Source organism: Passer montanus, unplaced genomic scaffold (assembly GCF_014805655.1).
Source record: "Passer montanus isolate IOZ18808 unplaced genomic scaffold, ASM1480565v1 scaffold3, whole genome shotgun sequence".
In the NCBI taxonomy this organism is placed as follows: Eukaryota; Metazoa; Chordata; class Aves; order Passeriformes; family Passeridae; genus Passer; species Passer montanus.
Genome location: NW_024367707.1, coordinates 15,891,711 through 16,135,503, shown reverse-complemented (window position 1 = coordinate 16,135,503; position 243,793 = coordinate 15,891,711). Strand labels below are relative to the sequence as shown.

At 38.2% G+C, this 243,793-nt stretch overlaps 2 protein-coding genes across 9 annotated transcripts; one reads left to right on the top strand and one right to left on the bottom strand.

Moving 5' to 3' along the window:
- Positions 1-2,286: 2,286 nt before the first annotated feature.
- ATP11A (ATPase phospholipid transporting 11A) lies at positions 2,287-122,066 on the bottom strand. 7 transcript variants are annotated; one of them, XM_039714204.1, is made up of 31 exons: positions 121,717-122,066; positions 63,514-63,636; positions 52,566-52,655; positions 51,367-51,447; positions 49,688-49,795; positions 46,728-46,856; positions 46,118-46,221; positions 43,463-43,513; positions 41,961-42,025; positions 41,495-41,576; positions 40,079-40,229; positions 38,701-38,898; positions 36,123-36,296; positions 34,565-34,728; positions 34,196-34,267; positions 32,569-32,642; positions 32,218-32,321; positions 30,356-30,537; positions 29,625-29,876; positions 27,568-27,742; positions 26,230-26,332; positions 25,824-25,969; positions 24,790-24,849; positions 23,081-23,208; positions 21,194-21,329; positions 20,604-20,627; positions 15,408-15,473; positions 15,020-15,123; positions 13,034-13,199; positions 8,808-8,923; positions 6,361-6,499 (listed from the first exon to the last, which is right to left on the bottom strand). In XM_039714204.1, exons 1-30 carry the CDS (start codon positions 121,753-121,755, stop codon positions 8,834-8,836), a joined length of 3,441 nt encoding a protein of 1,146 aa, XP_039570138.1. In that variant the 5' UTR covers positions 121,756-122,066; the 3' UTR covers positions 6,361-6,499; positions 8,808-8,833. The 7 variants fall into 7 exon arrangements, with proteins under 7 accessions (XP_039570135.1, XP_039570136.1, XP_039570137.1 ...); XM_039714206.1 differs by lacking the exon at positions 8,808-8,923 and adding an exon at positions 11,506-11,594 and having other exon boundaries at positions 6,368-6,499; XM_039714205.1 differs by having other exon boundaries at positions 6,370-6,499; positions 8,819-8,923.
- Positions 122,067-160,796: 38,730 nt separating this feature from the next.
- Positions 160,797-209,345, top strand: TUBGCP3 (tubulin gamma complex associated protein 3). 2 transcript variants are annotated; one of them, XM_039714369.1, is made up of 22 exons: positions 160,797-161,070; positions 171,555-171,662; positions 173,420-173,487; positions 176,013-176,090; positions 176,708-176,925; positions 180,395-180,567; positions 183,278-183,396; positions 186,590-186,715; positions 190,193-190,261; positions 193,841-193,973; positions 195,266-195,432; positions 196,819-196,929; positions 197,331-197,439; positions 201,065-201,254; positions 202,516-202,651; positions 203,422-203,490; positions 204,237-204,372; positions 205,272-205,360; positions 205,496-205,627; positions 206,027-206,167; positions 206,710-206,826; positions 208,264-209,345. In XM_039714369.1, exons 1-22 carry the CDS (start codon positions 160,995-160,997, stop codon positions 208,420-208,422), a joined length of 2,724 nt encoding a protein of 907 aa, XP_039570303.1. In that variant the 5' UTR covers positions 160,797-160,994; the 3' UTR covers positions 208,423-209,345. The 2 variants fall into 2 exon arrangements, with proteins under 2 accessions (XP_039570303.1, XP_039570304.1); XM_039714370.1 differs by having other exon boundaries at positions 160,798-161,070; positions 197,331-197,436.
- Positions 209,346-243,793: the final 34,448 nt, after the last annotated feature.

The following is a 243,793-nucleotide window of genomic DNA, read 5'->3' as shown; positions in this document are numbered from 1 at the left end:
GGAAGAAAAATAGACCAGTCTTTCCTGCAATAAATAAGGAGAGACTCAGCAGTTCTCCCTGAAATAGGAGGCCTCTGAACCTAGCAGGACACTGCATCCTATGTATTTTTAAAAGCATAATGCACCATGCGATTTCTTAACCAGAATGAATAATGGAAAACAACAAGACTTTTGGTGGCTTAAAATTGAATATGGTTTGTCACCTTTAAATGGAAAACCAACACTTAAATGATTAACACTCAACATTATTAATTTACTGCAGACTTGCCAGTTAACAAAGAAAGATCACACAGTGCAATTTTCTTTTAAAAAACCTTTTAGACCTAAATGGGAACACCAGGCACCTGATAAACTGATCAGTCTAATGGAAGAAGTTAATGGATGTATTTGGTTTTATCCCTATCTTATCACTTCCTAGTGTAAATGAAGCCTTTAAATGAGTATGGGTTTTGCTTTAGCATTTGAATAAAATGAAAATTAATACACCTCTATGTGCAGTGGAAACACACAACAACAAAGCTTTAATAGAATAGTCAAATACCGTTTCTAAATTCCTGTAGAGTATCACTTGAGGAAATCGGAATATTTGAAAAAAAACAACCAAGGAACTTCAGTCTGTCTCCAACCTACCTCACTTCACATCAAGATAACCTCCAGGAAAGATTTTATACAGCAGTGTTGCATATATTGCAGAAAATATTGAGTAGCATTACTGTAGAATATAAAAACCAGTTTTCAATCAATTCTATAATGTAGTTTACTAAAAGAGCATAAGTTAAAAGTAATGGAAAACACACGGTACTTGATTAAGAATACTGTTTGTTACTTAAATTATTTTCTATAATTTTTTCCTGTAAATAAGTAAATGTAATTTTATGTGCAAAATGAAGTTGTGTGGTAACATGTCTGTATGGGTACTGTGTTCTTCCTGAAATCCAGATACATCACCACATTTTTTTTTCAAAAACAGTTTCAATGCAATATCCTATCTAATTGCAGTCCATGCATTTTTTTTCTTCTTTGCATGAATAAAGGGAAAATCATCTTCCATATTTACACAGCTCCTTCAAACTACCTTCTCTAGGAGTTCATTCAGTAGAAACACAAAATTTCTTGATGTACAAAAAGGAGATGGTAAGTACAACATTCTTGTATTGTTTAGATAAAAGTCTCATATAAATACAAACCCATTCCTCTGAAACCTTTATTATGGGAAGTGCAAAATCAGTACAGAAACAAAGGCCTAAGCATTCTACATATCCTCAGAGCAGCAGAAGGAGGGACCAAACCTAACACCCTGAACTGCTTTGTGGAGGCTATCAGGGATACCTTCACCCTGATGGAGCCAATGTACTTTGGAGCCTGTAAAGGTTTTGAAACAGAAGGAAGTTCTGTAAAATTGTATCACCAAATGAAGTAAAATCATAGTATTTCCATGCATTCAGCCTCTTCTGTAAGAATCTAGGAACACTGCTACCAACTCAGATGTCAGATCACATTGTTTTTTAATTTACCTTCTTTAAATTCACAACATTGCAAAAGAAAAGAGAAATGGCTCTGGGTACCTCACACAGCAGAACTACAAGGAAATGTAGCAGACCTTCTCATGTATAGCTTATGAGCTTACTTTGGAAAGAACTTCAGCACTTAATCTGTGCAGGAGAAACAAAGCTTTCCTGGACTGGTACCAATTTCTATTAGTTTTGGAACAAGCTCCCACCCCCCAGCCCATGTTCCAGCCTTCTTTGAATTTCTTTTTGTTAACTTGCTTTTTTAGCTGGCTACACACACTCTGAAAATCATAGAATTACAGAATTGGTAGGGTTGGAAGGGATCACCCAGTCCAACCCTTCTACCAAGGCAGTGTCACCTACAGCAGGTGACACAGGAATGTGTCCAGGTGGGTTTTGAATGTCTCCAGGGAGGGAAATTCCACAAGCCCCCTGGGCAGCCTGTCCCAGTGCTCTGCCACTGTCAACATAAAGAAGTTCTTTCCCATGTTGAGGTGTATTTTAGTTTAAGGCCCACTGCTCCTCATCCTGTCGCTGGACACTGCTGAAAAGAGCCTGGCATCATCCTCTTGACACCCACCTTCGATATATGTGTATTGATGAGATCCCCTCTCAGTCTTCTCTTCTCCAGACTAACAGGCCCAGCTCCTGCAGTCTCTCATATGAGAGATGCTCCAAGCCCCCTTAGTCATTTTTGTGGTGCTCCACTGGACTCGCTCCAGTATGAGAAATGAGCGTGACTACAAACGTATTCAATAACCGAATCAAACACTCATTCTGTTTTCTTTATATACTTACATTTTATTACAGACTAATATGAAACCATCTCATATTCATACTAGAATTACTGTAATTACTTGTGAGCAAACTTAAACCAGTCTTGAATGTTTATATTTATTGCAAGCAGATTTGTATCTCCTGCTTATGTATTCTACATAAGGATCCAAAATGTGGCTGAATATAAACAAGTTATATTTGGTTGTCTACAGAAATAAAAGTTAAAAATAGCACTGAAAAGAAACTTTACAGTAATGTGTTCACACACTGACTCTTCAAATCAAATAAATTAAGTAGTATAGGATAATCTGAACATTAGATTTGAAGGCTGATTTACTTTTAAATAAATGCACCTAAAATTGTTCAATTAAAAACAAGTGTCAGTATTTGGTGCTGATGACTACAGACATCTTTAATGTTTAAAGCACAGATAACTACCCCCAGCCCCATACAGCAACTTTCGCAGATTCTACTTTACACTGGATCATGAAAGAACCTCTAAAATGCGAAGTGTACATAGCACAAAATTTATGTCCAAGACAATGCAGATTGAAATCCTGTAAATTTTCATAAGGTAAAAAATTAAAGCTATATAAACTGATTTTTTGATTATTCTGCAAAGTAGAATCATGTACGTTTTCACTTTTGTAATATTTTCACAAATTTCCATTAAAGCTTTTTTAACAGAGACAGTAGCATGAGCACAAGGATCCCACTGGCTTCCAAAACAAAAGTAGTGCAGTTCCTCAATTACGCTATTTTTTTCCCTCTTATTTTTGCAAGCCAGTTGGTTCAAGACACACAAGCTAATGCAAGCAAGAAAGTAAACTGTAAGCTTGTACATTAAGTGGCTGAACAATTATTGTACATGGTAAAACAAAAAAGATCTTTTGCCACAAGCCACTGCAGGAATATATGAGCTTCTGTGGCCAGAAAGCTTGAAATACTTTCTAAGTCTTCACATACATTTGGTTAGCGCTTACCAGTTTCAAGACATTTATAGAAGCAGTTATGGAGACATTATGCTGTTAAAGCTGCAACAATTTAAATGAGGCAAGTTAGAAGGTTACATAGATTTTTAGAATTTTCCTTTCTTTTTGTTCTTCATACATAAAAATCAGTCTCCTTTCAGTGTCCCACCCATAATAAAACACTCTAGTGCATTTTGATCTAATTTCTACTTTTTCATCTTTTTTATCTTTTGCAGTAAAACTCCCAAGTTAACACCTGCTGCAGTGGACTGGGTTTACATGGCAATAGTAACAGGGACTGAAGCAAAAACACATCAAGTGAAGCCAAGTTGATGTTTTATGTTCATTTCATTAAACAGTCTCTTTTAACAAACCAACAGCACCAACTTTTAAAGGTAAAAGTATTGCTAAATCAAAGCAGAAACTTCCACTTAAATTCAAGTATTCTTTCTCCTCCAAAAAATGTCATGTTTAACTAAAATTTCTCAAACATATACAGGTGTTTCAGCCTGAAAAATGTTGTCAACAATATCTCAGTGCAGGGCTACATGAAGTTTGCAATGAACTGCTTTGTTAGTAGGCAGAACAGGAATGCAGCATTTTCAAAAATATCAAGCAAAAATTTCCTTATTTAAGGCTAAAAGATAGAACTCACAAAGTAAAAAAGCAGGAGGCTTTATAGAGTAAAAAAGCTAGCAGTTATAATACAGCACTGCAAGTACAGTGCTCTAATCGCCGCTACCACAAATCCCAACAAAATATCAATAACTTGGGTGAGACTCATAGAGCAACAGACCTGTATTCTAATTTGACATTCATTAGAATTTCAACATTCAGCCACAACTCCACTCTAAGCTAAATTTAAGTGGCCAAAACTTATAGTTATAAAAAAAGCCTTCAAAACATATACTTAAAAAAAATAGAAATGGTGTGTTAACAAATGTATGCGTAAAACAGATTTATAAATAGCTACAGTATGAAAAATATTTCAGTGCAAAGGCAATTTTAAGATTTCTAAAAAATACATTACAAATAATTTGTTAACTACACACAAGAAATTTGTCACTGCTACTGGTATAAAATGTATACCCATATTAACTTCTTAAAAATATATACACCAGTGTTTTATGTAGGGGACAGTTCTAACTGACCAACATTCAAGTCTGCAATGGCAAATATATGTACACACACCCACACATGTGTATGTATTTCAAAATGCTACTGCTATAAGGATGTTCTTTGAAACTTAAAAGTGCTATACATTAAATGATAAAAAACCTTTGTCTGTGGTGCTCACTGTTAGACTTTGTAAAATTCTGTTATCTTTGGTATACTGAAGATTTCATATCTCATTTTACAATCTCTGCTTACCCAGGGCATTTTAATAATAAATCACTGTTTGTTTAATATGAAAACTACTCAGACTACTGTGAGGGACATTTTCTAGTAAGTTGAGTCTTTTTTTAACTTAAAAAGTAAAGTAGTAAATAAACTTATTTTGCCTCTGTTTTTTCTTGTTAAAACACAAAAAGGGAAATATTTTTCTCTGCCACCCTTGTCCACATGAAAGACAACTAACAATGTCTTGGCCAGGTCTTCCAATAAATGCTGCAGGTCTGATTCCTGTGATTTTGTTTTCACACTGAAATACATTTTTAGGTAATGTCCTCAGAGAGGTATTGAATGAGGATGGCCATTAACCAGCTGTAACCATCAAGCTGAAATTGACTGAAATCGGATTACTGCTTCAGATATTTTTGCACCCCAAAATAAAACACTGGACTAAAGAAACAACACAAGGATGCAGCTAATAGTTGAATTACTGCAAGGTAACATAAATGTAGCAGAGAAAACAGAAGTGCAAGTTGGCTGTCATTCTTAAAGGAATCCAAACAGAATCCTTGCAGTCAAACTAGTTTCTCTATCCCAAATGTGGTTCAACTGTTAGTCAACAGTTGTGTGCCACCTCGTGGTTTGCCTGCAAAAGCTAACAGTTGTGTGCTCTGTCATACATCTACCAAGCCCACTAGCCAGTATCTAATCATACACGCACACAAAAAAAATCAAAATTAAGAGTATGAATCAGGATAGCAAAAGATAATCACCCAGAGAAACAGCTTTTCTTGTTTTAAGAAAAAACCCCAGCAAACTGTGTCAAAAAAAGCTTAATACTTTCTGCTATATATATATTTTACAATCATAGGAACAAGGAAGTGAGAACACCAGGTAATGTGCATCTTTGACAAATTCAAAGATGTTTTAGGCAAAATGCTTACATTCAGTTTACAAGTAAATACTGGTGATATTTACCTGTTTAACAGCCAACTTGACTTCATATTTTGTGTGCATACTCTACACAAGGATTGTTTTGCCTATCTTTCTACAGGGGAAAACTAACTGAAACCATACATAGCCCTGATTTGGCCACTTACAAGGAAGTGAACATTAGAGAGTGTTTCTTGAAAGCAGATTTGCACAGAGGAAACACCAGTTTGTTCTATAGAAAGAGCAAAGAAAGAAAAAAGTACAGGGGAAAATCAGAAACAGCATTTGTTAAATATGCTTTAGGAGAATTTCATTTGAGATAACTGAGACAATTGCTCCTGGCTGAAAATTAAAACTGTTGATCTCAAAATGTAGGTCACTGACTGAAGCTGCACTTCAAGTAACAAAGAAAATCACTAAAGATGACAGAAGTAGTAAATACACAGAAGTCTTGACACAGGATGAAGAGAATTTTTAGTGCTACCAGTCTCACAGTACCAGACTGTGCAGATTGTTCATTGCTCCAGTAGTTCAAAACATAAAAAGAGGCCTATTGGCCTGGAAGGGTTCATACTTCTAGCTCTTGATCCTGTTTTCTCAACACTACCTCAGACAGCAAAAGCCACATATAGTTTAATATGTCTCTGTGTCATGTCTGTTTCCTGAAAAAATAAATAAACAAAACCACAGTTTTTAAAGGCTTGACTTGGTGTTCTGTCATATGGACGTTTCCAAACCTGACCCACTGCAGTGGTAGCCTGCACTGGAACGCCAATGCTTATTTGAATAGCCAAAGACAGATGGAAGTACTGAATAATCAATGCCTCTCCACTGCGTAAACATCACTTTTTTAGAATGAGAATTAGACCTTCTTGCTGGGGAATTGCTGCAGTCACTGCTCCTGTATCTTGGGCTTTTCAGACAGGCAAGAGGTGTGAATTCAGAGATGTGCTCCCGACAGTGCCTCGATGCCTTCTGTTAAAGGGAAAAAAAGAAACAAATACACAGTAAATATACAATCATGGAACCAGAAGTATGTAACTGTTTTCTTTCATAGGACCACTGTCCCCTTGGTATAATAATACCTTTCCCTAGATCACAACTCTAGATATTTGTTTCATGTGGAAGTATAATCCCTTGTGTTGCTTTGCAATCAACCAGTTTCAACACGATTAGTTTTATACTACGACCTACAGAACCAGGCGTGATTTTACACTTAACTTCTAAACCTGATAATGGGCTCTTCAGAGAAGAGATGAAGACACAGAGGCCTGCCTTCAAATGAAAGTGTTTTAAATCAAGGTTAAGTTTAATTCTGGAATTTTTCCCAGTACAACTTCTTATGTGGAATTTTAAGACAGGACAGATTCAAGTACTTTGCCCAGTAGCTCCAAAGAGAGGAAGTTTTTTACAGTCAGTTTGTGCTAACAAATGAAGAGAGTTCCAGAGTTTAATGCACTTGCTCTGTACTTCTAAGCAGTACTGAATTTTAGACTTGCTTAGGTTACATCGATACAGGCAATTTATACTGTACATCTCAGTATTATCTTGGTCTAATTGCCCATTAAAATTTATCTTTTTCACATAATCACTCCACGCTCCGGCAGAATCGGCACTTCTACTCAGGAAATGCTCAGGACCACAGAATACCACAGTTGCATGACAGGAGCCTGGACGTGTGCACAAACTGAAATAAAATTAGCACAGCCCTTTCCCCAATGAGTTAATGAAATTCTTTTCACTAAACGCACATATAATTTCCAGGTATAGAGGTATGGAGGTTTTGTGATGGTATCTAACATATAAATGCATTATAAACATGGTTCAAAGCAATGTTATTCATCAATCTCTCCATGAATGCTATATATAGATCAGTTAATCCTATATTCTTAATCATCCCTTTCTTCCCTGTTAATCAGAACACAGTATCAAAAGGACAAAATCACCAAGTAAATATTAATGATGTATCTTATAGAACTTTGGCTGCAATGTAACATGACACTTTAATGCCAATCACAAGCTTGAAACACTACTCTTGCATAACCTAGAGCAATCTGAAAGTTCTCTTAAAAAGATAGTCTTGGAAAGGTCACAAAACTATCCTAAACTGCTCACCACAGTGAGGCCTGGGTTCTTTTAAACACATATAGACCAAATAGCAACATTATTACATAAAAATCAGGTAACACATTTGCAGATTTGCTTTGGAAATGTAAGAGAGATAAGTCATACAGTTTAGTAACTAATTTTCCTATTCTTTCAACTAGAAAGTGAAACATTTTAGTTACCATAGATGGTTCTAAAAATAAAATGCTTTTTTCTACACATGGCTCTGAGACAACAGCCTTTACCAAGCCTGAAGCTAGTCAAGGAAGTTGGTGTTTTCTACTACTACTTGTGCAACAGCCATTAAAAGCAAATCAGCTGCTTTAGCTACCTTCAGCTACTTTAAAGTCGTACAGCACACAGAGCACATGACATTTAACCTTTTCAAACACTGCTAACTTTTCACCTTTACTTAGTTCCTCGTGTGCTGCTTTTGGGGTCAGGAGAGCATGAAGCGACTGGAACAGTCATGGCATCCAGATGGGAATCATTTAAAGAGTGTACCTTCTTACTTGTTTGTGTCATCAGTGGCATACAAGGATACCATAAAGCAGAGAACTTCATTCTGCTGGCTTTATGTTTGGGAAATTTAGTTTACCAATGCTGCTGCTGTCTCAGATATTCAGTTAAACTATCACACTTCTCTCTTCATCTGAGGCAGTAACACAGCAATGCCCTGGTCTGTACAGAACACAGCCACAGTCTTCTGACCCAAGGTCCTATTCACAAGTAACTCACTATGGTTATCTCCACATGTTACCATCTGCATTTGGTCTATATAAGTATTCCAGAAGATGAAAGATGATGGAGAAACTGCTCCTGGGTAAGAATTACCTCTGACTTTATGTATTCTACACTGTGGTGTAATGTGAGTGCACATTGCAATAATGACTGCAGCTCTTATAAAAGAAATGTCACACAACACCTATACATAATACAATGTACTTATAGGACATGAATACGGGTGTATCCATTTATTGGTTTTCTTTACATGATTAACTTTCTAAGACAAAAAGATCTTACCTGTGGCATGGAACATCTCTTTCAAAAACTAGGCTCTCCAAGTAACACATAATGATTTTGTACAAACACTGATAAAGCACATCAAAAACTCTGGAGGAAACAGTTGATTTGTAAATAGCACCAATATAAATTAATCCAAATTGGCAACACGTACAGTACTGTTACCTAGCTTTGATCTAATTATGGCTCGGAAGGTGAAAGATTTCCTTCAAGAAGTGGCCCATCGCAGTTCGCCAGTGCATTTTGGCCTGTTTTATGTCTCATACTCTTCTGCAAGGATGAGGAAAAACAGTGAGACTCTTGATGAATACAAGAAATGTGAATGAATTGTACCATTTGGTAACTGTTATAGCAAAGTCTTGTAAAAGTGATGGATTTTCTGACAGACTTAAAAAGGAAAGGTTATCCAGTGTAAAACAAGGTTTCTATTTCTGGATCCTGAGATTAATCATTTCAGGGTGTTTTTAATTCCATTTCAAACTCTGTTTAAAAATTACTCTCAAAAGCACTAAACTGACTAAGTACTGTGTGTCCTGCCCCTCTAACAATAACCTGCACTGAATGGGAGAGGTGCCTGTGGTACGAGGAGGCCAAACTGATCCTACATTAAGGAGTGGGCATCACATTTCCGTACTCCCCGGAACAGCTGGCACACCAAACAGAGTGCCCCACACAGAGGTGATGGGGAGGTGCTCGTGAAGGCTGACTTACAGCTTCACCATTACACTATGGGCAGAGGGGGCCGGGGAAACTTCTTCCACTGCATTTAAATATTGCAACAGCAAGATCCATTGCCTTGTCCCCTCAGAGGAGGAGCCTGATACGTGACAAGGCAGCAGTTTGCTGGTGAACTGAGCATCCAGGGCAGTTCAACAGCAGTTAAGCCCATTGAGGAACAGAAGAATGATGAATCCCCAGAGAAGCTTCCCCAGGCAGAAGGACCACTTTGGGTTTCTCCAGGTGCAGCAAAGGGTAAAGATCTCATAACATGGCTGATGACCCAAGCTTGTGACTGAGCGAAAGAAAAGTAAAAAATCATCAGTCAAAAACAAAGAGAAAAAGAAAAATATTTCTTTAAAAGGGATGAAAGTACAGAAGTCATTTACAGCTCAGAAACTAAACACCTGGTATTTCAGCTACCAAATACTTTGAATTGCTGAAACACTGTCAAAGTGAAAATTATAAAAAAGGAAATAGGATAATTTAAATTGAATTTATATTTTCCCTAACAGAGTGGCTAAAATTCTGCTATTAATGAAAGAAGAATAAAGAAAAAATAATCAAAGTAGATTGGCTATATTAAAAAAACACCCTATTGCTTTTTAAAAGTAAAAGCTGAAAGAAACCTTGCAGCTGCACAGTCACCAGTTAAAACACAAAATTCAGTTTGTGTCATTGAGCCAGAGTTACAGAGACTACATATATAAGAAATAAGCAGATTTTGACCAAAATTACCAAAGGCAACAGATTCCTCCAAAGCTTTTGCAGATGTTTTAGCCCAAGAAAGACAACAGTTCCTATGTATATATATTACTATCAATACCAATATACATGCACATATATATACATATACTTGTATGCACATATATGTATCTGTATACACATATATGTCTGCGTATATATATATATATATATATATATCTCTCACAGAAAAGCTCTCTGAAAAAAAACCCCAGAGCTATATGTGGAATGTTAAAACATCCAAATGTTAATGATGGTAAACAATCGCTCACCACACACTGGAGTGACCCTCAAATAACTGAAACATTTGGAAGTATAAGAACTGCTTCAAAGGCTTTATGCATTCTTATTGCCTGAGTAGAACTAATTTAGTAACCTGGGAAATGCTCACTAGTCCTATGTTTATCTTTTCATTTTTTCCCAAAGCTCTTTTGTTATATAGAAAGCAATATCACTTTTAGGAATGCAGAACATTTAAAAGTACTTATTTATAAGCTCAGTTCAAACCAATCCTAAAACACTTGAGACAATTTTGGTCAGAATTGTCAATAATGAAAAAAACTGTATTTTCCCTCTGATTTACATAATTACAGTAAATTTTACTGACTATATATTTTTGAGGGAGAACGAAGGAGGAAATACATTTTTTTATCTCAACAACTTAAGAAAGAAAGATATAAAATCTCCAATGAAAACCAACAGTCTCTGAACATTAAGTAAAAAAACGTTTTCTTGCAGACTGTAGGGAAAACAAGATTTACTAGCATTTCTTCTACTTTTATACTAAATGTCATAAACTTTAAGACCTTGAATTGTTTCTAGAAAGAGCACAGAATTTCATAAAAAGGAACATAAGGAAAGCTCAGTTTCAAAATGCATGCTTGAAAAAGAAAAAAGCTGCAGAAGAGAAGCAGATTGAGAGAAGATACATTAATATATTCCAAAGACTGCTTAAGTGGTTGCCAGTACCACATTTTCAGTATTTCAGATCAGATGCTAGCAACATCAGCCTAATCAGAATTATCATTGTTTGTGTGGCCACTATCCTACTTATGCAGGTACAATGGAAACACAACATGCATTCATCTACAGACAGACCAATGATCAAATGGGGATATGAGAACCATAGATTCCTGAGGCAGAAACATTCTGTAAAATGTAGCAAGAACAGTGACAAAAATTGATAGTGACAGTGATGGACTGTGACAACAATTCATACAATCTCTGAGATACACAGAAGGAAAAAACTGTACTAAATTATATTCCTCAAAATATAGTTGACATAAATCACAAATGGAGATAATGAGTATAGTAAATAACTTCTGATGATAATCTTTATGAAGTCCTTTGAATGAAATGGCCAAGCATGCAGAAAGGCAGAAAAAAGTCACCTTTTGCTCCATTAGAAACTTAGACTGCTTGAAGTCTGAGAAAGCATAAAGATGGTGGACTGCTCAACAGAAAGGCACTGATGTTTAGTCTGATTTCCCCAGAAGATTGTAGGAAGCAACCGAGCACATCATTTATGTTTAAAGCAAGGTAGCAGTTATTTAGACAAAGTGGATTGGAAGACAGGAAGAAACAAAGAGAGGGAAGAAGAAACACAAGCGATATAACTGGTTAAAAGTCACAGATCTTTGACTAAATATTAAAAAATGAATATTGTCAGGGTTGAGGCCAAAACAACACTGCTTTACTACTGATTCATTTTCCAGTACTAATATACAATGTCTGTAAGAAATGCTACAAAACATTTGGTAGGGGTTTTTTATTTACTAGCTTGTTTCTTTATCTTAAATCTTGCTCATTCTGTCTCTTTAGACTTTCAAATTAACTATTCAGAATCTATACTGAGGTCAACTCTTTCCACAAGTGGTACACAAGGCAAAGAGACATCTAAGATCTCCAAATGAAAAAAACACATTAAATACTGTTCTGCCTGGGAATGCTTTCCTGCTATTCTTTATTCTTTCCTGAAGTAAGGGAATATTATACCTGTACGTTCTAGGAATACAAAACAGTGGCAGAGGGTTTTACATTTGCCACAGGGATATTTTATTTTCATTGGTAGAAAAGTTCCTTTATTCCTTTTCTCTTTAATGCAAAGAACCTTCTCAATTTAAGATCAAAATGCTATCTAATCCCTTTTGTTGCTGGTAACTCATTCTTTTAACCTATTGGTGGCAGCTCATGGGCTGAAAAGGGCAAGGGCAGCAACATTAAGTTTAAAGTTCAGCACACCTCTACCGTCCTTCACATTCTAACATATACAATATATAAAAGTTTACTGGGGTTAAAATATGGGAAACATTTTTTATTCATGTCCCCAGCATAGCACCACGGTTCCCACAGAACCTGGCTTCCTCTCCAGCCTTAGAAGAGCTGGACTGTATTTACAGTCATTTCTCCTTTTGGACTGATCAGATGAAAGGAGAGAATGGATTTTAAAATCCTCTTCCCATGGGCACAGCAAGGCACATTTATATACAAATAATGGACCAGAACAGGCAAAATGCAAGTCAAAATATAAAAGAGGAAAAAATTATTAATAGGCTATGAGTAAGATTTAATACATGTGTTTTTGAAACAGGCATCAGCATGTTATCAGATGTAAGTGCCTCTTATCTACCCCACTGCCCTTCTTATCTCCTCAAATCAGAAATCATGGTGAGTCACGTAGCTGTCTCCCACCATCCTCATCAGCTGATTTCCCTGTGGTGGCTGGTATGGAGGCACAAGTGTTGCCCCAGGATTCAGGTTAACTCCACCATGTGAATAACAGGCAGCATCTTTCACCATATTGCCCAGACACCACAGATGGGGAACTTCTGCTTTAATCTCATCTCTGACCTTGGCCTAGGTGATTAGACACTTGTAATATAAAAAATACCTAACTTCACAATGAAAAAGATTATCTACCTGGATTCTTTCTGTTGCTGTAGGCCACAACTCCCTGCATAAGACCTTCTTCAGAACATCTGGAAGAAGGCTTACAGTTATGAGCAGAATTATACCCAGCCACGCGGGACCACTGGACAGCATTTGCATGAACACGTAATACATCCTCTGATAATTGAGAAAAGGCCTGAGAAGAAAAAAGATAAAATAATTATTATACTTCAATACACAAAAGGCTGACAGTATTAAATAAAAAAAATATGCCAGTGGTGAAATACTTCCGGTTCAGTTTCCCAGTTTGTGGGAGTTCATCCATCCCAGTCTTCTCAAAGGGAGCTGGTGCTAACCATGCACCATCTGGAGATAACTACCTTCCTTTTGTCTTCCAGACTGCAGGAAATATCATGCTGTCCCCTCCCTGCCACAGTGTCTCTCCCTTGCAAAGATAAATTAAGTTCATTCTTAACATGTTTATGCTCTTCCATGTACCCTTATCTTGCTCCAGGTATTTTCCATCTTTCTTCTTAGTGTCCCACCCACCATTCCCCTGGTCTTGCTAAGGCACACTCCTTTGTGTGTGTCCTCAGACTAATGTTTGTTGTTAACCACACTTATTTTCATACTTCTCAGGCTCCCATAAGTATATCTAATACTTTCATGTTATGCTCCCCATCCTGTTCACCACATGCTTATCTAACCACACTATTAATATGCTCTCTCCCTGTATCCCATGCAGTTGAATGATCATTAAAATGTCACTACTGTATGGTCATTAAAATGCCACTACTGTGTGGTACTGGGAACCAGAGACCATAATCACTGAGAGCCAAGATCAAGGGACAGTTTGCAGCAACACTGCAGTGTAAAACCAGTAGGGCAGTTTCCTGACAGTTTTCAAAATTTGATAGTATTTGCATACTAAAAAGGTAACTAAGCTGAAATACATTTTTATATACACACAGTCACATCTTTAATACACAGCAAGGCTGGTTGGAAAACTATTGGGAAAATGTCACTTCTGCAAACTGATACTGAAGAAACTGAGATCTGATATTACTAGAAAAAAGAAGAGGCAGCTAAATACCCACGGAGTTAGGAAGTAGCTACTCATTTGCAAAAGCCACGCTAAATACAAATCCTTTCTCTAAATTAAATGGCATCTTAATCACTGAGCAATAGTTAGCCCCCTCCTTCTCCAGTCCATCAAAATATTGTGAATACAAATTAGAATAGTAGTTAACTATTAGCAGTAGTTAAAAAGATGGCCTCATAACTGAGAGCTCTACAAGTGTGAAACAAAATTCCAGCTTCTGATGGCAATCGAGCACAGTAACGAACTTAACTTGTTCCAACTTGATTTCCTTTCCAAAAATTTCAGTTTCAAGTACACAGAACTTTTAATAGCAAACCCCCCACCCCCCAACACTTTAAATTGGCTATTCACAAGAGTTATACTAATTCCTACAAAGCTTCTTACTAACATGAATAAATAGGTGATCAGACACCTACAGTAATTCCACTTTGCTAAGTAAGGAGGCGAAACAATGAGCTCAAACGCAGCACTCTTGGACATCCACATGACTTCAATATTGAGCTCTGCTCCCTGTGCCTAGTTTTGACTGCTACAGCTGGCTTCCAAGACAAGCCCAGCAGGTAGGTGGATCATCACCTACTGCACAGACTTTTTCTATTCTGTGACATTTTGACTCAGAAAGGCAATGTCAGCTCCTTGAACCAGCCCTTGGGCTGCTTTTGACTGACACAACCGAGATAAAACCCAGTGGCAGTCTGTGGTCTGATATTCTCCTTGCATTCTTCTTTAAGAAGATTTTAGCAGACATTCATTGATAGAAGAGCTGAGCACTCTAGTTAGCAATTATGATGTGTTTAAAATAGAGTTCTGCATTATGTAAAGGCTAAATTTAATTCTGTAACAAAAAGGTAAAATATAACAACTTGATGATTCTGAAACAACTTTTGCAATGCAATTAATATTAGGGTTCATACCAAATAATTCCTCCCCAGAGCAGAGAAAAGACAATGTAGAATACCAGTGATCCCCAAATCACGAAGTGATTTATCCATGTCCAATAGTGTGTATCTATTGCAAGCTGGAAAAGAAGATATTATATGATGTTATTACTATCTAGATACAACAGGAATTCACAGTAGGAGATAAAACAGAATTATACTCTTTGAAAACAGGGAAGAATTCTACATAGAAGTAGTTAAAAACATCTTTCAATTTTAGCACAGTTAAGAAGGCACAGATAGCAAATCTCTATTTAAAATATTAAACAATGCATGGTGATACAAAGAAACAAATATAAATAAGCAACAATTAAAAAACCAAGTTTTAAGAAAGTTTCAGTGGATAAAATACAGCGTATCTTACCTTAAATGTAACCGTGAATACAAGCACAGTAAACACCACTGTTCCAAAGGTCCAAGTTCCAAACATCTATAAAAAATGGTCCAAAGCAGTTATAGGCAATATTGTCCACTATGTTGTGGTTTGTTCAGAGTAAACATCTTAAAGCTCAGTATTGCTTTGTATTTGACCTGACACTTAAGCAAAAAGTGAATTCCTACATGATCCATCCAGTGCAAATGCTCTGGTTTCTTGCTTTGTGTGTACACACCTCAGATTTCAGACAGACAGAAAAAGACCACAACCAACATTCTGCCCTGAACTTGAAGTTCACACATACTACATTTCCTAATAAAAATCAAAGGTAGAGCAATATACAAATCACCAAGACTGAAAAACAAACAGCAATAATTTCATCAGTCTTCGTGGATGTCATCTATTCCCTGATTTCCCTTCTCTGTTGGATGTTCTTGGTATCCAACAATTTCTTGGAGATTCAACAGCATGTTATACAGATAAGCATAGGAACATTAGAACCATACAAGTACAAAAATGTCCACATATGTTTTAAGATCAACCACTTTTAACTTGTGTTTGATTTTCTCCCCACTTGCATAATGACATAAAAACACCCCTGCTTTTCAAGTGGGCAGAAATGACCGTTAATGTTGACACAGGGAAGAACTAGCAGTGAATATTGTCACAGAGGATTGCATGGACTTCAGCAGCTAGCAGATGACCAGGTTTAGGATCCAGAGAAATACTGGAAAAGTAAGCAACAGTTAGGATGCTCTATTTTAGAAGAGAATGTTTGATTCAGGGTATTGCACTCATGAAAGACAAGTGTCCAAGAGAACCAAATTACTTTGAAAGATAACTCTTGCTATCTCATGAACTCCCTTCTGCAGTTACAACTTTAGGATGAGACAACTTCCATGCAGGCATGGAATTTCAGCAGAAGATCCAGTTGGCAAAGTAGGATGTTACTGCATGGACAAAAAGGAAAAATCGAAATGGGGGCATTCAAGAGATGACAATATGGGCAGGCAACAAACAGCATAAAAGCAGAAGAACAGATCACAGACAAAACTCAGCTCTAACTAGGATTACTGAGGGGTGTAGAGGGGGACAAAAAAGATATTTACAGAAATCCTTGCTTCAAAGGAAGAATACAAGTCTGCTGATGGAGTGGTAAGACAACATAGTGGAAGGTTTCAAAGAAAATGCTGAATTACTCAATACTCGGGATAATAGTCTTCACAAACAAAACCTGCTCCTTGCATTTAGCAGCAAAGCTTGGGAAGGAAAGGAGGAGGCAACAGTGTGAGACCAACAGGTTGAGTTGTTTTTAAGAAGGAAAACCAGTGGATGCAATATATTTTGAATTTAGCAAGGCATTTGACACTTGGACAATAACAAAGAAGGGGCTGGCTAAATGGACTACTACTATAGTTTAAAACTGCTTGAACCACTGGACTCAAAAGTCATTGATGGGTAGCTGGCTTCTGATAATCAGCCAACCACACTAGGAACGGCGACTGGGCTGGAAATCGTGGAATATCCCTGTCAGTAGCTGGACGGTGACAGAATATCATGAGCGAACTACCAGGTGGTATAAAAATAGAGAACAGCTGAAATAATGACAGAGTTTCAATCCAGAGGGACCTGTGCCGATTTGAGAAGCAGGCTAATAGATAGCTTATGGAATTAAATAAGGAGAAGTGCAAAGATTTACACCTACCAATGGCAGTGGCCCTGCTGAAAAGGAAGTTGCAGTGGGGTACTGTGAACTACAGGCTGAATACAAGCCCATACTGTGCTCTCTCTATACATAAGGTAAACTGCATAGCAGCTGGAAGGAACATGGCACTGAAGAAAGGTTATTATTCCCATCTATTCAGCTACACTGAGGTCTAACCTGGAACACTGTGCTTGGTTTTGGGCCCCTCAGTTCATGAGTAATGTGAAAAAATAGGAAATGATCCGTGGCAGGCAACCAAGGTGTCTAGCAGCCTATGGCTCTTCTGCAAAGAGGGGTGGAGGAGCTTAGTCTGGTGAAAGGAAGGTTGAGAAACAATCCAGCAGCTGCCCACAAATGTCTGAAGAGCTACAAATATGAAGAACTGGAACAAATCCCTCTTTAACAACAAGAAATATTCTGCTTAGGTATTGTGAGAAATTTTTGCACCATGAAGACAGACGAACATTGGAATAGCTTGCCCTGGAAGCTTACGGAATCTGCATCTTCTGAGATACTGAAAACCTGAAAAAGACTTGACAAAGCCTTCAGCAAACTGATTTTAATTAGCCCTGCATAGAGCAGTGAGTTGAACTGTATTATGTCCAATTTACACTTTTCTGTATGATCTCACCCAATATTACATGACAGGGTATCCATGTGGGAAGATGATCACACAAATATGCTCTGTGTGAAAAATTTTGAATGAAGACCACAGCCAGCCACAGGACATAAATCAGTAGTAATTTAGGCTACAATAATGAAATCAACTGGGAATGGAAACAAAAAATTAAAATAAAAAAATGACTGGCCAAAAGATTAATTATTTTCAGTAATCATTTCACTATTTTAAAACTACTTACTGTGTGACTGAGTCTACTGAACACTAGATAAAATTAACAAAACCTCCATCATTTTTATCTATTACTTTGATATGTAATAGGCTCATGCCATCATTATGTTTTCTGTGCCCTAAAAAAAACTGTGCAGTTAACACCAGACAGGAATCTGGATAGGCAACTTCCAATCAAGCCATTTACCAACTTTCTTCTTGCAGATAAATTTTACAATATTCTCATGTCATATGCAGCATCTCTCAGAGAACCCAGTGTCAGTCTAAGTTTCTGCATACTGAATATTTGTCCATATTTGCAATAAAAGCCACTAGATGAAATAAAGAATTTGAAACAACCTTCCTGTGTCTGTTTGTTAGGCTAGATAGAAAGCATTGGTCTGCAACCAAACCCCTAATCTACCCATCTTACTGACTCAGAAAGTAGAGTCCCAGCACAGGGACAAGATCCAAAAAGCTGCTACTTTGGCACAGAGAAAGGCAAGCAAAGCAATATGGGAAGGTGTGAGTTACAAAAATGCACAATGTCTTTTAAGCATTGAATATCTTAAGATACCACTCATGCCTTCAACCAATGAATCATTTTTTTGTAAGTCTGTTTGTTAACATCTAGTTTCTTAACAAGTATTTTTCTATGTTCTGCTCCCAGCCTATCCAAGACTTTCCTTCCTCTTACTGTGACAGTATTTGTTGATCTTCCATGTTCTATTTCAGCATTCTGCTCACCTATCTTCCTTCCTGTTGTTTTGTAGTTCTCATTCAGTTATTCCTTTTAACTTAGTCTCTCTCAACTATATTAAATTAATTGCATTTAATATACTCTGTATCAAATGTGAAAATAAAGAAAATCACCCAGGAAATACATTTTATTATATAGGTAAACTAAGATTACATTTGCGATCTGCAATGACTTCTACAGAGCCTCCCTTTCTTCTTACCTTTCTTCAGTAGATTGTTTCTAACTGTATGTTTTTGCAACACCAACCCTGATGTCCTATCCACAGTGGAACACCATACACACAAACCACTATCATAAATTTGTAACAATTTATAGGAGATAAATCTTTGGCATCTCAGTTTTGTTTGCCAGAAAATGACCAAGGGAGGCATTTATGAAATAGATCTCAGTGACAAGACGTACACTTTTCCATTATTCTAGTAATATCACACTACAGGAAGCAAATAGTTTCGAACTAATTTCTGAATACTGAGAAACATTTTGGGGGAAATTGTGTTCAGAAGCAGCTTAATGGTACATTCATGTTAGTCTGACAGGCATCATTGTATGGGAAAGATCTTAACTTTGGTAATTTTTTACTAGTTTTGCAATAATAGTGATTAGTTTGTTTGTGGGGGGAAAAAAAAAATCAAAAAATTTGCTTCAGTACCCATTTTAACAATCTGGAACCTGACTTGTATCACTACATATCACTCATGGCATCAGTGTTACTGTCAGTTTTTTTTGTTCTTTATTACTTTCTACCTTTCCCCTGTTCAATAATAACATCTTGTTGCAGTAGCAAACCTTTCAAACCTTCAAATTCTTCACTGACTTTTTCCAGATGTAAGCATAATTTAAAAATTGGGAAATAACTATCAACATCCATTAGCATTCATGTGTGTATGAACTCAGGTAAGTGTCTCCGACTATTCCTGAACACTTGAAATTTTCAAGCATTTAAATTTAAAACTGCAGCTCAAGGTCTCTCAAGTTTTATACATAAACACAGGCATGCATCCTCAAAATAATGACAAATTTTCTATCACAGACATTCAAGACTCAGAATGTCCCCTCAAGAAATACATTATCTTCAAGTGTTAACATGGGTATCTAGTTGTAGACTTCAACATCTGAAATTTGAGAATTAGGCATAAATCTGGCTTTAGAGGCTTAGAATTAGATTGAATGTGTGCAATGGAAGACAACTAGAATTTCAGAAAGGAACTGAGTCAGAAAATTTGCAATATAAACTGTTTACAAAATTGGTACAGGTATGGTAACTCTAATTTTCAGCACCATATGTATATGGTGATGAAGAATTTTGGACATCTAACAGCATAATGGTACCCAAAAAAGCTATAGTGCAGGGTACAATTCTGCCTAGTGGAAGTTCATTGTGTCCTTAAGAAAAATGCTTTTTAACACGTGCTCTCTCTCACACTAGAAGGTCATTTCTCTGACAGATGTCACAAAGGTGGTTTTTAATGATATTTGAATACTGCATTTCTAGCAAATGTGCATGTTGCACACAGGCAACAAAACTGTGTAGAGTTTATTTTCTCTCTCACTTTGAGGATATTTTCTAAAGCCATTAAAGCACATTATAGCATAAACTATAAAAAAATTCTATAGCAGAGAGTCAGTAACAAAATGTAGGTTACAGAAAAACATACAACAGAATAACAAAATGCAAGGAAGCAAAAAAGCTTTTTTAAAGTTCGTGGCTCTTTACCGCACCTCATATACCTCAATATACTACGTATAAAGTTCCTTTTAAGTACTTATAGAGTACCTATAAAGAACATTCCTAACTGTAGGCTTAAATGATATTTTACTGCTCTTTAACAGTTTAATTCAAGAACAGTGAAAGATGAAATGGATATCATGACAAATCCACAATAGTCTTACCATGTGAGTGCTGGTTGTCATTAGCTGAGGATAGGAAGAGAAGCAAGTAGCAAAAAGAAAAAAAGCACACAAATAAAATAGACCAAAATATCAATGGATAAAATAAATAAAATGCAAAAGTTCATAAAATTTGCATTCATGTGACTGCAAAGCAAGTAGAGATAGATTATTTTAAGCTGCTATATGTCAAAAATAATTAAACTATTAAAAAGCTTGTTATATTTAAGATCTTTTATGATCACTCATAACTATTCTACTGAGAGTCTTTTGATATGTTAAACAGATATTCATCAGATGCATGTTAAGTATGAAACGGAAAAGTTACTGTATAAATTCAGAAGTAATACATGGAATTTATGTTATATATTTCTCCTAATTAGTATCCAATCCTATGTCTCTGCTTAGTAATGCACAGTAGGTTTTATTGCATAGTTCAGATTATATTAAACAGATAACTCATCTATCTCACAGTAACTCATAAAAAAAGTTATCATCTTGCATGAACTACTGAAGAAAACAATTAAAACTATGTTCATTTTGCAATTGGCATTTAAAAAAATGACCATTGACTGATGAAATCCAACACTAACCTGTCCATTGCTGGTCACAACTGTGTCATCTAACAATAAATAGGCACCAAAGAAAAATACCACAGCATCAAACACTCCTAGGAATGTCCAGTAAATAAATGCACGCCAGCGCAGCAAAGCATTCTTGGCAACATCTCTGTGTGAAACAAGAAACGTACTCTTTATCAGCAGGTCTGAACACCCCAAATAAATGAGATCATTAATATTGTTTCTTGAAAACCACCACATTTCCACATTACAACTGTCTACCACTTCAAATCTAACTCCTTCCTCAAAATGACCTCTTTATTTATTTTTATTTAATTCTTACTAAACCCTTTTTACTGCTCCCCATAATTCTGCTTAATTCAACAATGGCAAACTCCCTGTGCTGTACCCATTTACTTTTCAATCTTTGTAGAGAAGGTATCTCTTTTCCAGTGCTTGCTGTGTATGTCATGATCCACTGCAGATATTAAGTGGAAACACTAGAGGTCTCTGGAGACTTTACTTTATTTCCCCTAGGATATATATATATCATGTAAGTATGATATATACGGACTATTGCAACAAAATAAAACATTAATTTTATGTGGAATGTGAAACAAGTGGTTTGCAGTTGACTTGAAGCTTCAGGTCAAATAGGGTTTCTTAAATGTTTTTCCACAAAAACATACAGGATTTGTCAACAACAGAACTCTTCAGTACTATGCATTTTCTTACTATAAAAAATTCTAAATGTCACAACTTCAGTTCTTGTCCACAGAATGGCTATGTATCGACTTGGCATAGAGTATAGAATGCATCACAGTAAATCAGGACACAGTCACATGAAAACCCTGAATTACAGAAACATTTACTACCTACCAGTGCTTCCACCATATGAACTTTATAAAGACTGTCTGATGACCATATAAAGTAATTTCTCCCCAGAGATTAACAGTACAGACTGCAAACCCATATGTGGCCAACAACAGCCTCACCTGGCCCAGAACAACTACTATTCCCCAAAACAGCTTAGCAAGAGACTCTGTTAGGTATCAAAACCCAGAGATTTCTGACAAATAAGCTCTGCTAGCTTTCATAAACAAAAAAAAGGCTTCTGAATTACCATTTCTAAATTTAAAACATTCAAAACATCAAAGTGAAAATAAAAACATTACTGTTGAAACTAAACATTGCATTCCTCTTCAACTTCATTGGTAAAAACATATCACTACATTGATTAAAGTTTGGACAGCTAATATTACTTCTTTCAAATAATGTTTTTCCTTTGATTATCTACTGTTACCCCTCCATGAAATGTACTGGCTTTGCAGCTAGAAGGATCTAAACTGGACACTGTTCCTAATTTAGATGGCCAAATGCAGTTAATTGGCAAGAACTGTATTTCAAGTGGATAAAAACCTAAACAAGTCAATTCCAATGCCCAGAAGTGAGTCAACAATATGCAGAGGTCAATGCTGGACAGCACACAGAATACATCCTATGATACACACTAACACTCAGTCATCTTTTCTTTCTGAATAAAACATGTATCTTGAGAAAACAAGCATGTTTTCTTTTTTTAAAATACTTCTGTCCCCCATGTTTCCTCCCCATGGTTGGAGGAAATAAAGAGTACTAAAATAAATCTCCTAATCTGAATTTTGTTAAACAGTGATTTCTATTTTGCTCTCACTCCCTTTGCAGCAAATGCATAGTGTGGTTTGTAAATGTGCATATAAAACTACATGTTTATCTACTGTACTATGTAGGCCATGCATGTGGCCTTCAACCCCCCTCTGCTGCAGTGTATCAGATGTTGATGTATCTTTGTGGTACTGAAATCCTGAGGACTTCCACTGTAACAGACACAGATCCCACAACTGAACAGTCAAACTTTGGGGTACAGTGTTTTAATTTTACCTGTACAGGGCAGGCTCTCTCTTGAGTGTGTCTGCACTGACATGTTGTTCCATTAGACTGTACAAGAGGATAGGAAGGGAGGTGAAGCTGATATTGTACAGTGTTAGATACGCAGTATCATACAAAGTCTGTAGATGGAAAAGAATTAAATCAACTACTTTTAATTTAAAATGAAATCTTACTTTAAAATTAAATCCTCTGCATGAGACTTGATTTAAAATGAATACGTGAACTTCTGCAGGCAACCAAAGTTATATTCCTTCAGAATGGAGACAAGTATCCCTGAACAGCTGATAACTGATACAGGACACAACTCTCCACTTGTATTCCATTTACCTGGAGGAAAAAGATCAGCAGAAAAATCTATTTCATGGACCAGTCTGGTCCACATCCTGGCCCCTCCTACTGTTTCAGCTGTAATACCAGCTCCTAAGTACCCAAACTGAACAGCACATTACTTTGGAAGCAGAAATTCTTCTCTGACACAACATCCATGTATCTCACTTCCCTTTTATCTCCTCAACATCCATAAAACATGGAGGTATTCAAAGAAGAAGCAGGAGCACTTCGGAGGTTTTCCAGCTGTTTATGACTGCAATGAGCTTCCCAAACATCCCGAAGATGAAATATCCCAATGTGTCTCTGATCCTTCTTCTCACTGAGATTCTTTTTCATGTATATATCATAAGTGTACCTGCAAACTTACCATGTCACCCCATAAAAAGAGCTGGTCATTTCCCAAAACCTATTTGGTAATCATTTATTCTGGAAAAATTGCTATCAAAACCCCCTTCATGATTCAAAATTATCACTTAAAAGGATAAAAAATTAAGCTAAATTTTCATAACACATGCTTTTATATCTAAATCGTAATAATGCTTTATAAAACCTACAAAGTTTTCAGTGGCTGTTTGAAATGGAAACCAAAACAGAAGAAACGCTTTTGTCATTTTAACTCCTCCTGGGGCTTTCTTCCAACAAATTCAAAGCAATAGTACTATTTTCTCCCAATTAAATCCAACACTCGCTCAATTTAATACAGAAAACATAAACACTTTTTGTCTAAATTCAGTCATTCATTCCTTTGTTTTTTGCTTCCTCATTCAGAAGAAAGAAGAGGTAGATCTTTTCTACACAAGTTAGATGAGAGCAAGTGAGAAAAGAAACAAAAATTTAGGAAGGCAAATACCGGATCATCTCCTGAATGATGGCACGTTTTTGGTGAGCAACAGTTCACTTTTCCTCTATTTTTTCAGTTTTTACATTTTTTTTCAACTAATTGAATGCTGCCATTCATCTGAAATTTGTAATGCATAGCTGTTCATGCTAGAGAAGACTAGTTTATTGTCTCATTTTCATTCTGGATTCTAAAAATGAACAACTGATTCAATTACTCATCTTTCAGGATTTCCTCTATTCACATCCTGTAGGCTTAAATCTAACTGACTGTACATTTCCCACACACATTTCACTTTGCACTGACATTTCCAAATGTTGTATTTCTGTATTCCTTGACTTTAACATTGCTTTTATGATAATTCATAAAACTGACTTCTGTAACTTAAATGCAATTGCCACTGAACTCCGTAAGAACCACAAGTGATGTTGTTCTTTGTAAATTAACACTAAATTTTCAGGAAGATCCTTTTTTTTTGTTACAAAAAAAGCAAAAGAGATAATATTACATTGATGGAAAAAGATCAACTAACCTGTTGTGAAAACCCACAGAAGAACTGATATAAAAACTGAGGAAAAATGAAGCAGACATTCTGAAAAACAAAGTGGCTGTTGTCAAGCAAAATGCAAGCACCAATTTATATACAATGCTATAGATTTGTATATCATAGTTTTATAACACTAAACAATTGTGGGCATTGCAGGAACAGTAGACAAAACTACATATATTAAAAATCCCAACAGTCATATCTTGCAGTAGTACTGTTAGAAAAAAAAACACTAAAAATATTGTCAAGACGATCTTACAAAGCTAAAGTTTGAAAATTCAAGGGCAGTGAAATCTGGGATCCAGGAATACAGTTCAGTTAAAGCAAAGCAAAAAAGGGACAATCCGCAGGAGGAGATAAACCATGATAAGCAAGCATGGATACTTATGGATTAGCATGGTTACCAGCAAAGCAACTGTAAGATGTTTCTAGCTGTAACCCCAAATGCCATCCTCTCCCAATTATACCTATAGTCAAACACTAGAACCCTGAATTACCTTGTGACAGTTCTTTCCATAATCTTTCATTGCTCACTGAAAGAACTTGGATTGGATGCCAACATTCAGAAATAACACAACTGTCTAAATAGGGGGATGCTCACTATGAACTTTCTCCACCTACACTATCCTAATGAATTTAGCATAACTTAATTTGCAGTGATGTCTAAGCTCTCAAATACTATTTCCAATGTGCTTTAAAAGTTCAATATAGAGACAACCTGGAAGGTACTAGAAATAAGCAGACCAGTCTGAAATGGAATTTGCAGAATATGAAAATGTAAGTTAACAATTTTGGTTTTAAATGTAACAACAATTACAGAACCTAACTATATAACAGTTATTTCACCTCATGCTCAGAATAAAATGAATTATCCTATTTCAGGACTGCATCTGGTATTCAAGAAAATCTCTTTATGGAATTGTTGCTGGTTTGTACCATTAGCTGGAAAAACTGTATACAGTCAGACATTACCATTTAAGTTTTTGAGGTTTATGTAATTGGAATAAGCATTCTCCTACCTTATAAAAGAAGTATTGCACAAGTTCAGATATCCTAATGTAATAAAAATGCCCATGAACAAGCAACATTTTTTTCAAATGTTTAAATTTAGGTATTGCATAGTCACTGTTTCTTGCTGCTTGACGACCTTCTTTGCCAATGATTCCTTTAAAAAACAAAACAGAGGTGAAGCTATTTAATAACTAAAGAGCTATTAAAAAGATACAATAAATTGCAAAATTATATAATAATGCAATGGTACTGATGTAATGGGAGATCATGACTGTATCTTATACAGTTCCTAGGATATAGGCACTAAACGTGGTCTATAACACATATAAGCTGATTCTTTGAGCTTGCCTATTTTTAAGAAAGACAGGGGTTTTGTCATTTCACTTGAAATAATATACTAAGCAGCAGCCTTACCTATACCAACATGTGCTTCTAGAATCATACTGACATCATTTGCTCCATCACCAATTGCTAATGTGATAGGATGTTCTTTTGATAACTTAATCAACTTTACAATCTGGAAAAAAAAATAGTGTTAGAAACTCTCCTCTGTAATGGTTTGCTTATTTTGTGTAACATTAAAAAAATATTAACAAGACAGTTTTATAAGAAATTCACTGAAGGAACACAAAAGCAATTATTACTCAATGCACCAGCTATGCATAAAGATCACAGTTTCTTCATGTTACAAAGTATTTGTTCCAAATATTTTTAAATACTTCTGAACTACTTTGAGAGAGATGGGACAGAAGGAAGGAAGAACTGAATAATGGAAGATGTTGTTGAGGTTGCTTAATGCTGTGTCAGTGCATCAATAAATTAAGAGGGTTCCAGAGACAGAATGCACTATTTCAAAGAAATCTTGAAATGAAAGACTAAAAACTTCTGCTTTCTCATCTGTGTTGAACTTTTTTCCTACATTGAAGAAAATATATTGGACTCTGTATACATATAAAAACTACTGTATAAATTGTCTAAAAACTTGACTCCAAATCTCTCCATTACAAATTATCACTTCTGTAAATTTGGTACCAACTCAGCTGCAACTAAAAACTTCTACAAACTTCCAGACAGTTATAGTGCTGGCTAAATACATCTGTTAGTGTGAATAAAGGTTACATATGCTGTACCTGCACACTGAGAAAAAGACATGACAATCTGAAAGAAAAGACAAATGCATATTCCAGTACTTTTTTCCTTTAAAAGTTCTTCAGCTATCTTGAGAGGTTTCAGTAATGGAAGGATATGTTTTTACTTGATACAAATGACAAATGAACAGTCAGGTATTCTTAAATATGATAACATACACTTTTTTTTTTTTGGTCTGGATTCTTCTTGGCTTTCCACTTACGTTGAAAACTGAGAAAAAAAATCACTCTGCAGTAATAAGTAACACAGGTTCTTGTCATGTCAAAAGAGTGGACTATACAAACCTTGTTATGTTAAATAGAGAGCAGTTAGTTCATTTATTAAATATGTTCATATTGGCATATACCAACCATAAAATTTGAATAGTATGTATTTAAATCAAATTCAGATGCACAGGCGGGTGCTGTTTTAGCAATACCATTATCTAAATTGCTTGCCAGCAGAAATTCTCCTTGCTCCTTTTTTTTTTCACTTTTTCCATTTTAGAAGATACAAAAACGAATGGCAGCATCTTAAGTTATCATAGCAATTCATACAGAGTATTAACCTTCAATATTTACATATGTTCAAAGCTAACAAGTAATTATGAAACTAAACACAAACCTGTGCTTTTTGCAGAGGTGCCATTCGACAGCATAACACTGCAGTGCAGTTCCTGCAAATATTAAGAAAAATCTCTCTGTAGTTACCAGAGCTCCCATCGTGTCTTGGTTTCATTATTAATGATAATGCTGCTCCATCAATAATTAAACCATAATCTTGCGTATCAGCTGAAAGTCTGTTTGGGGATAAAACATAAACTAAGTGTCACTATAAAATTCACAGACACATTTAAAATCTGGCAATAAGAATTATGTGAAAATCAATTAATGAAAAAATAATGAGTATAGAATACCGCAAAGTTAATAAATTTCTAAATCTGAAATTCCTTGTATAAGACTGGTATTTACAACATCTTAAAATTCTGAATTATGTTGAAAATGTTCACAGTGCTCCACCAGTTTGAATGCATAAACCTGATACCTCAGTGACTTGACCAGTGAGTATAAGTGTATAATTAACGACTTTTCAGTTTGGTTTGAAAAGGTTCCAAGAACTGCAGTGAGGTAAACCAAGCTGCAGGAATAAAGTTAATTTTGTGGCACATTCCATAACACAGAAGAAAAATAAGTTAAATGGAAAGGCCTTTGGTACTCTGATGAGGAAATAATTTTTTTTACAGAAGTAAATTGTGCCTTGAAGGAGATGCCTAAAAGAAACCTGTTGGCCCAGATGGACAAAGCCACTGTCTACATCTAGAGTATGGATATTTTGCTTTTAGAGTAGTGGCTAAGTCAAATACAGGTTTACTTTTATTCCTAATACTAAAATAAAATAATTATTTATGTTTCCTATTATATTACAATATATTCTTACCCATAAAAATCTATTAGCAGTATGTAGTAATTTGACCATTGCTAGAAGTGTAACCACAGTCAGAGGAAGTAGTTTATTCACTACTTTATCATATGCTAAACAATGGGGAAAATAAGATGGTCTGGACTGCAACCATTTTCTGAAATAACTTGTCTGTGGCATCCAGACAAGTTATTTCAGAGCACCCTTGCATCTGCCTGCATTACACAGCAGCCTCAGGCTCCAGGTCAACAGTGAATGTTGTATAAATGTACACTGAGGTTTATTTTTACTCCCTTTTCAGTGTTCCAAGGTTATACACTTGGAAGGTTATACATTTCAAAAACCATGGTTTCTCCAACACCAGTGTTTGTGAGAAAAAGACATATTTATTATAATGTATTTTAGACATCTCCATCTTTTTTTTTTTTTACTAGAACAGAAGCTGGTTTTGACAAGTAAATTACGGTTAAAAACAGTTCCCAGATATTTTCACCACTTTGCTACCCTGGCACAAATAGGGCAATGCCACTGGTGTACAATGATATCAGATGAAAAGGTATCATTATGAAGTTCAAGCAATGTACTGCATGTTGGTTGCATTAGAGTGAAATATTTTTAGCCTGAATTTGAATAGATGGGTAGAATCCTGTTTTTTTTTTTTCTTAGTAATATTCTCTAGCTCCGGAGATAAAGTTAAAAAAAATAAAAATCCGAAGAGCTTTAACACGTAGAATTTGGCATTGCACAAAAAGTTAAACAAACATGTTTGATCACACCTTGTAAGACCTGTGGTACTTAAAGAAAATGGTACACATGACATGGAGAAAAATTACTTATTTAACTGAATATACAAATGTTCTTGATTAGACCAACGGGGTATAAATTGTAAGGAGAACAAAGAAAAATTATCTGGTCCAGAGATTTAAGTTGTAAGGCTATGAGTTATAGAAAACCTCTGCTAAAATAGTATCACAAATGCTTATTAACTCATTGCTAATAGTTTTATGGTGGAATAATTACTACAGTATCAGTTGTGATTTTTCTTCTAATAGTCAAGGTAGTACCAGAAATGAGATTAAAAACCATGACTGAAACTCTAAATTTATCTAAACAAGCTTATACTTAATTGCCATAAAATAATTCACACATTAGCAACAGAAACTGGAACATACTGCTGTTCTTAAGGTAATTAGTCATAATTTCATTGTTTGCAAGATGCCCAGAAGCCCATTTCTGGCCTGAAAATCCAACTTTTTCCTTACCCTGAGAAGGTATCCCTGGTTAAGCTGCCATTTTGTCTTATGACAGTTTTGTTTAGGTCAAAAAGCACATCGTGTAAACTCTGTTCCTCAATTTTCTTTGTGGTTAGCTCAAGTATTTGTGTATTTCTTCGGAAGAGTTTGCAAGCATAGCAAGTAGCTGCAGCAGTCTCCATTTTGTCTCCTGTCAGAACCCAAACTTTAATTCCTGCTTTCTGGAGTGCTTCAATAGTGTCAGCAGCTTTTTCTTGTAGTCTGTAAAGTCAATTGACAACATATATTGATGGATTGCTTGGAAATGAGAAAGGTCTTTATGGAAAGATTTTCATAAACAAATAAAAAGTTTCAATAGAAGTTATCAGATCTAAGAATTTTCCCCAAAGTAGGACTCCAAAATGTTTAGGGGACTAGTATATGTTTTTGAATATTTTTAAGACCTAAAGATTCTTTCTTCATTTCCTCAATACCCATTTTTTAGACCTTCCCTCTGAAACTTTTGACTATAACTCGATTCACAAATTATTACATGGTTCAAATACACTGATTTTTGTACACTTAGCTATTATCAGTTGCTTATTAGGTTATAAAGTTACCACATGTAATTTTAGTGAGCTAAGGGTGTGGAATTAATTAAAACACGGGGTTTCCCAAAAATTCTCTAATGCAGAAAAAGAGTCATCAATTACTCTGTCATCATCACTGAAGGTAAGAAACTAAGAAATGTACTAACTAACCGATCTTCCACAGCTGTAGCACCAAGTAATATAAAATCTCTTTCTATCTTCTCATACACTTCTGCCAATTTCTTATCCCGCTCCTGAAGGGCCAGCTTTGCACTCTGCAGCAGCTTCTGTACATTCTGATATTCTTCTGCTGTGAGCTTCTTATATGCAACACACAACGTTCGCAGTCCCTCCTAAAGACCACAATCAAAAGAAACAAAATGCATTTCACAAAACTCTTCTTAGACTTCTTGCTGGTGTTTATGCTGGAGGATTTGAAAAAGGAACATCATGAAGTGACTATGTTTAGACTAGTACAGTATAGTATGGATTGGATATGGTTCAACTTAATTCTGTTCTGCCCCAGAAGCAGCTACAACCTGATGGACCAACCTCAATCTCCAGAAGGTAAACAGCCCAGTGATACAGTTGGATATATGAGATTACAAGAGAAGGCAAAGTCAAGGTAAAGGTTTATTTTCCTATGTGTATAATTAGGCAGGATGAGTCAGAATAAATAATAGTAAAATAAATAGTAGCTCTGCAGAATCTGATTTCAATGCTGTGTTGCAACAGATCCACAGACAGGGACCAAACATCACAAAGAGAACTGAAAGTGAAAATCCAACTATACCATTTCAATCAAGTGAAAACTAGAATTTACCTGTGGGTGATTCAGACTGCATCAAACTTCTGAACTGAGTGATGAATATGAAAGGGAGTATATAGATTGTGTAAGGTGGGGAGAAACACAGTAAAGTTTTGCCATCTGAGTTATATATTGCTTCTCACAAACCATTTAACTGGCACTTCAGCTTCCTTAACTTTAATTCATCCAGTAGGCCTTCGTATAGTTACTTATTACCAAACCAATAAGGACAATTATTAAAATATCTCCCTGACTCTTGGAATTTATAAAAACAGGTGCCAGGTATGTTCTTGGAGAGGCTACTGTGTGCAGGAGGTAGTCCTATTTCCAATTATGCAGGATGAATAAATAGGTGCTGGTCTGGATGTCTTTCTTGACAGACACTGAATGGATATGATACGTAAATACTTTTCAATTTCATTAGCCTCTTTTATTTGTAATTATCAGCCAGCTGTCCCATAAAATGAAGCTTAGTAAAACACTTTGTGATCTTTTTGTTTCAAAACAAAAGCAAGTGACACTGTAGCAGGTTTTCTTCCACATATCTGTAATAATACTTTGTCTCCAGTCTGAGTACTGGATGCCAGCAAATTATACTCTATTGTAAGACTGGCAGTTGTCCTGCATTGCAATCAGTTCTCCATATTTTCAGATACAGCAAAATTCAATACTTGACCACTCCAAATACTACTTTCAGATAAAACCAAGTTCTAAATTTCTTTTGAAGATGATCAGCCAGTTCATAGCTGATTTTTAGCAAGCAAAAATATAAGATATTGATGATCACTGGACTGTCTCCTCAGAGCTTATAAAGCAATCAAAGGCAGAAAATCACAGTTGCTAAGGCTGGGGGCTGAAACTAGCAATAGTTTTTACAGAGACTTACTGTTTTTCACTTTTCTTCTATTCAAAAATTAATTCAAACCACTATTGTGAAACTGCCATACTAACGAGCTAACTGATGACCTCTGGTTTAACACAGAGCTGGGCATATCTAATGTATTCATATCACACCACAACTGACATTTGGAAGACGAGATGGAGAACAGATGCAAATAAAGGAGTTACAAAGACTGCTAGCCACAAAGCCTGAGTGAACCTTGGCATAGAATAACCTTGGTGCCTGTAAAAACAAATCTTGTAGCAGAAAAAGCAGCAGGTCAGAACACTGAATTTATTTTGGATACTGATATCACGTGAACAGACCAATAAAATGGAATCTTACCACTGCATTGCGTTGTACTCGGGCTCGTACTTGTTCAATTTTACCTTCTTTAACCCTAGGAAATATGGAGGAATCTGCTCCCTTACAAAACAGAAATATATCACCTAAAAGAGACAGCATATGGAATTCAAAATGACCAAATATACTTTCTTCAAAAAACATCCAAATTAGTAAGTTTTCAAAATATTTTCTTCCAACTTTTTGGTAACATTTGTACTCATACTGGTCCCTTATTTTATAAAGAAAGCCATACAGACTGTGTATGTTTATAGACTGTGTATGTTTAACTCCGATAAATCAGAAACAAATTCAAGTGAGACAAAAAAATCAAACAGAATGTGACAGCCCTACCTGTTGAAGATTTAACGATTACACTCATTCGCCGTCTCACAGAATCAAAACTGAAAACCTCCAATAATTCAAACCTGAAACAGAACACAGAATCAAAACTGCAAACCTCCAATAATTCAAACCTGAAACAGACACAGAACTATTTTTTACAAAACTCTATTTTCTTGATTCCTAAACTGGTTATTATGACTTCAAGCACATAAATTAAACATTACTTCTAACGTGGAAGATTATGTTGAGTACTATGGAATATGGAACTAGTACAGAATGAAACAGCAGGTTGCACATAGTAAGTAAGGAAAGCCCTTAGCTCTTAGTTACTTGAAACATAACTTGTGATGTCCCTAAGTATCCTCAGATATACAGTCACTCTAATTTAAGTAGAAGACTAGAAACCTTGCAGCAGAGCACAGTACCAATTATAAAGTAAGTTTCTATGTATAATACTTAGACATAGCTTTAGAACTTGAAATGCATGCTTACACCCAAGTCTTTATTTTATATTTTTCTAATTTTTATTATTCCTAATCTCCTAGAAGTGCTGACCTAATTCCATAATCTTGCTCAAATGTTGATAGATAATTTATTCAAGTGAATAGAAAAATATTTCTTTTTACTGGTTTTATACTTGCCATTATTTCTATTATTTGATTTTATCACATGTTCCTTTCCCTTGTTAAGTGGAAAATGAACACAAGCTCCTGTTGCACTGTTTTAGTTTAATCAGTTTGTATACTTCTATCATTTACTATGTTATCCATTCCCCTTAACTTAAGAGAGCCCCCCTTTTTCCAGAGCAAACATAAGCAATCCAATCATTAATCCCAACTTTTTCAGGATTCGTCTCTATCCAAATCTGCTTGTTTAACTAGATCCTTCAGTCCTAAGTCCTTTTAACACCCTAGAAAACTCAGACCTCTACAAAGCTACATCAGGCCTATGTCTACAAACTGTGATGCATTTGGGAGAAAATTCTCAATGATTACAGTGATTTCTTCTGAGTCACCAAATGATACTGACTCCAGTTCTTATGAGCTGAGCCTAGAAAGTCTCCACATTATCCTAAAAGGGGGTAAAGTAACAGCAGGGTTCCTATACTTGTGTCCAAGAGTCCCTGCACAGTTAGCAGGGTACCCAAGCAGGAAGATGCAGATATACCACAGACTTAACCACCAAACATCTAGAGAAGTGTAAGGTAAATTTTCAAGGGTATGTACATACCATGAAACAGCTGTACTATTTCAATGTTATTGAAAATTTGACTCATACTATGTTCCACAAAATTTATTCTACAGATATTACCCTCCTGTAAATTCCATGGATTATCTGTGAACAGCAAATTTGGTACACAGCATTTTCTATTAAGAATATATAAAACCATCAGGAACTATTAGATTAGGTCATGAATCCCACACCACACCTTCACTGTCATATCAATATTTTATACTGCATATAATGTAAAAAAAAAGTGAAAGTAATTAAAATTACTAAATTTTCTTTATTTTTCTACTAAAATGCAAGGTTCCTGGCTTTCATGACTTAAAAATTCATCTGTAAGGAAACAATGGTTTATTAAACACATCAACAAAAACTCATCAGTCTATTTTGTTATATTTTAACCACTCACTTTTCTATGTTATTTTCCCGATTTAAGATCTCCATATAATTGTCTTTCAGTCTTAGATAGGTGTAACCAAGTCTGTAAAAAGAAACACAGAACAAAAGAATGAATGCAACAAATATACAATTAACCAGTTTAAGCATTTAAGGATTAAGTTAAGGATTTAAGACTGAGCCCACAACAAACCCAACACCAAAATCCCAATAAGTTTTTAGTTTATTTTAGGCTATGAACATTCATGAATTCATGTTAAGAAAGCAATCAGCTGAAGATTACTTGGTGTTCGTTATTACGATTTTTGTTCTGAAAACAAATTTGAGCTTCAGTGATTAGATCTGTAGTTTAGAAAAATATAATACCTAAGTACACACGTACCTCTGTATTCCTTCAACTAAAGCAACTTCATCAGGTGATGATGATATATATATACAAGGTCTTCTTGGTACCTGGTTTTTCTTCAAACCATCTACACTATCATCATCCTTTACCTGAACAGTGTGGCAGAGACAAAGAGCTCGGAAAAATAGCTCCTCTCTCTCCTGAAAAATAAAATGAATGGTTGTCATTACATGTTATCACTTGAAAACTCTTCTTCTGGGAGGTGACCGATATCACTGATTACTGCTGATTATTAATCAGACAAAGGCAGGCTCCTTGACAGGGAGCCAGATCTTTCCCTGTGGTAACCTCACAATGTGCCACAGCTGTTTGTACCCTTAGGATTGCCATCCCAGTCAAGCTAATGATGCTAAAAACCCCCAGCGTGCGTCTTCTACCTCCTCTGAATCCCTAGATTAGCTGAAGGTGTTTTTTCTTCAATTTTGCTTAAACTTTAACAACTTGCATTAATTAAGTACTAGTCAAGGTATCATTTAAATGTCCTGAGCTCACACAGAAGGATGTAGTACCTGGAGCACAGGTCTTAGAAGGGCTTACAGATTTCAATCTCTTGAGCAGCTTGAACACCCCTCAGAACTAAATAAATCACTGAAGTGCACATACTTTGGCAGCTCCAGCCAACCACTTCCTATAAAATTTCAGATGGTTTGGTAATGACAGCTCCTGGCACCAGAAAGAGATTTCTATTTCATGGATATCTGTGTGTGTTATATATTTGTCTTTGTGCCTGAAATCTATTCCTGTGTGCTGTTAAATACAAACTGTGCCATTGTGATTCCAAGATAAAAACTCAGCACACCTTGGGACCACATTCTGAGGGCCATGGGTGAGAGACATAAGGCTGCTGAATTACACAAACATATTTCAAGAGACCTCATTTTGTCACAGTGAAGGGCATGACATGAAGTGAGTGTGACTATGATATTGTACTGATGTTATAAAAAATTCATTGTACTTTGGCTGTAATTATTGTGCCCATATACACCTTGTTCACACGTGAAGACTCCCAAACTTTCAACTAATTTTCAACTTTCAACATAGCAAATAGCCACAATACATATATGCCAATAGCCACAATACATATGTAGGTAGCACACTTCAGAGGTGGCTAAATTAAGTCACATTTTAAAGTAATTGAATTTGATCATAAACCATTCTCTGGTCACATTTTCACTCAGTGATGACTAAATAAGTGATTGCACTAAGCCCCCATTTTCCCCTTTGAGGATTTTCCTGTCTTGCTTCCTCTGTTGTAGCTAAGGTTAAATGGAAACCAGTTATCTGTGTCTGTAGCTATTAACCAGAGAAAGTTCTATATTTGGGTTTTAACTTAGCTTTATAACTGCATTAAAATGAGAAACTTTCCATTAAGCCTTTAAATCTTACTCTTAACTAGGAAATGAAAATGTCTATGCATTTATCTACTTTGATTATTAAAATTCAAGAATGTTGGATTTCTAACATTCCCTTCATCAGTACAGTTGAATTTTCATGTTTCATTGTAAAAAACCAAGAACAGAAAAAGTTATCATACCTTGCCACTACCTCCTGGAGATGAATCAATCATATCAATGCCTGTACAGTCATGGAGAATTTGGCCATTGCAGATGACATGTGGTACATAAACATGCCCTTCAATGCAACATTCTACAAATTCCATATTGTTCTCAGTTAATGTTCCTGTTTTATCTGTGAAGACATACTCAATCTGCAAACAAGCACAAAATAAAAACCGCAGGAATGTGAACAGAATTTTCCAATGTCTCTGAACAAAACTGAGTTTATTACTGGGCTACACCTTCCTTTGAAAATCCTTATGCTCTTTCAGAAAAGGAAGACTACAATTTCTTCTGGCAGTTATCTTTATAGAAATATAGGCCCTGAAAGATTTTATCCTGCAAGAGTATCAAGTAATGCTACCTTTTGCTTCATAATGGATGTAAATGATGTGTTTAACCTACTTCCACTCTTCTCTCTAGGTCCTTTTTAGTTTTTAATTCTTTCTTGCTGCAAGACAGGTATTTATAGAAACAAAATGCATACAAATTTCATTTCCCAGGGATTACTATTTAATGCATATGCTTGATGCGTAGTACTGTTCTATACTGCCAGAACAGTCTTTAGGGTAGTATCAGAATTCCCCACTACAATTATGTTAGTTTAAATCAGGACTGTGGACACATACAGTTATACGCCTGGGCACTGTAATTGCCCTGGAAACACTCATTCTGTCTCAATATTGAATTTTTCATTAACTTCATCTTTTACAATGAGCCCCAGTGCTTAAGTCTAACAACATTAAAACTAAAACCAAAATCTGAACTATCAACTAGAAGAACTAGATTGGCTCCATTTTGGATCCTGGATGTAGGTATCGTATACATACTGCATGTCATATTTGATAAAGTAAGAAAATGATGTAAGGTAAGGAACTAAACACTGAAAATAAGGCTATTATTTAGAATTCATCAGATTGTTTATCAAACTTCTCTATTTATGCAGTGCACTGAGCAAACTAAAAACCAAATAAATTTTTGCTCAGTCTTCAAAAACATCATTAATTATGCACGCTTTCCACTGAGACTGACTTTTATAATATGCACTAATCTGAAAAGGCAAATGCCAAATTTTATGGTGGCTTTTATCTGTGGACAAAATACCCGCAATTAAACTTTTTTCCGAGTGGATAGGATTTATATGGATTTTTTCATCTCAAACCCTACATTCAGTTTCATCACAAAATTTACAAAATGCTCTCAATCAAGTCATTCAGTGTGTTGCTTTGTCACAGTGTTTCCTCATGTTCAGACAGACCCTCCAGTTTCAGGTTGTGCTCACTGCCTCTAGTCACCACTGAGAAAATCCTGGCTCTATCCTCTTAGTACCCTCCTGTTGAGATATTTGTATAGATTGGTAAAATCTTCCCTGAATCTTCTTTCCTCCAGGCTGGACAGTCCCAGCTCTCCCTACCTGTCTGCATGAGCCATGCAAAGTCCAGTCCCCTGGCTGTCTTTGTGGCCCTTCACTAGGCTCCCTGCAGTATGCCCATGTGTCAGTCCTGGGCAGCCCAGAGCCGGACACAGCACTCCAGGTGAGGCCTGGAGAGGGGCAGGATCACCTCCCCTGACCTGTTGGCAACACTTTGCCTAACACAGCCCATGGTACCCCTGGCCCTCTTTGCCATAAGGACACACTGCTGGCTCACGTTGAACTTGATCTCCATCAAGACACCAGGTCCTTTCCTGCAAAGCTGCTTTCCAGCTGGATGGCCCCCAGTCATCCAAACCATTCATGATCAGGATGGGAGCCAGTACTGACCTCCAGTGTACACTGCTAGATACTGGCCTCCCACTGTGCACTGCTCACCACCACCCTCTGCTCACCCCATGTCCAATCCACTTCACTGCCTGCTCATCCAGGCTGTAATTCAGCAGATCCTCTTTCAGGATCTTATTGGAGGCAATGTCAATTGTCTGCCATAATAATGAAATACCTGGTACCACCTTTAATCCAAATAGATAGATCCTTAAAACCTTTATTACCTGTTTGACTAGAAAGAAATACAACATCTTATTTATTTATTTGAAAAACCTATGCAAACATATTTAACTGAGATCTTAAATATTTTATCAAACAAAATTTATCTGTATCTCTTTCACGGTGATGATTTTCTTAACACAGAACGGAACTTCTTTTCAAAAATTAGACTGACAATTATCATTTTAATGGGTGAAACTTGTGTCTGGAGATGCAGTATCAGTCTAGTCAGATAAAAAGGGTTTTGGGGAGGTTTTTTTGTATCTAATTTTTAATCTAAGGAAGCTAGATGCTTATATAATTTCCCTCTATAATCAATGGAGAGGAAGTGTTTATTTCTTAATACTACAGTAATACTAATTTAATTTCACTGACTGGGTGAGAAATTAGAATTTTTGATTCTGAAAACAAAAATATCTCAGATTTTATTTTTAAAACTAATCACTAAAGAAAATGCACATGTAGCTGCAAAAAACCCCAAAATAAAACAAAACTAAAAAACCTTGAAGTAACAATTTTAAAATAATAACTTACAGTAGAAACAGTTGAAAAAAGTAAAATTCAATTAAATTTACCTGTCCCAACTCTTCATTGAGGTCAGAAGTGTTCACCAGTGGTCCTTCACCTGTACCCTCATCAAACATTTCCTCATCCCACGCAATGAAATAAGAACCAAGAAATTTCTGCATTTCCACAGTGACATACATGGAGACAGGAATAATGTAGTTGAAAAGAACCATGAATGCAAGGAAGTCTGTAAAAGCTTGAAGAAACTGACAAAGAAACAAGATGGAAATATTGATTTTTCATGTACCATTAAACACTGCAAGATTACTACATGTATTTACAAATCAGTTTTTTCAAATAACTTTTGAACAATAAGCAACATCTTTCATAGCTCACAGTTCAGCACAGGATGTAAACCTTCATGATTTATAACATCACAACTGGCATGCAATAGAGCCTCTTCTTTGAAATTTGCATTTTTCTTTAGAGATATACAGGTGTAGAATGCCATTACATAGCATTATTGTAAAGTTCTAGAGCAACTAATAAGCACGGTGAAGACTTTTTGGGGAACAACATGCACATTCAAAAATTACCAAAAAAATAGCATAGTTCCAGAGCAACTCCTTCAAGGATTACCAAATTACATAACTTTCAGGCAGCAACATTTCATAAATAAATAAAGGGCTTCCTTTCCCTCTCTCAACACAAGCAGAATGTATGCACATAGCCTGGCTCAATTTTTCAGTGGTTGAGACTTGGTGAAGCTACAGGTTGAGACAGTGCTGCTGGTGGTAATGTGAGCTCTAGAATGCCTGCCTAGCATGTGCTCCTCATGCATTTAGGGTAAGGAAGCAAATTTTCCCCTAGTCTGACTGGGAGGATTTAGTGAAATAAATATTGTGCTTCCTGTAGGGCAGGGTTCAGTTCACTGCTTTGGATCCTGTGGGTATCCATTCAGGACAATGTTCTTGTTCCTGTAAGAACATCTGGCACTGGTGACTGATGCTCTCTGATGCACTCATAACAGAGCAATATGAAAGTAAGCTGTGGAGGGGCATTTTTATGGAGATTCCCACAGTGGATTATTTTGAACATGTCTCTTACAGGACTGCCAATAGCTGTGGGAGTCCTTCCAGCCCTTGTATTTCTTGGCGAGAGGTCAATTCTTTAGTAATTTATATAAATAATAAGCAGCTCCAAAACACTTTCATGAAGCTTTTTATATTAAACTAGAGTTTTTCTCATCAGTTAAATTCACACATACAACTTAGGGGCAAAAATTTAACATACAAGCTTTCTGCAAGTACATTACCACCACTGTCAGCAAAAAAGCATGACTGGTAAGTAAGCAGGCTGTATATACTTTTCAGTAGAAAACTCTATAAATCTCTATAAATTAAGGGTTTTGGGTAACTTTCTTGGTATTATAATTTATTTCCATACCAAATTTCTTTTCTTTTCAGGCTCTGTTTTCTGATTGTACCATGGCTCATCACGAAATGGTTCACTCTGCCAGGCATACTTCAGAACAGTATTTATTAGTGCTTTACTGACGAGAATACAGAGGTATACAACAAGAAATACATTCATTGATCTAAAAAAAAAAAAAGGGCAAAATAAGAATTCCATTAGCATATAAACTACAGAGTTTATCAGAAAATGTTATACTCAGTCTGTTATACATCAGTCTAATATTTGCTGCAAGTCTAACAATGCTAAGATGTTCAATAACTCTTCCAAAGTGCTTTTCCAATGAGGAAAAATATTACTGCATTAAAATTTACAACTGCACTATTTCCTATTTTTAATTCCTATTTTTCCATTTTTATAGTTGTTTCCAAAATATGTATGACAAATCACCAAAATTAGTATCTTAGTGAAAACAACAGTATAGATAGAATCGTAACAGAATAACTGAGCTTGAATCTGCAGTCCTTTTCATGCCACTTCGCTGAATCATTATAAGATCACCCACATAAGTACTTTTATAGAAATAAAAATACCAAAAAAGAACATGTAGCTTTAAGGTTTTAACTCTAGGCAGATCTAAAAAAGAGCAAGAATGCTTTGCATTTAAGATTATATTTTCATTAATGATGGGCATGAACTAAAAGCCATGGGTTATGCACCAATAACAACAGAAAGAGACACATCATCATTTCTCAGTCGCTGCGTAAGAGAAAGGCTGTCAGCTGGTCAGTACATCTTGCCTTAATCAATGACATCTTGTTTTTCACAAGGCTGGACACCTTACTCAGAGCTGATGATTTCACATAGAGTAGGAATAGAAAATATAAGCAATCAATGTCAGCTCACTCCTTAAGGATAGCATTGTCATACTTTCCCATCATATATGTCTGTGTGGAACTTGTTAATTTCAGCTAAACCATGGAAAACATGCCACAGACAAGCATTGTTACTGCAGCTGATCCAACGTGAAGTGCATTAAAAAAGTTATTTTTACTGAATTCAAGACTTAATTGCAATGAAAAGCATTGAATGCTAGGATAATAAAAAACACAACCTCAGAAAACTGTCAGTAAATGTACTTTAAATAGTGAAAGAAATGTCTTATAGAATAACAAAACATCATACATTAAAGAGCTAAGCATTAAATCAAAATGACTTTTTTTTTAACACCTAACAAGAATAATTTGTATTGAGAACCTCATTTATATGGTGTTATATAACTTGCATTATAAGTAAAAAATTATTTAAAAATAAGCAAATTTTAAGTCTCTCTACCTCTTTTCTTTCATTTAAATCAGTGAAACATACATTTTCAGTGAAAAAAAAATCTGATTTGCACCATTTAAACATGCAGCTTTCAAACCCCAAAATAAGTATTAGAAATTTTACTTCTCTACAGCAGATCGCTTCTGTGATTTTGATTGGTAATTTAATGCCATCTTAGTTTCCATGCCAGTGTAGATAGCAACACCTGAAATTAGACAACTTGTTTTACTAAAGATTGCACAGTGTAGTAACTTCAAAAGAGCACAATTCATTAGATTATTATACTCCGTCATTTCTTTAATTCTTTAGTCTGAAGAAAGAAACCACAGATTTGGATGACAACCCAAAATTAGAAATGGCTTAATTATCTTGGTACTTAGAAATTTTAAGCAGCATTTACATCCTATTCCAGTCACAGTTTCCAATTGCTAGAGTGTTTCTATGTAACAGTATTAAACCTCATTAAAAAGCTGTAAAACAAGTGATGCAATAGAAATCATAAGCCCAGTAGTAACTGTAAGCTTGTAACCTTGTTTGGTGTTCGCTCATTACTTCAGGGTCTGTTAAAGTAGTCAACAGAAATATTTACCAAAGATTTTTTCTGTGTTCTTTAAAGTGGCTCCTCTAAGAAGCAGATTTTCAGATCCTAATGGCCTGCAAAAGGTAAGTATTACAAAATTTAAACATTTAGAGAAAACCATCAGACCTTAACGGAAGTCACATAAAACAGGAAATTTGTTTTGCTAAAAACTTTTTATTTTAAAAAAATTACAAGGCATATTTAAAATTTTAAAGTGAAAATTAAAAATAGATAAACAGATGCTGAAAATTAAGCTCAGAATTTCACAATTCAAGTCTTAAACCAATGCACCTAAATCCCACATATATAGACACCCAAATAAAGACTCAACATCATAATTGCACAGTACTTATTTTTAAAAATATTAATTCTGTTATTTTTTAGGCTTATATAGTGTTCTGTATGTTACAGCTTTTTAAGGACAATGCACTCCTCCATTTTATTTTAAATGGCATACAAGATATTTTAGATACTTGCTGTAAACATTTTTTAAATGCCGATAAATATAGGTAAATTAATTTATTGAGGAGTACAGGAATTAATGTAAGGACCTCAATGAAGTTTAAATATTTTAGAACATCATACGTCCACTAATCAGCATATGAGTTCAAAGCCAAGGACTACTTTACAGACAGACCGCATGCAGAATTGTCAGATTCTTTCTATACAGCAATAAAAATCAAAACAATGAGTACATTCTGTGTTTTCCAATGTTATTCAAAGTGTACTTGTGGTATGAAACTCCCAAAAAAATCTAGGAACTCCAAACAAACAGGACTACAATGCTGATGTAAAACCTGAAACTACTTTCAAGAGACTAGTGGAACAATGTTACACGAATGACCCAGATCAATTGACAGTTTCCATAGCAGACTGTGACAGAAAATAACGTATCTGTAGACACACTGAGGTTAGAAAGGCACTTAGCCAGCACAGCCTAACTCCCCACATGATGGGATCTAGGATATCACCCCAGCAAGCAGCTTTTCTCTCCTACTGCTTTGCCTCTTGTGACAAGAATCAGAACAAAATTAGGTACAGCAAGTTGGATGTTGCCTCTCTTGAACAAACAGCACTATGAACATTTTACACAGAAGTACAAACACACTTGGTAAAATTACACAAAAAAATTATTTGACATGTTCAAACCCTTCAAAATTTAAGGAAAATTAAACACACAAGTGATACTATTTATATTGTTTAGTGCACTAACAAGATCTCACACTAATGGGGCAGTATTTTATAAGTGCTATCAAAATAATTTACAAACTAAATACATATCAGATAAAATTGAAGTTGAATAAAGACATTAAAATACTAAAGAAGAGAAATATGATTAGAAGATAAAATATCAATTATTTATGAAATAGTAGTCTGGGATTTTCTAAGAGAAAAATATTTTATCACTCAAACATAGCAGCACAATGTTGGTGAACCAAAGGTAATTCTTATTATTGATACATATTGAACCGTGAACTATTTAAATGTGTAGAAACTCTGGATTTCCCCACCTTGCAATAGGCTCATTCCTATCATGGTAAACATTTATTCGACCAACAAATCTGAAAGGGAAATATACAAGTAGTTTAACAGTACTGCTAACAGATTATTTAAGAAATATTTACTAGTAAGTATGTATCACAGAGAACACTTTCCAACTGAACAGGCTCCAACTATCCAGAACATGAACAAGAACATAAGAGATACATATAGATATACACCTAAAACATAAAAATACAAAAATACATAGAATGGTAACTTGACATAAATTTTGCAAATAAAGAGGTGTAAAAAATAGAGATAAATCTAAGTAGACTCATGAAAAATAAATAAAAAATCTTATTCCCTAAACTACCCGAGATAAGTCAGTGCAATTACCATATTTTACAACCTCTAAAGCCTACAGCTAAATTAAAACCAAAGCATAGAGCCAGTAAGTAATTCTTCCTCTTAATATTAGTCAGTTCATTTTATCTGTATGTAGTGGCTTGACCCTGGATAGCAGCTAAGCACCCATCAGCCTCTGGCTCCTTCCCTCCCCAGTAGGACAGGGAACAGAACTACAAGAGCAAAAGCAAGATTTTGACAGTTTAATAAGTGAAGGGAAAAAAACAAGTGACACAAAGGCATCCACTCACCAACTCCCATGAGCCAGCCGATGTCCAGCCAGTCTCCAAGCAACAGCTGCTTTGGAAGACTGCCCTCTGCCCCTGGTTCTATGGCTGAGCATGACACTATGGCACAGACCCTCTGGTCAACTGAGGCCAGCCATCCTGGCTGTGTCCATCCCCAGCCCCTTGCTCACCCCCAGCCTATTTGCTGGAGGGGCAAAACGAGGAACAAAAAGTTTGACACTGAAAAATTCAGCAACAATAGCTAAAACCATGGTGTGCAATTAATGCTGTTTTAGTCTCAGAGCAACAACACTACACTACACTGGCTGCTATGAAGGGAACTGACTTCATTCCAGCCAGACTCAGTACACTGTATTTGCAATAACCTAGGTATTAGGTTATCCACTGTCCAAGTGGATAACTTAATGCAAAGGGGATTAAGCTGGACATTAGGGCTCTCAATGGTAGAGGAAGCTGTGGGGAGCTGGTGGGCCTGCTACCCTGAAATGGAAGCTCTGATGCTCACAGGAGTGGTAACCTGTCTGCTTAGAGAACATACAACACAGCAGGGCCACATCTGAAGACAATAATGTACAGTTGGTTATGATGCATCATGATAAAAAATAACCATATGCCTTTGGAAAAAAATATTTTGTTGAGAGGTAAAGTTTTAAGTTAGAATCAGCAGAGATACAAGCTGACTACCAATTAACATTTTCATTATTGTGTTGAATACAGCCCTCTGAAAGAATTTCACCATCTATAATAGCGTGAGTTTCAACCTGCAGTCATTCACTTTGAGAGCCAAGTATTTAAAAAAGGGATCAAGCAAGTGACGGACTTGATACTCTGAAGAACCTGTTCTTAAGCAGATTTCTTAAACCAGCTTCTTAATCACCAAGATCACAGAAAAGAGATGACTTCACACCTCAGAAATAAGCGATGTTTTTTCTGCCTCTTCCAACAGTATTTGCTGTCAAAAGAGTGCATTATTGTTTTCTGTGTATTATTTCAGCTATTTTTTACTGTGGCAGAAAAAACAAGTGTTCTCTCAATGGTACAGGACTTCTTGTATTACCATTAAGAAAAAAACCTCAAAAGGGGCTTCTCAAGATTTCTCATCAGGTTTAGTGGAATTGTGTACAGTTCTTTTGTAAAATACTGAGCATTGTATGACTTTATACAACTGTAGACATTTTTGTTCATGTTCTGCATTGAAGTGTTTTCCTAATCATGATGGCGTCATGCCGTCATTAGCCAATATTTCAAAGCCTATGGTATGAGGCTCATGGCTAACAACAGCAGATGAAAATCTGTGTTTCAAATAGTCTTGACAATTTAAATTTTTTGTGGCTGACGTCCTGTCAGATCTGATTAGATTGAGAGTGGCTTTATTTTGCAATGTGACTGATGAAGTTCTGTACCAGGACTAGAAGTGTTTGTCATTTACTTACTATGCATTTGTGCTAGACTGTTACTATTATCTTCAATCTGCAATATCTTTGCAAACCCTTTTAAGGCCACTTCAGCATTTTGTGTTATTTTACTTAAAACTAGATCATATAATCTGTAAATTTAACTGAGTACACATAAATGACAATACTTCGCAATATGCTGAAAGCAAAGGAGTGAGTGCCACAGGCAACCTCTCCATATTGTGGCACACCCTGTCCTCTGGAGAACCTCACAAATTCTATGTGACATACAGAGAGGGTATGGGTACCAATATCAAAAAGTATACTAAGTATTAGTAAATCTTAACTTCTTCTTCATTTCTGTATTTAAAAAAACCCCAAAAACTGAAGTTCTAAAATTTTCACCACATTCCTCAGTGGACTGCTTTGTGCCATCCCCCTTTGGAAATTACCACCCCAGAGCACACCTAGGGAGCTACCTGCACAAAAGGAGTATGGATGGAAGACCTACCTGACTTCAGGCTCACTCTGGGGCTCACTCTAATCAGAGAGATGCAGCCTGCATCCTTTCATTATGATTTTTAATGATTTATTGCTCAGGTACCTTAAATGAAACAGGTAAGAATTATTGTCTTACTTATAAAGGTCAGGCTGAGGTTGTTCACATTCAATGGTAGCATGTAGTGCATCGATTTCCTGTTCATTGTGAAATGCCTTTGTGTCTTGAACAGCATAGTAAGTCTGGAATCAATAAAAACATGTAAATAAAATAAAAAAGAACAGATACACAAGACATTGCTCTGTACATACACTGCAGATCATGAAATTTACTAACTTATGTAAGAGTGCATAATTCAGATAAGAAGCATCTCTAAATGCTCCTATTTGGGCATCTTCTTACATGGTGTTTTCCACCCTTTTTTTTAATGATTATACACTTATGTGAGACTACCCTGCAGTGTATTCATAAATCAGGTCACTATGAAAGCATATAAGTACAAAACATTAGTGCATTACCACTGTAATCTGCATGCCTATACTGGACACAAACAAAATCATAAATTAATGTCTTAAAACTTTTTATAAAATAATATTACTTTAATAGAAATGAAGTCATATGGTAGAAACATAAATTGCACAAATTATTGTACCTGCTTACACATATAAGCATGAAGTCATATTGTGGTCTGTGTCAAAAATTAAAAGCAAACTTTGCCTTAGAAAGAAAATGTAGAACATTTAATTACTTTGTGACTGGATTCACCATCCAAACTAGTTGTTGTAACAAAACATGTTCCATCTCCTCTACTACTCGATAGGAATATTAAATCACATGGGAATGTTTCATCTTCTTTTACCATTACAATATCTCCAACCTAAGGAAAAAACACAAGAAAATAAAATGCACATATATAGGAGCCCTAATTTCAGATTTCCTAGATTAACATAAGTAATTGAAAATTCAGCAGTTTTTATTTACACCACCATTTTACCAGAAGAGTAAAGAATTACAGAGATATTGCTGGAAAACTGAATTATACCTTGTAGAATGACTGAGATCTACTGTTTCTGACACCCTGCAACTACTCTCTTATTAAGTTTTGCAACATTATTTCAAAGATGGAAGATATGATCTTTGTTTTAAGACTAAATACAACAAAACTGTTTCAAAACCAGAAGGATATAAGCTGCTCTTAGACACAACTGAAAGAGTGTCAGAAAAAGCCAGTAATTTAATCTGCTGATGAAAACAGGATACATTTTTAGCAGAATTTTTAAGAAGTCCACTTTAAGAAGTCCATCCTATTTCTATCCATGTTTAAAGGTGAGCAAAATAATTTTTATTCATAGAAACATAGGCAATATTTTATAGCATGTTAGAATGTTGCAACAGAACAGCCAACCAATTACAAATTCAAAATATTCATGCAAATCATTCAAGAAAAATTAGTTTTTCTACATTTTTGGAGATTAAACAAGTGGCAAAGACATATTCCATATTCTAAGAATATCAGGGTTTTAATAAAAATTACATTAGAAATTCATAATTTTTGCAATTTTTCATGTAGGTCAACATCTGTTCAATATACTTTTATGCCAAAATTTATTATAATAAAACTCAGCTTAATCATTGCTTGTTATATCCTTATACAGCTAAATTCCACTATCCTTAGCAGTTTGCAGGAGTCACTTAATTCCAGTTAAGCAAAACAGTCTGATAAAAATCAGCAATAGTAACACCTAAAAATAAAATTTTAGAATTATTTAAAAAATTAGATTTATCTAATTGTAGATACGAAAAAGGCTTTTTTTTTCTTAAGCAATAACAATGAATAATTGCAGATTATACACATGGCACTAGAGAACACAAACTCTAAGCATATCTGCAACAATCAGGTATAAAATTCTAATTTTCCTCATTCCAAACCAAATAAAAGTACTAGTACATAGCATCTTAATACAATTTAAAAGCCATTCCAGTATTTGCCACTATGTCAGCTAAGGATGCAAAGGGGACAGGGACAGGTTCTTTCTGGTGGAAAATTACAGGACCTGAGGCAGTGGGCACAACCTGGAACGTGGGAGGGTCCACCTCGTTTTCATCATGCCGGTGACTGAGCACTCACAGCTGCCCAAGGGAGGCAGTGGAGTCCCCGTCCTCAGGGAGACTTGAAACCTGCCTAAATAGGGTCCTGAGCAAACAGCTCTTGGTGGCCCTGCTGGAGCTGGGGGTGGACCAGAGAACCTCCACTAAAATAAAGTAAAGCCACTGTCAATGCCAACCTCAACCACTCTCTGACTGTATGAAAAAGAACTCAATTTTTTAGCACTTCCTTTTTTCCTTCTTTAATGAAGTGTCCTCAGGCTTTAGGTGAAGAGGGGTCTACTTTTTATAACCTAGTTTGTTTTCTCATGTAATGTAGATCTGAGAATGTCACACATTTACAAACAGACACAAATATCCCTTTCTATCCAAGTGTTTTTAAGGTCTGTCTCTCCTATCATTTAGTCACTCAATATACACCCTCTGAAAGGCAATAAAAAGGGGAGAAATTAAGAAAATATGAGTGACAAATTAACCACTAAAATTCAAAATCTAGTTGCATGGTACTTGACTACTTTTGTTTGGAATATTTAACTGGTTAACACACTTGGAATTCTCAAGCATGTGATGTCCTAATTTTTTTTTATTACCAGGAACGCCCAGGCAGAAGCTATCACACTCAAATGGAAGGTCACAGCAGAAAGGCTGTAAACACTGTTGATACACTTATGCCCAAAAACAGCAGAGCAGAAAAAGCCATCCAAACATATTTAAGAAAAAAAAAGAAGAAAATTCCAAACAAATATCCACCAAATTTTCTGAGTTCTAAAGAAAATAATGTTAAGAAGTTAATCTGCTCACAAAAAACCCCCCAAAAAACCACAAAAAAACCCACCAAACAAGCAGCAAAAATGAATTTCTGAAAACATACCAAAAGGGGCATGGAGCACTATTCACAAGGTCCATGGAGAGATTGTGATTTGATGGGTTTTGAGAAAATATTTAGAATGTGTTTTGCCTGTTTGTATGCATGTATCTCTATACATAGCACTGACTGTCACAATCTGGCTTAAATAAATTATGAATGTGCATAATAGTAATTATACCCCATCCCAGAGAGTGTTTAAGGCCAGGCTGAACAAGGCTCTGAACAACGTGGTCTAGTACAAGGTGTCCCTGCCCACAGCACAGGGACTGGAACTAGGTGATCTTTAAGGCCCCCACCAACCCAAAGCATCCCATGATTCTGTGATAATCACAGTGGACAGAAAATAGAGAAAAGATAAATCATGACAAAAATTCCAAGTTAAAAATGGAAAATGAGAGTAACATTTACGGAAAGAGTTCGTTAATTCCAGTTAAGCAAAACAGCCTGATAAAACACAGCAATAGTAACTTCTAAAAATAAAATCTTAGAATTATAATAATAAATGAGATTTATCTAATCTCATTAGACAGTTTAACTCAATAGGAGTTAAATTTAATAAAAAATTATTCAGAGGCATACAACTAAAAATTACTATACTGTAGATCTAATCATTAAATGCAATAAATGCTGCATCATCATAGTACATTTCTGTGTAATTTGTTTTATGTGTGAAGTGTACAAGAAGAGTGAAGTAAAGTCTGACTCACAAAACCGCTTAAGTCATAGGTACTTACTCTTAATTTTCGGCTTTGCTTTCTAACCAGTTTTCCGTGTTGAATGAAATGAACAGGGCATTGATTTATTGCATTGTCAGCTTTATGCCTCAGCCAATCTTCATAACCCTAGAAAAGAGTGAAATGGAATGATGCAGCGATGCACACTTGGCTATAAAGAATAGCTCTAGGTTATACGAAAATTTTAAGAATTATCCTTGATCATGATGCACATTTGGCTATAAAGACACAGAATAGCTCTAGGTTATACGAAAATTTTAAGAATTATCCTTGATCAGTGTAAGGGAAAAAATATTCTCATTAGAACAAATGAAATTGTGATCCATGTCAGTACCAGAGTTGTGGTGGATATCTATGAAAAAGAGCATTCATGGTTGCAATTAGTCAAACAAAACCATGTATTTCAATTAAGACATTTGGATGAATAAGAGTTTCAAAAGTGTAGAACAGTTTCTGGTATTTTAGTGATCATCTCTTCCTCATGCTCTATTGACTTGAGTATGTGCACAGTACTCATAAAAGTAGTTGTCAAGAAGGTGGTAGTGTAGGCAATATATTTTGGAAGAATGGGACTTTATCCTGTAAGACGATAGACATGACATGACAAAAGGTTGTCATATTTGATGACTGTCTTACATTTCACCCAAATCTTTTAACCCTATATACAATATACAGTTGTGAAGAATTTTGTTTTGAGAAACTTTGCAGAGTACCCTATTTTTAGTGCTCAATTACCCTATGACTTTGTGTTTTATACACGCAAACAAACTAAAGGATAGAGAATCTGCAATTTTCTTATTGAAAAGGTCCTGCCATATGACAAAGATTGGGATTGCCAAAGTCATTAGTGGTTAAGAGATGGAAAATACCACTAGTAGTCTATAGCATTTTTAGATCTAACTCTCTTGAGCAGATTTGAAAATTCAATGCAGAACAAAAGTATCACTACCTTGGATGCTCTCAAAAATAATCTGTGAATTTACAGAGACTTTATAACTTTAGTGTAATATACTTTCAGGGTACAGCTCCTCAGAAGGTGTCAAAATGTACACAAGTTGTTGGGAAGAAAAATCAAGGAAATACACAGAACTGCAGTACCAGGCACAGACTGTCAGGCTTTGGTAGGTCACTACTAACAATAACACTTTATAAAGTGTAACATTTAAAATCATAAGAGTGGGTAAATCATACTAAAATACTAGCTCTTGCATGTATCACAACTTTTGCTCAACAAGAAGTGCTGAATTTAACTGTAGAATATACTCAATTATGAACAGGTACCACTGTAAAGAAAGACAAACACAACTCTCCATAGCTTCTTTGAAGACTCATGAAGTCTGCATGTAGCATAAAGACTGTGAAGGTAGTAAGTTATCTATTAAGGGACAACCGAAATTATCCTCTGTTTTGGGACCATCTAGGGTGGAGTTTTAACTTTCTTCACCACAGTCCTGTGCTACTGTGCTTTGTACTTGGGGCTAATCCAGTCTTGGTTACACCCCAGTGCTTTGGCTACTACTGAAGAGTGTCAGCATCAAGGCTTTCTCTTCAACCTTCTCCCACAGCAGACCAGCAGGCAGCGGTGGGTAAGAGACTGGGAATGGGGAATTGCTTGGAAAGCAAACCTAAACTGACCCAACTCTCTCTTTAGTTTTACTTTTGCTCCCTACATTACCCACCTGTTTGATAGCTGTGACAGTGATGACAAACAGAAGTGGAAGTCCACTTGTAACTGGACTAGTAGGTGTATCAATGATTAACTGCAACAAAGAGAACAAGTATTGTCTGGTTATATTTTTGTGAATGCAACCAGTCAATCTTTTAAGTAAGATCTTTCAAGCAATTTCATCAATATGTTACAGGACATCAAGAAATTTTAATTGAAAAAAACAGTACTTCAACAAAACTTTAAGAATGTGTACTATACTGGGAAACATTGAAAATTGGATTCTATAAGAAGATACAATACTGTAGTTAGATCACATTAATATCAGATGTTAATGCCTTGTAAAAATACTTGCTAGCAAGACTTTAGGGAAGCATTAGACTGGAACACCAGTTTTGGAAGCAAACTTATGGAGCACCATTAGAAATTAGCATGGCACTGGCTTTACATGTTATACAATAGAGGTGTTCTAATCCACACAAAGAGTAAATTCTGAAATATTTAGCTGGAGCTTCTGCAAATGTAAACTAAGAGGCAGATTCAGAGAGAGGGTGCAAATGGCAATATCTAAGTTGTGCTGAGAATCTGCATACACTGCTTTTTTTATGAAGAATCTGGTCTGCAAAGTAATACAGCTCTTCACTCAGATTTTTATTATTTAACACAATAAGTGACTGCGACAGGTTCAGAATTAAGACACCTATAAAGCAGCACACTAGATATTCATGGAACTCATTTAAAAAACAAGTACTTATGTACCTCTCTAAGGTATCAGTACCTATTATTTCAGTTCTGACAGGCTTTGATCACAGTACAGTTGGAAAACTGTGATTGAGACATTATTTTGTTACAAAATATAGTATTTTTGCAAAACAAAGAAAACTTTGTCATCAACAGAATTTATAGTAACAGTTTTACTGATCTGGATGTTTATTACAAAATAAAAATTACAGACTTTATTTTCAATTTTTTCAAGACATACATCTTGCCATCCAACTAATGCGGCTGTCAAATTCTCGTCAGACTGATTTCACATTGACAACCTGGAAATTAAATAAAACCCCTTTTGTCATACCATCAGTGCATAAAAGACTTTCTAAGTGCAACCATTTACCTCCATGGTCATCAAAACCAGGTACTTCTAAAACCTTTTTCAACCTCTCCCTATTTTAGAAAGAGCACTGAACTTACTGGGAAATGGGGATATCTTACCTGAACAAGGAAAATGATGAGAAAATAGAAGTTAGCTATTCTTCTGAATTGCTCAAACAAATTTTTTGGTATAAAGTTCCAAAACGTGTACTGCAAAAAAAAAAGTACAGATATGAGCATTTGTGAAGAAAATATTATTCACATTCAATTTTGTAATTCACACTTCAAGATTAAACTAAACAAGAAGCAGGAGTGGTTTTGTTACTTGGTTTAATAATTTACTGAATTTGAATCTTAATTGACAAGCATGTATTCTCAGAATAGTATTGTTTTCCTGAACTGTGATAATCTTTGTACTAGGGATTGTAATATTTTTTTAACTAGCAACAATACTTGTCCAGAGTTAGCTAGTTATGGAATGGTTTATTTAAAGCTGTTAATGGATTTTAAAAGCACCTTAGTAATTTCAAAGAGCACTTTTAATTCACTTTTATGTTGTGTTCATGACTCAGAGAGGTGGCACTCAGTTAACTACACAGTAACAGCAACACAACCAAATAAATGCCGTCAGCTCTTTTGTTCCTTGGCAGGGACACAAAAATACTCCTCAAGATAAACTACAGTGGTGAATAAGAGTAAGTGGCTACATTTTTCTGTACTGAACTTACAAATTATTGTAAGTGTTGTAAAATGACATAAGAAACAGTACATAAAGCTGCAAACAGAAAATGTGAAAACTTCACATCTAAAAAGTCATGTAAAAGTGATAAAGAACCTCAACATCATCTAGTCCCCATCCCCTGCCCTGCAGCAGGTTCAACTACAGTGTTTTTACACAGCTCACTTTGTAGCTCCAGCAAAACATTGCAAGGCTTGCTTATTGGAACACATGTGAAAAAATGTCAGCTAAAATTGTGTGAAAAGGTTGGAAAAATGGCTTGAGAAAACTAGCACTGCATCATCTTATTATCCAAATTATCCTTTGACACATAATAAAATGACAACTCCAATAAAACTTTCATTTCAAACGAGATGGGCTAAGAAGCTTATCCTAATTTATTTGCTCTGTTACAAATGTGCCTTGTCTCCTCTTGGTAGATTGCACTTATACTTGATAACCAAATTATTCCATGAACTAGCAATCTTCTGAATTTGGCCCTGAAGGCAAAGACAGAGCTCCATAAGGAAAGTACTCCTGTTACATCTAGAGACAAAAAGTATCCAGGAGAAATATGTTTAAATGTACATGAAACCCTATTATATACAGCAATCTTTGTATTTCTTGGGTGTTAAAGCCTGAACATGCAAGACATAGGAACTAAATGTTCTTCTTCTGTCATGTGCCAAAAATCAGTATCTACCTTAAATATTAAATATGTTACCACTTAATCCTGCATAATAGCTAGTTCAGTATTAAATCACCTGTGAACAAGCCAAAACTCAGGCATGCAGACATGCAACAGCTAGAAAATCAAGTGTTCTAGTCTTGCAATCAGAACACTTTTCATCAGACAGGAATGTAGTTTGCACTCCTCATTATCCAGCTACATGGAATTTTCAGAGGGAATGAGTTAGACTTGATTATTTTTCCTTGCACAACAATGCTGATCATTCAAAACTGCTGTTATAGATAGATGACCGTATGGATTCTATTCAGCGACAATAATTGCATATTTTCATCATTATCAGGTAAGTGATCTTTGTTTTTTAATTTTATCTTTTTTTTTTAAAGAATCTCTGTCTGCTGGGAAAGAAAAAGTGAAAAACATTTGTTTCCATTTTTCTGTTTAGCTCTTTTGATAGAAATACTATTTTTTCCATGGTAAAGGGTCTTCTGACCATTAAAAGTTCAATGATTTACACAAGCCCTCCAAATCACCATTCTTTAAATAAAAATGTAACCTCTTACACAACTTCCACTTAAAACCTCCTAGAGGGTTTTTTGACTAAATGTCTGGTAATAGCATTTTAATGTTGGACTAGATATTTAAAATATCTGATTGAGGAATCAAGTAAATCAATTAAAACAACAATCCATAAAAAGGTCATTCATCTTTACCCTTAGTATCCAATTCTCCTCATATTCCAACTTTAGTTCACTCCTTTCCCCGCCAAGCTGTGGCCTACCACAGCTCCACCTTTCATCAACAACTCTCTTAGGTAAATAAAAGTAAAAAACATGGGAACAAATCACTTTTATGGTTGAGAAGTGCTTCCTAAAATGGATGCTTCTTTAACACAGACTACTTCTTAAAACTTTATTTTCAATCTGACAAATTTTTAGCACTTTATGACTCTGAGTTTCAGGCATACTACGTATGTCTTTATTCTGCCCACTCATCTTCAACAGAGAAGTAATGATTTTTGCAGTTTAGGCAAGAAAGAACATAAGATGTCTAGACAGATCTTCCCTTACCCAAGCCATCAGTAGCTCAGAGCAGTATCTACAAATGGGCAAGTAATGTTTAACCAACATAATCACTCCTGAGAGAAGAAACTGAGGGGCGGCTACTCAGAACAAGATTTATCTCATGAGTGCTGCATTCAAGGCAGTTTCTCTACCCTAGCTAGGCAGGAACAAAACAAAAATTTTTAAATGAAAGTCATTAAAACTGACCATATTAAATCCATCAGATTACCGTGCTGAGAGTTAGTACTATCATCTCCTTCTTCAGATATTTCTAGTCATGTTCTTTGCAAACTCTTAAAACATGGTTTATGTATATTTAACTACTTTTTTTTCACTATAATTCAACTGAAGGATATAAGTTTATCCAAACAGTTACACACTATAAAGACAAGTTGGAGATGGCTTAAATGATCTTTTATCAAATCTACAGAAGACCCACAGCCAGAGCACATGGGTGCTTTTTGCATACAGGAGGTAACACATCAGACACAAAGTAGTAGTAGTTATGCATCCAGCCAAAAGAAGAACACATGGTGCCAACAGATGCATCTGAAGCACTGTGCAAGAGTCTGTAAGACAAATTTGGTATCAAAACAGCATCATTCAAGTAGATTTTCTTCCCATTAATAATTGCAGTAGCACCTGCAGTGCTGGTGTATTTCTGCAGTCATGAGCATGTCCATAGTATTCCCACCCATACCCCTGGCTCTATCTTGCTCTTTACTAATACCACCTGCTTTCAGCAAAAGCCCCAAAGCCAGTCACACAAATTCAAAAATGTAAAATACAGTGTTCTTGACACTGTACTTTGACCTTTCCATCTGGTATCCACATGCGAGAATTTTGGCTCATATTTCAAGCTTCTCTTTCCACCCTAAGAGGCAGATATTTTCATAAGCAAAAGGAGAGTTTCTTAAGTAATCACTTTACATCAAAAGCTGAAGCTGAAGAAAAAGCACTTTGTACTCAGTTTTGTCAACATCTCAGTTTCTTACAGATTATTTGTTTTAAATAGTCACCACCTCTCTTCTAACACACCCTGATTTCACTCTTTTCACTCAACCTTTTTGACTGCTTCTTGTAAATGTTTAGAGCTGCTACAATAAAAACATCTAATATATTGGTTTAGCCCTGTTTTTTAGATGATTCTCATCCTTTTCACAAAACAAAATCCATTCTGAGGACAATAAAATCAGAGTAATATAGAGAAAAGCTGATCTTGCATTCATTTGTGTCCATGGTGACTTCAGTATTTTCAATGAACACATTTTTTTATCAATTACCAAGAAACAATACATTCTTAAAGCTGCAGTTTAAAAACTAGATTACAGGCATTTGTGCATACCGTAGAATGGTTTGGGTGGAAGAGGACATTCAAGATCTTCTCAAGGATCTAGCCCCAACCTCCCTGCCATGGGCAGGGACACCTTCCACTTGACCAGGTTGCTCCAAGCCCCATCCAAACCAATCCTGAACACTTCTAGAGATGCAGCATCTACAACTTCTCTAGATAACCTGTTCCAGTGCCTCACCATCCTCAAGGTAAATCTAAACCAACCCTCTATTAAGCTTCAAGCCCTTCTCCCTTGTCCTTTCACTTAATGCCCTTGTAAAACTCCCTCTCCAGCTTTTCTGTAGTCTCCTTTTAGGTACTGAACATAACACTTTATATACAACACCACCTTAAAAGTATTATGCAACTAAAATGACATCAATATTACATATATATGCATAGGTAACACTGTTCCATAGAATAGCTGAAAAATGTCTGATCAAAAGTTTCACAGTTTCTTTAAAGTTAATTTTATTTATAGAAATATTACTTTTTTGACACATGATTTGTCTATCTATATAGAGAATTGGTACAGAAAGCTATACAAAGGGTATGAAAAACAGGAAATCAGTAATTATCTGAAATTATAAGAAGTGAGTTGAGGGTATGTCTTGTCAAACTCAAGTGACTTGCTTGTAAACATACAAAAAGTTTACAGGAGAACTCATCTATGTTCTTTAATGTATTAAACTAAAATGAAGACTTTGACTCAAAGCAAAAAAATAAAAATCAGACTTCTGTGTTTATATGATACTCAATAGAACTGGAATATTTTGAAAAGTGTTGTGCAATATTTATGACAATTTGGAATGAATGCAGAAAGACACAACAATATATTAACAAAAGTATTAACATATGCACCATCTGCACAGTGTTTGCCACTCCACTGTAGGAGGGACTCCAGTTTCTCCACATCACAAGGTCATTCACAACACAAGAATCAGTGAAAGCTCTGCTACATGTAGGGCTTTTACAAGTGAATAACAACGACCAGTACGTTCAGAGAAAGTGCAAAAATTAAACTGATTTGGGGAAATTAACATCAAATGGCACACTTGATGAACCAAGATACATATTTTGGCATAGGATTGCTTAAAACCAGTTGCTGATAAAAGAGGATTTCTATTACAAACAAGTCTATCTTTAGTAGTCCCTGCTCAGCAACTCTCAGTCTCATCAAATAGAGGCTATTAACTCCAGGAACTACTCTGACGAAGAAATCCTCCAGCATCTGTAATTATGTAATTAAAATTTTAAAATTAAAAAAAAAACCAAAACCTTACAGCAAGAATGACTGAATGCAGAAGTCATAGAGAATACTAGAAAACAGAAGAAAGAGCATGTGAGAGCAAGCAAGCTTCACTTTCTCACTTGTAAAGAGAGAAGAATTACAACTGTCTTCCCCAGGCATAGGTTTGGATCTGCCGTTTTCCTTCTTCTGCTTCTGTTTCACTACATGAACCCTCCTCCACACTGATACAAAGACTTTAAAAGCTCTGTTAGGGGCAGTACCAGACCAGAAGATAAAATATTCCTAATAACTCTGGACTGAGCCATGGGAAGGATAAATGGCTTCTCCTGGGAACACAGAGGAGGTTCCAAAGAGCCTCTGACCTGGAAATCCCATGCTGTGCAGGATCATCAAGAGCAAAGAAGAGTTTTTCCTTGCTCTCTCTAGGCACTGACAGCTACCCCCAGAAGGAAATTGTATTATTGTGCCTGGAAGAAGTGCACACTCATGCACTCCCATCTCAGCTCAGGTACTGAAATCCCTCAGCTGGCCCCTTTCAGAGTCCAACTGATTCAGAGGCATTTAAGCTTTACTGCCAGCCAAGTCCATTCACTCTTCTCATCTCTAAGCTCCTCTCCCTCTCAGTGTTTGGCAGGGCTGGGCACACCTGACCCTTCAGCCCTTGCAGCATGGAATCTGACTTCCTGCTCCCCCAGTGTGGCTGGGAGTCAGGGAATTACCTGGGCAGAAAATCAGAGTTCTGTGTTACAGCTGCATTCAGAGCAGATCAGTAAAAGGCACACACGACACTCCCTGCATTAGTCCCCGTCCCATACACATTTCTGTCTACCCACCCTCTCTGCCCCCCCAGGGTATGCTACACAATCATTTATCAGCTTCACTAACACATGACCACGCCTCTTTCCACTGCGAGCTTTGGATATTTTTCTGGCTTTCAAATACCATTGCTCAGGGCTGTGCTTGAACTCCTCATCTTGAAACTGCCAAGTCACAGCCCTAGGGAGGCCACACAAAGGCTCCAGTTGTGAAGCAGCACCTTGGAAAGTATGGGACAGCCTAGGTTTCTGCTGGGTTCCAAGTGGCTCATCTTGATAGAGGTGGTTTAGTATTTCCTTAAGCTTCACTAAGTATTAATATTTCTTCTAAATGTGGCAAGAAAATGAGAAATCGGAGCAGACCTAGTCTTTGTGTGTTTATATGAGCAAGTGCTGCAGAGAAGAGGTACAGCACAAGGGCATGAATTTCTGCTCAAAGAAAGGAATATTTAAACAACATCTGCTGAAATGTGTCAGAATTATTTAACTTTACTAAACTATTAGTCACTGCGATTAATTGTGAGTCATCTCAATCAGATTAGCACTGAAGGTAGCCAAGTTTTGCCTTGCCATGTATAGGATTCCCAACACACAGCATTATTGTCTCAGGCCACTATCACAGAAACCAATGTTTGGATCAGCATTTAATGAAAGTCCTCAAGAAACAGACAGACAACTGAAGACTGCACTATTTGTGCAGCAAAACCAGTACCGCTTCTGATCCATGAATACAGCATGGATCAGATTACAAAGCAGGAAATAACAGTGGTCCAGTTCTCCCACCTGAGTTCAACTGATTGCTTTTCTATAGGGAAGAACAGGAAATAAAGCTACAGCACAAATGAACACAAATGAACACTTCGTTATTTCATGTATAATTTAATTAGTGACATCTCTTTAGGACAAATTCAAGTAATAGCTCTGCATCCACTGTAGAGTCAATCTTGCATTTAATGCAAGAGTCATATCCCACTACTCTTCAGTATAATCTTTCAGGAGCACATGCCCTCCTGTCTCAGTTATGCTGGTGACCCAGGCATCATAAGTGGGTTCTGTAGCTGTAAAATTTCTCTTTATTAAATTATGACAGTAAAAGTTTGCAGGTGGACAGGACGACCAAGGCAAAATACTTTGTGTTGCTTATCCACAGACTGAAATGAAGAGTAAAAGCCTTTGTAAGTCTCCTTTACCCAACTTCTCTGTGGATGATATGAGGGGGAATCTCTTCTCCTGCCTAAAGTTCCTAAAGTCCATGGATTTTCTAATTTTGCCAGGTGTCTCTGACACACAGGAAATTCTCTTGGCTCTCATTAAACAAGCAACTCTTACCGAGGAATTTTTGGCTCTTTCTTGTGGTTCTTTTTTTACAGGCTTTTGGGAGGGTTGTTGGGTTTTTTTAAATTAATTTTAATTAAACATGTTCCTATGAACTCCATGTTGTTGCCTCAAAAAAGATGTTCTTTTCAGTACAATTCTTCCCTTTGTTCAAGAGAAATGTACACATCCAATCAGTCTTCAATTCACTGATTCCAGTAGAACAGGAAGTGCAAATCCCTATTTTGTCAACAAATGAGCTCCTTGAAGCATAGCAATTCTATCAAAGTATTAGATTAACTTCAGGAAAAGGGAATTTGGATATTGAAAAATATTAAATTAATAGCAAGCTAAAAACATCATCATGCCACTACATAAATCCATAGTTTGCTCGGTACTGAATGATCTGTGCAAGATTCCCCTGGTTTGGGAAAAGGGACAGACCAAACCTGAGCAAAATAGGCATGGAGTAGCTTTTACATAAACAATTATTGAACAGGCTCAGGCTACTCCTCCTGAAAAGGAAATATGGCAGAAGACCACCAACAGGAACAAGATTATAAACAGGGGACAACTGTATTCCAGATCATTGAATCAGACAATGACTAACTCAAATTAGCAGGAAGTTTTAAAATGAAGGCTCATAGTTTCTTTTGGCAAACATTTCTACAGTTGAACTGTTCTTTATTCTGAGAATTTACATGGGCTTAAAAGGTATTGAAGGAATTCACATAGGAGAAATTCATTAAAGACTACTAAATACACAATCATATTCCCAGCACAATAACATGAAGCCTGAACCTTAAGGAAGTTTTGTACTAAAAGGTTTTTATAATTTATCAGATTTTTCAAAAAGTAAAATCCTGTTTCAGAAGGAAGAGAGTTGTTTCTGACCAAGTTTTGGCAGCTGCTATGGCTGCCTAGTTTAACTTGGTTTCCTTTTAATTTGTAAGTTCCACCAAAAAGCAAACAGTATTAAAATGTGTATTTTTTTCAGAAAAAAGGCAAGCCACCTCCCTACCAATTGAATTACTTACTTTCTTCTATATTTGAAACATTGGAATTTTTCTACTAGCTGATATTTTTCCGTGCTGCAGCACTGTCATGTGACAAATTGAATCAAGGGCACATAACAACCACTTCAAAGGCCAACACCCAAGGCAGCTGAAGTAGCTAAAAGTTAAATCAACAAAAGGATACATATTATAAAGGTCACTGTCTCTAGAAGGTAAAAGGAACTGCATGCACAATCCAAAAGACATGAGTTTTTTGTCTTTTACTACTTTAGCATACACCTTCTGCAATATATTGTTAATATCATAATTGAATTAACACATCAAACCAATAGAACACTTTTGTCTAGCCAAGGTCTGTCCCTGTATCATTTTTCACCATCAGGAATGTATCATTAAGCAGACAGAGAATTAATCACATTCCACAGTGACACTGCACTGTACATGAACCATCCCTCTGCACTTGAATCAAAGCATGACCTTGCTGACACCAGGAAGCCTCTGGTGAAGCATAGCAAAGTGTACCTTTGGAAGGACCACTAAAGTCTAAGGCTCACATTACTGCAAGGTGATGTCTTTTTCAGGGCATTATGACCTGACATTTTTAGTAAAGCAGCATACAGACAGACAAATTGATGCCATTTCCTCATGATTTTCAACTACCCTTTTTAGAAACTCAGTTTGTCTTAAATTGGTAAAGTCTATACTTGCAAGTTTAGAATTCCTCATCCTTGAAGAGCAATCATACACCTTCTTACATAAGCACTAAACACCTATAAAGGCCCAGCTGAAAGTTACTGTCTGTCTTGCTGATGAAAGATGAAGGAAACATCCTTCATGGTTGAGGTAACATTATACAGTGTGCTTGTGAGCATGTACCTTTAACAACTATGGATTTGCCATCTTAATTTTGCACATTTGAGCATTTAGCAGGAATGTAATGTCTGTGTTCCCTGCACTGTAAGAGGTGCCCCCTCAGAGAGTTTATAAGGGAGCAAGGGACAAGGATGGGTGAAAAGGTACAAGGAAGCAGCTTACAGAACCAGAATAAATTCTAGTCAAGCCACAATGGTGCTTTATTCAGCTTGTCTGGGATGGAGCATGGGAATAATAGAGTTCACTTGAAAGGCACAGCACAGGAAGTTCGCACACACAGGCAACAGCTTTCATCAAACAGCTTTCAGCAGTCTGAGGAACTCTTCAATATTATAAAGCATTTACACAAATTCTATTCCCTCCTAAAATATCACCACTTTCACAAAGACAACCTACATTTTATTTTTTAAATGAGGTAAGTTTAATCAATAAACAGAAAAATTGAGAAACATCTTGTATATATAAAATGTATTTCCACTATTACTTTTTGTTTATGAAAGGCTATTTACAGATACAGTTCACAGCTAAATATTTTCACATTTAAAATATTTAACTGAATATTCTTTGTATCTAAATAAAAATATAGCAAAGTCTCTGTCCTGAAGTGGTTGGTTACTAATTGCTGGCAGAGATTCCTTAGTTCAATGAATGTTTAAGTCATACTTTAAAAATCTCACTCTGCAAAGCAAAGCAACTTGTAACTTCCACTAACCTAGTATGTCAAAACATAGTTGAACAGGGTGTTTTAATTTCAATAAAACTATCAGCAGTAACTTCAATGGCTTTATTTACATGCATCTCAAATGAGATTAAAAAATTAAGAAAAATGTCAGAGGAGTACAAAAATGTGCATGAAGTGTGTTTACTCTTCCATAATTCAAAAGGCAATACAAACCAATGCGTAGAGCACAGGATTCCCCACTGTACCAGTCTGACTGTACTTCATCTGCCTTACCTTTCAAGCATTCTATCAAATAAAAGATGCCTAAATACTACACTGCTGCTTAGTACACTTTCTATGAATGAACTACGGTAACAAGGTAGCAAATAGAAAATCTCACATGAGAACTGACACACCATTTGTGAAAAGTCTGGCTTTCATTATGTTAATGGCTGGCATGTGTTCAGGTCCACAAGGGTAATCATTCAGCTCCTAGAGATCACAATGCTACCAAGGTTCTTAAAATGGCTGAGGATTTGAGACACTATTCAAAAAGAAATTCTCAGTAAAGGAGACATTATTTTGGATTTATTATTTTGTATTAGCTGAAGGTGTGAGCTTATGAAGATTTAAATCTAAATACATTGCAAACTTGGGAATTCTTGAGTTGTTAGCCACACATCGCCTGCAAGCATTCAAATTTCTACACTACTGCAGTAAAAACTTTGGCTAAAGGAAGCCAGCTGGAAAGTACCAACATCCCAACTGCTCACAAAAAGCTGCTGGAGCTTATGAAGTTAAAACTTACTAATTGAGCTAAGGGACAACTAGAAGATTTCTGAACAGCACCAAATGTATTACACTACCAAGACTTTAAGTATGATGTACTTTCATGTGAATAACAAGGACTGTTGACAAAATCCCACAGGAAGAAAGTTTGATGAATCTAAGTGCTCAACAAATTAAATTATTTCTAGTACTTGGAAGTATTGCTTTTGAGTACAAAGGATGCAGTCTTTCTTTAGGAAGATTTTATTTACTCCAGGATTGCCTCAAATCAAAATTGGATTTTTCTTTGTTGAAAAGCTCATTATTACTCAAAGACTCTACTATATACTATGTACTACAGAAAACATGGGCGAAATTATTCTATTTCTATTAGTTTTAGAGACAAATTAGCAATTAGTTTCTCTAGAAGAAATCTGAGATATCTTCATTTTACCTTTGCTGGTTATGGAAAGGAAAAATATACAGGAAGCCTATGAAAAATCTTGAAAAAAATAAAGAATAGCTTCAGCTGATTTATCTAAATGAATGAAAGAAAATATTGGTACCTTTGATGAGACTATTCTATTATCTGGAAATCTCTGTGGAATGTATGCTTCAGCGCCTGGAGGTGGCTCACGATGCCCAACATAAATAGTCCGACTGTCCACCCAATTCTCTTCTCCAGCACACTAGGGGAGAAAAAAAGAGTTACTGTGTCAGTTCACTCAGTATTTCTGCAGTAACATGAGTCACACACTGAATTAACTAATCACATGCCTGACCATCAACACACACACAGCCAGCAGCACATGGCCCTCACACTTTTCTGTATCAGCTCAAGATGACCAAAACACCTAAAGCTAAGTAAATGTCAAACCTCTGTCTTAACTGCACTTCACTTTCCCAAAATGCAATGAAAGAGCATCCATAAAAATCACTGTTCTGACTTTTTTGTTTATAACTGAAAAAAGGGTGAATGGTTTAAGACCCTCCTTCAAATTAGGTATATTTAATCAGTATTTATATGTTTGTTACTCTTTTCACCAGTAATAAAAATCTGTGCTAATTAAGGTATTTTAATATATGACAAATTCTTCACATTTTTGAGACTAGCCAGCCGTAACTAAGAATTTCATTTGCAGCAAAGTGAAACTCTCTTCTCCTGAACTACTAGTAGTAATCGTTTCTCGACACATGAACAAGCTTAGAGGCTCCTTAGGTTGCCAGGAAAAGACCTCAGCTTGTCAACTCAGAGCATTTCCTCTTCTGTGAAAGCTGTAGAAAAAAAAAAGTAGGTGTGCCAAATTTTCACCTTCACATCAAACTCCACCACACCTATAGCTTTCCTAAAATTACTATTTCTGTGTTCTATTAACTGTAAAAAAGTACAAACCACTGTAAAGAAAGTACTTACACAAAACCAAAATAACCAATTTTTTAAATTTAGAAGTTTTTTTGGGGGGGGACATAAATTATAAAATGACCATCCCTTAGTCAACAGTCTAATTCACACCTACCTTATGAAAAACATTTTTGAAGCACAGAACACTTTCCTAACACTTGGAGAAGCCCAGGCATCAGCAACTTTAACATTATCATATGGTCAAATCTGGAGTAATTTAAATAGATCGTAAGTTAAACTCAAAACCTCTGCTTTAGGTTGCACTGATGCATTTACACATTTTTTCATTAAGCATATTAGACAGAAGCTTCTTTTCTGCATCCTCAACAGCTACATGGTATTTAGTACATTAAATATGTCCTGAAAGTGCTCCTGGGCACCGGTGCTTGTCTGCCTCTGGAGCTGAACTGTCAGACTGACACCGAGCAAACTAACCCAAACAAACAGTGGGACTTTGGTGCTTTACACAGCCAAGGCATCATTCCCCACAGCAGCTGCATGTTCCTGTGCAGTTCTAGGCAGAGTTTAGTCATACAGACATGGCTTCTTTTCTAGCTAGCCTTAATGTCAATAGTTATAGGTCTATTTACTTTACTAGTACACACTTGGCTATTAAGTCTAAAACAAAATTTAGTTCTGAAACTTAAAAAAAATTCACCATAACATTTTCTTCATCAGTTCACACCTGTGATTTTCCCACTGCCCTTAAGTGCAACACAGCTGAAGATCACTTTCCACATAATTTATTGGGAATAGATGTATAAAAACTTGCAATACTCTGCAGATTTGGAGCAGTTAAGCTAATAAAACAATTATCTCTGTGATGTGCATGACTTTCTCGAGGTTGGCGAGAACATCAAAAATATAAAAAGAAAACCTATTGGACACAGACTATTAACCACAAAATAGATGAGTAGAAGCCACCAAGCAAAATGTAAAGTGAAGTAGAAGGACTAAAGAAAATAAGTAGATACTAGAAGCAGAAGTAGATACTAGAAGCAGATACAAAGGACCCAAGTCATTAATTGATTCTTACACATGACAGAAAAATGAAGGCATTATGTTCAGAAGATACCAAAGGACAAAATTTCAATGCTAGGCATAAAACTAAAGCAAAAAGTAAACCCTACGTCTTTCTTATGTGTTATTCAACTTCCAGTAACTTGAAAGAGTCACTTAATGCACTATATGAAGCTGTTTACAAAGAACAAAAATTGACAGCCCCTCCTAAGACATACCAATAGCCCAGCCAGGGCTAATGCTAAGCCCTGTAACTGCTCAGTGGGAGTGCACACACATTTCTCCCATGCCACAGCTAGCACAGACTCGAAACTAGGACGTGGGTCAGTATAAAAATTGCATTGATTTTCCAGTCAGACAACTTCTCCCTTACCACCAAGTGGACTTGTCAAAAAGTCAAGTGTCATTCAGCCCACTCCTGAAGGCCAGATAACATTCTTTGAGCAAGACAAAACATTTTGGAAGGAAGTAAAGCATGACAATGTTTCTATATTCCACCTTACTTCTATGGCAATAACAAAACATGGTATCTTTACCATTTTATCAGTATACAGTACTTTTTTTAATCTTGTCAGTGCACTAAATGTACAATGCACACAAATTATCTGCTGGCACTTGCGTCACTTAATGCTCCTAGAAATACAAGGGAATGGGAGATATTCCTGTAAAATACATCAAATTGTACAACATTTTTTAGTTTTTCATTAGGAAGGACATTCCAGACATAAACGCAGCACAAAGATTACTCCTGGTGAGTGAAGTGCCTAATTTCAGAGATGATTACCTGAACAGCTAATGGGAATGCCACAAACTTTGAAAGCCAAGAAGACACCCCTCAGCTTCTACTTTCCTCTACAGAGGGCCAGCTTGACAATTTGTCTCACAATTATCATGAACCAGTCCAAACAGTATGACAACACTCTTAGCTCAAAAAAGCACTTTTTAAAGTTTCACTGCATACATTGAGACTTCATCATGACTCAGTCAAAACAGGCCTCCAAAATTTCCTATGAACCTGGGAAGATAGAGCACTAAACAGCACTCTCCTGACATTACCGCCAGTATTTACAGGTCTGATAGCCCTGGAATACTGTGTCAACACTAAGTAAGCCAACCACTCTGGAATTTGTGTCCCTAAAGCAAGGCATTATTTTAAGCATCAATATAAAATAAAGACAATCTCTTCTATTAGCTTAATTTCATCTCATTTTATGACAGATTGATAAATTTACCACAAATGTATAAAACCTTATCTAACTTAAACTATCTACTAGCACAGAACACTTTTTTCTTTTTCACCTATGTTAATAGGTTATGGAAAAAAATGCACTTTACAAACCTAATTCAACACTTCAAACCTCCCAAACCACTCAGAGTACAAGTATAAAAAAACCAAGCATGGAAGAGTAAGGCTCTCTTTGCCAGTGAGGAAGAACTGCAATGCACTAAGTCACATTCACTGCTCAATAAGGCAAGTCACTTGTGTGAAGCAGAAGATACTTTTAGAAAAACAGCACTCTAAGTCAGGACATGATCCACATAGAGAAATCAAACTACAGCAACTGAATGTCCTGTAATGCCAACCTCCAAACCAAACGCCCTGATCTGACAATTCTTTTAGTGTTCTGGTATTACAGAATGTCACCAGAGTCACTGAAAAAAAGCAGTCTGATGCTGCTGCCAGAACAACAAACTACATTAAGTTCTTTTAAGTTCCATTGCTTAAGCCCATTAAGAATATGTCCAAGAAAGCATAGATATACCTTAGCATTATGTGCTTCTATTTATAGTGTAAAGCTCAATGTACTGAGACCTAGTTTTATTGGCACATCAATGAAATGTTACATAGCCCTTTTACTCTTTCAAGCAATGTCAGCAACCATGAAAGCAAAGACCAGCAAAAGACTAAGGCACAGAGACAGAAACAGTTAACAGAATTTTATCTTAGTAGTTTAAGTACTTCTGCAGCTTATCTTTTTCTGATTTAAAAAAGCAAACAAACTAGCTTGAAATTCACCTTCATGCTACTTGTATTTTTTATCTAGATTTAATTTAAACAAATGCATTGCCTGAAAAGACAAGGGGCTTGGTATTCAATGGGTGACAGCAAAAGGATGATAGGAAGATGCTAGTGGTAGTTGCTGGAAAAGTAACTGACTTTGAAAGATTCCAAGTCTTTTCCCCTATTTTTAGTAAAGGGATTTAATGTATGATTTTGAAATCCGTGGAAACACTGAATGACATTTCCTGACTCTCCACTTGAACTATTAACTCATGCATAATTACCAGCAACAATCTTCAATATTTTTGTTTTTTCTCTCCAAATAATATAAATACTACTCAAATAAGTTATATGCCCTAAGTACCGCTGCAAACTCAATCAATCTGCCCTGACCAAGGTCAAAGCACATTTCATGGACCAGTATTCTCTTCTACTTTTTTCTAAATGCTTTTTGATTAAAAGGGATAGTGCACTCTAACCACAGATTTGACAGCAACAAATTCTCAGCATCAGCTCTAGCCTTGCTCACCCAGGCTGTGACTCCTTTCCTCCACACAAAAGTACTTTACACCAACAGAGGCAGGCTTTCCTAACAGCCTGGTGTTTTACCGAATCACAAATATTTGATGTCAATTAGCACCACTGTTCAAACCGCACACTGAACACACAGCTGCTCAACCACTTTGGAGTTTTAGGATAACAGATACTGGCAAGCCATTATCACTCTGAATCTACAGAAGGGACTAATAGTGCACAGTGTGTGAAAAAACATTCACGCACAACAACAGCTCTGCTGTTGCAATTTTCAACAGTTTCCAATTTTTCATTCAGTGAAGAGAAACAACTTCAATATCTCAAAGCTGTAATTCACTAAAGTGAAGAAAAAAAAAGTTGTTTTTCTTTCTAATACTGTAAGGAAACCATCCTTATCATGCAGTATTTACCAAACCATGAGATCATATGATCTTATATTTGTCTCTGTCAAATGTTCTCAGTACCTGCTCGTTTACACTGGACACCGTTCTGCAGGAATAGGTGCAGCCATCTCCCTTCTCAAACAATGGCACAGAGTACAGATTTTTGTCATCTTTCCAAAGCCAGTCCTTTTAAAGGTAGATTTGATCTACAGGTAACAAAAATCCATCTAAAGAAATAAAAATTTTAAATCATCTGCATGCCCTGAAGTTGCTAACCAATAAAATAGATTAAGATTTTATAGTCCACTTCTATTAAAAAAAAAGTAACTTGTATGTATGTATTTGTGGAGATAAAGGGTGAAATTTTCATCAGTGTTAAACGATATTAGATTTCAAATGATAGGCCAGCTCACAAATATGTACAGAGAGAGCACTTAAACTTTACATTTTGTGCACAACATTATACCAGCCCTTCATATGAATTTGCCAAGCTCTGAATGACAAGTACAACACTGAAAACTGTTCAGGTTGTTATGTTTCATATGAATATAGACTAGCACAGATAAGAGTTAATATAATTATCAGAAAAATACCCTATCAGGTTTAGTATTCTGAAAAAGGACTACCTCAATATGAGACACTGTAAACAGAAAGGAAATTACTTCATTCACCTACAAGTCATGCACATACACCATTAAATAACTAATTTAATGGACTACTAAAATGCAGCTCTTCAGACGCAACCACAAATAAAATAAAAAAAACAAACCAAACAAACAAAAAAAACCCAGAACAACTCTCCCAGAAACTTCTATGACTAATTAACTCATTTCCTATGGGTCACCCATAATGGGATCTGTTGCCACAGAATATTATTTCATTTCAGCAAATGAATTTTAAATCCTCGGATGAGGATTTTTGCCAGAAATAGCATTTGAAATCAAAACTCTCTCCAATCAGTTGACTGCAAGTCACAGAATAATGGACATAAGTGTATGCAGAGGGAAAATAAAGAAGATACTAACATTCTTTAACTGCAAATAGATTATTTTATTTATGTTCTCAGAGAAATGATGTGATTACAAGCAATGGCAGGTACACCTTAACTACAAAAAATGGTGCCATGCCCACAAGTTGACCAACCAAGCCATATTCTCTACTACTTGGTGCATCCTGGTTTTCTGATCTTTTTTTCCACCTCCTGTAAGGGTCTTGTGCATGCAGACAGAAGGGGGAATGGATTTATAGCAATAGGCTGAATTAAGTTTTTTGAAGAGAAAATAGAAAAGCATGATGACAAAATGATGCAAAGTCCTGTAATTCACAGATGTTAGAGCAGACATTGTCACAACAAGAAACGTTCCAGGTTCTGTAAAATACCTAACATTTCTACGTGTGTCCTCAATATAAATTTTATTTCACCTTTCCAGTTAATGCCTCCTTGAGCATCATACTTAGAGTAAAACATTTCTGAAGCTATCCTAATAAAACTATATTCCAGGTGTGTCACATGAGCTGGCACTGGGACACTGCAATATAGCACTCTGAAGACAGTCTAATTCTCCTTTCTGATTTCCAGTTTGGAACGTATTTTTATTTGAATTCCCCATACTCTGTACTTTGAATGGTTGAATAATTTGACCTCCTGGATGACAAAGCCAGTGATCTGTGTTCCACCTAAAAAGGGTTACAATAATTCTTTGTTTCACATACATAAAAACTCACCTCAAGTTATTCAAAAAAGACTGAGATCTTTTCTAAGCAGTCAATTTAAATACTGCTGACATACTGGCCAGTTAGGTATAGCTATTTCTGATGTTTGTGCTTTCTCTTTGGGTGAATCGTTAGTTTCCCTGTTTATTTCCAAGAAAAGTAACAATAAAAGTGATAGAGATAGAAGTTTTCTATTCCATCCTAATATACAATCTTCATCTAGTTTCATGGAATCACTGCATTGATCGTAAGAAAGTAGATCTGTGATGTACATGAGTTACTGGGCATCAGGAAAAATGCTTTTGCTACACTTCTCCCTCCTGTCAGTGTACTAGTTTTGGCACATTTTGACCCTTGTAGCCAGTGGGACAGGGACACAGTGTGCCTCCTGATCCTCTGCCCATGTCCAGTCAAGGACCGCCTCTACATGGAAATCCTTTCAAGGGTCTCACTTGCAATTAGAAAGGCAAATGAGAAAAAAACTACACTGCAAAGTGCAGTGGTAAGAGAAACTAGAAAGGAAAGTGTCACATAAGACACAGGACATTCAACAGCCTTAGTACTTAAACTAATTGAAAATCAAGTTTATTTCTAAGTAGCTCCAGACCAACATCTGAAATTCAGCTTTGCAGAGGAAATTTACAGCTTCTTTAGGTGCCAAGAAAAGCAGTAAAAGAAGAGTAATTTTATTTTTTAAGGCAACTGAAGGGCACTAAGATCTACATGCAGTGCCAGTCACTCAGACTAGCTACAAAGATACTTTCAAGAGAGTTGTATAGATACTTCAGAATGCAATATTCTTTTTTCACTCTTTGTTGCCAGTAGCTCATTCTGTTTGCAGTATTCCAACAAGAAAAGGAATATAAAGCTATCAAATTTTCAGGGCAAAACACGGAATTTTTTTTTTAAAATGTATTTAGAGATTCTAAAGAAACAGGAGGATGAAGGGAAGCAAGCAGCAGATTGCTATCATTCATTCAAAAATAAGTAACAAACCTACAGATATGCCACACTAGTTCTTTTCTTTTAAATTAACATTGTTAATTATTAAATTAAGTAACTAAATTATTAAGAAAAATCAAGCAAGAACACCTGTTGTGCATTTTCTCCAAGGAACAACATTAGGTATATGGAGACAGTATGCATCAGCAAGATTTACAAGATTAGATACAATGAAATCTATTCCTAAACGGTATTCTTACAGGAGCTTCAGATTATTCAAAAGGGACTGTACCCTAAAAGTATGCTTTTTATTTACAACAGTAAATTACCATCAGAACTGAGAGTGACACCAGCTTCCACTAGGATTTTAGCAAACAAGAGGGGAAGAGTCAAGTTTCCCATCTGAATTCCAGGACAAAGACAATTAAAATATAGGGACTTCTGCATTCTTCTTTATACAAGGGCTGTGAAAATGCCTCATCTACATGTCTGCTGGTCTCTAAACTGTTCATGTAAACTATGGATGAAAAAATAAAACGCATAGTTAACTATTGCACTCTGCGATCTACTGACACACAGCTGAGCAGCAGACCTCTATTCCTACTTTTACTACAAAAATATAATGTAGTTTTGATGTCAAGGAAATACCTCCCCCCATTGTTAACCCTTGTCATCACGTTTAAATCTGCAAAACATGGTCACTGCAAAGTAGCAACTACTCACTATCTTAATGGTCAGTGCCTGTTAGGAATGAAAATAATTTTGAAGTCTAAGTGAATATAGAGCTAGTGAAGCTATGATTCTAGTAGACAGAAGATGGGGCAACCTTCTTGCATTATATTATGATACCTGTCCTGGGTTGTAAGATACGTGTGTATTCTATTTGCTATCTGTTAGAGGTGAGGCAGCTATCCTCTGTTAATTGGGCAGTTTTCCTTATCTCTTCCACAAAGCAATCCTCCCTCCAGGAGATATCTTCTGTTAATGGGCCACTGAGTGTCACTGTATGACTGATAAAATTACATCCCATTGTGTGATGCCCTGGGGAGGAGCCAAGCATTCCTTCCTGGATATAATCTCAGATTTGGAACACCAGAGCAGCCTTTTCCCAGTGGATTGCCAGAGGGGCAGCTGTCTTCTCCACTGGATTCCCAGAGGAAGACCAGGCCCATCTACACCATCACTGGGCCTTCAGAGGAAAACTGCACCCTTCTACAGAGTCACTGCTTCAACAGAAGCACATCTGTCAGTGCAGGAGGGCTGCAGCCACCATTGAATCAGACTGCTACCAACACCCAGATCCACAGGGTGTCAGGTCATATTCTGACTATCAGTGGTTTGTTCTTTTTTGGTACTATTAAGTTTGTATTTTTCATTTTCCTAGTAAAGAACTGTTATTCCTATTCCCATATCTTTGCCCGAAAGCCCCTTAATTTCAAAATTACAATAATTTGGAGGAAAGGAACTCACATTTTCCATTTCAAGGAAGGCACCTGCCTTCCTTAGAAGACACCTGTCTTTTCAAACTAAGACAGTACCACAAAACCAACAGCTTGTAAGATGCTGGTCTTGCAGGCCACCAAGTCAGTGACCTAAGAACGTCTAAATGTTATTACACAAACTGTTCCATCCATAGCAACCTAAAGCTTGTTACATATTTTGGTGATTCTCCAGTACAAATATTTACTGTAAAAGAAAAATTACCATGTGGGTGCTACTGAACTACTAAATCAATTGCTACCTGTTAGTTTTCCACATATATAAGAAAAACCTAAATTCTCAGAAAAACTGGCAGGTGTCACTTTTGACAATTTTTCAAATTAAGATCTTGCTCATGTAGGCTAGTCTTGAATTTACTCCCCCTAAGGCCAGACTATATTAGTCTACAGAACTACCCATAACAGTAAACAGGTGTTGTACAAATGGCTGCATTACTGATAAATTTATCAACAGCCTGGAAGGTCTGGAATAAGTAAAAATTACAACACTAATAGCCAAACTTCCTATTATGCGTAATTATATTTTGCCCCATACTCACTGTGCAGTGTAACATGCAAATTCTCTCTTACGTGCAATTGGTTTTGAGCGCTATTTGAAGAATCACAAAATAACCCCAGCACCCCTATACTACATCTTGAAGAAATCTTGAACTTGTAGTTCAAAACTAACTTGGCTGTTCAGAATAATGGGATTAACTATGTAGCATTAGAAGCTACCTAGCATTTTCCTCCATCTCCATGCTTTTTGTTGCACATCAGCACCAAATTTGATGTTACGCAAATTCAGCTTGGTGAACACACAGACGCTTTGATAGAAGGAAGGACACTAATTACAGATGGCTATAAGGTTAATGAAACATTTACTTGGAGCTATTTCAAACACTTTCAATGTACTTCTAACTCTTACATGTTCAACAGTATTCAAGTACAGTTCTGAAACATTCAAGGAATATAAAATTTTAAGCTATTACTTCAAGTGTATTGCAAAGCAAAGCCACATCTTGAAATACTTCAGGGGGAAAAGCCATATCTTGATTCAGGTAAGAGGTCACAAACTGCATTGTACAGTTTTACCTACTAACACATAGGTGTTACTGATTAAATGCCACATTCAACCCTCATGCATAATAGTGAAGATCTTTTAAATTTTCCAAAATTAGCAGGCATCAGGATCATAAATCTGACTTCAGATAAAGTCTACATTGATGAAAGACAAGAATTCATAAAATGACATAAAGGACATTCAGTAGCTTTAAGTGTTCACATCAGGAGTATGGGTAAAGCTACTTATTGATGCCTAAGAAGTTTGTGACAGCAATAACCACAAGGTTTTAGAACCCCTTTTGTTTTCACTGCACTTAAGGAATGTGAATTCCATTAAGATTAAACATTACTTTACAACTCTTTTTTTTTGCAGTGAGCTTTTCAATATTTACTTTTATTCTCAAAGAACGGATTTAAAGACCTGCAACTGAACAATCTGAAGTACAATAAATATTTCACAACTCTCCTTTTACAAACATCAAAAGACTTCAAGAACTTCTACAGTAATCAGTCAAATATTTACAAAAAATAAACTTTATTAGCATTTGCTATTAGCTGTGTTTTAGAAGTTAGATATTCATACAAAACAATTGTTTTATATTAGAGCTATTTCCTTTGTCATATATATTCACATAGAATAAGATACATATATAACGTTTTAAAAAATTCATTACAATACTGACTGCTTAGTTAGAAGCTAGTTGCCAAGTGCTAGTAAAAAAAAAATCTAGAAAGTCCAGAATATCTGTTACTCAAGTAATTAAATCACAAACTCAACAAATCAAAATAGTGCATATTTAGCATTTAAAAGAGTGAAAATGAAGGTTTATAACTAAACCATTTGGGAACTTGAAGTCAGACAAACTCCAGTATCTAACTAATTCCTGAATAAGCAGGACACCAGAACTCAAGGACAGATTTTCAGTTTTTATCATCTTAAACAGTTCAGTGGAAGTAGGGTGAATTTTAAACCAGGATGTCATTAATAATTCAGAGGAAAATTGTGATACAGCAAAGGTGAGGAACATTTAAATAAAACACTTTCTCAACATAGTCAGTCACCTGACTACAAGTTAATCTACAATCAACAGCCACCCTGAGTAAGCATTTCATACTACTAATAAAAACATTAATAATAACCAGGGAGCTCAAAGTAATGCCAACACAGTACACCCAACACATCTAAGTCAAGCTCCAGTATTCTAAGCACAGTATGAAAGACCATCTCGTGGTCAGAAGCAAAGATGATTCAAATTGTTTTATTTTAGCAGAACTGTAGCAACTTCCCACTTGGAAATGTTACTATGAGACTTGTAGCAGTGTAATTATACAATATGGGGGATGTTATTTTAAACTTTCTGTGATCCATACACCTCCTTTTATTTATATGTGGAAGACAAAATGTCCACACTGCACTTCAATATATCAAAACTGTTCTGTGTCCTTCATGCAGAAAAGGAAAGGTATTTTTAAAGAAAGATTTTTCTATCAAGTCTAGAACTGTAGGTTGAGATTAATATATTCTGACTTGCAATGATTGTGATAATAATGGCAAAGGAGGTTATACAGGTTTGTCTGGGATGAGATGATAAGTGTAATCTCAGCCTCCACATGTCTGTCATTTAGTGATACAGAGAAGAGGCTTAGCAACCTTTTGATGCTGCTGGTTTCTATGCAGCAACAAAAGCATTCATAAAAACATAGGAGAAGTCACTGACTTTTAGACTTTGATTACTGCTGTGACTTCTTTGATGTGGGTAGGGATGAAGGCAAGTAGTTACTATACATCATCCCCCAAAAACAACTTGTGATGGGATAGTTGCTTTCTGCCATAAAAACTCTCTCAGGACTCTAGAATCTAAGAAAAATCTCCATTTTTTTTCCCCCTAGATAAACATGCTCCACAACACCAATGCATATATTTAATAATCTTCAGAAGAAATGTCTCTCAGCCTTCAAAGGCTGACCTGCCATTCCTTCCCTTTTCAATGATAAGCAAAGGAAAAACAAGAAATAAAACCTAACCACATTTTCTCCTCAATAAAAGGAGTCTCTGTACCCCAAATTTTGGGAATAATAAGCTCCCAGTACATGCTGGCAGGAAATACCTCTATTTAGTAAATTTTAAAAAGCATACATATACCAAAGGGTTTCACAGGCTCTACAGCTCCTTCAGAAACCAAGCTGAATATACCCAGCTTTTGGATAGCCTGTATGACAGATTATCTTAGGGAAAAAAACCCAAGAAATTAACAATTCACCTTTACAATAGAAGAATAATACCTGAGAGATATTACTTCAACTAAACAAGTATCAAAAAAGTACTGAACCAGAATCATCAGTATTATCTATTTTAATCTGCTGTGTATGACAGGCAGAACCTGGAAAGTGAAATAGCTAAATAATCATAAAAAGCACATTTGCTAACAATTATTTTTGTTTCAAATGAATACACATAATTAAGAAATGGAGATACTACAAAAGCAAAGAAAATATTTTTAATAGATTTTCCCTAGTGCTCTTTTTGAAAACAAATGTTCTTCTAAAGTTTCAGTTTTCATGCTTAATAAAACTAAAAGAAAACAGCATGCCCCCTCATGTGTCTTTTCCTGTTGAACTAGAAATTCCTGTAATCAGTCCAAGTGAAAAAAATCCCAAATTGAAAATTCACAGTTGCTGCAAAATTGGACTAGGAGAAGGAATGGGGACTATTGAACTAGCTTGTCGTGCTGTGTTGGCTTTTTTTACATTTGTAATGGAGGAAGTCAGAATACATTATAAAGTGAATATCCAATACTATTATCATACTAGAACATATATTCCAAATAGTGCTTCTTTCAAAAGTACACAGCAGTTCTGTACTTTGTAATCATTTGATACTATCTACAAATAAGGAAGTGTGAATCAGATTTGACTGACTTCAAAGTTCAATGAACCATAAAATTGCCCATATTCTGAGCAGATGTTTAGATCAAATAACTTCCAGGTATCAACTGGCTGCATAAACTGAAAGACAAATGCCTAAAATTCAGTGATTTTAGGGGAGGAAATTCCATGCTGTCTCTAAACCAGCTAACATGAGGTCATTGATTACCTGGCCAATTTCAATCTGTGTTTGTAAACAAAAGCCTGTTTCAGTCTGTTTTTTTGTAAACAAAAGTCTAACCATTCAACATATTTATTCTATTAGGTAATTCTTTATCTTAAACCTTTGAAAGTGCAGAAAGCCAAAGGCAATCCCTAAATCAAATCACAAATCCTTGTTCTAGACTAACTTCCTTGTTACCCTCAAAATGCAGTAAAATAAGATTCTAGAAATCTTGCTTCACCCATGGACAGAAATACACATTGTAAATGAATAAGGCATGTTTGATTTCTGCAGAAGAGCACATGACCAGTTTTGTAAAATCCACATTTCCAAATGTGTTTTGACGATGTGGGGCACTTTTCATGATGTGTATCCTACAGGCAGGATCAGCTGTCCCATAGGCAACAAAAATGGGGCAGGATACCAAAAGGATAGGGCCAAAAATAAAACTTCAGGTGATAGCCCAAGGAGTATTGCTACAAATGAGATAAGTAATCCTTGGCAGTGCCCTGGTCAGTAGTACAATGTCTTACAAGATTTATTTCTGCCCACTTCCTAATACTTTCCTTTTTTCCCCTCCTCTAAATAAAAGAGGAAACAATCCATAAGCAAGAGAGAATTTCAGGAGGGGAAAGTAATTTACTTTTGCCATCTAGAAACAATTAACCTTTCTTGGTTTTAGGAGGCATGCTATTAAACAATTCCTTACAAATAAAATAGAACTACATTTAATAAAGACAGAGGGAATACCAGGCATAGACCGCAACTTGAATCATTGCAGGAAACAGTACAAACAGAAAAGGAAAGTCAACATTTTTTCTTATAAATAAGCAGCTATGACTAAAACCAAGGAAAGCAGAAAATATTTTCACATTTATTTTACTTCTAGAATATGACTGCATCTGAGGCCTTGCCACAGCAGCTGTATCAGTTATCACACCAAAAAGAACAATGGAAGCAAATAGCTACTGTAGGTCTAGTGCAGAGCAAGATTATGAGTCTACCAGTTAATCTGCTAGATTTTTTTCTAGTACACATGGCTCCTAAGAGGTCAATTATGCACTGTACATTGAATTCAAATGGAGCAAGTGTTCTGATAAGAGGAGATAATGACTTACTTTGTTTCTTAATGTAAGTTGATTATGTGCTTATGCAAGAGGCTATCCGGTGGCAGCTGGAATGTTTTACTTCAGCTGAGCCACGATCTCTCCTCAGTGGGGCACTGTGAGGTGGAAATGGCACTGGACCCACCATTAGAAGGAAAGCAATGTTCACACCATTTTGACAAGATCTGGCACAGGCAAGGAGTAAGGATATTATGCATGAAATCCATCACAAGTGAGTTAAATCTGCTATTGTTAAGAAAGCTTATAACTTTTAAGGAGATGTATTATGGACAATATTCAAATAGTCAAGAACACTGGGGTTTAAATGTGGGGGTTTTGTTGTTTGTTTTGTTGTTTTTGTTTGGGGTTTCTTTTTTTAGTGAAGATATAACATTACAAAAGGAAGAAAACTGAATTCAACTGCAAACTTCTAGAAATAAAACCTGCAGCTCTGCAGATGCTTTTGTGAGGACACTAGCAGGAAGCTATTAATCAGATAATGGTTTCATTTGCAATTTGGGTAAATTTTTACATTTACAGAAAAAGGATAGTATAGAAGCTGTGCTGAAACATATTTGCACTTAACATAAATATTTTCAAATGAAAAGAGTTGAAGTCCTACAAAAAAGTCCTATCAGAAAACCACACCTCCAAGTAATCTTAATATGCTATAAAAATACTTACTGGAGACAAATTCAGATTTCATTTGCACACACACTATACACATTCATAGCATCCTCTCTTGACTCATAGTACTAAGCTCTATTTCAAAGGTACAAACGGCCAAAAACACCACGATTTTTTGTATATATTAGTTGAAATCTTGAGTGAAAACAAAGCAAGTGCTATAAAACCTGAGTACATATGTTAAATCATTTGTATTAGAACCTATATCATCTCTCCCATATACTCTATAATAAAAAAACCCATAAAATGATGCCTCAGCTCTACATAAAACCAAAAGTGTGTCCTTGTAGCAAGCAATGCTAACATTGCACTGTTAATGGGGAGGAAAAACAAAACAATAAATTGTATGTTTTTACTTATTCCAATGGAGCTACTGTGAAAAGAAAGACTTGCCAACTCACAAACATAAAAGTTACAAGGATCTAGTGTCCCTGTAAGAACAGTAGTAATGTTCTTTGTAAGCTGCTTAGATTTCCTTAGTAGTAATTATTTTACAAGGCACTTTGCTACACGTCTGTAAATTCAGTATCAAACTTAGCTGGTTTAGAAAACCTTGACTTTGGTACTTGGGGAATAACTATTGCTTCATTCACGACCAACAAAAAAAATACAATGTCTCTACAACAGTGTTGTCTCCAACTGATGAAGCTGCTTGCTTCAGCTCTACTGAGAGCACAGAGGTTACAATCTACTGTTTTCTACTTTGCCTTACTGCAGAAAAAAACCCATAAAGTATCACACTTTCAAAGAGCTCTTCTGCATTTGCTCAGGGAACTAAAACACGAACTTTAGAAAGTGCTTTCTCTTTGTGTGTGTGCAAAGGGAAGTGAGCTAGACCATGGAGATGGGAGGGACGAGGTGTCACAAAGCAACTTTTTCTGGAAATCCCCATCATCTAACAAATACCTATCCCTTCCAAAAAATGCTTAAGCAAGTAATTCTCCCTCTCCTTATTGCTATATGCAGCTGACAATTTTGAAGATCGGCATACTTTAACAGTAGCAGAATCGCAGAATCATTGAATGTGCCGAGTTGGAAAGGACCCATCAGGATGGAATCCAACTCCTGGCCCTGGTCAGGTCACCCCAAGAGTCACACCCTGTGCCTGAGAGCATTATCCAAACACTCCTTGAACTGTCAGGCTTGATGCTGTGAACACGTCCCTGGGGAGCCTGCTACAGTGCCCAACCATGTTCTGGCTAAAAACCCTTTCCTGATATCCAACCTAAACTTCCCTTCACTCAGCTTCCGATTGTTTGCTCGAGTCCTGTCACCAGTCATGAGAGTGAAAAGCAGATTTAATAATCAGTAACAGTTATATTCAAATTCACTCTTTGGAGTGAAGAGAACAAATACTTTGCAGGCTGGTTTTTAACTCTTAAAGTATTTAAATCTCGTAATACAGTAACAGAGAACATGTCTAAAAATTACTCAGATCCAGATTTAGAGACAGCATATGAACTTTACTAGTGTGAACACTGTGAAGCATCTTGCTTTTTGTTATCTATTATACGGAATGTGCATTGCTTCAGCAGTCTATGGTTCTATGGCATGAAATACTCATTTCTATGCTTCTCTCAATTTAATCAGTACAAGGTAATTCTTCTAACTCTTAGACACTGTCTTTGTTTCAGTGTTGGAGAGAGAGCAATAAAAAGCCAGATTTCTTACAATGTAGATACCAGAACAAGGAAGAAATAGCATACTGGTTTTGTTCTTAGGGGTGTATAGTGATCTGCCTACTCCTAATGTTTCCATTTTAATTTTACATACCTGCAGTAAGTGAAATATTTATACATCTTTTTGTGCTTTGTTGATACATCTGCACAGATATGAAAATGGACACATGGAAAAGGATTTTCCTTAAATGTGATGCTAGCTGGAAACTTTATAGGTAAAATACAACCGAATTCTACCTCTTAATGTTTTGGTTTCAACTTTGTTTCCCTTTTAATCCCTCACCTTGGTATCAACATCCTCATTGATGTGAAATGTGGATGTCTAGGCATTTCTAAATATGATAAAGTTTAATTCAACATTAGATTTAGCAAATATTCAATAGTTAGGAATACTCATAAAAAACCATGGTTTTGTCTTGATGTTTTATGAGGTACAAGCTTGGTGTACCTCAGGTAGATCCTAGAGAGGAAGGGACATAAAAGGCCACACCATGACCCTTGCAAGCCCTCCAAGAAATACAAAGCGTAGCCATTTCCTTCTTACTTATTCACAATGGGATTTGTTTAGCAAATTCAACTGAAGACTGTCTGGTAAAAGAGGTGAATAGCCAGCAAGCAGAGGGGTACATACTGAAGGGGTTAGACTTACTTAATAGGGGGCAAAACCTTTGTGATCTGTAAAAATACTGGACTCCATAATGCTCTTTTGTACTTACAATATAAAATTTAAGTAATTCTAGATGACAGGAGATGTTAAAAAAAGAAAAATTTAAAACGAGAAAGAGCACGGAGGAAGTGTGTACAGGCCAAAGGAGTGGAAAACAAGTAGCACACTATGGCACTGGCCGAAGGAGGCCGGGCAAAGGATGAACCCACCTGGGGATGAAGCTCCAGGCACGGGGCACGAAGGGGGCCGCTCGCCACCATGGCAGAGCCAGACCGGCCCCTCAGGGCCCTCCACCAGGCCCTGGCCCTGAGGGCCATGGTGGGAGCACCAGAGGGAAGGCAGAGCTGGGCTGCAAACGCAGGGCAGGGCCCCGGTCACTGCCAGGCCCGCACAGGAGGGTCCCCAGAGGCGGCAGCACCCGCGAGAGGCCAGGCTCTCCCGGAACACCAGAGGCGCACGCAGGTAAAGCTGGTACGGCTGCAGAGCCCCCGCTGCAAGGCCGAGCACACCAACCTCACAAGGGACCATCCACACTCTAAGCATTCACATTCCACTGACACAAGAGTTTTAGAAGTGTACATATGTGGTTGAAGGAATTTGATTGCTATGATATTCAGTTTCCTTATGTTAAACATTTTTCCAAACAATTTATTTTGAAAGTCTGCAAAACCAAACCCTGCCGTAGCCACACAGCTGCCACCACGTTTAGCAGAGCTCCTAAAATCTGGCCTGACAGACAAAGTGGAACATCACTGAAGTTTCCAGCCCCTGGGGCCACCACAGTGGCCACTGCTTTACAGTGTCAGAATGCCATGACTTGGCAGAGTCTGCCGAAACCCTGGCCTTGACCCCACTTAAGGAGGATCTAATCCTTGTTTGGCAGCCCCAAGCACACAAGTAACTTAGTCACCATTGCTTCAAACATGTGACAGATGCCAGCGTACAGGCACAATCATTTCATAAAGTCTTTCTCAGGGGGAAAAAAAAAGACATGGAAAAATTGCATCTTCAGTACAAAACTGCTGACACACAAAATTCCCCCTGTGACAGTAGAGCCACCTTAGTGGCCTTTCTGTAGCTTATGGCCATATGGTAATGCCATCACCACCAGAAGGGTCGAGCAACACAAATCAAGCAGCTTATTCCATACCTCATAAGATTAAGACTAGTATCAGCTAAAAAAGCTTCTTCACCAAATATCCATAAGATGCTGTGAAAGCAAACAAAGAATTTCTAAAAAAAATATAGCACTGAAGAAAATTAATGTCAAATTTTATTTATAGGCATGGGGATAGGGAAGTCATCCACCTGAGAACATCTCATCTAGTGAAGCACAAAGAAGTTCCAGAGAGACAACCTGTACAAAAAATACTGATTTGCACTGAGGATGCAGTATTGTAGAATGATTGTCACAACAACCTCTTGCTGCTGAAAGAAACAGAAGTATCTTCTCCTGCTATTCTGATCTTCTGAACACAGGTATTTTCCCATATCTAACTCTTGGTATGACTTCATCTCTGGAAGCATATTTGCTCTGAAATATGTATTATGTTAAAACTGAGTTTATACGGAGTTACACAAGATAGACAAAACACAGTCGCTTACTGCTGCCTTGTTAACCTCCCAATCTATCAGTGTTTTCAGCTCCAAGTTTTTTTAATACTGTGGATCAGTTCACACCACTGAATCAGTTAAACTATCAGTACAGTAAAAGAGAACAGGAAACAATGCAGCCCCTTCTCAGCACCTGAAAAAGACAAATTCAATACTAGTTGTTGCACTGATTTAACCATTTTTTATTTTCTATCGTAAAACTGGGGAAAGATTAGCAACTACTATACTTGGAAAGTCCTTTCCTTTAAAGAGAATCACAGTTAATTTAATTGACAACTGTTCAATTTGGTTTCCATTCTTAAAGCAATACATTTAACCTGTACTCACAGCCATTTAAAACTTCTTTACACTACCCTTCAACTACCTTTGGTTTTTGTACTGGTACACAAATTTCCACAAGCTAATGAACTCCCTCAATTAAGGCTTGAAGGTGGTCTGGAATTGTGTGTTACTTTAAAGTACTATGCATCTTTGATCATATTGCAAGAATCTTGTATCTCTCCCATTTTATACAGAGCCAACATATGACCAGCTTTCTGATTTCTTCTCTTCAACATTAGCTAAGTAGTTCCAGTGTCTCTGAAATGATCACACATCAGAAGATCTAAGAACACACTTTTTCTTTTGAAATGCCTCCAAAAAGGCTATTCCTCTATTATTGCTAGCTTGTCATTATTGGTTCGTGCCATTTCCTTTAAAAATGAGTGGCTCTAATGCTATTGATTTAAGTGGTTCCACTCCAGGGAGCTCACATTAAATTCAGTCAAATGATGTAATGTATTGGATTGTCCTATCATCTTAGTTCAAAAATTCTCTAGGTTACAGAACAAGGCTAGGCTAAGAAAAGAAATCACCTTGGCAATTCCTTGGAATTAATAAATAAATGAGATGGCCCATACTTTTCCTTCAAGTTACAGCAAGTAATAAGTCAATACACATCAAATCTATTACTTTATTTTTTTCCCCATTCTCCTGTAGGTCAATAAGAGAGCAGATCACAGCTCTAATTACAGCAATTACTTCCAGTGATGCCAATACGATCCAATCAAAGTTATGTGAGGCTGTTTTAAGGAGATTATTACTACTTTCCTAAGACTCAAAATTGAAAAATCAATTATGAGATGTCTATTTTGCAACATTTTAAAACTTGCATCCTCTCCAGACACTTGCTTTCTTCCAGCTCTCTAAAAATGTTCAGCTTTTTCTTTAAACATCCCTAGAGTGACATTCAATACCAATACACCAGGATTACAGGTCAGCATTGTCTTGTGGGCCAAGTACAATAACAAAGGTGCTTTCACACACAAGCTGTTAATGCTTTTTCGTTTCAGAAAAATGGAACAGGAAAAAAAAAAAGCACTGTAAGGTATTTCAATTTGCTCAAAATTACATCAATACACAAAGTAATTCCTTAAAGGTGTTTTCTACGATCATTTAAGCATCAATTCCAAGCTTCAGTAATTACTGTGAGAGTGGCAAACACATCGTACCTTGTTTTAATCCTGGGGGAAAAAAATCACCAATTTCATCATCACTTAGATCTGCTGAAGTCATCTTTCCTGTGTTTCTCCCCCTCCCAGACAGAGCCAAGAACCAACACTGCATGTCAGTTTCTGGCATTTAAAACAAAAAAAAAAACTTGTTCAGCTCGGCCTATTACAAATGCTTCCTTCAATATAAAACCAAACAATCAACTGAAGAGAAATGAAAAGTCAAACCAGGAAAATACCATACATGCTGAGCAAGTAAACCTCAGGATCTAAAGGTTCCCGAGCTCAGGCTCTAGAGAATTCAAGTAGATCAATTTCCAAGGTCACAAGACCTTCAATATCCAACTTTCAAACATAAACAGAAATCCATCAGAAAAACGCAAAGGGGGAAAGGTCATCTGGTCACAGATTTCTACAAAAACACTGCTAACCTTGTAAATTCAGAAGAGTGATGGATTTCGTTAAACTGTTTTATGCTGCCTGGTAAATCGGGTCTGCTCAATGTGTCTACTCCTACATAAAGCTTTGAAGGTTCTGAACACATTAGGCATAACAAACATATTTGAAGTTGACAAAACATGGGTAATCTTCTTCATAATCCATTGAGAATAAAGACCTACCTTACACAGGGGAAGGGCATGTTAGGTCATGCTTCACTAAGTCCTTGCATTTGGCTTGTTCCTATAAGCTGGAAATGAGCAACAACAAAGAAAAGCCCAAGGCACAAAAAGCCTCAAGCACAGAAGAAATGTTTGCCTTCCACTTATCAGTGTCACTCCTGACTTCTACTAGGAATCTATATACTACTAGACAAAATTAAATCTGATACTGTTCTTCAGTGAAAATTACTGTAAAGCCAGTCAATGACACAATATTCATCCTTTTGCCTTCCTGGACCAGAAGTCATCAGAATGACTTACCTACGTAGCACCATTTCCAGAAATCAAATCTGCATAGGCCACTTTCCACTGCACATCATCAAAGGCATAAAACAAGCCATGTAATTGATGTTTTCTGTACCACATCTAAGTTAATAAGCTAAACAGACAAAAATCAACTAATTTTAGGATAAACAATGACTTGACAACCACTTGATCATCACCAAAACCTTCTTTTTATGTAGAACACATACCAATCAACAAAACTACTTCACTCTTGAAGTCAGGTATTTAAGGCCTTCAGAAATCTTATACATCTCAATTTGCTTACATAAAATAAACAATCACCACATCAACTTCCCTCCACCATTACTTTTCTCTACATAACACATGGTTATTCCTAACTGTAACAATCTTCATCTAAACATGGAATAAACAAGCAAAAAATAAAAAACCCTGTAAGATTCTCTCAATGTGCCTAACCGTACCCATACTGATAAAAAGCAATCTGCATCTCAAATTTTTCCTGCTATAGACATGAATAAATTCCTCCCTCCCTCAACAGTTAAACTACTAACTCTGAAGCAGCAAAGAAGACACAGCCCATAACCAAAAATTTTTACACTGTTAGTAACTGACTTTCATATATTTGCGATGATACTGCAGAAAAATCAATGTTCTTTCTGAGAAGCTTTGCCACCATCCCATGCCCGTCCATCCTTCACTCACAACACTGTAGCTTGCCTTATTCATCCAAAAGGCACAAGACTCTCTCGTATTTCAAAATGCAGTGTTATTTTATTGTGTATACAGTATTTCCTAAATATTGCTCCATTTCGAAAACTAAAAAAAAGTTTCTACCCCTTCACTCTATGTTAACAGAAACAAAATAAAAATGCTTTGTTATGGGGACTATGCTGGCTTTTCTTCTTGAAAAAGCAAAGTACTTGGAATTACAAACTTCAGTTTCTGTGTTCTGCTAATAAGAGATTAGAAGTTAACAATGCACCAAATGTTACAGAAAGTAAGATTTACTTGCTGGAACAAACAAGACATCACTAATATCCACTAATATTAAAGCCTTAAAAAATCTGCAAAAAATTTGCAATCTACTGATCTGCAAATTGCAAATACCGCAGGTTTTACTCTAGCATCACAAAAGAAAACTTGAATCAGATTATCATATTAAATATAGTGCTACACACTGTCAAGTTAAAAAAAAACCCCAAAACAACAGGGTTTGAGTTTCCTATACAGCTTTATTCTTAACTGTATTCAAAACAACATGATCTAAACAACTATGGTGGGAATGAAACAGAATTATTCTAGAAGAAAATACTTTTGTTAATTAAAACAGTTCCTCTTCCATGAAGGAAAAGTAAGTCATAGCATAAGCTGTTAAGTCACCCAGACATAATATAACAAGCAGCATCCTCTTACGCAATCTGTCTCTTGATCCAGTTTTCATATAGTTTATGTTGCCACAACCTGGATATATGGAAGGGGAAATAAAACAAATACCATAATCTAACAGAAAAATAGTTTTTGTTAAACATATGACAAGATCTTTAATCACTTATTGTAGTTCCATCTCTAAGTTTTGGTCTCTCAAGGCTGCCATACATGAGAACTCTCTTTTCCCTAAAATATATCAACATTTTAATAAGATCCTTCTCTGTGGTTCCACTGTTTAGATTACCCATTTCAGCTATGAAAAGTTGCTTTGTATTGTCTTCCTTCTGGGAAAGCTTTTTTTTGCATACATACTGACAAAAAACTTCCATTGAAAAATCAAGTCTCACACTGCGCTCTCGAAACTAAGCCAGCTCATCCTGTTCTTTGCTGACATGCAATTCCAACAAAAGAACAAAAAAATCTGATCATAAACACACCTTACCTTGAGAACCTTCCCAACTGAGTTCAGCGTGAGTCAACACGAAAGTAGCTTTCAGGCTATTCTTTATTAAAGAGTAACAGAACCATCAGCTAGGTCCAAGATCAATCCAGCAGCAGGACCACACACTGCACTGCTGCTTGATGTGTTATTTGTGTAAGTCTCCCAAAAACGGTTAAAAATGTTACATGGGCCGGTGTGTAGGGGAATGTCTGTGTGTAGGCAGGGTGGAGTTGATATTCCACAGAGATTCTCAAGTCTATTATCTTTTCCTTTGAACCAGAACAAAAGAAATACATACATACAATATTATGCAGTGCTGGGTTAGTGTTGGACTTTACAATCTCAGATCTCATTTTCAACCTAAACCATGTTAAGATTCCACTGCCCTGCACTGCACTACAGGGAGCCAAAAAAAAAAAAAAAACCAGAGTAGAATTTTTCTGGGGAAGTGTCAGATAATGAAAGCATGGAAGCTGCAATGTGTCTGGATGACATTTAAGTGTGAAAAACGTGTTTTCCTATAAAATACAAATTAATAAAAAGGAATCAGTCATGGATTCCTAGGTTTTTCAGAACAGCAAGCATGCAGCCTGGCCAGTAAAGCAAAGTACACCTACAGCTGGGGACTAAGCAGGACCAAGGCCTGGGCAAAGCAAGGATCACCCACACCATTGCACAGAAACAACCACAAGAATGTTTTACAGAGTAGTGGTAAATTTTGATGACAACACAAAGCTAGACATCAAAAGAGGACTGGGATATTTTACTACAATACTTTGAGAACTGTAGTAAAAAAAGCTGTAAAATTTAATCATACAGAGCATAAACTGAAGAACCTCTAAGGACGAAAAGTAAAAGCTGTGGCTATAAACCGGTGTTTCATCAGCTGGGAAAGGGCCAGAGGATGGGCCTGTAGGGAAAGAAGTGGACTGCTAACATTTTACAGTGCATGGGTGGCATCTAAAAAAAAAGTACTATTCCAGCCTTCCTTATTTTATAAAAGATCAATCTAAATCAAACCAGGCACACAGCAGCTCTATATCAATAATCACAGAGCCTTTGTGATGAGAAGAAATTAACCTTTCTTTGGCTAGAAAAACCTAGGAATCCATGACATTTGAGTGCGAAAAATGTGTTTTCCTATAAAATACAAATTAATAAAAAGGAATCAGTACTAAAATGTTTGGTTTATGAACAGATATGCAAAAATTGAAAATGAAGATTCCAAACAAAGCAATGAAATTTTGGTTGTTTGTAGAGGTGGTTTTTGGAAGAGGGGTAAGAAAAAGTTTCCAATGGGAAAAAAGTTCTAACAACTCTTCAACTTGGCAAACTGATGACACAAATGCTGGCTGGCTGCCTGGAATATGGAATTTTACATGAAAGAATAAAAGCCAAAAGGCATCTGGGAGAGAGAAGGTACTGCTCATCATTTGCTCACAAAAACATGATCTCTCACTGAGAATTTTTTAAGTCACCACCAATCTGTGTATTTCTTCCACTGTTAAATGTGTTAACATTGCACTGAAAAATGTTAAATCCTAAAGTATTTTTCATTACAGGAACATACTCACTTGAAATAATATGAGACTTTATTTTACTTAATCTATACAGAATATTTCAGAACAGGGTTTAGAAAGATATCACCTGCCATCTGTTCCAGTAGAAAGTTTCTAACAACCATAACATTTCTAATTGCTTATTTAGTCTATACTTAAAATGTCCTTCCACCCCAGAAAACTTTCTGCTGACAAACACGACAAGACAGACTACTACACCTATATATGTGTATTTATTGGATACATATATTGTGCAGTCAACAGAACTGGCAACAGTCAGAATTGAAAACTAATGCAGCTGTCAAACCAATGGAATAAGCTCAGACTTTGTTTCATTCAATTATCTAAGGCTAGCAGTCTGTAGTCTCAAAGCTGAAGATCACTACACCTACATTAACAAAACCTCAACACTAAGAAATAGGATAGCCTGTTCTAATTGCTATAGATGAACTTCAGAAACAAAACCAGCAAAATACATTAAGAGAATAGTACAATCCTAAAATGTTCAAGCCTTCAACCTGCAGTACAATAACTACAGTCATTAAAATATCACTGCCTACCATTGAGGATACTCCACTGGGTTAAGAGCCAGCACAGCTAAATTTAACCTTTTTATACAGATTATTTTTAAGTTCATGGGTAAGTGTCAGTTTTTAAGTGAAAAACAGAGCCCTTAGTTAAAAAAATCAAGTCCAAGTGGCATGGCTGTTCTTTGCTTAAACAAAAACCTGTCCATAAGGTACCAGCAGACTCCTGCCCCAGAAAACAGTGCCTGAAACTGGGAGTATCCCCATAGTATTATATGGGGATGACTTATGATGTCAGAAGTCTCATAAACATCCTCTTTAATTAGACTAACACTGTAATTACCTTAGTTTTGCAATAAGATTTCTACAAAACATATTTAGGGCTAAAAAGGTGACGAACTAGAAGCAACACGCAATCAATTATCACTGTCTAAGGCAACCTGTTCTTCCCTCCTAATTCCCTGTTAAGAGCATTCATAGCCTGCAACACAGGTAAGTGAAGCAACTTCTGATCTCACTCCAGTATGATCAAGTCAACATTAAGTCATAGTGTCAGCACAGACAAAGTGATCTTGTGTCTGACTTGCTGCCCAAAGATACAGATAAGGAATAAGAAGCTGAGAGCAACTCCACAGAAGTATCTTCTGCCTCAGAAGGTGATGATGCTTCTTGGAAGCACTTTGTGTGTGCAGTACTCACTGAATTTTTTAAGTATAACAGGTCATTCTGGTGAAGGACACCTCAGCAAAAACTGGCACAGCTGTTTAAACTTCCTAAGCTATGGCTAATGGAAAGCCTTCTACTTCAGCCTTTGAAAGGCCCATAAATAGTATCTGGTGGGCTGTCATACAATATTAACATTATGCAACTTCCCACAAAAGTCTCCACTATAATAATGGCCTAACTGTAAGCAACAGATATAACCAGTGTGCTAGAAATATTTATAGCTGGCTTCAAATAACAGAATCCCTACAGTTGGAAAGGACCTCCAAGATCAGAGTCCAACACCTTGGATCACCATCTTGTCAACCAGATCACAGCACTAAGTGCCACATCAAGTTGTTTCATGGTTTCTAACAGTATTTAACTCACAGACCAAACACCAGCTATCTAGTGGTTGCAGGCAGCAAGAACTGAAGTTTTAATGATCCCTAAACTTCAGAACCATACCTGGTAACTGCTAACAAAATCACAGCTAGGCATCCTTGATGGTTCCCTGGGTACAATGAGCCCCATACTGCCAAAGCTGAACTGTGTTCAACACTGAAAGGCAGACAACTATTGGGTCATAGGAAATGAGGGGACCAAAGGGACAGGAGATTAAGAAATGTGAGTTTACACCAAGGGATTACCTAATATGAGGTTGACTGCACACTGTCTCTGTAAAGCAGCTGTGTCAGAATTTGCCTTGAAGTATAAATGAGTCTTTAAACTCTATCTTAACTACAAACACATGTATGTAAGACACCCAGACTGCTGGCATAGTACTAACACATATGACAAAGGCAGCTGGGAAGACAGCAAAACTACTCACAATTTACTGTGAGGACATGGCAATAAATAAAAAAAAATTATCTCTACACATGTCTACAGAAGCTTATTTATTATTCAACTGAGACAAAGTTCACAAAATCCTGCCTGATGATATTAGAACTGTAAAGCACTCTTCGGACATGACTGTTCACCAGAGACAGAGGAAAGAATTTCATTCTTTTGAAACAAGAAGAAATAGATGTGACATTCAAATCTAGCGTCAACAAAATACACTCTTGAGCAAAGAAAATAGCATGTGCACAGGAACAAAAATACATCATGTGTAGAAAGACAAAAGAATTACTATTGAGGAAGAGAATAATCTCAAGAGATGAAGTGTGCCCTGAGCATAAGAAAATCAGTACACTCTCATTTTCCATGCAACTCCTGAGCCCTTCCAGGTAACACTAGTATCTGCAAGACAGCACCATATAAGTGAGTCCAAGAAGCAAGAGAGGCTGGAATGAAGAGGGGAAAAAAATTACTAAAGGAAAAGAGGAGTAATGAAAATGAAAACAGCAAATAGGCAGAAGTCCTCTGAAAAAAACCCCATTTTTCGATGTGTCAGAATGTGACACATTTCAACTTCACTAAGATGAAGTTCCTGGTAAATATGATTCCACATTTAAAAGGGAGCTACACACAACATAAATAGAGAAGCTATTCTATTTCTGACAGAAATCCATTTAAGAAAGACGTGCTCTACTAGCAAACTGCTGAGCAGCATTGACACTTAAACAATACACAGATCAGGCATTTATTTCATACTTCATCAGCATCTCTAAGATTCTGTCATTTTCCATGGGCATTTTCTGTTTTGTGGAAATAAGCATAAAACATGATTTTTGCCACAAAAATGCTTTTTCTTTCGTAAGCACTGATACGAATACTGCAATCCACTTGCACAGATGTTTCTGTACCTTAATTTTAAAAATTGATCCTGTAAGTTCGCCAAATAATCTGAAACCATGTTCTTTCCACACATTAGAAAATAATGATTTTAGCTTTGAAATTACAGTCTCTATCTGGGAAACACCAATCCTTCTATGAACTACACAATTCTCTAAACAATTTCTGCTGCACTGGAATGAGCAAAGCATCATGCAAATCTCCTTCCTCCAATAATAGAGCCACCTAAACTTGACAGACTCACCAAGACTTAGTCATAAAAAGAAAAAAAAGGGAAGTCTGAAGCTTGTCCTTACAGGAAAATATTTTAGGTTTAAATCTCAACTGGTCAATGTATGCAATGTCTTCAGGAAAAAAATCCCAAACATTGAGAAATCAAAAACTGGCAAACCCCAACTTTTCAGGAAGTCGATCAATCTTCCCCTCCTCATATCATTCCTTCTGTTCAGATAAATGAGTAGTATACATCATTTTAGCCAGTGACCCACATTACACAGCATTAGCTGGTTTAACAATACTTAAGTAGAAAAAGGGCTTAAGTAGCTTAGTGCGTAAATGGTAAACTATAAAAAAAAATAGACAAAATGAACAGAAGCAATTTAGTGGTCGTGTTTCAGTAGACTGTCAGACTAAGCAAATAAAACAATATGAATTTAAAGTATTTAAACAGATTTGGGCATTTCCAAAAAATGAGGAATTATCAGGGGTTGATTAAATGAAGCATTTTGCCTAGAGACAAGACTGGCATGTGCATACAAATTGCAAATGACGTCAAATATTTTTTACCTTTAGAGAAATTATTTTCAACAGTTGTAGTCCCTAAAGGAGAACCTGTTCCTTCCCTCTGCAGACCTAATCCTGTCATAGCTCATTTCCACCTGAAGTCTTGCACAAACTAATAAAATCTTCCTATAAGAATAATTTTTTGAAGTTGCAACTGCAGAATAACAATGAGCTCTTGAACTCACACCCGGAAATACCCGTAAATCTTTTCAGCAATAAAAACAACCAGGGCTAAGACTGCAAAACTTCATCCAAAAAAATCTGGATCTTGTACGGATTAGACTGTTTTAAACATGCTTAAAGATTCCTTTCTACAGAAAGCAGTGAAGAAATTCCTTAATTTCAAAGGCTTCAGAGCAGTGCTGTGGCAGTACTGTTCTTCAAAATGCTCCAAAAGTCCAATCATGACTACTAACAGGAAACATTTGATAGGCCTTTATAAAAGCTTTCTTTATATAGAATAATCTTTACAAGAATCCAAAAAATTTTACTTGAGATAGCTGCAGTTTTAGTTTGCTTAATATTCAGGTGACTTTCACTATTAAAATATAGACCCCAGTGCATCAGTCATTAAGAGGAGAGGGTAGTCAATTCTCATCTCCATATACAAAATTTGACTCCTCTCTGTTCAACAAAAAATTAAGTGGAAAAAACAGGTTTACAACATTAAACAGATATCCAATTTAACAACATTATGCCAGAAAAGTATACTAACATATTTTAAAAATGCAAAATCAAAAATCCAGGTTTTATTGCTAAATTATTTATTCTACATGGAGAAAAATTAGTATTTCACAGAATTTCAGATGATCCTCAGTTCTAGCAGATTCAAGTCTCACCTACATTTTTTTTTCTACAGGTTTTAATTTGAGGACAAAACCCACAATCTTTCAAAAGCAGTTCTCTCGTGATACAATTTGTAACTCAGTAATTTTTTTTTTTTAATCTCAATTTGTTCTATTTCCCTTTGTAATTCTGTAGTATGTGTCTCAGCATAAATTTTTACAACAACCAAAAAACCCACCACCAACAACCTCTGTGCAAAACCAGTGTAATGTTATAGCCAGACTGTCTGACAAGATAAAATTTACTTTGGGGCTTTTTCCCCCCCCCTCACTTAAAAGTGACCCTCATTTTATCTCCCTTTCTACACTTCACTAAAAACTGTTCAGAAATTTCTATTAGCAATTTGGCAAAATGATAGGAAGGGTTAATAACCTCAATCCTTTACATCAAATTTAAAACAAAAATTTGTCCTGGCAGCTTACATTCTATGATATTTTTTTTTTCTTCTACTACCCATAATACCTGATAGCAATTTAAGTAGGTGGTCATCAACCACCACAGCTCACAGGGAGGCAACTATTCTGCTAGTCCATTAGGTGAGTCACTCAGGGTAACACACAGGAATATTTTCATGACTGAATTTGTAACACCTGCATTCTTCACAAAAGCAGCACTGCTTCAGCCATCAACGTGACCCAGAAACACTCACCAAGGTCTCTGAAGAGGAGACCAGAGCTGTTAACTTTGGGCCTGGAGAAAGGTGACTAAATTAAAGCTGCTCTTGTTTTAAAGAATTTTCACTACTGTTTCCCCTGCAGTAGATAATCAGGGCTGTAGGTGATTAAAACCTGAAAAACAACATTGTTAATAGAGGTATTCAAGTTCACACGCCCAAGTTAGTCCAGATTTGTACTCCCATATATAGTTCACAGAAATCTAAATTTCCTGTTTTACACAGGACACAATCACACAGCAGAATTATAGACACTCTACATGACAGCCTTGAAAAGTCAGCTATATTTGTAGTGCTTTAAAGGTATTAAAGTTCACACGCCCAAGTTAGTCCACATTTGTATTCCCATATATAGTTCATAGAAACCCAAATTTCCTAAGTTTTACACAGGACACAATCACTCAGCAGAATTACAGACACTTTACATGACAGCCTTGAAAAGTCAGCTATATTTGTAGTGCTTTATTTTTTTATATTTTGCATTAATTCTTAACGTGATCAGGACTCTTCTCTAAGGTCTTCTGTGACCTCCTCTACAAAATCTCCTTTGCAAAGCATCTTTTAGTATCATACAGTAACCCATATAAAGGAAATTATCTTGCAATAAAGTGGTGGGACTTACTAGAGAACAGGGGAAAAAAAATGCAGAGAGACACATCCTTTGGGTCCCTTTTCCGGAAGAACCTCATGTTTAATTTTAACCCACAAATTTTCCTCTTACCACTCAATCCTGTTTAGCCTTCTCTCAAACATAAGCCAGGCCACAGTAATTATCCCAGTCACCATTACTAGTTTTACCCATGGACAGGAACCAAAGACAGATACAGCACACCAAGGAAGAATAATCATCTTTTCCGTTCTACTTCCTATCCCTTTCCTAAACACTTCTGCCTTCAAAGTTTATACCTTGAAAGAAAGAAAGAACCAAAAAACCAGTAACATTTCTGCCAAAGGTTCGCAGCTAACTAGGACTCTGTTAAAGCAGACATAAACAGAACTGTGTTCATGCTCTTCCTGCAGTAGGTATCATATTACAATTAGCAGATATAAAATACCAACAGCTATTTATTGTCCAGTATCTGTCTATTTTGAAATTCTTCTGGAACATCTCAATTAACTTTGGATTTTGCATTCCTAGCTGAATGTCAGTACACTTTGTTCCTTTGTCTAGAATATGTATGAATTTGCTGAGGGCACATATCCTTGAAGATCCCATTGGAAGGACCTCTGTGGAAATTGATCATTTAGTCTTACATTTTTCTCATCTTCTGGCCAGTTATTAATACAACAGGAGGTGGCTCCTCTTAATCCAAAGCAGCTGATTTCCTTTAAAAGCCTTTGGCAGGAGGTCTTGTCAAAAGCTTTTTATAAATCGAAGTGCATTACACCAGCCATATACTTACTCCTCTCCCTCCCTGCACCCTCTAAGGATTCTAACTGCTTCATGATGCATGACTTCTAGCTAAAAAAGGCCATTTTTTTAACTTAATGTGTTTAAAAATTTTTTATGGTACTCTACTTTCTTGAAGCACTCAGTTCCTAGGTCACTGTGGTATCACATTTGCAGCTTCCATTCCTCTGGTACACACAGCCTGTTGTGATGGATTACATACTTCTGACAAAAAAAAAAACAAACTAGACACTTACATGTCCAAGGTATTTTACACCTTCAGTAAATTTTAACTGGTTTGCATGATTATCCTATTAATTTATACTGATTGCTTCTCAACACATTAATTAAAAAGATCTTGTTGATCATGCCTGCATGAAATTCTTCAGTCTGAGAATTCATGTACAGTCTTCTAACAGTGGACACTTCTGCAAAAACCTCCTGTGACTTGACTTGACTGTAACAGCACCCTCTGTAAGAATTCCCTGATGTGCTGGCCACTGAACAGACCACAGCCTTCTTCACATTCTCTGCACTGTCAGTGATGTCAATAATTATCTTGGGCTTTTAATTTTAAGCCTGTCATTCTTCAAAGAGTTCTGCTCTTGGAAGGATTACTGCCATCAGCTTTTTTAATTCTATTTAACCTGTTTTGTTTTTTTTTTAATTTCTTGACACATGTTACTTCCAAATCTCCAATCCGTTGTCTTGACATGCAAGACTCTCCTTCAAAGCTCTACCTCCATTTCTTCTTTCTTGGCTTCACTGAATCTGAGGCTTGACTTGGTTTTTGGGAAGGGGAAGAACAAGCAATCCTAAAAAATTTGGGAGTATTTTTGTTAATACAGGAATGCCAAATACCAATACAACACAGGCAATTTCTCCAAGATAACTGCCAAGTAACAGCTCAAATCGGACTTCCTGCATTGCCCAAGATAAGAATTTCCTCTTTGTGCATCAAAGCAGATGATCAAAAACTACCCTTGACAGCTAAAATAAGTATTGTCTCCATCACATTCAGTAGTAAGATTTGTTCCTCCTCCTCAGATCTGAGTAAATGAACCACACTACTTTTACCAAAACTACTTCCTTTTGGTTTTTTCCCACGCCTTCTAGCATTTTTGTAATTGTCAGTATTCTGATTATGGGCCTAAACAGCACAGCTATACTATCAGTGAACAAAATAGCAACCATACTAACCCCCTTCTCTTTTTTAAGATGGATTTCAATCCATTTAAATGAATACATCATACTTTATCCCATTCTCCTTTCTTTCCCACTAAAGCAACTCATCTGTAATGCAATTCCTACATATGCACACTCAGATACTGCAGTCTCTTTGTTTATCTCTTCCATCAAATTCCTCAAAACACTTCCAGCATGAGTAAGCTCATTTTAAAATAGTTGTTTCAGTCTACTAACTTTTTCAAAAGGCACACAGCCTTCTAGTAAAGCCACACAAGATTCCATGCTTTACCAACTTGTCTGTTTTTATACATGATTTTATATACCATTTAAGGGGATTTAAGTTGGTAACACATTCAAGTTCAGAAAAGAGGCAACAAGAAAAAAGGGACAGAAGTATTTTCCTTGGCCCTTCATCACTCAGTGAAATACTATCCAAAAAAACACTTTTCTTCCACAGCTTTCATTTTAAGGAGTGATAAAGAATTTATTACAATAAAGCTAGTATACTTTTTCAATTTCATTTCAGATTTTGACAACAGGCAGAGTGCATCTCCAATCCCAGGGACTAAAAGGGAATCCTTGCATTTTTAATTCACCTGCCCATTCACTGCTCATTCCTACACTTTCCAGTAGTTCCCCACTGAAAAACCTTTTAGCCTCTTCACCAGTTCATAGGAAGTCTAACAGCTCACCACCATCATAGAGCAATCCTGCTTCTCAAATACTGCCCTATGACAGCCCCTTCTTGGCCATATCCTCCATGAACCACTGCAGTGTCACCACCAGCTGAACATACCCAAGCACTCTGCATTCATCTTCTCTGACTCTACTAGACTGAGAATGAGAATGCCTAAAAAGGTTGTTGCCCACCTGAAGCATGTCTTTTGCTCAGTATTGGCTTCTTTCAGCTCCCCTTTCCTATCATCATTACTTAACCCTTCTCACTGGCAAGCTGAGACACCTGTTTGTACACTGGTCTATATGAACTTCTTGGGCTCCGGAAATTACTAACAGCATGGCAATAATGCAACCCAACTCTACTACAGTTCAGCAGTGTAAAGTTAATCACTGGACTCTGATTTTTTCACAAGCCTAAATGATTCTATCATCTTGCATCTTATCATAATAGTCCTGAGAAAACCAGACTTGGCTGAAACAAAACAGCAGACAAAGGTAATTACACTGACAGTAGGTGTTAACAAATGCCCAAAGTTCTGCAGGAATATGGCAGCTGGCAATCCTCACTTATGGTCTCAAGCTGATTTTGGCTCAGATGCTCTCTGGGTGGGATATGCTTTGGACATATTTAGATATATGCTTCCATTAAAAATATTAGCACACAGCAAATTACTGGCATTCCATTTATTAACACATCAAATTGAACTACAGTGAAACCTTTACATTCTTTACATTCTGTTAGACATCTCTGATGCAGCTCACTAGCTGTCAAAGTCTGATGCCTTTTGTTGCCTCCTCTTGAAATGTCAAAGTTTCATAACCTGCAGCTATTCTGTCACTTCATCTGACTTTGTATATGAAATAAATGTAGTGGGCATCAGATCACTGAATTTGGCCTGCTTGAAGGGTGAAAAATTTAAGTCACAGCTTAGGAACAAAGTAATATAATGTGGCAGCCTCTTATTAATAGCATGAAAGGAAGTAGAGCATGGAATAGCTTTCTTATTACACCAAAAAATGACATATTAGATTACAGCATGCTCATTTTTTGTCAGATTATATGGTCATTGCTCCTAGAAGGACAGAGAATTAGAGTCTTTGTCTAGTTTTTTAAGCATGAATATTTTTCCAAGAGTTTGAGGCTTCTTGGTGTTATTGTTTTCAAAACTGTCATGATTAGCTAACTACCTTTAATAAATATACTGTTAAACAGAACTAAATTTTTACCCCCAGTTTTTTATTTTTGTTCTATTTCAACTCTCTTGTGATGAGAAGAAATACTAGAGGATCTAAAGGTACAGAAAGCAATCAAACAGAACTCTCAACCTCAAAATCAGAGGAGTTTCATTGCTATTCTGGCACTGTTCAACCCTGCCAGTTTCTCCTTTGCTCAAAGCAATGTCTTCGCTCCTCTCTTCTATGGAAAAAACACCTTTGTAAGCATAGCTGGCGATACACACACTTCAGCATGCCCCAACATGCAAAACCTGCATTTGAGCTAGTGAAATCATGAACAGTCACAAGAAAAAAGTGAAATTTGAATAGCACTACCTAAAAGGTGAGTAAAGCCAGAGACTGCTCACCAGCCCTGCACAGTACCCACTCAGAAGCAGCAGAGGACTGCTCCCCCATCCAGTGCAGACTCCTTTACTCTAGGCACTACAATTAAAACAACAAATTGGATGACTCTCAGGTGCTCACCTAGCAGGGAGGTGTCTAAAGGAGATCCAGAAGCCCAAAGATATGCTGCTCCCCCAAAGAAAAACAGCTAAGAAGTGGTAGCTTGAATTTGCTTTCATTTGTTAGTTAAAATCAACTACTGGATTTTGAAGAAGGGAAAATTTTGTTATTTTCCACACAAGCATTCTCTGCTTTTTACCTTTTTTTTTCCACATGACATTACAACTGAGCTGTGCATTACCTCCTCACCAACAACAAGAGGTATCACATGCAGGTCTCTGAATACACTTGAAGAATACAGACAAATAATGTGTGAGATTAGAATGGTGTAGTAACTTTGACACACTGATGCAAGTGCAATAAGCAATTAGAGCCTTTTAAAGAAAGTGACAGTAGTAAACATGAGAAATGAGGATATTTGCAGCTGATCTGAGATCTCAGCCCAAACACACAAAGTGATTTTACAACATTAGGCAAAGATATATCTTTTCTTAACTTGTCTTCTGAGTACAGACTTCTCAAAGCCGACATCGGGATAACTGCTGAATGGAAATCAGGTAGGGAGAAAGGGGCAGCAGGCAAATAACTGCACAGAGCCTTCAGGGCCACCAGAGCTCCACCCACCCTGCAGCACTCCCAGCCTCTCCTGGCAGTCCCCTCCATAGGCATACCACCTGCTGCTGCCCTGCACAACAGATGGTGCTGAAAGATTAAAACCTCCATTTTAGGTTATCAGTTCTATCAGAAAGGCTAGTCTTACTGAGAGCATTCACTAGACAAATTCTAGTTTTCACTGTCACCACTCTGTTTGAGGGGCCCTGGCTAGGTTGTTTATCCTATCTAGGACTCCCTGTGCAATGAAAAAAATTCTTCCAGCTCAACCAGATCTGGAAACAGAGACCGCAATTCACTAGCATTTACTTCCTTTCTAAGTCGTCAAGCATGCCCAGTACTGACCTAGCTAATCTCCCAAGGTCAAAATTACAAGAATTCTTGAATGCATTAAATGATTTACATATTGAACTGGGGTGGGGCACCACACAGGTTCTGTTTCGACAAAGCTTTAATTCATCTGATACCAACTGTATGCATAATGGCTGGTCCTCCTACAAGCCCAGCATGAATAGCTATTTAGCCTTCTTACAAATTAAGACTACGAACTTTGACACAGTCATAATGCCAAAATAAAGATTTAAAATCTAGTTTTGTAACAAAATTACAATTGCTACCTAAATATATAACAGTTTTATTCTCTTAGTTACTCTATTCTTCAAGGTCTCTTGGGAAAGTAAAGCTATTAGTTGCATGCGATTTTCAGCTCTAAGATGCCCAGATGACCTGATGTAATAACTCAATCTTTGCCTTTGCCATTTACTCTCAGGATTTAAACCAGTATAAACTTGTTCTTGAGAAGTATAACCTGCATGCTACACCCCACTGAATGTCCTTCTTTCATTTTTGGTGCCTTAGATTTGTCTTAGACAAAAAAAGAAAATTTAAGAACAACTCTGGTACAGACTCAAAAATTTCAATGAACAAATGTTTACTTGCCACTGGGAGACACTTGTCAAGCTCCACTTTCTCAGTAACAGGCCTGATGACTGGAGAAATGAAAGCAACACTTTTCCCTTGAAGCATGCTTCACAGATAGCATCCCTGCTGGAGAACACAAAGGCAAGGCCATTCCACAGGACATTAGAAAGCTGTCTCAGTAATGGAGAGAGTGAAGCTGCTTTCCACAATGCATAACAGCAGCATACAGGATGCTTTAAAATATGAAATCTTCAAACATGCACACACAAGCAGCAGACATTACATCGAGGGACATCCTGAAATCTCGAGAGTAAAAAGAGAATTTTTTTAAATACACAGAAGTAGGGTAACATCTATACATACCATCACAATACATTTTGAGGGATTTATCCTCTAAGATTAAAACATGGGTGCTTTTTTCATAAGTGCAATAAATGGCAGTAACTGCCAAGAAAGTTACCAAAGCTCCATTCTAAGCTCAAATAATTTATTTAACCATACTTGAGCAACTTTATACCTCCTACTAAATGACATGGTAGTTCACAATGCTACCTGATTAGGAAAATATAAAGGAGTGGAAACCTTGTATCGATTTTAGAAAATATTTTCTTTATGCAGGCAACGCTTTCTTCCTTCCTTCCTCATTTATATCCATCTCTACTGCAGCAATATCAGTCCAAGAATCACATTACTCCAGGTCATCAGTATTATAAATATGGCACTGTAGGAAGGAGTCATTACTATCTGAGCAGTTGCTTCTACTGATTGGGCTTTTATCATATATCGCTGTAGTAGTGGAGGAGTCTAATGTTAGCACTGCGCTAAATGGCAATATTGCTAATCAAGAGAACAAAACACACTTGACATCAGGGAGGCCTCCTTCAAACTAACTGTGCTGCAACAGGAGCCTTCAGAGACTTCTGCAGAAACAACCAGGAAAACAATCCTTAGTTTCTCACACTTCCTGACGCCCCAGTACTCTCCAGACTCAGTTCCAGAAAGAATTATCTTCATGCAGGGAACAGCACCTCTCAGTAATGGGCCTAACAACCCATAGAATTGGGGCTAAGCATTCTCTCAGGTTTAATTCTTAAATGTCCACTTAAGCCGATTAACACTGCCAAGTATTTAATTCTTCCAACATTTTAAATAGGTGAAATATGAAATTGAAGTCCAAGTCCATGACATTATATGCTCTGATAAATTACACTTCTGCACCATTTTTAATGTTTTGCTCCCTCCCTGCTTCCCTTCCATACTCAAGTCTAAATCTTCACTTACCTACTACTTTTCCATGACAACTATTTTTATTATATCAGAACTGGTAAATGCATGACCCACATTAGAACACAGAAAGCATGCAGAGCTCTCAAGGACAACACAAATCTGCATGCACCTGCAACTAGTCAGACAAAAATATTCAAGAGTACTAAGAGGTACAGGAAAAGCATTTGCTAAATGGACAATACTGTTTATAGCTTGAAAGCATGCCTTGCTGATTATTAACCATTTCAGAACAATCTACTTTGTTATGCTTTCTCTAGGATATTTTTTTAACCAGAAAGCTATTTAAGCTGGTAACTTTAACTCCACAAAATAAGAAGAGAGAGAAACATAGCAAGAACAGTACTTTATTTCTTACCATCCCCTTACACAAAAAAAAAACAAACATAAAAACCCACACTAACAAAAACCACAAATAAACAATCAAACAAAAAACCAACAAATACCCAACAAACCCCTCCCCCAAAGATACCACTAAAAGATGAGCATATTCTGAAGTTATTCTGCATATAAGTAGAAAAACTAGTGATATTTATGTTTGGCTCAATATCATGAGTGTCACAACACTTCATTCTCTACAAGCAAACCCATTTTGGCACTTTGAAGAATCACAAGCATACACAAAGTTATGTTTTAACAAAAACAACCCACTTAAGGTCCTAAATCAGATAATTTCTGCTGTTAGTTTACCAGATGATAAATAGGCTTTGAGGCAGTCCTGAACAGAAAGGCTTCTACAGAAGAGACAAGGCTTTTCCTCTCAACTGGAGGAAATAACAAGCCTTCCTACAAAAGCACCAAATTAACAGAGTATGGTAAAAGCCAGGAAGAGGTCCCAAAATTCAGACAAGAAAGGACAGCAGAGAACTGCAAACATTTGCCTATAAAAGACTCTTGAGCATAAAACCCAGGAAAGAAACATGTTTCTCAGAAGTACAGACACAGAAGCAGAAAAACCTAAATGTGGATTCAACCAGACATGAGTGAGAAATTGGCTGTTCCTTTTGTTAAAGCCAGTTGCTTTTTCTGCAGTAGACATGGGAAGCAACATTAAAAAAATGCATGCAAAACAAAACCAAACATTTTATCGTTTGGGAAAGGGAGAAATAATTTCAGAAGTAAAACTGGTGAATTCAAGCAAGGGAAAGAGAAAAGGCCACTTAGAAGAGGAATATGGAGACTTTAAACAGTCACAGCTCTCACATTTTATTTTTTCCTCTCAACACCTACATCCTTGGTATCTGCAACATGCAACTCGTTTCCACAAAAAGTTGTGTTTGTATACACATACATGGATTCACAGTATACAATAACATCTTTATTGCCCCAAACAGAAACAGCTTAAAATAAATTGTCAAGTCTAATTCATAGAATATATTAGAACACAAAAAGCCCATTAACTCTCTCCAGGTCCACTAGTATTAACATGCACACATCTACTAGCATTTCTTTCATTAAAGATACAGCATGTACAACAACTGCAGAAAGTTAACTCACAGGTTCTACAATCCCCCCAAAGACATCAAGACATTTTAAAGCAAACCACAGTACATATAAGCCAAACACTAGTGCTTTTACAAACTCTCATCATTAAAGCCTTTTTAATGTTGCAATAGCATATTTGATAACATTTATAAATGTCTATCAAGATTTATAAAGACCACCTTATACTTTAAAATTTAAAAAACAGATCTCTCAATAGCAAGGATTTACTTTATTTTGCCCAAACTAAAAAAAAAAAAACCACACTCATAAAACAGAGTAATTATCACCATTTTCAGAGGTGGCATCATTTGAACACAAATATAAGGTTTGTGCCTTGAACTACTATTTTGAAAGCTCACCTTCTGAGCTCACCTCTGTAGAAGTAGAATACTGCTAGCCAGATATAACCACATACCAAGGGCTTCAGAATTGGTTTATTTTGACAGAAAACAGAGGAAGAGAGAACTGCAAACCCAATGAGATGCAGGAACTTGGGTTTTTTTATGGAGCTTAACTTCCATGGGTTCTACTTTGAATCTCTTTCATCATTTTCAAAGAGGTGAGTTTGGATAATTTATATTAAAAGTTGCATAAAATACTCACGTGTTTTTAAATATAATAATGTGTTTTCACTCCATATATACTCAACCTTATAAAACACAACTTAATTTTATTTTTTGTTTATTATGCTCCAAACAAGAAACTAATACTAGGAAGTAAAATAAAGTCCCAACGTCAAAAGCAAACTGCAAAGTTGAGGTATGTTAAAAAGCACGTTTGAGCTCTTCACTTTAAAGAAGTATTATTCCTCTCATGTACAGCCCTTATTTGTTTGCCAGGCAATCTTGCTCCTTTTTTTTATGCTCTAAAAACTAGAGGAGATTCTCACCAGATCAGCATTACATTTAGAGGTCTGCAGTGAGTTGGGTAAAGGCCATCTCAGTATGTCTCCCACCATTAGACCCAGTTTTGAAATAAATATTTATTATCCCTTATGTGAAAATTATAATACTGAAAGAAAGCCCACTCTTTCCACAGAGGTAACTCCTCAAACAGTGGGCCTTTACTGTGAAAACCCAGTAAGTCCCTACATCAGAACCTTCAGAAATTTTCACATTTCTCCTCTATTTTAACACTCCTCATTCCACACATCAGAAATCAAACAGCGATAGTGAGGGGAGGGGAGGAGAGAAGGGACATACAGGGTGTCTCAACTGACGAAAACACCCAAGGAGTTGCATTTGAAGCTGTCTCGACAGAGAGGGATACCCACACTATTTTTTTTTTTTTCTTGTGTAACAATTTCAGACTCCTTTACCTTCAACACCTCACTACTTCTGTTCACTTCTTCCCTAGTCACTTTTGCATTTGAACAATGAGGGAAGAATACGTCTTGCATATTTCCTCAGATGCTCAAAGCACACCTGCTTCACTTTCTTTCACCTGCTTCACTTTCTTTCCTCTTACACTGAAGTTACAGATACACCAATAACCACTTCTCTTGTAATACTAGTAAAACACAAGGGAGATTCATGTTCCCATGAGAGCTGACAGACATGTCTGCCATCTTAAAAAAATAATTTTTTAGCACAAGTGACAGTTCCATTATTAAGACTTTCAAGCAAACAGTTCATGCTTTTCAGATAAAGGTCTCCAAAAACTGAGATAGCTGAAGTATGGAGTAACAGGATAATTTCCATCATCCAACCTGTAGTACAGCTACCATCTTGGATGAGGATATATCCCTCACAGCCAGAAAAGTAGGATTACTTAGGTTTTTATCATGCTTAAACCCCACCCCCATCATTTATGTCCTAACTAAACTGAGACCTTTACTACTGCCATCTACGTATAATAAAGCAAACAAACCATATCTCCTTATGTGCAGCATTTCATAAATAATTTAAAATGGCAATTTCACTTCCTTTAGATTCGAACTTAGCCTGCTGAGAACAAGAAATCTTTACTATTCTTATTAAATATTTACTATATAGCTGTTCTGGCATCCTCACAAAAACCACCGCATACAAATGTTCTGCATTAGAAAAATACAAAGGCTACATTTAAAACATTTAAAAGATGCTGGCAAGTGCACAATAGCTGGGAAATGCAAACAAAGCTGACAGCCTAACTTTCACTGCTGATTCTTTCCAGGACAAAAAGCAGCCTCATGAGACAGCTTAACCCTTTGCTTTAAGGTCAACAATGCATGTTTTCCACAAAATGGTCATTTGTCACCATCTGAAAAAAAAAAAATTAAGAAAACATTTCTAGCAAAGCAAAAAGACAGCCATTGCTTTCCCAAGCTTTCCACTGGTGTATGTTACAAACCTAGAAAGGTCAAAAGTGTATACCAACTCCATGCATGCAATGAAAGTATTTATCCTCCTCTGCCAGCAACAGTTCTATCTTCAGAATAGCAAACCTAACAAACCAAACTAAGTGTGTTACATCTACAAAAAAAGCCATAAGATGAAGAATGCAGGAGCCTTAACATAAACACTTTCCTCAAAAGCCCATCCCCTGCCACCCAAGGAAACTTTCAGCTTACACTGAATCTGTTTTTTCACCAGGCTTTTTACACTGTTGCCTTGGTCATAGTCATAGAGCCATGTGTCAAGGCAGCAGACACACAGAACAATAATCACTCAGCAATCTCACTGCGACTTCCAGATTTATTGCAATCAAAGAGATGCATCTTGCACTGCAGCAATAACCACAGTTCCTGGGGTTTGGCAGGCCTCAGCATACACTGCAATGCAACCATTTTCCCTGAGTCTCTAGTAAGAGGCCAAAGGAACGCGCTTCCCTCAGGCTCTTGCTGTCTCTATAAAACTGCTACCAGACAGCTTTATGTATCACTGCTCCTGCGAACCATGTGCCTGTAAGAACAAGCTTCCAGATTTTATTTGAAGCAACCCAACAGCAACCAGTGCCCTCACTAAAGCTTCTCAGGCAAAGCATCAGATTATTTAGATAGCCCAAAATCTAAATCAGACCTGGACAGACCAAAATAATGCTGGTTGGGAATGTTTTCAGGTGGCTCTCCCAGCTACAGAACTTGCTTCACAGCTAGTAGGCAATCAAAGTTCCAATACCTCAAGGCAGCAAGGCAACTATTTCAAAATATGCCTTTATTTTCCAACTCCTTCTAGCAACAAGCAGCCAGGCTGCAACACTGTCCATCCTGCAATCCATTTCTCTGAGGGCACAAGGTGAACACCCTACCATTTCCGCTTTGTAGAGAATGAAGCAGCCCTGAGCTACCATAAGCTAAACCCTACTGTGCTCAGCAGCAGCTTTCAATCCTCTTTTGCTGCCAGGCTGAATTGCCACTTTCAAATGCATCAATCAGATACACACTAAATTAGGAACTGCACTTCTTCCTAGCACAGCCTGCCAAGACAGCTGCAGCACTGTTTTCTGTACTAATGACTTCGAAGGTACTAAAATAAAGTTCTGGCACTGGTGTCAGAAAGAAGGTAATCCTGTCATTACTGGAGATAGCTATCATTGTGTTTTTCTTTTTAGTGTAAGAGTATCATGCAAAAATATATTTAGTAACCTAGTGTGGCATAATCCTTTCAGGCATACACTTGAGCTCAGTTTGAGGGAGATAACAAAAGCAGGCTTTGTTGGCTGTAGTTTTCCAAACACCCAAAGCATTGGGATCTTCAAAGGAAGCAAGGGTCAATTTATCCTTCCTGTATAAGGCCCCACAGTGCAGCAGCTGATCTGGTCAGCTGGGGATCAGATGAGCCAGAGCAGACTGTGGGAAGCGCGGAGCCCATGTATCTGTTAGCCCATGAGAACTCAATTGGAGTTCATTGTGTTCCCTCCTGTAACTTCTCAATAGGGCTGCATACAAGGAGACAGACAAGGTGGGCAAAGAACTGCAGAGATCCCCCCGGCACAATCTGGGCTCAAGGAGGATAATAACTGTGGAACAATGAACCAGGAAATCTGAGCAGAAAAAGACCTTTAGGAAAGCCTTTATGGAAAAAACAGGAACCATGGTAAGATTACCTGAGGCAGCACCAAAGGGAAGTTGAAGTACTGGACTAAGATGCATCTGGACAAACATTAATTCATTATTCTGACACAGTCCATGGAGAAACAGAGCATCCTGAACCACCTGCAGAGGAAGAAAGAGCTGGACAAACAGAGCTTCAGCAAGCCAAGTGAGGCTGTTAGATGCTTTCCAGAGCAAGGGCTGTATACTTACTGGGATCTATTCTGAACTTAGGCTCAGAATTAACCCTTTTTAGGAATGCCTCCAGTATTTTAAACGCTAATGGAAACATCCATGAACAGTGCAAAATAAGACCAGATGTTTTAACACATTTGCTAATAGAAATCAACATTTCTAGCAAAAACAGTTTTATGTAAATAGATTATACTGGGGTCAGCCTTTCCGGAGGAGTATCATTAATTCTTCAAAAGTCTACTCCAAAGAGAGGAAGAAAAATCTTCCTGGAATAGCCTACCAAAATTTCCAGATCCTCTTTTAGAACATGCCTCTTAAGAGAGTGCATCCCAATTTAAAACACTTAGCAGGAGCAAGTAGATTCACTTTGCCCTTTTTTTTTTTTCAAGTAAATTCAAATCAGAAGCAGGAAAGCTGGCTTAATTTGCCAATTTAGTGGTCAAGTTCTAAATAAAAAGTTCGATCAAGCTTAAACTGACCACATAAGTGGAGAACAGAGAAGTATTTATAGCCTGCTCTCCGTCAGCCACCAGCTCAGAAACCACAGAAGGACACATTACAACACGTGACTTCAAGCACATGATATCAAGTCAGGATGCTCAAGTTTCTCTTTCAGTCAAGGACTCCCACTCTTCTATGGAATATTCTTTTACCACTCTTCTCTCTTTAATATTTTAAAGCAGGCATAGAAACCCATTGCATTAACCCAAATTATTTTAAGAGACTATGTCAACTGCACTGAGATCAAGGAGGTTTTATTTTTCTATTTTCCTTCCTAACAGTCAAATACTCTTCACCACCTTTTCCTCAGTTTAAGGCCTGAGATCCTTTCCAAAACTTGTAATCTCTTAACCCAGTAAGAAGTCTTTCAAGAACAGCTTACTGCTACATGCCCATTACCATGATCCAGTATTTTTTCTATATTAATGGCATTGCACAAGTAACTCTACAACAAGGTCTAGAGCTGATGCTATTTTCTATCTTTTTTACCATCCCCACATTCCCAAAACCAAATACATGTAGTTTCAGCACCTAAATGGAGCTCCTCAGAGCACATGCACCCATCAGTGCTCCATGGTGACAACGATCTTGTCATGAAAGCTGAGACAGGCCAGCTTAAGTCTCAAGGGCACAAGCATTTTCACACTATTTGTTACTAATTAAAGTCTAGTAGCTTTTCTTTTCCAGCCTCTCAGGTCACACTTACACAACAGCAGCTTCCAAATTAAGTTATGGGCATATAGCTCTCAAAGACTTTCCCATCCATAGCTCCCTCTCCACCTAGCTACTCACCACCATCCTTTTTCAGGCTAGGACTTCCTTAGATATTATGAACATCTGAATTAAGGTACATGAATCAGACAGCTTAACAGCTAGTCACTACTATGAGAAAACCCCATTTTTGAAGGAAAAAGCTTTTGTAATAGGCACATGAGTTAAAGAGAATAGGGAAGGATGATAATAACCATCTATAGGCTGATTGCAATAAATTTTCTTTAAATAGAAGAACAGGAACCAGGAGAAATACTTTAGCCTGGTCAAGTGCATAGCTATAAAAACTTCAGTTCCACCTACAGTAGTTTTCACTGAGCAGATAAAAACAGGGAAGTTGTTGTGAACCTCTGTTGTAGTCATCTTGAAGCAGGAATAAACAAATGCACCACACAGTCTAATTGCTGCTGTGGAGCCTCTGGGTTATCACTTAAGGGTGTTATGCACAAAACCTGTTTTAAACTTTAGGGTGTCTTACTCCTACCGTAGGCTCAGAGATTAAAACCAAGATGGTTGCAAAAGAGGCAAGAGTATTTTTTCATTTATATTAAGCAGAAGTCACTAGTTCTTATTTTAGAGCAATGCAGATTAGAAGGGATCTCTCCAGATCATCTTGTCACTTTTTATTGACAGAGTATTAAAAAGCATGAAGCCTTTTCAGACTAGCCTGATATTAACAAATTTTTTGTTGTTGCTTGTTTTAGCAATGCTGAGTTTAAGTAATTATTTTCAGAATTAATTCATTCCAAATATCATTAGTGAAATAGATTGTGTACACCTTGTCTTTATGCAAAGAAAACCTTGATTTTTAAGCTTTTAACACTGGTCCTCACATTAAAACAAAAATACCAGTCTGCCATGGTTGCCTGTGCTATAAACTCTCATAATCTTGAAGTACTCCTGCACTGGCATCCTTATTTCTATAGAACGTGTTCTCCTAAACACAGGAGGAAACATTAGGCATTTAAGTGCTGTTCCATTTCTCCCACACATCATTATGTTTTGGCTGCACTTACAACTTAAGGAAGGTCAAGCCACGTAACACAAGTGCTGCAAGAGTGTGCACATCAAGGAGTTCGTCTGGGGAGAAAAAGGTGGAGTTATTTCCCACTTGGTTTAATTTTAAGTAGCATTCCCTCCAGTATGTAGTCCCCCACATACTTCTCCTCATTGTATAAGTCCTCAAGCTTCCTGACATTTACACAAACTGTTAACTCCCACCCCTCTCCCAATTACTTCTTTTCTGATGCCAGCTGCTACTCACAAAACAGGGCAGCGTTCCATGGATGTCAGCATCTTGCCAAATCAGCCCCTGACTCATCAGTCAGCACTCAGGGATGTCACCCAGGCAGAAGCACTACTGGAACTCTGGCACTCAGCAGCACTCCTTCGCTCCCAGCCAAACTTGCTACTGCTTCACCCATTTCAGCTTCAAACCCAGAGGAACAGAGCTGCCTCTCCAGGAATGCACCCACACACAGTCACTGCCCAGTGGTTTGTCACTCAGCAAAGTGAAACAGATGTCTCTACGAACGAGCCAACAGCACATCCCAAGAGGAAAAAAAAAAAATCACAGACCTGTCTGTGCAGCCAGAATCCCTTCTGTCAGCTCTTGCAAGGCTCCAGGAGCTATACGCCACTGCCTCAGCTTGCTTAATGCTTCTGCTTTGGTGTTTTCCACATGCTGCAGGAAACTGAAGGGAAGTCCAGATCACACCTTTGATCAGTTTAAGGAAGAAGTGACAAGATGCAGCTGCCTGCAGCCAGTGAACTGTGCCAGGCGCTGACATACATACCCACTTCATAACTACATCAAGTTGTGGAGCCTATTTATTCCGCATATCGCTTCACCAGCAGCCCCACAAACAGGCTTTGTCACTCCTGTGCTGACCTAAGTGCCCAGTGCCCGGTGGGAAGCTCCCTGTGTGCCAGTGCACAGGGCTGGAAAGACCACATTCCTCCTCTTCCACTCCACGCCTCCAAAACCTAACTATGAATTTGACAGTGCAGTAGCACTTGTCCCCTTTATCACATGTTGTCAAAGATCAGCTACAAGCCACATAACCAAGCAGCTGCTATTCTGCAGCAAGAAATAGTCATTATAAGCAGAATTAAGTGGTCTGACTGCAGGCAGAGGGAGAAAGCAAGAAAAGCAAATGCCACTGTAGCCGCAGCTCTCTCCATAGAGAGCAGGCAGACACAACTTCCCAAGGATATTTCCTGGAATCACAGTGACGAACATCAGAGAAAAACAATTCTTATCTCTATTCTCTGCTCCTGCTGTTTTTGCACACATGGAATGTGTTAGGAACATTGTTTACCTGAAGTGATTTGTCAATTGGATTCTGCTGAGGATTGTTTTGTTTCCTTGGCCAATCACTAAAAGCTGTGTCCTGGCTGTCTCAAGACAGTCACAAATTTTCTTTCGTATGTAATTTAGTATATTATGGTATCTCTTTAATATAGTATAATGTAATATAGTTTAATACAGCAATTACTCAGCATTCTGAATCAATGGAGTCAGATGCCAATCATTCCATACATCGGGGGCATCCTGTTTTTATTATATGCCACTGCCTTACTAGCCTTAAAGGTCTGCAAGTATTTGCAGTTCTCTCCGTGACTCAACCATTACAACTCAAGCAAACTTTGGTTTTTGTCACCATTTTTAACATTTAAGAAAGCAAATGCCTGTGTAAAAACATTATTTTCATCTTAAAATACCTTAGAGTTTGCAAGAAAATAGCAAAGGAATACTGGTAATTTAATTCCACATGCCCAGCAGAAATCTAGCCTCAATTTTTTCAAAAACTTTTTATATATATGCTGCCATAAAAGTTAGTTAACTAAGTAACAGCAAATATCACTAACAGAGTAAAAAGACTCAAGGTAACCTCTTCACTTCTTAGGAAGTCAGTCAGAGGCTTAAGAACCTTCCTTTAAGACAAAAGGACAAGCCTTTTAAATTTGAGACCTCCTGGGCTCAAAGAGGCATGAGATGCAAAGCCACAATCCAGACTGCCCTTTATTAACATGTCTTTACACCTGCCCATGTTCTCTGTGCACTGCTGCACAAAAGCATGTGAAGCTTTCATTGCTTCTGTGCCATTACAGCCAGCGAGTATGGAAACATAACCTCCTTATGTCAGAGAAAAGCTTACAGCATCAGGAAGTCAACATATTCATATTCATGAATCAGCTTAAAGCAATCATGCCATTCTGGGCTAAGCAGAGAGCTTTTTCCCATTTTTCTCTTCATTTCTTCCCTCTTAGTGCCAATACACAGGCACCTCCTACCAAATTAGGCCATCTGGTCACTTGACAGCTGAAAATAGCAAGCAGTCAGTTAACATTGGTCAGGAGATTAACAATATCACAGCATTTACAGGTGAAGTTACAATAACCCTGAGGGTTAGTTTTCTGCTGTCTTTTTGGTTTTTTTAATCTTAGAAGGTGAAAGAATTGTGTAGTTGTGCTCAATAACTGTCATTAAACAAATTTCTTAGCATAGCTTCAAGCCCACCTGCTCCCATCCTACCCTCTATGATATTAACAACCAACCATATATTCAACTAGATATGTATCTGTCGTACCAACAACACAGAGATTAAAGTCAAAAATAAAGGGGATTTGTTTAGAACTTTGAAAATTGCTTCTTTAAAGTAGTCAGGAATTGAAAATCTGATAAAATTTCTGGTTAAAAAGGATAAAAACACTAAATATTCTTAAAAAACCAGTATAAGACATATTAAAGTCTATATATTGCATTTTAAACATTAAATTAACTTGATAAGATTTTCATACTTCAGGTTACTTTTTTTATTGTTTTTTACTTGGCCCACGTGAGCAAAAAGTTTGATTTATCAGCGTTAAACTTTCCAAAGTTCATACCGATGGTGAGGAGAGTAGAATATGAAAGATTAAGGTAACTTTAAACATCATGATTACTGTCAGTGTAATTCCACAGGAAAAAAAAAATAAAAAGGAACTACACAATTCAACAGAAAGTAGTTTACAGCTGTTCTGTAACACACACAACACACCAATAAATAACAACAGCATGTCAATGTATTCTATGTTTACAGAAAAAAGTACTGAGTATTAAACTAAAGGACTAACATTAATCTATCAAAATTTGCTTAGAGTGTAAGGAGTCTTTTCAACCAAAGCAAAACATCTAGCCTGAACTTACTTACATTACACTTCTGCAAATATCAGCATAAAAGTTTACTTTTTTAGCCATGACTCAGTCAATAAACTGTTTTAAGCCTACATGTACAGTAACCTCTTTCATATATATTGTATTTCGCATAATAAAATGGTGTATATCTACACAGACACATTTTATAGTAAGATTAAATGGAAGCCTGGTTTTTAAGAATTTTCATACAGTAAATTTTAAATAATGTGTTCCCCCTCTGACAAAGTATTCACATGTCAAATTCTCCAACAGTGTTTTTTCCACAGTCTCAAAATTCATCCAGCAACTGGCATGCCCTCTATTACTATAGCCTCAAGCCCAAGATAGGCAAAGTCACCAGATACATTTCAACAGAACCCAATTCGCCTTGAAGTGTGAATAAGTAGATGTCAAATTCTCCAACAGTGTTTCTTCCACAGTCTCAAAATTCATCCAGCAACTGGCATGCCCTCTATTACTATAGCCTCAAGCCCAAGATAGGCAAAGTCACCAGATACATTTCAACAGAACCCAATTCGCCTTGAAGTGAGCTTTGGGGTCCCAGAGCCAAACACTCCTCTCATTCCCGAACACCATGGAGAATGCCAGCCTGGGAAATTACAGTTTATTCCACTCAGTGACCTCAAGAATAAGACCAAGTAAATAGACTTCAGCTTTTTCTCAACAACCCTCCTTCACTTATATTACCATCCCAAAAATAGGATTAAATTTGATTCACTAGCATTCTGCAGGAAATAAACCCAAGGCAACTATGAGTTCCAGTAACTTACCTACAACTACTATTAAAGAAATTAAGATTGCAAGTGCAATTTCTCAGAGGCAAGTGTCACTCAACTACTTTCTTTGTAGCTTCAGAGGATACTATCCATGCTTCATGGAAGGCAACCAGTTCCATCATTTACAGTACAAAATTGCAAACCAAACTCCTCAAAAATACACACAGCCATTTTTCCTTCACATTAATCCTTATACTGTCTTAAGCACATCATATATGTTCCAGTAACAGTAGCATTTTTCAGTTTTATTTCCTAATGACCTTTTGACAAATATAGAAGTTTTATGTTAGCCATCAAATGCCACTGCTGATTCAGATTCATCTCAAGAGATGCTACTTACAATTAATATAACCAGCATAAATAATTTGTGTGAATAGTTCATTAATAGGACTTTGAAAAGAAGTGAAAAACTATGTAAAATGCTAAGCATGAACTGCAAGTTACTAATGCAATTCAGATAACAAAAAATCCATTTTGGTACATCTGCATGTCTACTCCACAGTGTAAATTCGAAGCACTAGAGACAAAAAAACTACTGGGCAAACAGTTCAGTATTCCCTCCCTCTCCCCATTCCATCCATACAATTATCTCCAGACAAGTACTTCATACACAAGGTTTGTTTTCTGCATACAACTGTTTTGATTATTAATATTAATTTTGCAAAACTTTAATGGCACATCAGCAGATGTTCTTTTCAGAGGATTTCACAACATCCCATCTTAATGGAGAAGCAGAGGAAGAGCCTAATTGTCCTTAATCCTCTATTCAAAATAGGTTAGATGAAATCCTCTTTGGACTGAAGCAAAGAGATTAGTGAGTGTCACCAGGAAAAAGAAACATTATTCCCCCCTCACCGTGGCCCATATCTAGATGAGCTTAATGATTAATGAAGGAAACAGATTCTCCTATTTCAAAAAGGGAAATTAGTTTACAGGGAAGGGAAAAAAAAAAAGGAAAAATGTTTCTATGAAATCTCCAAATTTTTAAGTTTCCATGCTAGTAGTAATGACAAGGATGATGTAAATAAGAAGCACACCAAAACACACTTTCCCAGTATGCCTCAGTAATCAGAAAACAGCTCATATGAAGACCCTTTTTTTTAAAAAAAAAACAATACACATCTGTATCCCTGGTAAATCTTGGCATAATTTTTGACATTGCTAAATGAATAGCACACGATTTAAGGAAGCACATGTACACCCATCTGCACATGAATGCAAATAAATGCAGATGGAGAAAAGAGGGAAATAGGTGGTATCAGGAGAAGCAATGTAGAACACTTAGGTAACAAGAAAAAAAAACAACCCCAAAACACAGTCATTATAAGCTTGTGTTCACACCCAGTTTTATTCCTGTGACACAGTAATTTTGTTACCTGGAAGCATTAAAGTATCCTTACAACTTCTTGCTATGGGAAAGGTGGACAATATTCTCATCACTGTCCCAAGTAAGGATGAATACACATATAAATTAACATCCAGAAGCAGAAAGATATCTAGGTGATACATCATTTATCTTCTGTGATCTTCCAAACAAAAAAACTACTGGGCCACCGGCCCATCTCCTTAGTCTCCTAGAACAATCCAAGCTAGACTGCCAGTTTCTTCCTAAACAGAGTGCATTTTTTAATATAGTATCACAAACATTCAATACTTGCAAAATTAAATTTAGGAAAAAATCCCACCCAAATAAAACACTTTTAATGACAACTTGAGAGTCTATGCCACAGGCTTTTCACAGTCATTACTGAGGGAAGAAAAACAGCTTGTGTACATATGATATAGAATAAGAATCCCTGGTTTGCCTTGTCTACCTGCAGCTGTTGCCATGGTAATTATAGCAGAGAAGATAATAGTATTCCAGTGTCATTTTGCTTCACAGCTCAGGATGAACTTCTGCTGAAATGTCCCTCAACAATTATAAGAATAATACATTATCCTGTGTAATGGTAAGCCACTAGAATAAGCAGAATTATTCTGGAAAAAATATCATCTGCCCAAAAGACTTCTAGGAGCAGAGGTATGCTATTTTGCTCAAACAACAACAACAAAAAAAGCCCACCAAAAAACCAAAGAAAAAAAACCAGTAAAGTTGAATCCAGCTGCATAACAGGTTCTAAAACATCTGCTCAGTCTTCTCTGTGACACAATTTTCTTTTGTTCCTGCTCCCTGACACACCTGCACATGCAGCAGGCATCCTGCAGTAAATCCTGCTGGAGCACCTCAGAAAATGGGTTTCTAGCCACACTTAAACCTAGTTAGATGGACTGAGTTTTATTATGGCCATCTCAACACCACAAACAGTAGCCAGCCATGGTATTTGTGGAATACTTTACGTGTCAGCCCAGTCATCGTTTTCTGAGTGCTGCATGACCACTACTGGATGACAGAAGAAAAAGAATCAATGAGAAATGATGATCAGAGATGTTAAGCTATAAACATGCTATGTGGTACTTTGTCCTCTTCCATTCCCAAAAATATTTTTCAAAAGGCTTCCTGCTTGCAGAACTGATACTCAGTGGTGCTTGAGAAAACGCATAAAAGCTGAACAATATGACTTTTTTAAGCCAAACAACATGTTATCAAGAGACAAAAGGAACTATACAGTTCTTATCTCAGGATTTTTGATGCTAAAAAAAGATCAAAACTTCTTGATCTATTTTAAGTCATTGAAATAGTTCTACAGTTTAGATGCTCCAAAAGCAATGTTTTCTACTATCATAGAACATCTGATGAGTGCAGATGAGTAATATTTTGTAGTCAATAGCAACCAGCATGGAATATGTACACTGACTTCCTGTAAGTTAACTGCTTTACATACGTAATATCCTATTTTCGTTTGTTTATTCTCAAAAGAAAAAGGAAATTATGTTTTTCTTGTGTAAATTAGTTAATTGATGGAGTGGGGGGGAGGGGAAAAAACAAAGCTCATGCAATTCTCCATGTTTATTGCCCTTCAGCAATAAATAACTGATGGGGGAAGGAAGGGAAGGGAAGGGAGAATATCTGGGTGCTTTTTGAACATCAGTTAATACTGAAATATCTTCAGAGTACATTACAAGCCAGAATGAATACAAGACTCACTACCAGTATAAAAAGCAAAATTTGCAGGAGCGCTAAATTTTGTCAGCCACATTCAACAGAATTAACTTAAGCTTTGAAATTTTGCCCTTTTAAAATAAATTGGTGAAAAGTCAACAAGAAGCACTCCATACAGATAACCACCCCCTAAAAAATAGGAGAAAAAGGTAGTTAGGCAAATAACGAAGCAATGGTGCTTAGGGGAACAGAATTCAAAAGTTACTCGTGCTGTTTGATGCCCTCTGTTGAACCTTCCACAGCAGGAAGAACTGGTACCTGCAGCGAAGCAGAGCTGAGAGATGGGAAGCATCTCAAGTTTCAAAAACAGTGACACAGTCTTGCACAAGAGGTAACAAAAATGGATTACATACTAGGAATCAACACAAACCCTTAAGAGCTGCAAGTTACTAATTGCTGACCCATAAATACATATAGAGATCCTACAGAAAGCATCTTTTGTACACTCAACACAGCCAGCAGACAAAGTCTGTCATATAAATGTGTTTATATAGAGCTTAAAACAACTTCAGATTTTGTCAAACTGTATCTCTGAACTTAGAAACAAAACATAACAATGCTTTTGACTTACTTGCCTAGGAAGAAAACTGTTGAACAGGAACATTGACTAAGAAACAGATAGCACCAGTTTAATACTCATCTGCAAGACTGCAAAGGAGGCTGAATAAATTCAGAAGCAAAAGCAAGAACAAAACACCCTCAAATGAATTAAATAAATTTAGATTAAAAACAGCAGGTGATCTGAAACACTTGACAAATGGATTGTCCTTTAAGACACAAATGACTATAAAGCACCAAGGCTTAGAATTTCACCAACTTTCAGGTCAAAGCAGTTATCAACCTCTACTGCAAAGTTAGATAAATAAATAAAGTCAAGTTCAATATTAATTTATATCTATTAAGACTACTCACACAAAATACTTAGGAAATATAATAAGAAAACAGTTTCAGAATTATAATGCAAATCAAAAGCAACAAAATCGTCAAAGTCAATGACAGGAAGTCAAAGGCTGTCATGAAACTTAGTTAACTTGCTAAAAATCCCTACCCTAACTTCCTGGTTAGGCTAGTCAAATGTATTTTCAAACTACGATTAAAGTTGACCCACTTCTACAAAAGCAAAAAATAGAGCATCCATTTGTAAGCTCAATTTATTCCAGCCTCCCAAAAAAAGAGATTTTTCAGAAATACCTGTACAACTAATAGGCCAGCAGCTCCCCAGAGACCAAAGCTGTAGTAAATCACTGCTCCTTCTGGAAACACGTCTTGCCTGCTACTACCTTCATTTAGGGATACTTACACAGGTAATAAATACTTAAGATCCAGATTTGTAATCCTAAAGTAACAGGAGATCATGAAAGAGGAGAAGCAGTAGCAAGATCTCTAAATATACTACGTAACACAGGCAAAACTGGTCAGTAATACAGACCTCTGACCCAGCAGCATTTACTGTACAACCTAAAGCCATCAACCTGGGCAGGAGCTTTTAGTGACCAGGGCCAGCTGTCTTACAAACACAGAACAGACTGTCACCATAGGCAGCAAGATGTTCAGCAAACATTTAGTGTCCAAACAGGCATATGCTGAAGAGCAACATCCTCCCAGATTGCCCAGAGATAGTCAAATCAACAATATCCAGGAATATCCAAATCCATGTACAGCCATGAACAGCTACAAAAGACATGCCCGTGCTTCATTAAGGAAAGTGGTCATTTGGTGAAAGATACCACCAAATCCTGTTTAAATATTATTAACCAACTTCTGACTGTGATGAGGACAGACTTCATAAGTCATATCACCAGCAAAAAATAAGTGATCAGAGAAAACTAAAGCAGCTGCATTAACACAGGCAGAACAGATCACCTAATGATATCCACAGTGTCCCAAATAATTTAACTACAAAACAGAAGCTAATCTTGTATGGAGGCAGTTTTAATTGCCATCGTATGCTTGTTTTTTTCCCCTAAATAGTGTACTGCTTAATATTAAGCTAACAAGTTTATCTTGTTACTAAGCAGGTTCTGCATGACACTTCCAGGATACCCCATGTTAATTCTGTATTCTCTGGCTGTGCAGCTGCCCTCCCTGGAGTAGGGCATATCCTCTGGGGAATCCAAGGAGGAGACAGCAAAGCATTTTGTCTGATGCAAAAGCAACATCTATAAAAAAGGTTCTATTTTTACAGGGTATGTGACAAAAAGTATAGTTCCACCTAGTCATGGTCATACTACCCAAAGACAGCCATTATTTCCATTATTTGGGAAAAATATTTTTTGTGTCAAAATTTATCTTATTTATCTTAATACAGAAGTAGCTAGTTCCTATGATTCCATGTAGGAGAAAAACTGTACATCAGGGTGTTTCTATTTTGTTACTTAAAGATGCCTCTAATATAGATCATACACATTTCTAAGGCAGTAAAATATACAGATTAACCTCAATACACACAAATAAGAAAATTACAATGCTGCTTATCAGCTTCCAAAGGATTTGGAAAACTCAACTTCATGTCAGCTGTACTGCAGAGAAACAAACTTTTTCCATAACAAAGTTATTTTTCACCATCAGTTCTGTAAATTGAGTATGGCTGCAATCATAGTTACAGGAAGCAAGAGGTGAAGTGAAAAGAACCCAAAATTTGCAGAATGATCTTAAGAGCAAAACAAAAGAAGGTCAATTTAAAAATTTAGTAAGATAAAGACAATTCCCTCTGTCCTTGTAAGAGACTAGAACATCCTCTGGTGAAGAGATATGAAGTATACAGTATGACTAGCATGCTGAACATATATTTTATTCAACCCACATCACTAAAACTCTTCAATGCCTCGAAGATATAAAAAGGACACGCAATGCAGGTAAAACAGCAAATATTTGAAAATGCTAACCAGAAAGCTGACAGCACCCAGTCATTGCTATTCTTTCACAGGGCCTTGGAAATATGTGCACTGCTTCTGCACTGCTTCAGGACAGAAACTGTCCAGTAAGGGAAGAGAAATGGGAGGGAACTTCCCAATCACAACAAACCCTCAGTATTTAGCTTATCCCTTTATGTCCTACAACAACCAGGACTGAGAAAGAAAAGTACTGACACAGAACTGTTAGAAATCATCCTATTAGCAGTCTCTAAGAGTACATCACATCCCCACTGTTTGTTTTCTCGACATCATACCATAAGAGCTCCCAGCTAACCCAGCATCTCCAGATGCAGCAACCAATGTTTTCAGCATAATCCAGAGACCAGTCTTTCTCTAGGAAGGACCTGCAGCTGAACAAGTCCAGGAGACTTACAGAACAAAAATTCATAGTTCTAAGACCTTGATCATGAAACAGTTTTTGTACTGACTTCAACTAAACCCAAGCTTGAGCTTACTTTGGAATAAACACAATTGTAACTATACACTCCAGCTCTCCCACAGAGTTGCTGCCTTGTCTCCCTTATTGAAAAGGATTTGGAAAGTGGCAAGCACATCTACAAAGCTCTGGAGCAATGCACCTGACATGTACATCTGCTACTCATGCAGAGCAGTCAGTTTCAGGCCCAGCAGTCAAACTAGTACTTTTCATTTTCACTGCTGTATATGTACAAATGCAGCTGAACCATGGAGATACAAAAGAGAAACAGATGAGAAAAACCACGCAACACAAACATAAGGTTGCGAGACCTCAACTGTCTTACTGAAATGAACACAAATTTACTTATAGCGCCTTTCCTTAACATTACCTTTCCACAGAAGAAAGGTTTCAAAGTTAAGAAACTGAGCAAAAGCAAAATAACAAGAAGCAACAGGTGAAAATATACAAGGTAGCATGGACCATCCTTGGCAATTACCTAGGCACAGCCTGTCGGCATACACACAGTACAGAAGGTGGTGTGACCTAGGCAATAGGAAGCCTTCTTCACATGGGATATAATAATATTTCATTTCTCTTTTAGACTGCTGCCTTATTCTCATCAGCAGTGCAAGAGGGTGGTGACAGTCCACAGCTCAAGAGCTCAAGCCCCTTACTTTCAACATACTGTCTTCTTATCTCTCTTTACTGCAGCTGCTCTCAAACCCACCTCCTTCATATTTGATGCTTAAGCCTACCTTGGAAGAGGTCAGCAACAACGTTATGCACAAGAGATTTAACAGTGTGCTTGCTCTGTGCAAAATAAACATGCCATTTGTACAGGCTCCAGATGTGAGCAAACACGAAGAAATCTTAAACTAAATCCAACAGTTAGATCAGCACTGACACATCTCTACACCCAAAGTGATCCTACCTCTTTCCAAAGAGCCCTCAGCACAACTCACCTGATCTTTACATCCACAGAGACCACTGCTTCTCTTATACCTCATTATTACTGTTGCTATACATTGTTTGGAGTATGCTCTTCCTTTTCTTAGGAACACTTTCTAAAGATCCATACATACACAGCTGCTTTTAATACTCACCTCTCTACTCTCTCCTCATCCAACATATATTCTATTGTAAACCAGAAGAAAAAAAGAGTAGTAATTTTCATCTCTGCTACTTTTCTTTATTTATACTTCAAAAAGAGACTTCAGCCTGTATCAGGCAGACACAGCTCTTGGCACACACAAAACTAAGTGTATTTACTGTGAGAAAACTTGAGTCCTCTGACCAAGGCAAAATTACTGCTGGCATAGGAAAAAAAGTTATTTGTATTTGAAAATTCCTATTATCTCTCCCTATCTTTTAAAAATGACTTCTACGGCCAAAAGCAGAAATTTGCCATGTCCTAGCACTGGTGGTCCCCATGCCTTGTACTGAACAACCCCACAGTTATGGGCATCCTGCTAATCTACTTAAGCCATTATGCTGGCCATTTATTAGGGGTTCCATGGAACTGGAGCTGCACTCACTGATGCACCTCAGCCTACACCTGGACCCCACTCTACTGCGCTGCCCAGTTGCTCTCTCGGGCGATGTGGATGGGTTTTCCCACGCTGACCAACACGCCACACCTGCTCTCTTACCTCGGAACACTCAAGTCGGGCGTGTTTGAATCTTACTACGCACACAAAAACTTGGGACAGTTCCGACCATTCGTCAGTATACTTAATTGGACAATTCCACCAAAAAAAAAAAAAAGTCGCTTGATTTAAACGATATAGGGAAGAGAAAGGGAATAAACAAATCAAAAGCAAACATTAAAAAAAAAATCTGGAGAGCTGGAGGTTTATCAGCCCTGCTAACTACGTGTGGCAGTGCACCGTGAATTACAGCGCTCCGAACTCGGGTCAAGCCGCTGAGGTTCAGCGAAGGACAGTCCCGTGGGGCGGGCGGGCTGCGGGGAGCGCACGGCACCCGGTGCCGCCGCCGCCGCCGCTGCATCCCCGCTGGAACCGGGCATCACGTGCGGCGGCCCCGAGGCTCCCCGGCCGCCGAGCCGGTCACGGGACCGCCCGGCTCCTGACCGAGCCCTTCCTGCGAGCCCGGGGCCACGGCGGGGGCTGCCCCCGCGCCCGGGGTCGAGGGCACCGGCGGTACTCACGTATCGGCTCACGAGGGTCCGCAGGAGGCTGCAATCCATGGCGGGCGGGCGGCTCAGGACCGCGCCGCCGGGTGCTCGCCGGTGCCGCCGGGCTCCCTGGCTCGCCTCCTCGCCTGCCACATGCAGAGAGCTGCGCTCGCCCCGCCGGACCCGCTGTGACGCCGGCCCGGCGCTCGCCGCCGTCCCCCGGCTATACCATGTGCTCGCCGCCGCCGCTGCGGCGCGTCTCCCCGCGGCCCCGCATGCCCCCCGTCGCCGCCGCTGCCAGTACGGTCCCGCCGAGCGCGGGCGGAAGGGACTGCGCTACCGGGAAAGCGCTCCCGTTCCCGCCCCCGCCCGCTCCGCTCTGCCCGCCGCGCGCGCGACGCGCGCGCCGGCGGCCGTGCCCGATCCCCGTCCCGTGCCCGATCCCCGTCCCATGCCCGTCCTGGCCCGTGCCCGGCTCCCAGTACCGGCTCCCGGAGCTGCCGGTACCGGCTCCCGGCGGGGGGAGGCGGGAAACCTGCCCGTGCCTGGGAATGGGCTGGGAACACTGGGGTGAGCCAGTGCATTATGCTGGGAGCACTGGAGGGAGTGAAACGGGGAGGAAAGGGAAAACACAGGGAGAAGCCAGAGAGTAGTATTGGGTGCGTTGGGAGAGAACTGGGAGCACTGGTGGAGAGCCACGGAGTGCCACTGGGGACACTGAGGGTGGCCACGAAGCGATACTGGAAGAACTGGGATGGCATGAGAGCTCGGAGTGGAAGCCAGGAATGATGCTGGGAGTGACCTGGGAACACTAAGGGGAGTTCGTGAATGACGCTGGGAGTACTCATAACTGCAGAATGGATTGGGTTGGATTGGAAGGGACCTTAAAGACGGATCTCATTCCAACCCCCCGCTATGGGCACGGGACCATGGGGGGACGGGGGTGGAGCCAGGGAATGTTGCTGGGGGCACTGGGGCGAGTCGGGAAGTGACACTGGGAGTACTGGGAGGAAACTGGGAGCAACGGAGGGAGACAAGGGATGACGCTGGGCGGACACGGGGAGCGCTGAGCAGCGACAGCAGCGGTAGTGGGTGATTCCTGCGCCCCGCCTTCACCTGCGCCGCTCCGCGCCCGGGGCAGGAGGGAGCGGCCGCCGCGCCCTTCCGGGGCGGAGGTGCCCGCGGCGGGACGGCGCCCAGCCCCGCCCGCGGAGCGCGGCAGGAGCACGCTAGGAAACCTCTGTGCGGTGACCAGCCCAAACATCACAGCCCTGCTAAGCCCGCAAACTGTACCAATAACTTGGTGGTAGGTGAAGGGATAAGCAGAACTCGGCAAAAAATGCGTTTAGAAGCGTATCGTTATTCCCTTCTTCAGGTATTTAGGCCTTTGTTTTCTGCAGCTGTTGTTTTTGCGTGCCATTCATACCGAGGAACTCGCTCAAGTTTGCAGGAATTTTGTACGCAGTCTCAGATTAAAACTTCAGGTAAAATGAGGGCTCTAAACCAAATACTCTCTCAAAAATTAATTGAAACGTATATTATTTTATAAAATTCAATCTTTTGCTAAAAAAATCGATTTTAACAAAATCAGAATTGTATGCTTATGAAAATCCATTCCCTTCTTTGGCAGCAATCACATAAGCTGTCCCTTATTGTCTATTCATGGCTAAAACAATGAAGTTTTGCTTATTTTGGCTTTTGTTTTGTCACAATTACGTAGCTCTCTGGACACCATCACATATTCTACCACGAAGAATACACAAATTTCTAGTACAACAAACACGTAGGAAAACTAGAAATTGAACTATTTGAGATCATTACATAAATACTAAGAGAAAGAACATATGACTATTTCTTTACAGGTCACCTTTAATGTAGGTGCATTTTATAAATTCAGCAGTTTTTATTGCTGGTTAGATTGCAAAATGTATAATTTAATGCACTCTAAGTGGCCTGTGGTCAAGCTAATGTTGCTGTTCAAACTCTAAAGGGACGTTGGTCTAAACCCCAATTTTCATCTTGGTTATGACTAATAATTTCATTTTGCAGCACCTCCCATTTTCATGCTCCTATTTACAGACCTAACATTTCTGTGACATAGGTTTCTGTACTTGCTTCAAGAAATCATCACTGAAATTGAAAGGTGAAAATAAAAAAAAGATCCATGAAATAACAGGAGTTTTTCTCAAAATTAGCAATTCTGCATGAGTTAACACAAAACTTGTTTATTTTCTGTTTATTTACAAGAACAGTTACATATGAAAATAATATTATGTGTGCATGTTATCAGTCTTCAGGAAACTAGTCAAGAAAAAACTACAGAAGAACTTCATGAACATTGTAATAGTTTCAAAACAAACACATTGCAAAGCTGTACCAGGAGATTGTTTCCATTGCCGTTTAGCATACCTCTCTGTCTAGCTATTCCAATTTCAAAGAACTGAAGGAATATGCATATTTTGTAACTTTTATTCAAACAATACCATTTAGTCAATCCAGTCTTTTTAATGACATTGCTTCTTACCTGGGTTTGGAGTGAAAACAAATTTTCAAATGATGCAGAAAGTTGCTTTCTAGTTTTTTGTAATAGTTTCAGTAGTTTCTTTCATCCATGTGCCACAATCTATTTTTTTCACTTCACTGAGTGTCCCTGTGTGCCATGTCCATGTTACTTGGTGCACCTCACAGAGCATCTCTGAAGGGCAGGAATTTCGCCTGCTGAGCTGGGAACAGTTAACAATGGTTCAGTTCTGAGCACGACCATCATGGAGATATTTCTGAGCTCCTCGCTGTCTCCTCAGCTTAGGTAACCAAGGTGGGGCTGCAAGAAGCATTTTCCTCAGATCTAGAGCCTGGAAGCGACTCATAGGTGTAGGTTGGCTGCATTGCCTGAGGTGAAAAGGGGACCAAAAAGCTCCTGTCCTCGCTGACTTTCGGTCCGTGGAGGACACACATGCTCAGATACAGCCATTTCCAGGCTGCTGCTCAAGCAAAGCTGAGCCATTTTTCTGCCCTTCCCTACACTGCCAGGAAAAAGACAGAAAATGAGCACAGCTGGGTTCTGGGCACATACTGAGGTGAAATCCCATCCTACATTGGTCCTTTGTGCCCATATTTCCACAAAAAGGGCACCTAATTGTGCAACGCAGAAGACAGCACTGGTGGGACACTGAAAGTTAGCACAGGAGCTTGCCAGCTGAGCTGTGTTTGTGCAGGGGGGACTGCACAGCACATACATTTGACTTCTGGAGTGACAAGCTTCTCCAGGGTCAGTGTGCAACCGAGGAGGGTGTTGAGGTCACAGTTTTAGACTTAGGTACATCAAATCTGCCTAAGTCAGGCTTAAGGTGCCTGAGTCCTTTATTGGATCTGTCCTAAAGTGACCTGCTGAAGGTCATGTTGTGACTTAGCAGTCAAGCCAAATGAGGAACCTTGATCTTATTGGACATGGATCTGTTCTGCCTATTATGCAATGTTTCACTTTTAAGCGATTTATTAAACTAATCATCTTTGTCTTTGAATATGCCATCACATTTATTTCACTCCTCATTTCTCATTTTAAAAATTCCTAAAATTACCTGTATGCTGTGTTTTCTAAAGTTCTTGTGTCTTTTCTGACTGCAGATATGACCTCCTGTTCCATTGCTCACTGTTTCTCCTTCCTATTCTTCTGATTGATTCCTTGTAATCCATTACTGGTCTTTCAAGGTACTCCTACCTGCCCAGCTGAATTACCACATTCTCTAGATCTCACCACTTACCACAGAATCTCAAACCCCTTCTGATTTACTTATTGTGTCAGTACAGCTCTGCTTGAAACATCACACTCATTCTATAATAGCATTATGAATCAAGGTGAATATGTTAGTGTGAAAAACATTTACTTTTCTTATGTACAGATGTATTTTCTGTTACTTTTCAACCCTTATTAAGTCACTCCATTTCATTATTGCAGTGAAAATGTTGAGACTCGTCCAAGGGCAGCAGCTCACTACATACAGGATTCTCTTCTTGAGGCAGTAATAGATATTTTGCAGTTTAGCCCACCTTGATTTTGGAAGGTGGGAAGGCAGGATTTCAAGCTGGGCTCCAATAACGTGCCACAGTTCTCACAAGCATGCTGGTGATACAATATAAAAGGATAACATGGTAGACATTGGGATTTTTGTTCTAGATTTTAGTTTAATATCTCTTTAGGTTCCTGCTTCTTATTATGGTAGTGACTATTTACCTCTAGTAGTTCTGGCCAAAGTTGCTAAATACTTCTTGGAAAAACTGTATGTAGGTGATAAGAGATGACTCAGGCATGTGTGAGAATAGTGTGAGGAGTGGGAAAGGGCAGAGATTGAAAAGCTCTTCTTGTATGCAGCTTACCTGCTTGAGAAACTGGTATGTGCTCTGAGTGAAATTGTTTATCCTGCCGTGTTCCTGGCTTTTTCCCCTATATCACTTCTTAATTGTATGTCTCCACCTATTATATTTCTGAAAAGTTAATGAAAAGAACAACTTCTTCTCATTCTTGAGTCACCATATATTTAAACTAGTAAATTGGTACTAAAAAGAGAAATTATTCCCTCAGTGAACAGATGTTTGTGTTTTGATCTATTGAAAGAGTATTTTTTCAGATCCTTCTGAATATTGTTTCTGAAAAGACATACCAGCAATAATTCTGAAATATGCTTTATGTTAAAAACATTTCACTGCCTGGAGTTTGTGACAGATGTACTTCATTTGAAGAAGAATATAGTTAACAGTTACGGTGGTACTCTGACAACTTACTTGCCCAGGACAGATAACAAATTGAAGGTAAAGACAAAGCAAGTAAAATGACTAGCATCAAACTGCTCTGATGGTGATTTTAGTAGGAGTAGCCCAAAGGACAGAGGGAGACTCAAAAAAGCAGTGGACATTGAAGATCACTCTTGCTTGACTTTCTTTGTCTAGATCTGTTGGTTTTGATTTTTTTTTTTTTTTCAGAAAACATGTATGTGAAAAAGAGACACATTTCTGGCTCTTTGACCTATCTGTTTCTAACCTCTGGCAATAATGCATAACTTCTCTTATAGTCAAAGGTTAAATGCACTGTCATTGTGACAACATATAATTCCCACATCCTTGCTAACAAAGGTGACCTTTGTTAAATAGTTTCTTAACAAAATCCTCTAAAAGAACAGAGGCTTTTAAACAGATGCAATCAAACAAATGCACATCAGTTGAAATAATTTGGCTGCCATCTTCTGCCAGCTCAGGCAGTCAACTGCAATTACAACCAAGATTTGTTCATCTGCTTTACCTGATGCGAGAATCCAGTCTGGCTGCTGCAAAGTTATCCTCTTCATCAGGAAAGACACAGGAACGGGGAAGGTCTTACTACTGAGACAGAACAGTCCCATGGACCATTTGGAAGACTTGCCCTATCACTATGAAACCGTGTATGAAACTCATTAAGAGGAAGCCCAGCCTCCACCAGAGGAAGCTTCTCCTGGGATGAAATGCTGTTGGCTGCTATGGTTACTAATGTGATTTTCCATTTACTTCCTTGTTCACTCACCTGCTTTCTCATTCACACACCACGCACAAGTACCTCCAGAGATATTTGTTGTTGGAATAGTGACAAACCTCATTAGTGGCAGCCATGCACAATCAAAGAGAAAAAAGACAAATGATCAGCAAATAAACAGAAGAAAGTGCTGGAATCTATGGATATTGTGAATAATATTCTGTCCTTGCTGCTTTGTGAACTTTGTGTTCTCTTCACTTTGGATTTGCATTAATGCTAGTCTTGCCTTATGTCTCTATTTTACACCTCAGTGCTTCGATCCAGCAGAGAACTCCCCACAGTCAGACTCCTGTGACTGTGGAGCTGAGTGCAGCATCAGGATTTAGAGGAGCAAAATATTATGGTTTATTTTTGGTATCTTAAAGGGACAAGCACATTACTTTGCTATTTTATTTTGGTAGCACTTCACAGGTCTCGTTCCCACCTTTACATACATTTTTTCACCTTTTACACATTTCTGATCAGACAGTCCAACTGTATAGTAGTCTTACACTATGAAACTGTCAAATTGCAAATAAATTGCATGTCTTGAGGCTACTTCCCCCCTGCCTCCCCCACCTCAAGTATCAAGAAAAAAAGAGATAACTTTTTTTTAAGTGTGAAAATTCCTGTCATTTTCCGTGGTAATTACCAGATAGACTACTTAGTAAAACTAATATTTATTGTAACACACTTCCAGGTTAGAAAATACTTTTTGAAAATACTTTAAAGCCATAAAAGCAAGCATCTGGTCCTCCAAAAGGGTAGTAAATAATAACGATATCACTTTCTGACTACTTTAATGTCATCTGTAAAATTACTTTTGTTTTGATGTAGCATTCAATCGAAGTTGGAAGAAATCGTTTAGTGGTTTGCTCTTTCCCACCAAATAAGGCACTAAATATAGCAATATCAGCATTCTGGGCTTCAAAAAAAGCTGTGGTTCAGGTTTCTCAAGAATATCTGCTTTTTCTCCTGACTGTGTTCAATTTGTTTTATAACTGTTTATTTCGGAAGCATGAGTAACTGCAAATCAATACATAAAGTACCAGAAATATTAAACACTACAAAAACGAGCCTTTCTCTTAGATAATAATGATGCAGTCATACAGTCATCAGATTTTCCAGTTTGAGAGTTACTGCTAGCTGGAGGACAAATTCTTAAGAAAGGGACACAGCACTGCAGCCTAAGGTGTTCTGACTTTTTCCATAGTACCTTTGTGTCGTTCTCTCTTCCCTTTTTGTTATTCTTGGAAGCTCAAGGGCTGGGAGTGGACACTGTAATGGAGTGGTGGTGGCAGGAGAATGTCCAAAATAGAGTCCTTTCTTCAGCCCTTCATGCCTCCTGATGACCTCCCCACAGGCAGTAGGGATGAAGTAGGATGGCTGTAGTCCATTATTTTTCCTGTAGGTAAATCCCAGGTGACAGTGACACAGACTGCACCTCTTTCATTTCCATTGTCCAAAAAGCATCAGCATTTCTTCTCAGATTAGCAAAAAATTAAGTATTCCAATACGTATTTTCAAAGTAATTTTTGGCCATGTGTTCGGTATTAGTGGTCTCTATATATTTTCATCTGCTTGTAGCAAGTATCAAAAGTGCTTTTATGGTGACAGCTTATTCAATTGAGAAATAGTTCTTTAAGATGCTGCAATGTTTTCCCTTACTGCAGCTCTGTCCGTGTCTCATCTCCTTGAGCTGTAGAGGCTGGGCATGATGAGCATTTTGTGGACTGGGAATCTTGCTGTGAGGGAACGTAGTGAGACTTAGCATTTTGTAGATGGATTCAATGAAGTGTGTGAGATCCCCGAAGCTTTCAACCATGACAACGTTCCATTCCATCATGTCACTTGCTGTGAAACGTGTAATGCCACAGCCACTGCTCTTTTTTTTCATGTAAGAGTTTGCCTGTAATTTTAATATAGTTGCTGTTACAAGTCTGTTCCAATTGACATTTATATATTAAGAAAAATTGCTTTAGTTAAGCAGGTAATAATTCCAAGAAGAATGTTTCCTCCTGACAGAGATGTATTATCACAAACCTTTACATCTTTACAAAAGGGCTCATAAAGATATAAATTAGTTGCATAAAAGGGCAAAAGTAAAAATTATATTAGCATTTTCATTGTCTTATCTTTCCTCTCCAGAGCACAGCCTATTATCTTGTAAAATATCTCTATATTACATATAATTACAGAAGTTTCAATTCCATATTCTCATTTAACATTCCACACATTTAAATGCTCTAGAGGGGAGCAGGAAGGGGAGTCAGATTTTATAGAGGCTGGTGTTCTCTGTGGACAGATGCAGAAATTGGTAAATCTAGCTCTGGTCTGCATAAATTTTGTAAGCATGACAAAATTTGTGTAGCTTGCTGAGAGTGTGGAGGCAGATTTTTGTGACTATGAAAGTAGCTTACCCACTGACACGGTGTGCTTTTGCTCCACTGCAAGTTTGTTTTCTTCTGTGTCTTCCATTATTTCATGTAATGGCCATAAGGATTGTGTGCTAAATAGAAAAGGAGTAACAAACAGTAGTGATGGCATCCGTGCCTTGTCATGATGCTTCCCAAAGCTGTCAGTTCTGAAAGGGAGCCCACCTGACTTACAGCAGAGTAGGAAGGAAAGGGAATCAACATCTACACAGGGTGAAAAGGCTGGCGAGGAAACGATTTTATCCAGAGGCTGTAGTTTGCAAAGCAGCATTCTTTCCTGAGATGTTCAGACTGTGCAGACTGAGGTGGCTTGTTCTGAGGAAGCTCATGTTTCCATGTAACTGGTCCAAAGTTCTGGTCAGGCAAACCAAAGATCTTCCTGACTTTGTGTTCTAAACTGAAAAACCTGTTTGCTGGAGTAGACTGTCTTGGCAAGGGGCATCAGTTACCACCTTGTCAACAGGTGAAAGCCTCTGCTGGACCCAGGCACAAGCTGCTAACAGGGGGTTTAACTTTCTAGCATCCAGAAATGTGGGACAGAAAAAAATATCCTTAGCTGGGAATTAATCCAGGGGAACTGACGTTTAGTAGCAGTGAATTTACAGATACTGGATAATACAACCAGGAACTATTTAAGAGGGATGTATCAGTAGTAAACTAAGTACTAGGAGTAAGTGCCACCAACACTATTTGGTTCTCTATAAATAGACATGTCTACTAGGGCAGTCCTGCAGCAGCCATTCAGTGTTGATTGATTTTAACACAGTTAAGGCTGCTGTTGCTTTGCCCCATTTTGATGCTACAGCTTCTGCAAAGCAGAAGGTTATGGAAAGGAAGGGCCAAGCTGTGCATGGTTGGTATCTTCTACAACTAGTGCTTTAACATCCCCAGGTGAAAGGAGAGAATAAAACCTGACTTTTTGAGTATGCCTCTCCCCTTTGCTTCCTAAAATAATTGTTTACTGGCAGTTTACTGCCTAAAATTAGGCCACCATTACAAATCAATTTCAGTGTTACTGCAGAAAGATCAATGTGCTGAATTTTCCTACACATGGAGATGGAGATGTAATTCAAAGCCACACAGAGTAGGAGTTCTGCCCTGAGTGGCACAGGCCTGCCCTGATGCATCTGAGCTGGGGAGTGCATGTGTGACATTTCTAGAATGAGTCCTATAATGGGAATTGATTTATAGCTGGGTATGTGAGGGTTTGTTCATGTTTTCATCATGCTGTTGAAATTGAGTTCTACAATTAGCAACTACTTTGCCTCCTCTATACTGAGAGGAACATGAGCAAAGAGGAATTTCAAATTTTTCCTTAGTTTTCCATATTGCTTAGAGAGGGGAGTAAGGGAAATGTCAGTTTTTCCACTCTACTCTGCTATGCCCTTCCTCCCCCTCTGGAAAGAGAAGGTGGCTCAGGTTAATCATCAAAGGCAAGATATTAAGAACCGAGTAAAGGGATAAGAGATTTATGAAGGCTTCCATGCTTTAAGGTCATGAGTCAGGGATTCCTTCCTTGAAATACTTAGCCCTTCCCATCTTTGCTTGCTACTGTGCAGTTCTATTGGCATTGGTGGGCTGGCACGTGGGTAACAGATGAATTTCCTCCTAATGACCATCACACTGAATCAATCTAAATGGCTTCTTGCATTTCTGTAGAGCTGCTTTCAGCTTGAGGGGTGGTGAAGACAGAAGAAGACAGAAACAAGGCCTTAGGAAAAAATTTTACCAAGTCTTGGGCAACTGCTAGCCAGAGAGAAGAGAGATGAGGGAAAGGGAGTAGAGAGAGCAAAAGTGGGTAGCTCTTATCAATTAATTTCTGACATAATTATTTATAAATGTGTACATGGCCACATGCATACAAACTCCTTTTTTCTGTTTAACAGCATGATTACAGTGAGGCCCTTTAGTAGCAGTCACTGGATACACACACACACACACACAGAGTAGTACAAAATCATGGCACCCTTCTGACCATGCATAGCATTTCTAATATGATGCATTATATATTTATTTGTATATATAGCACATATACAGGATGATGCAATGCAGATACGTATGAATTACACTATTTGGAGAGATGAAATTCCTGCTAAAAAAGAATTGGAATACACAAGCTGAAAGTGTATTACTACAGTGTATTACATATCCCTTAAGTGTTACAGTTATGGGACATAAAAGCTAATTTTAGTCAAGAAGCAGCATATGTTGTCTGAGTTCCATGAGTAGACTGCTGCCAGTATGCTTTATGCTAGTGAGCCTAAAGAGAATTTGGATGGCCCCATTACAGCTCTGTAGTTTTTAGAAAAGCTCTTAATGGCACTGAAACCCTGGATAATAAAAGCATTTGTTAAGTCATAGACTTTCTATTCAGTCTCATGCCCAGCGAGCAAAAGAAGGCTGTGGGAATACTATGTTACACTCAGAAAAATTTTAAAAGCAAACAAACAACATTTTATCTCACAATTGTGCATCTGCTGGTATCAGGATATATTTAGCTATGTTTATACAGAAAGTAAACAGGTAATTGGACTTCAATGAGAATCATTGATGGGATTTTTTAAAGAAACTTTCTTTTACAGTGAAAGCATAGTTGGGCATTTTTTACTGCATGAAATTGGAAGCTGTTTGAAATATTAATATTGACTTGGTTTATTCTTGTGTTCATCATGTAAACAAAATGCTATAAAATAACTTTATTAAATAATGCAAGAAAAGAATATTTAGTAATAAAACTCATCTTCAAAGACCTACAGAACTACTGAGGTGCTGCATATGCATATAATGTTTTAGAAATTCACTAGAAAGCCTTGTCTAGAAGCCTGGATGTTTATTTAATACTAATTGGTAGAAAAATATGAAAGAGCAGATAGTCTCACTATCCCCCCCCCCACTTCAATTACACATTCAAAGATGCTCTTATTCTAATACACAAACATTACTTGAAATAAATGCTACTTATTGCAGCTTTTACTCAAGTATTATTTTTTGCTAAGAATAACATAATTGTACTTCTTTTTTTGCCCAGCAATTTTCCTTTTGTGATATAATGATATGGTTCTGCATAATGTCCTGCACTGTACAGGGTTTCCAGGTGTTTCAGTCACTGCTGACAAAACCTGTCTCTTTTTTATGTAGCCTGTTGAGTCAGTCAGGAAAAGGTAAAGACAATGAACTTTCTCCCATGACTAAGGTTAAAAAAGTGCTTTCTGATGAAGCATCCTTTCCTTTTTCAATAACCTTAAATGTTACTCTTCCTATGCTGATAGGCTGCCAAGGCTTTTATTAAAAGCTGGAAAATTTGGCATGTTTTCCCCTCAGACCTGAGTGGATTGTTCATACATCTGATGCAGGCACATATGAGCCAATTGATTTATCGTGCTTGAGTTTTTTGTGCCCTTGACATTTATATCTTATAAATCAAACCAGCCTGGGACTGCACAGCACATTGCAATCAGGAGGTGTATCCCTGCAGACTTTAGCTACTTAGCATTGGTGTAGTGGTAAGGGGCAAGTAGCTGTAAAGCAGCATAATAATAGTGCTCTTTTCGCTTAGATGTCATATTTAGAACCCTGAAGGTGTGTTCTCTGTGATAGGTAGGTATCAACAATATCATAATTTGATGTCTGTCCCACTCGGGTTACTTTTGTTGTGATCTGCTCCAGGGCAGGATTCAGCACCAACCTGACAAGGGTGAGGTCAGGGGCTCCAGTTGTAGCAGCTGCAGAACATACCCAATACCATGCTAATTATTTTTAACTTCTGTTCAACAGGTAAAGAAACTTTTAGACTCTCCTGAACTACAATGGTAGACTGAAATTGGGCAATCAGATAGGTCAAAATGGCTTGTTTCCTCTAAATCTCTCCAGTAAAAGTCAGCAAAATAATCTGGAATGTTAAGTAACAAGAATGGAGACCCCAGAAATGCCCCAAAACATGATTTTTGTCCTATTTGTGGAAAAGGACTATAAAAAATCTGTCTCCACAGTGGACAGAGGAATGGAGTGACTTTCTAGGATGCTCTTAGTTTGAGATCACAGCCCTTAGAAGCATTACAGAGCCAGAATGCAAGCTCAATGAAACCTTTGGCCAGATTTGGAGAATCACTTACCAAATGTAAATCTCTGATGGAAGGAAACAATAAGAAGGGAAGAATAGTTTTCTGGCATCTAGCAGGCACTTCATTCCCTGGAAAAATCATTCTTTGTGTTAATGTGATTTATAGGATACCATCATGATTGATTATGCTGGAAAATCTGATACCAAAATTGTGAAGATTCTCATGTGAAAGGAAGAGGCCAAAATGAATCTCTATATTGGGGACAATAAAAAATGCAAGAGTCAGCTCTATGATAATATTCTAGGAATACTGATGGAATTTTATTAATCCTGCATGGTGTTGCCAGTACAGAAAGATCATGGCTGGAAAGCTGCCCAGTGGAAATGACCTGGGGGTGCTGTTTGACAGCAGCTGAACATGAGCCACAGTGTGCCCAGATGTCTAAAGGGGCCAATGGCATCCTGGCCTGTACCAGCAATGGTGTGGCCAGCAGGAGCAGGGCAGGGATTGTCCCCCTCTACTCAGCACCACAGAGGCCACACCTCAAATCCTGTGTTCAATTCTGGGCCCCCACTGCAAAAAAGACACTGAGAATGTCCAGAGTGTCCAGAGAAGGGTGTGGAGCTGGGGAAGGGTCTGGAGCACAAGGCTGATGAGGAACATCTGGGGAAACTGGGGTTGTTCAGCCTGGAGAAGAGGAGGCTCAGAGGGGACCTTCTCACTCTTCACAACAACCTGAAAGGGGCTGTAGCCAGGTGGGGGTCACCCTCTCCTCCAAGGCAGCCAGTGACAGGACAAGAGGAAATGGCCTCAAGTCACACCAGGGGAGCTTTAGATTGCATATTAGAAAAATTTCCTTCACTGAAAGGGTTGTCAAGCACTGGAACAGGCTGCCCAGGGTGTTCAACAGATGTATAGATGTGGCACCTGGGACATGGCTTAGTGGTGAAGTTGGCAATGTTTGGTTAATGGTTGGACTCAATCTTAAAGGTATTTTCCAACCTAAATGACTCTATGATTTTATCATTATTAAGGGACTGTTTTCTTCAAGGTAACATTTTGTAGTGTTTCATGTTGAGTCCGTAAGTCCAGATGTACCAAACTCACAAATTTTGGTTGTGCTCCATGTATATAATTTCAGCTATATTTGGCTAAAGTTAGATAATTGAATTCAGTTCAGAAATTTCTGCCTGTTCACCTAAACTACAGTTTCATGAAACCAATAAAAAAATATGCTTGTAGTACCATCAAAGGGAGGGTATTTTCATTGTTGTGCATACTACTGAGATTTTCTCTTTTTTTTTTCTGTAATTCAAACTTTTGTGACTTTTCTACATCATTCCTCTCTCAGTTGGGTATGATTTTATATGTTTACCAGTTTTTCATTGATGTCATACAGGACAGAAAGTCTTCAAGAAAGCCAGGGTAATGATCCCTGACTGGAATTTCATGAGATTTATATATCTCTTTGCAGTTTGGCCTAAGCAAGTAACAATTTAACAAGTATTCTTTACCATAGCTAAATATGCCTGGTTTTAATAAATAAACCAAAAAACCCCCCTACAAATGCAATTACTAGCCTCACTGTGGGTTAATGCTCTTCCAGTTTTGTTGCTCTTCTTTGCTGGTTTCCTTGATAGGGAGGTAATTGGTTTATATGCTAAGAAAGCTGATTATGTTTCCCAGACAGAGCAGGAGGAGGGTCTGAAAGAGGTAGAAAATGTGTAGACCAGAAGGATCCCCACATGGGAAAGTACCTATGACCTGTGCAAAATCTTCATTAGTTTAAATTCTGTCTCTCTTACATACTTCCTTGCCCTCCATTACTTATAAATGCTGAAGGTGGTGTGCCATGCTGTGTTATCATCCAAAGAAAAGGGAACTGGAGGAATGAGATATCTATAGAGAGGCTGAAGTCACTGAGATTGAGCATGGGAACAGCAGCCTGAAGCCTAGACAGAGAGATGGAGAATCATAGACTGTAGCCAGTGAAGGCTCCAGGTACTCAGCAGAGGTCAGAGTTGTATTTAACCTAGTACTTGTGAGAGCCAGAATCTCTCCTTTTCTTTATCTGCTCCCTTACAGACAATTCTGAAGGAGTAATTCTGTAAAAGATTGCCTGAACAAGCAGGACCAGGATCTGCTATTTCCTGTAAAGTTCCAACATAACACAGAAGGAAACCAGACACATCTCTGCACACTAATTCAATTCCCACTTGAAGAAATTTTTAAAGCAAATCAACCAGACACTCCACCAAGCAGAGGAGGTCTAAAGCATTTGTATCCTAGCCATTGCCCTTCTGTGGCTAAGTTAAATCTGTCAGTTCATATCTAGTTAAACTATGAAAGAAAATCAAACACTGTTGCTTCAAAGGCAGAGTGAGCTTGATACTACCTGGTATGTCAAGCCAGAATAGCTGACATGCAAATTAGGATCCAAAGCATTCACTCTTTTATGCTCAGCCAGGTGCTGGCAAGATCAAAGGGGGCCCTAAAACCTTTGAATTTATTGAAGAGAAATTGAGGGATTTGTCTGGAAGGGCAGAGAGGATCCTAAGTAGAAACATGGGCAAAACTGCAAAAGACAGTGATTTAAAAAATTCAGACATCTTTTTCCTCACCCAAATGATATCTCTTGGTCAACATTACATTAGTGAAATTCTGAAGAATCTTTGATTGACATCTTTGATATGGTGATGAGGTCTCCTACAATTCATCTTCAAAATTATTCAGAGTACAAAGGACTGGGATAAAAGATCCTTTGAATACTATAGGCCATAGCCTTTTTCCTTTGGTTGAGACTAGAAGTCCTAGAGAATCTGAAAACTAAGTCTGAAAGTTACTTTAAAGACTGTTTTCTAGAACTGATAGCCCATCAAGACAAATACACAGGGAAAGATATATCTTTCTGTATAATAGAATATTTTATTTTTTTAACCATCTCCTCAAGTGATATGGAGTTCAGCGCAGGTCTATTTTGCTTTCTGTTTCCTCTAAACTAACAAGATTTTCAGTCTTTTAATAAACATTGTCTTGAGCAAAAAAACTTGTATCATACTCTTGGATTTTGGATTTACAAGTAGAACAGTTTCAGGAGTGAAACAGCACTAAACTTCTAACAGGGTAAGACCTTATGCTAAAACCTTAGATGTTAAACCTTGGTGTCTTCCAGTGGGTGTTAAACAAGAAAGCAATGGACAAAAAGTGCTTTCTCTTGAGTATCTTGTTACATGGGCTAAAGGATATAGAGGTTTAACCAGCATTAACACATTATATCATACTAAAAATACCACCAAGAATGCACTGAAATTGGCTAGCGTGCTTACCTTTTTCTCTCTTGGCAGTGTCAACAAAAGTATCAGAACTGTTCAGCCTTGAGAAGAGACAGCTGGGAGGGGACTGTGTCAATGTCTGTCAGTATCTGCAGGGGGGTGTCAGAGGATGGAGCCAGGCTCTGCTCTGCTCAGGGGTGCCAAGCAATGGGACAAGAGGCAATGGGCAGAAACTGAGGCACAGGAAGCTCCACCTGAACATGAGGAAGAACTTCCTTACTGTGCAGTGACCATGCACTGGAACAGGCTGCCCAGAGAAGGTGTGGAGTCTCCCTCACTGGAAATATTTAATAACTGTCTGGATGCAATCCTGTGCAATGTGCTCTGGGATGATCCTGCTTGAGCAGGGAGGTTGGACCAGGTGACCACTGTGATCCCTTTTAACCAGACCTATTCTGTGACTCTGTGATTCTGTAATATCAGGCTCTACTGTAGCTGCCTAAGAAAAGGCTTTTACTGGAAAATCAATAAATGGTAACCAATAGTTTTCATCCAAATCTGCATTATATACATTTTTACATAACGTACAAGGACTAAGAAAATATACTAGGAATTCAACACCTTCCTAAAATATTTGTCCTTTCTGCCTATAAAGAGGAAGTGTAATAGTTCACCTTTTTTAGTACCATTGCCTGTAATATATTTTGTCTTTCTTGTCATAAAACAGCACTGTGAGGCAGAAATCATCTCTTCTCTGCCAATGGGATCTGAGAGCACACATCTGTGGTGCATTTTGTGTGTTGTTTTATGTCTTGATTTTACTTCAGATTTTCCAAATGCAAGTGTACACCATGGCATGAAATCCAGGAGTGTGATTTGACTTACCTTTCAGCGTCTGCACTGTAAGAGTTTCACCTGAACAAAGTGAGCCCCTGCTGTAATCAGTGAAGACCTAACCACTGCAGACAGGGAGCTCAGGGAGGCTGTCAGGTCACCAGGTGTGTTTCCCTGTCTACATGCAGACATTTCCACTGTAGACACCTGCTGGGGAACCCCAAGTGCTGCATCACCCCAAGTGCAGCTGGATATGCTGATACCTCTGCGTCCTGGCTGAGTCCACGACAATATTCAGCAACAGCCCTTCTCACAGGCTGATGGAGAATGGACACGTCAGCCAAGGAGTGTGTGACTGGTGTGGGAGTTGCAGTGGCCCTATATCACATGTGGCATGGACAGCTGGGGTCTGGAGCCCATGCAGCCTCATCCTTCAATCAAGGTGGTCATGGACCAGCGACTGAGTGAGGCAGATAGTAAGTCTGTCAGGAAATATTCTGGCTGTTATCCCACCCTCTGTCCTATGGGATAATACAGATAAAAACAGTGTGATTCAGACCAGATCCCATGGGAGTCAGGCACTGAACTCCTTTGGGATTTTGTCTCCACATGAATTATTACAAGTTATAGAGAAAGTCTTTGAGGCAGAATATAAACAAACTGGTATACCAAATCTTAGATTAATGTTTTACATCTAAATAATCCATCTTCATGTGTCTCATGATTATTTTTATTTTTCTGAAGTGCACTAATTTAAAACACTTCTATGAGATATAGAAATAAATTTGAACTGGCTGTTAACTCTTTACATCTGTTTTCATTGAACCAGAAATAATCTTGAATTCTACCATTTTATTAAGGACCACTGACATGTCACAAAAGAAGAGATAGAGTGGTGTTCCATAAGGAAAGGTGCTAAATTTGCTCAGTCTAGGAAAACCAGGCAACATATTGTATGCTGCTCTTAGCACAGGTAGACAGAAAGAGGGTATGCCTCTGACTTAGGCTGGGAGGGGTATGGAAGGATGACTGTGATGGGATGTGTGAATTCAGTGCAGTCAAGGATGACACAGGTGTTACATGAAGTATAGCTTATAAATGTTATATCATGCAAAATGGATGTAAAAAAAAAGCTTGAGAATGTGCAGCAATGTGTAGACAGACTTAGGTGTCCCATGAAGTTTAGCTTATATATGTTATATCATGCAAAGTGGATGTAAAAAAAAGCTTGAGAATGTGCAGCAATGTGTAGACAGACTGTTATTTTACATGACCTGCGTTCCTCAGTGTTGCACAGCGCCTTGGGTACCTTCCCCTCTCTGTCGCTAAGGGTCTCCTGTTGTCCCTTCTGGACGCTGCCCTTGCTCCCAGCTGGGTGCTCCTGGCCCCGGGCTGTCCCACGGCCTCAGTGCTGTTCCCTTGCTTGCTCTGGGTCTGTTATTCCCCCAGGGCTGTCCGTGGCGGTGCTCTCCTGAGGAGTGACCCTTCCCTGCGCTGTCTCCCCGCTCGGCTGCGGTGTGTGCTGAGCCGAGGAGAGCCGCGATGCCGTGCCCAGAGCCAGAGCCGCCTGCCCGCCCCGTCAGCGCTGCCAGTGTCCGCAGGGGCTTGTCCGCAGGGGCATCCCCAGGAAAGGCATTCCCAGGAAAGGGGCTGGCGGCACAGAGCCCGGGGGACGGTGCTCATCGGATGATCTGCCAGCCCTCCTCTTCTCAGATGGCTTTTTTTTTCTCTTTTTCCTCCTCTCTTCACTTCCTAAAAAGTAACACAACATGAGAAGTACCGTAAGCCAGCTGTGAGTAATTGCCCCTGACAACAACACTTTGTGCAGGTGACCCTGTCTCAGCATCCTCTGTGCGACAAATGTAACCTCGGTCAGAGCTTTCTAGGCCGACATTCTCTGATCACAATGCATTTAATGATATTGATGTTGATATTAATCTTATTGATGCCATAATAATTGAGAGTGAAAATGTTGCTTTTAAACCTCTCATAATATTCTTTTTTTTTTTTTCCTCCTGCACCTTTACATAAAAGCATCCCTGCTCTCTCAATCAAGTTTAACAGATTTTGGTACAGGAGAAAAAACTGTCTTCGCTTAATACTAGGAACATGGAGTTCCCTGTCTTCAGTTATGGAAGAGATGTATTTATGGAATATGTAATACCTGTTATTCCCTGGGTTGTTTGCCTGGCTGATATTATAAGTAGACCAAGTCTATCATATGTGCATTCCTGGCATTCCTTCAGAAGAAGCTGAATCCCAAACGGGTACAAACCTCCAGGGTAAGTATAGGTTAAAGCCATTTTCAAAGTAACTTCACGCTGTCGGCGCTGATTTTTCTACTTACTTAAGAAGCCAATAGATATTTAGATCACTGAAGATTGTATTTAAAATCAGTTTCATGTGGGAGAAGCTCTATAATATGCATAACAGGGAATTGCCAAAGAGCCTTAGATTAAGGCATCTTGATTTTATCTTCTATATTAACTGTGATTTTTTAAAATAGAGAATATTTATATTCTTGCTATAGGAATGTGTGTAATCTGGGCCATTATAAAGGCTAAAACCAACCATATTTCAGATGGATAAGGTTATTTTCCTAATATTTGAAAATTATTACATTTGAAAATATATCATGTTATATGTAATAGAGTAGAAATAATCACATCTATTGTTATATAATGTCAACTAGTTTTGTATCTAATATCAAATATAATTATTCAATAAAGTCAGATCAGTCCTGTACTATCAAATATATGCTGACATTTGAGAGAATGGTGGGGTTAAAAGGAAAAATAAACATGGTTATTTGGAATATTGTTTTAGTAAGATAAAAAGATTGAATTCTTCATCCACAAGAAATTTTTCTTTTCTAGGATATATTTTTTAGAACTTGTCATACTCATTGAAAAGATAACACAATGGCAAAGATGATAAGAATAATACTTTAATAGAAAAAGACCACCAAACCTTTAATGCAAAAATTTAATAAAATTATGGAAGTTTTTTATTCTGTCCACTACAGCTCATACACCTCTGCCTAGCATAAATAATATTCTACAGACATCTGTGTCAGTTAAAAATATCTAGGAATTATGAAAGCTATGCCAAAATGGTGAAATTTTTGGAGCCTGCTTATTCATTTTATATAATGATGCATTGACAATGGACAATTTGACTGTACATCTTAACTAAGTACTCATTTTTACTACTAATTCATATGAATATCCATTTAAGCCTTTAAAGGAGACTACTGTATAGAACAGAATTTCAAATATTTGCTCCGCTTTAACTGTCTTTTAAGGAGACTTTTTCATCTTGCACTTTAAATTATGCTAAATGTCAGTGTATTGCCCATTGTTTAGTTGGTATTTACCCCTTTAGGCTTTTTCCCTAATATAAATTTTGTTTACCTTTGTTGTGTATCGAGCTTCATACAATCATACAGGTTTATGATCTAGATATTTTTATGTCACATACATAAAGTTGGTTTGCACCACTTCAAGTTACTCGCTGCTTTAAGGCATTATACATATGCTGTGAGTTAGTGCACCTTCATGACATCCCAGGGCAACTTTTATTTCCTTGCACTGAGAAACTCCTCCAATCTTCATCATGTTAAACAGTAACACAATCCAAGAAAATTTCTGTAAATCCTTGCACCTCTGAAAGGTAAGATTGTGCTACTCTGGAATGTAATCAAGTCACAGAATCATAGAATATTTTAGGTTGGAAAAGACACTTTAAAAAGTTCATTGATTTCAACCATTAACTGAGCACTGCCAAGTTCATGACTAAACCATAAGCACCATATCTACATGTCCCTTAAGTGCAAGTGATTGCAAGCTTGATTTAAAGTTGAACACAAATCATGCTGGAGTTGTAATAGCATACCTGTTCTATACACCTCATGTCACAGAAGCATCTGCACTGACTTTTGCAATGTCTTTGAGTGAAGGGCAATAGGAAATCACAGATATAATGTAAAGGAGGAATTAAATTAAATGTTCAAGACATAGGTCTGCTTGAAACCATTTAACACCTGCTACTAATGACAGCCACCACTAATCTTGTTAATTATTTTATACTCACACGTTATGGTTCTCTTTTCCCCTCTTACACATTTTCTCTGTTTAGTACATGAATAAATCTGATTAACATAATTTGAGCACTCAAATAGCAGTTTTCAGGATCAGAAGCCATGTGGAAGAAATGTTGGCTTTCTATAGCAACAGGCCCAGAAGGGGTTTTCTCCTCTTTGTTAGAACTTTTAGTTCCAAGAGTTACCATAAATAACACTTATGGTCACCTTCATTTCAGTTCGATAAATTCAGTGATGTGCATTCAGTTTGCTGATATGGAATTGCAAGACTATGAAACAATCCTGTAAAATGAATATGTGGATTTCTTTTTGAAACATGGATGCTTTGCTACTCATATATTGACATTTAGATCCTAGATAAAGAACTGAATCTCAAGATATAATGATGGGTCAACTGGACACGATTCGCACAAGTGATTAAATGTAGTTTTTCAAAGTCCAAATTATCTCCTTGAACTAATCAGTATTTGGCTAAACTTTTATCATTAGAATATGGTTTTAGAGGAAAAACAGAATGTGTTTTACCTTGTTCCTGGTACAGAGTAGACAGTGGTCTGTAAAATTGCCACATGATGTATTTTTTTCCTTTGAAATATTTTCCACACTGAGAAGTTTTTAAAAGCATGTGGTTATGCAGATATCTATAGTGGACAGCTGGTACTTTCAACTAGGTAGTTTCTAGGTAGGAGTACGTGAGCAACAAGAAGACATTCAGCTCTTATGAAATCTTGCTGGGGTTCCACAGACTCGTGTGGAAGCTGCGAGCTAGAACCTGCAGTTCTGCTATTCCTTCAGAAAAAGGTATAAAGTATTTAACCTGGAGAAACTCCTGCAGGTAATGACTCCCATGAGAGAATTTTTCCTTTAATGGAAAAGAACAACCTGGTCCTTTGAGGAGCTTCCACCTTGTATTACAAGTAATCTGTGCTGAGTTGACAACTTCTTTCACCACATTTACAGTGACGTTAAATAAGGTCATTCAGAAAGTGGAATTGCACTGGTGTTAAGCTGAATTAACCTTGATGAATTACAATAGTGAAATATTGCAAATTTAACAATTATTATTAGCTTATGTTTTGAGACAGAAAACTAAAATCACTGGTAGATTAGAAGAACTGTGTAAGATGCATTATATTTTCCTCTAGGTTCTAATAATAAAATACAGTTATTGTCACTGACAGGCTTGTTGTGAGTATTTCTAGACTGAGGTAAGTATTTCTGAGTGATGTAACTGCCCTAGAGTAGTGTGGGTGTGTGTGTTCATGTGGGCAAGGCAGGAAAGAATACATAGTTCAGAAGAGGATTTAATATGTTGTCTTCCAAAATACATAGGATAGATATATGTTCTTTCAAAATCCTATCATAATAGTCATGTGAAGGTGTTCAAAATTAATTTAATGCAATATCTTTCTATCGGGTTCAGACTTGTAGAAGTTGGAGCAAGACATTTTCATTGTGTATGAGCAATTCTCATTCTAAATGAACGGAATGTGGATCAGTGTTTCCATATTAAGAGATGGCTCTGCCACAGCTCATCTTTTCCATCAATAATAGATACCTGTCACCCCTGGCAGTTAAGAAATCCTAACTGGTACTGACTGTTTTCAGATGTATTTCAAAATGAGACTTAAGCAAAGATTCTTCTGTTGGCAGCTTGAATCATTATTTGATTTTACTCAGTTTGCAGATGCAAGCAGGCATGTCATAAATACACATGCATTTTTACAGCACACTTTATTAATTATTTAAGTTAGAGATTGTCTGTTCATATCTGTCAGAGGCAGATTTATTAGGATGGGCTACAGAACTTTTAAATCTTTTCTTCTCATAGCCTACCCCATTAGTACAATCAGCCTTCATCAAGATGGTGGAAAAAAATACCTATACAACATTTCATGACAATTAAAGCCTATCCATTGCAAAACCTTTATTTACCCAAATATTTTTAATTTTCAGTTAAAACCTAATGGTACTACACCCAATCTTGTCTTAGCTCTGAAAAGAAAAGACCATGACTATAGTTTACCAGCTAAGTAGTTTGTAGGAATCCCAGAAATATATTTATATGTGCTTGACATTGTGTGTTGCTGTTTTCACTATGCTGGATGTCTTGCTCCAAGGTTATTTTCTAAAGAATTCCCAGCAAATGCAAGCATATAATTAGCAATCAGTTTTGCAAGCTCCTGTCCTTGGAGCAACTGTGGTATTGTTGTACCAGCCCCTAATCAGGGCTGTCAGTGAGCAGCAAGGGCCAAGCTGCAGAAGACAAACATCTGTAAGGACAGGAATGCAAGTGGGGACTCCAGGACACTTGTCTGTCTTAAGAGGTATTCCTTTCACAGGAGGACTAGGTCAGAGCAGAATTTTAATCAAACAAAAAGTCCCATATCCATCCTTTGCATAAGGGATAAAAACTATTCTGAAGCACATGGAGTTGGTTCAGGATTAAATATAGACTGTGAAACAGCATGAGGTAGAGTCCCAGTGCCATAAAATGTTAAAATCAGTTTGTGTGGTATGTAGCTAGAGTCTTTGTGGCAGAAGTTGTACATTCCCAGGAAAATGGCCAAGGACTTTGTATAAAGATGGCACTTGATTATGTGAATCAGATGAGAAGCTCTTCCTGGCAGTAAATAAACTTGCTCATCTTGTGTCTGAGTCATCAAAACTGGTCCATGATCTCTAATTAAAGGTCTTTTAATTATTTGTCCATATTCTTGTCTACTTTTCCTATTCTATTAGTGAAACATAGCAAGTATATACAAATAGTTAAAATAATAGAGTAATAGATATTCAGAAAAATGTATTCTTATTTTTACAGGGAGAATCTGAAGAAATAATTCCTCCCTGAACTTTTACCTGCAATGTATTTTTACTGGTAAGTTTTTTTTTTGGGGGTTTTTTTTGTGGTTTTTTTTTTTTTTTTTTTTTTTTTTTTTTTTTTTTTTTTTGCTTTTTCTCCTGCATGCATACAACGGCTGTTCAGAACATGAAAATTTCAGACCTTAAAATAATGTTTTACCTATGTTATTCAGCACAACAGTCTGAAAATTCACATGAGAAGAAGTACATTTCTAGTGATGTGGAATGCTAACACATTTATGCTATGGGTTAGCATGCATGTCAGAAGAAAGGGAAAGACAAAAGGTTGTTGTGCTTTTTGATTTCTGAAAAATTAAATTATTAATCAATCCACACTTTTATATACTGATGTATGTAAAAGATTAACATACCTCAATTGTAGAGATTAAGGAGAGAGACCATAAATCTTGTGATAGAGAAGCTGATGAATGTCTAAAAGGACATATTCCCCAAGTACCTTGCAGATCTCAAGACTAAGACAAGGACGCAGTATTTTACAAAAGGGAATTCAAATGTTCCTCTCTTTTCTGCCTGTTTCTCCAGTTGGAAGCCAGAGATGTTTTTCAGCCAGAAACTCTTTGCCTGCAGGGGAATAGAAGATTACAAATCTGTTTTGTTATGAACAGCCTATGCAAAAAACATGCATTTGCTAAAATTTCTGAAAATAAATGGTAATGGATTATTGTAACTATCAATTTAAATTTGTTTTGTCATGGCCACATCATGAACCACAGAACATTGCAGCAGAACCACACACACAGCAGATTGTCCAAATATGTAGAAGGCTTGTTGAATATAAAGGAAGTTTGCCCTCCAGAGTCCTCAGCTCTGTTGACAGTTTGGGATGTGAGCAGTGCTCAGCCTGAGGAAAGGGGGGCGGTTGCAGCGGAAGCTCCCTGGGATAACTCCTGTGCTGTCCAGAGACAGATCACCCACACCCCTCTGAGAACTGGTGTGCACACAGCTGTTTCTCAGTGCATGCAATGCCTTCTCTGCACAGTTCTCTCAGCACAGAGCTACACCTGACATCGTTGCTACAGAGGCTTCTTTGGACAGAATTCCTGTCAAGAATTTTAAGGAAGGGTTTGCTTGCAATCAGCTGATATAAGAATATAATAAATTATTACTTGCAGCAGGCAAGTAATCCATTGTGGAACTATGATGGGAAAATAAGATTGTGTTTGTGAAGAGAAACTATGTATTACATTGTGTATTATGTACTATGTATTATTGTCAAATGTTTAACAAATTAAAGTATGAATGCTTTGATTGGTGGTATTGCCTTTGACTGTGTTTTTGTGGTTTTTTCAGATATTGTAAAGCTATGTTTTTTAAGTATAGAAAATATCATTAAAATATTGTTTAAAATTATTATAGATTTAATTTTGTGCATCACTGTGATGAAAGTGTGGTTTTATCTATACTAACAGGCAGTCTTTTGGAAAAGACTCAGGGTATTAAAATAATTGCTTCTGGATATATACTTTTAAAAAAAGGGCTTGGCAAACCAGGCATCACAAAGAGTTAGATAACAAGTACATACTGGGGCCTCTGCATGGTGTGGTCTGGGCTATATGGGAAGATGTGCCCATACTGTGGAGCTCTGAGTTCAGACACCACTGGATGTGGGCAGATTATAGTAAGACAGCTAAATAGCTTCTCCCCCTATATGTCTGTTCCACTTTTTTCCCTGAGGGCTTATATTTCCATGATAAGGGGAAGTAAAGAGCCGAAAAGTGCCTTTAAAATTTCATGGGCTGCAGGTGGAGAAGGTGTCTGAGGTGACTGTATTCCTTTGTGAAATGTGTGTCACAAGACAAAAGGGAGGAAGAAACTGAAAACCAAATGAGGTCTGGAGTTGTGCACAACCTTTGTTCCCCCCTTCTGGTACAGGCCAGATAGATCCTGTTTCAAATATTATTAAACTCAAGCTGAACTTCCGGAAAATTATATTGGGGAAGAACATACTTTATGGGGAAAAGTGCTGTAGAATATAAGTGAGGAGAACGTGACTGTGAACAGCAGTGGGAGTATTTTTATTTCATCTAAGTTTGAAATAAGAGAACATGATAGACTGCTGAAAGCAACTCCAGCAATGCAATATCCAGTATCCAGAGAACAAAATCCTTTTGTTTCCTGACCTCGGCCTCATCAAACAAACCAAGAGAAGTGTTATTGAGCTGGAGGAATCTGTTTACTGGAACAAATACTGAGCTCTACACTGGCATCTTAGAGCACAAAAGATGTTGGAATAGAACAGTACTGTTCTGGAAAAGAGAAGCAGCAATCATGCACAGATGATAACAAAACAGAAAATGAACTTGAACTACAAAGTAAACTTTGTCAATAATTTGTTTCCTTTATTTAGCTGAGAGCTGTACCTAAAATAGATCTGTTACACTGACGTAAGATGTTTTAAGGACTCCTTAAGTGACATCTACATTTAATTCTGTTTGAAATGTTCAAGTTAAATCTGCTTGTGCCTTCAAAAATGCATGATCTGGTTGAGTGAATAATGAAAGTGAATAAGTGAAAAATATCTATCCAAAATTAATGTCAGTTTTCTGTATTGTTCAGTAAATGAAGCTAACTGTTGTTTAGTGCATACTTGTAATGAGCTCTGGAAGCTCCTGATCAGTTTGCTGTAATATCAAAGATTTGTTTTCTCTACCAAAGAGCATTTAGTATATTAATATTCTTTTACTCTCCATCTTGATGTGCATTCTCTGGTGTATGTAACTAATCATCTAAACTATGTACTTTGCTTCTTGACTGGATGATATGCTTTAAAAACAGGAAGAATTTAATGTATAGCAAATAATGCATTTTTATGTTAGACTACTTGTATTAATGTCTTTATTTTTATTAAGCTTTGTGATTTTTCTGCAATTCATGGCCACTTTTGAATACTTATGGATTACTGTAGTCATAGCAGACAACTCAATTCTCTATTTTTTTATTTAAAATCACTTCTATTGTTAGTAAATATATAAATATATTAATTTAATTATGATTTTACTAATTACATGCCACTATGTTATCAAGACTTTCCTACAAGTTTATTCATGTTTCTAAGTATGTACAAAAAGACATGAGACAGAAAGAAATTTTTGAATAATAGCCCAAAAGTTATAAAATGTACTTCTGTTTGTTATCTTTAGGGGAAAAAATGCTATAAATGACAAAATGAAACTTATAATCTGAAAGCAAAGAGTGAACTACACACACCAAAAAATCACCAACTTAACAAAACATATGCAATAACTCCCACGACCCTTCCTCACACCTGCAGAGAAGAGCTGGGTAAGCAGTTCAATCTTGCAGGGCGTCCCGAAGGTCACTGCCTCAACCTCAGGCTCTCGTGCACCACAGCAGTGAAAGCAGGTGTCCTGCTACCTCCTCTTGTTCTCCCAGGGGTGACATTGTGCATTTTTGATTTGACTTAGTTCCTCTGGCATGCTTGACAGTGTCATGTCCTCTCATGCACTTGTGGAATTTGCTCATCTAGGAGAAAAAAAACTAAAATTGATTATCTGTAGCTCTCCTGCAGCTCCCCAAAGGACTAGGACATGATGTGCTGATGGACTCAAGGGATCAACACAGTCTAAGCAGCAAGTCATTTTATCAGGAATCTAAGAAAAGAGATGTAGGTGTACAGTTCTGTGTTTTCTATAGTTAGATCTGACTTCTGCAATCCCATTTTCAGTGTCTGAAGCTGAACATCCTCCTGCTACTTAAATTCTAAATATTATTGTCTCTCCTGACCAGCATTGATATCCCGAGCTGAAATCTCATATACCTGCCAAAACACCCCTGATGATTTGTTGGATTCTGAACAAATTTTAATTCTACAATTATTTTTGTGTTTGTTCTCTTTTCACAACCTGTTCTACTCCCCCTCTGCTACAGAGTCCTGTTATTCTGGAGTATGCATGGCAAAAGAATGGAGCGGCAGATGGAGCTGCTCCATATTTAATGCCTTCAGGGAGAAGAACACAAGGGCATGCAGAGCACATGTGTGGTCCAACAGCAGTCTGTCAAGGCAAACCCTGAGAAATGTGGGAAGCTAGTGCCCCAAGAGTGAGAGTCACAGAGACAGAACAGCTCAAGCCACACTCCTCTGCTGCAAGAAACCTTACTATTCTCATGTGAATTTATGAAGCATTCAATCTGATAATTTGTAAGTTGGAGATTTTGCTCAGAAGGCTGGGGAAGTTTTGGATGAGAAAATGTGAAGAGGGGTACCATCACCTCCTGTTTCTCTGGGACATGATAGTGTGGAGGGCACTAACAGCACAAAAACTAGATATTAGCTGGTTTGAAACTTAGAAGCTGTACCTCATGTGATCTCTGTGCTCATTTACAGAGACACTGAGAGTAGCACACTTTGTAGAATGACCTGCTTTATTATGATCATATACCCCTTATCTCCAGTTGTATTGCTAAGTGATCACCACAAAATCTGTCTAATGACCTGCTTTATTATGATCGTATACCCCTTATCTCCAGGTGGAGTTGTATTGCTAAGTGATCACCACAAAATCTGTCATTTGTCTTAAAAGCAGTGATTTGGCTGATGGGACTGGGTGATGCAGAACCCTGAGCAAGCCATACAGGTGGAAGATCTTTCCCTCTTCCAATTTACTCCTTTCCAGCCTTTGGAGCAAGTCTCACTGAACTTTCCCTGGACCTCAGTCAGCTCTGTCTCTGGCTGCGAGAAAAGAACAGGACTTAGCCATGAGGAGGTGACATGTATTCCTCCCATAGATGAACAATATTAGAAAGGAAAGAAAGGCATCTGTGTGCTGCACCACACGGTTTTTTTAAACAGCTGAAATGATTAAGTGTGAACCTGCAGAACTGAACTGTTGCCGTGGCTTTTGCCCGAGCAGAAGTGGAAAAGCTTTGGGAAGAGCCCATGCCCTGGGGTGTGCATAGGGAAGTTAGTTTGGTTTCTGGGCAAGTCTGGACTGTCTCTAGAGCGTGCACAAACACCACCAGTCTCAGACAGCAGGCAGAAAGCAGGAATATGTGTTGAACAATGAATACATCCTGGGACAGCAAGGCAGAACTGAGCAGCCCTCTTCTCCCAAGCGAGAGCTGCAGTCTACATTCAAACAAGGCTGCCGTAGAGGCCCTTTGTTAGCTAGGGGGTAGGTGCTCTTCTCTTGGTTTCTGCCGACATGCAGCTATCCCTGCAGGTGCTGCTGCGGGCGGCCGCGGGGCCGGGCTGCGGCAGCGGGGCCGAGCAGCGCCCGCGGGTTCCGCGCCTCCTGCAGTGACACCTGCCGCGGGCTGCGGGCACCGCCGCGCTGCAAACCTCCTCCTCACCGAGCGCCCCGAGCTCCTGCCGGTAAGGCTTCTGAAGATCCGAAAGAATGGCCTCCGAACTGGTAACTTCAGTTGGATATTGCAAATAAAACTGCTTTCTTGCTTGTACGCCGTTCTCCTAATTACAAAAGTAATACCAACTTTACTGTTCCGTGCTGACTAGCAGCAGAAGCAGGTTTATAGCACAGCTTGCCTAAAAGATGCCGTGGCAAGCAGAGAAAAGGATTCTCTGAGATCAAACTTGAGCTCTGACTTGTTTTAGTGTTGTTATGCTTTTCATAGTAGCAGAATATTAGATTCAGACGCTGGTACTTGTTTTACTAAATGTCATGTCTCAGCATTTGTGTTTTACTTGTCTCATTTCTGCTGTGGTACTCTTGTGTTCTCAGGTTGCAGTTGTTCAGCAGCATCTTCTGAAGCTAACACGGATAGAAATATAACCTGGAGAGCTCACTGGGGGACATCTCTCCCAACAGTCTATAACTTGTTCTTATCATTCAGCCAAATGACCTCATTTTTAAAATTAAATTACATTGTAGAAGATCAACTTGGTTTTGTCAGAAATCCAGAGTTTGCTGATTATTTGCTCTTTCCATCATTTCCAGCTGAGAGTTGTAGTTTTAAACATGTCAAATTTCTCTAGACAACTTTGCCCATTTGCAAACAATAAGTAATTTATCCTTAAAATGGAATAGGGGATTAAAATGACAGAAAATTTATGATTACCAGATGCACACAATGTATTAGCTGAGCCGGTACTTATTAACATAGATAGTTCCCTTATTATATTAATTTTACATGAAGATATGTGGAGTCTGTCATCTGGAATTAGAACTACATTGACATACAACACCCAGAGTCACTTCTGACAAGCATAAGCCTCCAAGTTTCCCAACCCCAGACTTGAACAAGCCTTGGGCATCCAACAGCCTCCTCTTTATGCCCCTCTTTCTATGCAGAGGTAGGCAACGTGTGGGGCCCACCTGTGAGCAGCGCTGCACCCCCAAGGAAACAGTAAAAATTGTGAAGCCCTCTCACAATAAACATGACTACTTTTCCCTTAGGCAAATAAAAGTAGGCAAATTTAACTAGGCAATAATACTAACACGCCCATAACTGAATTTAGATGCCTCACATTATATTAGACCATTGAGGAAAACCTATTATTTTCACCTAACACTGATTTTTCAAGTATTAACTTGTATAAGGTTTGTTGTTGAAATTCTTTCTCTATTCAGTGAAGCAGACTGTATTGGAATGACTCAGTGTGATGTTTTCCATCTTAATGGTTTGATAAACAACTCTGTCTGGTTTATGTTGTGTTTCTGTCCAGCAGAGGAAGTGACTGGGAAATGAAATGAACCTGCACAGTTTCCTGGACGGGACTCTGCTTTGTTTGCTTATTTGATCACATATTTAGTTGTCTCATAGTGTTCCTATAAAGCAGGAAAATAATGCTCACCATGCAGTTCTCCAACAAATCAGAAACAACAGAAGGAAAATTTCATTTCTTCAGATTGCAAACAGCTCATTTTGGAAAAAAGACATTACTAAACAAGATTATTAGAAGACTTTAACACAAAGATTATGCCACTGTTATTATACTCTCTCCCTCATAAAGTAATAGTGATAACTGTAGTCATAACCCAGTGAATTCTAATTTTCATGAGAAAAAGTATTCTTTCTGAATTATCTGGAATATAGTGTTCACTATTTTTTCTTATATTGAGGATAAGAGGGTTTTCTGACTTCTAACTCCATATTGGCCCTAGAAAGAAAATAATGACTTCTTTCTGCAGGAGGTTGGAGAAACCTGAACAATCTGTTAATAAATATAGGCTGATGTTGTGCCTTCAAGAGAAGTGCTGAGTATATATCCCTGTCTTTAAATAGAAGCAGTCAAAGGATAATTGCAGCATTTAAAACACTGAGAGCATTCTAAGTAGGAAGGAAAAATAGTTCCGTAGTTAAAGTATAAGAAAAAGAGAATATCTGTGTTATATTCCTGAACCGGGCAGATTATTTCCTTATAACCTTGGGCAAAATGCTTCACCTCTGCATGTCTACATTTCCATATTTTATTCTGTGTAAAATGGGGACTATAACTCTTTTCTGCTTCAGAGAATACTAAAAATATGTGTGCAGGGACAGACATCCTGAGATGGAAGGTGTTATCTGACATTATAAATGGAAACACAGGATATGGCTACACAGGCTCTCAGTTTAGAGCTGATCTAATCACACAGAGGAAACCCAAGAAATAGAGTCAACAAACCCCATTCTCAAAGGCTCCAGTTACTACCTGATTGTATCGCTTGTGTGTATTTATTTCTGTCTCTGGGAGCCTGATTCTCCTAGAATATGCTTTTAACTGCTACAGACCTTCAAGAGGGAGGAAGTGTTGAGATTAGTTTCTAACCCACTAGATTTTATATTTAAGAAATCTTTGAACAGTGTGACACATAAGAAGTTACCTACAGAAAAAAAACTACCCTGCCTCAGGACAATGAAATGCTCCTGCACATAGGAAGCAAATGTGGTTCTCCTGCTAAAGCACAAACCTAAGTACTGGCAAATCTTTGCAGCTCCAGTGCTGCTCCTTTTCTCCCTCAACTGCTAGCAGCTCAACACTGGTAGTAATAAACTGCACTTGGAAATTCTACAGCTTCCTCTAATCTGAGCATCTGGGAGCACGTAATGTAGGCTTGGGTTCACAGACATTTGCAAGCCTAAAACTCACCAATGCTTTAACAGCAATAGGGGCATGTATTCCTAAATGCCTTTATAAATTCAAGCCTTAAAAGTCACTTGGTTAGCCTATTTATTGCACCTCTTAACCTAATCAATATGGTAGTTTTTTAACTAGGCATAGAAAAATTATTCAATAGTTTAATGCGAGAAACAAAGAAAAAATGCCATATCCACTAATGTAGATGTGTGGGGATAATAACCAGCAGGCTAAAATGTGGCAAGCAGGAACACTAGGAATTTTTCTTATTTTCTTAAGAAGGCCATTCTTTTCTATCGAACTTTGTTTTTCCTTAAAAATATATATATTCATATATAGACTCCTCTCAATAGTGTGAATGAAGTCAGTAATCTTCAAGAACTGTAATGGAAAAAGCTCCAGCAGGTATGAAGTAGATTTTAGGAGATGGATAATAAATACAAAGAGTTCACTAAAGTGCGTAGCAATTTTTCTTCCAATATTTGTAGGAAGATGACGCTCAAGATGTATTCTGCAGGGGATATTGTTACCTTGACAGTCATTTCTGCCTGGAAGAATGGTACACATTGTTACAAAGTGACTAATTGCTGTGCTGCAGGAAAGAAAATGAAAATGTTTCCTTCTATTTTTAAAACTGTTTATATTTATATATTTAATACAGCTCTGGACACAGCTAGTACATCATTTTCTCGACTAGCTCATTGGAAATGAAAAAATGAGCATCAGGATAGACTCTTCAAACACTGAAAAGAGAGCAGAAAAATCAATAAACACTCTAAAAAGCATTTCAGATTGAAATCTTCAGACTGACCCCTTAAAGAGTACACTGTCAGAAAACTGTCAAAATACAGCTAGCTCATGTACAATCACAAGATGACATTTGCTTATCAGTTCGTTAATATTTTTGACATTTAAAACAAAAGCATGTGGTTGGTTCCTCCAATTGGTTCCTCCTTTGCCAACTGGTCACTTTCTCTTCTTCCTTGTGATGTAAGGAAAAACCCAAACCTTGACCTTGAGGCTTTCACCTCACACAGGCTTGAAGAGCTGCTACTGGAATGAGAAAGATGTGCCAGGAGAAATCAGTAAATAAAGTAGGTTCTTAAAATAAAATAATACTGTAAAACCTCCAAATCTGACTTAATTGCTTTAAAGTGAAGTAAGAGAAAAACAAACAAAAAAAAGCCATCAAAAAAAATCAGAAAATGCCATTATGTTGTCATTTGTGCTTCCATAGTATCACAATGCTTTGTAGAGCTTATTATTGATTATGCTGTATTTAATGAGTTATGTTTGCCTAGTGATATTATCACATTTATAGAAATAATTTCCTTTAAAATACATTAGCACATCTTTTTTTACTGGTTTTCTACATGCCAATTTTTTCTTCTGTGTCTTATTTTGATAGTTTCCCCACGCACACCTTTTTCTAGAGCTAATAAAGATCAAAAGTCTTTGCTCTAAAATACTGAAGCCAGATATGGTCAAAACTCCTATTGAAAAGCTGATGATCTGTTCAAAATGAAACATAGAAATATTAACTCAGTTTTATGACAGGGCTTAATTCCAGGCTCCCTTCCAAAATTATTACTCTGATTTTTAAAATTAAATAATTGACATAAAGTTGCTTTAACTTTCAAAAATATTTTGACAGTATTTTAGGGAGTTTTGACAAGATACAAGTGTTCTTGCAAAATACTTTTATGGAATCACTTGCCTGCAGAAGATTATTTGATATGATTTTTTTACTGAAACTCCATATATGTCACATGACTGTGATAATGACAGCACAGGACTAAGAAAATGTCAGGTAGTTTTGCTGAGCTTGTTGGAATCTGTTTGCTGGCTGCAGCTACAAGGTTCTTTAGAAAGATGTATACCACAGGTGTCTACCTCTTTGGAATCAATAGCATTTAATATTGAGTGGGCTTCGATGTGCATCTGTTTGTATATCTTCCAGTTGGAAAGGAATTCTGTTTATGACTAAAAAAATGAAACTTCTGGAAAAAGTACTGGAAAAAAATGAAACTTCTCAGATAGCCAAGGCACCTGCAGAAGAAAGACGACTGTCCTAAGATGCAAAACATCAGTACTACTACCAGTTTATAGGAGAGGTAGTATTATTCATCTAGATAATGTTATTCATTTGGATCCTGCCCCTCTGCTCAGCCCTAGTGAGGCTCATCTGGAGTGCTGTATCCACTTCTGGGCTCCTCAGAACCAGAGAGACATGGAGCTCCTGGAGCAGGTCCAGTGGAGGGTGTCAGAGACGGTTAAGGACTGGAGTATCTCTCATATGAGGAAAGGCTGAGGGAGCTGGGGCTGTTCAGCCTTGAGAAGAGACAGCTGGGAGGGGACTTTGTCAATGTCTGTCAGTGTCTGCAGGGAGGGTGTCAGAGGATGGAGCCAGGCTCTGCTCTGCTCAGGGGTGCCAAGCAATGGGACAAGAGGCAATGGGCAGAAACTGAGGCACAGGAAGCTGCACCTGAACATGAGGAAGAACTTCCTTACTGTGCAGTGACCATGCACTGGAGCAGGTGGCTCAGAGACAGCATGGAGTCTCCCTCACTGGAGATATTCAAGAACTATCTGCACACAGTCCCATGCCAAGTGCTCTGGGATGACCCTGCTGGAGCAGGGGGATTGGAGCAGATGACCTGCTATGGTCACTTCCATCCTGACCCATTCTGTGATTCTGTGATCTAAAACTGTTACTTTATTGTAAGTATTGAATAAAAATCCCAAAGAAAAAAAATTAAATGTCATTTGTTTTGCTCTTATATAGCTTAAATAATAGTTTCTGGCCTCTCTTTAAGCATTGGGAAACACAAGTTTCTTTTTTGATAGACTAATACCAATTCAGTAGACTTTCTGTAAGTATATAGCATTATGGAATGTACTTCAGACTCCTCAGTTAACAGGGGAACAGCTGAAGAGTTTGAAAATGGAGAGGCGGTAGTAATATTGTGAAAGTCACAACAAATAGGCTGCAATGCAGAACTAACATGAGCAGGAGGGTTAAACTGGATTAAACGCTCTCTTCATCTGAGCCCCACTTAAGCACAGGGACATCCTTGAGTCACAGAACATCATCCTAAAACATATGGCCTTTCAAAAATTGTATCTGTTTAATACCCTTTTAATGCTGCAGCCTCAGCATAGCAGGGCTCTAGGCCATTATGAGATTGCCTATGTGGAAAATACATGCTTAGGGGCAGAAGCCACATGGTGCCGGAGCCAGAGGAGGCCCAGCTGCTGTACTTCCAGGGCTGCCATATGCTAACTAAGGCACAGACAGTATCCATCCCTATTTCCAGCCACTGTAATTCTTAACATTGGCTACATGACACATAAAAAAGTCTGTCCAGCACACCAAAATGCTAGAGGCATAAAGCATGATTCCCTACTGCTTCTGGTGTGACCCATGAACAGCAAGAGCTGTCTAAGGTATTGTGCCCTGTAGGCATAACCAAAGAAGAGTTCACAAAACCAGCACAATTAAACCTTAGGGTTTTTTTGTAAGGATAAGATTTTTTTTTTTTTTTGCTTAGTACTATTGATTAGATTGAGATGATTTAAGATTAAAAGGGACAATGATACTCTGCAGACTGATCTGTGCAGAATGGAAATGCAACTCAGTAGCTCCCATGTCAGTTCATATCTGGTCACTAGGCCTGTACCAGAAGGGTGATTTAAAATGTTTCAGATATGAATAAAGTGCCATGCTTTTAAACATTTATCTCCAGTGAGTGAATATCCTTATTGAATTAAAACTGTCATTTGTTTCTAGCCTTACTTTGGCAAGCTTCAACTTCCACCTCCTGCTGGATCTCATTGCATGTTCTTTCATTTTAAAGCTATTTACTATCAGAAATATGATCTTTAAGAAGCAGATCTGAAACACAAGTCCCTTTAACCTTCTAAGGATGAGCTGATTTTCTTGTAAGACGCTGTCATAATTTTAAAAGCACACATTTAACTCTGCTAACTGATGGATCTTCTGTACTGTGAAAAATCTGAGCAGCAATAACTTTTTTTTTATTGTCCAATGCTGAGAGACCAAGCAGCAAGGTGAACTAAGCTTATAGCTATACAGTAAGAAAATAGTTGATATTTTTTCTTTCTCATTGGTAATGAGATTTTTTTAAGCTGATTTAAGCAATCATACTTGTACTGGAGTTGGTAAAACCATGTGCTAGCAACCTGCTTTATCAGAATTAGCATTTCTAAACAGGATTTTAGGATTCATTCTTTCCATTACAAAAAAGCGAGGAGGTCTGTGAGGAGTGACACTAATGAAATGTAGTTTCCCTCTATTTTCCATCCCTCTTGTCTCTTTCTGACTACTTTCCCCATTATTTCCAGAGTTCTCTGTCCCTTCCACCTTCAGCTCTTCAATCATCCATCCATCAGGCTGGGCAAGCAGAGCTGGTACTGTAGGTAGGATGTGTGTCTACGTGTCCAGGGTGTGTACACACCAATCAGCTGCTTTGTTAAGGGCAAACACAGTAGGAGTTCCCCTTACCTTTATTTTCAAGGGGGGACTGACTTAGGCCTTAGTAGTCTCAGCTGCTGAATTCCATTACATTTTACTAATATCCTTAAGAACTTTTATCCCTATGCTGAATTTGTTTAAAATTGATGATGAGACCCAGGAGCTATGAGGAGGGACTGACATACAGAATAACTGCATTAAGCCTCATTTCCTTAGGAAAAAGAGACTAGCAATGAGAGAATACATTGTCAGTACTGTAACAGAATGGTTGGCTATCACACTACTTCAGAAGCATAACACAGCATGTGGTTGTGCTGAAGTTGAAAAGCTTAGGTTTATGTTTGCACTGCTGCTTGTAGGAGGCCCGAGTGCATTTCAATGGCATGTTCTCATCATGCTGCTCTCTAATGTGTTCTGATTTCAGACCAGTGACACAATTGCCTCAGTTAAAATGAACTAGTGTGACCAGAAAGTAATATCCACTTAAAAGCAGTAACAGGATATTTGTGAGTGACTGGATCCCCATGGAATGTTAAGGTTTTATAAAGGAACACCACTTCCAGATATAATTGCCAAAGTTATTTTTTTGCCTCATGTGAGAACCATATTTGCTGCTTGCTAGATTAACACCTTCCACGGTGGAATCTAAATCTGAAGTGACTAGCAGCAGTGGTGAGTCACCAGCCCTTTGTAGCACAACTGTGTGTGCTTTGGGCAGAAAAATGGAACAGAGATTCTTCTGCTGTTCAGTACAAAAAAAAAAAAAAATAAAGCTCACATCATCTTTGAAGTCTTTACTTCAGAATTATTGAAAATGAAGCTTACAGCCCATATTTACATGGGATAAAGTTGTGGTAACTTTATTAGTTTTGGGTCCTATTTTATTTCTCAAAAAAAATCTAAAGAATGTATCACCAAGAACTGAAGAGTTATAGTGTGAGTGATTAGACTATGAAGGTTTCTACTAGAATATTCCAAGCAACGAACTGCCATAAATCCTCAATGTGTTTCAGTCCTTGGCTTGCCACTGTGATTTGTTTCTAGCAGTAATGCTAGCAATGAACTGATGTTTACATCAGTAATGTTCCCATAATGAAAGGCCATGTGTACGTGCCTGTAGGAAGGTATCCTCAATGTGTTTCAGTCCTCGGCTTGCCACTGTGATTTGTTCCTACCAGTAATGTTTACATCAGTAATGTTCCCATAATGAAAGGCCATGTGTACGTGCCTGTAGGAAGCATACACACAAAACTTGGCTGTGGAGACAATGAAGCCAACAGGGGCTGTCAGAAAGCCACGTGTTGCACAGCAGGAATGGATTTGTTCACAGCCAGCAGTGCACCAAGCCCACCTGGCTGCTGCTGCTGCTGCAGCATTTCCAAACCGAAATTACGCAGGGCTCCAGCAGCACAAGGGTAAAAACTACTTCCTAAGTATGTATTTTGGGCTGGACACAGCATGAATTTACTGAAGAATGGAACTCAGCTGGTAACATCAGAGTCTGTGCTAGAGGTGACAAGCCTGAGGAGCAGGTCCCAGGGAGCAGCACAGACCAGCCATGAGCGTGCTGTCCCTGGTCCCCACACTGCCCAGCAGCCAGAGCCCCAGCCCTCCGCAGGGACTGAGCACAGCCAGCTGCATGGCACAGCAGGACATGGACACCTGCGTGCAGCATCCTCACACATTCTTCCAGACCTGCCCTGAATCGTAATTACTTTGTGTGGAAAAGTCCCTAATGAGCCTTGATCCCCAAGGCAGCAATCACAGAAGTGCAGCCACCCCCCAGCCTGTTCTTCTCTGGGGGGAGTAAGTGCACCTGACCTGCCCATAAGTAACTCACCGTGTTCCATTACTGCTGTGGAGTTTGGGGCCAAAAGCCTTAGATACCTGTGAGATCTTCAAATTTAGTCAGGAAATTTCTAGTAAAAATTTCCAACAAGAAGGTGAAAATCTTAAACCATTTGTGTAGTTATCATGCTTTGAATGTAAAATATAAGGTTGTGATGCAATTGGGCAAAATTTAATGGGTAAGTAACAAAAAAATGATTGAGTTTCAACAATCTAATGGTTGTTCCTGCCTGTATATTCCCTCATTTTGTACTTCAGAATTTTTCTTCTCCCTGGCTTTTCAGAACTTGTTCGTGAGGATGTCTGTATGTAGCACTTACGGCTATTGTGGGATTGTTGCAAAATGTGGAATATGTAAATATTTCTGAAGAAAGTGTTCTCTGATGTTTGATCTTTGTATACTTTCAAGCCTAAAGAACAACAAGAAAAGGAGATTTAATCTGTGAAACAGAGAGCAACTAAGAAGCTGTAAGTGATGTCCAGGTGGTAGAAAGACAAATTAGTTGTTGGAAGAATTGCTTTGCTAAGGTTAGGGCTCTGTACGTTTCAATGACCTCAGACCTGCGGGAGGTTAACAAAACTTGGGAAGAAGGATATACCACTGATGGTGGACACAAGGAATGCAGAATTTAGATGTCAAAAGGACATCTAGCAGAACTTTCAAGATCAAGAAGTAAATAATAAAGCAAACTCAGCAACCGTGCTGAAATCAGACTGGGTAAAACATAATTCCAGCAGGATGAAGATTGTGACCCGACTCACAGCCACTGACTCAAAAGAAGAGAAAGACTGAGAATGTGGACTAATAACGATGAGATGCAATGGAATCATTAACAGAAGATAGAATACTATTTAAGAAGAGAACTATGTAACTTGTAGCCAATAAACACTAATTCCTTTGTTTACTAAAATGCATAAACAGTAAAAAGTTTTGATAGTCGGGATGCTGTCTTTGTGAATCTGACACCCAGCACCCCTTTCAGTGCGGAACTCAATAAATCAAATACCTCAGCTCTGTGTGTGTATTGGCCTCTAGCACACTGGATGATAGAAGCAGTTTTGGCACGAGGATTACTCGGCATCCGTGCTCACATTCTGCTAGCCTCCGTCCGAAGCCCGCTGCTAGCACTCCATCAAGGCCTTTTCCGCCCCTGCCCGTGACGGCCCGAGAAGGCCTCCACCTCCTGCACTGGGTAAAGAGCTGTGCTGCAGTGAACGTGAGCGCCGGTGGAACGCCACTTCAGACACTCCGGGGCTGGCTGTGAGGCGCTTCCCAGCGCGGGGAGGCGCCGTGGCCGGGGCCGCTCCCGCTCGCCGCCCGGGGACGGCGGGACAGGTCCCGGGGATGGCAGGGCCGGTCCCGGGGATGGCGGGGCCGCTCCCGCTCGCCGCCCGAGGATGGCAGGGCAGGTCCCGGGCCAGTCTCGGTCCCGCTCGCCGCCCGAGGATGGCAGGGCAGGTCCCGGGCCAGTCTCGGTCCCGCTCGCCGCCCGGGGATGGCAGAGCAGGTCCCGGGCCAGTCTCGGTCCCGCTCGCCGCCCGGGCCCGCTCAGCGCTCCCGCCCCGGGCCCGCCCGCGCGGGGCGGCGCCTGCCCCGGAACCGCCGCGCGGGGCATTGTGGGTGCGCGGCCGCGGCTGCGGCTTTCGGCGGGTCCCGTGAAAATGGCGCCGTAGGCGGGAGCGGGAGGTGCCGCCGGCTCCCTGCGCTGCCGACCGGGCGGCGCGTCCTCGCCCCCCTCCTTCCCTCCGCCGTGCTCCGGCTCTGCCGCCCGCTCCCGGCCCCCCTCCTGCCTCCCGCGCGGCGATGGCGACTCCGGACCAAAAATCCCCCAACGTTCTGCTGCAGAGCCTGTGCTGCCGCATCCTGGGCAAGAGCGAAGGTAACGGCGTTCCCCCGCCATTCCCCCGGCGGCAGCGCTCGGAGCCCGCGGGGCTGCCCCGGCAGGGCTGCAGAGGTGCCGGGCCCCTCGGCAGGGAGCGCCGGCGGCCCCGCGGCCCGGGCTGACAGGGTGACAGGCGGGCAGAGCCGGGGGGCCGGCCGGGCACGGCGGCGGCCCTGCGAGCACAGCCCCGCGAGCACAGCCCCGCGAGCACAGCCCCGCGAGCACAGCCCCGCGAGCACAGCCCCGCGAGCACAGCCCCGCGGGGGAGGCGGCTCCGTGCCCTCCTCCTCAGGCTCCCCCGAGCGTTTGCCCGGCCCGTGAAGGCGCTCTCCTCTTCGGGGAGCGGGGCACCGGTGCCGGGGTGTTTGGGCGAAAGGGGGCTCCGTGTACGGGTTGAGGAACCTCCGTCTCCCGCCCGTGCCTGCTCGAGTGGGGCCATGGACGTGCGCCAGGTCCGCTACAGGTCCTCGGTGTCTTGATGCTGCTGTGAGCCTCCAGCAGAGGAATGAATCTCTTGTCTGTTTGCGTAAGTTTCTCCCTTGCAGTCAAGGCGAAGACTGTTTTTAGTAAGCACTCGGAGGGGTGGAAAGGAAGGCGTGCATCTGCTGAGTCTCCTTTTTAAGTTCTCTGTTTATCAGCGTGGCTCAATAGAGAAACTCATGCAGAAGCTTTTATTGCATCTTTTTTCTTGTATGAGAGACGATTTTCTCCCTTATTAGTAATGGCTGTCAAGTCCCTTATTCTCTTCTCTCTCCATGCCCCTTTATTCTGACAAGTCCCTTTAGATATTTCCAGGATAATAACTAAGACTTTTGAGCATTACCTGTTGTAAAACATTTCTAGAACATAGCAAGTGAATTATTGCTCTTTTAGGGATCTAGAAAGTGTGTAGCAAGGTGCAGATATATATGTTGTCTGTTTTTCAGACTTTGTTTCCATCTGTTGCAGACAGCATGTCATGGTCTCACACCCCATCTTTGTCTCTCAGTTGGAGAGCTAACAGTTTAATGGATGAACTGCTTGGTGAAAGAGAAACTGAAACTGGCAGCATGGCCACATCCAAAGAGTTGTAGTCGCTGTCTCAATGTCAAAATGAGGATCAGCAGCAAGTGGTGGCCCTCGGAGGTCTGCATTGGGATTGATGATGATCAATATCTTTATTAATAACGTAGACAGTGGGCTTGAGAGTGCCTTTGGAAGGTTTGCAGATGACACCAAGCTGAGCAGGTGATGTGCTGAGGGAAGGGAGTGCCATGCAGAGAGACCATGACAGGCTTGAGGAGCACATCCATGTGAACCTCTAGGTTCTGCACCTGGGTCAGGGCAATCCCCAGTATCTATAGAGAGTGGAGGATGAGTGGATTGAGGGCAGTCCTGCAGGGAAGGACATGGGGAATGGATGAAAAATGGGACATGAGGCAGTAGTGTGCATCCCAGAAAATCAGCATATTCTGAGCTCCTTAAAAAGAAGCATGGACAGTGGGTAGAGAGCAGTGATTCTCCCCTCACTGCTTTGCTTTTGTGAGACCCCATCTGCAGTACTGTATTCAGCTCTGGGGCCCCCAGTTCTGAAAGGATGTGGATGTATTAGAGCAGGTCCAGAGGAGGGCCATGGAAATGGTGAGAGGAATGGAGCACCTCTCCTCCAAAGCAGGTCTGAGAGAGTTGGGGTTGTTGAGCCTGGAGGAGGCTCTGCTCAGAGATCTCACTGTGGCCTTTCGGTCCTTAGGGCTTGTAAGAAAGACATGTTTTACCAAGGCCTAAAGTGACAAAACAAGGGGTAATGGCTTTAAACAATTATAGGGTATGTTTAGATTGGACACAGAGAAGAAAGTTTTTACATTTGGGGTTGTGAGGCACAGGAACAAGTTGCCCAGAGGAGCTGTGAATCCCATCTCTGGAATTGTTCAAGACCAGATTGAATGGGGCTTTGAGCAACCTGATCAAGTGCAAGACGTCCCTGCCCATGTCAGGAGAGCTGGACTAGATGGTCCTTGAAGGTCCCATCCAGCCCAAACCACTTTGTGATTCTGTGATTCATCTGAGAGCCTTGGTAAAGTTGGTAGGAAATGGGAATCTTTGTCTTCACTGAACTTTTGAGTTTTCCTTCACAGAAAACACTCCATGTAACTCTTTTTCAGCCTGTGTTATTCTATGATCAACAGCTGTTGATTGCTGTATTTTGTTTTTCAAAATATTTTCCTTTTCCATTGCCTGTTTAAGTCTTCTGCAAGGCAGTATTTTTTTTCCAGAATCCATAGTATTTCTGTATCTGGAATTCCTGTTGTAAGATCTTATCAGGATGTGGCAAATTTCTTCTCTTCTCCTATCTCCACCAAGTCTGCAGTAGTTTCTAAACTGTTTAATGCCTTTTGTGTTCTTCTGTAACCACATGTTTCTTTTAGCAAGTGTTTTAACTGTATTTTAAATCAGACCTCAATTCTAAGGTGCTCTTCTAGCTCTTTTTTTAAAGCTTTTACTTGTCTTTAACATTCTTTGGAAACTTTTTGCTGATACAATTGATATATGTTCTTGTTTAAGAGTATTTCAAAGATTTGTTACCAGAATTTTCAAATTATTGCGCTAGTTACTAGTTCTATTTCCAAAAACAAATTTTAAAAAATGGGAAAATAGTTTATATTGCTTTAGTGGATACCTTTTCAAGAACATTATTTCTATAATGTCTAGTCCTGTTTTCTTCATGACTCTTTTTTCGTAGATTTGCAGTCTAATCTAAACTCATCTAAGCTTGTTTCTTAGTGTTATCTAGGTGTGTGGTACTTAAAAAAGTTAAGCAGAGCATGAGATTGGAAATGGAAACCTCTGAGTATCAACTAAGTATAACTGTTGAGGTGAGATGGCTCACTTCTAGCAACTTAGGATCTAGCTTTTTTTGAAGTCATAGTGTCATTACCTCTCTGTATCTCCTGACAGGAATAATAACTTTATTTACAAGCAGTATGTGCAAAAGCATGCAAGAGAACTGGGTGGTTTTTTTTAAATGTTGAGCCTGTTTATGTTTGTTGGGATTCTGATAGTGTCACTATAAACCTTTCTATGTTTGACTAATGAAAGTGGAAATTTTGGCCAAAATCACAGTAAGTTTCTGTGCAACCTGTAGTCTGTCTATGCACTTGAGGATTATCTGAGGACTTTGAAGTGACAGCTGAAAAAAAAAAAGTGGGTTGTCTGCCACATTTATCACCCATGTTTTAATGCATGTGACAGATGGGAAGCCTGTTCTTACCCTGCTCTTTATTCCTGTGTTAGGGGGGTTGCTAGCACTGAAACCTCAGCCTTCTGAGACAGGATTCCTTTGAAGCAGTCAACTGTAGTGCTTATATTAGCTCAGCTGTGGACTTCAAATGCATAGAGACTGATAAATCAAAAATTCTGTGAAAGTATCAGTGATGAAACCTGTGTGTGGTGGTTTTTTCCCCCACCCCTTTGATATCTTTGTCCAAGGAATACATAAAACACAATGAGGTAATTTTGATCGATGAAGATGCACATATCTGAAGGCAGTAAGGAACCCACTGGACAAGCTGTTTAGCATCTCACTGTTTTTCAGGCTTGTAATTCTTGTTCCTTTCAGCAGAGAATAAGTTTGAAGTAAGGTATTAGCGTGTGGTTAGTGGTCTGTGTGCAGCTTCTTTGCTCCTTGTGTATGGTCATGTTAGGCTGCTTCGGAAAGTAATTTATGATGTTCAAGTACTCCTACAGAGTTCAGGGCCAAAAACCTCAGACACTTAAGAGATCTTTAAATTTAGTAGAGAAATCTCTAATAACAATTCAAGAAGCTGAAAACATCCGTCTTAAACCATTTGTGTAGTTAACCTGCTGTGAATGTCAAGAACAAGGTATTGATGAAATTGAATGAAATTTAATTGGTAAATAATAAAGGAATTTATGTTTGATTTAATGGTTGTTCCTGCCTGTGCATTCCCTGAGTTTCTACTTGAGAATTTTTGTTCTCCATTTTTTCCTTCTCAGCACTTGTGTGTTATGTTTGTGAGGAAGCTACATCTGGATGAGGAGATCTGTTTATATAATGGCTGTGTGATAATTTTTCACTTAAGGCTAAGGTGGGATTACTCTCCTTCTGAGTCTTCATTGTGCAATACCCTACCTGAAGTCTTCCATAAACCCATCAAGGAATTTTTTTGCTTCTGCCTGTGATGGCCTTAGAAGGCTTCCAGCTTCTCTGCTAGTTAAAGATTTATGTTGAAGTGAATTTGTGGTTTGATGGACTGTGACTTCAGGCTCTCAGTGGTGGAGCCATCTTCTCTCTCTTTCCCCTTTTGGGATCATCCCCTAAATAGAGGGCTTGCTTTGTTTCCAGAACCAGTCAGCTGCATAGGCCTAGTTCCTGGGATTTACTTTTTGCAAAAGACTGAGAAATTCATTACAAGGTCTACTGAGTGATGTGGAAGAACTGCTTAGTTGTTTGTTTGGTTTTTTTAAATTATCTATCTAAACTTTTCTTTCCCTAAAACTAGTGTTTGAAAGCTTTTTGTTGCTGTGCTCTAGCCTGTCCTCAGGAGGGGTGTAAAGCTTTGCGTGGTGCTGTGTGTCTGCAGTCAGCCACTGTGATTAGTTTGGGGTCTGTGCCCCTGCAGGTGGAGCTGCTGCTGACCTCTCTCTTCCACATGTTCTCATATTGTCTAAGAATTATTGCACTGACTTTGTATTATCTTCTGTGCTTTTCCAGGCTCTCCACTCACTTTTATACGTACACCTGGTCTTGCAGGGAGCTTGCTTACCTGTGCAGTAATTTCTATAATTTTCTTTTCCTCCCCTGTGTTTGTATGCTCCAGCTGTTTTACAGGGTTGCATGCCTCTCTCTGGACAGTGATTTTAGTCCTTCTGACAAAGAACTTCTTGTTCTTAGCTGTCTTTCACAAACTTCCTGGTAATCTTTAAAACTCTAAGAACTCTTAGTGCCTCCAATGGAAACAAATGGTATTGCTGTAAATATTCAAGCTAAATCTATTTGAATTTGAAAGCTAAGAAGACTTTTGTGTACCACAGTACTATTGGAGGTGTGCATGCTCTAGAAAGTAAAGCACTATTTCAGTGTTTGGGGAGCAGTTTGCTACCTGAAGTCCATACTGTGGCCTCAATTTAATCTCCAGAGTGTCAGTGGCAGTTTTGTTACTGCTGTTTGATTTTGGTTTTTTAAACTCTGAATTATTGGAATAGATGTTAAAATTTTATGTCTGGGGAAAAGCATAGAGTTAATTCAAAGGGTGATATGGAGGGAGTTTTACCTATGCTAGTAACAGAGCAGATGGGAGTTGACAAAAGAGGCAAAAATTCACAGTGAGGGAAAGTTCTGAAAGTGACAGAGGCAAATTATGACAGAGTTGTTGATAGTCCAGTGGGACAGTACTCAAATAAATCTGTTTACTAGCAATGCAACAAGAGCCATCCATATTAACAGAATTAAAGAATAGTTATGTTTCCTGTGCTGTGCATCAAAGTTTGTGGACAACTTCTAAGTAAGGAAAGATATGGGAGTGTGTATGGCTTGGGCTTTATTTTGTGCTTATGTTGATGTATTTTCATTTGTGGGAAAGGAGTCTGGAGACTAGAAAAACAGTTAATTAACAATAAATTTAAAGTGCTTCAACTAAAAACTTTCATCAGCAGAAGAGAAGTTTAAGATAGTTGTCTATATCAAAAGGCTGATGTAAAATCAATTTTTTTCACGAATACTTCATTCTGTTTTGTAGAGTTACAGAAAGACTTCACTTGAAGGTACCCTAAAGGTCGTCTAGTTTTAACCCTGCTGCCATGGGATGGGACACCTTCCACTATGCCAGGTTGCTCAAAACCAATCCAACATGGCCCTGAGCACTTCCAGGACAGGACAGCTTCTCTTGGCAATCTGCTGTAGTGTCTCACCATCCTCACTGTAAAGAATTTCTACCTAGCATGGTGTATAAATGTCTCCTTTTTTATTTTAAAATCGTTTCTCTTCCTTTTCTATTACTATCTGCCTATGTGAGAAGTTGCTCTCCCTCTTTTTAAGTACTGGAAGGCCACAATAAGGTCTCTGCACAGAGCTTTCTCTTCTCCAGGCTGAACAGTGCCAGCAATCTCAGTCTGGCTTCACAGGAGAGGTGCTCCAGCCCTTTGACCATCTTTGTGGCCTCCAGTGGACCTGCTCTTAACAGGTCCAAGGCTTTTTGTGCTGGGCACCCCAGAGCTGGATGCAGCACTGCAGGTGGGGTCTCATGAGGCCACAGTAAAGGAGAGAATCACCTCCCTTGAACTCCTGGCCACCTTTCTTTTGATGCAGTCCAAGGTGTGTATCAGGCCTTCTGGGCTGCAAGCACACATTGCTGCCTCATGTCCAGCTTTTCATCCATGACAACTCCCAAGTCCTTCTCTGCAGGGCTGCTCTCACTGGGTTCTGGCAGTCTGCAGTTGTCTGGGATTGCCTCAACCCAGTGCAGCACCTTGCATGTCATAACCAGGCTGGGCCTAGAATTGCACATTTCATACCCAGTGTTTTCTACAGAAACAACCAATTTTGCTCACAATGCATGTAGATTCTCCTCAAGAGCAAAATAATAGTGCTAATGGCGTTTGGCCTTCTGGTTTTTATCATTATATGCCATGTTAATGCAGTTGCCTTTTCCCCCAGGTAATACTTCATAGTAATGTAGAGCATCTGATATGAGTAAAACAGGAGATACAGCAGCACTGCTGTCTTGACAAACGTCATATGTACTCATGGTATATGTGAGAAGGTGAAAAGTTTTACAGCTTTTCTTCCCAGCTTAATTTTGCAACAAACACTTTGTTATAGGAAAGAAGTTTGTTGTTTGGGGTTTTTTTTCTTCAATATGTGTTTTTGGCAGCATCTGTATCTGAAGTAGTTTGCAGCAATAATTTTTCCCTGGTCAGCACCATTCCTACAGCACTGAGTGCAGTTTAGAGTGTAATTGTTTTGCAATAATTTTGTATTTGTGTTTAAGGAAAATGGTTGTCTGGGATGATGGACAGCTGACTGGAGAGTTTGCTAATCTTTGAAGTCTTTTAAGAAAGAAAGTTTAGCTAAACCAGTTTCTTTCTTTAGCATGGTCCTGTAGTTTAGAAATTGTTTATAGATGTATTTATATAACAAGTGTCTTCTTTTCAGGAAACAGTTTTCTCACAATGATTTGGAAAAACAGTTTCAATTACTACTTTGGTTTTTCAGGATTTCCCCCTGCCGGCTTTTGGAAACTTAATTGACCAATAACCAATCTTATTTAAATAAATATGTAAGAGTATAAAGTGAATTTCAATTCACTTCCCTAAAATTATAGGTAATGCTAGAAGCTTCTTTATAGAACTATTCTTGCTGAATTTCAGCACATCCTCTGAAGTACTGCCTTCTTGCAAGTAATAAGTGGCTAATTATCTCTTTGTCTTGTGAACTTTTCCTTTAAATTTTATCTTTAGTCCTATTTCTCCTTGCTTTCTTTACAACCAGAGTCTTTCTATGCATTGCTTCTATGTATTTTGTTCCATGGGCTACACTTTTATTTTCTTCCGTTTTAAAGTGCTGTTACCTGGCTTTTGAAGTAGTTCAGTTCTAATACTGCATTGTGTAGGAAAGTTTGAATGGCTGTGTGGAGTATAGATCTTTGAAGGATTGAAGGGTTGCTTTGTTCAAAGGAGACAGTTTTTAAATTTTCATTTTTTTTCTTGTGATTCACAAGTGACAGTTCTCTGCTCAGCTGTGTGGCTGCTTATCAGTGTCATTAATTGTGTGTGTATTACTTAGGGGATCTAGTCAGAGGAGAGGTGGCTGTCTGTCTGCATTCTCTGCTCTGATCAGACCTCTGGAAATCGAGTAATGATCAGTGTTGTTTTACCCCTTTAGCCTTCAGACAGCTGCATCAGATATATTGAGCTTGCTGTTATGTAACAGAGTCATGCTGTAATCATTTTCTGATGAAGGATGTTCAAATTGATAGATGGCTGTATATTTTAAGTATGTCTGCTGTCATAATGATGATTCTTCGAGGAGGGAAGCAATTAGATGTGCCTGTTAGTTATAAGCTGTGTGAATTTTTACTGTACTGACACATATCTCTATTTAGTTATGTTTAATCACTTTAGGTACTGAAGTTATTTTATGAATTCATGAGAAATAATCTGCTGAAGAAACACCCACAGCAGGGAATTTTGCTTGTAAAAAGGAAGCTGGACTTGATATGAGTAAAACATGAAAATATGAATTAAATAAAATAGAAAACCAGTCTTGCAACAGAGCTGTTGAATTGCTGGTGCAAATCAGCAATGTATAAAGAACAGATAATTTTCCATGTTTTCAGTAGTGCAACAGGTTTAAAAAGCAGCATTTGTTGGATGCAATTGTAGTCTTTCAACAAGAGATCTTTTTCAGATGCCTTGTTAGGGCAGTATGGAAAAGGCTATATTAAGTTTCAGTGCTTTAACTAGTCTTGCTATGGTTGGTGTTGAAATAGAAAGTTGTTACAGGAGGTAATAGATTTTTCTTAAAACTTGCCCATTGGAGGAAAAGCTTGCCCCTTTCCTATCTGCTGTTGAGGAATTATATTCCTGTTGAGGAATAAATGGAACATATGCTGTTTGGGATAACTTAGTGTCAGTATTTGACTTTAATTTGCCATGCAGAATACTTTTTTTAAATCTTGAGCTCTGTTATGACATGCATTCAACTTAAGAATTACACAGAAATGCTTCCGCCTACTTAACTCTTCACACCTAGTTCATCAGTAGCTGTACTATGTAACTTTTATATTTGTGTTTTCAAAACCTTATTGCAGTTGAAAGGTTGCTTAGTCTGACAGTAGAGGAGACATTTGTCATAGCGATTTGTGATCTTGAGTAATAGTGGCATTTTCTTCTCTGACAACAGAACAATACCCTTGCTCCTTCTGTAGGCCAGTATTGTCAAATGCTGTTAAATGTTAATGATTTTGTGTGAACACACTGTTTGCCTGATTGTGTGAGGCATTTCTTTGTGTGAATTGGTTAATGCTCGCTGTTCTACGATTATATTCTGGTGGAGTTGGACCAGTAGATGACATATAGTATCATGTACAAGGCAGTATAAAATGGACATTCAAGAAGAATGTAGAGCATTTAAACACAATCTAGCACATTGTGGTTTTCAAATTTCAAACTTCTTTCCATAAGTTTTTGAATATTTTAATGCATTTAATCAATATTTGACTCCTACTATCTCCAAGGTGATTTCTTTTCCAATTGCAAATATTAGTTAATTAGTTAAGAGATGATAAATGCTTAAAATATGTCTTCTTCTAGTGGTCCTTTACATAATTTCATTTTTCTGTTCCTTTTGTACGTATTTGTCCTGACCAGCATCCTTGGCTGAACCTTTACTGCATTACTTGGCAGTTTTCCCTGAGAGCTGACTGCTCAACTGGCTAAATAAAACACACAAGGATGTGATGCATTAGCACACATAATTGTTATGTACAGAACAGACAATATGCAGAATTGCTTAGATGGGTTTCTTTCTCAAAGTGAAAAGATCCAAGTGCGGCAAGCACACTTGGATATTTTCTTATGTGTTATTGTAATTTGTGTTATTACAGTTGTTTCTAGATAAGGAATAAAGATCTGTCTGACCTTTTATAAGGGTACCTGACATGTCTGTATGCTTACTGTTTGATTTTCAGGTTGGTAAATGGGAATATGACTATACTGTAGAAGCATTAATACTGACCTGGCCCTTTCTTGGTGTTACCAGACTGTTAGTTTTCTCAGAAAGCAAGATACTTGCACTAAAACAGTGCTGTTTAACAACAAGGTTAAAACCGGAATTGTTGCATTAGGAAGAAGCAGTAGGAGGAGGTCACTGATTTGTGACCTCTGTGTCACATTATGCATTGGGATGTGAGGCTGCTATCTCTGAGCTGGCCTTGGACCAATGGGTGAAACCATTCCAACTGTTCTAAGCAAAACCAAACCTAAAATCAAGATGCAGACTGGTAAAAGCACTGTTGTGGATATCTGAATGAAGATCCATGGGTAGGTGGTGAACATGAGTGTACTGCTGTGGTGTGTGAGCAGCTGAGTTGTGTGACTGTGCCACGTCCCACAGCATTTCTGTCCCTGGGGAGGGGCAGAGCCAGTTAAGTGTGCAAATGCACTCCAGTAACTGCATAGACCTAAGTGTCTCTTTCAGCTCAGAATAGGAAGGGCTTATTTACAAATTTTGATGCAGTTATTTGTGTAGTGTGTACAGGTGAGTATGTCTGAAATACCACATTAATACCATGATAAACTGGACTTTACTGCCCTCTGGTTAGAAGTGTGCCTAAGAATTGCAGCACAATGTTATCAGATCTAAGCCAGGTATATTTTTGCTGCTTTCAGACAGCAATATAATCTCATGTCTCACTTCTTAAAAAATTAGTTTTAATAGAACTGTAGCATTCTACTTAACTGACAGTGTTTTCTTTTTATTTCAGCTGATGCAGCCCAACAGTTTCAGTATGCAGTGAGAGTTATTGGAAGCAATTTTGCTCCCACTGTTGAGCGTGATGAGTTTCTTGTAGCAGAGAAAATCAAGAAAGAACGTAAGTGCATCTTGTTTCTGTCGTAGAAACATGAAATTCTTTTTGAAGTTAATCAGGTTATTTCTCTGAAAAGGGGACAACTCTGCCTCACAGATAGTTATCTAATATATTATTAATGCTTTATTCCTGAAAATCTCATGATGTAAATGCCATTAATTTCCTAGTAAATATTCCTGAGTGGCTATTTGTATTCACAGCTCAGAATTTTCTGGATACTCAGCTTAAACTTTCCTTGCTGCTTTGTATCTTAGCCACTGTGAAGACAAAGAGCAATTAATACTGCACTCCATTCACCTTAATAGTACTTGGAAATTATGAATTCATAGTTCCTCTTAGAAGACTAAAAGACTGATATTTTTGAGATGTGCACTTCAGGAATATTGCACATTGGCACAATTAACTTCATAATCACCTGTGTGAGACTTGCTGAATGGGTATCCTGGGAATTGATGGAATGGTTTGTGACTTACCTGACTTGCCTTCAGTTTCTGTACAAGTTTTCTGCAACCACCCTCTTAAACACAAAATCAGATGATGACTTTGTAAGGGATGTTGCATTTCCATTCCATTGTGGTCTCTGCTGCTCTGAGTCACGTGTTGCACTGTGTGTATCCAAAGGAGATGTGATGAATTCTTCTTTAAAAGCCAAACACTGCTTTCAGCAGATTCTGCTGCATGGTAGCATGTCCAGAAACAATTACTTGAATTGTGCTAATGAAATTAAAGCTTCATATTTGAGCTTTTAATGTTTAGAGATTGAATTAGGATAACTGACATCAGTGTTTGTAACTGTGTGTATTTTTTGCTAATGCAGAGCTTCCGTGACTTGCTGACAGACAAATAAGCTCATTAGAATTCCTCTAGCTACAACTCCAAAACACTGAAATCTACAATATATACTTTCTGCCATATTGGGCTACTTTGTAGACAACACAGCATGTTTTCATTGGGCCTGTTGCTAGTTTTCTGAAGAGGACTGTCTCCCTCATCCTCCTCCCCAACTTCACCTGGATATGTCCTTCCAACTTTACATTTATTTTGGAGATACCACACAAGTAATGACTTAGTTGGCAAAGTGTACTTACCGGTGACATTTTATGCTAATTAACATTTCTAACATTTAATAGCTATTTTATTTTTATTATCACTGAAGTTTGTTCAGATGTCTTTATTGCCTTGGTTTTCTTTTAACATGGCTCTTTCTGATGCAACATAGCTTTTTAAGAAATCTTAGTTGGAAGATGTGTCTCCTCTGAGAAGGTAGTTCTGTAACTGGCATTGATTTGACACTATTATTTTTGTAATACGTGAAAGTTGTGTGACCCTGGAGTTCTGCCTGACTTGCAGGAAATGGCATCCTTGATTTTGTTGCCTAAAATAGAAACAATTACACTTGAGTTTTGGAGCAATTAGATGTAGTTTTTATAACATTCTTTAATGATTATCTGCTTTCAGTTGTATCTTCAGTGCCTTCGGTCCCTAAATCTACTGAATGGCAGATTAGACTTTACCAGGACAAAAAAAGTATATTTTGATTGAGTTAAGAAAAGCAGGTACTTGTATTGTATTACTTGCATTGCAAGAATTCTCAGGGCTGGTATACAGATAAGATGAAAGCATTGTTTAAGTAAATACAGTGAAAAAGTCCAGCACTGTGAAGCTTTCTTGGTTGCATCTTACAATTTACCACAAGTATATGTTAAGTCATGACTGTTACACTTTTTCAAATTTTTAATCTACTTTTTTTTTTTTAATAGTTGTGCGGCAAAGAAGGGAAGCAGATGCTGCTTTGTTTTCAGAACTCTACAGAAAACTCGGTTCACAGGTAGTTTAATAAATGTGTAAAGAAACTGAAAGCACTCATAAGCATCTTTCTGATATTGGAGTTGTTTTAGAGAGTGTTCAGGTCATGAACAATATTTTTTCTGGGAGGATGGGTAAATATTCAAACAGCTTGCCTAGGAAAGTTGTGGAGTCTTCATCCTTAGAGGCAAGTCAAAACCTGACTGGACACAGTCATGGGCAACCTGCTGTAGGTGACCCAGCTTTAAACAGGGGCTTTGGACCAGACAACTTCTAGAGGTGCCTCTCAACCCTAGCTATATTTTTAGTATTTGATTCAAGTTATATGAAGAGGTACTTCATATGAAGAAAGGAACTCTATAAAAATAAAGGGATCATTTTATGTGTGAAAGTGATTAATTTTCTCATCACTTATTTTACAGAAGTGTGTTGCAGTGTATTGATTTTGCTAATCTAATATTCTCATTTTTAAGTGCTCCAAGTCTTTTAATTAGTTGAAGGTTAAGGGTTTGCTGACTTGGATGGCTCTAACACCAGTGTTAATCAAAGAGCACTGCATGCCAATATTCTGACTAAAGATGTTAGTGTGTGGAAAACCTGAGTGTAACATGATAATGCTAAGATTAAGATTATAAAAAAGGTATTCTGTGGGGAGTATGACTAGTCAGAACTTGGTTTTCCTCCTCCCATCTTCCATACTTGACTTACCCTTTACTTTGTTAGTGTTTGGAGCTCGTTACTGAGTAACGTTGTCCTGGTTTCGGTATCCTGTGGGTTTGTGTATTAATTGCAATGGTTTGTACAGCACAGCACTGGTTTGCAGACAACTCTTATTACAGACTTTGTGTAAGATGTTTCTGTAGCTTATGTACTGCATTGCCATTTGGCAAGCATAGTGATGCAAAACATGATGACTAATCTTTGGAACAAAATACCTTGCCTGTGTTATATGTTTGCTTATTCTTCTGAATGTAATGCAAGCTATCTCCTGGTATTTTACTGCCTCCTCAAACATTTAAGGTTCTTCTAACCTACCTTTTTTTTTTATCCTCTGCTAGCATCTTGTGTATGTGAAATAGTATAATGGCTTCTTTAAAATTCACACAACCAATTATTATTCCATCTGCTGTTAGGTTTATTACTAATGGTGTACAATAATTTCTTTTTCCTGTGAGCATAGGGAAGGGCCTGAAGAGATATATGTTTTCTGAATCAATGAAGCTCTCCTTCCAACAATTCTCTTGAAAGCAGTTGGAAGGGAAAAAAAGCATGTGTGAATCTGTTTTAACTTTGTTTCATCCATTACTCCAAACAAGAAAGGAGGTCAGTGCTTATTTTTATGACAGCCTGCCAGCTGAGCAAACCATGCTTCTTGGAGCACTTGGATTTATTCTAACCTGGCCAGCAGAAGATACAGTTGCTGCTCCTTCTTCACCACTTGTCTATCAGTTGCTGTATTAGTTACAGCAGATGCAGTATTTCTGCTTTTTGCTTGTTCTTGAGATAGAAGCAGAAGATAATAGAATTGTGTTCTTGAGATAGAAGCAGAAGATAATATAGAATGTCTCCTTTTATATAAAAATGTAGAGCTTTGGTAAATTATGTTGCTTCATAACAGAAGGAGTCTGTGTTGAATCTTGATATCACTTAAGTTTGCTTTATAGTCAACATTGCTCAGTATTGCAGATCATAGGCTGTTCAATATTGTGAGGAAATTTGTATAAGTTTTTTTGACTCAGCTTAATGTCTATCATAAGGTTCTGTGTCCCTGGTAAATTCAGGTGCAAGTGTTAGTGTCACAGAACTATGGAATAGCATATCTAGGAACATGCATATTTAAAATAAATAATTTTAGTGCTTGCTTTCATTTTAAAGTATTCTGTTTGTAGCTTGGGCTTTAGCTGAAGTTGGACAGCTTTCTTCTGAGATCTGAAGCTGCAGACTGTTATTCTAGAAGTCTGTGTGTCTGTTTGCTAAAGACTATATTGTGTATTCCTCAAGTTTCATATTTACAGTGTCTTTGTCTTAAGTTATTAAAATTTTGATAGCTTCCTTAAATGGCATTTAAAGTAACAGAAATCAAACTCCTCACTTTCGAGGCCTCCCTGTAAAGGAGGGTGGAGGGGAGAAAGGAGAAAAGATAGGAAAACTTTTGGTGAAGTTTTAAGCAAGGAACTTTTTCACATTTAGGTTAAATTAATGGCTGCATCTGAGATGTTTGAAGTGGTGAGAATGTGTGGGAATGCTGGTAACAGTTCAACTCTGTATAAACCACATTCTTAGTAGCTATGAATTTTAAATTGAGCCTGCTTGCTGATCTCAGAGCAGGTGAGAATTCATGCTTTGACCACAGTGGAAAAAATTCATAAAATTAGCAATACAGAGGCTGCACTGCACATTCCCAGTTTATTCAAAAACATGGCTCTGAGTTAGTCTTATTTATCTGGAAAGTTTATTTATATGTGTATGTATTAGGATGTTGGATAATTAAAAAGAATCGTATCAAGAATTGAACTTAGTTATGTTTGTCTTCATCTTTCTTTGAAGGGCATTTTGAAAAACAAATGGTCAATACTCTACCTCCTGCTCAGCCTTAGTGAAGATCCACGTAAACAGTCTAACAAGGTAGGTGAGGAGACTTTGTTGGTTCTGAGAAGTAGGAAATGTGTGTCACTTATTTTAGATTTCTTCAAGAATCATTATCCAGACTTGACCAGTACCTCAAGGTTGTTTTCATGATATGTGTGTGAGGCTGAAGGGAAGAAAACACTTGTTAAGTATCTGTAATATTTGGTGTCGTTTTCTTACACTACATAAATGTAAAAATACGAGCTGTCCAACATGTGCAACTGAAGTTGTGAGTGTATTAGATGGGTGGTTTTTATGTTTACTTTCTGCTTGGTGGTGTGTTGTCTGCTCATGTGATAGTGAGTTTTAAATGGAGTAGGGAAAGCAAAATGTAGTTGCAGCACTGCTGGCACCAAAGTGCTTTTTGCAGCTATTGCCAATGATGATTTGCAGGCAAAAAGAAGTTCTATTGCTAAAATTCTGTTGCTCACTGAAAGGCACTTTTTTGTCACAATAATTGCATCAGCAAATTTTTCTTTGGATAAACGTGGTCTTCAAATATTTCTTGTTGATATTACACTCCTATTAACTGAAGATGTGACTTAAAGCAATTCCTACATATCTTTTTTTTTTTTTTTTCTTACTCTTCCCTTTTCAAATCCTTTTCTTTTCAGGTGTCAAGTTATGCTACGCTTTTTGCTCAAGCATTGCCACGGGATGCTCACTCAACCCCTTATTACTATGCCAGGCCTCAGACCCTTCCATTGAATTACCAAGACCGCAGTGCTCAGTCTGCCCAGAGTTCCTGCAGCATGGGCAGCAGTGGGATCAGCAGCATCAGCCTGTATGCCCTAAATGGGCCAACTCCAACTCCACAGTCACTCATTCCAGGGTAAATTTCACCTTACTGATAGGTTTGGAGAAGACTTGCCTTTTTCTTTCCTTCACTCTCTGCTTTTATATGCCATTGGAAATTCCACTTCAGATGCAGAGAAACTGAGTTCCTAAGCTCAACAGTTCAGAATATCAGGTGCTGGCATATGACCATATGAAGTCATAAATGGTTGTCCAAATGTGTCCGTTTTTAATCACTATCTTCTTGTCTCCTAATTTTCCTTTCCGCCCCCAAGAACTGTGAAACAAACACAAGATCACAAGATGCATTTTCAGAAAGGATCAAAGCTTTTTTTTTTAGTTGAAGACATACTTTTTAGTAGAGTGTATTTGACATGAGTTATTAAATTCATATTATGGAATTAGTGCTGACAGAACTGGATTTTATTGTTATTAATAGGCTTTACAAATACTGCAGTAGTGATAAGGTGATGTAGTTCAGCATTCTGGAAGTGGAAGCATGGTAAAAAGCAGTATTTCATCCCTGAACTTCAGGGTAGGAGACTTGGGTCTCTTCTGGGATCTTCTTGGAAAGATCCCCTGAGAGGATATCCTGGAGGAAAGAAGGATTAAGGAGAGAACAGAATAGATTAAGAAGAAAACAGAGCAGAATAGGATATTGCTGTTTGAAGGGAGCTACAATGATTGTCTAGTTCAACTGCTGGACTAGAGAGCTGGTTGGTATTCAAGGATCACCTCCTGCAAGCTTAAGAAAGAAATGGGCAAGGAGGAATTAAAAGTGGCAGGAGGCCTGCATGGAGAAACAAGTTGTTTCTGACAAAACTCAGATATAAAAAAGTGTACAAAAGATGAAAGGAGGGCCAGGTGCAAAGGAGCATCGGGGGCAGAGTGACTGCAATGAAATCCTAAACTGACCTAGAGCTTAATCTGTCAAGGTGCATGAAGGGAAACAGAAGATATTTCTGCAACTGAGTAAGCAGTAAAGGAAGGCTAGAGAAAACATGGGCCCCTGTTCAAGGGGCATGGACTTAGGTGGCAGATGTAGAAAAAGTTGGGGTGCTTGGTGCTTGCTTTGCCTTTGTGCTGGTAAAGTCAGCACAGGACACTGACACCCTTGGGAAAGTCTTTGTTGTTGTTGGGAAAGCATGTCCAGATGGACAAGAAGGGGGGGACTAGGAGCAGTCAGCTCAGAGTTCAGAAAGGCATGCCTGACCAATCTTACAGCCTTCTATGATGAGATGACTGACTTGGTGAACAAGGGGAAAGCAGTATGGTTGCTTATTTCAACCGTACTAAGACTTTTAATGCTGTCTACCTGTGACAGCCTTATTGGCAGACTTAATAAAATATGGACAAGGTAAGATGACTGTGAGGTGAACTGAACCTGCTAGACTCAAAAGGATTATCATCAGTGGCACAAAATCCAGTTGGAACCTAGTCCTTAATGGTATGACCAGAATCTGCATCCTTCGTCCCACCTGATGGCACAGAGTGAATCTTTGGTGGTTTTGCAGATGATACAAAGCTGGGAGGAGTGGTTGTTAAAGGAGGTCATCAACCTGTCTCTCAGAGGGAGCTCAGTGGGGTCCAGGAACAGACTCACAGGAGTCTGCTGAAGTTCAAAGTCCTGTACCTGGGAGAGAATAACTCCATGTGCCAGTCCATACTGGGTGCTGACTGATTGCAAAGCAGCTTTGCAGAAAATGTCCTGGGATTCCTGGTAGGCACCAAGTTGAAAATGAATGTGAACTGTGTGGTGAAGAAGGCTAAGAGGCTCCTGGATTGTGTTATGAGAGACATCACCAGGAGGGTGAGGCAAATAAAACTTCTTACTGCTCAGTACTGATGAGGACACATCTGAAATGCCGGGTCCATTTATAGTACAAAGAAAAGATCCAGGCAGGCTGGAAGGAAGAGCCTGGAGATAAAGCCCAAAACCATTTAAGGGGTTGAAGCATCTGACATGTGAGGGGAAGCTGAGTGAGACCTGGAGTTGTTCAGCCTGGAGAAGAAAACTCTTGGGATCTTACCCATGTAATGGTATGACAAGGGGCATAGGAAGGCTGAGCTGGACTGTTTTGGGTCAGGGAAAGAGCAAGTGGTTACTGGCAAAATATGTGAGTTGTGAATCACAGTTAATCAAAAGGGAAAAAACCCAAACCTTTTTGCATTGAGATGGGGATGTATGTTTGAGGGTGGGGGCTTATTGTGAAACACTAAAATGGGTTGCCCAGAGAGGTTGTGTAGTCTCCATGCTTGAAAATGTTAAAAATATTACTTGAGCAATGTACCAGATAGCTTCTGTAGTTGATCTGCTTTGATCAGAAGGCTTGTAGGAGGTGGTCTCCAGAGGTCATTTCTAGCCTTAATCATTGTATAATACTGATACAATATAGAAAGATATCTCAGTGAGGTTATTTCTTATATCTGCTTGCTTAAAAATATCAGCAGAACCTACCCTCTTTCTGGCATATTCTTGTTCTGACCTGCTCATACTGTTCCATTTTATTGCAATTTCACTGTGCTCTTTAGTCCTGTAGTCTGAGCTGAACAACCCAAATTAAATCTTTCTGTGAGTTTCATTCCTCCTGAACTTCTCTTTGTACCTGTTTTTCTTTTTTCTAGAGTTACATTCTTCTGAACAGCCAAAATTCAGTGTTGTACTCTGAGGCCTTACTAATGCTGAACTCGGCAGAGCTCAGTCTTCAGCACTGAGACTGGCTGTTCTCAAGATAGGTGGCCTCCTGAGCTGGCAGATGTGGACAGGGAGCAGAGTGGACCCACTGTAATCTAGGAGGGAGAAATTACTGACCTGCTGACCCTCTTAGATGCTCACAAATGTGTGGGACTGGATGGCTCACCAAGGTGCTGTCCATCATTTAATCAGCCCTGGCTAACCAGGGAGGTCCTGGACAACTGGAGCTTGGCCAATGTGACATTTTTTCACAGTTAAGAAAGACTTTGTTTGTGGAAACAATTACAATTTTAAAAGGAAGTGAAATTGGAACTTGCCGGGATAGTCCCTCCTTGATTACATCTTCAGGCACTTGATACAAACTATCTGGGAGACTAGAGTAGCTGGAAAGTGAACTTTGTCCTCTTCTCTATTTTCCTGTAGTTCTTTGACATATAACTACACTTCAGCTAATAACAAAACTTAAATGTTAGGTTTTTCTACTATGACTATGTTTATTATTTTTATAGTACCTTCACTTTTAACCTATTTCAGTATAGTTGCACGTTTCATCAAAGTTCATCTTTGATATGAAATCATGTATGTCAAACTTACAATTCCCTTTTCTACAGGGGGCTTTTTTGAAAGTGTAGGCTTACACTACAAAGAAAAAATAAATTGCTTTTGTGTTCTCTACCCTTTTCTAAGATTCCTTTATTAAACCACCACTACTCCAAACTAGGGGCATCTTTCAAAATTTGCATCATCCCACACCATTTAATGCATATAGAATGAAAGTTTCTAAAGGTGTTTCTTCTTTTTATCCTTTTAGACAATCCTATCAAGCTCCAGGTGTTGGAGATTGCCTCCGTCAGCAGCTAGGTTCACGTCTTGCATGGACTTTAACTGCAAACCAGCCTTCCTTACAAAGCACTACCTCAAAAGGCTTTTCAAATGCTGTCTCTCGTGGTGTGCCGAGGTCGAGGCGAGAAGGGGATACGAGTGGTGAGCAAAGATGTATTCGTTAAAGAGAATGTTTTTATGGTTCTTATCTATATCCTCCATTATCTTTTAAATTATTTTGGGATCGTAGCATGTTGATTTTTTCAAGAGTTTTTTTCTAGAATGTGCTTAATAGAAGGATAGATGCAAATATGTAAGACTAGGGTATTTGACCACAGTTTCTTTGGCTGGTTGTTAATTTCTTTCTGCACTGGTTAGTTGGATTGTGATCTGGTCCTCTTAGAAGACTGAGTTCATTCCAGTGTTTGTCATAGTTAAGTGATAGTGACATGTGAGCAATGATCATTCTTTTGATGATCAGAAGATGCTGCTGTTTCTAGAGTCAGAAAGAGAGCTCAGTAAACAGAACTTGTTGGAATACTCATCTGCTTGTGGTTCTGTGTCTTTCAGAACTTGGAAATGTGAACTGGAATATAGAACTCTTAAACCTGTTTCTTCTTTAGATTAGCATACTGTTTACAGTGGTTATATTTAGAACAAGTAGCATAAAATATTGTCAATAAAATAAAAAAATATAGACTCATGAAATCACAGAATGGTTTGAGTTGGAAGGTACCTTAAAGATCATCCTCTTCCAACTCTCCTGCTGTGGACAGGGACACCTTCCACTAGACCAGGTTGCTCAGAGAGCCATCCAGCCTGTCCTTGAACACTTCAGGGATGAGACATCCACAACTTCTCTGGGCAGCCTGTTCCAGTGCTTCATCAGCCCTCACAGTAAGGAATTTCTTCCTAAATTCCTAATATGTCCATGGTTAAGTGCCTGTAAACTTGAAGCTGATGTCTAGACGACCTATTCTGAATTTACACAAGTGCAGCTAAGAAGGAATTGTTTAACAGGTGATCTCTGTGGCAACTCATACTGTAAAAGTAAGTAAGTTCTGAATAAGTGAGCTGATAGCAGGTGTTGTCATCCCATAGCACCATTATTCTCTGACAAAGGAAGATAAGAGATGCAGGCTTTTGTTTGTGGTGTTTTGGTTTGTTTTTAACTTCCATACAAATAAGTGTGGATATTAAGGCACTAAAATATAGCTTGTCTGCCAGGTTCTGCATCTTTGAATAGCAGTGTACAAGGCAGTGGCTTAAAGATCAGAGTGGTACTGGTGTATCTGAGGACATTATTTGGCATTTAGAACCTAATTAACAAGACTGTCGTATGCAAGAAGATGTGTGTGTGTGTGTATCTGTATAATGTAAATGTGTTTTATATATGTAGTAGATTTAATATATACAAGAATAGGAAAAAGAAAAAGTAGAAAAAGGAGTAGAAAGAAGCATACGAAAAAGAAATAGAAAAACATAAAATGTAGCACTGCCTCTTAATTTATTATACTGATTGCTATAAAAAGCAGTACTTCTTCTGTTGAGTCAGCCATCAGCTGTGACTTTGGTTCCTGTGTGGGATGGGTATAAGGACTGACAGTTGTCTTATAAATGTAGTCACTTGCTGGTGTAGAAATAGAAGTAGGACCGCATTCAGAATGAAGAAGTCCATTGTCAAGATGATACATTTCTATGAATATTAAATTCCTGTAATTAATTTTTTCTCCTAAAGTTGCTTGCTTTTATTTTGAAGTTTTCTTACTGTTACATCCCCACACAGAGTATAAAAAGGCACACTGTATGGCTGATGTTAATAGTTGTTGTATTATTTATCAATTAAAGAAATGTGCACTTGAATCTTTTACCATTTCACTATATGTTCCTAAGAGGGACAGCCTGTTCACATCTTGTTGTTATGGGGGGAGACTGAATTTTAAATGGTATCTAAAAAGTGAAGACTGCTTTTGCTAGAATAAGAGTAAAATTTAATTTTTCTTGGTTTATTTTTCTGGGAAAGTGTATTGTTGGGGAGGCAAACTGACAAGAGTAAGAGTCCTGTCTAAATTGGGAGAAGCATGTTGTAGCATCTCAGTTCCTGGATAGTTGTTGTTAAAATTAATTAATTTGTGAAATCGTAAGTGAATTGACAAAAGCAAGTGGTGACTGTTTGCCCAGAAAAGGTAGGGATAGTTTCAGTGGCCTACTCAGTGCCTTTTTTGATCTTATGTTTCCTTTAAATTCGTAAATATCTTGCATCTCTAATACAATCTAACTTCTGACAAGAGGTAAGAACCAGAAGCAAACTTTGCACTTAAATATTTTGTAGCTCCATGGCTGTTATGCAGTCTGATTTGATCAGTCTTCTCACTGAGCAGTGGTGTATGTAATTGAAAGCCATTATGAAACAAGCAGTTCTTCCTTCTGGATTAACTGTTCTTTTTCTAGGTGAATGTGGAAGAGGTTATTTTATAAGTCTGTTTCACAACTTGAACTGTTTGTTCAAAGAAAGATAAAGTTACTGTGGTGCTTGCCTCAGGACTTGCACTGGTGTTGTATCACAAGAGATAACCAAGCTGAAGAACAGGCCAATGTGTCAGTTAAAATAGGACATGCCCTGTGCCATACAAGCTGACTGTTCTGAGAGAACCACAGATAGCATTAGAGGCAGGTAAAGGCAATCTTGGGCTGTCCTGTCAGACTAAGAGGACCTAAAATATTTCTTAACCAGTTACAAGCACAGGCTTTATAGTTTTTATAGTTTTGGGGTTTTTTGGCTATGCATCTAAGTAGTTCTTCGAAGTTCTAATCAAAACTTATTGTCTCAACAAATCTAAATACTTGTTTTTGGTTTTTTTTTCTTTTCTAGGTTCTGTTGAAATAACAGAAGCAAATCTTGTAAGAGATGTTTTATATGTCTTCCAGGGAATAGATGGAAAAAACATCAAAATGTGCAATTCTGAAAATTGCTATAAAGTGGAGGGAAAGGTACTGTATGGTGACTTGTATTTCGTATGTGAACAGAAAAGTATATAGGGGAAAAATAGCTGTAAGAAACATGTAATAATATTTTAACTTTTCAATAAGTCTATATTCCCTCTACCAGCTGTTTTGTTTTGTGCTGGTTTTGTTTTTGGGGGTTCTTTTGTTAGTACAAGAGTGTAGTTTCAACATTAGTAGTTGAAAATTTGTTGGGTAGATTAGGTGCCAGAAAGAAAATGTAGTATTTCACAAGATGTGAATTCCAACTCTTAAGCCAGTAGAAGGACTCGTAAGTTATGACTTTGAGGACTTCTGCCAACATTTCTTCTCTTCAGTGTATAATAATTAACATAAAGCAGATGCAGGCATTTTACTGCATTCATATTAAATTAAATTTAACAGCTTGAGATATGGAATGGATGCTAGCCACTTGATGTTATGGGCCTGATTACAGTTATAAGTGACCAGATGCAGATGACCTAGGAAGGAAAGGACTGGTGGTAGAACTGAAGAAAGATCTGATGTGAATTTGAATGAAGACATTGAATAGGGGACAAAAGAATAGGAGAGATGCCTGAGAGACTTTGCTTTAAGGTGATGAGATGTTATGCCTATCTGCAATTCAGAAAAACCCTGAGTGTGATTGGGTCAGCTGACCAAAGAATAAAAAATGGTGCTGGTTGCTTTAGCATCTTCACATTCACACTCAGTATTTAGACAGTACAGCTTCAGATTTCAATTTCTTCTAATTGGTTTTCATATTCTTGTTCAGATGGAAAGACAACACTTCCCATTTTTACTTATATTAAAAACTTTCTACTATGACAATATCACATAGTCCTTAAATGATGGGGAAATTACTTTTGGGCTATTTCATGTGCCATGAGCACGGTAGACAGGTCTTAATGTTGATACTGAGCTAATTTCCTTCCTTCATAATAGTAGCAAAAACTGAAATGTTGTAGCTGCTCACCCTTAATTCCAATGACATTTATGTCTGCTTAATGGGGGGATAAATGGGAAAACTGAAGTCCTGTTAAATTATTATTAACAGAGTCTTATAAACATCTACCTGTAGATGATGCAAAGTTTGTAATTCCTCAGCACCTTCACTGAGGAAATTATATTTCATATATGAGATTATATATGGCAAAAGAAGGGGTAGCATAATATATTTTTCTAGAGGAATGTGAAGAAACTTAGTCAGTGATTACAAAATTGGCAATGGATTTCTTTGGTTTTCTGTGTAGCTTTCATATCCAGTCAGCTGGTTTGAGGTCAGAACTTGGAATTGGAACTTGTAATTCAGGGAATTTAATTGCTGACCACAAACCAGCTGAATAATCTTTGCCTGAGAGCTCTGTCTTCAGTTATTGTGGAGTCAGTCATCTTCCATTCTTCCTTACGTGTACTTGGTCTGAGCTACTGGACCCAGTGAAGATGACATTATCAGACCCACCAGAGCTATAGCTGGAATTTCTGACAAGCAAGGAGGACCAAGATCATACCTCCTCTAGCTATATTGACTGCACATTAGGCAAAATAGTCAAAGCATGTAGTTCTCCCTCAGATGACAGTCTCATCGTAACAGTCTGGGTTGTTGTTTGTTTTTTTTTTTCCAGAAAGAAACACACTTTCTAAGGTGCTATTCTTGGTGAAATGTTTCCTAATCTTAGTGATAATATTAGGTCTAGTGGTGACATTCAGCACTGTGTAAGATAGCAGCTTCTGAGTTGATCTAAGACATACAAATGCAATAACACCAAGCCAATTTTGCTTGTTCCTCATTTAATTCCAGCGGATGTGTGTTGTGCTCAGTGTTTGCCAAGTACTCTACTTGCAGAATTTTAAATAGTTCTATTGTCATCTCTTTGGTTTTAGCTGTGGGCAGGGTTTCTGTGTCCAATTATGCTTGTTTGGGCTGGAATTTACCCTACAGAAGTTGTTCAAGAAGTTAAAGCTGTACCTCTGTGGGTAAACAAGAGGGGTAGGGACTGAACTCTGGTCTTACAACCAAGTGCTGCAGCCTGTTTCAAGCCCACACTGGTGTGGATAACACACTCTGACACTAATTGTTGTCTTGGAGAATGCCTGTACTGTTAACTAAAAGGTTTAATGAAGGGGGTTGATGTCTGGTTCTTTGGCAGCTTAACTTCTTGGAACAATTCCTTGCTTTGGTTTTGACTGTTCCAGCTTGCTGTCAAAGTTAAAATTGTCTGTAGAGATGGGATAGGCCCAGTTGCAGAAGTGGGCAGAAGTCAGTCTCTATCTTGTGGTCTGCGTTATTGGTCAGATTGTTTGGGGTTTTTTATTCAATGAAATTTTGAATGCTTGATGATTGTGTTCTTGAGTAATATGGCGAAATGTGGAAGAAGAAAATCTCAAGTAGGAAGTGTCTTATCTGTTGATAATTTAGAGGAAGAAATGTGCTGATTCAGATGAAAATAGTAGTGGTAGCTAAATGGGGTGTTGGGTCTAAGGCAGGCTTGCAAGGTGGGTGAGATACTAGAAGAAAACCAGAAACAGACTAAAAGAGTTCAGAAGGACATATAATTAAATAACTTATAAAATCTGGACTTGATCTTGGAAGCTGGGTTCTACAAGTTTGTGTTCCTGATGCCTAGTCAGGCATTGGGTCATTTATTTTCTATTGAAGGTTTCTTTCACATGTAGCAATTACTAATTATTTTGTCAAAGCTTTTTCATTAGTTTCAGTCATTAACACCTCTGCTACAACCCTCATATTTTCAATCTTGCTGATTGTCAGGATAAGATAAGGAGTCCGATATTGCAACATAAAAATGCAGATTTCTTCCTTTTTTCTGAAGACCATTTTGTTATTGCCATAATTGCCTAATGTAAAAAGAGTGTATGAATACTGTTACATTAAGATTTCCAAAAGAAATCTTAAAAATTGTCCAAAAGAAATCCAAAAGAAAGGTCTCAAAGTTGCCAGTGGTTTGTTGCTGCTGCCTTTTCAATGCATGTGTGTTATATATTATAAATATATAATAATTTATTATATATAAATATCATTCTAATTATGTGGTTGCTTTTCTGCAGTATCTGTACTGTAGAATGTAAAGTGAATTGTTTCTGAAACTGGCTTTTTTATCAGAAAGGGTGACCTTTGTGAAGAAACCAGTATTGGCGTGGCAGATTTGACTTAATTTCAGACTTGTTTCTGTTAATTTTATAGGTGAGCTTGTCGAAATCTCTCCGAGATACTACAAGCAGACTTGCTGAGTTGGGGTGGCTACATAACAAAATAAGAAAATATACAGACCAGAGGAGTTTGGATCGTGCATTTGGATTGGTGGGACAGGTGGGTCAGCTAGATGAAACAGTCTAACTACTGTGTTTGATCTTGTTTGCTAAGAAACTACTGAGAAAATGCAGTGCTAGAATGATGCATAAACTTTGGAGCTTGGATCATTCATCATTTGATTTACTCCTTTTGTGGGTGCTGCATTGAAATGGGTCATAGTTAGAAGGCAAAGGCATTTGCCCTTTTTGGTTATAAGGATTTGCCCCTGTAATTTGTAGCTGGAAACTCTCATAAATTCCTTTTCTTAATATCCATTTTGAAAAAAAACCCCAATATTTTAAAATTATTCATGCATGTTCATAAACAAAAACATTTCCTAAATGGGATGATGTCATCCCTGAGGTAATTAATCACCAATTCAGTTATTAGTGACCTGTGCAGGAGACATTCTTGTCAGCTATTATTGATGTTCCTGTGTTAGTACTGCACTAGATTACATAAAATGCAAGTAGTCCATTATCTTCTGCCCTTTCTTTTGAATACAGCATCAAAAGAATATTAATTTTTGTTTTCATAGGTTTCATCATCATGATTTATAGTCTACAGTAACTTCACTGCTGCTGTAATACCCAAAACCACATTTACTGCTAAGACATTCCCGTTTCCTCTCACTTGCTCCCTCTGTAAAACTGGATATTATCCCTTCTGAGTCGACAGAAATGTTATCCTTGCCTCTAGCCATAACATCCTACCTAATCTGCCAAGAAATTGAAGTGCTTCTCCCTTCAATCTAATTTTTCTTAAGAGGTCAGTAGAGACACTGTAGTGCTTCCTACTTTCTAATGTTTTATTCTGTTCCATTCTGTCTCTTATTCTAAGTAACCCGTCTAGTTACATATAAATAATTATTTTTCTACTGATCCAATGCTGATTTCCATGTTTTATATGGCAGTGCTACTGTGTATGCATTTTCTTTGGACTCTCCCCATTATATCTGGGTGAAGTTTTATTCTTTATCTAGCAGCTTCCTACTTGTGATTATTTTTACTGTCTCTGGCTTTAATCTTCAAGTTTACAGAAAGGGGAGAACTTTAATTCTTCAGTGAATTTAAATGTACAGTATCTTGGCTTCTGTATGCAGGTTTCAGATCCTGTGCAGAAGGCTGTGCAGTTAAGTTACCTGAATCTGCATAGCTCTAATGCTGCTAATTTTACTTGAGGCAAGCACTTCTGTATATTTCTAGGACATAAATGTACAAATAAAAAGCTATATTCTGCTCTTGCTGTCAGTATCTGGGCACAGAGAGTATGTCTTCATGCTCATCATAGCTTTTATAGCTGAGAATTTCAGGTGCTGCATACTGTGCATTAAGGAATTTAGCACAACAGTGCACAGTGATATCAAACATCTTTCACTTAATGTCCTGAAAGGATGATTGTGTAAACCCCTGTTTAAACCAGATGTAGAATAAGCTGTCTGTCACCTCTTTTATTATTATTCTGGTGACTGGTTTTACCACACAAAATATCAGGTATTGACATTAGAAGTAGAGACATAACAATATATTACACTTCATATTTTCTTACCTGTGCTGATTAATATCTAAGTGTTACTTTGTCCTCATAAAACAAAAAGAATAATTGGCATTTAAGTATATTTTAGCTTGTACTTTGGCATTTTGCCCATTTAGATCCAGTTGAGTTAATGAGCATTTTAATTTTTTTCTCTTGAACAAGTATTCTGTTTCCTTCCTCAATTCTCTTTTGCAGCAGACCAAATCAGAATTCTAGGGTAATGTCCAGTTTTTCTGTAACAGTTTGGGAAGCAAAAGTCTGTGGTTTGTGATACAGGAATTGGTACTGGATGTAAATTTTAATTTGTAAAGCTTCTCTGGAAAATTGGTGACCAGTTAGAGTCTAAATCCTTTAGGCTACTAAATCATTAAAGTGAGTGATTACTGTTCTTCTTTTTGAGCAGAACAGTGCCTTTGATTGTTTTCTTAGAGGCTCTGCTCTGCCCTCTATCTTGGCAACTGCCACTTTAATAGCTTCAAAAATTTCTGGGAGAAGCAAGTGAGAAGAAATGAAAAGTGGAGTTACACATAAAGGGATTTCTTTTTGCCCTTCAGTATCCTCTGGAATAAAATGAATGTCAAATGTCTTTGTAATTTACAATGTTGAGTTGAAGAAAGGAACCTCCTTTACTTAAAAAAGATACAATTGCAAGAATAATGACTTTTTTTTTTTTCCCTAGGCTTCTTAACTGCTTAGCGGGAAAGATGATTTATTTTCTCTTTGTGCTTCTAGAAATTATTTCTGCCTTTTACATACTCTAGTGAATAAATATTTTAAGTTCTTGGATTCTTTCTATGAAGTTTTCCTTTTTCCAAATTCTTTTGACTGTAATTTTAAAAGCTCGTGAAGGGAATATACTGGGAAATTTCCCATTAAAAAAAATCCATCAAAATAGATATCAAATTCATTAGCTGAGAATTGGTTAGAAAGTTCTGAAGAATTTGTGTATGTGCATGAGAGGATTCTCAAAGAAATCAAACAAATAAAAACCTTGGGGCATTTTTTGGGGGGTTTTAAAGTCTTTATCAGTTGTTCCTAAATTAATGAGCCATATTTTTAGTTCTGTTTTGAAAAATGTGTTGTAGGCATTTCTTTTAGTCTGTATGTTAGGTTAAGACTATTACAAAAGTAAAGCAGAACCTCCCCCAATTCTAAACTGTGGAAAATATTTATCACTAAACAAGTATTATTTCAAGAATTGTTTTTAAAATTTGTCTTGATTTTTAAACAACCTAAATTCTATGCTTAGAATTGTTTTACAAGGAAGAGTTTTTGCTTTAGTTCCAGCCTGAATTAACTTCTGCACATTTTACAGATTTCTGAAGATACACTTTGTGTTGTTCATTTCTTCCATGTCAAGTGAAGAATCATATATAACTGTGAATTGATAAAAGGTCAAATTTTCATAGTTCTTGATCTGGCAGCACTTATTTGGAGCATTTTTTGAGCATTGTGTTTTCTTATTCATGTCATATAGTCTATACTGTAAATACAATGATAGTTGCCTAACTTTTGTGTTCTGTTGTTAGAGGACTTCCTGAAATTTAAACTCTGTTACTTCACTGCATACTGTATCTTACATGATTATTTTTAAAAATCTTCAACTGGGTCTTGTTATAATTTGTACATCCCTGTGCTAATGATTATTGCCATTACTGAGATGATATATCTTCTTGAAGTTACACTTTTCATAGTTTAATATTTGATGGAGTTAAGGTAGAAAGAAACAAGGTCACTTGCTAATGTGTATAAATTCCTGGAAGAGGTACATGCAGCTCTTATGGAGGCACTTATACTTTGGCCATTTCTCTAAGAATTGGCTTTTGTGCTGAAACTTGTAGAAAGATTCCCTTCAATAAATTTCTGATTGTGTGAGAAGTGTGGTGATAGAATTAAATCAGAAAGATCCCCCCTGATTACTTTTTTTCCCCCCTTTTTTTTCTTCTCTTTCTCTTACAGAGTTTTTGTGCAGCCTTACATCAGGAACTTAAAGAATACTACCGACTTCTGTCTGTTTTACATTCTCAGGTAAGTTAAGTGGTACGTATTCAACTTCACTGTTTTGTTCTGTGTTATCTAAATAACTCCTAAAAAGGTAATACCTACCTGCTCTGGTAGAATGTAAAGGATGTACAGCAGTTTCTGTTGACAGTGAACATAATTCTCTGTACATTTCTTGTTCTTCAAATGTATGTGCCCTTGAATATTCTTCCCTTAAGAATTCACTGGTATTTGGTATGTTACATAAGCAAAGAATACAATTTGTTTCTAAGTCCCTGTTTTGCATCCTTTTTGTCAGTTTCACCTTACATAATATCTGAATCATTCAAATCCCAAACAATGTCATACATCCTTGAGTGGAAAAAAAAAATGCATATTTCCAGCAGTGCATGATTTAGCAGCTACTAATAACATTTCCAACTTCTGTCCCGTGTGGGGCAGTTTGTACATTTTTCTTGTCACTTTGTTTTCTGATAGTAAAGACATCTGTTCTGCAGATGTTTAAATGTTTTACTATTTTTCTGTAACATATAGACCAACTTAGTGCTGATAATCTTGCAGTTTTTCCACAAATGTTTGTAGATATGTGCATCTAGATGTTGTCTCTAAAACATAAGTGAAATAAACATTCTTCTGGTTGCCTTTTTTAAAAGGTGCTTTCAAGGGGTTCATTACTTGTAATGATGAAAAATTTATTCTGAGAATTGACCCAAAGCTAAATCGTACTGCCTTTGAAATTCTAACTTTAATAAAATCATTATAGTTTGTCATAGGCTATTGCTAATGTTTTCAAAGCATCTGTTCCTTTTAGTTCACAGTTCTTGAACATTCTTGACTTTTGGAATGCTTGTTATATATATTTTCTGCTTGTTTTTCCTGTTTATTATCCAGTTTTTCCTTTTGTAATTGCTTCTTGCTCTGTCCAAAATGTGTTTTCTCTCTTGGTTTGCTGACGCTTTGATTTTTTTTTTTCCTGACTTCTAAAACTTCTTGACCATGAAGATGGTCAACTACTTTGAGATACAGTTTTTTCTACCTTTCCTGCCCCACCAAACCTTTCAAAAGAAGAGATGAGTAGGGTGGGAGGGAAAGTCTGTAAGGAAAAGACAAAAGTTCTGGGGTTACTTATTTTCCAACTGCATTTGCCTTTGTGGGGGGTTGACCCTGGGCAGCAGCCAGGCACCCACCCAGCCTCTTGCTCCCCCCTGTGTCTTGAGGAACGGGGAGAAAATAGAAGGAAAACAAAAAGACAAGTCAATCAAGTTAGTGAGTTTAGAAGGGGAAGCAAAAGCTGTGCGTGCAAGCAAAGCCAAGTAGGGAATTCATTCACTTCCTTCCTTCAGCAGGCAGATGTCCAGCTGCTCCTGGCAAGCAGGGCCTCAAGACACTTAACACTTGCTTGGGAAGATGGACTCCATCACCACAAATGTTCCTATTTCCTTTCCATGAGCTTTTTTTTCCTGAGAAAGCTTTTTGTCCTGCATAAGCTTCATTTTTCAGTTAGTTGATATCCCAAGGAATGAAGTGAGTCTCACTGGTGTGTAGTTTTATGGTTTCTTCCTGAGGAGAGGCATGACATTTGCCTTCTCAGCGTCATCAGAAACGTCCTTTAATTGCCGTGTTACAAAAATAATGGAGAGTAGTCTTGCAGTGACATTGACCAGCTCCTTTCTTCAACACTTGGTGCATCCCATCAAGTCCCATAGACTTAAGCATATCCCATTTGTTTGGTGTACCCTAGCCTGATCCTTCTGAACTCAGTCTTCCTTGTTCCAGACTTCTCTCTTTGTATCTCAACATCTGTATCCCCAGCTGCAAATCTTACTGAACTACTAAGGCAAAAAAGGCATTAAGTACCTCAGCATTTTCCATTTTTGTGTCACCCCTGATGAACCATCATTCAGTAGTTGGACACATTTTTCCCAGTCTTACTGCTGTTCTTATTGTTACTCTTCATGCTCTTTGGCAGATTCCTCTTCACTGTTAGACTTCATGAGTGCATTGAGCATGTTAATTAAATGCATTTTCATAGGGAACAGTCAATGCAGTGTCAGCAATGCTTTGCTGCAGCAGCAGACCAGAGTTTCTGGGGAATCTAGGTCCCTCAGCACCTAACTGAAAAGGTTCTCAGAGTCATGTTATGTTTGGATTTTCAGAAACTTCTGGCAACATTCCTTTCCAAAGACATTAAAGAAAGGAAGGAGATCCAGCAGTGGAGGAGAGAGATTCTTTTGTGACTTGAAAAGTGGAAGGGCTTGAAGGTCACACTGCAGAATGGACAAATATCCTGTACTACTTACCTTCTTGAAAACATGTAGGAAATTGGCTTGAAATTGAGTGTATGTGACATTTTTTGATTCAGGAGATTGTACAGGCTGCCAGCTTAGGAGTTGTAAACTGCAGTTCCAGAGAGCAGTACAGGCATAGAGCAACAAGAATCTTGCAAAGGGTTCTATACTCTCTTTATAACATTTTATTATGTCTTCAGAGCTTCTCCTGAGCATGTTTCTTGCCCTTGAATAAGTAATCCTGAGCGTACTGTCTACTATTCCATAAGCGTCTCTGGTCTTTTTCTTGCAGGTTATTTTCCCATTGTCAGGCCATTTAAAAACGCAGTTCCATGATGAAGATGTACCATGTCTTCCCTAAAGTCAAAGGGTGGCTCATGTATCTCTCTTGTCATTGCTGATTTCCAAAAACACCAGAGAAAAATCCCAGGCATGGACCCAGAAGAATTCGGAAGCAAATGAATTTAACTGGCTCTAAGGCTGAACTTAATGTGGATGATACTAGTCTTAAATTTACCCGGGATGTTGCATTTGGCTAAGAAAAGGTGCTAGATGGCAAAGCAAAGAGTGGGTTCTTTGTCATGTATCAGAAACAGCATATTTTCTAAGAGATTGTCTCCTTGAACTGCTCCAGGAACTTGCTTCTGTATTCTTAGGTTGTGTTCTTGTCCTGCTTATTCCATCTGTACTTGTACAAGATTTGCATTTGTACCTTGGATGCAAATACTTGGCTTTTATTTTCCATGGTGTTGGTAGTCACATTATGATAGAGTTTTCTTGTTGTAGCTTTTAAAGTTTGGTGTTTTTCTTTCATCGTAGTAATTCCTTAATCTCACTATAGGGCTAACAAGTTCTGATGGCTTCTGGAGAAAGACATTGAATGGCATTTGTTACATGTGGAACTAAAAGAAGCTGCATGTGCAGTAACAAAAAGTTTACCTCCCACAGCCTGCCTGTCCTTTAGATGTTTTTCTTCTCTTTACTCTTTGTTGAGGCTGTCTTTCAGGATCTATTCTCTCTTCCTTTGCTCTTCTTTCTTTTCCTGACTATTACCTTGCTGTCTTTAACTTTCTTGGTCTTTGTGCTTTGTCTACCTCATTGTGCTTATGCTTGTCTCTGTTCTTTCACCTTTGCTCAAAGTCTCTGTTTCCACTAAAGACTGACTCTCAGGTTTTGGCCCAGTGAATTGATGAGCGAATACATAACACTGGGTATTTCAAGTGTATTAGTAAAAATCTGACTTCAGAACAGATTATGAAACCTGAGTTCTGCCTCAGTTTTGTTCTTTGACATGTTTTTCTGTTCCTAACTTGATCAGTTACAACTGGAAGATGATCAGGGCGTGAATTTGGGACTTGAGAGCAGTTTAACACTTCGCCGTCTTCTGGTGTGGACGTACGACCCCAAAATAAGGTTAAAGACTCTTGCAGCACTTGTTGATCACTGTCAAGGTCTGTTTAACATTAATTTAATATTTCTGGGGATGTTATATAACTTTGAGTAGTTATGCATGCTAGAGGTGGGTATCAATAATATTACTGGTTTTTTGGACTTTTTTTTTTAGAAAATTTCAAGTAGGTAGTTCAGATTCTCCCTCTTTTAGTTTAAACAAAGCATGACAAATTATAGTGCTGTGTTGATACATTCAGACTTCTTATTTTTTGAAACTAGGATATGCTCAAAAATTTCAATTTTAGGCATGCACTTTTTATGCTATTTTCAGTTACTTAATCATTTTTCAGAGAATGGTACACCGAAAAAGCTCTACTAATATGTTATGAAATGCTTGACTGAGTTTCTTCACTATATATGAGTATTATGCAATTTCTCTATATTTGATGGCATAGAGGAGTCATTAGTAACTTGTCTTCAGACTCATGTGAAACAACAAAGTTTTGCAAATCTGCAAATATCATGATTTTGTTGGCAATCCACAAGAAATTGCTGGGCAGAACCACGTTGGAGTTTAGCAGAACTGTGGCTGGTAGCTGACTAAGCTGACCAGTAATTGATACTTCTCCCTGAAGGCACTTCAGATTTCTGAGACTGTAGCCCTTTGGAAAGAGCATCTTAGCCAAAAAAAGCCTACACTGCTTGTTTTACCTTAATTATTAGAATCGGTAGCATTTTTTTTTTTAATGGGCTTTACTTTTAAGACATTCATGAAAATTTTGAGTTGCATGGCCTCTGCCACACGGAAGTGGTAAGCTGTGGAGCATAGCAGCAAAATCAAGTATTCAATCTATTTTTTAACTTTCTTTTTTTTTGACAGCCTCTTACTTTACAATTGCAGGAAGACAGGAGATATTCCCTAATGGGCCTATGAGGGCAATTATAACCAAGAAACATGAAAACTGTGTTTGTGTCCATGTATGCATGCAGAATATCTGAGTGTCAAATACAGGAGAGAAGAAAAACATTCTAAGGCTCCTTTAATGCTTCTCTGGAAGCATGACATCAACTTGTGTGTGTGATCTGATGCATTTTGCATTCCTCTAAGCTGCCATAAAGTAGACAGAGAACTCTGCTTAATGCTTTAGTGATATTAATAATTCATGCCTTAAAACCTAGGAATTCCTTGTTAGCAATAAAAAAAAAAAATCTGCTTTTGCTATATTTTAGAATTGCTGTTGAGCAAGCTCAGTGTGACACAGGGGTAGCTAAAATCAGTGGCTGCTAAATTTGAATGGGTGCATAAGGTTTTCCTTCAAATGTTTCTGTTCCTCTTCCTTTCTTCTTACAGGGAGAAAAGGCGGTGAACTAGCTTCAGCAGTTCATGCCTATACTAAAACAGGAGATCCCTACATGAGATCTCTGGTTCAGCACATTCTTGGCCTAGTATCCCATCCTGTACTGAACTTCCTCTATCGCTGGATTTATGATGGAGAGCTGGAGGATACATACCATGAGGTAATGTATATGCTGCAGTAACTACTTCACCTCTTTGCATTGTGGTGTGATAATCTGTGGGAAGATTAGAGGAGAGTTTGAAAACTAGAGTGTGATGAAAATGTATAACATGAGTAACCAATACATCCAATAACAACCTGAAATACCACTCTCTTCATGAATTCTTTATGGATTTGTTATCTGCAGGTTGCAATGTGTTGACTTCAACTAATCATATGCTGGGTCTGGTTAGTAGAGTCAGAATGGCGTACTGACAGTAGGTCCTTGTTTCTGAAGACAAAATAATTCCTCTATGTCTTTTCTTGCTTTCTGTAACAACAGTAATGTATGCAGAGTTCTTTGTAACTGTTCAGAATGCAAGCCTTGTATTTGGAATGAAGCTCAGACTGTTTTTCTCTGAGTGCATACTCTTATCCTCGATAAATAAGTTCAGTTTCTCAAACTGGGTAGAAGAGGTTTATAGTTCCAGAACTGAAACTCTGCAAAGTTATTTGTTGTGACTTCTGTAACATCAAGTTCCAGTAATTGTCCTTTTTCTTCTTGGAAATATTTTTTATGCTTTTCTAAATTCTCTCAACCCTTTCCTATCTCAAATCAGTACAGTCTGATTATTAGCTTTTTTCTTTTTTTTTTCTTTTTTTTTTTGTTACAAGAAGCCAAAGAATCATTTTTTTAAATTAGTTGAGCACTTCTGAGACAAATCTGAGTAATTTTACTTGAGAGTCAAATATGCTGTCTGTTTTCTTGAAATGTTCTTGTTTCGGTCAAAATTTAAGTGAGTGACAGGGACAGCTGGTGTTTAAGGTCAGAACTGTGTAAAATGTATATGAATCTGTTTTTAGAAGTATAAATTAGAGTCTTTCTTTCCCCCCAGATACTCCCCAGATATGAGGTTTTGTCTTTTTGTATTTTATGTCGTTTGTTAGCTTTAACCTCTGCATGTGCACTGGAAGAGTGTTCTTAATATTGAAAATTATTGTTGGATGTGTTGTACTGAAAACTGTAATTTTCATATAATAGACAATTTTGAACAAAGACAATTGACCATTCTTGGGGGAAATGGTATTTGGAGGCAGTGAAAAAAGTTCGTGTCCAGAAAATAAGTATATTGTTTGACAAGACGAGGACATAATCCATCCAAACTTCACTTCAACAAAACTAATAAAGTAGTTGTAGTTTTTTACAAATGAGGGGATTTTCTTGTCTGGAGTTGAGATACTGTAACATTTGATCACCATTCAATTGCAAAATTTTTGGGGGCTTTTGCTTTTCTTGTGGGTTTTTTTTCCCCCTCTGCATCTGTTACAATAGGAGGAATAAATAGGTGAAACTATAGGTTAGAGTTTACATTAATATTTTGCTTTAAATATTTATTTCAATCTTCAGTTTTTTGTAGCTTCAGATCCTACAGTTAAAACTGATCGGTTGTGGCATGACAAATACACTTTGAGGAAGTCAATGATCCCATCTTTTATTACAATGGAGCAATCAAAAAAGGTATGAATCTGAAAGTCCATCTTCTGATGATTTGTTTGCCCTGTGCTGCTTCTTAGATATCTGTTGAGAAAATAGAGGCCAAATTTAACAAAAAGTAATCTTCTCAAGAATTTTCAAATTGTTTGCTGAGGAAGGCTATAGGACTGTTTTTCCTTTCCATTCTTTAACTGTTAAACTTGGAGGAGATCTCAAGTAGAGGGAAAAGAAGTTTTAAAATGTGTTTAAAACATGTTCGTATTAGCATTGCTGTTCTGGATTGCTGTGGTTGGGATTGTGCAACTAAGAGTGCTGAAAGATGACAAAATATCTTGTTGTCCTGGTGGTTGTGGATGGCTTCTTTGTTTGGTTGTTTTTGGTTTTTTTTACACAAAGTTTTTTTTTTTAAATCCTGTTTTGTTCAGGTCCTTTTAATAGGAAAATCCATAAACTTCTTGCATCAAGTTTGTCATGACCAAACTCCGTCCACAAAGATGATTGCTGTTGCAAAATCTGCAGAGTCTTCAAAAGGTGGTACAGTATTAATATTATTCAGTATCTCCCCTTTGAACTGACCCCCCCATACTATGTGTGGTTTAGACTGTAAGCTGGGTGGTGGGGTGGAAAGGAGTACAAAAATCTATCTGCCCTAAAATATAGATAATTTAATGTATACTTGATTTTTACAAAAGATGTATGGTGATGCATGTGTATAATTTTCTTAATTTGATAGGTTTGCTGGATGATTGTTAATGTACTGAATTTGTGAATGAAACCATTCAAAAAACAGTTTGCCTTTAGCTGTCTTAGCTGGGGTGGGAGCAGGGATATTCTTGAGTGCTGCAATAAGAATTTAGTATGTTTGACTTCTCATCAAATATACTCCATCATACAATTCCATAATACTGAATTAATTTTGTGGTCGAAAAATAAAAATACTCAGTTAGCTGTAAATAATGGAATAAGCAGTAAAAACAGAACAGAAGTCTTTCTATCCTTTCTGTAAATGCACTATATCAATATGTCAAAAATAAGTGTGTGGAAGGTGAGTAAAATTCTTTTTGAAGATTACTTAAAAATGGGATTGCCAGCTGATGAACATGGAACCAAAACTTAACTGTTAAATTCCTTCAGATAATTTTGTTTTATTTAGAATAGATCTCAGTTTTAATGACTGAGAACTTCTATACTGTTTGTGGTTATTTTTTGGGAGGCATTTTTGTTGCAATGAAGTCAACATTATTATGATGGAAGGTAGCAAATATTAAACACCTAAACCAAGGAGACTTTATGTCTAAATTCTAAGCAAAGAATGTGTAGGATGCTGCTACATCTTGGAGAAAGAACAGATTGCTGCCTTCTGGTGGAAGTGGTATTTTGCTACTGTAACTTCTTTTGATAACTTGTTCAATATACCAAAGGTAGTCTAACTGTTGAAATATAGCTCACTGGGATGAGTTTTCTGATGCTAATCTAAATATTTTTCTGTCAAATTCTTGTTTTCAAAGAACGTACTTCTTAACATTTTATAATATAATATTACTTATATATAACTTTAAAGCTTGTGTTTGTGGGGTTGTTAGGTTTAGATTTCTTGGGTTTTTTTATAAAAATAGACCAAATAACCTTGGATTAGTTTTAATATTAACTCTTCACAAGTGTGGACTTCTGGCATGAGTACCTTCATGAAAAATGTTCTAGTGATAAAATCCCATTCATATCTGGAAGAATATGTCTTCTAATAATGTGATTTTTGTACCATGTTCAGTGCTTGCTTAGTCAAAGATGAGGCTAAAGTGCAGAAAGGGGTCAGGGTTAAGTGAATAAGGGCTGTAAATGCATTTGAACAATCATCTTGCCAGCTACTCCTGGAAAAAAAGGAAAAAACCATTCTTTGGCTGCACTACATTCACCACTTTATACAGCATTTATGGCCATGCTTTTCCAATATTTCTTTAAATTTGCACTTGTTTCTCCCTGTCCTTGATTGAATGGAAGATCTGCACAAATACAGGTTTCCTATTATGTGGGGGATGAGGGCTTCAAAGCTACATTATCCTAAGTGCTGAGAATAACTGTTTGAGACAGACGTGTAGTTTCAGAAATATATTACTCCATCTGCAGTGTACTGAAGGTGTCCTGAGCTTATGGTTGGCAGCCTAATACCTCATGGTATTGCATTGCTTTAATTCTGCATGAAACTGCATTTGTGTTTAGGGCATTTTACCCATTTAATCCTGAAAGAACATTCTATGTCAGGGATGTTGGAAATGCTTCCTTTTGTGCTTGTTTGTGCCATCTGACAGTATCCTGAAAGTTCCCTTTAGGTGATTACTTATTATTAAGATCATGGAAAGCTAAGATGCCAGCATGAGTTCTGGATGCTTTTTCTCCTTTTAAATCTGAACATTTCATGGGTTTGGCAGCTCTGACATGTAGCTGTCTGTAGTTTTGGGACTTCTGGACCAGGAATGACACTATATTCAGTAGCAGCTCATGGACCTGCCTGTCAGTGCTTTTAGTCTGACCCTTTCTTTATCCGCTTCTGGCTCCTCAGTGTTCTGAGATCATTTTGCACAGTTTTCAAAACTTGTGCCTAAGCCTTGTGTTTGATGTAAACAACCTTTTTAGCAGTTTTGCATGTCAGACAGGAATGCTGTGTTTTGCCTGTGCTGGGGGCTGTGTGTGTATGCAGAGGTGGTGCATTACAGCTACAGATGTAAACTTGACTTTCCAGTTTCAGGTGAAGGGCTGTGGCCAGGTCACTTCCTTCAAGGCCAGAGGATCAGTAAGGAGAGGGGAAATACAGCTTTTTCTGCTTGAGATAGTAAGAAGTTGAGACTGCTCTCTGTATCTCAGAGCTACTGCTTAAACACACACACACACACCCCCCTGTGTGAGTGGAGACAGGAGCAGCATGCCTGACATGTTGGGCTGGCTACAGACAAGCCAGAGAGTTGCCTGCTGGCTTTGCTTGTGCCTTGAGCCAGTGCTAGGCCCAGCCTCTGTGTGCAGGGGCTGAAGAGATCAGCTGGTAACTCTTTCTGGCTTGTTCCCTCACTGTTTTGCCTGTAAGGCTCGCAACATCTTGAGGAAAGACACTTGCACTTACTGCAGGTTGTATTAATTCTCACATACCTAAGGCTGATGTGTGTTACTTGACTAAGTGGTATGTCTCTAGTCTAGGGATTTTAAACACAGTAATGTATTATAAAAGTGTCATCTCTTCAACATCTCGTGAAGTTTGTGTCTTATGGAGAGTTTCATAGTTTACTGAATGATACTTTGGAAACTTCCAGGAATGTCAGTGAACCAGCCTTTTAGACTTCCCTTCTTAAAGAGTGTCTTTTTTATTAGAGCCACTGCTTATTTCTTCTGTTCATAAGCATTTTATTAATTGAGTAGTTAAAGTGGGAGTATATCTTTTAATGCTGAAGAAGGTCTGAATCTTATGACAGTTGGCAATCCAGTATTTGGAGCATTGCTCCATATTGCCAAATGAGGCCACAGTTTTTGCTATCTCATAACAGTTTTACTGGAGTCCCTTTCTTGATGAGCTTGTAGTTTTAGAAAACAGTGAAATAAGCTTCCTACTGCTTTCTACTGCTTCCTGCTTTCTGTCCCCAAACTGCCATGCATGAAGGATGGAGAGAAAATGTCAGGTTGCTGGCTGTCCCCCATGTAACTCCAGCATATTCCCTTTTCTCTCATTCTCTTATGTATGGAAGCTCTCTTCTGTTGAGTGTTTTAACAGTCTGATTCTTTTATTTATTTCCCCCTGCACCCTTAGAAGTGCCTTCTGATTTAGATTCCGCCCATCAAAGGTTTTTCCTAATTCTGGAAATTTTAGAATTTCTGAAATTTTAGAATTCGATAAATTATTTGATTTGTAAACTTCAGTATTTCAGCAAGATTAAAAATTCCCAACTTTTTATATACATAACATGAGCTTCTACTGGCAGGTAAAATCTGGACACAGATTAAAAGTAATATTGTTGAAGTGTACGCTGCTTTAGACTTGCTTTTGCTTTGGCTATGGCAAATGTATAACACAGTGGATCAGAAATGACAGTTTCTGTTTGCGTGTTGCAAATCCCAAGCTTGTTTGCCTCAGTTTTTGAAAACTACTAATTTAATTTTAATTTTTATTTTCTTTTAGCTGCTGATTTGTTCACAGATCTGGAAAACGCATTTCAAGAGAAAATTGATGCAGCTTATTTTGAAACCAGCAAATACCTGCTGGATGTTCTCAATAAGAAGTACAATTTGCTGGAGCACATGCAGGCCATGAGGCGCTACTTGTTACTTGGTCAAGGAGACTTTATCAGGCATTTAATGGACTTGCTCAAGTAAGAAAATAGGAAGGATAATTATGTTGAATTTCTGATGATTCTGTGCATGATCAGCACAGAAACTGTTTTGCTTTTTGAAGAGGACTCTCTAAGTACCTTGTTCAATGAAATCTTTGAGTAATAACTTTTAAATTCTATTTTGGGTTTAATTTCTTTCACCCTGAGTATTAAAACTTTTTCTTCCTTTCTGATAAGTGGTACATACAGTACCATTTGATAAGTCTTGAAAAGTTGTACTAATAAAGATATCTTTATATTGGCCCTGTGACAACCTCGAGGATGTTGGCACTTCTCTTGGTCCTGTCAGCAAGTTTAAGCAGAAACATTCTGCTCTTGATGCTACTGATTAGCTTGGCTGGAATTATTAGGCCTCTATATTTTGGAGGTGTCTGGTCTAAAACATTGTGTCAAAACCCTTCAATGCAATTTTAAAAATCTTTTTGGTTCCTCACCGGCTTCTGTTTCAAGCACTCAGGTGCACCCACAGCTATTGAATCCAGTTCTTAAAGAGTATTTGCAAGTTCTCTTTTACATGCTGGTGCTACAGATGAAACTTCTTTAATCAGAAGCATTGACTTGCAAAGCTTTTCTGTGATCTAGAGTGCAGGCTTTTTAATAAAGCTTTCATTAACTTGTTTGTAAATCAAAATCAACAGTACATGGCCACACTTTTTAATGTGAACCTGAGTGAGATTGATTTGTGGAGTCAGTATTACATTTGAGGCAGAAGGAGTGAGAAATTTTCCATTCTTCTCCTTTCTGAGGGACAGAGAGGTATTACAAGAGTTACATGTTGCAACTCTTTGAAAAGTTGAAGTTATGTGGATTGGGTGGGTTTCTGTGTTCCTGCCAGCACTTCTGAGCCTGTGAGATGGCTATCAGTAAGTTTCTCAAAACTGAAATGAAATTGTTGGTTTGATGTGCTAATGTTGTAATCTGCCTCATTTAAGATCGGAATGCAACTCAAATTACAGACTAGCTAAACTAGCAATCCTGGTAACTTCAAATTACTGGCATTAAATGAGGTTTAAGTTGCTCCTCATACTAATATTCAGGAGAATAGCTGCATATGAATAGACATATTCTGCTCATACTCTGTGCAAATATTTTGTTCACTGATTTTCTTCATCATTAAGTCTGAAAGAGTAATAGTTTTGAAAGTCGGTTAGAAAAGGGTTTTGCTGTGTGCTGCAGTTACTACTGAATTGCTGCTGCAGAGTATTTCAGTAATGTGCTATCATTGTTCCATAACCACCAGGCCAGAGCTTGCACGACCAGCTACAACCTTGTATCAGCATAATCTAACTGGAATCCTGGAAACGGCGGTGAGGGCCACGAATGCCCAGTTCGACAATCCTGAGATTCTCAAGCGATTGGATGTTCGGCTTCTGGAGGTCTGTTGCATCATGGTGACTCTGATCTGAAACATGTGTATAGATGCAGACATCTGTATGAAAATTTTCCTATGTGAATACATTTCCCCCCCTTCCTTCGCACTGAAGTGTACTTTGAGTAATATAAAGGGCACTTAGGTTGTTGTCTTTTTGCTTTCTCTGTCTATTGTCTATTTGTAGTTCAAGATGTGGGTTTACAGCCATTGGCAATACAAGGCTGAGTATTTGGGGCTTAACAGAAACTGGTGCTGGTGGTGCTGATTTGAGGTTCTCCAAACAGCTCTTAATGCTGTTGCTCTTACAAGAATTGGGGCAGGAAAGGGCAGGTTGGGGTGTCTGCCTCCTTCTTGCCCCTAGTTAAAAAAAGAGAAAGCAGTGAAAGGACATTTCATGGAAGAGGCCTCTGTTAAGAAACTAGAGTTAATTTGAAAGCTTCAGTCCCTGAGGTTAGCTGTAAATAGATTTATTTCAGATGCTAGATGCCAAAGAAATTTGTCCTTACTGGTATTTTCCTTACTAGGTTCAGTGGAGAAACACTGACATTGCAAACATCAGTATTTGTGCGAGTTCAGTCTCACCCTTGTATCAAACTGTTTGATCCATTTTTGCCTAATCTGCCACTTTCAACAAAAAATACCTGTATCTCTTGTTGATGTGGATGCTTGTTTGCTCATAGGCCCTTCAGAATGAAAAAGAAAGCAAGTAATGCTCATCTTTAGCTTTAGTATGCTCTGATTATACACTGACAGGACCATATCTTTTTAATGCAGGTATCTCCTGGGGACACTGGATGGGATGTCTTCAGCTTAGACTATCATGTGGATGGGCCAATAGCAACGGTAATGTCATACACTGATGGCTCTGAATGTGTTTTGGGTGCTGAATTAAATTGCTAAGTTTTTTTAATTGAAGTAACCTTTTTGTTCTGGAGTGTGAAATCAGATATTTTTTTTTTCTCATCTAGGATGTGCCCACTGTATCAACAATTAAGCAAAAATCTCAATTCTTACCAGTTAGTGTGAGTGCTGAAAAGCTACATTGAAAATGGTTATTACTGAAAATCTGTAATTCATTTGTTCCAGCACAGTTTTTAGCAAGTAGTTAATAAATTGAGTGTTCCTATTCTTTGATAATTACTAGTCTGTAGATACTAATTTGGGAAAATTTGAAAGGAACTGAAGAATGTATTTTTGGAGAACTTATTTGTGCTGTCTAAATGGCATTTGATAGGTAGCTGCATTGTTTATCTGAAAGTATTTAGCCTTTATAAAGAACTTGTAAAGAACTTTTTTTTAAACAGGACATACTGAGAGTCTGACCAGCAGAAGGAATTTTCATATGCAGTTTTAAAATAGGCTTGGGCTTTGTTTCGTTCACCCCTTCTTTCACTTCCAGCAGTGCTCTGTTCAGGCCTCAAGGGAGGATCTTTCCAAAAGCTCTGGGATTTCCTGGAAACTTTTTTTCCCCTCAATATTTACCAATAAACTGCATGGATCAGATAAGATGAACTGTGAGGGGGCTTTTTTATACTTCAGGACATATGGTATGTCTATTAATTTGTACTGGTATTTTCTTTGTTTTGTAGGTATTTACACGTGAGTGCATGAGCCACTATCTAAGAGTATTTAATTTCCTTTGGAGAGCGAAGAGAATGGAGTACATTCTTACTGATATATGGAAAGGGCACATGTGCAATGCAAAGCTTCTGAAAAGCATGCCAGGTGAGAGGTGTCCAGATGGATGACATACTTCTAAAATAGATACAGATGACTGCATCTTATTTTAAATTGTGTGTTAAGAGGGAAAAGAGTGATGAATCATGTTCAGATTAATTTTGCATTTTGGTGCTCCTCTTGACTGGCTGTTTAATGGTAGATGGATGATGTTAAGGATGATCAAGATAAAATAACATCATTTTAAATAGATGTTTCCTATCTGTTGTTTTACTTAATCCTTGATCCCTGTCTTGAAAAGTTCCACTAATCTATCTTTGTGCTGACCTGGTTGTGAGACTGTAACTCTTCCATCCCTTTGTATTCATCTTCCTTGATGCCTTCTTATTTGTACCCCATGTCTCCTTCTTTCTTATGCTGTCTTTTAACTATTAAGTCTCATACATGCACAGTTCTGAATTTACTAGTTTTAACTTCACTATTCCTTCTGCTTTTGTTTAGCTAAGAACAGAAGAGGCTAAGAAGAGAAAGGTGTTTGAGAAGAAATAGGAAAGCTCTGAAATGTAGTGCCTCTGGTCTAAGTTTCATGGACCAGGACTTTTTGATCTTATTTTTCAGCTAGATAACATAGCTGTATTTGTGAGCATCTGTACTGGCTCACTCTTGAATTTATTTTCATCTATCTACATGTCTTTCAGTAAAAAATAACTATTGAAAGTTACACTTCTTTATGGCATAGTAATACTTACAAATTTATTACTTCATAATTAAGAATTTGTGGTGGGTGGGCGAGAACACCTGGCCTCAGAAGGTCACTGCTGCTACTATCTAAGATTAGTGGCTGTGTTACCAAGTATTCAATATGGTGAAAAAATGTATCAAGCTGATTTGTTGGCTGTGCTTGTCCATGCAGCCTTTAACATGCTGTCTCTTTGGATTTTTTACAGAGCTTTCTGGCGTGCTGCATCAGTGTCATGTTTTGGCATCAGAAATGGTCCATTTCATTCATCAAATGCAGTATTACATTACATTTGAGGTATACTCTACCCACCCAATTAGTTACTTAGAAAATTAAGCACTTGCAATATTCTGTATGAGTTGCGTGTCTTAAATTTTAAAGAACTTGTCATCTAGCAAATTGAAACAGCCCAATCCTGTATCATTGCTCCAGGTGCTAGAATGTTCATGGGATGAACTCTGGAACAAGGTCCAACAAGCACAGGACTTGGATCACATCATTGCAGCTCATGAAGTTTTTCTGGATACAATCATAGCTCGGTGCTTACTGGACAGCGATTCCAGGGTAAGTCATCTCCTTTGCATGGAATTGTAACTTTATGATCTTGGCATATATGTAAGGAATGACCTTCTTTAACATTGTAAGGGAAAAGTCATTTTTGTTCCTCTGATATAAGATTTTGTAATGGTAGGTTCAGTACCTACTGACCAGACATACTGACACACGTTGATAATAAAACTTGCTGTAGTGTGGGCCAGTTTTTTTTCATCTGATAAGCTGTGTAATTGTAGCACAACTGACTTAGGGCTTTGCAGAACAGTCTCTCTAGCTGTGTAAAAAATATTTTTTTCTTTTACTTTTTTTTCTTTTACTTTTTTCTTTGCTCCTTTTCTGGAGAAGGATAGTAAGACTAAAACTCTTTTGCTGTACAGCTGTTTAATTATTTTGTAACCTGTCTCACAGGTACTTCTCAATCAGCTTCGAGCAGTTTTTGACCAGATCATTGAGCTCCAGAATGCCCAAGATGCGATGTACAGAGCTGCTCTGGAGGAGCTGCAGCTGAGGTTGCAATTTGAAGAGAGGAAAAAACAGCGTGAACTTGAGGTACAAGAAGGATATTTCTAGAATGTGAAAATGAATTGAGGCTTTTGGTATATGGAGGATTTTAGATACCATGTAGAGGTACAGTAAAAATGAAAAATGTAGTTGGGCAGATGTAAAGGTCGTCAGAAGTTGCTGGTGACTTCAAGCAAAACAGCTGAGTGGTGTTTTTGATTTCTGTCTTGCCCAAAATCTGAGTTGATTTATCTAGTGGACTTTGGAGGATGAGAAATTTAGGGCTCTTTTAGATGAAGTAAATGGACCCCTTTTGTAAAACGTGCTGTAGCTCCATGTCTGTCTCCTTGCTGCAAGACTGACATGCACTGTTGGTGAGACTTGCCTTGCTAATAAGCCTCTTATTTCTTTTATGTGCTGTACAACCACCAAGGGGGGATCTGATAGTTTCCATTTTGGAGGCTCTGTGTTTGTCTTTCTATGGCAATGGTTGGTTTTTATAAACCTGATGTAGCTGGGCAGAAGGTGGCCCAGTTAGCAACTTGAATCATGTGATGCTTCACCTCTTAACTTGTTTGGTTTCTGTTTAGGGCAAGTGGGGTGTAACTGCATCAGAAGAGGAAGAAGAGAACAAGAGGATGAAAGAATTTCAAGACTCAATACCTAAAATGTGCTCACAGCTGCGAATACTCACTCACTTTTACCAGGTGCCTCTTAAATTATATCTTTCAAAAATATGCTGTGCTTTGTGTAGAAATTAATTTCAAATATTGAGTAGATGTAACTCCTGTATTCATGTGTGTGCAGTTTGTGGAGCTAGGTCTTTGTTTTTTCCTTATGTACTTATAAGCCTGTGTTTACTGTTGCTTAGTAGTCAAAGGTTTTATGATCATATATATTCCCCAGACAAAGGAGAGGAGTAATTTCATGTAAGTTGTTTTCTTCCTCCAGTAGAGAAAGTAATATCTATCTTTTGGCATAGTCTGAGGGGGAAAAAGGTAGAATTCCTTCTGCATTCCATTTTTTTACTCATAGTTTTTGCAAGTCATTGCTATTAAAGACTGCAGAAAGTTTCTGATTAAGGGCCTGACACTTAATTTTAAAGTCACTGGAGGGGTGGGGGACAGTGGATAAGATGTTTGGGGGAGCATGTTCAGGCTATCTTCTGTAAGTAATTTATTCTGGCTTTGTCTTTATTTGTTATATCTGATGCTAAAGCTACCATTCCCCAGGAAAATGAGCCTAGGTCTTTAAGTGTAGGTTGTAAATAATTTGTGGTTTATATGCTCTACCAGTTGGCAATCTAGGTTTTGCCTGCTTGGACTGTATTAATTCTGAGCCCTATTATGGATTTTCCAAACAGGATTTCCATGGCCAGCTTTGGTCACCTTTGGAAGTAATGGAGTGCTCTAGTTATGGGCATGTTCATGTTACTATTTGCTGGAGATTAGGAATGAGCTCTTCAAATGAGTCTTCCCATCCTCCTGTGTCCTGTGGTGTCCTGTGGTATGGTTAGAGCTGAATGGGAAGATGGGATACAGAAGTGTACCTCCCTTCTGCCAAGTGCAAATAGCCCCTCAAATGGCTCCAGATGCTCAGTCTGGTTGGGTCTGCAGCACTGACTGCCCTCCTGAGCACTTGCTTTGCTATTCTGGGGTGCCCCGTGCTGCTGTACAAGCTACATCAAATGGTATGTTTGAAGCTGGCAGTGCCTAATGCTGGCCTGAATGGCATTATGCCTGCAGCAGGGACTCAAGGTGAGGTGTCCTGCTGGCACAGGTTGGATCCTGAATGCTGTCCTGAGGCAGTGGCACACAGAGGCAGCTGCTCTGCAGCCTGGGAGCCTTCAGACAGATGGAGTGTGGCAGCAGGGCACAGGGAGTGGGGAACACACTTCAAAAGGCCAAGCTGTTTGCACTGCAGATTCTGGCATGCATAGCAGATGTTTAAAAAATAAAAATTAAGGTCTGGGGTTTTGCAGAAAGAATGAATCCACCATAACTGTTGGATACGAGCCCTTGTGCTTGCTTTTTCCCAGATTCTGTCTTCCTGTTTATCAGATCTGTGCACCACCTGATATTCCTGTTCAAAACACACGGGGGATGCTTCCTCAACTGTCTCTTGGGTTTTTCTTTCCTCTTCAGGGAATCGTCCAGCAGTTCTTGGTCCTGCTGACAACCAGTTCAGACGAGAGCCTTCGGTTCCTGAGCTTCAGGCTGGACTTCAACGAGCACTACAAGGCCAGAGAGCCGCGGCTGCGGGTGTCGCTGGGCGTGCGGGGCAGACGGAGCTCTCACATGTGACACAGCAGCCAGGGCCACCAGGGTGGCACAGTGCAGCCAGACTGTGGGATCGGTGTCTCCATTGCTGCAGGCAACTTGTTCTCAGCCAGGGCTTATGTGACACTGGATAGCAGAAAGCAAAAAAGCAGGGTTTTTTACACTGATGTTTCTAGAATTACCAGACTGTATGGGCTGATTGAACCTTATCCAATCAACTTGTAAAACCATCCTTTTAAATAAACGCCAATTTTATTTGAAGCTTTCTGAGCTTTTTCCACTGTAACTTATATCTGTGTCAAAGAAATCACATGTTCTTTTGTTTATAGAAAACACCATTTCCTTTTTTAATAAGAAAATAAGAAGGTTATTTTTTCTATATGTACTTGTTCTATTTGAAGAGAGGTTTTGTTAAAGCAAACAGATCAGGACCCAGACCTATTGTCCTTGTTAAGAAGCTATACAGCATTTCGTTATGCTGATTTTCAGTGTTGTGATGTGTTTGACTGTGTGAGAAACTTTGTATCAGGAGACATATAAAGTTATATTTAATTTTTTGTTGTTTTCAAAGTTAAAAACCTGGAATAAAAATTTAGTGGGGAAATTCTATGGTTACTGTATAGAAGCAAACTATAAAAGCAGAGTCAGGAGTGTATCTGTTGCACATAAGATCTAAAAATGGGGTTAAAGCCTCAGTACTGAAGGAAAGTGTTGGTTCATCTTGACTACTTAATGTTCAAAATCAGATATGTAGAAACAAACTGACTTGGCTAATGTTGACTTCATTCTCTTCATTTTCCTATTTTTTTCATTGTAAATATTTATATATTGCTGTCCAGATGTTGGGGAGAGAGGGATTCTTCTTTTGCAAAGTTGTCATTATATCAGGTCATTTATTATGTTCCACAAGTGCGAGCTTAGAAAAATAAAAACACAATTATCTTTCACAGAAGTGTGTTGCTTTTTGTAATTGAAAGTTTATGATTTTTTCACAGGTTAAGGAAGGAGAAGCTTCCAGTTAGAAGCATATTAATTTACAGAACCCTTCCCATAGCAGGATTTTGGTACTAGTCTTATCTGCACTGAGAGTTGTGTGCAGTTCATTAATTAACAATTACCCTCAGCTCAGCCGGGTCTGTGGCCTTTTTTGCCTCTTGCCCTTACTCTGCTGGAACCCTTGGGAGTCAGAGGCACCTGCCCGGCCATGCAGGAAAGGCTGCTGTGACTCATCATGGCAGTCAGCTCTGGTGGGGACCATGTGCAGCCCTGGACTGGCTGGTTTGCTCTCTGGACACCAGGATTCCTGTTGTGCAGGCCTCAGAATCCTTGCTTTTGTTAAAGCATGGAAGGCTTTTCACCCTGTGCCCTGCTGGTGCACGTGCTGTTGCTGGGTGTAGTGTGCAGGCAGCATTTCAGCTGTGAGCAAGGATGGACTCCGTGAGCCAAGGGAAAGCTGAAAAATGCTGAGCTTGGCATCATAAGGTCATGGATCATTGACAGTTTTTGCCAGTGTGGTGGGAGCATATTGTGGAAAAGTCTGGAAGAACAGCAAAGATTATTTGATTGTTTTGACCAAAACTTAGAAAAAAAAATAAAAAATAAGCTGCACAAGCAATCTTTTGGCCATTGGGTTGAGAGATATTGCATGATGGCAGCACCAACATTGGAACTAATGGACAAGTTCCAGAGGAATGTTAAACTCTCTTTGCTCCTAAAATGAATCCAGCAGTACCCAGGAAACTCACAGTACTGGCTGTGCTGGGAATGATCATTTTGATGTGGTTCTACAGCAACCTGTTGATCTGGGAAAGGTCTTCACTGCTGTAGGAGTTGCTCTGACTGCCAGGCTGAGGGGACCAGTGGGGACCTGTCATTGTCCCATGCTTCTTTGTGGGTGGACACCAGTCTCTTACCCTCTAACCTGGCAGCTGGTATGTTTATTTCAATTTACACAGGTTTTCTTATGACAACCTCACCTCTGTCAACAATTCCTAACAAGTGGGAGAGGAATGATCTTATATTTCATTTGTGCTCAAAGACCAATATTGAATTCTACATAAATGCACATAGTAACAGGCTCCTGCTGCTGTGACTGTGCAAGTGGCTCTCCTTGTAGTGGGTGGCTGCAGCACCATTCAGGTACATTTCTGAGGAGAAATGTGGACAGGCTCCTGCTGCTGTGACTGCGCAAGTGGCTCTCCTTGTAGTGGGTGGCACCATTCAGGTACATTTCTGAGGAGAAATGTGAGAGGTGTTCACCTCTTTATTATTCAACACTGAAGTTATTTACTGCAGTCAGTGTTAAAGAGTAATGCTTAGTAACACATTTACTATACAAGGATGCTCTTTATTTTTTAATGCACACTTCTGACTGGTAATTTCAGTGGTTTTTTCTTAGAGTTACAGTGTCTGAAAATACAAATACAGGTCTGTGTCTGTGTCTCCAGCCATGTTTCCAGGCTAGAACAAGCCCAGCTCCTGCTCACTGTATCCTGTCCCAGGGCCATTGCTAACTGAGCCTGCACACTGGGCGCCTTCCTTTTCAGGGTTGTCAAGGCCTAAGAAATTTTGGAGAAACTGCAGTAAAAGTAGAAATGCAGAAATCAAGAACAAAACTATCACCCAACACAGGGTGTCATACAATATGCAACAATCATCTGGTTGAAGGACTATCCATGTGTTGCTACCAATATAAAAAATGCTTTAAAAATAAAGGAGCTGGAAAATATTTTGTTTTTTTAAACTACAAGGGATATTCTGGTAATTGAAGGGAAATAATGTCTTAACTAATATGACCTCTGAAGAAGAAAAAGTTAAAAAACAACTTGTGAAAGTTTCATCTCCCTCTGTAAATTCTAACAACTTGACTGCACCAGGGTACAGTATGATGCAGATTAGTATTTTGAAGCATGCACTAGGACATGGAGAAGTGCATGATATAATGTATTTTCCAGTGAATTAGTTATAAGCTTAGGGTAGGAGATCAAGGACAGAATATAATCATAATCCAAGTTTTTTTTAAGTGATTCTATCCAGTCAAGGCCCTGTGTATTTTCTCCTCTTATACCAGAGGCAGTGAATAAATGCCAAGGTCTCTCAGCCTTGCACAGGAGTAAACTCTTTATTTAAAAAGCCTATATCTACATGATTTGTTTTGTTAAAATTAGTTGTGGAAGGATTTTATCTTCCTCTTGTCACATATGTAAGGTGTTCATGTTTTGGACAAGAACTTTTTCAACCTTTTAAAATAGCATTCTTACCAGGAATGGCCAATTTTCTTTGGTCAATGTGAAGCTATACCTTCCAGTACACTACATCTAACAAGGACTTTCAGTATTAAGGACTCTCTTTAATTACATATGTAACTTTTTTAACAAACTAAGAGTTACAAGGTAATAAATGGTTGGGGGAAAGGGGGGTATTTGGACAGAAAATTGAAGCTTTATTTTAAACTTCTAGACTTAAAGATTGGAGTTGTCTGTGATCTTGCATGAATGTTTCCTAATGCTGACCTTAGAAACAAGCCGTGGCTCTGCACATTTGTACTCATTTCAATTTTCACCTGAATGAGCAGCCTCAGAGATGACAGAATGTATTTCACACTCACATAAGGGTGCTCAGGGAGTTCTCCAAATTGCCTCATTAATTTTGAAAATCATCTGTTGATTACTTGAAACCTAAAATGCCACTTTAGCCTCTAATAAGATTCTGCTAACTGGAGAGAGGAAAATGTTGGGAGAGCTGCATGAGATGTGCAAATATCAGCAAGTAGAGCAGGGACAGGTACAAGAACCTGCTGTTTCGGAAGGCAGGAAATAGTTCTCTCTAGTTTCTACAAGGGCATTGTAACCATTGCCTGCTCTACCCTATTTAACAAAACCAAATTACTTACTCAAGGATGATAATAATAAACAATTACAAGTAAAATACTCTTTCTTAATCTGCAGTTGTGCGGAGTGAAAAGTTTCTGCAGCCATTGATTTAACACGTATCATTCTGAGGGTTTGCTGAACCACAGTTTTAAAATATAATGAAAACATCTTATTTATATGTTGACAAAGAATACTATGACTTTAAGGTATTAACTACTCAGACTCTCCAAAGTAACAGGCTATCTGATGTAGTATTTTAACTATTTTTGCTAGCTTGGTGCAATGCAGTCCTTAAGGTGTGGAAATCACTAATGAGAATTAACTTGGTGCTTACTCTCTTTCACCAGAAAAGCAGCTAAGGTACCTCAGTCACCTTTCTTTCTTTTTGTTCCAAAGTTAGCTTTTTGCTCATAGACTCTGACAACCCAGTACTGTGCATTCTTTCATAACATCATTAGACTAAAACCTGAGTGCCACATGAGTGGAAAGAGGGACTCAAGTGCAGGTGGAAAGCCAAAGCTGACCAGAGGGGCATAGGGTCAGAGAGAACACAGAGGTCAGGAGAGTTAAAGAAACCAAACTGGTGGATATTCATTCACAAAGGGGGAGAAGGGCAGAGAAGAGAGCAGGAGTCCTGAAAGACATCAAATGGTGGCCAAAGAGATGCTCAGGAAATAGTAGAGACGGAAAAGCATACCAAGAAAAATCTGAGGAGTGTAGGAGGTGAAATTTCTATCACTGCACATTTAATTCACTTTAGCTCTTTGTGGAGAAAATTACGTTAAATGTTTTCCTTCAGAAGTTATCAGAACAGCAATTAAGTTAGCTAAACATTTGGGTATAGAAAATGCAATTGGAATAATTATTACCATCAGTCTGAATATTAAAACATATGATAGGAAAAAGCTGTCACAAGGTGATTAGCCCGTGTATGAATTCTTCCAGTGCTGCAGAAAATGAAAATGAATTATTTGCATTTGAGTTACCTGCCACAAGAACAAAGTATTTAGGCATCTAGGATGCCTCTCACTTCTACAATGGGAACATTCCCAAAGCTGCTCAAGGCCACTTCATCACCCTTTAAAGTTTTTCCAAAAATTACCAAGAGGGAGGTAAAGAACAGTCGTCTGCTTTGCTTTCCAAGAAGGCACTGCATTAACTTCTTAAAAGAAGGTATTTATACTGAATTTTATCTCTTGCTTTTGTTGAACCTGTTGAAGAACATAAAGAAACAGAGGGAGATTACAAACAGGCTGAAAAGGCAACTGGGAGCTTTCCTTTAACAACCTGATGTGTAAAAATAAGATATAGAGCATATTATGATGGGTAGAAAAGGAAGAAACAAAAATTCTTTATAAAACAAGCAATAGAACCATCAGATGTAGAGAAGTGAAATTGCGCCATTTAGTGGTGAACAGGAAGCATAAAAAGAACATGAAATGTGGCTTGAAAATGGTACTTGATAAATGAGAAAAGCATAATTTCCACTCATTGACACTTTATTTACACAACTGAAGTTTAAGACAAAACCAGAATCAGATCCAGACTTATCTCAGAGTTAGAACATGTGCACAGGTTCCAGTATTTCACAGGCAAAATGTTCAGGAAATCTAAAGAAAATTCCTTCAAATGAAAAGACCAAAACAGACATTAATAGCATAATAGGAAATAATTACCAAAAAAAGAGAAATTGGATGGTAACCAGGAAGCAAAATAAAATAATAAATGCTACCACTTCCTCGATTAAGACTGTGAAAGGACAATACTGTAAGTGACTCAGAAGAAATAGCTGCGTAGAAGTTTACAGCTGTTTGTGGCTTGAACTAGCAGGTTTCTTACTGGACAGTTGTATAATTTCAGGCATATTTTAAGTTTAACCTTTCTCCTTTATAAACAAGAACTCCTCATAATCACCTTTAATGGGTTGGAAGGCGCCAAATAAGACCAAACTTTTTGGTTCAGTTTTAGCAAGCTGATTTGAATGCACATTGGTACTTGTAGCAGGTACCTGGCCATGCTGAGGGACTTCCAAACCTCACCAGCAAAATGAACTGTATCAGGATGCAGGAGAACAGAAATCCTGCTGATCCCACACCTTGCTGGAGCCAGTGATGCTGCCAGTGCAGTGTCACACATGTCACAGGCGTGGTGGCTCTGTGTCCCTGGTCAGACCAATGTTTGCAGGGCCTTGCAGAGCTCCAGCTGAAGCTCTTCATAAACCACTCACATTTCTTGGACCTGCTGACTTGTTCTCTAGTACGTGGATGCAGTTTGCTTTTCAAACTCAGAGACTGAAATTCCTGAAGCAGCCTTTAGAGGACAGTGGAGAATTGCAAATGGTGCATTTTCAGCTGTGGCCTCATAATCTGGGATACTTTGGCTATTATATGAATTATGAATTCTGATTCAAAGTGCAGACAAAGTAATGTGTGCTATATTTTTTCAAGACAAGGTTGTGACTTATAACAGAAGTGTATTTTTATTTATATAGTAGCCTTTTCTATGAATAAGAATTCCACTTTCCATCTGGCCAAGCTGTAACTTCACTAAATGAACAGCTGCATTGTCAAAGGAGCTCACTTCTTCATGTTGAGGAATAATGGAAAAGGAAACAGTGTCCCCCAGTAAAAAATACTGGTGACCTTTTCTGGAGGCTGTGGTGATCCTAGCCTTTGGCACTGGGGCTTTAAATCTGTAAACAATTTACTGCCTGGGTCAAAATATTGCACATCTCCCTCCCTGGGAAATCTTGGGTCAGATTTTAGGACAGCTTCTAGCAATAATTAGACTGTAACTGGATTTTGCTTGAATGGCTGGAAGCTGCCTGGGGCACTTGGGCAGAGTCTCTGCTGTTGTGGGGTGCCCTGTGCTGCTGCATCAGCCACGCCAAGGGGGTGTGCTTGAACTGGGTGTGATGCATTGTCCCTGCAGCACGGACTCGGGGTGAGGTCACCACTGCTGCAGGCAACATGTTCTCAGCCAGGGCTTGTGTCACACTGGACAGCAGAAAGCAAAAAAAGCAGGGCTTTTTACACTGGTGTTTCTAGAATTACCAGACTGTATGGGCTGATTGAACCTTATCCAATCAACTTGTTAAATCATCCTTTTAAAAAGGTCAATTTCATTTGAAGTTTTCTGAGCTTTTTCCACTGTAACTTATATCTGTGTCAAAGAAATCACATGTTCTTTTGTTTATAGAAAGCACCATTTCTTTTCTTAAGAAGAAAATATAAATAATTTTTAATAAATACTTGTTCTATTTAAATCACTTTGGTTGTAGCCAGGAGTTTTGGATTCAGAACAAATGTTCTTGTTAGGAAGTTACATAAGACATTTAGTTATGCTAATTTTCAATACTGTGATATATTTATAATAACCTTAGGTATCTAGATTTTTTCTGGGTTTTTTCTCAAGGTTGGTATTACAAATAGTAGTAATTTAGTAGGTCTGGTTACTTTACAGGAGTGAACTGTAGAAGCAGATCAGGAGTGACCTTACTGCTTATGAAACATCCTAGGAACTAAAATTAAAACCCCAATGGTGTCAAAGGAATGTATAGCTTCTTTTAAAAACTGATATCTTGAGTAATCAAGATCTACTTTATTTCTCTTTCCTTGTTTATTTAGTATAGCTTCTTTTAAAAACTGATGTTAGAAAATATCTTGAGTAATCAAGATCTACTTTATTTCTCTTTCCTTGTTTATTTTCCTGCTATATATTTATATATTTCTATCCAGATATTGGAGGAGGAAGTGTTTCTGGATTTGTTTGCAAAAAAGCCATTATGTCAGATAATTGAAGTAACCATATATTATGTTTAACATGTAAAAATCTAGAAAAAAACGGTTATCTTTTGAACAATTGTTTTGCCTTTTGCAATAGAAAGAAATTAATTTTTGAGCAGGATAAGCAAGGAGAAGGTTCCAGTTCAGAGTGCAGGGGGTTTGCAGATCTCTCTAGCAAGCAAACCCATTACAAGGCTTTGGTATTGCTATTAATTGAAGTTACAGTTGTGTGGAATTCATTAATTAAATTTGCTCTCAAATGAGCCAGGTTTGTGACTTTTTTTGCACTTTGCCCTTAGTGTGCTTGAACCCCTGGGATGCAGAGGCCCCTCCCAGGCCATGCAGGCAAAGCTGCTCTGGCTCATGAGGATGATGTCCAGCCCTGCAGGGCCAGACAGAGAGGTTTTGTCCTCTGGCCGTGCAGACGCTGCTGACAGTGTGAGCAGAGCTCCCCAGGGGTTACCCTGCAGGGTGACCTGCCTTTCCCAGCTGGGAGGGACACCCACCTGTCAACTGCTCTTGCTGGTGTAAGAGGAATGGAGCTGTGGAGAAGAGGTAATGTTCAGGTAGTGAGACAGTCCCAGGAAGGGGCTGGACACAGGGCATGAGAGGTGGGGATGCAGCCCATGATGTCATTTTCTGTCTGGACAATTAGACATATCACCCTCAAGAGAAAGCCTTTTAAATCAAAATCAAAAGGGGTAGATTAACTTCTTAGCAGGCTGCAAATCCCTTGAAAAAATCTGCTGACAAGACATCACAAATTCTGTAGCTGAGGCAAAGACATTCTTTCTCCTCCTCCCTGCCCCAGTATAATGTGCTCAGTATTTTCCCCCAGAATAATCTGAGTTACAGAACCTGCAACTTACACTGCTGGTCTGTTTGACTGTACTACACAGTTTGTTTGACTTGTAGTGCATGTTTGGCTGTACTAAATTAGTATCATGACCAGGAAATTACCAACTCCACTGTTGTGAGGCAGGCACTTTGGTGCTTTTAGGTTTTCATTTCTGAACAGCAGCTGTGGATTACAGTTTATGATTTTGGAGTACAGTAGAATTACAGAAATTCCTGTCATTTTATCATTTGCTTTTGGTGCTGAGTTAGTGTAGGGTGTCTCATGATCAGACTGCTCTTCTGAAATCACTGAATCCATACCATTGCCCTAGGACTTCTCTCCTAGAAGTCAAGAATAGTTGACTGCAGCTATTGCTGAGATTTGTATTTTGTATGGTAATCACATCCTCTTTTTGTTTATATTCCTGAGTTTTGTCTGTGTTCTTCTGATTTTTATTATTTTCTTTTTTAGACAGTATTAGTATTAGTTAATATTCTTTCTCTATAAGAGAAAAAATGTTTCAGAAAAGGACAACAGTTAGACCCAATGGTCTGAGAGGTCTTTTCCATCCTTTTCAACTCTGATACACACTGATATGAGTTAAGAGGCCAATTAAAAGAAAATGACATCAAAGATCTCAGTATTGTTACCAGCTAATACATACTCCAAAGTTCAGTGGTGAATCCTGTGACTGCAAGCACTTAATTGCTAATATCAACCGTCTAATAAAGAATTATGTGGGGTGGGGAGGGGATCAGCTCTTTTCTCCATCACTGAAGTAACTATTGAAGCCAACACTGCCCCAACCAGTATGAAATCAGAGACTGAAATATGGTGTGTTCATAGACATCTGCAGCCTTTGTGTTCCTCCTGTCTGGAGGGAATCATGCAATCTGTATGTTGGAGGGGAAGACCCTACATTGCTGATAATCCCATGGAGTGTTTGACATTGTTGTGCAATCTTGGGTAATCTGTTTTGACACTGACAGGAAGTTTTCTTTTTCACTTTGTGTCTCTGAATGAGTGGCAATCCTGCAACAGCAACATTTTCTAGATTTCAGTAGCAACAAACGTATCAAATTGTACTCCTTCACTGGGTTTACCTTGTAAAATTCTTACTCTGACCAACGAAATGCAAGGAATATTTCAAGCGGAAAGAACCTGAAAATAGAAGATTGGTAACATTAGTATTTCAGTTGGGGTGAATTGGACTTGGAGGTGACCATATTCCACATTTACTTGAATGGTGTCTCTGGTGACCACTCACCTCGGATAATACAGCTGAAAACCTAAAATGAGTTGTGATATCACAGTGGGCAAGAGGCAATGATGGGAAGGAGGTTCTCGTCATCATGCCAGGGCTCCAGAGTTGCTAGGTTGTTGTACTGAAAATGGTAATCATAAATTGACCTTTTTTTGTATGTGTTTGGGTGCTACTGCTGCTTGCTTAAGTGATCTAAGTGATTGCCTTTGTTTAGGACTAGGCAGAGCTAGTGGAAGCTCCTGGCAGCCCAATTCTTCCCCCTGAGCCATAGGAAGATAGACAGTGCTGATGAGCAACAGAAAGGAATTCTCCCTGTTCAAAATGCCCTGAGAACCTCTCATCTCAGGCCTGCCAGGGGGAATGAAACAGAAAGCATAGATTGCCCTTGTTTTTCCTCCTCCTTTTTTCACCAGACCACTGCACTGTCAGGCACCACATGCCATGTACATCTTACTGCCATTTTCTTGGCTGAGAAATTAATTTGGAAATATTTTATCTGCATGAATTTACCTGACATCAGGGTGGGAGTTTTTTCAGAATGTAAATTACAATTTTCCTTTCTGCAATGATGCTGTAAAACACAAACCAAAAACTTTGTCTTCAAACGGACATTAAAAACTATCCCCAAGGGCACTCTAGCCATCACCTGTGCCACAAACAGTGGTGTCAAAGAGTGACATCTCTCCCCCAGGTGCTGACAAATGAGGGAGGTGGTCTCTCTGCACCAAAGAGCCAATGTTTTAATAGCTCTGGACTGGGAATTGATTTTGGCAGATTTTTTCAGATGTGATTAAAAAAGACCCTTGACAAATCTTGCTATGAGTGTCTGATTTGCATCTGTACATCTTGAAATAAAGAAATAGTTGAAAGTGATGGAGAATTTCTTAATGCTTATTGTTTTAACTTTGGTCTTTGGAAACCAAGATGGAAAAATATGTCTTGTTGGCAACAGGTTTCAGTAGTCAAGAATTGCTGTAATTCCATGCTCACTAAAACTTTCCAGCTTGTCAACAAGGATTTTTTTTAGGACATGCTGTCAGGTACCTTGCTAAAATCAAGGTAGTGTTTTCTCCACAGTTCTCCCCTCAAGCAAGTTGTTTCATCAGAGAAGGCTATCATCCAATATGGTTTATCTTAGTCACCTTCTTGACCTTAATCTGCTTGGACATACCTTCCATGAAGGCTCAATACAAAACTTTTCCCAGGAAAATGTGAGTTTGGCTGCTGTGTAGTTTCCCAGATCTTTCTTTGGTAGATGATCATAAATTACACTTTTCCTACTTGTCTGGCACTGTGACCTGCATGATTTTTCAAAGATGATAGAAAGCAGCTTTGCATTGAGGTTAACCAACTATTTCAGCTGCATCTTATGAGGTCCCCTAGCCTTGTATATACTGGGTTTGTACAGATGGTCTCTAGCTCAACTCTTCTCCACTTCTGGTAAGAATTGCATATTTACATTTACTGTTCCTCTAAACCTCCTGATATATTGCTAGTTGTTAAAATGAACATTCCTTGTCATTGAATTATTTTATAAAAATGTAGCTTTTAATTTAACCTTAATTTTTTTTCTTATTATGATTATAGTTCCCTTGTTAAAGACAGAAGACATTTATGCCACTTGACACAATGCAGCTACAAACAAAAATACTTTATTTTTTCAAATAGAAGTCATTAAAATAGTTTTTGTGGACAAGTGAATACACACTCTGCACCAAGAGCTTGTACCTGGGTAAGAACTGCTAAAAAACCACAGAGGAAACATTAAATAACTGTGTGAAGGTGATAGAAAAGGAAAGTGGCCTTTATTTTCTGAAGCACTATTTCTCACTCAAGGCTGAAATTCAATAGTAAGAACAAAGGCTCTGCCCTGAGTGTGTGTGAAGTTTGGATGTGTTGGGCTGCAGGGGAGGGTTCAGTGCCTTGGGCAGCGAGGCAGGTGCTGGTGCAGGCAGTGCTGGCACCTGCAGAGATGTGCTGCCTGCTGGAAAGGCGGGACCAGCTCTGGGGCTGTGATGCCTCCCAAGGAGACCAGGGAAAAGTTTTGTGGACTTTAGGAACTCACACTGAGGCGAAATCCAACCCAATAAAAGAAGGAGGTGAGGGAAAAGCACAGGCACTGATATGGCCAGACATAGCCTGTGTGGTTTGCAAAGTGAGGGTGAGGCAAGCAGAGGACTTCAGTTCTCAGAACTTGTCCTCAAGGAAAATTTCCCACGATTTCACTGCCAGTTCTGCCAATGTGAAAACGAGGAGCGGTCCCATGTGAGGTTCCACAGCCACCTCACGGCACCAGCGCAGAACCACGCATTACATTCAGGGAGGGTAGGCAGGCTCCTCGCTAAACCCACAACAAAGCTGATTTTGAAACGGTTTTAATGATAGACAATCTGCATACCAATTGACTCATTTGCGTGTACAATAGCTTGGAACAATACCAGAGAAATATGTAAAAAGTCTGCAATGCTGTATGACAATAGCTTCCAAGTATGCTGACCTTCGGCAAACGAAACAAACGAAAAGTGCAGCGCTCTTTTGATGAGGCATTAATGAGGGATTAGAGCGGATACAGCTGCATCACACGAGCGCTGCTTTCGCTCCACGCCTTCTCCGTAATTAAGCCGAGGCGCTGTGTGAGGCAGGCAGGGGCACATGCCGTGGCACACCGTGGCACACCAGGCTGCCCGAGTGGCGCTGTCCCCGTGGCCGGAGCCCCGCTGTCCCCGCCCGGCCGGATGGCACTCCGGGAATGCAGCCCTGCAATCCCTGCAGCCGCGCCGAGGGAGAGGAGACAGAAGGCAAGAACGTGAAGCCCGGAGGAAAACATTATTAAAAAGTGAACAGAAAGGACAGAGAAACTTGTGCAACTGCTTTGTCACCGGGGATCTGACACTGCGTGTAGCAGCGGCACAGAGCAGGGCTGGCGGCACAGTCTGGACCACAGCGCTTCCCTGAGCAAGACGATCTTCATGTGTGCATTCATTTCAAGAGATTTGAGCTGCTGAAGTGGTGCTCAAACCCTCAGTGACTACTTACGGTTTTGCTCTTACCCTGCTGTCTTCCCTGGGTATCTGCCTCCAGACTAGGGATGTGTACCATGTATTTATGGAACATAAAGTATATATACGTATATTTCCTTTTTTAGGTCATTGCACCAAGTAATGTGAACAATAATTTGTTCAGGTGAGTAAAACTGAAGTTGCCAACACGCCATGAACCGACTTTGAGTGGATCACGTCTGCTGGATCTGCTTCCTGCCTCTTCCCATGACACATACCGCGGGTAGCTCCCATGGAGCAACTTTTCCAGACAAAATGTTGACTAGGGATGTGTACCATGTATTTATGGAACATAAAGTATATATACGTATATTTCCTTTTTTAGGTCATTGCACCAAGTAATGTGAACAATAATTTGTTCAGGTGAGTAAAACTGAAGTTGCCAACACGCCATGAACCGACTTTGAGTGGATCACGTCTGCTGGATCTGCTTCCTGCCTCTTCCCTTACCTACATACCCAGGGTAGCTCCCATGGAGCAACTTTTCCAGACAAAATGTTGCTCTTTCTTTTAATATTTTTTTCCTTTCTTCTTCTTCTTTTTTTTTTTTTTTTTTTTTTTTCTTCTGTGGAAGCTTATGCTCTGGTTGGGTCCCAAGTATGCCTCTAGAACATACCTTACAGATGAATGATTACTGCTACTTTTCCATGCAGTTAGTATTTGGTCCTTCTGATCCCATGCCTCGATGTCATTGTTTTTCAAAGATGATTAGAGGTCCAGATGGGAGCATTATTCTCACTGGCATTTCCATTCCCCACTACCAAGGGTGGATAGTGATTCCTCCAGCTTCAAGTACAAACTTGGGTACCTTTGTGTTTCTTCTACGTTTGTGGTGGAGCAAGTGTACTTGCCACTCCCTCCCCAGAGTCCTGACAAAGGTCACAGGGGTGGTTATGTTTTCATTTATTTTTTTATTTTCAGTGCAGGGCATTTCAGTCGTCTGCCTTGGAGTTTATCCAGGCTGCCTGCAATGCTGGCACAAGTGCAAATGAGTGCAGCAAAGAAGAAAGAATAAAAATATGTACTTCTTAAAGGTATATTTCTTAAAGTTAACCTTTAGGCAGAAGAAAACTTTAGTAGCAATATCAGGAGCCATTGGAGCCACAACCAGAACAATATGCTTTGAACAGGTCTTAAATACCTGTGCTTGAGACAGCAGCGTTTTACTAGACCTGTGTAGGATATTATTTCCTGTAGGGTACAGACTTGCCCTGAGTGAGCAATTTAACCTTTCCACTGCTGTTATTTAATAACCTCCTGGTGATTTTTTTCCTGTGGAGGTTGTTAACACACATCTTATCTATGTCATTGACTACTAATTAGTTCAAATAAAAAACACTAGAATTTGCTGATAATGGTCAGGACAACGAAGTGCTTCATACAGACAGATACTCATTGCAGCCTTTCCTCTGCTCAAGTCATTAACAGTTTTTTTAACTGTCCAGTTATAGTATTCACAGCCAATATTGATGCAATTGTAGAATAATAATATCATAGAATATCCTGAATTGTAAGGGACCCACAAGGAGCATTGAAGTCCAGCTCCTGACCCTGCACAGGACACCCCAAGAGTCACCATGCACCTGAGAGCATTGTCCAAGCACTTATTGAACTGTCAGTCTTGGTGCTGTGACCACTTCCCATGCACCACCACCCTCTGGTGAAGAACCTTTTCCTGATGTCCAACCTAAAGCTCCCCTGACTCAGCTTCAGGTTGTTCCCTCGGGTCCTCTCACTGGTCACCAGAGTGAAGAGACCAGTGCCTGCCCCTCTGCTTCCCCTTGTGAGGAACCTGTAGACTGTGGTGAGTTCTTCCCTCAGTCTCCTTTACATCAACTGCCTTGATGTTGAAAGACAGCATATGGGTATAAAATTTTAATGAGATGAAATTTGGGGCAGTCTGTCAAGCATTTTGGTGGACAGATTTGCAACTCAGAATGATTTTGGTACACTGAAGAGATGACCAGATATTAAAAAAAAAGGAAAAAGAAATGAATGCATATCACTGCATGTAAGAAGAAGAAATTGATGTACAAATTTGGATAATTTTTCTTTCCCAGTGTCAGCACCATGGGTTCCCAGGATTAACAGCCTAATCTGAACCAGTGACACAATGCTCTTTCAGAAATATCTTAGAAGAAATGTCAAATGTAATGCATAGCAAGACTCTGGTAAATCTTACAGTGGAATCCTATGACTGGCTTTGCACACTGGACTTGAAGAAAGAGGCAAGCAAGGAAGACTGCCATGGCATTGGCCTTGCAGTGCCTAAGAGGACAGATGATTATCCTGGCCTGGCCTGGCCTGTGGAAGTTGTCAAGAAGCTTAATTTGCCATAAAAAAATGGTAGCCTAATTTCAAAGCTAAAATTCCTAAAATAATTTAGCCAAGTTGATTTTCTACCACCAGTCTGGCAAAATGCGGTGGTGGCAACTGGGTTGAGCTCTAGAGTGGTGTAGGTCACTTGGTCTCAAACTCCTGCTGCTGTCACTTCATTTGTATATGCTATGGATATGCCTGAGCAATTGGATTTCCATCTGGAAGTCCAATTTTGATCTCACAGCAGTTCCTGGGAAACGGACTAAAATGACTTTTTTGGGAACCCTCCAGCCCAACACTGATATTTCAGAAATGTCCTTTTTCCAGCCCTCAGTAACTGCATTCAGTCAGATGTCTGTTCATTGGCATGTGGACTGTACTTATCCTGAGAAATGATAGGGTGGTCACAGTCAACATAAGTTCATTCAGAACCTTTGGGAGGAATGTGAAACTTAAACCAATTCTCAGCTGATCAGGGAGCAAAGGGTGATCAAAATTTTTATTTTCATTGGATCCTGTCAATATAAATGTCTCATCTTTGTGTCCACCTCAATAATAACAGCAATAAGAGGCCCTCCCAAACTGCTAATCTAGAGCACCTACAAGTCTTTGGCAGATGAGCTTTCTGGCTCTGTCAGGTCTCTGTTAGCTATGGTTGTTACTCCTGAGATATCTGCTGGGTATGAGGTTACATCAGGTTACTTTTTCAGATGGGATTTTTTGTCTTCAATTTGTCTTATCTGCTTTCATTTCTCACACTGTATCTGTACAGACCCACAGTTCTGCACAAGAAAAAAGGAATGCAAAATAAGAGTGGGGGGAAACTAGCTAATCTGTCTCCTTTAGCAGCTATCCTCATTCTTGTTGAGGTGGTAGAAGTGGACTAGAGCCAGGTTCAATTCCTTTTTGCATGCCGCCAAAATGTGCTAAATTCTCTTGTGTATCTGCCAACATTTAACTTTATTATTTTTCTTTTGTTTGTGGGGTTTTTTTTGTTTTTGTTTTGTGTTTGTTTGTTTGTTTCCCCCTGGCTTTATCTCCAAGGGACCTTACTCCTATAAAGCTTTTTTTTAGCACACTAAGAGCTCTTTGGTAAGAGAAGTGTAGAGTGCTATCAGAATAATATTGGATAATCCACCCCAAGAGAGTGTCTAGGAAAGATGATCACTAGAAACAGTGGTGATATAATTTCTGATTATGTCTCAGTCATAGGAGCAGTTTAACAATGACTTATTGTGAAACCCATGGGCATACTAGTGGGTAGACTAACTATAAAGACCATGCAAATTGTAACCTTCTAGGAGACAAAAAAACAAAAGGAAAAATTTTAACCAATTTGAATTTTCTTTGTAGGGAACTTAGAAATAGCTGTATCAGTTATGAAGACTGGTCCAAAATTTCCTTGTTCTGTCTTAGTAAATAGCCAGTACCTGATGGTTTAGGAGATCATAAAAAAATCTTAAAATATTGTCTTGCCTCTGCAATGGTGAATAAATCATCACCATCATTTTATATGCCTGAACAGCTGGAGTAAAAAACTAGGAAGAAAAGAGAAAGTAATTATCTGAAAAGAAGACTACTGTCCTGGGCTTTTCTTAACAGATACATCAATCTAGGCTACCTTTTCTGAATGACTATCACCTCTGTTCAAAACTCATGCTTTAAAAAGACTGGGCTGGTTTTCCTTCTTGTTTTGAACACCCTCTGAAGCCCATAAATTGCCATACCAGCTCAGCCTCAGACTTTATTTACTACAGAGCTTTATGCTCTAAAGGAATCATGCAAATGCAGCAGGTGGTGGAGTCTCACCTGGTGCATTAAAACAGAATGGAGCATACCCAAACTGTTCCTGAGAAATTTTGTTTATCCTGTCCTTTAAGAGCTTCAGCAACAAAAATGCTACAGGGCACTGTGTTGGAGTCTCCCAGCATTCTGCCACTGGGTTGGAAAGTTTTTGCTCGCTTAAATCTCCAAGGGTTCTCTTTTCTTGCCTGACTTGGAGGATTTTCAAACCAGCCAGGGATTTCTAAGTAATTCAAGCAGGAGGGAGGCCTGAAGGTCAGTAAATTACAGTGGTTGAATGTCCAAGCAAAAAGAGACAGTGAATTGCATAGCTGGAAGTGCATGGAAAATAGAAAGGGATAAAAGTGACTGATTAGAAAAGGTGGTGAACTGAGATTGTTATGACTGAAAACAGAGGTTTTTGCCTTCCACATTTCTTTTCAAGACACCCACACGTGTTTCAAGTCAACTGACCAGAAGCCAAACACAGCTGTATGGATGTGGATGTGGGCAGGCTCGTGGATTTTGGTAAATGTGGGCATGCTGCTGTTAGGTACAATTCATGCTCCTGGCAACCTTTGATAAGAAAAGGGAAGAAGGCTGGGAAAAAGTGTCCAGTGTGACCAGAAGTAAGTGTTTGTTGAAGTTTAAACTTTTTTTTTTTTCATAGAAAGCCAAGTTAAAGGTAACTTGCTCTGCCAATTGCTGATTTTATTAACTTTGAGAGTATCCTTAGATATATGGAGAAAGAGACCTGCAATTTGGCAATATACACCGCATACAATGTAATAGCTTGTTTTAAAACACAAATGATGCTGGCTATTATAATGTGAACTGTTTTCCAGATGAAAAGAATGAAAGGGATGTAATTGGAGAAGTATGCAACAGTGGCTAATATGCTATTATTTGCAAAGAGATATTACAACTTATAATCTTCTTTCATGGGTTTACGTTGTTAGTGTTTAATCAGGCGTGTGAGTGTATTCAGGTGTTAAACCATTCTATTAGCTAGGAAAATTGCACTATTATTTACTGAGCTGTTTGTGATATATTGTTGTTGGCTTTTTTACCTTCTGTTTCTCATCTTTGTGCATTTTATGCTATTGTACTTTTTACTTTTGTCTTGTACGGTGGCTTGTAAAGTGTCACTAGGGCAAATTAGACAGGTAATAATCCTGGGTTTGGGTTTTGTTCTTAGTAAGCTATATGAACTAATTTTACAACCCACCTTGTGTTTTGGAAGGCATCAAGTTACAAGATGGTGACTTTGAGCTTTTATCAGCTTTCCATCAAGTTTTTAAAAATATGTGACAACACCTAATATAGAAGTGAAAACGCATGGTCGTCTCCATCCTTCTAGCAAAGAGTGAAACATGGAAGACTGGTGGTGGACTAACCCTGCATGGGTGGAAGTGCTAGCAGAACAATTTGACTGTGGAGCTAACTACCTTAGCTGGGGTTTTGTGGAGACAGTCTTGGACAGGCCAGCTCAAGGAGTGCTGTCAAGAACAGGGAAGGATCAGTGTTCCTGTATAGAAACAGACCCAGGAGCCCATAACCCTTCTGTGGGGGTATTGGGAGGTAGGGCTGCAGTACCAAAGAAAGCTTAGCAGCATCCACAAAGGCAATACAGATAAAGCTTATCTCCACTGCCCTTGTTTCAGATCTTGCCTTGCACAAGAGAGGATGCAATTAAGCAAAGACTCCAGTATTTAATTATTAGGTGCTGCCACCAACTACTCTGAGGCCAGAAAATTCTCTTCTCTTCTTGTATTGCCCATTTATACTTGCAAACAGCAATGCCTCCTTGGCTGTCGTGCTGCTGGAGGGAAAATCCACAGGACATGGGTGACAGAAAAAGCAGTCTGTGGACACAAGAGTGTGCAACTTGTTTACACAACATATAAACCTGTGACAGTCCCATTGTATGACAAAGAAAAGTGGTGTTGCACCCTAGGGTTAACATGACAACATGTAGTTAGAGTATTTAATGATTACCAGTCATTTAGCTTATTTTTTTCACCATTTTAAAGATCACTTGTTTAATACACAGCACTGATGACTAAAAGGAACTTCCCTCTAAAATTATTTGGTAAGATGGTTTAAAAGTCTGATGGAAAATTCAGGGAGATCTTGATAAATTCAGTATAGGGACATTGAGCCATATACACTAAAATTAATTTTCACTTGAAAAGGGGAATTTGCTGAAGGAGATGGAAAGACTTTTGTTGCTTTTGGTGAAGTGAGGAGTTCACCAAAGGGACCATATGCTTTTGAAGGGGACACCCATCTGAAATGAGTTCTGAACCTGAGGAAATCTTGTGAAAGTGCACTGAGAGCATTGCTGGACAGACCCTTGTGTTTACATCTCAGCACTTGGTGTAGAACATTTCTTCAGGGCTGACCTAAAATACTTGTTGAATTGAAACTTTTCAGTGGAGAAGGGGATCTTGATATTTCCCCTACCACAGCGGTTTCAGATCAGATTCTGGGGCTGGATTCTGGCCAGAATAAGTAAAATGTGTTGGATTGGCTGGATCAAATGAAGGCTGGGGATATGGCTCAGTAGATGAAGTCAGAATGCCCCAGTACAGAGCCTTGGGCCAAAGACAGTCACATTCTGACCACAGTGGAAAGAAATCTTCAAGACTGTGAGTTCTGGATAGCAATTTATGTCTGAAAGGGCAATATTTTGAGATAAAAGAGAAAATGTGGTAAAGTGCAATATGTTGTTATGGGAAGTGTTTAATGGAGTGAGATTAAAGCAATCTCAAAAATTAATTTCTATGAATTTCAAAATTGCCTTTGCTGACAGAGCTCTGTCTTCATCTGCTTTACTAAGAATATCCACTGAAAAGCAGATATTTCCAGAAGCTATTGCAGTATTCTTTATAAACTTTAGGTTTCTTTGCTAAACCTCTGTTCTGTCAAAAGTGATCCTAATTATCTGACGTTTAATGTCATCCATCAGACCAATTTTTCAGTCTTTACATTCTGTTTCAAGAACTCTGATCCCTAATTTAATTAATGAATCATTGTTTCCTGAGGTATTAGCTGCATCTGTTCCTGTTCACTTTTTACAAAAATTGCAATATTTTTTTCACTTGTCTCCTTGAAAATAAATGCTGAAAATTGGTTGAGATGTTCAAAAGAGCTGTTGCTTTCAAACCATTCTTCCCTTCCCTTCCCTTCCCTTCCCTTCCCTTCCCTTCCCTTCCCTTCCCTTCCCTTCCAACTTTGAGCTTTTATCAGCTTTCCATCAAGTTTTTAAAAATATGTGACAACACCTAATATAGAAGTGAAAACGCATGGTCGTCTCCATCCTTCTAGCAAAGAGTGAAACATGGAAGACTGGTGGTGGACTAACCCTGCATGGGTGGAAGTGCTAGCAGAACAATCTGACTGTGGAGCTAACTACCTTAGCTGGGGTTTTGTGGAGACAGTCTTGGACAGGCCAGCTCAAGGAGTGCTGTCAAGAACAGGGAAGGATCAGTGTTCCTGTATAGAAACAGACCCAGGAGCCCATAACCCTTCTGTGGGGGTATTGGGAGGTAGGGCTGCAGTACCAAAGAAAGCTTAGCAGCATCCACAAAGGCAATACAGATAAAGCTTATCTCCACTGCCCTTGTTTCAGATCTTGCCTTGCACAAGAGAGGATGCAATTAAGCAAAGACTCCAGTATTTAATTATTAGGTGCTGCCACCAACTACTCTGAGGCCAGAAAATTCTCTTCTCTTCTTGTATTGCCCATTTATACTTGCAAACAGCAATGCCTCCTTGGAGTGAGCTGTCGTGCTGCTGGAGGGGAAAATCCACAGGACATGGGTGACAGAAAAAGCAGTCTGTGGACACAAGAGTGTGCAACTTGTTTACACAACATATAAACCTGTGACAGTCCCATTGTATGACAAAGAAAAGTGGTGTTGCACCCTAGGGTTAACATGACAACATGTAGTTAGAGTATTTAATGATTACCAGTCATTTAGCTTATTTTTTTCACCATTTTAAAGATCACTTGTTTAATACACAGCACTGATGACTAAAAGGAACTTCCCTCTAAAATTATTTGGTAAGATGGTTTAAAAGTCTGATGGAAAATTCAGGGAGATCTTGATAAATTCAGTATAGGGACATTGAGCCATATACACTAAAATTCATTTTCACTTGAAAAGGGGAATTTGCTGAAGGAGATGGAAAGACTTTTGTTGCTTTTGGTGAAGTGAGGAGTTCACCAAAGGGACCATATGCTTTTGAAGGGGACACCCATCTGAAATGAGTTCTGAACCTGAGGAAATCTTGTGAAAGTGCACTGAGAGCATTGCTGGACAGACCCTTGTGTTTACATCTCAGCACTTGGTGTAGAACATTTCTTCAGGGCTGACCTAAAATACTTGTTGAATTAAAACTTTTCAGTGGAGAAGGGGATCTTGATATTTCCCCTACCACAGCGGTTTCAGATCAGATTCTGGGGCTGGATTCTGGCCAGAATAAGTAAAATGTGTTGGATTGGCTGGATCACATGAAGTCTGGGGATATGGCTCAGTAGGTGAAGTCAGGATGCCCCAGTACAGAGCCTTGGGCCAAAGACAGTCACGTTCTGACCACAGTGGAAAGAAATCTTCAAGACTGTGAGTTCTGGATAGCAATTTATGTCTGAAAGGGCAATATTTTGAGATAAAAGAGAAAATGTGGTAAAGTGCAATATGTTGTTATGGGAAGTGTTTAATGGAGTGAGATTAAAGCAATCTCAAAAATTAATTTCTATGAATTTCAAAATTGCCTTTGCTGACAGAGCTCTGTCTTCATCTGCTTTACTAAGAATATCCACTGAAAAGCAGATATTTCCAGAAGCTATTGCAGTATTCTTTATAAACTTTAGGTTTCTTTGCTAAACCTCTGTTCTGTCAAAAGTGATCCTAATTATCTGACGTTTAATGTCATCCATCAGACCAATTTTTCAGTCTTTACATTCTGTTTCAAGAACTCTGATCCCTAATTTAATTAATGAATCATTGTTTCCTGAGGTATTAGCTGCATCTGTTCCTGTTCACTTTTTACAAAAATTGCAATATTTTTTTCACTTGTCTCCTTGAAAATAAATGCTGAAAATTGGTTGAGATGTTCAAAAGAGCTGTTGCTTTCAAACCATTCTTCCCTTCCCTTCCCTTCCCTTCCCTTCCCTTCCCTTCCCTTCCCTTCCCTTCCCTTCCAACCTTCCCCTCATGCTCTGGAAGTTTCTATGGGGTCATTTGCAAGCTATTTTATCTGTGTCTGTCTTCTAATGGCACCTGTGCTCCAGTGAAATCCGGGAACATTTTGATATCCAGTGTTTTATCTCATATTACAGCTAGTTAATTCATGCCTGTGAAACACTTGAAATTATAAAAACACTTACTTAATATTGTTCTTTTTAATGGTTTACTCATCTTAACTCACATGAACTTTGAATTAGAGGGTTTCTTTCTTTGTAATCTAAAATACATCTTATCAAAGATTGACAAGTTGTTTCCACTTTTCAGAACATGCCTTCTCAGTTTTGGCTTAATTCTGCTATTCACTGAATGAAACACCATGAAAATGTGAGCCCACCAACACCAGCAGGGACCAAGAGTCCATACAGAAAATGTCACCTCAGTGATGACTGGACTTCTAAAGTGGATGCAAGAAAGATTTTAGGAAGTTGTATGAAGGATCCAGGCTTAACTTCCCACTTATGGGATCTGCTCTGGCTTCCTGTGTCTGTCTGACCAGCCTGGTTCACCTGGCAAGCAGTGTTTTCATCCAGAACTGCCAAACACTCTGTTTCTACTGAGGGCTTAAGGGTGCCACAGATCACTATATCTGCAAAAAATTATTTTGCAGGAGTAAGGCTGAGCTTTTGATTAAAGTAGGACAGGGACCTAAAACCATATTAACTTTCATCCAAAAGCTGTGGCTCAGACTGGTTTCCTCAGCTGTGGTCTCAGGGGATGTAAAAGTGAAGGTGGTGAGGTAAAGTAGGACATTGTGCCTAGGTCTTAGCCCTGACATATAACAGGACATGGTTATGCTGGCACTTAAGATCATGTGAGCATTCATTGCTGGCTCAGGCAAGGCTGCAATGAGCAGACACTTCCCAAAAACATGTTGAGAAATCATCTTAATTGTGTCCATTGTTAAAATAGGTGGTTTTACCTTAAGCAGTGATATTATTATTATTATTTGTTATGCATATTATCATACTGCCTACTTGCACTTGTATGTTATTTGAAAGTTAATTATACCTCTCATCCTTTCATCGTCTCCACTAATTTTCAATTTTAATGCATTAATGTGTTATTCTTGTATGACATGTATCCTAGATTCAGGAATAAAAATTAAATTGAAATCTTAAGGTAAAAAGAAGGTTCATCTCAGTTAATTAATATTTACCTCCAGCAGAACACTGACTAATTACACTGGTGCTGTAGTGGGGAGAGACCTGTATGAAGCTGGTTACCCATTATCTGCCCAGCCTAAGGAGCAATCCCAGCCCCTGTGAGCTGATGAGAGTCCTTGAGAGGCTCCCAGCTGCAGGGAAGGCACAGATGCTTTCTCCCTCTGTACTGTGCTGCTGAGGAACCAGAGCAGAGCTGGAGACAAGCAGCCCAGGCTGGTGAACAGGCAGAATTTGTGTGGTGCCCTGCAGCACCAGGGAAGGGTGAGCACCTTTCTGCTCCTGCCTGTCCCTCTGCCTGGGCTGCAGTGTGCACTGCTGCTGGGGAGGTGCGTGTGGCATCCCAGCTCTGGAGATCCACAGCATCACTTCTCTTGGAAGGACTGTGTGCCCTGGATCCCAGTGAGTGTCTACCAATCCACTTTCCTCTTAGGCTGAGGATGGCTGTGTCAGGCTGGCTCCTTCCAGCAGGTTACTGAGGAATCATAATAAATGGCACCTGACAGGATGTCCTGGAGTCCCCCAGTGGGGCCTGACCCCAATCACCTTAAGGCAAATGGGGTTCTCTTATCATTGGAATCAGTGGTGGGATAGGGAGTGCTGGTGCCACAGGCTGCATAACAGCTCTGCTTGTCTGCCTGCTGTGATCCTCCAGCATCACAGCACAGCAGCCCTGTGGTCCAGCAGAGACAGTAACCTGAGCTTGGGAAGGTGGGGCTTAATCCTCAGTGAAATTTCTTCCCTGCTGACTTAATTTTGGGCAAACTTTTCCAATTTCTCCTACACCAACAGACCTTGCCAGGTCAGATGCTCGCTGGTGTTACCAAGGTCTGTGGATAAGCAGCTCAATGGTATTCCTGGGAACAAGGTGTTCCTTGTGTAGATGGTCTTGTGAGTGCTGCTGAGAAGCTGGCTGGCATTAGGAGAAGACCCGAGTCCACAGCTATGAGATTCCCACAGCCAGAACAGGAGGAAATGGCTGCACTCCTAACCTACATTCTGTTGGCAGTGCTGGGATGGAGATTCCTTCTCCCATGCATGTGTCCTCACTGGAACCAGGCCATGTAATCATCATGCACCCAAAACAAAACAAAAACAAAACAAAACAAAACAAAACAAAACAAAATCACCCAACTTTCCATGCAAGGGACCATTTTATATCTACCTCAAGTATGTCTTCTGTCTTGATGGCCTAACAAACTCATAGGACTGAGCAAGCATCCTTTCTCTAAATCACTTTTGGCAGATCTTTTCATTAATCATTGCTGATCTGAACGGTTTGATTCCACTTAAGTATGTAAAGCATGTGCTCAGTGACTGCCTTAGCTATGGAGCCACCATTTAGTCCAGAGGTTAAATGCAAAGTTGTATTACACACAGAGTACTGCTAAAATAACCCCAGGCTTTTAGTTTTGATTTCCACTTTATTGATTTGCACTAGGTAAATTTAATTCCAAATCTTAGAGATGGCTGAGATAGTCATTCAATTTTGTTATTGTAGTGAAGAAACCATTAGGAAAATGGAGTAGTAAAGGTCACAGTAATCTTTTCTGGAATGAAGAACCAATTTTATTCAGAGGTCAGATTTGCACCAAAAACTCTACAGCACACTCACTGTGTCATTATTTAAGCATTTACATGGTTTCACTGATATACAACAATTGTGAAACGTGACATTGCTCAGCAGAAAATGAAAAAGTGTGAAAGAGCTTCTTTCCTTCCACACATGGGCTGTGAATTTCCCATGTTATGCAAGCAATTTTCTATGTTATCTTGCTTGCACTCCTGAATTTACTCGGTTGTGGCTGCTGACAACAGCAAGCATCTCTTTGATCTCAGATGTGCTTCTAGGCATGGTGTCAACATCAGTGTGTTAAAAGAAGGGGGCTGACGAGGACTGGGTCTCCTCCTAACTTTACTGCAGAGTCCTTGCATAACTGCAGGTAAGTCCTATGGAGGCCTTGTTCCTTCATTGGCCAAAACAGGGATAGCAAATCACCTGTGTTTCCTGAGGTTGAGGTAAATATAATCATTTTCTAAATAGAAATATGTGTGAGCTGCAAACACAAAATAAATATCTGAAACTATATCTCCTCCTTTCACACAGTGAGTTATCACTAAGTTTATAATTTTAATTCTTACATGGCTTTATATTAATAGGTGAGCATCAGAAGTAGTTTATTTACATAATATAAAATTACACACATTTAGGATTTCACTTTCTGCTTATCAACCTGTCCACCAAAGGTCCCTTCCACCCTTAGATCCCACAGGACTGTCCCTGTTTGATTCATATACTGTATCTTTCCTAAAGGGGAAAATGGGCATAAGAGCAAATGCTCTACAAAGGTCTGATAAGCAATTTTCCCATGATTTGTATGAGTGCCAAGATCAATTGCCTAAAGTGTATGAAGAAGCATGCTTTCCTAAAATTTCCTCAGAAGTGAACTAAACCTATGGCATAATTTATATGCTCATTTCTTCTGTTGGTCTACTGAATAAAAATAAAAATATTTTTATTATACCAACACATTTTAATTAACAAAACATTATATTAAATTTTCTGGTTTTGATTTTAAGCCCTTTTGTGCCATTGGTGTGCCAGTGATTTTCAAGCATTACTTTGTCTGAAATACACAGTAACATGGAAAATGGCTTCAGAATCCTGGATTAGCTGTCACTGATGGCATAAGTCTGTCAATAGCAGCCGGTAAATGCAGGAGACTGACTTTCTCCTCTTATATTTATTTATAACTGCCATTTCAGAATAGCAATAAGACACTGCAGGCCATGCATTTTGAAGGGATTATTGCACTTCTCTTATGACTAAAGTCACCTGCCCTTTAGCCTTGTGTCTTATAACACCTCCTGAGGAGTTCAGTAGTAGTCCAGAAATGACAGCATGCTGTGTCCTATAGCTTCAATGTATTTAGCTTGATCATATGGAAAAATAATGACAAAGTAAGGGAATGTGCAAGAAACCCACCCCAGCTATTCCATTTTTTTTCCATTCTTTTTAAACCAACTTACAAGTGAAATAATTTGCAGGTTGCCAACTGTTTGTTAAAATGTACATGAGACGTGGAAGAATTGTTTCCCTGTTATAGTTAGGGTATCTTGCAGTATATATGAAATACTAACCTTTTAATACAGTTTGGATTGTTGTGTAATATAGAAATAAAGCTAAATTCTTAAAAGGGTTAAACAGTTCCATTCTGCCTTAAATTACCACTGTCATTCAATTCATTAGATGAGTTTATGGAGTTACAATATGTCTGTAATTTATAGCCTGCTTACTGACAAAGCTTAATGCTAACATATGCCTAATTTGCCAAGGTTATCTCAAGCCCCATTCATCTCCCCCACTAACAATATGCTGCTGATTCCATGCTTCATGGATGAGGTACATGCGGTTTCATATTTAGTGCTATCAATCACAAGTAATTGCCTCCAGCTCCCCGCCTCAGTGTTCAAAGTGATTTCTCTTCAGCCTCCGAGGCTTGATGAAAAGGGAGCACATGTAGCCAGAGGAGGGCATCCTCCTCCAGCCTTAGCAGCTGCAGGCCTCCAGCAACTGGAAATCGGAGAGAAGCAGCAGCCGGTATTTCCAAACTTTTCTCTTCTGGAGCACACGCTTTTGGCAGTCAGGAAAATGCTTTCCTGGATATGAGATTGTGCAGCAGTGGCAATTGTCTATGGGAAGTGAGTCGGCTTCTGCAGTGCTACCCCTTGGGATTTCCCTGTTCATGCAACATCCAGCCCAGGTCCCCATGCCCCAGATCAGTTTGTCACGTACCACTCCAGTCCTCAGCCCTTAGTCTGGTTGCACCTGCATGTGAGATGTGTAGGACCAGAGGCTGTCAGAGGAGATTACAGTACACATCTGTATTTTCAGTATCTACTGAGTCTTCTCAGTGGGATTGCCATACCAACAATGAGCTGTACCTCATGTAGGATAACAGTTTAAATTGTGGCAGTCCCACTTCTACCACCTCCCAAACCTGTGCCCAGCTTTGTTTCTGGGAAGGGTCCCATTGGTTTGTCATGCAGAAGTGTGTGTGATATCCAGATGTGAGAGTGACTAACTCACAGTTCCTGGTTCTCTTCCTCTTTGTCTGCTCTCTGCTATTTTCTGCAACCTCACATTAAGATATAATGGCCCTTTTTATCTGCAGGTACTTACCCCTCTCCCTGTTCAGTTAAGCTTTTTTTGGTATGCCTGTGGTAACCTTTGAAGGTGGAACTGACTGGAAAATTTAGCTGCAGTGTCTGTTCCTGAACTGTTTATGCATAATCTTATTGGAAGTCATGAGCATTGCTCACAGTCTTGTATGAGTACTAACATTTGTATTTATAGCACGTAGATAAAAATTCCAACTTTATGAATGTGAACAAACCACACACATTGTCTGTTGAATGAGCTGCTGAGCCATGCAGTTATGTAGGTTCCTGAGCCTTCAGATACATTCCAGATAGCTCTTATATCACATTAGGAAACACAGAGAATGAGTAAACAAATATGTTTTGCCTAAAATATATCCCCCACTTCACTCTGGATCCAACAAAAAAGAATATCAAGGGAAAAAAGTTTCCTCTTCAATACTCTGCTATCAACTAGCTGTAATCTCAGATTTTTTTCAAGATGATGTTGTGCTTGATATTCTGAAACTTCCCCAGAATAATGGAGACTGTTTGGTAGACCCAGTGAAACTCTCTGTTCATGTTAATTGACTGTGATCTGCAGTACTGAAAGAAATGACTGCAGCTAAAACAATCCTGAATGGATGAACAGCTGTATGGGATTTAAAACCAGAGTGATGTTCATTAGTTTCACTGCATAGGAACACCATAAATTTCAAGTCCACTAGGAAAACAAAAGGCATCTGGAGAAAAAAAAAAAAATTAAAGAAATAGCTGATGCTGATTTTGGTTGTTTAGTTTTGGGGATTTTTTTTTTTAAGAATTAAAAATCATTGTCCTGTATGGAAGTGACAGCTGAAAACCAGTGTTAGCTTCTGTTAGGGATTTGGGATTTTTTCTTTGTTCCTGTGCTGGGTCAGAACTCAGGGGCATGCCATGAAAGGATACCAGTCATGGACTTCACATATATTTATTTCAAAAAGAGCTAACTCCCATAGCAATCAGAAAAACTCTTGCACTTGCAGAAGAAAAGCCTAACTCTGTGGCTGTGTGGTTGATTGCTGTTATGCTTGTTATGAACTAACATTTGGGTGAAATTTAAAACTGTGGTCCTTGCTTGTACTCACAAAAGATTTTATTTCTTAAGAATCTGATAGGATAAAGTTGAAGAATCTACTAAAAATTTGTATTCATTTTACTGCCTGGCTTCAGATAAAAGTCCAACAATTTTATTTTTATAGTACAGGTCTAATTTTTTAAGTGTGCTTTTTTAGTGAGATCAAGTGAGTAACAGAAATACATGTAACACTGTTTTTCATGTTATTTATTATTATGTTTTACAATTTACGAGGGCTGCACTGTATAGATACAAAATAAATTCTGTTCAAAAATTCAGTATATTTAATAGCTATTAATTACCAGAGGGGTTGGAATTTTTTTTTCTATTAGGAATATCTGAAATAAACATCAAAAAAATTAGAGAACTCACAGAAAACATGTCTGAAATGGACGAGTTTTAAAGTTGTTTTTCAATGCAAGTGTTATGAGTTTTCAAGAAGACACACATTTATCCAAACACAGCTTCAGCAGCACTAGCCAATAAATAGTATTCAGAAAACTTATCTTTTTATTTTAAATATTGTTTCTTGAATCGGTGGCTGGAAGGAAATGTCTTTGTGCATCTTTGCATACATTCCAAAGGGCTCTAAGGCTAAGTGGCTGCACTTTGCATAGCGTCTGCTGACTTCCCATTCAGAGCCCCTCTGGCAGGCGGGGGGCGGAGGGGTGCTGTGCTGGGGTTTGTGGGAATAGGCTCTTTCAGTTCTGCTTTATTACATGGCTAATTAACCAAGGTCACCGAGCTCCTTTATAAGCCTGCCAATAGAGACATCACTGGTGCTTTAACAGATCTGTTTATTATATTGCATGCCCTGATAATATGACATTGATTAAAAAAATATATACGAGGCAGCATTTACCTGGAGCATTGTATAAACCTGCAAATATGGGAAACAAAAAACCCCGAAATAACAGGCAATACAATATTTTTACATGTTTAATCTTAAAACCATTTCCTTTCTATATTATTGCACAATGGTTTGATGTAACAAATATAAACAACTGGAATTTATAAGCTGTTATGTTAACGTGTCACAGTAATAACCTGACTTAACCTGTGACAAAGGATCTTCAGGAGATTGCCACTCTGTGTACAAATTAACATGGAATGCCTGGCAGTGAACAATTGGTGAGTAAAACAAGGGACTGCACCTCAGGATTATGCACCAGGCTAAAATAAACCTGTGTCCCTGCATCTGACGTGAATGCAGAATAGGTCTCCTTACTGCTGGCTCTGCACAGAGCCATCTTGCAAGGTGCTGTCACCCTCATTTAAGTAGCTAAGGACTCTCTTAAAACTAGTGAGAGCACTGCTGTTCTCTGCACCAAAATGTTAGGTCAGAGTCCTCCTCAGGCTGTTCTTGGCATGCATGGTGTCCTCATTCCTGCTCCAGCCCTGCCTGTGAACACAGGTGTGTGTGGCATTGTCCCTGTATGAATGACAGGCACAGCACTTCCCAGGGGAGCTTTGGCAACAGCTCATCAGCCCCACAACACCCAGCTTGAACCTCCCTCCGAGTGACCCTGCAGCAGCTGTGCTTTGCTCCCTTCTTGTCTGCCCAGAGCAGCTCATGGAAGCACTGCTGCCCAATATCCTGAGCATCAGCAGGGCATCCCCTGCTGTGTGCCAGCCTCTCCCCAGACATGGGATGAGCTGCAGCTCCCATGTCTCAGACTGGCAGTGGGGGTCTCTGCAGGTTACTGATCCTGCATATGAGGTGATCCGTAATGGAGCATGTTTGTCCATGACTATGTGGCTATGACAATGTGTCTCAAAAATCTCATCTGGATGTTACCTGGAGCAGTTTGACCCTCACAATGCTGCACACTTGAACTGGAATGATTTCAAGATGATCTCCAAAAAGGTGAGGAATATGCATTCGAGTCCTGAGTGATGGTGTGAGGATCAGTCTGAACCGTCTTATCTGGGAAATGCCAACCTGCACTTCACAGAATCAGAGTCAAAAAATCACAGGGTGTGTTATGTTGGAAGGAGAGTGATTCATCTGGTCCAACCTCCTTGCTCCAAAAAAGTCCCTGGATGGTTCTTGAATATCCCCAGTGTTCAGTCACCTGCACAGTAAAGTTCTTCCTCAAATGCAGATGGAGCTTCCTGTGCATCAGTTTCTACTGCCTGGCACCACAGAGAAGAGCCTGCTGTACTGCTGTATCCCTGTAGGGTTTTGCTTTATCTAGGAGAGACAATTCTTCCTATAGTTAACTGGCCAGAAGCTTTTGCTCCTTTGAAGTATGAGCTGCCTGGATAAGCTAAAGAATGTTTATCTGTTCCTTATACTCTGATTAACACCACCATTGAAGCTGGTGCTGCTCATGGTGGACCACATCTGCAGTAGCCACAAGCAGCAACAGTAATTTCTCTTGTCCTTAGAAGGATTTAGTGCAGAACAAGATGCAAAGAATGACCAGGCCTTTTCACAGGCTTTTACAGTTCAAATTACTGTATCATTACAAATCATTACTTGCATCATTACAAATCACTTCTATATACTTGGTTTCTACTCCTTCCTATACCATTTTTGGTCTTGTTTCTTGGACACAAATTGTCAGAATGAAAAAAGAAAAAGCTCAGAACAACAACAACAAAAAATTTCCTAAAACACCCAAGCCAAAGAATTACACTCTGCCAGAATGAAGCATCAGTAGGCATCAGACTTCTGACTTCATAAAGAGATCTTCTCCATCAGGCAAAGAGAAGATTTTTGCTGTCTGTCTCCTGTACTTCATCATTCAATAGATTTAGCAGATGAATCTGGAATTATATTTTGATCTTTAGCTGTTTAATATCCTGTTACAGTTCTTGGAACATGGGTCAAAATACTGTTCTAGCCATCAGAACATAGGACAGGCTAGTGACCTTGATTAGAAACAGAGATGCTCATTTGCAGCTCTTCTGACACACATAGATTTGCTTTCTCACTGCCAAGAAGGAAATTCAAGCACATCATTCATGTCTTTGGTGAGTGAAAGGATGGAACCTCTCACCTTTTCAAAAAGGAGAAGAGTGATGGGTTCTCCATTTTTTATGAAACAAAATGAGATGCATCTTATTTAGTCTGATTCGACTTTAAATATAATTCTATTTTTACTCACTGTGGCTTAAGTACTTTCACATGCAGTGAGTGCAAACAGGCTATCCTTTTGAGATGGGGGTTGCAGGCTTACAGAGATCGTCTCCACAGACTTGTATCCTGACACATCCATGCAATCATACAAGAAGTTTAACCCTCTGGAGATGACTGTGGTAAAGAGTAATTTCTAAATATTTTTAATTGGGAGCAACTTAAGATACTGGCTTGTTCAAACTGGTATAAAATATGTTAGTCTTATCAGGATCTTTTTTTCTGTGATTTGTCTGATTGTGGAGCTTTGGATGTTCAGCACATCTGAATCAGCACATCTTTTTTCATTTCACTCTGAAAGGTCAAACCAAATACATTCTGTTCTTACTCGTAAGTACAGTTTGAAAGGGAATCTCGCTGTTGCTGCCACTCCAGGTGTAAGGGCAATGTACCTGCAAATATTTAATTACCTACTTTGTAAAACCTAAACTAAAGCTTTATAGGAAAAATCAAACCACAATGTTTCTGGAGAGGATCATGTTAAGAGTTTTATTGCTTTTATTTTCTTCCAGCAGTGCCTAATATCTAAATGACACAGATTTAAACAACTTCCAAAAGCTTTTGATTTGAGTAGGCCATGTCACCCATTTTACCAACAATCTTTCCTTCCACACCTATATTTTTTCCAGTCATGTGAAATATGCTATGTTTGGTATTAATTTTCTGTAATTCTTTGGGTAAAAAGGTCAACAACCTTTTTATCCTCCCATCTTTTCTTCTCAACACCATCCTTTGTACCTGGCTAATAACTTGAAGTTGTATGAAAATTTAAGCAGTTAATGTCTGTTCCCAATGTTTCTCAAGAGTCCTTTTGGTTTTAGACACCCACACATGGTCTCTTTTTGTAAAAAGAGGTGTTTTTCCTTTAAGCCCCCATACACTGTTTGCTAAATCCTCAGTGAGCTGAAGGGTTTACACCAGCAGGATGGATGCACATGATCCTCTGTAAGCTGCCATTAGAGCAATTCATAAATCTGGCTAACAGAGTGGTAAAAGCACTGTGAGTTCTAAAATACCTCCACATCTTGGGTCTTAAAGTTCTCCTGAAACACTCTGTTACTGCAGTTTTGACTTCACGATCAGTAACAAAATTACAAACATTATGTTACTTCAATGAACTGCTGGAAGACCTGTTAGGAAAATTCTTTAAGCCTCTTAGCCTGTAATGTCTGAACTTCACTTTTTTCAGCAAAAAAGTCTTTGAAAGTCCTCTAAGCCTTCATTGTCCATCTTATCTGTTGATCCCCCACTCCAGGAACATCTGTACTTATATATATATGTATAATTTTTTTAAAATATATGTATATATATTTTTAATATATGTGTATATATATGTGTGTATATATATGTGTGTGTGTATATCTATCTATCTATCTATCTATCTATATATATATACACACCCACATCTATATATACACATTTCTCATGTGTCATTGTTGTAACATACTTGAAACTTACAGCTGTGCTTGGAGAATTGCTGCATACCCAAACTGGGTTTCCTGAAATACTTCTGCCTGCTTTAAAATATCCTTCTGCTGCCTTGTGTAAAGTGGAGGCCAACAGTCTGCTTGTCGGATGGTCAAAGCCTCACTACATTCATTTGGCTTTTCAAAACACAGAGTTCACTCCTCCCAAAATTGTTAGCAGGTCAGTACAAAAATTTCTTTAGCGGGAACATTCCTGTAGCCAGCACCAGGGTTTATTTGGCTTCTTGGAGGAGGATGAAAGATCTGCTGAGAAGAGCTTTCGTGAGACCTCTTTCAACAAACCCTTGGAAAAGATGCCTGGAGCTTCTCTTCTGGCAGCCAGAAGAAAGGGGAGCAGGAGGGTCTCTGTGCACCTTGAGGAACAGAAAGGACATTTGGGCCTTTCTTTGCTTTGATCGTGAAAGGAAAGACCAGTTGGTCAGTGGCTTAATATTGAGTCAGGAGCATTTGGGGCTGTTTGTCTTGAATGGAGAGAAAGGGAATCTAGGATTTGGTTGGACTACAAATATCTCCAAAACCTTCACTTTTCACACAAACTTCACACAAAAGGAAAGTGGTGGTTAAGAAAGGGGTCTGACTCAACTTCTGGAGCAGATTCCACTTGATGATGTTGAGAAACCAACATTAACCATTTTGATTGTCTAATTCCTTCCATTTTATGCTGTTGTTTTCTTCTGTCCATAATTCTGCCAAGTTTCTGTGACTTGGGATCAGTTTATTTTTGCTTGCACTCTGCCAGACCCTGAATACTTGTAAAGAGAGGCAAGACTTCCCTGAGATGATGTTAGAAAAGGTTTTTGTGATCCCTTTCAACTTTTTAATATAAATCTTCACCATTTTAATGATTTTGAGCAGGTATTCAGTTTGTCATGAGACGTGATCTAGGAATAAGGAGGGGTTCTTTTTGTCCCATGAGACTGTGTGGATCAGAACAAGATAGAAGGAAATTCATTACTTTGTTCTGTCATGGGCCTGGTCTATCAAAAGTGGTGATTTATCTTAGGTATCTCAGATTTTTCTTCTCTGATTTGAGACATATGAAGGAAATCGGGAACCGGAAAAATTTTTAACAGTGTCACTTACCATTTAAAAAATATTTATTTAAATATTAAAATATATTTAAATTCATTATTTAAATATAAAAATATTTATTTAAAGTATAACTAAACTCTTGCAAAGTATTCCTGCATCCTGCTCAATATTTCCTTCTCTGCTACAATATTTAAATTCCATTTTTGATGTAGGAATTGACCTACCTATTTAGCTTTTTCCTTACATTAAGTATCTTAATGTACTTAACGAGATTGCTTTTTAAAGAATCCTAAGCATGCCTATCTTAATACTTGAGAATAAGAAACCTTAATTCTTTTTGTTCATGTATTTGCCCTGAAAGTAGAACTTCTTTTAAAGTGAGAGAAATGTTGCTGGACCTGCTAGGAATCAGCTTTCCAAATCCCAGCCTGAACTCTGACAGGAAGAAATAAAAACATAAAATATCCTCTACAAGTTGGGTGAAACCAGCATATATATATTTATTTCTGCATAAGAAAATTGATTTTAAAACCAGCATTTTGCCTTTGACTATATTATCTTATTCTTAAACACATCTCTTGACTAGCAAAAGCCATGCTTAGGCTGGGAAAAGAAGGATTGCAATTATGTAAATCTTTCAATCCTAAATAAATACAGCCTATCTACAGAAGCTTGTTAAATCTCTCTGAGTTGCAGAAGTGGTACTCATCAAGCCAGGAAACATAATATATGTTTCCTGGAAATATAACATTAAGACCAAGCTCAAACTAAAACTCACAATTCAAACTCTGATGATTGGATACGAATGTATTAAAAATGTCACAAATTATTTAGTGTAAACATAATAATATTCAATGTTTATTGTTTGAAATTTTCAAATGAATCTGAAGTAGTACAAATATTCAGTGGACAGAAAAAAGAGATTTAATCATATAACTAGTAACTGTTGATTATTTGCCTCCATGAAATAAAAAGAACATCTGAAAATTGTTTTCATACTCTTTTGCTGGTCTTGGGTAAAGGCCCTTTTATACTTTACAAAACTTTTTAAGGAGGGGGCATTTTCATAACAGGTAAGATAGACAACTAGTTCTGAGACTTTTATTACACCACCATGTTGAGAGGTCCTCAAAAGATGTGCAT

Excerpts from the sequence above, each read along its gene's own strand:
- ATP11A (XM_039714201.1), bottom strand. The coding sequence starts at position 121,755 with ATGGATTGCAGCCTCCTGCGGACCCTCGTGAGCCGATAC. Across the intron at positions 25,970-26,229 it reads AGAAGCACATGTTGGTATAG|GAATCATTGGCAAAGAAGGT; the intron begins GTAAGGCTGCTG and ends TGTTTTTTAAAG. Across the intron at positions 23,209-24,789 it reads TCTGTGGGTTTTCACAACAG|ACTTTGTATGATACTGCGTA; the intron begins GTTAGTTGATCT and ends TTCCATCTACAG.
- TUBGCP3 (XM_039714369.1), top strand. The coding sequence starts at position 160,995 with ATGGCGACTCCGGACCAAAAATCCCCCAACGTTCTGCTGCAGAGCCTG. Across the intron at positions 176,926-180,394 it reads CCACAGTCACTCATTCCAGG|ACAATCCTATCAAGCTCCAG; the intron begins GTAAATTTCACC and ends TTATCCTTTTAG. Across the intron at positions 206,168-206,709 it reads AAAAACAGCGTGAACTTGAG|GGCAAGTGGGGTGTAACTGC; the intron begins GTACAAGAAGGA and ends GTTTCTGTTTAG.